Raw genomic sequence first — 278736 nt, 5'->3', positions numbered from 1 at the left:
TTAATGAGTTTGAGTCAGAGGTCGGAGGTTTCCTTTTAGTGCTGAAAAACAAGTCAACCGTGACGAGAAGAGATGATTTAAAAACGATTTGGTGGCTTGTTCTCTCTGCAGGATCTTCTCAGATCTTTTAATTTTAACATATTATTTCCAAAACATAACTTAAAGTGTCCTTTTTGTATGTCACCTGTACTATATGCTTCATTTAATATTGTATATATGATTTACCTTGTTTCATGTAGTGTTATATATATATATATATCTAGATTAATTTTGTACAAATTGTCCCTCTGTACAGAATAAAACATCAATAGCAAGTGAAAGAAGTCAATCTGGCACATACCGTCTTATTGCTCCTCTTTTTGGCTGTACTTTCAGCATCATGAGAATTTAGGAAATGGCTCTTATTTTTATTAAAAGTTTCCTCCTCCATCAAATAACTGAAAAATATCCATGCCCATTGTGTGAACCTATCCCTGTCTTTAGTGGTGTAAAAATTCAAATGAATAAAGAGATTATTTGAATATATATTTTCAACCATGCATCCATTCTGACTTTACTATCCAGACGTCTTGAATGAAATACACGTGATATGCACATTTACCACAGCAGCGATGAAGAGTATCGGCTCACAAAAAACTCATTGATTAATCAGGGTGTTGCGTTACTTATTCTTTTTTACAAATTTACAATCATGCGTTTAAATCTATACACATTATAATAGTGTGCCACACAGGGATGCGCTTCCAAACACCAGATTCAGCAGCTTAAATTTCTGTTACTATAAACTGAAATGAGGATAAATCTGAGGTAATACAAAATATAACTAAAGGCACAATTTGGATAACTTTTATATAGCATAATAATATATATTGAATACTTTTTGGCATAAAAATACATATTTTACATGCATAAGTTTGTGTCAAATGCAGTGTTGGGACTAACGCGTTATTAAGTAACGCGTTACAGTAGCTACGTTATTATTGTGGTAACGAGCACTGTAACTAGTTATTATGCCAAAACCGGGAACGCGTTACCCGTTACTGGGATTTAGATAGGCTCGTTATTCGTTACTTCGTGTGGTGTCTATCGCGGAGCTTCCACAGATTCAATAACATTAGCAAGTGGTGGAGGCCAGCAGGTGGATGAAGGAAAAGGGAGGCAAGAGGAGAGACCCGAAGCGGCCGCTGGTCCGAGAGTGTCAGGTGAACTGAACTTCAGGTAAGAAGTTATGACCTGCAGTCCATCTGAGTCACATATAAACCAAGTTTAGGTGGAGTTTATTTTCGTTATGCTGACTTTTTCGTACTGCGTGCTAGCTAGCATGACGGAGTTTCTATACAGCTGGGTGGGTGCTATGTTACTGATGTTGAACTTTATTTTGTTCATACGGTTAATTATTAGAGTTGCCAACCCTCCCGTAAAAAACGGAATCGTCTCGTATTCAGAGAAAATATCACGTGTTTCGTATTGAGGTGACATTTTGTCCCGGACTTCAGCTACAATGGAAAAGGCACAAAGCTGGAGTTATTCTGTGTTTACGCTGCACAGCTGCCTCTTCTTCTCTCATTCTCTGCCCCTCCCTCTCCTGTTTCTACTTCAATCATGAAACTGATCAATGATCAGCTGATCGGCTTTTCTCTCTTGTTTATTTATCGCCCACTTTGCGCCAGAAAGAGGAAACCAGTGGATGTCGCGCTAAACAACAGCAGCACTTTTAAGCTTGATCAGCTGTTGTTAGAATTTATTTAATATTAATTTCTAGTATCAGCTGATGTTTGCTGGAGCCACAGCTGTAAAGCTGCTGGTCATGATGTCGGTTTGGTTATGTAGTGAGAGGGAAACATGAAGATGAAACCAGGAGATGTCCTTACTGAATCATCAGAGCTGAAGAGGTGATGGAGAAACAGGTTTACCTTTTAGGTGACATGAATGAGTTGAAGGGAAGTTATGAACTGTTTCTGAGAGACAAATAACACCAGGATCCTTTTTTTACTTAGCTGACAGCTGGTAACTGTGCAGGGGCGGGTCTAGCAAAGTGTTGCCAGGGGTCCATGTAGGGCATTAAAAGGGGAAGGGGGGCACAAGGAAATACTTTCTTATTCTCATTTAAAATGTCTCACTTTTAAAAAAATAATTATCTGAGTCTTGCAACAAACAATTGATAGATTGATACATATATACCATCAGAACAGTGTACATCACTGTCACAACAGGCTTTATGCTTTTTCCTATAATGGTGGCCGGTCTCTAGTCAAAATGCCCAGGACGATTTTTTTGTCCCAGTCCAGCCCTGTAAGCAGCTCATCTGCAGTCGTCTGTTACTTACATCTTCCTATTCAGAAGGCAGGATTTCCAAGTTCTGAGTACAATCGAAAGCACCACGACTGCAGTTTTTGTGTTGGATGTACAAAGCAGGCTAGGATAGAATCAGACGTGGGATTTCTCTCGTGGAAATGTGCACATTATTTTTTCCTTTCTATTGGTAGGTGGCACAGTGCACTTGTGGCAAGTAAGCAAGTTAGAAGACTGTCAATCTTGCTGGGTATCCAGTTACAGAAGCAACACATTAACAAGAGAATTCTGAGTAAAACCAAAGTTACTTTCCCTAGTAACTAGTTACTCTGAAAGTAACGAGTAACTTGAAGTAACTGAGTTACTTTTGATAGAAGTAACTAGTAATGTAACTAAGTTACTAATTTAAAGTAACTTACCCAACACTGGTCAAATGGCATATAGCTGTCTTTAATTTTCCTGCATGTTCTATTTAACCCTTGTGTGGTGTTCATATTTTTGTTACTCAGCCAGTGTTCATGGGTCTGGTGGACCCGCTAGAGTTTTGGCTTTCCAAATTAATACTATCAAACAATTTTATGTTAAATTACTCAACAGATGTTTACTTCATCCCAATTACAAGCCATATGAACAGCAAACATGGTTAATTTTTTCCCTTTACCTTTGTTAGATCACATTTATGAATTAATGTGCTTCTCGTTTTTTGGGTTTTTTTTATAAAATGTTATAAAAAAAATAAATCAGTTATAATCAAGTGGAGTGAGTGGAAAGACACAACACATTTACACATGAAGCAATATGTTTCACAACTAAATGGGATCAGCTGCTCATCAATGGTGACATTAGGCCCAGGTTTGTAAGACAGGGGGAGGTGGTGCACACACTTATCCCACACTGTCCTGATGGCAGCTAGCTTGTCTCTCTGCCGTCGAGCTGGTCTGTCGTCTCAGTTATCAAAACGGATAATCCTGGAAATTTTGTGGAAGTTTTCCAGAAACATTGATGCACGGAAAGGTTCTTGCCGGTTTCTGCATCCCACAGGGATTCTGTGGATTCCCCTTTGGACCTGAAAACTCCTGCAAGGATAAGAACCCCAAAGTAGGCCTTTGGGGTTCTTAGATCTCCTTCCACCTCTCTCCAAAAACACACCTTCCTTCTAGATTACTGGAATCTAGAATAATTTTCTGGATGGAATCTGGGATGAAAAGCTAAAATGAAGACTTGATGTCCTGCACATGAGTAACTGTCAGCCGTGTTGGCCCTGGCTTATCACAGTAACAGCTCTGCAGGGTGGCTCATTTCTTGGGCAAGAAGACCATTCAGTTTCACCAGTTATTGACGTCCATATTTCTTCACTTGCTGTCTGGTGGGCTTGTTCTGGTCCTGGAGCTGGCTGCAGATGGGGTACTCGTCTTCGTTTTGTTACTAAATGGTGCTCAACCTCATCCTCTTCTTCAAAATCACTGTAAGACTCTGAATTTTCAGAAATGTGAAATATTCTGAAACCTCTTTGTCAACATCATCATCCGAAGCCCCTCTCTCTTCCAAAATTAATTGGATGGCCCTCGCAGCAGATAATCTTTTGCCATCTTGATCAGTTGTGATAAAGAACCACACTGGCAAAGTCTTATTTATAGTATTATGCCCCTAATTTGCAGGAGGGACAGGGAATGATAAAATAAAATTTGGATCCCTCAAGAAAGAGGGCAAAATGTGTGGGAATGTCAGAGCAGACGGTGTTGATAGTTGAATTTTTAACAATGTTGCAACTTTGTGCGGAGCAGGAGGGGAAGAAAACACTATCAGCAGCACCAGAAAGGAGGAAGACAGAGTGTGGGAACACAGGACATACACTTTCAACACTTTTATTAGACCTGGGTCCAGTGGACCCGAACACCTTGTATGTAATGTAAATGCGTGGGGGGAGGTACAGTATGAGGTCATTGAAAATTAGTTCGGATTTATGTTCTTCACAGAAAATAAGCCAAAGCCAATGAATTTCAGGTTGAAAAAATAATTAATTGTTGAATTTTTCTTTTGAGAAAAACTGAAAACGGGTCTCACAGACCCGAACACCATACAAGGGTTAAAAGCAAAAAGGGACAAAATTACAGCCAGCATCAACTTAAAACATGTTGATTAAATTTTTACGTCAACAGGCAAGTAAAACCTCTGGCAGAGCGTTGTTTTGGCCACAAGGGGGAGGTAGATCACTGAAAATCGCTTGCTGTAGTCGAAGAAGATGCACAGAAACATCTGCAGTACCACTTAAAACTATAAGCATCTCAGCACTGATGCAGAAGTGCAGGCCATCCAGACTGTCTGGATGCATTCGCAGTAAATAAAAGCCAATATCATTCACATCTCAACCAAATAGAAATTTCTCATAATCAATCCCTCACACACACATTGCAAAGAAAATGTCGGTCTTGCTTCAAACAACAGCAGCACCGCAATACGACGAATTTATCAGTGCTTACTGTGAAGCATGTTTGCAATCAGTGTTTGTCATTATTATCATTATTATTTTTATTGATGTTTTTGTTATTTTCCAATATAAAAACTGCAAAAAGAGAGCCAATATATTACCTGACTTGATTATGTGGAGATTGTTTGTTTTTCCTTGCCAGTTGGCTGTGTTGCAAACGCACATATTTTCCACTTTGCAATTTCTTTAGCTGAAACAAAAACAAAAAAGCCAACTATAAAAGTTTGACAGGTGTGATTTTTTTTTTCACCAACAACGTGATTTCCAAAAAGCTATTAGCTGACAACTTTGGATATTTCAGCACGATGTGCAGTATGTCATTAAAAAATGAAGGAAACAAAACAAGAAGTGGCAGGCCTAAAAAGAAACTACAGTATATAGACTAGTACTAGTAATGTTAACTAAAGCCTCATCAAAAATCATCAGGGAGAAAAGGCTGAATTATACAAAGGCCAGTTTATACCAGAATTGGACTGAAAAACCAGTGACAACAGTTCAAATCATGGTGGAGGTCACGAGAGAGGTAAAGCAATGAGTGTCTACAGCCATCTGTAAAACACTGTGGAGACTCTATCATGATCTGTGGCTCCCTTTCAGCCAGTGGTGTTGGTGTTATTCCCAAATTTGATGGGGTCATAAAAAGAAACGTATCAGATTTTGATCCACCGTTGATACCATCTGGTATTGTATCTTATCTGCTATATTTCCATATTTGTTTACACATCTTCCAATAAATCACTGCATTTTCCAGGTAAAATATGATATCATAAAGAAATGAGGGGTGAGTTTTTACAGCACTGTAAATGAATACCCAAGATTGTGAGAATTTATCATATTTAGGTGGCAAGTTTTAAATATTTTCTATTTATATTAAGTAGATATCATACTTGTTTTTTACTTAAATATATGTGGCATCACATCAAACAGTAATAAATGAATATCTTTGTTAATAGAACAGAATAGAATAGAATATAATAATCACTTCTAGGATATAGAATGTATAAGTTATGTACACTTAAGAATATAAATGAAATTTGTCTATATTATTAGTAATAAAAAACAATTTATTGTGTAAAAGTAGGTTAATACTCGAAATTTAACTGGAAATTCTGTAACTAAAAATCAAGAAAATCTTGCAGAAAGAGTCAACATGTGATTTATTTCATTATTTATATCTTATTTCATCTGCCAGTTTTAGTTATGCAGTTATTCAGTGTAGTGACTTCATGCTTCTGCACTGAACAGATTGGATTTGAGAAAGTGGTGTGTACGTATGTGTGTGTGTCTGTCTGCAAATTCTCTTCACTTGGAAAGATAGAGAGAGAAAATAGGGACTCACTCTTTTTTTATTACTGCACGTGCTTTCTGGAAAACTTCCTGTTAGTAATGAGTGTTTTGTTTTTGATGTCATTGTCTTCCTGTAACAGTTGGCTGTAGTAGCTTATCTCCCTTTGCAGAAAGAGTATTAAATCTTGATCTTACTAAAGGTGAAGATGAAGTCACGAAGGATTGGTGAGCGGAAGGCCAAGTGTAAACAAGTCTGTTTGTTTTTCGCAAGAGGATGATTTCAAGGAAAATAGACATTGGTTGTTCCCCAGAGACATTTCGGGAAGGATCTGCTGCCTTGTCCTGAGCTGACACCGCTGATGAAAATAACCCCGAAGTACAAAGTTGGCCCGAGGGTCCAATGTTGTAAACTCAGACTAACTTCATTAATAGAAGGTAAGTTAGGTAGAGAGCGAACAGGGCGCTGATTGTACTTCAGCATTTTACTTGTTGAGGATGCAGCACTAAAACCATCGGTACATAATCATCAGCCTATGTGTGTCGTCTCTGTGTGACTGATGCGTTTATATGATTACAATCTGATGGGTCATGATCGCAGTCATGCACAGTTTATATTATTGCAGCACCTCCAGAACAATTGGATAATAAGGTAAAATTAGATTTTTATTACATTAAAAGTTACCAAAACAATCGACTTGGACAGTTTACATCTTCTCACAGTATGTTTGACGTTATTCTGTTGTGGTTGCGAAGAGCCACAGGCACACTTTTACAAGCTCTGCGATATAAATACTTCCCATGTCCAACAATAAAAGTATGACAAATGTAAAACATAAACATCACATTACAATACATATGTCTGCATTATTGTATTGCATTTTATTATTAAAGGTAACCACCAGTATTCCATTTTATCCAATCAGTTTAGCCCAGATTTGATGAGATGAGACCCACTAAGGATATTTCCAAGGGACTTGTGACCAAGTAGGCAGCAGTAAAAGCTGTAGACAGTATAATATATTATACAGTATAATATAAAAGATACAAAAGCAGATAATGCTAAAACAAACATGAGGGTAGGTTAGATTACAGATGTAATATATTTCTTATATGTTCAGGTTTCGTACATAAAAATGCATGCTGAAACATAAAAGCATCCCACGGCTGCTTGTAATCCTATTTTACGTCCGATGGAGACTGCAGGAAATTGAAGATTTAAGCCAAAACAGCAAGATTACAATTACATCCAGATGATACGCAGTCACGAGCCGAAATGCGAAGATCTAAATTGTCACATGTCAACATCAAACTGTAAAAAAGCTAAATAAATAGGAGAGCTTTAGTGTTTCTCTGATGCCCTTATTTGGCCTGGAGAATCAGTTGTTTTAGTGCAGCTGCCAAACACTTCTAAGCAGAACGCCTTAATGTACTGTGACTGCAGTTATAATGAAGGATTATCGGCTCAATTTCTGTGAATGATTCTGTATATTAACTGTGACCTGATGAAAACCTGCAGTCTGGGTGTCAGCCTGCTTCTTTTCTCGGGGCTTATTCAGCGGGATCATCGAGGGTTTGCTTATATCACCAGTTCTCAAAGTGGGGTCTGGGGACCATGACGAAAAAGATAATTTTGTAGGAATGGTAACAGAAAGGGACCATGTACCAAAAAAAACCATCACTATCACTTACCTCTGAAGTGTTTTAGGTTGAAAGGGTTTAGAATGCAAAAAGGGTAAATGGCATGTAGGAATACAAAAGTAGTAAGCATTTAGAAAACAGACGTCAGGATTATGAGGGGATTTGTACATTTTACCTTCCTTGCAAGAGTCCCCATGTCCCCTTAAGTGCAATCACTGATCAATTTCTTAACCCTCTCAAGGCAGGCGTTGCCGATTTACAACAGTTAAAAACTAACAACCTGATTACCCCACATACATATTTTATGAGTTCTTTTTACTCAGAAGTACCGCTGCAGGACTTAGTTGTGCATTAGCAACAAAAAGTTTAATTTGAGCCTGAGAGGGCTAAAGACAAAGATGTTTTACTGACGGTCCCAACATTATATGCTAGAAACACAATACATTTTATATGTCATCACATTTGGTTTCTCTGTTTATATTTCTAACTTGACCAACATTCCATAGACTCGCCCATAGGGATTATAATCTTCTAGGTCCAGTCCTTGTACAGACTATGAATGCAGAAATTGAGTGAAAACCAAATTGAAGTCAAAAAGCAGCAGAACACCTTCACAAAAGGAAAAGGCTGGAATACTGCTTTATATTTTCAAGGAATTTAACATTGCACTAACTGATACTCTTGTTTGTAAAATGTATTGCAGGAATAAAGCCAATGCTGAAATTAATTCTTACTGATCCCGGTCCTCTGTCAAATCCCACAGCTTCTCCTGGGATTGTGTATCGCAGTGTGTTTTCCTGCCAAGTTGTCCTCACCTGCCCCTACCTTACTCACAGGTGGCTCGGAGCCAAGCCTGACAGACTGCTGGAAGGGAAACTAGCCACCATCTGGAATATCACAGCCTGCCAGAAACAACCGAAGCCAGCTCACCGACAAAAGTTACATTTACGTACTATTGTGTGTGGACCAGTATGCGTCTTTTAAAAGTAAAGTTATTTCTTTATTATTTTATCCACACGGAAGAAGTGATATTAAAATCCATTTGATGTAAGATAAAGTGTTAAGTAAATGCCACATATATGTAGCATTTACTACATATATGTGGCATTTACACACATGGAAAAAATGCACATAGGGAAAAAATGCAAAGCTTAAAGGGAATACCGTACATTTAAACAAGCACATATTTCTAATACCTTATGACAGAAAACACACTGTAGGGGATCTGAAGTGCTGGTTATGATTTCTTTCTCAAGCCACAAGTTGCCATGCGCATATTTTGTGCCTCGTTAGTATGTATAATTTTCTTTTTCAGTCCCCTTTTTGTTTGCCAGGAACTCCAGGCTTACAGTGTAAGCTATTATGCATGCTTTTTTGGCGTAAACAACACTTTTTTTTCTAATACTATTTTACACCAGAAATGTCATATGGGCTACTGAAGAGTGCGGCTGTTAAAGCTGTCATAGTTACTTCCCAGCAATAAACCACTTTACTGTTCATCTCAAAGCAGTTAAAGAGTATAACACCAAAGCAGACCTCTTCATACATTTCTAAGACCCACATTTCAGTGCTAGTTGCAGAATTTAGCAGCTGCAAAATTGCTGCTGACATGTGCACTGAATTTATATGACTGACATCTTCTTACATCCTTTTTTTCTGCAGCTGTTAAAAGATGGAAAGGTTTTATTATAAGTTGTGTAAAAACACAAGATTATCCAGATAATCAAGAATAAGAAAACTAGTTGTAATTGTTAACAGTTAAAAATTTCTGCTATTATTTTAGCATTGCAAACAATATTACAAAAGTATAATACTGTGTTTATTATGTGTTCTTGACAAAACACAGACTGGATTCTTGTTAACTTATACATACAATCTTGTCCTTGTTTAATACTTTTTCTTATATAAAAACCGAACATTAAAAGAAATTTAAAAAAAACAACCTGTGATTAGTGTTTAACTGTGATATATCACCAGAGCTGAATTATCATTGGATTTTCTTGAGAAATGAACAGAAAATTCTTCAGAAGCCAATTTCTATAATTGCTTTGTTTTCAGATCTAACTTATTTTATAGCAAAGCTGTCACGGCTGCCGGGGCGAGCCGTGTGGTGTAGGAGGAAAAGGACCCAAAATGCAGGCAGTTGACTGGTGATGAGAGTGACGTTTATTTACAGAAGTGGCAGTGACAAAAACAGGCAAAGAAGGGTGGGGAGCTAACCGAGACCTAAACTGGAGGAAACTAAAAAACAGACCTGAACATGGGACAGAGAACAGAGGATGCAGAGAGACGTAGAACACACTGACTTACGCGGAGTTACACAAAGAAACACAGACGATCCAACGACGAGCAGAGGCAAATACACACTATAAATACACACCAGGTAATGAGGAGATGACATGCAGGGATGGACACAACTGAAACTAATGGACATAACGAGAAGCAGACCTACAAAGTAAAACAGGAAACACGCAGAGCACAGAGGGAAGACACAGGTAGGGATGATAAACACGACAACCAAACCCAAAGAACTAATACAAAATCAGAATAAATACCAAACTCAAGATGAAGCCAAAAGGAAACACAAAAAGCTGGGTCAACGACCCAGGACCATGACAAAAGCACATAAAAAGAAAACATTTCAGTTAACAGTCACCAATTAAAAGAATCCGCATTTAAAATTTGTATATTGTTGTGCACTGACAAACAATTTTCTCTGATAAACACATCTCAAAGCCGTATTGGGTTGATGGCTTGTTGTTTACAACATTTTTGGGGGAGCCACAACACTCATAGTACATTCACAGTGGTGTGGATTAAGCATTGTTTGGCCAACGCTAACTAAATTTTATTTAGCTTACACGTCTCCCGTTTTTATTTATGAGCTATATATTTTATTTGTTGCACTGGAGAATCTACTGTTAAGGCCGGTAGATCCACAAGTGTGTATTTTAAATGGCTCAACAGTTACATTAGTGTTCGTCCTTAAACTTGTTCAACTGAACATAGTTAAAAGTTATCTAAGTTTATGTTCAAAGACTTTGAACACGGCAGATTTGATTCTATAATTCTATATATTCTTTATAAATAAACTATTAAAAACTGTCATTTTTAAGATAACATCTCTAAATGCAGAGGATGTCAAAAACATTAAAGCAGGTGGGGTTGAGCAACAGAAGACCACACCCTTCTGGGAAGTGGGGACAAAATCACACAAAATTCGACAAAGCAAAAATGTAACATTACAAATTTTACTTGGTCTAATTTATGCTGTGGCACTCAGATGATAGGGTCAGAATTTGATCCAAACCTTGGCTTAACCAGCAGCTGCTGGTGTTGTAATAGAGTGCAAAGCTTTTGTGACACACTGTGAGATCTTTAGTGGCACTTGTATATTATCCAAATACCAGAGCGTGAGCATAGTAGTTAACAATGACCATTCCTTTAAGTGAACTCCATCCAAATAAGTGAGTTCTGACGGAAAACTGAGATTTGCTATTATAGTGTGTTTAACAAAGTGATTACGTCCAACAGTGGCTTTACTGTATAATCTGTTGTAATAGTGACAATGTATTATGTCCTTGTATGATCCTGGGATCATGTAGCATAACATAAGCTGAAAGAACAGGCCCCTGGAAAAAGAAATGCATTTTTTTGTATGTTTTTTTTTTAAATCAAAAAAAGTCTCATAGCGGACAGCCTAACAAATATTGTCTCTTTTTTACAACTTCAGCAACAGATTCAGTAATCCAGAATCCTGTACAGGCATGTTAAAGCCAAAGTATTGATCTTATCTATTTACATTACATACAATTTCCTAATGACTGTTCTGTTGACTCATTTAAGGAGACAGAACATGAAAGTCCCGAAGTCTCAAGCAGCCACAGAACAACTTGTTAAATCGAATGACAACTATAGCCTAACAACATAACCCAAAGAAACAAATGGAAATATGACAGCTTAGCTCTCTATCTAACACGAACAGGTGAAAAACAACTCAAATAAATGGCAGCTCGCCCCGCCACACTCCTTCAGACTGACAAGCAAAGAACCACAGATGTGGCCTGCTGATATGAGAGAACTGGAAACACTGTTAAAATCAAATCATTTCCATTATAAAGTTACAGTCATTCTAAAATCACAGGTTGCTGAATCCCTGGGAAATTTAGCTCTACTGTAGCCTCGTGTTACCTTCAAATGCCTTCTATATTGTCAGCGACTCGGGTTTCATTCCCATGCAACTAATTCTGAGTTAAATAATTACAATAATGTTGCATCACAACAGATTTTTCTCTTTCAAATAAAAAAGCTGAATGCAGCAGTGATGGAGGAAAAAAAACAGTGTCTGTCTATAACACACTCCTGTGCGTAAGCTGCCTTTCTGACATTTTTTTCTACTTCTGCATTTACATCTCCCGCTGATTCGTCCATATGGTTAACATGTTGGACTTACTGCACATGTTGTGTTCTCATCCATGTCTCGCACATCTCCACTTTCCAGTCAGAGATGAAACAGAATGGTAATGGACAACATATTTTAAAGCTACTGATCAAGCCTGCTTCAATCTGTAATCATATGAAGGCTCGCAAATTTTACGAGGCATCTGTGGCGAACATCTGAAGACATTCAATGTAAATGCATACTGCTTCATGTATATGTCTTGATTACGGGAGGTTAATGGGCTGAGCTATAATTATCACGTTGATGAAAAGGTAAGCAGTTCATACTGACACTCCAGTAATGACCATGTTTGTAGAATTATATACATCCACATCCTACATGACGTGACATACGGATAATTTAGGTTTGGCTGGGGAAGCTGAAGTGAACGTCGGAGTCATTCAGTTATTTAGATGCCCTTCCATAACCTGAGGATGTGGGTTCATTTATGTCTTTTATTAGGTGAGAAAGGGTACTATTTTCTTTTATGAGCCAAATATCCTGGAGATTTGAGTCAGATTCAAGGCACCTGGTGATGGGAAGGATGAAAACTTTATCCATCTTTAACTATCTTTTTTAGTCTTGTGTATAGTTATTAGATGTCTATATTCCTCTTTGAAGAGGCAGGGCTTTAAAGGGAAAACAGTACAGATCAGTAATTGCTAGAAAGTTGGCAATAATCTCCCATATCCATAATGACAGAGAACATATATTTCTAGTGTTTTAAAAGTTGAAATCTTGCAGCAACGCAAACATCAACGTACAGAAACCTATTATGACCAATTAACTATCACTGGAAGTTCTTTAGAAAAGAAAAAAAAGCAACATTTAACAGACAAACAAGCCTCTTGGGTGGTATACAGACTCTGAGAACACATGACAGAAAACCTGCTAAAACATAACATGTAGTCATTGGTGTTTCGTATGTTTATGTCAAATTAATGAGCACAACTGCCAGTAAAGTCCCAATAAAATTCGGCTTTCTCTTCTTAGACAGATGTTGAAGATGATGGTGCAAGCCAATACCTGCATACTTATAAAGTGTCTCCTGGTGTGCTCATTTAATATCCACGCCATCATCTGGTGCAAATATTGATACCTTATGTATAAACTGCAGGAAGCTGATAACAACATCAGCATTGGTTCATTATCTTAGCAGTCTTGAAGATACATATATGCAGCAGCTTAGAATAAGAAAATGTGAAGAAATTGTAGGTTTCTTGTCACACATGCCACACACCAACATAGTCAGACCAGACATTAGCCAGTAACGTAACCTGCTACTCACTAGTATAAAGTCTCTGTGATGGTGGATTGTGCCGTGTAAGAACAGATCATCTGATTTTCTGTGCACTGACCATTAACTAGCAGGCTTTCTGTTTGCTGCCTCCTGCACGCTCCAGGCAGCTCCCACACCTAACCCACACAAAGTATTCCCAGTAGTGTGAACATGTCTAAAACAGACTATTTCCTGCTGTGTGCAACATGTGAGAAAGGACAACTGTGCAAAACAACAACCTTGTTAGCTGAATCTTTATGTCCAGTGGCTTTTCCATTGTAGCGTCTCTCATTATTAAACAGAGGTGGCACACCGAGTCAGAAGTTCACAGTGAGCTTGAATTTTGTGGCCAGATCATGTATTTCTGTGCTCATCTTCATGTGTGGGGGTTCAATGGCTCCACTTAATAATAATGGATTGGATTTATATAGCGCTTTTCAAGGCACCCAAAGCGCTTTACAATGCCACTATTCATTCACTCTCACATTCATACACTGGTGGAGGCAAGCTACGGTTGTAGCCACAGCTGCCATATCGCGCCATCGGCCCCTCTGGCCAACACCAGTAGGCAGCAGGGTAAAGTGTCTTGCCCAAGGACACAACGACCAGGACAGAGAGCCCGGGGATCGAACCGGATACAGATACGCTTCCCAACCCCCTGAGCCACGGTCGCCCCAATGCAACACTTGCTGGTTAACTCTACTGATAAGTTGTCATCAATATGATTGAATTCGGAATTCACTTAAAGATCTGTTGATTCAACATTAGACAAGAAGACTGTGTGAGTGATTCTAATGACTATTTTCTAGACATTTTGTTCTGACTTTAAAAACAAATTAAGGTTTTACATTTTGACGCTAGTCATAGATAAGAGTTGCCTCACAAATTTTGTTTTAACTGTCCCACTTGCACATCTTTTCAACGATCACTTAAATACTTTTTCCTCTTATTTTCATTATACCCAACCATATGGTGTCCTTTTGCTGTATCCTTATCATTTCTAAAACTCTGGCTTATTTGAGTTTTTGTAACACCAATCTGAGGTTATATCTTAGTGTCTGTTTTTATTGATCCCATGACTGTCACAACCAAGACAGGACACCAAAAAGTCAAAGCCTTAGACATGCAAGACTATCCATAAATGCTGGGTGATGTTTGGTGCTTCAGAATTTAAATCAAGTTCACAGGAGCCAAGCTTCCTCTCTATGCAGCCGCGCCATCACCCAAACAGCAGGGGTATCGAGCCCTTAGTCTCCTCAGATTGCTCACACTGTTCTCGCTCTCTTCCTCTCTGACACTCACTCTTTTTTTCCTCTCAGTCTCTCTCCTACACTCTGTCTCTCTTTCTCTCTCTCCCTCTCGCCCACGTCTATCTGCAGCCAAATGCTGGTTCATCCGAGGTAAATCTGCACCGGATGAACAATCACCACCACAGTGGATGCAGTTTAGACCAGATTCTGAAAACTTCTTTTGAACAAACAGGTGTTCTGTCTGCAGATGGACCCCTCAAACATGTTTCTAACATTTAATTACAGCTGGTTGTATGAATGTCACTGACAAGTAAAGGTCGACATCTTTACATGGTAGCTTCGCAACCTGTAATTCTCATGCCTTCAATACCCCGCCTGACAGTAACACGCAGAACTGGAGATGTACCCTGTCATTATTAGTATATTGATGACGCACTGAACCTTCCATTAGTGGGCACATGGAACACATTGTAAAGTGTGACCTTAGGATGGCGCCAGATGAGAGGACATTTCAGATTTGACTCATTCCAGGCATACCTGTCAACTGCCATGAGTTTATGAGTCCTTAGCCTCACAAGCATCGCGATATTGTGGTTAACATATCATCACAAAACTTCACAGCAATCCCTTTGTGGTAATTCTCTCTGGACAAAGTTGTTTGATAAAAAAGCACAACTGGTTGATAATCTCATCCTTGCCCAATCCCAAATGATTTCAACATTAATGTAACGTTCAAGTTAAAAGTTCCATTTTTTTAGGAGTTATTTATCAACCATACCACTGAGTGTTTCTATTTCATTTCCTGCTGTTGTGAAGGTAATAATGGGGCACTATGTCATGTTGTTAAGGGATTCCCTGGATGCCTAGTCCACTGACCTGATCTGTAACCAGGTCACAATCCTCCTGACCCTGGTGATTTGGCCTGTAATGCCTAGTGTCGCAGTGGAATAAAATCTGCATCTCACGTTAATCTGTCCTTAATTACGGCAAACGTGAGCTTTGCAATGTGGCACAGGGTGTCACTTTTTAAGGACAAACATCTGATGATTCAGTGTTGATACGTGCATGAGGGTTGCTCATTTGAATGCGTGCATACTTCTTCTTATTATAATAAAGACCATGCAAATCTCAACCATTTTAAGGGAAAAGAAAATCCAGAAGGGTGGTGATGAGAGTCCTACCAGTTATTAGTGACAATCAGTGCATAGATAAGTCACATGAGCCAATGATACTATACAGCATTTAAGCCCCAAGAGTGTGCGTATAACCCGAGATGACCCTTCCAAACTGGAGCTCTAGTAAACAAGTTTGACTAAACAATTAAGTCAAAACCAGTGTACCAAAACCAAACCAACCACACTTACTGATTTTGGGACATGTGGGAAATGTCTGTCTACAAATCCATGAGGAAATAACTGACTTGCATATCTGTTTTTCCATAACTGTCCCCTTTGCCTCTCCAGTTGTCTAAACCACACCCTGAGGTGAAACAAGTCCAGAAGAGTGTGGGGGGCCCTGCAATGTGGTGGCTGAGCTTAGGAAGGATTTAAACACTACTACTTAGCAGCTCTTAACCCCACTGACCCTTTTCGAACTAATACAAATCCTGTTGTGCGAGAGAATTACATTAAGCCCTTGCTTTGAACCCAGGCTTCAGTAAGCACATGGACAGGAACATTTATGCTAGATTGTTAGCTCTTAGCATAACTTGGTAGGTTAACTATGAGTTTTCTATTTTGATGTGTGCCGCTGATGTTGCTGTGCTAGACTGCAATGAATTGGTGGAGACATGGACCACACTGAGTTTTGTTTCTTTAAGGTTTTAATGATGGTAACTTTTGATGTTTACTGCTGGCCCCTGATCACTGAAAAAGTGATATGAAAATGCAAGTGTGCATCAGTGGCTTACTCAAGTTGTCTGATGGTCTGTCATTTTGTTTATAACCGTATTTCTCCCCTTTACACACAATCTAAACAGAGAAGCTCAGCATCATGAAGTCATCCCATAAATTTCCTGATCTCACCTCTTTTAGCTGGGGCTGAAACAAAGTGGAGCCTGTGCAACAGGTGCTGGAAGGGATTCTTTTTTCCCTTTTTCTCACTTCTGAAATGATCCAGAGCGCGTTTTGTGAACAGAATGCAGTTTTCATACACAGACAACTGGCAGATGTAGTGCTGGGGCCTTTAACAATTTACATGACAGCAAATTAATTGTAAAATATAATAACAGCCCTGTAGACACACACACATCTTTTTGTTCCATTTTAGTTACACACTCTAGGCCTTTGCAATACCCCTGTGACATCATCCTGCTTTGAAACCTGGAGTTCTATTATGTTAACATCTTTTGGGGGTTTTTTTGTTTTGCTTTTTGGGATGTTGACATTGATTAAATGATTATGTTTAGTTAGAAAAAGGCATTTCTTTCTTCAATCCTAGAGGTTGATGTGCATTTTATACATTATTTAGATTTGTCATCAAGGTGGATGCTTTCATTAATTTTGTTAAGCAGGCCTGGCTGACTTGTCAGCCCATATGGCATGCCCCAGGTGATTATGAATAGGAAGTCTAATTTTTGTCTATGGTGCACTTCTGCATATGATACAACCACGACCCTTGACTTTCATTAATCTTCACATAAAGCGTGATCAAACAATTCTGGGGTGCGCCTCTTACAATGAAAAAACCTGGTCAGATTTAAATTGTGCTGATCTCCTACCATCCCATAAACAGTGTGACTGCATTGTCTGTTATTTTTAGAAGTCCTGTTATGTCCCCTCCTACTTGTAATGCTTGATCTTCTCCACTCTGCCACCACAGAAAACTTTAAGCTTGACTTTTGTTTTCGACAGGCAATTTGGGCCAAATAGAGCAGGTGGCAACCAAAGATTGAAAACCAAAGATGGCATATGCAGTAGGCTCTGTGCCTACACGCGTTAGCAATATACACGTTAGCATCTTGCTAAATTAGGACATTACAGGAAAAGTCCACATTGACAGTTTTACTGTTGTGTTTATGGTGCACATGGTGAAAAGTGACAGGTTGCAGGTGGAAATCGACTCAAAAATGATTTGGTTTAAAGAGAAGCCAATGTTTCACGTTTAAGCCCTCTAGAAGTTAGCGCTCCATGTAGCCGAACTGGAAGCTGTCTGGACATAACAGAGAAGATGGCCTTGAAGGGGAGATTTAAATTAGAGTTTTTTTGTTGTTCTTGTAAATTTTTTATTCACACCTTTTATATGACGTGTGGGCTGAGTCTCATAGTCAGGTAAACACTTGATTGTTATGATCTTTGTTTCTTTCTTTGTTCTATTTCTTTCTGCAAAATCAACAAATCCACAACCTCTTTTTTTTCACTTACAGCTGCCAAAATAAATTAAATCAATTTTAGAAGAATTTATGCAAATTCAGTAACTTGGAGTCAAAGAAAACGAATACCAGGTTGACTCTTAAGCAACCACGGTGTTATACCGGAACCAGTGTTGTTATAGCTGAACTGAGTCACTGCATTTGTTAACCACTTGCCGATTCTTCCAGTAACAGTATCTTTGCATCACGTCTCTACTGGAAATGCATGACTTCAGTGTAAGTTGAGACAACTCTGATGCAACAGCACATCACAAAAGCATGTCTGTTTTCATGAAAACCTTATCCCAGACACTGAAAACAATTAGTCACGAGCCAGACATTTAAAATAAAATTTCCTGTAAATCGTGATGAAAGAGCCTTATGTTGCACAAGTAAACACTAAAAATGAAAGAAAAAGGTCCATCCAGCTTTTTGTACCAAAAATGATCCCTGTGACTAAGTATCTCGAGGTATTTACTTGCTCTTCCTGTCTTTTACAGCAATTAAGTTGTACAAGACAGCTTTGAATTTGTGCAAGTAACTATAGCTGTGCACACTGGCCGTCTTGTTGTTTTTTAAACTCACCTCACAAACGCAAACCTGAACATTTTGGCTAATGTGAAAATCAACCATGGTCTCTCATTCACTCCATCTCTTCAAGGGCAAGCTGTTGGGCTGACATTCAAAAGTTCTTTTTTTCTGGCAAGGGAAAGCTGTTTTAGGTTAACAGCCCCCCAGATTCTTGGAAAGCTTCATATTGTAGGCTATAGAAAGAGGGCCTCACTGCATAGTTTATGGAAACCTCAGGGAATAGTTCACAGTAAATGGAAGAAAAACAACAGAGTGCATAGGCCAGGACACAGAATGTGCAATTTTCTCTGTCAATTTGCATCAAACTCCAACATTTAAGACAACATTAATGAGAAAATTAAGTGCACTTTGAGCATCATCTGATAAACACAAAGAAAACTGAGAGGCTAATCTGTGGGGAGAGAGCAAGGTCTAACATAAGCTAGTTAACAAATATGCTGGCTCTCACACATGCCGAGCACGTACCCTCCACATACGCTCTGCTTCTCATTAAGCTCACTTACATGCTTCTCATTATGTTTGGGCCATCCTTTCCCTAGGCCTATAGCCTTGTAGCTATTTATGTGTCAACTGAATTACCACGGAGAAGCATCTCTGTCTCACATGAATGTCTACTTCTTCTTCAGCCCGGTCTGATGTGTAACTCAACATGTGATCCTCCCCTGATCCTCGATTAGCCTTAACTGTCCCCCTGTGCTGCCTATATACTCACCATAAACTGTTAATACATTGAGGGCTAAGATGGTCGAAAAAAACATGCCCCGAATAAAGAGTTTGCTTGTGCATCGTCACATGAAAAGGGCAAAAAATGCCTAATTTTAGAAATGGGATTCATTTTACATGGTTGAAGTTCAGTTCTTTCTCATGACTGTTGCACCCCCCCCCCCCCAAAAAAAAAAAACCAACAAAACTGGCTAATCTCAAGGCAGCGAGTGTACGAGTCTGTCCTCGTCTGAACTTTGGGGTGGATAAAACGGCGAACACACAGCTGAGTCCTGCCTCTCTCTCACTCTCTCTTCCTTTCTTTCTCTCTTTCTGCTCAGCATTAGCTTTGCTTTGCTCCATTGCCACCCGCTTGCTCTCAGCATGTCAACAAGTTAGATCTGAGATGTGACTGTGTCAAGTTGGACTCATGTCAGGTCTAAATATATATAAGAAGAATGCTATTTGGAATTCAAAGGAAGAGATACTAAAAGCGTTAATCAGGAGATAAGCGCACGTATGCAGATGCACACACAGACAAATAAATACGTATGGATGCCCATGCATAAATGACATTCAAAGCTATCCAGTTATCTAAATCCTAATGAAAAGTACAGCAATGACAAGGGTGTAGAAAAAAAAGGACCTTCATTTCTGTGGCAACCAGGGAAACTGAAAGATGGAAAAACAAAAAATACTGCATTGCGTCGCAGTGTAAAATCTGAGTGACTGGTTCTTGCATAGCTCCAGCTTTATTATATCTTCCCACTCCGGCTGAATAAAGTCCACCACAAGAATAACAGTACAATAACAGGACTTTTTTCTTTTACCCCATGGCTTTTTAACCTACCAGCAAACTCCAAATAATCCTTTGCACCTATAGTTTCACAGAGGATGTGTATATTTCTCATCAGTGGTTTGTAGCCTGGCTGTGTAAATATTTAGGAGTGACCTGAATGTGGTCCAGATGTTCTTCATGAACAGCATGGGATGGCAAGGAGAGTGTTTCTCCACCATCTGTCCATAAACTTAAAGACTTTGATCAGAGAAGTTCTTGGATTTATCAACAAAAGGCTCGGCTGTACTGTGTAAGAATCGAAATGGTAATGTTATAGAGACTGCTTTTGCCCTATGAATAAATATGTCTGTGTCTCAGTACCAGTAATAACTACCATCGTCCTTTAGTGACTTTATAATATAAAGTGATCTGATACCCCAGCTGTCTCATTGCTCCTTTTTTGTTTTGTTTTTTGCATACTCCAATTTAGTGCATTGTTCCATTTGTCACTATGTCTGTTTATATATGCTGGAATTTGTATTGTGTTCATTTTATTGTCTGGTCTGACCACTCTTAATGATGTTAGTGCGATTGTGCCCTAAGAAGGAAATCATGTGTTTTGTTGAAATAAAATTGCAAATGGTCTGCCTTTACTGCCTGTATCTCCTTTTACAATTAGCAATCACCTGCCATAAGTGACATATTGGCATCTGCAACCCCTGCAACTTGGTGGGCAGCTGTCTTCATCACCACAGCCATCAGAACCACAAAAAGCAATGACCCAGCTTTTGCTATTGTTATTTAATTAAGGTTTTAACTGTTGATGTATCATAGCAAGATTAGCAGTGTGTGCTACATTGTTCACTTAAGAAAAATTTGACAAATAAAGCAAATATTTAAAGCCATTTTCCAGACAATGTCAGCAGAGTGCCTAAAGTTACACAATGGGAAGTAGCCTAGTATTCGCACTATTGTATGGAACTCCAAAGTGTTCACAATTAAATAAATAAATAAGTCATGATGAAATAAATAACTATGTGAATAAATAAGACACAGATATGTAATGTGAGAATGATATTGTGAAATCATGGAACACATCTTGAAAAAAATGCTCATTATTGTGAAATATATTGCATTCTGCTATATAAATTTACTTGTTATTGTGAAATATTATTTCATGGTCATTATTTTTCACAATAACAGAGATTATTCCTGAGGCATTTTATTTTTCACAATAACAGAGATTATTCCTGAGGCATTTTATTTATTTCCAGCCGTTTTTATTCCAAAATGTCCTTTTTTCAAAGTCAGTCTTTATTTCAAAATCCCGTTTTTCCCGATGGTCTATTTATTTCATAATGCGACTTTTCAGCAGAATGACTTTGTCTGTCAATCAATGTAAGTGGGCTGGACCTTTGCACCTATTGGCTTATCGTTTTCCATCGACTAGTTTTCCTGGATACCGCCTCCGCGGACGGCTAATACAGCTAGCAACAGCGTGCTAGGTCAAAAGTCACGGAGGATGGCGGACTGGTGTGAACTTCAGCCAGTTCTGCTCATTTAAGCAAATCAGATAGAGAGGGATCATTTACCTGTAGATACTGTTTTGAGTCGTTTAGATGTTTCTGAAATGCCCGGATGATAATTGCTCTTCAAGATGTTAGCATCGATGACAGCATTGTCGAAGGTTTAAGATCAATTCAGCACCGTGTTCGTTTGGAATACGCCGAGGAAGAACAGTCTTCAAATGTTGGCCGTCCACGTCTTGAAATCCCAGTGCAGCACTCAGGACTTTAGTGCTGTCCGGGATAACCATCGAGGTAATTGTCGATACGTTTTCTGTGTCTCCGAGCACAATTAGGAGGGAAATGACGGAGGAAGGTCTAAGGTAAATTTATGCTGTAATTGAGCACCTGTGTGATTCTGTACACAGCATTGTTTAGATGTTGACCTTAATTATGACGTTTGACAATGAATTATTATCGCTTACTTTTTTTTTTGTTACGGTCTAAACTAAGTGGGGCAGCTACGGCTAAAGCTATCGGCGCCATCTCGGCGTTGAGACACGTTTAGCAGTGTTCGCTGTTAGTGTGTTAACTCGGAGACTGGGGTCAGTGGAGCCTGTAGGAACCTTTTACACAGAGAGTAGACCCACCAGCTTTCCACAGTCTACTTACTTATCACATCTTGTTAGACAGCAGGGTCATTAGTGCTTTAAATAGTACATAGTTGAATGTTTCATTGCTGTTTGCAGTTGATTGTTCTCTGATAACGCATAACAAGGTTGATGTTAAATAGCGAGTTTATTGAAATGGTTTTGTCTATTTCAGCAGCATTATAGATATCATACTTTCTCTGGTGTCTTCGGTAAAGCTAAAACAAGAATACATTTACATCCTTGGTTCTTTCAGCATTAATTGGAAAACTTTGAGATTTGCTGTTATATGAAAAAATGTTTTATGTGCAGAAAATCTGATAGGAATTCTTCTATTGGAGATGTGGATTTGGATTCAAAAGTGCTGGACATTCAGTGGCCGACTGCAGAATGATGATGGGACATCTACGATCCAGAGGCATATACATTCAAAGTAAGCTGATATTGTTAAAATATCCAAACATCAGTTTCCGGCCTGGAAAGCATGTGTCAGTGTGGCCTTGATGTGATATTTTAATGTAGGCATTAAAAATGACTAGCATCTTCTTATCACTGTTACGCAGTTATGTTCCTGTTTGAACCAGTCTGTACACGATTCTCTCTCCTCACTAAATCTGTACAGCACCTGGATACTTATTGATTGATTGAATCTTTATTTTGAACATGTTGAAAAAGTATTAAAAAAAAAAATAGAATTAAAAGAGACAAATGAACAAAGCAAACAAAAGGAAAACGAGCAACCACAACTCCAAATAACGTCCATGTTCAAAAAGGAGCAGGAAGAAGCATAAGCTTATTTAATCCCACCCCTTTTCCACTATCTAGTATCAATAGACTACAGAAATACCTCCTTGTAATTACATTATATGTTATGTGTAATTTTTTTTTTTTTTTTAATATATACACATATATGTTTCTATCTATCCATACCTACGTATATACACACATACGCACATATACACATTTTCAATAACCCCATTAACACCTGAAGGATACACAACCTACAATTTTATATATATATACATACATACATACATACATACATACACACATATATATATATATATATATATATATATATATATATATATATGTATATATATATATATATATGTATTTATATATATATATATGTATTTATATATATATATATATATATATATATATATATATATATATATATATATATATATATATATATATATATATATATATATATAATACCCATACCAACAAACCCGTGCATGCGCACACACATGAAAATATTAGACAAGAACACCCTATCAAATCTCTACCTTTTCCCTGTACCCTGTAAAAACCATATCCTTAAACCGCTTTTTAAACTGCGCCATGCTTGGACATTGCTTCATATCTTTACTTAGTCTGTTCCACAGCTTCACTCCACACACAGAGATGCAAAAACTTTTTAATGTTGTACGGATACGAGGATGTTTTAAATTTAATTCCCCCCTCAAATTGTATCCCCGTTCCCTTTTAGAAAACATTTTTAGAATATTGTCAGGAAGCAGGTTATTTATTGCTTTATATATAATTTGTGCTGTGAGAAAATGAACCAGATCTGTGAATTTTAGAATTTTTGATTTTAAGAATAGTGGATTTGTATGATCTCTGTAACCAGTTTTATGGATTATCCTTATGGCCCTTTTTTGTAATATAAAGATTGATGATACCTGACACAATGATGATCTGTCCCATATGCATTAGTGTTTACAATACAGTCTTTTTGTAGTTGTTAGTACTAAGACATGATCTGTTTGTTAATCAGGATTTCGACTGATGGATTCAATGAGACGAGTCAATCCAGAAGGGGTCAAGATGCGACGGTTATCTATTAAGACTGCAAGGCGTTTTCAGTACAGTGTATCAGCAGCAAATCACCTTTGGCATATAGATGGAAATCAGCATTGAGCGCCTGTGGAGGGATGTATATGAAAACATCTTCACCCAGCTGGAGATTCAAGGACTGCTCAACCCTGGTGAAAGAATGCACTTGTTTGCTCTGCACAGATGCTTTTTGCATCACATTCAACATCATCTTCAGTCATTCCAGGAAGCATGGAATCAGCATGGACTCAGAAAAGCAAACAACCATTCACCCCTGCACCTCTGGTTGCTGCACAGAAAGGAGGGACAAGATTTGTCACAGGTACATGACTATTTGATCCATATTTGTTCTTGTATGTAGAACTCTGCTATCTGTAGTGGAGATGAGTTTTTCTACTGTGCAAGTTGGTGTACCAAAAATCTTTTTCCTGCAAGTGGAAATGTCTCCCAAGCCATTCTCTCCTTTTATCCCACCTGTCAGGTATAGATGGCAATACTTTAAACAAAGTTAAATTTGTTATACCTGAAGAGAACCAATCCTGACCTAGAATGGGTGAATGAATAATTAGTTGGTAAATGTTAGGGAAAATGTTCTAAAACACTTCTTCAGTAAAGACTCAGAGAAGAGAAACACACAGAAGTTCTTGCTAGCAAGGGCAGCCTCCACTCTAAGAGACTCCAGTGAGAGAACTGCCCCGGTCTTTATTTATACTCCATTGAGCGTATGTGTGTGTGTGTGTGTGTGTGTTGATCAAAGGGTCATATAACATGAAAGCACAAAAGGTACATCCTTGGTCATAAAGAGGGTAGTCTCCCCCACCCTAGATGGCACGGTGAGGAAGTCCAGCAGTTAAAGCACTTAGACTAAAACAGACATAGCTACGTTAAAACAATAAAACAAGGTACGATCTCTCCCATGCTCCCAGGATGTGGGGGTGAACCAAGCCTGCTAAAAATCACACATCCTGTCACTACCAAATAACTACAAACAGCATCCTACCATAAGCAAACTTATATCACTAAAAGATTATACTGACTACTAAATACAATTTTCCATTGACAGTAGCCAATGCCTAAGCAACTCACATAGGCCCTGGCAGACTCAATAAGTCCATCTAGGAACAGCTGCAGGAAACACCTCTTCAGTTTAGATTTAAAACATGTGCATGCTCTTTCAGGTTGATGAGGATTATGGTGTGGACTGGACAGGACCACATAATCGCTGCCCATCAAATGAGATCACCATTCCTGAGATTCAGCTCCCACATGCACTGAATGAACAAGACCCTGCTGTGCTACCAATACTTCAAAATCACTTGTAGAAAGACACTATCACATTTAATCAGTTTCTATGTCAGGAGGATTTTTTTTAAAATTTCTACATCTATGGCTTTGTAGCTAATACTGACTCAAAACAGCATAACCAATTTCATTTTCAACAAAACAGTGAGTGGCTATAAAACAGGATTTGTTTTATACAGCTGTCACTTTAATGATATTCATCTCTTGGTTGGATATACAGTACATGTCAACTCTGAGCAGATTTAATACAATGAACACAGTACAGTAGTGTAACATCTTAATTCAAATAATTTTTTCTAGAAATGTTTTTGTACCAGTAGCGAGTATAAACAAAACATACTGTGTAATTTATAATGTACAGTGAACAACTGAGTTTGATATCTTAACTCTTCATCAGTTTATATTAAAAAAGCCATAAATGCTCACCTGTACTCTGTATTTTTCACTGTCAAGTGTATTAAAAAGAACTAGAACTCACTAGATTGTCTGTTTCTTTGAACACTGAATACAGTAATGTGATGCAAGAAAGAAGAAATGGTCTAATCTTACCATGTGGTTATGGAATCAATCGTAAACCAGACCAAAACCTGAGTCAGTAGAGTTGAGACACACCTGAATGTCCATTAGAAATGACTCATAGGTACAGTAGTGTGCGGGAAGGCGTAGTACTTCAAAACCGGTGGAAGACTTTGGAAGACTGCTGTTGACCACTTCCACAGTCATTTCTCTCGGTAGGACTTCCCATCCTGTCCAAAACTCGATGAGGGCTTTTTGTTGTGCACAAGATGCTGCAACAGAAGATTGTTTTAAACTATAATGACATCCTATATTCATTACTTTGAATCTTTTATGGAAAAATACCATAAAAGATGACCACTTACATACAGGGCACCAGACATTTTTGCCCCACTCAAATTACTGTTGTAGCTGTTATAGATATCATGTTAACAAAGCTAAAAGTAGTCTACATACAATTCTAGTGCAACTGATAATGCCACCACTCTTTTTATGTATTGCATGGAGCAAATAACAAAACAAAATTATACTATAGTGTACTTTGTTAATGACCCAAGATCGCTGGACTGTATGTAATTTACCAAAGTATAATCAGAGAAAACCAATGGCAAAATACCTATCGCAGCAGACTTACCATTTTCAATGAAGGATCGAAGGTAACCTGCCACTCTGCATTTATCCTCGAGAGCATTCCTCTTCTTCCTCATCTTCATCTTCTGTGGCAGGCCACAGTCATTTTATAGCTTTACTTATCTTGTATCAGCAACATTAGGTGTATTTTTATTAAATGTAACCCAGCTGTTCAACTAACCCAAGCATATAAAATAGTATATTGGTGTTTTGTGTCAACAATTAACGTTCATCCTTCATAAATTAACCTTTACTATTCAGATGTTAAAAGATGTGACCTGACCTTACCTCACAACAGGGAGCAGTCTCTGATTCCCTTGGTAAGAAAAGAGGAATGATGTCTGATCTTTCTGTCAGAAGCGGCCATACCATGGTTTCCTTAAGCCCTTTCCTCAGCTGCTTGACTTGACGACTTGTTTGTGTTATGACCTACAACGGTGAGACCAAACCAAAACTGAAGTTGGAGTCTGTAAAGTGACACACACTTTAAATGTTAAATATTTAAAGAACATCCACTGTACTAGTAAAAGCATTTTCAAATTATACCCACTTACAAAATCACTACGTTGAACTAAAATTGCTTTCTTTTCTTTCACATAGATTACTTGTCTTCCATATTAGCACAGAACATAAGCCACTTTAAAACAGTCATGAATAACTATTACCTACAACAATGTAAATAGTAATACAGACATTAACCCAGAAGACAATTATTTTCTCTTACCTAATTTATAGAATTCTTTGTTATGATAAAAAAACAGTATTAAAAAAAATCTGTGACTGAACTGATTAAAAAGCTCATTTTTGGCAGACAGACAGACTAACCAAGCAATAATAACATATCGTTACTTACCCTGAACAGCGTTTCGTGGAGTGGAGCTAGCTGTGATAGCGTTAGCATTTGCTAACGTTAACACTGCGTTTGTGATGAGAACTTGGACCAGGGACCACTTCATCTCCAGTACACTGCTGCAATACTCAGACTGAGGTGAAGACGTTCAATCTAAGCGGTTAGCAAGTTCTCTGAGTAACTCAGAAACGGACTTGTTTCCTGCAGCCATGCCCTTCACAAGAATTGATACACCTGTAACGTTATTCGCGCCCAGTGTTTTGCATTTGTCGGTGCCTTAATTTTATTTTGAGCTGCATACTGCCGCCAGCTGCATAGGAGAAGCATTGCACCATTAAACCTAAATCGACAATTCATGTGCTATTACTTATGTCTGAGTAAAGGAGCAACCAATCACACAACTGGCTCCGCCCTGTCTCTCTTGATTGACAGACAAAGTCATTCTGCTAAAAAGTCGCATTATGAAATAAATAGACCATCGGGAAAAACGGGATTTTGAAATAAAGACTGACTTTGAAAAAAGGACATTTTGGAATAAAAACGGCTGGAAATAAATAAAATGCCTCAGGAATAATCTCTGTTATTGTGAAAAATAATGACCATGAAATAATATTTCACAATAATAAGTAAATTAATATAGCAGAATGCAATATATTTCACAATAATGAGCATTTTTTTCAAAATGTGTTCCATGATTTCACAATATCATTCTCACATTACATATCTGTGTCTTATTTATTCACATAGTTATTTATTTCATCTTGACCTATTTATTTATTTAATTTTGAACACTTTGGAGTTCCATACTATTGCATTTGGTCTTGATGACTGGAAAAAATCTGCAGTCTAAATATAAGAAGAAAATTTTGCGAAGATCCAGACTATAATCTGCCAGCGTAGCAAGATGATAACACAGGGTAAAATTTCTTAAAATAAGAAAAAGGTTTTAGACGTTTCATTCAAACTTTTTTAAGCAAAATAAACTCAAAACTAGCTCATAAATGCTTCTTTCAGTGACGCTTCTTTCTCACTTTGAGCATACATGAAGCAGGACCCTGTTAGTTCATCAACCATGAAGTATATCCTGCGCTGTTTTCACACTGGTGTAATCGGACATCCCACAAACTTTGCTTTAGGAAAGCTAGCGGCCATGTGCCAGGCTTGCCAGGCCTGTCTAGGAAAGGTCAGGCTTCCAGTGCGTGTGGGAAAACACACAGAGTTACTTAGACAAGACTCAGAGTGATAAACTTCACACCCAGGACAGTGCTCGAAATCACTTTGAGGTTGACAGTTTTGCTAATTGAGCTATCGTTTTACTGCGACACATCTTTATCAAGTTAGGACGAGTGCTACATTCGCCAGTGACAAAAACACAGATGAGTATCTTATGAAAAACAGCTTTTTGAGTGCTCATCAGTTATCTTGTAAGCCAAGTGTTGCTTACAAGACGTCAAACACATTAGATAGTGGAATAAACAGCGATTAATAGCGCTCTCATTACGCGTCTCAGTTTTCACCACAAAGTGCAGCATGAGTGTTTCACATCCAGCAATTCAAGAAAATGGTGCTGAGATAGCATACTAAACTGAACTAAGACTGGATTAAGAGGCAAGTGTTTTGTTTTGTTTTTACATTTGTACTTTGTGTATAAAGATCTTAAACCGCAGCTGCTGCTTTTCATTTGTTTGTGGTTTGTTACAAGCAAACTGCTTCTCAAAGAATCGTCTCATTTGTGTCAGCATTCAGTTTGAAGTGCCAGAAATGTCTTTAATCTGCCATTTACTGTTCACCGCGCAAGCTGTCACAGAAATTCCTACATATTCCAAAAAACAATCTCTTAATGAATAGATGCCACAAAACCCCCCAAACCTTGTAAAATGTGTCAGTGACAATGCCCAGAGCAGAGGGGGTAAATTTAGGCCGTGCTAGTCCCTACAGTTGACATTGTATAGCCTGTATTTTCTTTCAGTTTGAGGCATTAGATCTCAGGTTTAATGACTCTTTTGCAGAAGAAAAAAACAATGAAACAATGAAAAGTAATTTGTTGCCACAGCTGTGTCCCCATCACTATGGGAAAAAAAATTATGGTATGTGGGGATTTTTTTTTAAACACACATGAGAATGAGTTATGACCGATCTACTTACTTACTCGGTTAAAAATGTAAGAAACACACTGAATTGCATTGCATTAAATTACACCTGGCAGACAGATCTGATCACACTGTGAGCCAAACCACCTCTGGAGGTCTGGCTGGCCTAACCACTTACCGATCACTCTTAGATGTAGACTCAAATAGTTCTTTAATACCAGGCGTGAATGTGGTCAAATCTGGTTTTTCTATTATCTTGTTCTCATCAGAAGTTTGCCAGGGCACATTTTGGGTTAATGACCTTATATTACCCACTCTGTTATTCTTTAAAAATGCATTTGAAAAGTATAGCTGTTTTGTTTTACACATATAGTCGGTGTGCTTGGGGCAAAATACTTGTAGAGCAGATGTGCTGAAATGGGATAGTGAGATCAAGGCGCCGGAACACAACAGCAACTCTACTGTAGAAATATGCCACGAGTGGGAATGTCTCAGACACGGATGTGCAATCAATTTTCCCAAGGGGCCGCATGTTGTGGAGGGCCAGACCTGATTTAAGCTTACACATTATTTTTAAATAACTGAGTGATAAGTTCACACTGCAGGTCAGTCTGTTTGATTGTCAATAGAGATGAATTTGCAGAGTCTAAATTGTTCAGTAGTTTCGTTTGTTTAAAACGTCTGAGTTTGCATGTTTCCTTATGGCCTTTTCCCTCCTTCCAGACGGCTCTAACACATTGGGTGCTACGTAGGTAGGTGTTTACTCCTTGAAAAACCTCTCACTTCCCCCACAAACACATTAAATATGGAACCATAAATTGAAAGTGGACTCTTTGCGGGCTTCTTATGTAATGCCACCGTATGATGGGTATGGTGATTTGAACAAAAAGTTTCTCAGCCCCGTGTAGGAGGAAAAGGACATTAACAACAGCTTTTTCTAGACAGAAACTCATGTTTGCAAAAGGTTTTTTTTCTCTCGTGAAGTCTTACTGCAGAAATAATTGTTATGAATTTATATACAGTTGATAAAATACTGAATTTTCTTTCATTTCCCTTTGGGTGTATCTTTAAAAACATGGGCTGGACAAGGGTTAGGGAGAATCTACCTACTGTATACACTGTACAGTATATTGTAGCAGCATTAGATATATTGGGGATGTAAGGCTGCTTGCTTACAGTCAAATCAAATCCTTCTGCTTAAAAGATTAAATTCAGTGGCAATCATGGCAAGGAGAAAGCACACAGATTTAATGTTACTGAAACGGAGAAGACAACTTAATCTTACTTCAACTTGCGCATCTTCACTGTAAACAGTCTCTAAGCACAAGAATGCCAAGCTCTGTGTGTGTGTGTGTGTGTGTGTGTGTGTGTGTGTGTGTGTGTGTGTGAGAGAGAGAGAGAGAGAGAGTGAGAGAGAGAGAGAGAGCGAGAGCGTAACCCAGACTGATGTACCGATGTGCTGTAGCTGATTGATGGACACCTGGTGCACATCAGCTACGCGCATGGGAAATTTCTTAGAAATCCCTTTTAGAATGACCTAAATCTACATTTTTGTAAGGGCTGGTTATTTCAACAATGAAAGTTCGTGCTCAGGAGAAAAACAATCTCAAAGAATCAGACTGTGGCAAGTTTTTATTTATTCTATTATGGTTGCTTTTAATGGTAAAGGTTTTTCAGAGCCTCTCTAATCTGATGCATGATGGTATTTAAAATGCACCTAAGTAGTGTGTCTATCTTTGACTCTTCATTGTATGCGACTGAACAGCATACAGGCACAGTCTTAATTAACTGTGTATAATGACACTTTCTTTGCCATGCTAATTTTCTCCGGGCTTTTTAAGCACTGTTGGCTACCTTCCCTTCAGCCTATACAGGCATCTTTTTGTGCACTCTTTGCTTGTTTCTTTCCCAGTTATCTCTCCTTTCAAATCTCTTTAACCTCCACTTTATTGCTCCAAAGCCCTTATCCAAAACGCCTCGCCCTTTGCATGATTACAATACATAATGCGAAACAAAAATGATCTCCCATGTTGCCCAGAGTCTTAAACTGCATTGCTCTATTTATTTTGCATTTTGTATTTTGGCTGATACAGGCGCCGGTTCTTATTCATTCTTCCCTTTTAAATATTTAGGGAGCTACCTAAGATTAGCTGAGGGCACCCTTATTCGTATCCACTCTTTCATTGAGTTAGAGAAAAGTTTGTCTTGGTGTAATACAAAAAAAATTAAAAATGCAGTGACGCAATCAGCATTTACCTACAAGTACAATCTTTTCCTGAGCTTAAGTAAAAGTGCATCGTTCCCTAAAACCAAACACAGGCAGAGCTCGGGATAGAAATCCTAGAAAAAGCCTGTCAAACAGGCCTGAACTTTCTACTCCCTCTGTGTTACTTTTCCTCTATGTTATGCATGAATGCTTGGATTCATCAGCCTCTTCTTTTCTCAAGTGGTGAGTCACATACACCTGATTATGGCACAGAGTGTCCTGAGAAAACAAGGCCACTAAAGCAACAAATGCACTGCAAACACAGTGACCTCAAAAAAATCACTGGCGTCACTTGCGGTTTCTCGGTCACTACCTTGTCTCTCATACTCGCTCTAATTTAATCGCTCAGTCTGGGAGCTGCTGCAGAGCTTCGCACTTCTTGTCTTAATATGTCCAGGCAGATGAAAGGGGGAGCAGAGCAAACCGATGGCACAGACCAGTGCTGCATTTTCATTCCTTTGAAATGGGAGTGTGATGCCAGGATCCACCAGGGGGTCTTACAAAGCCAAGGCAATAATAAAGAGGAGAGGAGGGTTACGGGGAAGGGAGGAGGTGTAGTTGCAGATTGGTGAGAGAGAAGGGAAAATAAGGAAAACGAGACAGATGGAAGGGAGATGGTGTGAAAAAAGAGGAAGGGGAAAAAAAGCAGATCAGAGCTGCAGATGACGGCAAATGAAGTAATGTGCAACAACAGTCTGTAATGTGAAAATCCTTTAAAAGACTGGCTTTATTTTATAGCCTTTAAAAAGAGCATGAAATCTTTTGAAATAAGTGGGGGAAACAGTTTCTCTCGGTCCACACCGCACATAAATACATATGAATGAAACACCTGCGATCTGAAAATTCAAACACAGCTGGACTCAGTAAATTATCCCATTTTGTTGTTGGGTTGTTGAACACACTTATTTTGATCAACTTCAGAAGAAAACTAGAGAACAGAGTCTGACAGAGAATTCCAAATATTTGTAAGACTTTAATCGCCTGTCAAACATTTGAAGCACACCTCCCCCCGATGACACACAGGCATTATATAGCATTCTGCATTTCTGATGTAATATTATTTTTGGAACGGCCGCCGACAATTCACGCAGGGCACAAAACCAATCAGGGGCATATTTCACTAAAAAATGTTTTGCAGAGAAGATGTTCAGAAAGTAAATACGCATGTTTTATTTATTTATTCAATTGTATTTTGCTTACGCTTGAACTAAGATGTGCTTTTGACATCGTATTAGTCATACAGACGCGTGCTTTAGCCTCTGTTTAAATTTTTTAGCAGTGTATTTTCACACCGTAAAAAAAAGTCAGCTCTGAAAATCACAGATTTTTTATGACTCTGTTTCTTTTCTTAGTACAGTTGGAGAATGTAAAGCAACAGAACATATTATTCTACTGTGAATGAAAGAAATTCATCTAAATAATGACAGTAATCTTTTAGCTCACTTATTTTCAAATTTTCTCATATAACTCACATTTATTGTTCTTAAATTATGTTTAATTCAAACAATTTGTATTGCACAACTGGATCAATTCAGATCAATTCATTTCTACATACAGCCACACAATCTCTCCCCGACGTTGCCACAGATCTTTTTGACAAAAAGCCGACGTAGTTAAAATAGTTTCACAAATTTCGTTTTTCTGCTTAATTTAGGCAAAGCAAGTTTATTTATATAGCACAATTCAACAACAAGGTGATTCAAAGTGCTTTACAGAGACATTAAAAAACAAAAACAAATAAAAAGCATGATTTAAAATTGATTAAAAAAACAGTAGATAAAATCAGAACAGTAGATAAAATCAGTAGTTAAAATGTAAGTTTTGAAATTTAAGCTTAAACATGTGGATTAGGTGTTTTATTCAAATACAGCTGAGAATAGGTGAGTCTTCAACCTGGATTTAAATAAACTGAGTGTTTCAGCTGATCTGAGGCTTTCTGGGAGTTCAAGTTAGGAAAAAAAGTTTAGCTCAATGCTGAAAGCACTGTTTTTGGTTTCAAAGAGGCCCATTAGGAGCAAAAGAATACATGACAATGAAGCGCTTACTTAATAAATTCAGAAACATTTGAAAAAACTAACAAAAAAACTCAAAATCTTCAATAAAGTCCTTATAGCAGGGTCCAGAGTGCAAAAACGCCATGCCTCTGGGGCATAAAATAGCGGTATGTGTCTGGACGTGCACAAAAGAGACAAACAGAGCCCTTTGTGGTTTTATGTAGCTTTCCTAGTTACATTTAACCAGTGATGGGAATAACGACGTTACAAGTAACGGTGTTACTTTTTCCAGTAACGAGTAATCTGACTAATTACTATTTCTATCTTTACAACGACGTTACTAACAGGAAATTGCGGCCGCGTTACTATTTTTTAACAAACAGACGGTTGAAGCTGTGTTCAGCTTACTGCACGTAAGTAATCTGGGCGCTACAGCTTTAAGCAGCTGCGCGCGCTCCCGCGGACGGTAATCACTTTCTGGCAGACGATCACTTTTTGGCACAACACCTGTAGCTAAGGGGGCAAAACAATGGCATGAGTTTGACTGAGGAAGAATAAAGTAGTCGTGGTAAGCCAATCACATGGCCACTTCAAGATGACAAAGCAACAAGGTGATATATACCAGTTTTTAAATTGTGCTGATAGGCCACGTAAAACCAGAGTTATGATAAACAATATATACATGTGTTTTTTCCTCAATAGTTTTGTTATTGTCTAAGGACAGCGCTAGCAAGCACTCTCTGCTTGTGACCAAAAGCCCCCCCCCTCCCAAAAAACAGCCCTTTCGTGTTGGTGGAAAAATGCACCATGTCGACCAATCAAAAAATTATATAGTAACATGACATGTGGTTGTTTAGGAAGAGGGGAAGTTTTAGGAGTGACTGCGAGAGAGAGAGACAGAAAGAGCAGAAAAAGAGAGAGAGCGAGTTTTGAGATGTGAGAGATTTGTGACTTTTAGTGTGTTTGGAGCGTGTAGTTAATGTGTTGTCTTGTGTAGTTAGTGTGTAGTGTTGTGGATAGTTTTGTGTTGTGTGTCAGAACAATGAGGCCACTGCTGTCTCCAGGTAGAAACCTGCTGCTGTCAGACCTGCAGGTATCAGGCTGTGATGTTCTCCTTTATTGTGGACAGAAATTGTTTAGGGTTTTTTTGGAGTGGCACAAATAATTTGTGTGGCATCTTATTGAATGCAGAACAGCTGATGGTTATGTAAATAGTTTGAAGTGGTTATTTTAAAAAGGGTCAAAGGTAAATGGCTGCAAATAACTTTGTTGTTTGCAAAACTTGTGCATAGGATTTTAAAATTGACAATTTATATTTGCATTTAAAGTTATGAAATATGATTAAATAAACATGTTTGTGGTTGTTACAGTAAAAAATATAACGTTTTCTACTCTGATTTTATGTTTTTTGTCTGATTTTAGATCAATTATGCTAATACAGTATGTAAAAATGAAAACATAACTGTAATTTCAGACACGTGAGGTTGTGCTGAAAAGAATGATACCAAACAAGTCAAAGTAAATAGTTTTTAAAGGTGAAATCCATCCATCCATCCTCATCCGCTTTATCCGAGGCCGGGTCGCGGGGGCAGCAGCCTAAGCAAAGAGGCCCAGACCTCCCTCTCCCCAGCCACCTCCTCCAGCTTATCCGGGGGAACACCAAGGCGTTCCCAGGCCAGCCGAGAGATATAATCTCTCCAACGTGTCCTGGGTCTGCCCTGGGGCCTCCTCCCGGTGGAACATGCGTGGAACACCTCACCCAGGAGGCGCCCAGGGGGCATCCTTGTCAGATGCCTGAACCACCTCTGGTGGCTGTAGCTCAGGTGGCAGAGCAGGTCAGCCACTAATCAGAAGGTCGGTGGTTTGATCCCAGGCTGCATCCTGGCTGCATGCCAAATATCCTTGGGCAAGATACTAACCCCATGTTTGCCTACTGGTGGTTGTCAGAGGGCCCGGTGGCGCCAGTGTCCGGCAGCCTCGCCTCTGTCAGTGCGCCCCAGGGCAGCTGTGGCTACAATGTAGCTTGCTATCGCCAGTGTGTGTGAATGGGTGAATGACTGAATGTAGTGTAAAGCGCTTTGGGGTCCTATGGACTAGAAAAGCGCTATACAGATGCAGGCCATTTACCATTTTACCTCAGCTGGCTCCTTTCGATGTGGAGCAGCAGCTGCTCTACTCTGAGCCCCTCCCGGATGGCCGAACTTCTCACCCTATCTCTAAGGGAGAGGCCAGCCACCCTTCGGAGGAAGCTCATTTCTGCCGCTTGTATCCGCGATCTCGTTCTTTCGGTCACTACCCACAGCTCGTGGCCATAGGTGAGGGTAGGGACGTAGATCGACTGGTAAATTGAGAGCTTCGCTTTTACACTCAGCTCCCTCTTCACCACAACGGACCGGTGCAGCGTCCGCATCACTGCAGCTGCAACCCCAATCCGTCTGTCGATCTCCAGCTCCCTTCTCCCATCACTCGCGAACAAGACCCCGAGATACTTGAACTCCTCCACTTGGGGCAGGAACTCATCCCCGACCCGGAGTGGGCACTCCACCCTTTTCCGGCTGAGAACCATGGCCTCAGATTTGGAGGTGCTGATCCTCATTCCCGCTGCTTCACACTCGGCTGCGAACCGTTCCAGTGCGAGCTGGAGGCCCTTAAAGGTGAAATGTGGAGGGAAAATCAAAAGTAGCTAAAAATGGCCAATTATACTCTGGACCCCAGAGGGTTAAACTTTTTTTTTTAAAGTAACGCAATAGTTACTTTTAAGGGGAAGAGGAGGATAATTAAGTAAATAGGTAAAACCTCCATGAACAATCACGTTTCACAGGTCATCCCAGTTAATGTCTGCACCTCAGTTTGTTAACCTAGTCTGCCCTCAGCTTGCCTGAAAATCAGTGTTTTGCTTCACCTTCCTGTCCAGCATCACAAATGCTGCCAGTTGATGTTTGTCCCACTGCTTTAGCGGTATCCCGCAGAGACAACTCAGGGCAGAAAACACATCCTATTAAACACTGTTGAGTGCACAATGACCTTATGAGGACAGCAGTGCTTTAATTCTCCAGGGATTTGGTTTTTGGTAAACACATAAACCTCGCATTAACCTTTTCCACTCTTCAAAAGCAGCTAATTCTGGCTTATTTAAAACTGAAAGGACACATCGTTTGTGGATGGAAAACCAGGATTCAACATTCTTTCCCAAACTGTGAAAACTGAGTCACACTAAATGCTTTGTACTGCACCAAAATGTCGTACATGGCTGATTTTCAAAAAAAAAGAAACATCTGATCCCATTTCATCAAAAATAACAATTCATAAATGGACCAACATCACACAAGAGAACATAAAGAAAATTGTTTACAGCAGCTGTGAGTGCGCCTCAGGGGGCGAGAGACATCGAGACAGAAAGACAGACAGAGAGAGAGAGCAGGAGTGTATGTCAGAGGTTTTCTCACTCACCCTGTCTTGCCACCATCTGTCCTGAGGACTGGCATCAGTGTTACAGTGCACAGAAGGGAACTCACTAATAAGCTCAAACAGCAGTGAAAGAAGCCACATGAGGACATCGTGCGACATGCACACCATCATCATTACTTGGAGAGTGCAAATAAGGCCAGGGAACACTAAAGACTCTAGCCTGTGTGGAGACCTGCCAGAAACCCCTCAGACTACAGATAAAATATCTGTGAGAAACAAGCAAAGTTGCTCTCAAGGTTTTTTGTAAATAGCTTTGAAAGTATATTAACACACAGTAAAAGGATTTTGCTACAAATGAAAAGTAAATTGTAATAAAACCTTTGTTAAGTAGGTCAATCAGAAGCACTTTTTTCACCCCTCCCCCCAAGAAATATTAAAGAAGATACACATACATTTAGGCTTACTTTTTAAATGTTGTGCTGAAAGCGGACTGTTACGAGGATATGAAAATAAGTGTAGACTTGTGATGCTGCAACACAGACGGGCAGAGGTAGTGACGTAAACTGGCCAAATCTAGGCCAAGTATAGACTCATTCAACTGCAGCCGCAACTGCAGAACTACGCGAGCTGCACATGAAAAGAAAATGAAATTGGCTTTAAAATTGCAGGACTGCACCATTCAGACGTGCATCATCTATGGGTGGAGAAAGCGAAAGTTCCTGCACTTCTGGCACTTGTGCCACCTGCAGGCAGTGCGCGTTACGGTGTGTTCATGTCATGATTTGCTGTGTGGCAGGCAGGATGAGGACCCAATCGCAAAACTCACACACACGGGGATGAACTCAAAAAACACAGCTTTATTGCTGGCCACGAGAAACAATACAAAACTAAACTGGGAAAAACTAACATAAAGCTCACCAAGGAACACAGGGGAATCACACACAGCATGAGGGAGAACGCGACGCTGAACAGAGGGAGACGCAGACAGAAATACACAGAGGGTTAACGAGGAAAGTGGGAACACACGGGGAACACAGGTGACACTGATAATCATAACGAGACAGGGCAGGGTGAACTGAACATGACATGTACAGGCGTGAGAGTCACAAAGTAAACAGGAAGTGCACAGAGGTTCAGACAGGAGGAGAGAGAGCACGGGGAAAACACAGACATAACGGGCTGGGGAAACATGAAACAACCACAAAGGGAGATGAGGGCTCATAGATACACAGAGGGGCACACAGGGGGTAAAAGCCATGAAGGGAAAACACTTAGGGAACAACACAACAGGGCAACTCAGAAAACATGGCCTAAGCAAGGAACAAAATACAAAAATACAAGGAACTAAGAATACTGGGCCCACATGGCCCAGGACCATGACATCACCCCCCCCCTAAAGGGCTGGCTCCCGACAGCCCAAACCCGAGAAACAAAACAGAAAACAACCCACCCAGGGCGGGAGGCGGGGGATCAGGATGGAGGGACCAGAACGGGAAACAAAACAAACAACAGAAAACACAGGAGCACATGACCATAGTCCAAATAAAGTTCAGGGGGCCGACCCAGAGCCCACAGGCACAAGAGTTCACGGGTCACACGGTCGGGGGGCCGACCAGGCGGGTGGCACAGGTGACAGAGCTGGTCTGGAGGCCGGCCGCGCGGAAGGCAGCGGCGGCGCATCAGTGTCAGGTGCACTGGCTGAGGCCCGGTGGACACAGGACCAGACGAGGCTGAAGACTCTGGTGAGGCCGGGCCAGACGAGGACGAAGCACAGGCTGGAGCTGCAGCAGACGTGGACGAGGCTGCCGGTGGAGCAGCTGGTGGCTGAACGGGCCCCTCCAGCGGATGAGGGAGATTTGGGACCCCTGGCTGAATGTTAAGCTGACCAGCGGACCATACTGCTATCGGGGACTGAGGGCGGCTGCGAGGGAGTTAACTGAACTGAGGGCGGCTGCGAGGGAGCTAACTGAACTGAGGGCGGCTGCGAGGGAGCTAACTGAACTGACCTGGGAGGAGAAACACGAGCAGGAAAAGGAGCAGGCTCAGAAAAAACTGTCCGAGAAATGGCAGGCTCAGGGTCGACAAAAATGGCTCTATCAAAAATGAACCCGCCGTCCACTTCATGTTTTGTGGTTTTAGCATTGTCCGGTTTATGGCGGCGGGCGCGCCGCCTCCTTCGAGCAGAGGAAGCTGGCGCGATGGGCGCTGATGGCGCCAACACAGAGGGTGACGTAGTGGTGAGTTCCCCGTCGTCCGCCCCCATCCTTGCCAGAAATGAGACAGGCGAAAAATAGCCTAAGCGGATCGGAGACGGCGAGCGGCTGGTAGGCTGTGCAGCAGGTGAGAGGTCCTCCTCCGGGATGAGCCAGGGTTTCCGCCGGAGCTCGTCCTCCCGATAAGCCCGTAACACCTGCTGCCGCTCTTCCTTGCCAAAGTCTATGGCTTCCGTTGTCTCCGTGCGCCACGCCGTGCGGCCAGACCGCGGTGAAGACGCGGAAGCCGGCGGGGTGCGGGCGGAAGGTGTGTCTGTGGCGAGCCTCACCGTTCCAACTCTGACCGCTACTGGCTCATGAGACAGCGGCGATGACACCCGTTCACGGGACGGAGGTGTGGTTGCTGAGGCGGCATTCAGGACCCTCTGGGCCAGCGCACGGGCACGAAGCTCCTCCTTAAGGGGGCCCAGGGAGTCAAACGCCTCGACGAGGTGGGGGAGCTGTCGCAACCGTGGCTCCCGCAACAAAACGGCGTCCACGGCCGCCAATCCTGTGGAAACCACACTTGGATCCGCGCATCCGATGATGCGATCCATAATGCGGCAGAGCCGGTTCAGCTCCTCCCCTACCTCCTCTGAAATGTCCGCTGAGTCCGACATGGTCGCGTCGTCCTGGAGGTCCGCGGAGGGGTTGTGAACTGCTGGGTCCATATCGTGGTTCGCGTTCTTCTGTCATGATTTGCTGTGTGGCAGGCAGGATGAGGACCCAATCGCAAAACTCACACACACGGGGATGAACTCAAAAAACACAGCTTTATTGCTGGCCACGAGAAACAATACAAAACTAAACTGGGAAAAACTAACATAAAGCTCACCAAGGAACACAGGGGAATCACACACAGCATGAGGGAGAACGCGACGCCGAACAGAGGGAGACGCAGACAGAAATACACAGAGGGTTAACGAGGAAAGTGGGAACACACGGGGAACACAGGTGACACTGATAATCATAACGAGACAGGGCGGGGTGAACTGAACATGACATGTACAGGCGTGAGAGTCACAAAGTAAACAGGAAGTGCACAGAGGTTCAGACAGGAGGAGAGAGAGCACGGGGAAAACACAGACATAACGGGCTGGGGAAACATGAAACAACCACAAAGGGAGACGAGGGCTCATAGATACACAGAGGGGCACACAGGGGGTAAAAGCCATGAAGGGAAAACACTTAGGGAACAACACAACAGGGCAACTCAGAAAACATGGCCTAAGCAAGGAACAAAATACAAAAATACAAGGAACTAAGAATACTGGGCCCACATGGCCCAGGACCATGACAGTTCAGACAAGCACGGAGCGCGTTTTCACCTTGTTTCAGTCGAGAAGATTTGCATGCTGAACGCGCCATGCAGTCTGGCCATTTTTGCCCTGAGCAGTAAATGTACGAAATGTAAATGACTGTATGTCTAGAGTGTGTTCAGCACAGGCTCCGACACTGCTGTTCTTTCTGCTGTTTTGCTTCTTTATTCTTTCATCTCTGGAGCTTTAACCGCCCCGCAGTGAGCAAAAAGCTGAAAAATAGTTCCAAATATTGTCTTAGCCTCAGCTCGCACCACTCAGAGCAACTATGCATCAGTAAGTTCTCACCTTTTCATTGACTTTCCACTGCATTTAAATTTACGACGTCAACACAGCAGCCCTAACGGCTCCTTCTTTTGTGCCGCTTCTTATATATTTTTGTCTTTTTTTCCTCCTCGCAGTTTAAATCCACAAGTGCAATTTCATTTGCTCAAACTAGCTGCGTCCTAATGGAGTTATTAAATCGTTTACCTGATGAAATGTTGTCCTCTATCCACAGACAATGCCCACAGCAGCTCAGATGTCAGCACTTCTCTTGAGATCTGGCGTGGAAATGCGTTGTTTTGTTTAACGCCAGACAAAGAGAGACAGAAACTAATATCAGCTAAACCATCTAAACTTCAACAGGTTGTATTTTTGAAACACTAGCACAGACCCTAAAGGTATACTGCAGAGACATCACAATGCCATCAAAGTTAAAGACTGTATAGAGTGACAGTATCGGTGACACCTTGACAGTCTCACAGAAGACGAGGATTTCAAAAACATCAAGCATTTCTTATTCTTTCAGAAAAGGTAAAAGTAGGTTTAGAAAAAAGAAAGAAAGAAAGAAAGTAAATTGTTAAAACGCTGTTTCTTCAAAGATTTCTTTTCTGGCGTGCTTAAACTGAAGGACTACTTGAATCGTCTCGTGAGCGATGTGACCAGCAAGATGAAACAGATTATTATAACACGTTGGTTCACTCCTCATTGGCTCGCCAGTTGCTGAGATACAAACAGCCCATGGGACAAGCAACAGCAGTTCATTCAAGTTGAGCGTGAACACTAGTTCTCTTTGATTTAGACGGGGTCAGGGAAGGTGAAGCAGAGGATGGGGAAGAGGTAGATTTTTTATCCTCTATTCAATTCAGTGCAATGAGAGAGAGATATCAGTGACTTGAAAGAGAAGGAGCAAGCATTGAAACTTATCATAAATCTGTTTTGTGGGTTAGTCTTTATGATATTCCATCAGTTGTGGTTTCTGGAGTTTCGCCAACTCAACAAGTAAGCAGCAGAAAAGGGCTGTTTTCCCAGATCTGCATTGTCCTCAGATGAACCTGGAGCCACTGCCAAGAATCCAGCAAAGTTTATAGGAGGTAAAAGTAAGTAGGTTAGAATACATCTCTGGTTTTCAGCAGCAAGAACAAAAGAGTAATTCCTCAAAGCAAATTTAGGCACAGTAGGTGAGCCTTTTTTCCACCAGCACACTTCTGTTTTCGCGCTGTGAGAAAGTAAAGAAGGTTTAGATAATAGAGTGTTAATACTCTATTATCTAAGCAAAGGGGGAAGGAGTAGGAAGGTTGGCGGAGGGAGAAAACGGCTCCGAAGTGAAAGAGCTGGAGGATTAAACGACGGCAGATATGTTAAAATGTCTCCCAAAAAAGAGAACGGCAGATTGAGGAATGGTGAGTCAGCTGCTGAATTCATTACAGTCATGTTTCTGCTTCCCAGTCTAAATGAGACGCCCAATAAAGAAGCAGCCTGTCATCACACGCATCTCTTGTAGCAGTGAAACATACCAGGCACATTATAAGCAAACGTCCCATTTATTCTCTTTAAGTCAAACATCAGGTCTGTGCAATATGAAGTCTGATCAGATGCCACTGTCCACGCATATTTGAACACTTTTAAACACATCTAACAGGATTTAATTTGTAGGTACAACACGCTATCGATAATGTTACGATTACATTAACAACGCCGATGTTTCCTGTTATTAATTTTTTGAAATGTCTGCCTTTGTTCAGGTCATTGAATTGGTTGTTTTTGCTCAGCCTATAATCAAACAAATTAAGATGCCAAAAATTTATCAGGTTATACTTGAGCTTAAGAAACATTCAGTTTTAGGTGTTAGATCAAGTGGTGTTTAATATTTAAGGAAAAAGCATGATGCAGAAAATATGTAGATACAGTAACACATACTAGTATTTCGTGAGTTTAAAATTTCCAAAGAAACAAAGTCAGATAGAAAAAGGAAAAAGGCCAAAATAAGACAGTATACCAAATGAAATAAAATTAGTCTAATACTACAGCCTGACAATAAATCCTGTATTCATAAAGGTTAAAATGTTTGATGTTAAAATATATTAAGATGGTATTTATTGTATCTTCAACATTAAAACAGCCTGTCGAATATCGTGTGGTTCCCACACATGTCTCAGAAACAACTCGGACCCATTTACGCATCAGAATGAATCCTCTGCAGGGACTCTTGCGGCATTTGGCACTGAGACATTGGCAGTGAAGCTTTTGAATTCGCAGACTGTCGAAAGGCTTCTCTGGGGTTTAGGCTCTTCTAGTGCATCCTGCAGGTGCTCAATTGATAATAATAATAAAATTTTGTGACCTGATGTGGGGTCAGGTCATGCTTCTTGCTTTTTTGTTGATTACCTCAAACCATTCTTGGGAAGTTTTAGTATTGCGGTGGGACATGTTGCTCTGCTGCTGGTGGTCCCTGCTGTCAGGGGCTGCCATTGCCTTGGGGGTGCGCATTTGATTCGCAACAATATTTAGGTGGGTGGTACCAGTAAATAACGTCCACACGGGTCCCAGGATCCAAAAATTCCCAGCTGAGTATAGCATTTACGAGATACAACGTGATGATCAATGTTATTTACTTCTGCTGTCGGTGGTTTTAATTTTGTGGCTGATTGATGAAACCTCACCATCAACACCTGCCTGAAACAGTTTGAACAAAGCTAAACATTGTAATTGTCATGATAAAGTGATGACTGACTGTGGAGTCAAAACACAGATACACAATCTTAGCAAAATGGTTTGAGGATTTCTGAAAAACTCATACGTGTCTCTGTCGGATTACATAATAACTGATATATGATCTTGAGAAAAATCCTTTTGTTAAGCTGATGAACCGCACACACACACAAAAATTGGACAGCGATATCAACTTACAGTTTCTCTTCCCTCCATCTGCTGTCTGACTCATCAGAATGACTGTGACCCACAGACAAATGACATCTTTACTTGCGGTCATACATGACATGGATTTACCGTAACAGGAGATTAGGGCTTAACCGATATACCATGTGATCTCTAGACCAGGAATGCTTTTGTTAAATAAGCACACCAGACCGGTAAATGGCATTTTAGTCTATAATGGCTAATATGTATGACCAGATGTTAAATCCCTGTGGAGCACAAAAAGATTTTAAACAGAACACCCTTCGAAAAGCACGGTCGGTTACTGAGTCATTAACATTGATCCCACAGATTAATGGACATGGATCTGATGAGGATATATGTACTTCCTATGTCTAATCATCTCATGTGTAATAATATCTGCTCTGCATCAGAGGGGTGAGAATCTCTGGCTTAAAATGATGTCATTCAGTTGCTTTTATTAAGGTGTAAGTTGGGTTAAAATCATTTTTCTTTGTCTGTCATTCTATAAAAAATCCCATGTGATTAGCAGCATACATACAAGAAGAAATGAAAGTTACTGCTTTCCTTCCGGAGTTGCTTAATTTGTACATTTGTTTTAGCGTTGATGCAACAAATGAAGCATTACTTCCCGTGAGAAGATATTTTTATTTTATTCCCAGTTGTCACATAACACATGCAAAATATTGCTACACCTTCACCTGGGATGCTTCAAATTACAGAGGAAATAAAACATGCACATGTCTTCTTCTTCTCGTGGTGATTCTGTTCCTACTCATACCTTATGAAATTTTAAATAAGAATTTGAAAACACATTAAACACATACATGGTACAAAACATATAGCAACTACTGTAAAGAAACTTCAGTTTTTTATTGCCAGAATGTGAAAGAAGTTTGTACAAACTTATGAACTGATTATATTATTTGACAATGTTATGCTGCAGTGTTTCCTGATAATCAAACTAGACAGGCTCTAAAGGAAAATATGACACTTCTAAAACAATCTAACCAACTTGTATTTTCATAACCGTTAACTGTTTGCTTGTGTTTTTGACAGAAGCTACACATCTAGTGTCTGTTAACTGTCCGATGTGTCAGCTCTGCTTTAGCTTAATCCACAGGCTGTTTGGGTTTTTAAAAAAATCCATAACATGCAACATTACTCCGAGAACCTGCCTTTAGTCGTAGTATCATCCTTCCCTCTGGAAACGAGTTGGTGTCTTTTTTATATACGTGTCGCACGTGTGGCTGTTTATTTCGATGGGTGAAATCTCACTGGTGTTTTATTGTCCTTCCCCGGTGAGAATGCCACTTTATTAAAAGTCTTTTAAAAGTTTCCGATACCTCCTTTAACTTGTGTTCTTTATAATTTGTCTTTCAACTTCTAAGGCTTCTTCTAAAGGTTTATTTTTGTGAAAGTCTCTAACAGCTGTGGTGAGAAGGTTTGGAAGGATTTTGGATGTATTGTTGAAGAAATCACCCAAAGTCTTGTTCCAGTGTTTGCTTTAATGGGGTGTTTATTGATATTCCGGTATACAGCTTAGAGACACAGACAGTGAGTCTGTGCAACATGTTGTAAGGTTGATGAGATCGCGATATCTGGCAGACAGATGACAGCAACAACAGGGTGATGAAATCAAGGAGTCAAAACACTCGAGGGTAGGAAACTGTCTCCACTGCAGTGTTAAAAACGGGGATAGGTTGCAGGTTAGTAGATGATGTAGAGAAGTAGTCACATTACATTTTTCTGTGATGAAATTCAGTAATCACATTACAGTTACTGAAATTATTTATTTAATTTCCATTAGTCTTTCAACTACTTGCATGATGTGTGGATAACAAAAAGAGGGGCCCTTTCCCTGCATCGTTTTGCTACTGGCAGTGTACTTAATTCCTGTGGCGGGAGAGCATTTGCAGCATTTCACTAGTAAAAATATGAACATGACTTTCAGTTATATTAAAGAAAAGGACAAAAACATGATGGCAACGTGCAAATTACACAAAGGCCAGAGACAAGTCTGCATTGCTGCTAACATGACATCAACTTTTTCCAAGCATCTGCAAAGACAATGTGCTAACACTAAGCTAGCAGCAAAGAACCTGAAGCTGAGTGCATACTGAGTTCATTCAAGCAGCCAAAGGTTGATTTTCAGCAGGTAACAAACACAGCGATCAGCAGGTGAGCTTGTAGCTTTGTAGCCTCAGTTTCTACCTGCAGCTGTTTTTTAAATTTGTTTTGTGCATGTGTGGCAGACTTCAGCTGTTTAGTGCAATGATTTGATAATCAGACAAGACGAGGTGTGAATTCCAACACCATAACTATTCATTATTTGAACCTTTATTGTCATATGAATTGAGTCTGTATAGACAAAAAAAATAGCTAACTGGCACCTAGCTAAACTCTGGGCGGGACAGAAACCCTAAACCAAAGTCTGATGAGCACCTCTTCAGTAAAACAACATCTGTCATTGTTCTTCTTGGGAACAGGCATTGCAAAATCAGTACACTGATTAGAATAAAACCTCTGAAACAAAATAAGGCTGTAAATGTATCTTGCCTGTTCACAATGCTACACGAATGACCAGTGTAGACCTACGGCATTTTATCTTTCAGTCTGTGCATAGATTCAGTAGATAACTCCAGCATGGTCTCCCTATCTTAACATGCTATTGTTGGAAGCACATGAAGAAACTAAACACAGCCTAGCCCTAAAACGACATCAGCTGGTTGTGGAGGCCACAATCTAAGCTGTGTAAAGATTCAATAGAGTACAAATGAAGCTTAAACCATCCTTTCCTCTGTGTGGTTTTCCCCTCTTGATGGTTGCCTACCAGCTTTGCTCAACCATGTGGTCTGACAATACAACAGGATAAATGGAATATCAATGAAATTTAGAGGTGATTGGTATAAAGCATACATGGTGAGAGGGTGTTGCAGGCAAAGCAGTGAATCAGTGAGTTTAATTTTCTGTATCGATGGCATTTAATTTTTTGAGTTCAGTCAGCCATGCCCATCCGATTATCTCAGGCTCAAAAAAAGTGTATTTTCTTTTTCAGAAATGATGTCAGTGTATGTTATCTAAGATAAGATAAGATAAGATAACCTTTATTAGTCCCACACGTGGGAAATTTGTTTTGTCACAGCAGGAAGTGGACAGTGCAAAAGTTATGACGCAAAAATTAGAATACAATAAGAATAAATACAGTACACAGCTGTACAGAATAGAATAAAATAATATACTATATACAGTAGAATAAAATAGAATAAAAATATACAATAAGATAAAAATAGAATACGAATGCTATATACAACTGAGTAAAAATACAACGATGCCAGAAAGGATTATTGCACTTAGTGTTATTGCACATGTGTGGATGTGTGTGTTTGTTCAGTTAAAGTCTTTGTTGTGGAGTCTGACAGCAGTGGGGAGGAAAGACCTGCGAAATCTCTCCGTCCCACACCGTGGGTGCCGCAGTCTCCCACTGAAGGAGCTGCTCAGTGCTGTCACAGTCTGCTGCATGGGGTGGGAGACGTTGTCCAACAGGGATGACAGCTTAGCCGCCATTCTCCTGTCACTCACCACCTCCACTGGGTCCAGAGGGCATCCTAGAACAGAGCTGGCCCTTCGGATCACCCTGTTCAGTCTCTTCCTGTCCCCAGCAGAGATGCTGCCGCCCCACCAGACCACACCACCACTATTCAACTAAATGACTTTTCCCCCCCTAAATTGTTGTTATCTGATTATGAGTATTAAAAATTGTGATGTAGTTTAGATAGTCTGAAGTCTACTTTGAACTAGGCCATTATTGGCTGTCTGCGTTTAACAAACAGTGTGCACATGGCCTGCCTAATCTTGTTTTGTGGTACAGTCCGCCCGACAATGCCGCACAGTCTTTTTACATGTGGCAGATATTTTTGTTTTTTGTATCAGACAACTGGCACAAAAACAGTGGAGACCTCAGTCCTTACACCAGGAAAGAAAAAAATCAAAACAAAAACCAACAAGAAGAAATCAAAACAAACCAAAGGTGTTCCACATTTTTGGAGACGTCTGAGTGAGGCGAGGAGCACTGGCACCCTTTTACTCAACAAACAGATGTGTCCACTTGTGTTGTGATGGAGGACAAAAGAAAAGGATTTGGGACGCATGAAAAACAATTTTGGCTGAGAGTGATTTGAAATGTAAGACCTCACAATTCACAGCAGGAATGTGTTACTAGTTTGACTTTGTTTTTCTTCTGAGTTTAAGTTAAGAATTATGAGAAATAAAAGCTTTTTTTTTCTTTTTAAAAAAAGTGTTTGTTTGTTTTGTTTTTTAAAAATTGTCTTTTTTGTTTTCCAGAGTCAGCCTTTTAAGCTCAGATTTTTTATGATAAAAATTTCCTCAAATGTAACTGCTCCCCCCCCCCCCCCAATGTCACATTAATGATTTTGCATATCCTTATATTTCTCCCACAGTTGTACCTAAGACTTGCTTTTAACATCTCTTTTGATATTCTGATGATTAAAAACAAAAACAAATTATATATGAGAGACTGCCCATAACGCAGCGCTTTGGTGCACCCTATCCAGCACCGTTGGCTTTTGGCTGTGACTACAAGCTGCGGAATTGACAGAAGGTAATCCCCGCCATGTGAGGCCTCGACCCCGGTTTGGAGGCGGGGTGTGATTCATTCAAATCTGCCAGTGCTATAAAAAGAGGGGAAGTTGCAAGTAACCCAACTTCAACCCACAAGATCGTGGCATAACGCTAGACAAATCGGGTTGTTATTAGAGGTGATAATGAATACTCTTAAAACTATTAAAAATGCAATAGTTTGTTTAGTCCTGTTGCCTCGTTTTTTGGTGGCAGCTGTCATGTTTTGGCTGCTTGACTTTTTATGCATAAGAAAAAGAGTGTTCTTCAGGATGAAGGAGCAGGAGGGCGATGCCATTGATCCTCCTCTGTGCATATCGGACTCCAATCGGCTCTTCAGCCTTGAGTCCCTTAAGGCAGTCTGGCACGGACACAAACTGGACTTCCTGAAAGCAGCGCATCTTGGACAGGTAGCGCCCAACACCGAAGTTGTCCAGCTGGAGGATCAGCGGCGCAGCCGTATCCTCGACTACGCACAGGACAAGAGACCGCTTATCCTCAATTTTGGCAGCTGCACCTGACCACCGTTCATGGCACGTCTGAAGGCTTTCCAGGAGGTTGTGAGGGAGAATGCAGACATAGCAGACTCTTTAGTTGTATACATCGAGGAAGCACACCCCTCCGACGGCTGGATGAGCACCGACGCGCCATATCAGATCCCCAAACACCGGTGTCTGGAGGACAGGCTGAACGCTGCGCAGCTGATGCATCTGGAAGTGCCCGGCAGCCTGGTCGTGGTTGACAGCATGGAAAACTCCTCCAACGCTGCATACGGAGCTTATTTTGACAGACTTTATATCCTGCAGGAGGGAAAGATAGTTTACCAGGGTGGTAGAGGACCTGAGGGGTATCGGATCTCAGAGCTCAGAGACTGGCTGAATCGATATAGAGACGGGCTGGACAGATCCAATAACCAAGTTATACACGTGTAGATTAATTTTCACACTTTTAGAGCTGCTACTTAAAAATAAAACAACATATGCTGCATTTTTTCAGTATTGTAACTACCCTTAGATAGATTTTCATTAATGGTGTATTTATTTTTTCATAAGGGACTGAATTAAAGAAAGGTGCTGTATAGGGTGTCCTCCTTCCTTTAATACTGGACATCTATACATCCTCTTAGGACCCACCTACAAAAGGTTAGTTTGTTTGGACTTTGGTGCCGAACACATGCACTTTGTATATGTCTGTATACGTTCTTTTTTCTCCTCGTGGAAATGCGCCTCTATGATTTTTTTCCCCCACTCGGGACTTAGAGATGTGCGCATCACTTTGCTCACCAGTATTGTTATGAAGTTCGGTTTTTAAATGGGATAAATCCAGAGAACCGATATTGATGTTTTCCATACTAGTGAGCAGAGTGAAGATGGTTCTCTCTGCCTTGCGTGGCGCAAAAAGACTTTGTAAATGTTCCGTTTTATGGATGGCATTTTATTGTATCCAATAAATTCTTTGGTTTACTCCTTCTTTTGGCCTTTTTTGTTTATTTGTTTGTTGTAAGCACAATACTTAAAGTGGACAAGTTAAATTATTGGTGCCTGCATGCAAGCCAGGGTTATGGCATGCGCGCGCGCGTGTGTGTGTCTTTATATTTTGTTTTTACAATGAAGCATGCTGTGTACAGATTTAACTGCCATTCGGTCTCGTAGAAGTGAAAGACGATTGCTCATCTGAAAGATGTTTTAGATTAAATCTTTCTCAAGAGCATAACGGTAATTTTGTTTAAATTGAATCAATTTCAATATTTTTTCTCTAAAATCAGCCATTTGCTGCAAGCAAGTTTTCTCTTTGCAAAAATGGTGAAATATTGCATTTGTAATTAGTGGTCAACCACTTAAACTATACAGTTGGTTATGGTGGGATGGCTCTAGGAAAAAAAGAGAGAGAGAGAAAAAATCCATTGTTCTCCACACCCCCACCTTCCTAAACCTTTGACCTCTTACAATTAAATGAGGATCATCAGAGTTTATCCTATTATGCTAAGTGATACTTCCACCTGCAAGGGTCTAAATACACTAATGTTTTCAGGGTTAGCAAACCAATCCCACATCAGAACACAGTCCTTCAAAACGTCAGACGTCTGCAGCTAATACTGAATATCAATGCCGTGGCATCACCCGGTCTAAAAACATGCATAATGATTTGTAATGATCTAATGTGATTTAATTCAGCCATGCAGAGTAAAAAGTATAAAGCTGAAGAAAGAGCTCTTCTGATGCTTCAGACACAGGTCACAACGCAATGAAGACACAACAGTGGGCAATGGCTTGGACACAGATGACTCAGGAAACCATATAATAACTGTGACACAGCCCTTACATGGAGCAACATCTTGTCAGATGATTTGGTTCCCTGTGTCGTTATTATTCATAGTCAGCTTTGGGATACAGAGTCCTTACCTCCAGCAAGGAGTCACAACCAGGGGCACAAATCACTGTAGACACAACACAACAAGCTTTTAGAAATGTAAATGTATTGACGACACAAGGATGCTCTTTGTTGTCAAAGTGGGGTTTTTTTTTCCTTTGTCAGAAAACGGTTCTTATGAATCACTGCTTTGAAATGAATCAGAGTTTGCTCTAAATATCACTTGGTCTGTGAGATAAGTGGGTGGAGTTGATGGAAATGAAAGGAGGCTTTTGTTATGGTTCAGGAAAACTACATCGCTCTGATTTCTCTTTTATCCAACACACGGCACTAAAACAGACAATGCCCTTGCAGTTTAAAGTATCTGGCCACCAGACCTTTTTCAGTGTCTGTGGTCCCAGGATTAGACACTCAGCAGCCAATTGACACGCTCACCCCACATTAGTCTCCCATAATAAAGAAATGTACTAAAAAAATGTTGTTGAGCATCACAAGAGCATAAATATTGCACAGATAAAATGGAACCCACCTTGGTTGACCTGACAATAGTTTATAGCAGACATCTTTTTGTTTTAGGAACTCACAAGCCCAAAACATTTGGCGCCAGAGTAACAGAGAGGAGAATTAACTCCAGCACTGTTAAAGAACATGTTGCTGGTCTGACTACAGAGGCTTACCAGTGACCCGACTTTACGGCTCATCTGGAACACATTTAACACACAAACACACAGTATTTATGCGGAGCTGACAGCTGACAGAGGGGTACCTGCCTGAGTGAAATATAACTTTCAGTGTATCCAGTGTGCACCCCTCAAAAGAGACCCCAACTGGAATGCTTTAGATTTGGATTCTTTCCATGTGTGATTTTCCATATGCTGAGTCTCATCTCTCTGCGGAGAGGCAGACAGGAACAAAGGGTTAAGGGTCTCCGGCTAAGTGGTGAGATTTAACTTTTGCTGCTCTGTTTTGTTTTATGACTTGAAGGGAGCAGACTGGGTCTGCTGAGGTGGTTTTTTTCTGCTTCCCTGGTCAGCTTTGAAGGTGAGGGCCCCTCTCTCCCCAGGGTCATAACTCCACAAATGAATGTCTGGTGGTGGGGAGCGAGGGGGGCCTCAGCACACACAAAAAGGTTTCAGGGAAACTAGCGTGTTACTACTTAACCAGCTTTTAAACCATCTATTTTATAATGGTCAAAAAGAAATCCAAATTCTGAAGTGAAACACACAAATAGAATAGAATAGAATAGAATAGCCTTTATTGTCATTGTACAGAGTACAACGAAATTGGAAATAGAGGCACTATATGGAAATAAGAAGTGTTGCATTATTAACATGAACTCGTTTCATGTTTTATTTTTGCAGTACAGATGCTAAAAGATATTTCAATTTTCTGTTTAAGGATAGGTTTAGTATGTGTGTGTTTGTGTGAGTGTGTGTGTCAGATGAGGGATATGCAGGAACACAGCAGGAGTCCCTGAAACATTTTCCAATGAAGCTCAGTCAGCAGTGAAAAATGGCTGGGTGTAACTTGGAAAAAACACTGATTGTCATCCCAATCGTGAACTGAAATGGCCTGGCAACAAAGTGGAAAATGGGCTGTTATGTGGGACAGGCAGCACTCATCCCCGAGTCTTGTGATGGCTTGCATTATTTTGCAGAACAAGAGCAGCGGAATGGAAGCTGCAAAACATAACCTACATATTTTTACAATCTTACCAAGTATGCAGTTTCCATACATTACAAATATATATTATATATAGGAAATATTAAAATACTAATCAAGCAAAACATTTAAAAAATAATGGTTTTGTATAGATTTAAATGATATAGTGGCAGCTGTCTTGTTTCCAGATGTATAAAAACTGTGTATAACTTATAATTAACTGATGAAAGCAAAATGCAGTGTTCTCAGTGCATTGAAATGCTGCACTCGGTGTCCAGCTTGTGGCTATAGCCTTTCCTCTTTCTTTAGATGGATGACACCCTGTGGCCATACTTGGTGACTGCATAGCTTTTTTTTAGAGCAGACTGAAGCACAGTGAGTGGAACACAGCTGAACTCTTATTTTGATGTTGGAGAGCCTTAATGGAAAACAGAAAGCCTCCGACTATATTGTTAAAGAAATGTCAGTCCTACTTGAAGAACTGACGATGTGTTTATCATTCTGATATTGAAATGAACAACGCTTTAATTGAATGTTTAGTGCTGGATTCTTTAGATGTTATAATAAAGTTCTATGTGATGAGCTTTTAATGTTCAAAGGAAATTTGCCATGTCTCTGGCCCACGATGGCAGTTAGAGGAAACTGTTTTAAATATTTAGATGTTAAAGCCTGTGCACAATTATTCTCCACTTATACAAGTGTTTTCACTTACGCACCTCTTTGGGCCTTTTCTGGGGACAATTTAGGAATGTAGAAGTGCTCCATAAAAATCTGCACACTCCCTGCTCTTGGTTTTGTTGCACCTGTCAAATTCACAATTTCTCCTCACCTACAAAATCATGAGTAGTCGGGCCTCGTCATATCTTAATGACCTCATTGTTAGCATGTTATACTTCGTTATGCTGCAGTAAGCTTAGATTTCTGTGGCTTCCCATCATGCTAAGCCTTTCTTCTTTCACTCTTGATATGTTTATACATCAATATTGTTCAATCTCCCCCCACCCCCAGTCAGTAGCTGCAGATGGCCGCTCCTCCCTCAGCCTGGTTCTGCTGGAGGGTTCTTCCTGTTAAAAATCAGTTTTTCCTTCCCACTGTCACAAAGTGCTTGCTCTAGGGAGTAGTCTGATTCTTGAGTATTCTAATATTATAGGGTCTTTATTTTATAATATAAATCTCCTTGATGAGTCTTGTTGTAAATGTATGTTATGTGAATAAAACTGGATTGAATTGCAGACATTAGATTAGGAAAACTTCATCCGGTTATACGCTGTTTATAGTTTTATACACTGTTTATAGTTTACAGTCTGAAATGTACACACGGTGGATCAAACAGCAAGTTTGAGAGGTTGTAACTTGGAACAAGCTTCTAGTCACTACAATCACTTCAGCCTGGCACTTTCCTGCTATCTGTTCTGCTTCTATTCTTTAAAATGGTAATAAATGCAAATTGAGAGTTACACTATTATATCAAAATTAAGTCAAAATGAACTCGACATGAAACAAGAGAGGCAGGATCTACTACTCTACTACTAACTTATTATTCTCATTAACACACAGTTTGAAGAAACTGTAATTTCACCTTAAACTAACCGGGCACATAAACACAATTTGACTGAAACAATTTGAAACTGTCTTTTTCCTGTTTACTGTCCTTTGCTACAGTCTCCAACATACACTGCACTTGCTATCTTTTCCAGCCATGGTTGATAGTATAAAAAATAGCAAACACATGATCAAATCCAAAGATCTAACAGAGAAACAATGTATCATAAAAAAGAACTTATAAAAACATCTTTATTACAATTTGTAGAACATTTTAGGCTTTTACGAGGGGTTGACCTGCCAGATTTGACATGGCTGTCTGGAATGGTGCCGTAGAGGAGTAATGTATAACTGTACCAGAAGATGGAGACACAGACTGTTATCTGAAACCTTTACAGCCAGTGGAGGCGTGTGGACAGAGCCTTTATTATCACTCTGCTGAGAACCATCAAGACGGCCTTGGGGAAAAATTTATGAAGGAGATCAGAGCAGGAGAGCAGATGTTTGTATGATTTTAGAACAGGTGGTGGTGGTGCACTCGCAGCATGTGTATCAGTTGGACTTTGCACTGTTAAACAGCTGACGCACTGTATGAGCCTTGGGGAGGATCTGATCTTGTCTCCAACTGTCTGTTGTGTGAAGAAAACAGCAGCTAAAAGCAATAAAATCAAGACCAATGACCAACTAAGGTGGAAATCAAGTCAAATACAAGACTAAAGTCACCTTTTTGTACAAGCATGTGACACTGCAAGCATTTTAGTTAGGCGGACACATTGTGGCGTATTTTATTAAAAGCGATAGACAAGCAAACGTTTTCAAAGTACAACAGTGAATTATCTCAGAATAATACAAGTCCTAAATGACTGTAATTGCAACCTCCTGCTAGATAAACCACTTGTACATCATTATGTTTTACTTCTGCATGTCAGAAAATGAAATGTAGATAACCAGCCAATTAGAGAGTTATGATAAACAATAAGGAGGCTGAAGGGGACTTACTGAGAAAGCGACAGAATCTTTAACCTTGAAATCCCAGCAATCCTCATATCAGCAGTGATGCTTTACACACAGTACTATTCACATCAGTCTGCATATTTCCTGTGTAACAGACGTGTATTTTCAATATTTTGACATATATTAGGTTTTCATGGGAATCACGTTTCCTCCATTTAGAGTGGATGGCCATCTCATGCGTGAAGCAAACTAATAACACTGAAACAGGTGTTGCAGTACCAATTTCAGAGCTCATTGATGCATAATAACACTGACAGTAAGACGCACTAGTGGAAAATCTTATAAAAGCTCATGGAACACGAGTTTTAGAACGACCAGGGATTAATCATTGATATAAATAGGTGAAAACGAGTTAGCAAAACAAATAATGTCATTATATCAGACTCGACATCTATACTTACCTTTCAAATTAATGTCTGATATGATGCAGTGGGTAGCAGCTGTGTGGTATATGAAAAAGTAAATTACCTTTTTAGACATCTGAAATACATTTATTACATTAAAAACAACATTTTCTGTAGAGTTCATCCCTGCAGGATTTGCACAGCTGTTTGGGTGGCATGTAACACGATCTATAGCCACGTGTTATTTGCACTGAAAACACTCACAATATGTATTTTTGCATTTATAAAGAATCTGGAAATTCACAACATGCTGTATGAAGGAGGTTTGGGCTACAATAAACGATGACGTCTTATTGGCTTATCTTTGAAATGAGAGATTGCAGCTCTGATGGTGCTCATGAAAGTACAAACTAAAAGTCAGCAGCTCAGTCACTTTGTACCGACTATTATGAATTCAAATATATTTTTCATTTTCTTAATTAACCCCACTTCCTAATTAGATCAACTCATGAGAAAGAAGTAAATAGAAAGAGGCCACGCAATGACATATTTTTAACAACATGCTATGTGAGAGAACATGTTTCACATAATTATACATTTTAATGGTAATTTTGGATTAAAAATACATTTACAAACCAGCGTCATGTATATCCATTTGGTCCAGCAGACTTTACATTCAAACATGTACCGGGATAGCCCACCAGCTCTCGGTTATACACACTTTAAACACAACTGCACGACAGTCATAGCTTTTTAATCGCTGCTATTTTTACACATTCACATTCAACTTCTTCCAGGGGGAGTGTGGGTGAGGACGAGATGATATTATCAGATGGAGGTGTAGTGCCTCCCAAAGCTGGTGAGTCTAATCTTCTCTGGCAGGATGATGTTTACCGAGTGTTCCGCCTCTTCCTGGCTTGTGCTGCCAGCTTCTCTCAGCAGGTGCTCCCTTTGCTGCCGGACAAGCTGGCTGTACTTGGCATTCGCCAGCCACGTCTCACAGCGGCCAAAAAACACAATGCCTGTAGTGCCCAAGATGACCAGGCAGGTGAGCAGTGCTAGCAAGCTGAAGCAGACAAGCTGACCATGCGTAACGAGGACACCGGACGAGTGAACCGTCTCCTTCAGGGTGATCTTGAGCAGATCTCTCTCAGGTGGTCTCAGCAATTTGTGGAAGGCATGAGCGGGGAGGGAGTAGTGCTGTGGAGTCAGAGCAAACACTCTGTCCACAGGCTTGGCAGCAACCGGCTTGGATCTGTTTCTTGGTCTGTGCAGCAGGGAGCATGTGGGACCTGTAAACCATTTCTGGCAAATGCACCGGAAGGTTCCATCAGGTTGACCGACACAGGTGCCCTCGTTGGCACAGGGCCGCCCGGCGCAGGGAGAGAGGCTGGTGGTGTCATTACAAGTGAAACCAGTGAAGCCGTGTGGACAGACACATGTGAAAGTCAGGCCATGGTTTGTACAGTTGCCACCGTTGAGGCAAGGGTTAGGCTGGCAGCTGTCAATGCCGATCTCACAGAAGTCTCCGGAAAATCCAGGGGGACATAAGCAGGAAGAAAAGGCTGCTGAGCCCTCGGCATCCATACATGTGCCTCCGTTCTGGCAAGGAGAGCTGGAGGACAGGACATAAGAGACATAAAGGAAAACAGAGTGTCCTGTGATTTACATAAATGTAGAGCAGTACAGTGCATGCTTTAGCCTGTGGTTATAAAACAGCAATAAGCAGGGGGAAATTGGTTTAATCATACGTGTCGATTTCAAGGTAGAGATGTTAATGGCAAATTTACAGGAATAATAAAGGAATCAATATTCCTCAACAGGGGAGAAAATTCCTCTAATCTTAAAGCTACAAAAAAATCTCACTGAATTACCAGAAATATGAGTTTTCACAAAGCTGGAATAAACATTTATTGTACATACATGGTTGTCCTTTCATTTAAGGATTTGATGCATTTGATGTTACATAAAATGTAAAAGTTCAAGGAAAGTGTAATTAACAATGAGCAAAATTAGTGTTGTTAAACGCAACAGCTCCTTCCGACAAACATGAAATTCAAAGTAAGGAAAATGCTGTTGCCTGCTGTGTTGCGCTTTATGTGTTAACTACATTTCTAAATAACAATACAGTTCCTTATCAAACATTTCCTTGCTTCCGTCCTGCTCTGTCGTGCACAATTGCACAACAATTGCCTGACCTCAGTTTGTGCAGGATGAAAATGATAGAGTTGATCACAGCATTTCCAGATATGCACATTTCTGTGGATTTAAGACAAATATGGCAGATAAATACCGAGGTAATAAACTAGTAGTCAAGCTAATTACTTTCTAGAGAGTAGGAAAGTTTTATAACTTGTTTTTGAAGAAGTGAGAAATGTATAATACATTACTTTTTTTGAGTAATGACTCTAACACTGTGATGAATATGAACTGCTACTAGCAATTATTTATTTATTAATCTGGGGGTTACACTCATGATTATTTTCTTGTTCTTCAGGAAAATAAAAGGGCAAAGATGAGGCTGTATTGATAAATACCCAATACACCTTTTGAAACTGCTTATTTTGACCAAGCTCCTGTCTTTTTTACAAAAACACACAGTTTATTAGACAATTTAGACCAAAAAAAGCATCAGACCTTCACAAACAAAAGGCTGAAACTGAGACACAACTGCAAAATTACTGAATCAATCGAAGTCAAAACTTGTAATTGCTACTGCACGTAATGCTTATTAATACTGTGATATTGATTTCGGTCATTTCTCTCAGCACTAATGGCTTATTTTGTGCAAATTAAAAATCTGTACGAGTATCATGATGACGCCTCAGCGCTGCATCTGCTAATCTTCTCGCAGCCGTATAAGCAGCAGATCTGATCGATGTAACCATGCTTCACAAAGTGCATGATGAGAACCTGTTATATAAAGTAATCAATATCTGTAGGAGTATTTCATGTAATTACACAAGTCTCTAACACTGTGCCTCAGTGAGTCAAAAGAATAATAGCGCCATCCTTTTTTAGAAGCCTCTGGTGCCTCGCAGAGGAGCTGATTAATGAAACCTCGTGCAGGGTTTCTAATTGAGATGAATTCCCCCAGAATACAAGTCAAGGTTCAGTTGTCTCACTGTTGGGATTAAATGATTATTTTTTTAACCAGAAACAAAGCCAAAAAAATAATCCTGGATATAGCATTATTAACCACTGAGAGAAGTCCAAGCAATGCACTTACAGTGGGGCAAAAAAGTATTTAGTCAGCCACCGATTGTGCAAGTTCCCCCGCTTAAAATGATGACAGAGGTCAGTAATTTGCACCAGAGGTACACTTCAACTGTGAGAGACAGAATGTGAAAAAAAAAATCCATGAATTCACATGGTAGGATTTGTAAAGAATTTATTCGTAAATTAGGGTGGAAAATAAGTATTTGGTCACCTCAAACATGGAAAATCTCTGGCTCTCACAGACCTGTAACGTCTTCTGTAAGAAGCTTTTCTGTCCCCCACTCGTTACCTGTATGAATGGCACCTGTTTGAACTCATCATCTGTATAAAAGACACCTGTCCACAGCCTCAAACAGTCAGACTCCAAACTCCGCCATGCCCAAGACCAAAGAGCTTTCGAAGGACACCAGGAAAAGTATTGTAGACCTGCACCAGACTGGGAAGAGTGAATCTACAATAGGCAAGCAGCTTGGTGTGAAAAAATCAACTGTGGGAGCAATCATCAGAAAATGGAAGACATACAAGACCACTGATAATCTCCCACGATCTGGGGCTCCACGCAAGATCTCATCCCGTGGGGTCAAAATGATCATGAGAACGGTGAGCAAAGATCCCAGAACCACACGGGGGGACCTGGTGAATGACCTGCAGAGAGCTGGGACCAAAGTAACAAAGGTCACCATCAGTAACACACTACAACGGCAGGGAATCAAATCCCGCAGTGCCAGACGTGTTCCGCTGCTGAAGCCAGTGCATGTCCAGGCCCGTCTGAAGTTTGCCAGAGAGCACATGGATGATACAGCAGAGGATTGGGAGAATGTCATGTGGTCAGATGGAACCAAAGTAGAACTTTTTGGTATAAACTCAACTCGTCGTGTTTGGAGGAAGAAGAATACTGAGTTGCATCCCAAGAACACCATACCTACTGTGAAGCATGGGGGTGGAAACATCATGCTATGGGGCTGTTTTTCTGCCAAGGGGACAGGACGACTGATCCGTGTTAAGGACAGAATGAATGGGGCCATGTATCGTGAGATTTTGAGCCAAAACCTCCTTCCATCAGTGAGAACTTTGAAGATGAAACGAGGCTGGGTCTTCCAACATGACAATGATCCAAAACACACCGCCCGGGCAACAAAGGAGTGGCTCCGTAAGAAGCATTTGAAAGTCCTGGAGTGGCCTAGCCAGTCTCCAGACCTCAACCCCATAGAAAATCTGTGGCGGGAGTTGAAAGTCCATGTTGCTCGGCGACAGCCCCAAAACATCACTGCTCTCGAGAAGATCTGCATGGAGGAATGGGCCAAAATACCAGCTACTGTGTGTGCAAACCTGGTAAAGACCTATAGTAAACGTTTGACCTCTGTTATTGCCAACAAAGGTTATGTTACAAAGTATTGAGTTGTATTTTTGTTATTGACCAAATACTTATTTTCCACCCTGATTTACGAATAAATTCTTTACAAATCCTACCATGTGGATTCATGGATTTTTTTTTCACATTCTGTCTCTCACAGTTGAAGTGTACCTCTGGTGCAAATTACTGACCTCTGTCATCATTTTAAGTGGGGGAACTTGCACAATCGGTGGCTGACTAAATACTTTTTTGCCCCACTGTAGCTGTATGACATAAGATGTGGAGATGGATTTGCTGCTGAGGGCAGCACAGTGATGCCTCCCAACCTGCGAGGAGCTTATCCAAGGCTGGATTGGATAAGCGATTAAGAAAATGAATGGATGGGTAATTATTTTTGAAAATAAGAGGAGAGCTGACAATTCTCTATCGATGTTATGTAAGCTATTGAATTTTAGGTGTATTTCAAGTCAACAACAAGGCTGCCTGACAGAGGAAAATACATGCTGTGGTTCAGAGTGTGGAGGGCTGTGTCAGACAACTGAATCCCCAGAGAGTCTTTTATATTCATTTGACAGGCAGGAGGAAGATTCCTTCAGGGACCAATTCTGTCTGCAACCCATCTGTGTGCAGGCACGGGATGCAAGGCTGTTTTTGTTGTGATATTATCTCAAATGTCCAGGCAGGGTTTGTGTTTAAAAGCATCACCTACCATTGAACGGATGACCAGATTAATACTCAAATGTTGCTCATAAGCCAGTAAAAGTGGAACGTTTTTAGGAATGTGACTCTAACAGCTTAAGTAGTGGTAAAAGCAAATAGATGTGATTAACCTGAGAAACTTATCTCTAAGTTCAAATATAAGTTCTGTGTTAACATGGCAGGGCTCTTTGCAGCATATTTTCCAATCAGAAGTTGAATCTTATATATCGATAATATTGGATATTACATTAAAAATGACAAAACTCTGATTTTGAGTCGGTTTACAACAGTTACTATTTTTTGCAGGTAATGAGGCCCCCGACAGACATGAGTAGATGCTCTAAAATTTTCCTGGCGATGCTCTCCCGGGGCTTCGGTACAGCCAGCTGTCATGAAAGCAATCGCGGATTTCATCATTATGCAAATGATTTCCAGCCTGTGCATTTTCGTGCACACCTGTTGTTATCCAACTGATTTTGGAGAACCACTGATATCTCTATGATAGAAGCCTGCTTTGTTGCTGTCATCTTTTTGACCCCCACCTCTTCCCCTCTTTGTTGACATTCAACTCCACCTAAATCTAAAAGTCAACTCGCAATCAGCTGGGAGCCACGCGTGAGCTCTGTTGTGCTTGGACTAACACTGAGACAACACACACTCACAGACAGTGAAATAAATCCATTGAAATGAAAGCTCAGACTTAAGAGATTAATGAATCAGATCAGTTGTTTTATTTTAAATTTATGGTGCTGAAGAGCGCACAACAAAGCATCAAAATGTAACTGTCCAAATATTTAGGCCTTTGGAACAATCATATCAACGAGTGATGACCCTTGTGCTACGGTAATATGATATTTCTGAACGATCTGCCAAAGGCCTTGAAATTCATCTTTGATACAGACGGATGTTAAGTGCGCATCAGTTGTGTTCTCCAGCTGCCAAAGGACGAGCGGATTACTGGTCACATTCTGAGTGATGGAGTATCCGAAATGTGACAAGCAATTATGGTGTATTTGATCTTGAAAATTTGACTTTAAAGGATGAAGTCTCTGAAGTGGGATGCAGCTTATGATGCTGCCCTGGTACACACAGTCAGCTACTTTAGGGAGGAGCACAATAAACATAGCTGCAGGACTACAAATTTACTGAAATTCTTTCTTTATACAACCGAGCTGTCTTGGATTTGACATGAAGGGGAATTGTTTGCCCAAAGCCATATTTTGTGTTTGTTTTGGCTAAGTGAGCCTCATCATCTTACACATTGCAGTGTTTTACAATTGCTGGTTGAAAGTAAAGCATGATTCCATCATGCAAAAAAACAACAAAGATCAAATGAGTACAAAGCATGGTATGAATGTGACACTGGGGTATTTGGCTGCAATTTACTTCATGGCTGACCGTGTTAGCGACCAACAGTTTAAAGTTAGTGGAGAAGGACATTTGATACAGAATATGGGCATAGCATCTAGATCTTAAACTTAAGCCAACACAATATGCATTATCTCTACTCTTCAAGAGGGCCAGTTGCTCTGATTGGAAGAAGTGCTCTGATTGCATATAAGTCAAGGACTGACTTTATTCATGGCCCTGAGTAAATACTTTTCTTATGGATTCATAGTGTTAATCAATATTTTCAAGTGTTATTTAGTCCAGCATAAACTTTAAGTTGTACATTATGTTCCCATTTAAAGTGGAACTGATGATAAATCAGTGCAAGCTTTAGTCTGTGGCTCTCTTTTGATTGGCAAGTCATTTAATGTATGAGTGTGCAGTTTGTTCCACCTCTTGCATCACATCTGGTTTAAAAAAAACAAGCTGGCAATAGCCGAAAGCTAAAGGCAAGGCTTCAAAAAGGTTATGATGATCTATTATATACAGCCAGTGTTTGCAAATAAGCCACTTTTTGTCACGGTTCCTGGGTTTTGGACCAGGGCTTTTAAGTTTGGGGATTTTTAGGTTTCTCTATTTTTCCTTTCTGTTTTCCCAGTCATGTCCCCGTGTCTCTCTGGTCCCTCAGTGTTTTGTCTCCATTGTTGTCTGGTTTCCCTGTTTGTTCTGGCAAGTTAGTCCCGGTCTCTCTGTTTATCACTTCCTGTTTTATCTCGACAGTCCTTCATCTCACCCGCGTCATGTTTTGCATCCCCCGTCTCGTCAGTTAGATTCTATTCAGCTGTGTTCCCCCAGGTGTTTCCACTCACTGCCTCCCTCATGGTGTGTGACTCGTTGTCTGCCTGTGTAGCCTCAAGTCAGTTTATTCCTGCTTAGCTCAGTTTGTGTTTTTTGTTTCTTTTGCCCTTTTGTCAGCGTTAAAATGAAGCTGTGATTTTGAGTTACGACAATCTGCTGAGTCCTGCATCTAGAGCCACACTCTGTTCACTGCAAACCCGTTCCCATGACACTTCTGACAGATATAAAAATACTGGCGGCCGCCGGTGCTTCCCCTCAGGCTCCTACTAGATGCACTTGTGGTACGAATTTGAAAATCCTACGTCGCCTCGTTCTAGAGTTGACATGTTCACCTACCCAGCCAGTGTTGTGATAATAATATCCCATCACCCTTTTACAGCCGAGGAGGTAAAAGGTGTGACTGTTATGTTATGTTTACGATTTGTTGCTCTATTGTATAGTATAGTCTGAGGGCTGATATACCTACCTACACGCATACTAAATAGCAATAGAGCAATTAGGAAAAAATAACCATAAAATATTTGAGGGAACATAGGGGATAAGACTGAAAATAAGTATTCCCCTGCTTATGAACTCAAAAGTTTTTTGTACCCATTTGTAAGACAAAGTCCTCTCCTCCGGTGGCAGTTTTCTCCAGAGAAGCCAGGGGGGCAGACACACAGGTATCGTCCCTCTCCGGTCTCTATGCAAGTGGCATTAATAGCACAAGGCCTGGATGAACACAAGCGAATATCTGTGGTAAAAAGAGAAAGGAAAAAAAAATACTAATAAGTATGCTGTTTTTAGATCTTGTAGGTTCTCTCTCTCTCCCTGTGTCTCTGTGGCTGATTTTTCCTCTCGTCTTTGTTTCCACTCTCACACTACACTCCCCACCACAGCATCTTGTCACCAAGAACAAAACTGAGAACATAACCAACTGCGTTACACAGGCAAGTGGCTCATATGCTCCAACAGAATAAAAGATGCACTATGCGTGCTGATAAAGAGGTCACACTGAGCTGGAAGCCAGAAAAAAATCTCTCTTCTTCTTCCTTTGTTTCTTCCTTTGTTTCTTCCTTTGCTCCAGGGTCTCCAAGTCCTTTTGTGTGATAATGGCCACTATAGATACTATGATTATAATCAAAATCCTTAAACTAAAATAGGGCATCTAATTAAATGTTAATGTGACTTTAACAATAACATTTTCATCGGGATATTTTCATAAATTAATAACGCATGCGTTATTCAATGGCACAAGGGAAGGTAGTTTATCATGAGGATGTTGGCAGTTTTATTAGGGGTTTCAGCTTTCCTTGTTGTTGGCAGATTTCCATAGTCAGATTATTTATGCTCCGACTATGCCCTTGGGAAAAATACAGTTAACTATATTATAGAGACCAGCCTGATCTCTCTGGACCCATGTATCTCTAGAGCTCTGTGACTCACCCTGACCTCTTGTATATCAGTATTGGGGGCAGATTGAGATAGGAGTGCCTGGGGAGCCTAATGACACTTACCTTGGTCACAAAGGCTGCCCACCCAGCCCTCCTCACAGATACACTGCCATGCCTTCTCACATGTGCCGTGCAGACAGCCAGGGAAGGGTACACAGTGGTCACAGTTGTCTCCTTGCCACCCTGGTTTGCACCTGAATGAGGTTAAATAAAGGCATTAAATCTGAACTATTAATACACCACCCAATGAGCTTCGCAGTCCTGCTCTTGGTCCGATATTATCTGCATGTTTTTACAATTAAAGTGACATCAAATGCTGCGATTTACGATTGCTGTAATTGGTTAATCTTTCTAAATACCCACAGCAACAGGGTACAGTCATTTTGGCTAAAGAGTAGATTCAGAAGGTTTTGCCAGAAACAAAAACATGAGGAAACCTTTTAAATTATCTGTCGGGATAACAATGCTTTTTACTGTTTAAACAAAGAACAGACTTGGCAGCTGACTTACACATAATGCAAGCGCCAAAAACAGAGATTCACTTGGCTGAATTGTTATTGTATTTCTCCAAAAGCCATTTGCTTCTCCTGAGGTAAAATAGAATCTACACAGAAATCTGAGGTCGTTCAGTACCTGCACTTCCCGGGCTTCTCACAAAAACCATTTTCTGTGCTGCACCCTGTGCTGCATTCCCAACCTTTGAGAAAGGAAGACATCAGCATGTTGGCATCACAAAATAAAAAACACACACGAAAGATTCACAACAATAAAATATTAAATCCCTGGTCTTCTATTTCCACGCAGGGAGAAAAGGAGTTGGGGTTGTTTCTTTTTTCTTTTTTCATGAACTGACTCAAATCTCTTTGTGTCGCTGTCAGCTGCCTCGGCTGATCGAAATCTAAGATTACCTTTGACGATGTTTGTCACGGAGAGAATTAAGACCACAGCTGTGAGATGCATCGTAATTTCGAGGAAGACCCCTTTTGTCCTGCAAAATACAAAGCAGCTGATATAAAGAGCTCTCGCTTCGTGGAGAAGCGACATCTTCCATCTAGAAAAAGGACACTAGTTAAAAGTTGATTTTTGAAAAAAGAAAACCACGTTAAGATTCGTTCACAATTAAGAGGATCCTACACAAAAAGATCTACATAGCGCTTTTAGATTTTTAGTTTTAAAAATATATCTGTACGAGATTTTTTTTAAAATACACTGAGCTTGACTTTAAATATAAATATAAATGCATATGCATGTATATATTTGGGGGTGATTTACTGTATTCCTGTTTATTTTTGGAAACTGACGCACCTGAACCGTATGCGTCTTCTCCCAAAGGTATCCATTACGCACGAGCACGCAGAAAATGAGAAAAGACATTCATTTAAACACAATCTTCATCTTTTTTTTTTTTTAATAAAAAACAAAAACCCCTGACTTAAATGAACTGCCTTACCTATGTTGCCCAGTCGTTCTGCTCCCAAGTGACTTCGACCATATTTCACAGGTTTGCTTTTTTCTGCTTTCTTTCCTTTAATCCAAGCAACGTGCTAATGAAAGTGATACCACAGGTGTACTCGTGGTCTGGCTGCTGAAGGTGGACCTGAAGGTTTTGACGGGACTGCTGCATCGTGAAGCGTCCCAGTGCTGCATGCTCCTCCCACCTTCTGAGGGAGAATGCGTGCACCAATCTGACCCCGTGGGAGAGAAGTGCAATAGTTGTACAGTAGTCACATTAGCTGGCTGGCTGACTTTAGTTTGCAAATGTCTAACTTTATGTCTAACTTTGGGCAAAACAAAGGAAGAAAACAAGAAAGAAAACAAACGAACCTATGTCTACGGATATCTTGTTTGTTTTTCACGCAATAATAAATTATTCAAAGGTGATGGAGACACATGATTCTTGTACACATGATTCTTCATCTTTATTTTTGGAAATTGGACACACCTGAAGTATATACGTCTTCTCTCAAAGGTATCCATTACGCACGAGCCCCACAGACAGGGAGAAACAGTTAAGGCTTAGGTACATAACTAGGCCGTGTATTTGAAATATTAAAAGTAAGGGTATATCTGAAATGTCCAATTTTGGCGTTAATTATTAATTTTATTATAGTAGACTTATTTAATATTAATACTCGTGTTAACCACAGATTTATTTTGCTAAATATAATAAAGCATTTATTGCAAGAGCTTTTATACAGAACTCCTTATGACATTTGGGCTGAACATTACTTTTAGCCAAATAATATGAAGGAACAACACAATGTGAAATTTCTACTGCACAGAAGGGAAAAAAATGTAAGAACAAGAATAAATGTTGTTATTTTCGTTTTACCAGGTCTGAAAATCAACCTCACATACAAAGAAAAACACACGATGCAAACGAGATAAAAAGCAAAAAAGCAAACAATCAGTCACAACGTATTTTGAAAGCAAGCCAGAGGACACTGATGGAAGAATATTGCACTATACTTTATCCAAACGTCAAAAAAATTGCACTGTTGAGAGAACAGAAGTTCAATGTCATAAATTTTTACGTATCTTCAAGAAATATGGAAATAATATGGATAATAGATAGATAGATAGATGTGTGTGTGTGTGTGTGTGTGTGTGTGTGTGTGTGTGTGTGTGTGTGTGTGTGTGAGTCATTATCCCTATAAGAAACTGGAATTGGGATATGCAGTAAAGCGTGATAAAAGAGAAATACTTTTTTACTTTAGTACTTCAAATTTGTAGTTAAGCGCAGTATTGAGAAAATGTGCTTAGTTATTCTCCTCCTTTTATGCTGCCTAAGGGAGGAACCCTTTCCCCATTTTCAAATTATATTGATTGACTTTCCATACACAGCGCCTACCAGTCATGTGCCGTTCTATTCTTAGTCCACTTATTGCTGTCCATAATCTTCCCTTATCCTTCCCAAGGGCAGGGAATGGTATTTTCCTTCCCATGCAGTATATGACTTAGTCTGAGGGCCTAATTATGAGTTTCACCTCTCTGAGATTATTAGATAAGCAATAAAGGTCTTGAAAATGGTGGCCAAGGAAGCATCAGGGGTATTCGACAGCTCTGTCTTTCTAATTATCTTCAGTGTTTATCTCTCTACATGCACAAGTAGGCTATGAGATGCAACCAGTATCCTGTTCAGGATAAAATGAAGAGAAAGAAACCAAAAATGACTAACAACAAGGGGAAAGCCATCTTCTTCTTTTTTTTATAAAAATATAATCTTGAGCAGATGTTTCTGGTTTCAAATATGTGTGGGTTTGTGTCTAGACGATGAAAGCACAAGAGATACATACATGAATGCAAATAAGCAAGAAGTCCACGTTTCACAATTGGAAGATGGTAATCTGTCGTTTCTTCTTACACCCAATCAATCCTGAAACAAGGACATAATCATACTGCAAGCAGCACTCTGACACAGGTAAGTGTGATGAAGAAATTGATAACTGTCCTCACATCTGATAGAATCTGTGAGAGGTCTCCAGTCTCATATCCCGCGCTTCAGTTCAGATGCTGTGTTTATTTTACAACCTTCAACGAGGCCAGGTTAACATTACAGCGGAGGTGCGATTTCCTTCAAAACATCTGCCAACCAGATTCACATCAGTTGCAGCTTTCTAATGAAATGTCTCGGGCTTGTACGTGCTTTATTAAAGTGAAGGAGTTTTCCATTGATTTCAAGTAGGGTTTTTTTTCCCCCAACCCTCATCTGGTATCTGATCTGCTGCTGGGTGCTCTAAGTTAAGATTAGACATTATGGATCTGAGGATCCGAATGTGTGCTCTGTGATTTAGACGTTTGCAGGATGGTGTTTTCTGTTTTATGCTAACATTAGCATGCTACCATGCTCGTACAACAATATGTCAAAGGTATTTTAAAAAGCTTAGTATTTTCTGGTTTCTATGGCTTTTTATAGCTCCCGTCTTTAATAATTCATCTTGATATCCAAAGTGTAGTCCTAGTCTGTGTTTGGACAGGGAAAGTTTGAATTTCACTGCAGTCAAGTCTTAATTCTAATAATTATGCATCTACAGGGAAAAGAGTATTTTTCATGAGCCACGTAATATGAGGGTCTTATTTCTAATCTCCGTGAAGTTTAGTCCCACACTGAGAGCTTTCCCGTCTCCAAACCACATAGATGAGGAATTATTACATGTCACAGCAGCGCAGTTTAGAGTGAGTGTAGATCATTTAATTTAAAATCCACTCAAGGCTGAAATGATTTAATCTGAATTCTCAGCACGCAGACACAAAATGAAGAAAAGTCCATCAACAGAGTCTAAAATCTGATTAAAGAAGTCCTCGTTCAGGTTTTGATACAGATCTTTTCATTCAAACTCTCAGATGGCACACTTTGAAAGAAATGAATGTTGAATTATAAACTCTAAACACAGTTGCCTGGGTAATAACACATGTGATTGCCCACTTCTTTCTTGTCTGATGTCTTTCAGGCGGCTCTTTTGACATAATGGATCATTAGGCTGGAGATCCAACCAGGTGGGAGTCAAGTGAGCTCAATTACAAACCTATTGCAGTACAGTAGACCTGCCATTCTACATACTATATATTGATCTTTTACATATAGTATATAGTGCATACACATACATAGTTGTTCTTAACATGTAAATGATGTAATATTACTTCTTAATATAACATCTGGTCCCCTGTTGGATTACAGCCTGTAAGTGATGGTGTAAACATACAACAAGTAACAATGAAACTGAGTGGAGGAAATGTGAGGGATGTACATTTTTACCTAGAAACTACAAATAAATGACACAATAATGGCGCTATATGCTTGGTAATTGTGAGATAAAAAATAATGAGGCAATGACTATGTAATGAGGGGGCGACCGTGGCTCAGGGGGTTGGGAATCGCATCTGTAACCGGAAGGTCGCCGGTTCGATCCCTGGGCTCTCTGTCCTGGTCGTTGTGTCCTTGGGCAAGACACTTTACCCTACTTGCCTATTGGTGTTGGCCAGAGGGGCCGATGGCGCGATATGGCAGCCTCGCTTCTGTCAGTCTGCCCCAGGGCAGCTGTGGCTACAACTGTAGTTGCCTCCACCAGTGTGTGAATGAATAGTGGCATTGTAAAGCGCTTTGGGTGCCTTGAAAAGCGCTATATAAATCCAATCCATTATTATTATTATAATAAAAATTAATTACTATATTATTAACAAACCAATAACCAAGTAATAGCCAACCTTGGTTTTTAGTTTGGTGCTATTAGACTAAAATTTACAAACCACTTAGTAACATTGCAATAATAAGGTAATGTAAGTTTAGTTGTTTTTACATATTAACACACTATTACCATAGTATAATGCTGAAATTAATCACAGCTTATATGCTAAAACATGTCCTTTGTTTGAGTATAAAAATGCAGTATTCTGTGTTGGGAGCAGGAGCGTTAGCTAATCGGAAATATCTGTGCTGTTTTATATTTAATAATTCTAAATCAAGGCTCAAAAATGCAAAATTAAATGTTTCCATTTCGTTTCTTTGTATTGATTAAACCAAATGCCTAAAGGTATAATGAACAGGTGCTATTCTTGTTTGGATATTGCTACAAAATGACAATTTTACTAATATTAGAGGCGTTCTAATTAAATTTTCCTTATTATCATGCAGTAACTCTGTGCAAATAACTCTGTGTACACGATGAACCAATTGAACTGCAGACTATGCAGCACCTTGTCACATCAGGAAATTAGAGTCCAAGTATTTGATACATAATGTGTTTTCATTTAAAGTCGATTTCTGGTTGTCACTGTTATGTTTTTGTGGGTTTTTTAATGCTCCATGTTTGCTGGACTCTGTCATTATGACAGCTTTGGCCAACTTGTCACTGTATGGCAGGCTGGTGGGGGAGTGACTAGATGTGTGTGTGATAACTTGGCTAATTCTCTTCTCTGCCTTCCAAACTTCTCCATATACCACAGTGATGACTCACAAAGGAGCGACCTGCATCTTGCCTCTGGGGATGAGTGGCTTATTTAATTGGATTGGCAAGGCAAAAGGTGAAAGATAAAAATCAGACGCTCACCTCAGTGGCTTGGCTCCTCATTTCTTTTCTTCTCTTTTCGGCATGGGTGCCACTAGATAAACTTGGGAATCTTGTATCTCCCTCAATGAAGCCCTTAGGTAGCTCAGCAAGTGCTGCTGTACTCATGGGTTCAAAACACCGTTGCAAAAGGACCACCAGTGTGTCCTTTTGCATTTGCATGTTTTTAGACGTCATATATCATTTTCAGTAACCCAAATAAGACTCCAAGTTACTATTGCTTTTGTGCATTTTAAAGAAGGTAAATGCTGCCAACTACCTATGCAGGTGTGGCTTCAGCAGAATGAGATCCGATGTTTATTTTGTCACATAAATATCAAATCAATTTAAGGAGTCTTGTAGTTTTAGGATCAACAGTGGTATCTGAAAATGTCCTGGCAACCTGTGCAATTAGTGTGGAGAAATAAAAAGCTATGATATATAGAGCAATGCATATTACCCCTTTGTACCTATGTATTATATTGTCAAAACTTGCATAAGCCTCACAACCTGCAAAACTGTACATTTTAATACACCATGGTCCAGGTGTACTTCATTGCTTTATTTTTCTCAGCAAACCAAGGAGGAAAAACTATGCTTTCTGCAGAGTGCCCCTGCAGGAATCTGAGGTAGCTGGTGGAAATGGAGAGTGCATTTCTCTTTTTCAAATATACCAATTACATGAAAGGTGGTGTAGAGACGATCTGTCTCCCGCTGACTGGCAGCACTCCGTGCATTTTCCTGGCACTACACGGGCTAACTGCTCTATAGCCTCGCCCTTGGGAGTGTTGGCAGAACTTCAAACACTTTCAGTTTTTGCTTTTAAGCATGTGCAAAACCTACCCCAGAATTTCAAATAGGAAAAAGGTTACAGAAACCATCTAGCTTTAATAGGAGCTCCATAAATCAGATATTAAAGAGTCAAGTGATAGCAAACTCATAGAGTTGATGATATTGAAAACCATCCAAAAACTGTTCTCTGGCAAATCAATGGTTGTTTAAAGGCAGGGGGTCATTTTCCTGTTATATATTAGTTGCAAGGATCCTACAGGATGGCTTAAAAGATATTCCTTCCTTCTTCCTGACTCCACTTTAAGCTAGACTCATTAATCGTCATCTTAAATGGTTAGGCCGTCTCCATCTTACTCAATCATCCACTATTCCTGAGGGACATAATGTGCATTCTTCATAAAACTGTCTTGCACCAGTGTTACATCAACTTTCCTCTCTGCAGAAACGAGTGTGATTAGACTATTTTTGTACATATATATATATATAAAGTGAAAGCTTTTCTCATTTCTCTTTCAGCCTCTCTCATCACACTGTTCATTCAACCCCAAGTGGAAAGCCAACTATCTTGAATTTTTTTTTGCAATATTTCCCTTAGTCTCCAATCTTTTTCTTAAAGAACCCTCATACATTTCAGATATACCATGTACACTTAATTCAGTCCATCAAAAGATTCCAATGCATGAGATGCAACAAAGTAGCATGCTGCATTATTTAACTTCCAGCCACATAAGCCAGAACGAGAACCTTTAAACACTGGTAGTCTACATATTTCTTGCATGTTAGAATTACGTAACAGCATCCCTGTATTGATGCATCGATGCAACAAATTGTTGTGGCTACATAAACAGCAGTTATCTGACATATTATAAACCCATAAACACCAACTGTGGTCTGCAGGAGGCCGAAACTTAGCGAGGATATTTTTGGAATTTGCCATCTGCTCAGACGTGAGCCAGTGTGTAGACATGTTAACTAAATTAATTAGTGTTACCTTTATCACCATAGCAACAGAAGCCTCTCATTATCAATCATTAAGGCTGTGGAAGATCCTGATGGACCAGAAGGATGAGTTTACAAGCAGAGGACGACGATTGAGGCACCAGAGAGGAGCAAGAGAATGAAGGGAAAACAGCAATTGGAGAGGAATGACTTGTTGCCATCTGCTCCTGGTACTAGTTATTGCTGTCTTGTCACCATGGTAACGGGAGAATGATGCTGTCTTTCGAGGCGTGTCGCACCTTGCCGTGGCCTTGCATCATCAAGATATAACAAGTATAACACCTTTCTAGCCTGAAAGAAAATTAATGTGCGACAACCGAAAATGGCCCAGACACAGAGGGGTTATTAAAGTGCAAATCTTTAATGAAGAAAGCTGCTTTTGTACTGCTCCACTTGAGCCCTGAAATAAAAAGTGAACGCACTGAGCCACAACACAAACCGATGTTCTGTTAGCAGTGATTTAATGCTTCACTGGCTCCAAGTTAACAAACTGATTCCCTGAGCATGCTCAAGCACAGACAGTCAGTTCTTTCATCACTTTCAGCTTTGCTGCTAATTGGTCCGTCTGGTTTAAATCCTCAGTAACTCTGCAATGAGTTTGCTACATGATGTGTTTAAAAAGCTATTCTGACATTTTTTAGACAGGTGAAAGCTCACATTTGCTCATTTATTTCTTAAGCCTGTGTTTCTAAAAGCCTAAAACTCGCTCCATATCAAGGTGCTCGTCACAAGGTGATTGAAGGTTAAACAAGACCAATCTGTGACACGTGGCAGAAAGCAAAATTGTGCAGGTGCTGATGAGAGTTGATAGCCGCAGGCACCGGGATAAACAAATACCAGAACTGACAGACAGAATAGTTAAATAGCCCACAATGCTCACTGACTGAAACCATCATTTCTATTTGCCACAGATGCAGGTGAAACCCAACTCTTCACTGCAAATATTCACTCATCCTCCATTTTACTATTCATGCATGGCGGCAGGTCAACATCGCTTTCTTTATTGGTGAATATATTAAAGCTTTTTATGCCTCTCGATGCAATAACTCAACTCCTTCTAGCTGGAAAGCCCCTAGTTGTGCTTTTGGTTTAGAAAAGTGAAGTCCATTCACGTGCCACATATAGAGATTAATTTGGTTATTATAGTACACACACACACACACACACACACACACACACACACACACACACACACACACACACAGATCTCGTTTTCTGCTTCTATCCATTAGTAACCAGCATCCTTTTCTTTGACACACATAGAGAGTGGAGTGGGAGGAAAGCAGCCAGACAGAGGAAAAGATCTGAGCTAACACAACAATAGTCTCCTATGATACCTAAAGAGCAGAATCTCTTCAGCCTTTCCCCTGTGTGACTCATCTCAAATAATCTGACACATTTTCTAACACAGACTATTGAATAAAGATTTTCTTTCTGACAAAATCCATAATGCTGGCAGAAGAAGCCTCGGGCATGTGAAGCTATGTATATTTAAAGGCACAATGATTTATTGTAGTTCTTATTTTGCCTTGCAAAAAGACATGTACACCAATGTGTTTGCATGGCACAACACAGAAGAGCCACCTCCACAGGACAAGACTCAGCAGTCCATCTGCATCTTAAGGATAAAGGACACTCTTTCGAGGATGCCAATGTTCTCATTTTGGAAAGAGAGGACAGATGGTTTGAAAGAAGCCATCTATGTCCACTGTGAGCGACCATCTTTGAACAGAGGCGGTGGTTTACGACACCAACTTTCTGCCATCTATAATTCAGTTTTGAGTTCCCTCCCCAGACGCCTTAACGCCCACTCACATCCTGGGCCATCTGACCTCAGGAATTCGCATGATAAGGTGGGGCCAGGTTTCACAATGAGCTCACCCGAAACCCTGGCTGATTGGGACCCACACCCATTTTCACACCTTGGCTCAGGTGATTAAAGGATCATCAGGGGGTCCTTTTGTCCCTCTGTGGGGGGATATTCTCCCACTAGCTTTTAAATCTGGGACTCCCCACCATTTGACCTTAGAACTGAAGAAGCTTCTTGGATGAGAGGTGAAACATCTTCAAGCAACTTAAAGAAGTCCAGACGCTTTTCTTTGCAAGCTCCTTTGACTGTTTGCTGCACTGCTCACTGTTACCTGATCAAGTTCAAGGCCAAGCAGCTGCCACTCATCCTGATCCCTCCTGGGTAACAGCCTCGATAAAGTCAGCAGGAGGGATGCTGAAGAAAAACCATAAAATAAAATGAAGGCAATCTGGAATAAGACGTTCATTCAGAGCTTTTCATGACTCTAAAATCACAAGCTGTTGCCAAAAACTAAGTTCAACCATTAAGACAAATTTCAAGATCCTTCTTATTTGTCTCATTAGGCCTGAAACAACTGAAAAAAGAAAATCTGAAAGACTGGCATCTAATCTGAGCAAATAGGACCCAAACCTTTCTACCTCAATACTAGAGATGGACCGATCCAATATTACGTATCGGTATCGGTCCGATACTGACCTAAATTACTGGATCGGATATCGGAGAAAAATAAAAAATGTAATCCGATCCATTAAATATCACGAAAGCACCTCACAAAACTTGCAACACGCCATAACTCACCTCAGAACGTATGCATCACGTGATAGAGCAGCTGTGGCATGCGGGACCTGTCGGTGGTCTGGATAGCATTTGGAGCTTCGCTAGCAACCTGGCATTTCATCTCCGACAAAGTTATCCCCGAGAGAAGTAAAGCAAGTGTGTAAGTCCATCTCTGAATGTTAGTAAAGCATTCCCACGTTAAGCTTAACAAGCGACTGCCTCTCGCTCTCCGGCTGCTACTTCAATCGTGAAACTGCTTAAATCAGCTGATCGGCTTTTCTGTCGCGAGTCTGTCTCTCGTTTGTTTTTGGTCCACTTTGCGCCAGAAAGAGGAAACCAGCGGCTGAACAACAGCAGCACGTTTAAGCTTGATAAGCTGTTGTTAGAATTTATTTAATATTAATTTCTACACCAGGATCTTTTTCTACGTAGCTGACGGCTGGTAACTGTGCAGGGGCGGATCTAGCAAAGTTTAGCCAGGGGGGCCAATAGGGCATTAACAGGGAAAAGGGGGCACAAAGACATACTTTTCTTTCTTATTCTCATTTAAAATGTCTAGCTTTTAATAAATAATTATCTGACACCCAAAGTTTTAATTTGATGCAAAATGAATAGAAGTCCATTACTGTACATAGTGACTATTAAGTCTAATATATATACCCTAGTAAGCTATAGTACTTTTTCCTTTGGGAAGGTACCATCTGTGCAGTCTGCAATTTTGTTGAAGAAAGATGCTGAATCTATTTAATATTTCTTGAAAAATAATTGATTTCTGTGCATTTTTTTTCACACTGCATCAAATTAAGGTTGATTACGTCGATTAAGCATCATGAGGTGGCGCGTGAGGGGTGGTTCCCTATTTTTTATTTATTTATTTTTGTTGTTGCTGGGAGTTGGAACCCTATTAGTTAGGTTGCTTAATATTTACGCTAAGTACTCTTTAAAATACCAGAATAGGGAGGATGGTGTAGGTCTAAGTTTATTAGATTGATCAGTATTGCTGAACTATGAAATATTTTTTTTGTATACAGGTATAACAGAATAGCTTTAGTGTAGTTGTTGTTTTAAACTTGAGTATGAACTTGCAGACTTGCAAAATGCAGCAAGATATTTTAAAAAACAGTTTTGTTGATTAAAAAACACTATATCGGATTCATATCGGTATCGGCAGATATCCAAATTTATGATATCGGTATCGGACATAAAAAAGTGGTATCGTGCCATCTCTACTCAATACATACACAACAGAGGACACAAAACAACCCAGTCTTTTATGTCCCTTCAGTTGGAAGTATAATTATGGGTGCCTTAAAGTGCAATCAGTAAGGTACCACGTTTTAGTTGCTCTTGGCACAAATTGATCATAATTGATCAGCAGGAGTCCAAAAGGGTTTCTCATCAATGCCTTTCACTTCTCTGTTACCCAAGTCTCTCCTGAGTGCCGAAGCTTTCCTCAGACTAAGTCTCACACTGTGGTTTTACTGGGGGAAAACTTCTAATTACTTTTCAGTCTGTAGTTTTATATTTTAACCTCTGAAAAGAAATGCTCAATTTCTAATTCTAAAGGTGAATGGGGTATATTACTTTTAGTAAGATGGCATATAACCACATCTCCCAAAATTATAAGAACAAATTAAAGAATATGAACAAGAACTGAATAAAGGAGATGAAAAATGTCCCGAGGTTGTCAAAATCCTTATTATTTATCAGACTGTTAAATTCATTCTGCCTTTTGAAACATTGCAATTTTTAAAGTGCTGTGCAAAAGTCTCAAGCCAGGTAATTGATAACATACATTAAAACATTATATAAGAAAAAGACTGTTCCTTCAATTTGAATAAGCTGGAAAGTCAATATTTAGTTCGACCACCTTTAGCCTTTTATTGTTCTCTGCCAAGATGATCCCACATTGTTTCAGTAATGTTAAGGTCCAGGCTCTGGGGAGACCAATCCATGACTGGTGTTCTATTGTGTGTTTTTCTAACCAATCATACTACATTGACAGTGTATGGGATCACTGTCATGCTGAAAAATGAAGATGTTGCAGATTAAACCATTTCCAGGTGGTACTGAATATTGAATCAAAATCTTTTTTTATTACATTCCCAAGAAGAAATACAGTCCCAAACATAACGGAGCCTCCACCATATTTTACAAATGACTGCACACACTCACTGTTCAACCTCTACCTCTACTGTTGCACCTCTCTTCTGACCTCCCCTGTACATATTAATGACAGTTTCAACCAAAGCTATCGCACTTGAATTCATCATATAATTTGGATTCATTAGACCTGTTGCTACTGATATTCAGTCCAGTTCTTGTGTGATCTGGTATATCTCTGACTATATGTACATGTATATCTATTTCCTTTTCTTAAAAATGGCTTGTTGACAGCCAGTCTTTCACTGAGACCATTTCTGATGATGCTTTACTGAATAGTAGGTGGATCAAACAAAGATCCAGATGCATCTCTCAGCTCATGTATCAGGTCTCTGAGACCGTTACTGTTCATCTGTGTAAATAGTTTGTGTAAACCAGCCACTCATCTTTCATTCTCCATTTGTCAAGTTTCCTCAGATTTCTTAATGGCACACTGCACATCATGTTGACATATGCCCAGGTGTTGGCTAATAGCTCTTTGGGAATCACCTTGTTGATGCAAATGTTGGGGTATATTTTCCCTAGATAAACTGAAGAAATGGGAAATTATGTGTTTTTGCAACAGTGCCTAAAGATAATTTAAAATTGGTTCTTTGCTAAATTGTCTGTTATGTGTAGACAAATCACTGGTTCATCCCTTGAATTTGGTGCCTTTTTATGCTTGAATGATTTATACATTCAAAAATAAATGAATTCCTCTGAAAATAGTCAGGTAAACAGACTGGACTGAAAATGGAAAAGCAACCAATCTCCAAAGAAAAACTTTGAAAGACCTTCAGAAAGCAAAAAAAAGTGGTGCTCAAGACCAATTTTAAAAAATTATAAGAAGTTTTAAATCCTAAATTTGACCAAAATGTAATTTTGAAACAGTAATAATTTTTGCCTGAGGCTAAGTACTTTTTTTTTCTTTCATTTTTCTTCTGCACTAATCATTGTATGGAAGAATTCACATATTTCACTCTAGTCAGAATGATAATTAACACTATTTTTAATACTATAGCAAAGCCTGCGGTTAAATCAATCATACTGTAAATTTTCTACACGAGTCCACATTTACATGTCGCTTTTAATAATGTAAGGATTTTCTAAACTTCCTTATTATATATTATCAAGCATTTGCGAGTTCTACAAACCTCTTTAGCTTTCTGTGCTCCAGCGAGCTGCAGTGAGGAGGAAATAAAGTGAAGGATAAGACACTACTCTCCTCGTCTAATTGAATCTCACCTCAACAGAAACCTGTGGCTGCCAGCCCAAGGTTAAGACAGTGTTGATATTGCTTCTCTGCACGCTCTCACTCACTAGAGTCCCTCACTATGAATTATTCACAGGCACAGTCACTGCTGAAAAAGAGGCCAGGGCAAGGGGAGAAACTCAACCTCCCAGATCAAGCCACCATATATAAAACATTTTTTTCAGAAAAGGACTTTTGCCTGAAGCATTTTGACTTTTATTGGTTGTAGTTCATGTTTTAGGAGCTTAATCCACCAAAGCCATGGCAGACATGTGAATTTGATAATTTCCTGTTCAGGCAGTTTTACACCAAAAAGGCTCCGGTTCACTGACGTCTAAAGATCGCTGTCGTGACCTTACTGAAATTATCCCATCATTTTTCTTCCGTACACAGGCTGGACCAAGACAATGCACATGTCAGTGCTCCTCCAGCTGTGACCAACATGATAAGCCTAAATTTACCGGTTGATCTCCTGCAGCAGGAAAATATCTGTGTGAGATAAAGGAGGTGTTTTCTTTTAAAGAAAAAAAATAGACAGTGCAAAAATGCAGGATTGCATGCAGCTTCAACACCATTAATCACTGTACAGAAAATAGCACATAACACACAGGAGCTAGAATGCTGTAATTAAGAAGGGTTTGTGCAGGTTTACAAAAGAGGGGTAAAAAGCAGAGTGAATCTCAGGCTTATACATACATTTCAAACCCAGTGTTACTCAATTTCAAACTCAATGTAAAAACAAGACTGAACTGAAAAAAAAACAGATAAAGAAGACGAGATTCTTAACAGCAACGGTACAGTCTGACCTTGCTCAGCTTGTTCTGTTTTTGTTACTGGCTGTCTCTCTCTCTCTGGTTTTCTTTCACTCAACATTTTTTCCACTTCTGCTCAAAATAAAAGGAGCGATAGAAGGCCAAAAATGGACCTGATGAAAAGACGGAAACTGAAAGGGAGGTGAGAATGAGCTAGACGAGGACGCGGATGTTCCAAAAACACTGCAAAGGGAAGTGATGTTGATGGAGAAACGAGGGTGATGAAAAGAAAGGCATGAATTCGGACAGGCAGCGGCAAGGAAACAGAGCGGTTGCTGTTAAAGCATAAAGCTTGTTTAGTGCTGTTTGGTCAGACCCTATGAACTGATGTGACAAATCCCCTGGCTAAAACTCCACAATCAGGGGCAACAGTGCAGAGAAGGAAAACTAACTTTCAGTATGGCAATATTGTGTGACAGGGAAAACAAGGTGTGAACAGAATAAACAAGTACACCTCTCCCTGTAAATGTGTTCTTTAAGTTTTCCTGAACATTGCATGTAAAATTATAAATATATATTGTATTAATTATTTATTCTTATAATGCTACTCCTCTTATGACAATACATGACATTTCTAAATCCACAGTAGGGCTGCAGCATGAGTCATTTTTCGTTCAGGCATTCTGACAGTTATTTTATTTAAAAAAAAGAAGACAAAGCTCAAAAATCTTGAAGTTCTAATGAGACATGAATTGCACACCTTATTGTTGGATCAGTCAAGTCTCAGTTTACCTCTGCGACTGTCTAGACTTGTATTATAGATGTTATGATGACTTTAAAGTCTTCTTTTTGCTGCTCTCATTAGGGGTCGCCACCCCAAATCATCTGCGTCCATCCCACCCTATTCTTTACATCCTCTTCTGTAATATAAACCCCTTGATGTCCTCCTTCATTATCTGTGGTTTTCCTTTTTTGCTGCTGACAGCAGCTTCAAAATCTGTTATCAAATATATCCACCATGTCTCCAAAGTCATGTAATGAAAGTATTATGTGTATTTATGTTTCACGAGTAACACTGTATCTTATTTGGCTGATTCATGTTTGCTGTAAGCAGGCAGAGATGTATAAAATCATTGCAGATTCAAGGTGGGCACCTGAGGTCAGTGCCAGGAATTTAATTCAATTCAATTCAATTCAATTTTATTTGTATAGCGCCAAATCACAACAAAAGTCGCCTCAAGGCGCTTCATAGATACAGAGAAAAACCCAACAATCATATGACCCCCTATGAGCAAGCACTTTGGCGACAGTGGGAAGGAAAAACTCCCTTTTAACAGGAAGAAACCTCCGGCAGAACCAGGCTCAGGGAGGGGCGGCCATCTGCTGCGACCGGTTGGGGTGAGAGAAGGAAGACAGGATAAAAGACATGCTGTGGAAGAGAGACAGAGGTTAATAACAGATATGATTCAATGCAGAGAGGTCTATTAACACATAGTGAGTGAGAAAGGTGACTGGAAAGGAAAAACTCAATGCATCATGGGAATCCCCTGGCAGCCTACGTCTATTGCAGCATAACTAAGGGAGGATTCAGGATCACCTGGTCCAGCCCTAACTATATGCTTTAGCAAAAAGGAAAGTTTTAAGCCTAATCTTGAAAGTAGAGATAGTGTCTGTCTCCCGAATCCAAACTGGAAGCTGGTTCCACAGAAGAGGGGCCTGAAATTTAGTATCCAACTAAATGGGAAATATGGCCACAATCTCCCCCTCTGTTCCTGAGGTAGGGTACTGAATAATGACCAGAAAGATATTTTGTTTGACCATTTTGATGCCACATGGAAGATGACCTTTGGCCTTGCATCTGAAATATAATCACTTCAGCATTTTATCCTATCAGGCTTTCTCTTTTTACATAATTACCACATGAATAAGTAATGTCCAAAAATGTGTTTTGTGAGGATGAAGTTGTTGTTTGTGCCAGACGTAATGAAATTCCCTCCTGGCACACTGCCTTCATACTACTAAGAATGACATTTGGTCGCAGTGACCAACAAAATGTAAACAATTCATCTTTGAGCCCAAGTTTGCCAAATTTCCTCAATCCTTTCCTGACATGTCAAGTTCCAAGGACAGACAGTTAGAAAATAACAAATGAACAATTATCAGAGTAGTTGTGTATTACTTTTCTATTTATTGTTGATTATTTTTTGATAGTTAGCTGAAGATCTAAAATGAAACGATTTAAAGATATGTTGAGTTCCTTCCTCATTTAAATTAATGCCCATTTAGACCAGACTTTGAAAATTAAAAAATAGCTCATAATAAATATCTTGCTAGGCCTAAGTCGCAGGCCTAGAGTTCGATCAGCAGCTTTGCAGTAACCTGCAATTGTAGAGAAAACACAGTGAGTGGTTGCTGGAGGTTTCTGGCTGTCCCTACATGAAATCAGTTACAAAGACTGCACCAAAACCCTCCTTAAGATTGCTTTAGCCATTAGCTGATTGCTGCAGTTGCCCGTACTTGTTGTTGTGCCTCACTGATGCAGCCATACACAGTATAAAACATGTTCAAAGCTTCCAGATCAGAAAAAATAAGCCAAGATTTCTGATCCTGTAGAAGTCTGTAAACAAACGGCTTTCTTTGCCATTGGCAGATATTTTACTGCTGAGTTTACGGGCTCAGTCATTCATTTTTGGGTCATATTGCATAAAAAAGTCAATTTAGTAAATCTCAATCATACCATGTTTTATATTTGAGTATTATCTTTAGCATGCTCAACAGCTATCAATAAGTCGTTACCCAAAGACTAAGTGGTTTGACATTCAGACCCACCCCTCTTTGCTGTCCCTACTGAATGCTGATCTCCAGGCTTCAAGACAGGACTTCAGAAACCCATGGATGACGTCGCAGTAGCTACATCCATTTTTTTATACTGTGTAAGGCTCCAACGTTTGCTTTGAAGGTGAAAATTCTGTTTCGAGTTTGTGACACACTTGTCATTGTTTCTCTACTGCTTGACAAGTGTGCAATTGTCTGCAGAAAAATTAATGTCTTCCATATGTTACGCTCCCCTGAGGGGTCTAGGCGGTGAGGGGGAAGTAACAAAAAGTGTCTGGGTCAGAAAAAAGGAGTCAAGGAGGCAAAAGGGTTAAATTAAATAGTTTTATTAAAGTAGCTCAACTAAAAGAGACGGACAAGCCGCTATCACCATTTAAGGAAAACAAACAAAACTCAAGCGTTGGTCAATAAAGTAAAAAGTAAGTCAAAAAAAGAGTGCAGCTCACTAGATACAAACCCAGACACGCAGCTCACTAGCTGCAAACACCACAAACACTCAGCTCACTAGCTGTAACCACTCACATGGCACTCTGACCCAGAGCTCACCTTTCCCTGGGCTTAAATCTCTTTAATTACTGACGAGAGTCAGCTGTGGAAAAGGGAAAGGTGGCACCTCAGGCAGAAGAGGTGGTGGGACACGCCCACACAGGCACCTTCAGGAGGAGGCCCTGCTAGGGCCGTAACACATAGAAACTAGAGGTGACCACGGCAATCTGTTGGCAAACAGTGCAATTCAGAGGGTTTTTTTAGGGCTGCATTCCTCTTTGCAACCAGTTTGACATTAGCGACAGCAACCGCCAGCAACCACTCCCCAACAAGTTTCAGAATAAACACTTTCCCCTAGTGACTGTGGTTACCAAGGGGTCACTGGCCAGTATCTAGGCCTTGTGTGATTGGGGCTCTAGAAATCGACTTCACAGCGACTGCCAGCAATCTGGCAGGTTTCTTTGGGACACCTACATGTGTCACTAATCACACTTTATATCATCGTGTTTAACAAAAGACTTTGCAGTTGTTAATTCCTATATTTTTGTTGCCCATTATGTCATGTGTCCACTTCAGTTTTCATGGCTTCTGTGCTCTACAGGCAAAAAAAAACCTAAGATTGATTGATTGATAATGTTGGCAGTTGCTTCAGCTAGGTTTTATGTTCATGTCGGCAGTGATCTTGCAATGAAAATCGCTCTTTTCCAAATGTCTTACTTTGGAAAGCAAAAAAGGCACTTTTATAAACCCAAATGTTCTCTTCATTTTCTCATCATTACAGCAGCCACTCCAGCACGGTCTCATCGGTAATGAAGGAGCGGATTTGTGATTCACACAAATGCACAAAAAGAAAAAAAATATGCACCAGGTGAACAATGAGCTTGCTGATCTTTGTTTTTTACTCTGAAATCGTGTTTTCCTCACAGCAAGCGGTGCATATCTATGGCAGTACATCCCGCTGAGCGGCCTTTGAATGTTTCCTCAGTACTGGTATTATAAAGCAAGATACTCACACACACTGTCGTATTTTTTTAATATATATTTGTATCTTATCAAACGTGGGATGAAAAGCACATTACGTTGTTTGCAGTTTGCCTTGTTTGCAACTAAAGGGAACAAAACTCTTGTAACAGTGATAGATCGTTTTGATTTTAAAGCATTTCTTAATCCTTTACAGCAGGAGTTCTCAAGATTTTCATGTGCAAAGTCATTTAGGGCCACAAAATGCACATTTTTAACTAGTGTTAGTTATGTTTCCACTCAGAGGTTGGGGGGTTATATTTATAATGATTCTTCTTAACTGGTTTACAAGTTTTTTAATCATTAGTGAAGTTGTTGTTGCATTCTTTGAGACCAGATGTATTTGCCAGTAATGAGAAGTCTGCTTTGATAGATAGAAAAAAACATCTGAGAACAAATCATTGTGTAATTTTGTGCTGCTGCTAAATAGCATGACCTAAACAGTTTGACAACCAAGGCAACCAAGGCCGATGACTTGAATCAATCTTATTCTACTGTGGAAAAGTCTTTATTCAATTTCTTCATATTTTGCAAGAAAAATGGGATATACATAGAAATAAAGTACATAAGGCAACAACAGTTTGTACAGCTCTAATGAGACTGAAAGTCAATATTTAATTATTCTTCTTATAATTTCTTTAATCAGTCTTCAGGAACAGTTTTCCAGGTATATTTCAGAGCTCTTCTTTGGATGTTGGCTGCCTTATATTCTGCTCTCTGCTGTTTTTCTGTCCAGGTATACGTTTAGTTCAATGTCAGTGTGTTTGGGATCCCACCATGCTAAAAAATAAAGGCGTTGCCAATCAGATGCTTTGAATGGTGGATCAAAATCTGACTTTTTTTTCTTTTGTTTTTTTTCCCCATTCATAATTTCATTAATTTTGAGAAGATCCTCAACACCGCTGGCTGAAATAAAGCCCCAAATCATAATAGACTGCTGTAGACACTTTACTGTTGTACCATAGATTCAACTAAAGAAACTGAACAAATTGTGTGTTTTTGCACAAAATGCCTGGATATGATTTTATTCTATTTTTTATTGCGTTGCCTTATGTGTAGACACAACACCGGTTCATCTCTTAGGTTCAGTGCCTTTTTATGCTTGATTCAGTGTTAAGTGGATTTCTGTTTAGACTCTGCAGTGCTAAGTGGCTTTAAAAACAACTGAAAATGAGAGAAAGCAACCAACATCCAAAGAAAACCTTTGACTTAGAATGCCGTGAGGACTATTACTCAAGACTAATTTAAAAATTACAAGAAAATCTGTTTCTTTGGAAGGAAAAATATGAAGAAATAAGAGATGGTTTAAGACTTGTGTTTATTACTATAAAATAAAAGCAGGAAAAACAGGTAAGTTCCTGCCTGAAGCCCCATGCTACTTTAAACTGAAATCCTACAATCATGGCATAATTATATACTATACTATACTATATATAATTTCATTGTTCTTGACAATGACAATAAATAAATAAATACTAAAGTAGAAAATGATAATGATCTCCACTGAGCATGTCATTTTCTTTGTCATCTTGACTGGTTGTGTTGTGACTAGACTGAAAAGACGGTTTGATTGACAGGGTATCTAATTATAATCCCTGTAAAGTTTAAACCGTTTCATTCTGTTGCTTAGAAACAGCCATCTTTATGTGCCAAGAACTCCTTGTCAACCCCAACAACTGTATACAGAACCAAAGATAATTAAGCCTGTGTAAAGGGAAAAGGTGTTAAAACTTTAGGGACCAAAATTACAACTCTTAGGTTTACATATACATTGCTGTGTGATATCTTTCTAACTAAATAGTAACAGTCAAAATCCAATCATAGATTAGTGAAATCATAAATATTCTTGGAGGTTAACCTACAAAATGTTTACTAAGCAGTTATACATCTGTCCAGTGTGATGACAAGGGAAGTGAAGTTTTCTTGTTCATGAAAGAATTTGCTCATTATAACTTGCCTACAAACAAGCCCTATCTCCTCAGGGCAAAAACGCCATTCTGTATGTCCTTGCTTCATTTACTCCATCCCCTAAAAGCCTCTGTGTTTGCACAATAAGCTGGTGATTGTGTGGAAAGTACTGGAAGAAGCAATAAAGCAGAAGTAGGGATGGTGTCATGTTTCGGCTGTGTGCAGGCAAGAGAAGGACCCAAACGCAAAACTCACCGAGACAAAAGTGAACTCAAAACACTGCTTTATTGCAGGCTTGGAAAGGAAACAAAGAACAAAACTAAACTGGGAAAACTGCAAATAAATCATATGTGAAACCACATGGTGAACCACACAGATATGAGGGAGACTATAACACTGACAAAGAGAAACACAGGGCTTAAATATACTGAGGGATAACGAGGGAATGAGACACAGAAGGAGAGCACAGCTGGGAGTAATCAGGCTGGACGAGCTAGCCAACAACACAGAGTGATGTTAAAGCTGAGTGAATGCTGACCCCAGCTCAGCAGCCAGACCCTGAACGTTAACAGGCAACAAACTGATGAGCAGTCAGGTTGCACCCCTGGTTTCTACTTGTTAAGGTCTCTAAAGTAGAGTCACTGTGGTGGTTGCTTTGAAGTGTCTTTGTGCCAGTTTTCACCTTTGCTTTGTGTTGTCAGCTGTTTTTGTACTTAAATACTAATAGAAAGCTTATATATGTGTTCTCATTAGGATAGGGATTTGTGTTGGTGTGTGGGACTGCAGCCAATAGGTTTGTAATGTTAAATGGTAATTATCAGACAATGCATTTTAGGTCATTGTACAGAGAAACTGTAATTAAGTACTGTACTGCATTACTCTTAAGTGTCCTATGTAATATATGTAATACATTACTTCTTTGGAGTAATGACCCCAAAACTGATCCCAATTAAAAAAAAAATGAAATACCTGAAAATACCTAAAAAAAAATAATAATAATAATATTTGACCACAAAGCATAAAATTAATTTACTTGGATTTAATGTTTTTGAAATTTGCTAAAGTTTTATAAAATCACATCTCTGTAAGTAGAAGCCTCGTGAATCATCTCATACCCAGTCTTTGATCATCCAAAAAAAGAGTGATTTGTTAGAGCAGACACATGCGATTTAGTTCTGAGTGTTAACTTGCCCTGGAAAGTCTAGAAATTGTTAAAATTACTTATTTTGCCATCAGTGAATACCTCTCTTAGATACCTTATTCAAGGACTTGAAAGCACTCCTGAAAGCAATGCGTTGCAAATATCTACAGTCACAGTCTAAATGTATTCATAGGTAACTTTTGCTAAAGCTGCATTTCCAGAACTCTTAGTCCCGAGAGCTTACCTCAAGGAACATAAAGCTTCCCTCCATCCACTGTGTGTCTGCATTTCCTCTGTAAAGACCTGTGAAGATGAGACAAATTAGTCCACTAACCTGGGGAAAGCCAGGGCCGTCCTTACACAGCACGATCAACTGACTACATCTTTCTTCTGAGATGAAGGATGCAATTCTGTGCTGTTCACAGAAGATCCAACAATGCATTAGCTTTCTGCAATGTTGTATCTTTGGAAAAACAGTCACAAAAAAAAGCTTTTAGCTTTCAAGTAGCAAAAAACTACTTGTCTTACTGACTTTCTTCTCTCGCTCTCTTCTTTGCTCGCTTTCTGAATTGGTCCAGGTTTGCAGACATGATGAAATAGAAAGACAGAACAAATAATATAGTGGAGAATCATCTCATCCTAAGATGACCTGACAGGAATGCTGTGAGTACCGATCCAACCACAAAAATTTCCCACTACATTCCCAATTCCTTCCCCTTTTTTGAACTACCCCCCATCCGCAAAAACAGGTACGTTGCAGGAGATAAAAAGGGTTCTCTGGAATGACTCCTTCCAAAGATTCCTACTCCCTGAGGAAACCTGCTGCAGCTGAAACACGGCTTCCAATTATTTCCACATGCAGCACCTCACTGCTGGTGTTTTATTTTGTGTGATTGTCACTGAGAAGATGTGATTGCTTTGCAGCTGTAGCACCTCATGCGAACTGTAATCCACAGGGAGTGCGGAGAAATATATGTCTTCAATCTTCACTGATGTTCCTCCCATTTCAGTGCTTTGATCTAGAATATGGCTATAAGATAGCTCATGACAGCTCTTCTCCAAAGAGTTCAAGCTTTAGTGAAGCAGCTTAGCTTTATCCATGCAGAAGGGAGGGTTGCATACTTATAAAGGCTGTGCTTAACACACCACTCCATTATTAAAGGCGATCTTAGATTGTAGCAGATATTTCTACAAAGGGATGGGAGAAAAATTGGTAGAAAACTTCTTGGTCACTGTACACTTGACATTTTGCCACCTGTCCACTAAGGTGACAGCCTTTTTGTTGTTGTAGCAGAATGGCTGCTGCTATTCAACCTGTCTTTTTTGAGGTACATCATTGTTACCAGTTTCTGTGGCTATTGGCAAATGGCTCCCACCTCCTGCCTCTCTGTGCAGGATTTCCTACCTGTAAAAGGGGCCTTACAAATGTTCTTCCTTTCTTTACTCTTTAACGCCTCAGTTTTTGTGATGGAGGGGGTCTTAGTACCTTTTCAAACAAAGGTTAGCGTTCTCCATTTTATCAAAGTTAAGGGAAAGGCCTTCAAATGCAGTTAATTCCTGGTTCCACAAACTAGTCTTTGACCAAGAAACACTCCACTCCAGTACATTAAGTCTGTTCTCTGTGTTTCTGTTAATATCAAATGCAGGGGAGAATCTGCAGGTGGTTAACCCAACTGCCATGAGCTGTGTCAGGGCTATGGTGCTTGTATTTATCTGGCACATCTAGCCCTGCACATGCCCTGTAATATAACAGCAAGAAAGGGTTTCCTGAGTTTCTCCATTGACTCCTAACAGACTCTCATCACTCCCATTGCTGCTGTCAAAAAGAAGGCAGGGAACGGTGGGGGCTGTAGAGGGAAATCATGGCAGCTTCTTCCGCTGGCTTTCAGAAAGGCTTGACAGCAGCTCAGCCAAGTGAGGCTGCACCCTCTCTATCAACGCATCCTTAAGCTCAACCATCAAAGCTCAGCTGGGGGCCGCGGTCTAATGAGCTCATATGCAATGTTTCCCACCTTTTAATCCTCTGATGTTGACCTGTTCCACATCATACATCTAGGCTTTCAGTTTCACAGCAGGAGATGCAGTTATCGGCCGTTACAAACCAAGCCTGAACACACAAATGTGGAAAGTGTGGAAACATTGAAGATTTGCCATGAAATTAAATTGCTTCACCTTCTATTTAAAATGTAAATGCCAAAAGCAAGACGGACTAAACTTAATGGGGCGAAGTGAAATTAAATGATTTAGATGTTGGTTAACATTTAGATGCTGTTTAGCTTTTATTTTAGTGTATTTCATGGCTGTTATATGATCCAGTTTGAAATCTTTCACACATTCATTTATTCTCCTGAGGTAGATTTTTAATTTGAACTTCTGTGATCTCCCAAGTTCTTTTTTTTTTTTTTTTTACAACCACCATGACTTTGACATTTTTATCTTTTTCTAAAGTGTCTCAATAACTATAGAAGCAGTTGTTTGATGTGCGTTCATGTCTCCTTCAGGTCACAGATTTCATTTATTCGGCACTCTGGCTTATGCAGGCACATAAACTGAGGAAACTGCCGTCAGCCTGGGCGCTCAGATCAACAAAGGTCAAAGTGATGGTCAACAGGCTGTTTTTGCCCTGTTTTCTATTATTGCACCAAAACTATTATTAGATTAATACTAACGCTGCCAAAAATCATCCTGCCTTCTTCATGTTAACATTTCTGAATAAAACTGACACATGCAATACAGACGTGCGTGGGTGTGAGGGTGCACACAGGATGAAGCTCACACGTTTTCACTCTTTAAATTTAATGTGTGCGGCTGATCCATCACCCTCGAAATGTGAGAAAGCAGAAGGATGGAGTTTATGTCTGCAGGTCTGATTTTAAAATGAAGCTTAAAATAAATCTATCCCCTTTCCTTTATGCCCACTGGATGTGTGTGATTTTTGGTTTAATATTTTTTGGTGTAGAGTGGGGAGACAGGTGAGATGCTTTCACACATATACAGTACTGTGCAGAAATCTTTCTTTATATTTTTGTTCTGAAGAGCCAGACTTTCCTGTTTTATAAAAGTGGTCATGGGCAATAGTTTTTTAGACTTTTCAATGTCCAAAGAAGACAGAGAAAGTTCTTCTATTTACATCAGATGCTTTTTCCACTTATTTTCCACTTATTTTCATTCTAGTCCTAGTCTAGCAGTTTAAATAATAGCTATCTATCACATATGTACAGCAGTATCTGAAAGTCATGTCCTTAAGAAACAGGGATAATCTAGCAAAGACCTGACATATGACCTGAGAGATGTATCTGGCCCTTCAGTTAATCCATCTACTGTCTGCCAAAGCTTCTTGAACAAATGGTCTTAATCATAGAAGTCATTTTTAAGGGGAAACAGGGTGAAAGGGCTGGACTCTAACTGGACTGAAAATCTGTGGCAACACGTCTTATGTAGTTATGAATCTAAAGTTGAAATATTTGTTTCGAGTTGTTTTGCACTGTGGTACAACAGTGAGTGTCTACAGCCGTCTGTAAAACTCAGTCGAGGCTCTCTCGTGGTTTGGAGCTGCATTTCCACCAGTGGTGTTAAAGTTGATGGAAATACGAACACAGAAAAGCATCATCAGATTTTGATCTACGAAAGCTTTGATTGGGAAACAACTTCATTGTTCAGCATGACGATGATCCCCAGCACACCGCCAATGCAGTAAAAGACTATCAAGATAGAAAAACACACAGTGGCACACTACTACTCGTGGACTGGCCTCCCCAGAGCTCGAAAATCAACATTATGAAAGCAATGTGGGATCATCTTGACAGCGAAGGCAATAAAAAGCAGCCAAGAGCCAAAGAAAAGCTTTGAATCCTTCAAGATGCAACCTTCAAGAAATAGTGATGGATTTAACATCCTGGGAAGTTTTTCCACGTCTGATTTTTTTCTGTTTTTGGTCATACATGAGAATATTTTTTTTATTTATTCATGCAAATTCACATGAATAAACTTACCTTTAGGCTGAAAAAAAAGATTTAGAAAGCAGCTAGAGATAGGCGATGACTTTCCGCGATGACTTGCTGTTCAGCTGATATCCATCGATTTCATTATTACTAACTATAATAGACTGAATCATTGTTCTCCTCATGCTGGGCGTGGGAAATACACTCCGTTGTGTGTTTTGGTTTTGTGCCTTGGCCACACAGCATGAATGAGTGCACGCTAACCCTTAAGACGATGATATCAGTTATTAGTGATTTTATAGAAGAACGATTGGACTATTTTACTCCAAATGGGATCATAATTTATAAAATGAACATCATGTCGTTTTGAAGAATACTTGAAAAAGCAATTTTGCTCATGAACTCAAGAGAAAAAATGCTTACCGAGGCAATAAATCAACTAAGAAACAGGGTAATTTTCTTCCCCTAGCACAGTCCAATATAGTCTCTTTTTGGAGCCAGTCAAGCTGGCACTACTAGCCATAATAAAGGATGCAAGTTTGAGGCAATTTTACATTGGATTCTATTTTCAGACCTTCACCTTCGCTTCTCTTATGCAGTCTTTGCATGTTACATTAGCATTCAGCTCAAAGTACAGCTCACCTGAGGATGATCCTTGCAATGCATCTTTACTGCTCAGACTGAAAACTGCAAAGATTTCTGGCTTTGCTAATGCATTAATATACAGTCGATTAAAAAAAAACTATGCATATACAGTCACAATTCTCTTGGAGCTCATTTTAATTGAATTTGAGTAAAGATTTGCTTTTATTATTTCTACAGCAGTTTAATTGTTAATAAAGGAAGTTTCTCAGCATCATACACTGAGCAACGGAAAAGAAGAGCAACTAAACTAAAGCTGCATGCTTTTTTCGTTTTCAGATATTCTAGCAGTTCTTTTCTTGTCCTAAGGGGTACAAACATGCAGGCAAATGTCCAAGATCTGTGGAAATTTTCCTGAAAGAGACACTGAAACCGCTCTTCTAAATTAGCCTCATGGTTCCAGCTGCTTTTTATAGCCCAGCTGCCTCAACAAGACATGTAATTTCAATAAAATGCCCATCGAGATAATTACACAGACATGCCTATGACTCCTTCAGTTTGTTCTGCATTATGTTGCACCACCCAGTGTTTAAAAAGCATTGATGAAGGTTGATTTTCTCAATAGGAAGTTTGTTCTGTGTTGTAAAGAGCAGTGATGTGAACAGATAACACAATCTTACTATAGTGAAACCATAGTAAGATGGTTCTCTTTAACCTCTTAAGCCCCAATGCCCCCTAATACGGGGGCAAAAAGCAGGAGATCAGTTAGGCTTGGGGCTTAGGAGGTTAATGTTTTTTTGACCTACCTTACAAAATGAGTGCATAACTGGTATGGTATAGTCCAGTACATAACAATTAGCATAATGTGTGTGGCTTAGCATAAGTTGAAACATTGATAATGAAATGAGTTCATGACTTTAACCCTTAAATACCATTTTGACATTCAATGGCAGTAAAATTGCTAAATTCTTTTTGGGTATTATTTGATAACTTGACACAAGGTGACACAAAATACAAAACAAAAAACAAAAAAAGAAATCTGAGTTTTAAAAAATACTATATTGTTGTACAGGTGCTGCAATTTTTGGAGTTCAAGGGTGATCTAGACAATGTAACGTGAACTGTCTGTGGTCCGACCACGTTTACCCAGGTTACTCTAGAGCAGGGCTGTCGAACTCCAGGCCTTGAGGGTGTCCTGCAGGTTTTAGATCTCACCCTGGGTTAACACACCTGAATCACATCATTAGTTCATTACCAGGCCTCTGGAGAACTTCAAGACATGTTGAGGAGGTAATTTAGCCATTTAAATCAGCTGTGTTGGTTCAAGGACACATATAAAAGCTGCAGGACACCGGCCATCGAGGCCTGGAGTTGGACACCTGTGCTCTAGAGAGAAACACCTGCTGGTCTTTAAAGGACCATGGGGGACTCTCCAAAGAGTGAAGTAATGATAAGGCATGGATGCATGCTTAAAATGTGGCTAGTTAAAAGTACTCACAGTGGTCAGTAAGATCAGAAAAGCTTTACATAAATGCAAGTACATGACACTTGCAACATTTCCAATCATTGCTATGAGTGCACAGATTAGATTGATTGGTAGTTATGATCATTTTTATGATGAAGCAGTGTTGTCCTAATTTAAACTATTATTAAACTATGTTTTAATAATCCATTTATTCATGTCAGCTTTGCTAATTACGCATTCTAAGTAGTTCTGTATTTCATAGTTTGGCTTTCTTGGCCTGGACCATATTGTGAGGGCATGAAATGTCAACAGTATGAATGGGTTAAGATATATTTCATGTTATAAACAATTTTCCAAGAAGTTATGTAAATGAAAATCCAGAACAACTTTGGATAATGAGTTCCTCACATATTTAACCTCATCAGACAAACTTTAATAATAACAGGAACAATTAACATACTATTCAAGCTGTAATGAGGGAGAGTGACTCAAACCTTCTTTCTCAAATTATTATCCTCCGTGTATTATTCCTGGCATTATCATTCCAGAAATGTTCTCCTAATCTGGACAATTACAATTTAGGAACTTCAATTTAGGTGTATCCCCCCCCCCCGTACGCACTTAGGAGAGCGTTCAGGGTTCGCTAATTCAGACAGAGATAATTGGTCCCTGCGTGGCCGCACATCAGTCGCCATTCTTTATATGAACAGAGAGGCTCTGCTGTAGTCATGGTAACTGAGAGATGCATTGATACCCCAATTGTAGTTGCAAAAACATACACTACCTCAGAAAAACCATAAAGCCATCAGATTCCTCCATCTCCCTCTGTCTGCCTGCCCCCCACCCCCCAACACCCACCCACCTGCTCCCTTCAAAGCTTGCCTGCTCATTAAGTCCATCTGCTTTCTTCTCTTCCATCTGTGAAACTTACTCCCGTACATAGTAACAGATTCACGCGTGAATAAAGATGGCTTCCAAGCTTCCAGACACAATTTCAACATGTAGGCTTAAGGCTAATAATTGGTTATTAGTTATTTGAATGGAACTGCTCAGACTGAGCTGAAGGTCACTGCTGAGGAAAAACCCTCTGCTGAAGTCCATTTGACCTCAGTGCGATGTGTTTGAAGGTACTGCACGCCATATTTTTAAGAAAATATGGAGTCAGAATACCAATGTACTTCTTAATGGTGATAAGGATGTGCAAATAATAACAATGAAAATAAAACAATATTTTAGTTTGTTTCACATCAGTCTAACATACTGTTTCTGTTTGTAATCAAAGCTGTTAAATCTATTACAATACATATTTTAAACCCTTATTTTGAGATCAACTAAATAAATGTAGTTCACCTAACATACATTTCCTTCTAAAATGTATTGATATACCTATACAAGGTAGTCCAAAGCATAACATCAGTGACCAGTTGTCACCAAACCATCCCATACTCTAATATTGTATATATTTTTAGGCCCCTTTATGTGTCATCAGGATTGCGTCCTTAAAGTTTTTACTTATATCTCATAATCTACTCCTCTCTGGAGGGGAGAGGGAGGGGAAACAGGAGGACAAAGGAGGGAACAACTAAGCTGTAGTGCCTCTTCACCTCACTGTGCAATACCTTTTGTGCAATACTTTTGTAAATAGTCAACGGTGCAATAGACTCAATACTTGAAATGTGCAATTCACTTGTATTTTTATTTTTATTCCTATTTATTCTATTTATCCCCTTCGTATATTTTATTTATATTGTCTCTGTATTTATATATATGTGTGTGTGTGTATAACTCTGTAACTTCTGTCGGTGCTGTGCTTTTTTGGAAATCGAATTTCCCAGAGGAACCCACCCGAGGGATTAATAAAGTTCTATCTTATCTTATCTTATTTTATCTTATCTTAATCTTTCACTTCAGAAAATTGCTTTTCATCACCATGTACCACAGGGTAACTTAAACCAGATCAAAAAACCATTAAAAACCACAAAAAAAGCAGCAAAGAGCAAAATAACATCATTTCATCAGATATGATGCAAGAAGATTCTTGTATCTTTGTAAAGAATTTTTCTTCTTTACAGACCTTCTTTGAGACCTTCTGAACTTCCACTTTTACACTGTTATTCTTTTAATAAATAAATCTCTGTGAAGCCATGGCCCAAAAAGTGTAAGATTTGTGGTAATATTTATTTATTTGTTTATCTAAGGAGTATTTCATTACATTGATTAGGTTAAAGTAGAAATGATATTTCTTTATTATATTTTTAGAATGTAGTAACTCTCAGGTTCATTACAGCACCAGAACTAACTTTTCCCCATTTTGGTTTTTCTTACTAACTAGCAGCAGATCATTTGTAGCAGCAACTATCTTACAACTAGCTGCTTCTTTATACATATATTGAAAGTCCTTTTTGTTTTGGCTACGTCCTAAAAATCTGCTGTAAATATCCAAAAAGGTGGAAAAAAAAAAAAAAAAATGCTATTGAGGAATGTGGTTTGTGGTATTGTTAGTTTGTCTATAAGTATCAATACTTTTTAAATTCGATTTCCTTGAGTTCATTGCCAACTATCATGTTCTAAGTGAATTGCAGCATGTTTCAGTTCACTAGAACAGTCAGTGAGCAGGCTATGCTAGCTCAGAATTGGCAGTCACTTTCAATAAATACTTGGCAAGATGGACCATTTTATGTTTCATTGCAAATTAAAATAGACTCTGTGTTGGATCTTCATTGGTCAGGAGCTCATCATAGAATCAGGACTGGTTCAAAACGGTGATTTGACTATATACACGTATAGCTTGAGTGCTAGTCATTATGCTAGCATGTTTGCTTATTCTACTCATTTTATCAAATTTAAGCTCCAAAGATGGAAAATGCAAGAGGTATGCAAGACACATAATCAGAAGATAACTATAATGCCACTTATTAATTACTTTAATTACTTGGCAAAGGAAGATACTCCAGAATGGCAGATGGGTAATGATTTCCAGGTGCTGGGAATAGAGAGGTAGGGAAAAATCGTAGAGGTTATCATAATGAAAACGACTCCTTAAGACCTGAATCTGCACATCTCCAGAGAAGGAAATTGTATCTTAGCAAAAATATTCATGCTGAACATTACATAAAGGTATTCATCCTTAAAATTTTTAGTAGATTTTTAAAAGGTTAAAGGTTATATCTTTTTATTATTTGTTTTAATTATACATTTCTAATTAGTTCAAATCAAATAATTTCAATTTCTAATCTGTTTTATATTTATTTATATTTTTATATATAGGAAAATGGTCTTATCTGTAGGATGACCCAGGAAACTAAATGTGGGGCAAACACTGTGTTTGTGTGGGACTAAGTGGGACACATCAACAATGCTGAGAGGTAGTTTCATACCAAACTTAAAAATACAATATATAGTTCATATTACTGGATTGTCATTTAGCATGTACATACCAAATGTACAGTGGGGCAAAAAAGTATTTAGTCAGCCACCGATTGTGCAAGTTCCCCCACTTAAAATGATGACAGAGGTCAGTAATTTGCACCAGAGGTACACTTCAACTGTGAGAGACAGAATGTGAAAAAAAAATCCATGAATCCACATGGTAGGATTTGTAAAGAATTTATTCGTAAATCAGGGTGGAAAATAAGTATTTGGTCAATAACAAAAATACAACTCAATACTTTGTAACATAACCTTTGTTGGCAATAACAGAGGTCAAACGTTTACTATAGGTCTTTACCAGGTTTGCACACACAGTAGCAGGTATTTTGGCCCATTCCTCCATGCAGATCTTCTCGAGAGCAGTGATGTTTCGGGGCTGTCGCCGAGCAACACGGACTTTCAACTCCCGCCACAGATTTTCTATGGGGTTGAGGTCTGGAGACTGGCTAGGCCACTCCAGGACTTTCAAATGCTTCTTACGGAGCCACTCCTTTGTTGCCCGGGCGGTGTGTTTTGGATCATTGTCATGTTGGAAGACCCAGCCTTGTTTCATCTTCAAAGTTCTCACTGATGGAAGGAGGTTTTGGCTCAAAATCTCACGATACATGGCCCCATTCATTCTGTCCTTAACACGGATCAGTCGTCCTGTCCCCTTGGCAGAAAAACAGCCCCATAGCATGATGTTTCCACCCCCATGCTTCACAGTAGGTATGGTGTTCTTGGGATGCAACTCAGTATTCTTCTTCCTCCAAACACGACGAGTTGAGTTTATACCAAAAAGTTCTACTTTGGTTTCATCTGACCACATGACATTCTCCCAATCCTCTGCTGTATCATCCATGTGCTCTCTGGCAAACTTTAGACGGGCCTGGACATGCACTGGCTTCAGCAGCGGAACACGTCTGGCACTGCGGGATTTGATTCCCTGCCGTTGTAGTGTGTTACTGATGGTGACCTTTGTTACTTTGGTCCCAGCTCTCTGCAGGTCATTCACCAGGTCCCCCCGTGTGGTTCTGGGATCTTTGCTCACCGTTCTTGTGATCATTTTGACCCCACGGGATGAGATCTTGCGTGGAGCCCCAGATCGAGGGAGATTATCAGTGGTCTTGTATGTCTTCCATTTTCTGATGATTGCTCCCACAGTTGATTTTTTCACACCAAGCTGCTTGCCTATTGTAGATTCACTCTTCCCAGTCTGGTGCAGGTCTACAATACTTTTCCTGGTGTCCTTCGAAAGCTCTTTGGTCTTGGGCATGGCGGAGTTTGGAGTCTGACTGTTTGAGGCTGTGGACAGGTGTCTTTTATACAGATGATGAGTTCAAACAGGTGCCATTCATACAGGTAACGAGTGGGGGACAGAAAAGCTTCTTACAGAAGACGTTACAGGTCTGTGAGAGCCAGAGATTTTCCTTGTTTGAGGTGACCAAATACTTATTTTCCACCCTAATTTACGAATAAATTCTTTACAAATCCTACCATGTGAATTCATGGATTTTTTTTTTTCACATTCTGTCTCTCACAGTTGAAGTGTACCTCTGGTGCAAATTACTGACCTCTGTCATCATTTTAAGTGGGGGAACTTGCACAATCGGTGGCTGACTAAATACTTTTTTGCCCCACTGTATAATGTGTCCAATTCTCTTACAAAGTGAATACAATAGGGATAAAGAGAAGCTTAAGACTGTTTTCATGGCCTCATCAATAGGCTTTGATTTCAGCTGCTCTCCTATTTTAATTTGGATGTATCTCTAGGTTAGCAAATCTTTTTTTAATTATAGCTTTTATCACATCTCACAGTTCTAATCGTTTTTATCCAGTCATGACAGACACATACTGTGTTACTTCACACCACATTTTGTCCCTGTGCAAAACTGAAAAATAACTAGCAAAAAAGACAAAAACTGTGAATATATGTTTCTTTTTCATATGTCTACAAATCATATTCAGTAAAATTTGTAAAACTTGTGACATTTTGTTGGATTTCCCTGATGAGCATGACATTAGACAGACTTTCTTTTGTCAGACTAATACAAAAGCATCTTTTTGTACACAATGAGTAAAATTCAGATTTTAGAAAGTGCTTGTCCTGTAAAACCAGACAAAATGTGAGGCCTGGGGAATGGAAATGCTGTAGACCCACATAAAGAGGGACATCTGGTCACCTGTGTCAAACAAGCTCAATTTAACAAAAAATAATTTCCCCCAGGGATCAATAAAGTATTCTGATTCTGATTCTGATTCTGATTATGTTGGCTGTGATGAACCACTCTTCCCTGGTGGAAGACTTCCAATACGACACATTGAAAACAGTAAAAGTCACAGCTGCTTTACTATTATTTATCCATTTTTTCTCTCTATTTCATATAAAATAAAACAGTCCCTTGGAGGTGGCCATTGCATTTTAATAGTTACTTGGAGATAAACACTGTCCAGCATTTGTTTTCCTCTGTGTGTATTTCACTCTTTGTAGTTGTGCCAGATGATTCCAGATGCCTTGGGGCCAGTTTTACAAAATGGGCTTTGCGTTGCATTTAAATCCACCAAACTGTCATCTCAAACTGTGAGATTTACTGATAAAATATTTAATCTATCTTTGGAGTATTACAGTTAATCTTCTGATCTTCAAACACTGAAAAATATTGCCTTCGGACACCTGTTTTGAGTATGGTTTGATTTACCTGATATGTACAGAAAGTATACAGTACATTTACTACACAGTATGTTCATGAGAAACATACTGCATGTGCTTCTGTCAGTTTTATTTTTGTTTGTGTTCAAGGAAAAAACCAAAACTCCTGGTATTGTGTACGCATGCACGGGTTTGTGCACTCAAAGTTTTGTTTTGTTTTTCTTTCTTTCTGTTTTTTAACAAACGAGGTCTCTGTGCACTTGATAGTTTGTGTAGACTAATGCAAACATCCTAATGTCAGCGCTTCCATCTGGATTCGTGCTGAACGCTGTTGCTGTGCAAAAAGAAACAATCTGTCTTATTTATATTCTCTCCACAGCATTTTCGTTTCCATCACTGTCACTCTTATTTCCCTCGTGTGAATATGCTGCATGTGATTTCCTTCCTGATAATCATAAATCCTGCACAGACTTATAAATTGACCATTACCAGCTGCACAAGGCAGTACTAGAAACTGATGGCAGCCCTATTCCCCCATTTATACATTCATCTCACAGGTTGCATTAGTTAGTAGATCATTTTAGTGTTTTTCATGGTTTGACACTTGGCATAAAATTACCATGGATCTGCTTAATTTCACCTGAATGTATTTTATTATTATCATGCATGCTGCAAACCACTAATTAACACGGACGGGATAAAGGACTCTGAGACCATAAATGAAGTGAGAGACACAGGTGTCTGTGCACTCACGCACTCACACACGTGTGCTTTCACTGTATGAGAATAAATGTATATTTACATAATTTAAGCCTGTACTGTGCTGCTTTCTACAATAGCTGCAATACACAGATCACGTGTGTGTCATTGTTCCAGGCAACCAAATACAGAATAAACTCAAATAAATAAAGAAACTTGTTGTTATCACTGTAAATACTGCACAATGTCATAAAATAGGCCAAAAACACTTTTTTTTAAATTCCCACAAACTCAAAAACAACAACACCGACTGTGTCTTGAAAAGAAAGGGGGAGACAGCTGTAACATTTCACAACTGAGTTCAGTACAACATCATTATCAACACCCAGTTTCATTGTGTAACCCTCTTGAGCTCACACATGAGTCTATGATCAAACAGCAGTTGTCTATGTCAACAAGCGGTTTTATATGGGTGAACAAGCAGACGCTTCAATCTGGGAAAGCTGTAAAAAATATATATATAACCAAAATTTAGCTTTTACTAGAAGTGACCACTGGAGAGCGCTGTTGCATACATAAACAATAGAAGTGATGCAAATCGGCGAGGGTACAGTGCACGTGCACACAGAGCGCAAGTGCGGGCACGTGAGTGTGCATGTGTCTGGGCACATGTCACTGAGCGTGCGCATTTATACAAATGTGTGCAAGAGCTGGTGAGTTTCAATTATGTTAATTTGACCTGTAGCCTCAAATCCAAAGCTTTCATTTACAGCAGTACCATTCATTTCAATTTGCTGCTCTTTAATGGCGTTTTTTCTCCTCTCAAAAGAAAAGGATGCATCATGGCTGTGCTCCCCTTGACAGGAAAATGAGAAATATTGCTTGTCTTGGCTGTCAGATTTCATTGGTCAGGCTGTGCGGCTGACATAGGTGTCTTTTTTTTATTGCCTTGGCATTTAGAGTGAAAGCTATAGCGGATTGCTGTAGCACAAAGCTGGGGAAAGAGAGAGAGAGCGAGAGAGATTGATTCAGATCACTGTTTCCATGACAACGTTGATGTTGACAACAGGGAAATGGGGGGGTCTGACATTTGTTTGAGTGCTCATTAATAAAATGGGAAAAGATAACATCATGTGGCTACTGAATGGAAGTGGCTGAAATTATGTTAAAGTTGAATGACTGAGTGCTGGTTTTCTCGCTGCTGGCTTTGGTTTTCTTCAGTAGCAAATGGGAAATTGGCTCACGCTGAGTTTAACCATGTAATAATATGTACAGGCTTAAATGTGTTTACCAACAGGAGTGCTTACTGTGGGTCCTAATGCACAGTGAAACCACAGTAAATATCCATCCCGTGATTTTAGCTGAAAAATACACAGCCTTGTCTGTATTGAGAACAAACAGCTCCTGCTAGAAGCACTTTACCAAACATGTATATCGGTTACATGTTTATTTTAGTACAGCTGAGTGATTGGTCAAAAATACCCTGAAGGTAATTTGTCAATGCGTTGATGATAGTGCTGTCAACGAGGCTCAAGTTTAGAGAAAAATGCCAAATACAGAGCCACACTTCTCTATTTGTGTAAACTTAGAAAGATGTCAAAGCATCTCTCTGAAGAGTTCATCAGGCAGATGCTTGAAGGGATTAAATGAGGCATCTGATCTTTTTGTTTCAGTTATGGAAGCTTTGGGGAATCATGATGTGCTCAGTGGATATGATGAGTCGGCAGAGATCTTATTAGCAAAACCGTTGTGTATTATTCAAAGAGCTAGGGGGTGTTTCTGTTGCTGCATCTGATTAAATTATTATTATCCTTTGGGTTTGATTTGAGTTTTGACAGGCAGAGCTTCTCTTCAAAAACTGGTGCTAAAAAACAAGACACAATGAAATGGCTGAATTACAAGCTTTTTGGCACATGTCTCTCAGCACACTAGTTTACCCACAAAGGTTCTGCTGAAAATAGTGCTATAAAGGATTTCCCCATTTCAATTTATTTGGAAAAGTTTGGGGTGCCCTAGAAAGATCGGGATAGCTTTACAACAGTAAAGAAAATGTAGGAAAACAAGAGTCTGGAGTGCTACCAAGTATCTTTTTGATGTAAAAGGTTCCTTGTTTCATCCTGGATTGTGAACCTGACAATCTTTAATCCTTGACCCCTGACTTTCTTGCATCTTTATCTTGGTTCCTGTTATTTTGTGTGATACCCAGGTGCTTGTGGCTGTGCAGTATGCCCACTGTCTTGCCTTCTGCCAGCTACTTCGGTCAAGATAACCTGTCCTTTTTTTGCAAACACTGAGCCACACTTATTTTGTCTGAATTACTATGATGTCCTGGTGAGGTGGATCAGTGAGTTTATCTCTGACTTGCTCCTGGTGTACAGCTTGATGTCGTCCATGTACAGGAAGTGGCTGATTGCTACTTCATTCCTGAATCTCTATCCGTATGTGCTCTTTGGTGTGGTAGCAGAGGCTGGTGAGGCCTATGCAGAATAGGGACAGTACATTACATTGGTATAATCCACACATGATACTGACTTGTGCTTTTGAGGTTGTCTTTAGTTTTGTCTTGAACAGTCCAATTGGTGTTATCACTGCACCATTAGCCTTGTATATGCCAAGCACTTCAGTATCCCTATGTGGGGCATTGAGTTCTACGCTTTCTTGTAGTCAGTCCTGGGCGACTCAGGTTAATATGCCTGGTTTTGGAGTCGTGGTGTACTGCTACATCAACCCCAGTTGGTGCTTTGACCCTCTGGTGTTGTTTCCAATGCCCTTCTGAGCTGCACTCATGTGTTGACTTATGTTCATACTCAGATTGGTTGCTATGATGCCTGTGAGGAGTTTACAGGCAATCGCCCTGTCATGACCATGATTGTTCTGTCCTGTGTTATCCAGTCTGGGTGAGTAACTGTTTTTAGCAGCCCCACTTATTGTGCTGTCAGAGTCCTGATGCTGTTGGACGTCTACTTTAGTGATGTCAACTGGATCTTGTTCTGGGATGTTTAGGTCCACTGGCCACTTGGTATTGGTGTTGTGTGATTCCTGTTTCTCCCCAATGTTCCTATAATATTTATCAGTCTCAGCTCTTGGTGGGTCTAATGGTGTGTCAGGTAGTCTTTATCCAATCGATCCCTTGCAGCTAGGAGCACACCCGCTCAACTAACACCCTTCCTTGATTTAACTCCATAGGGATTTGTCTCTGCACATATTCTGGATCTCATGTTCAGGTGGTTCTGCGAGTGTTACTGTGACAGTGTCATATACAAGCTTATTGATTCCTTTTACCACAGTTGCCACAATTATCATTCGCAGCTCAGTGGATTCATTTGTCATGTGTCAGGTGTCTGGACATCATTTAGTTCTTTAACACTGTTCTCTTCTACCAAGTTTGGTAATTATTTCAAATTAAGTATTTACTCACACTAGAATAGTGTGAGTAAATACCAAATGTAGGGAAATGTAAGGGAAAATGTGTGAAAGAGTAATTGTTACCTAAACCTCATAACTGGTTATACCATCCTTGGAAGCAAAAACTGTAATCAAGCTTTTGTAATGACTGACAGTCAGTGTTTTACATTACTGCTGAGAAATTTTGGGCCACACTTATTCTGCTGCACAACCTAAATATGCTTGTGGACATGAGATTATCGCCAGACATTTGCTTTTTCTGGATTTCTGGATTTTCTGAGCAGAATCCATGGTTACATCAATTACAGCAAGTCATCCCAGTCCTGAAGCAGCAAAAGCCCATGACATTACCACCATGTTTGACTATTGGTTAGATGTTCTTTTTATATGCTATTGAGAAACAGTGTGGTGGTGGAAACTGTGTTACTGTCGGCTGAAGACAATGAAGAGAAGAAGGAGAAAGTGTAAAGGGGCAACAAGAGAGAAGGAAAGTAGAAGTCTGGAGGTGAGAGTAGGGACTCTAAATGTAGGGACTATGACTGGTAAAGGGAGAGTTGGCTGTTATGATAGAGGGAAGTAAGTTACATATATTGTGTGTGTAGAAGACCAGGTGCAAAGCAAGCAAAGCCAGGAGCACTGAGAGTGGATTCAAGCTATTTTAGGTCATTCAAGATTCTTAAATGGAAAAATATGCAGATTCTTTTTATACTAAATTTGCACAGGCTTTAAATTTTTTACCTTAGGTATATTACCTTAATTTATGGCAAAGTACCACTGTCTCAGCAAAGCTGCAGCAGCAATTTTAGTTTCTATAAGGTGTGAGGATGAATAAAGATAAATTGTATCACAGAAGAGCTGCTATGCATGCTGGGGATGATCCTCTTGGTCTTTAAACAAATTAATTATACCTGCTGTCAGAAAAATTTTAAATCTAATTACTGTCAAACATGTAAAACCCCCTCATCGGTAGGGAGCCTTATAAAAACAAAGATATCCTTTGGATTTCCATTATTTGGTGTTCTCTATGCTACTTCCTCTATCAAGTACCCTTATTTTTAACATTTTATTAGAGAGGGTACAGCTGTTGGAAGGGATGTTTATTTTCAATAGTTCCACCATCTGCCTCTTTAGCTTCACACTCTTCATTTGCAATGAGGCAGTCCTTTTCCTGCTTGGTTGAGCACCCTGTGTGCCATAATAATTCATGCACAGGAGGAAAAACATACCAAGGGGCACTTAAAAACAATATAAAGCAGAAGAGAAAAAATAAGGCAGTGTTTTTTTTGGGGGCAGCACGGTGGCACGGTGGTTAGCACTGTTGCCTCACAGCAAGAAGGTCCTGAGTTCAATTCCACCATCAGGCCGGGGTCTTTCTGTGTGGAGTTTGCATGTTCTCCCCGTGTTTGCGTGGGTTCTCTCTGGGTACTCCGGCTTCCTCCCACCGTCCAAAGACATGCAGCTTGTGGGGATAGGTTAATTGGATAATCCAAATTGCCACTAGGTGTGAATGTGCAAGCGAATGTGAGTGCGAATGGTTGTCTGTCCCTGTGTGTTAGCCCTGCGACAGACTGGCGCCTGTCCAGGGTGTACCCCACCTTTCACCCTATGACAGCTGGGATAGGCTCCAGCGCCCCCCGCGACCCTGAAAAGGATAAGCGGAAGCAAATGGATGGATGTTTTTTTTTACTAGTGTTGTCCTCTTGGACTTTTAGGAAGAGATATGTTTTGATCAAGATTCAAACTATGTATCAGCCCACCAGTAACAAGGCTCTAGGATACCGATATGTTAATGTTCATCTTGGGAATTTATGTTTGAGACCAAACAACAAGTTCTGCGAATGAATTAGAATTGAACTGATGTGAATCAATGAAATTGATTTAGTGTTGCAAGGTTTTGCTTCTAATGTTACATTAATGTCTGGTTTATTTGTTTGTTTGTAAAGCCATCACTTTCAGTAGTTTTATTCTATATAACAAAAGGCTTTTCTATTCAGAGAGCTCTTGCCTAAAGTCTCAGAATCACTTGTCTAAACTTAAACTTACTTTTGATTGACCTACATGGCTTCTGATTTGGTTCCCTTTTTCCAGCATTTACCATAGATTAATTAGGTTGGATCTTAATGCTGAATTCTCTTTCAAATCAAATCACTTTTTATTGTCACATCACATGTGCAGGTACATTGGTACAGCACATGCGAGTGAAATTCTTGTGTGCGAGCTTCACAAGCAACAGAGTTGTGGAAAATACAATAACATAAACAGGCCTACAACCGCAAAGCTCTTTATGTGTCGGTTTATAGGGGCAAGGTTTCACTTGTGCACCAACAATGCTCTTACTATCCCAATCAACACGTAGGATAATACGGATGTTCTACATCACATCATGGTCCCTGGTTTTCTTCCTTGTTTTGAATTCTTAGTTAATGTTACTGGGTTTTTTATTCTAGTGTTTGAAGTTTTGAAGTTAGTTTTCATAGTTTTAGTTTCTCTTTATGCTGTACTGCTTTTGTTAACAGCTTAAAATAAAGCTCGCTTTTCATTACACTCCGTCTGCATTTAGGTCCAGCTTACACATCAATCCTGCATGTGGTCACATTATACAGATTTTATCAGAGTCATATAGATCAGAGACCAAGAGTTTCCTTCTATTTGCTATTGTATGTATTTAGTTCTGTCTCCTTTCTTTCCTGTCTTGCCCATATGTGGTCATACTGGTTTGCAGATTTAGGTCCAACACAACAACAATGTGTGACAAATTGATCTGTGTCTGCTTTCCTTGCCTGCTGCACAGAAAGCAGATTTCACATGGTCGCTGTGGTCAATATCACTGACCTGGATATCCAGCTGCTTTCCAACATCATCCATGTCAATACACAAATTCATTATACATGCCCACATACAAACCACTGGTCGCCTGTTGATCTATAATGCTATTTTAAAAAGGAAAAACATAGAATTGATGGAGTTACCATATGGTAATGATTTGGTTGGCATCCAGATGACTATCAGGCCTCTTTGGGATCTCGTTGAATACTGAGCTGGATCAGTGTAAAGTGTGTCACACTGCAACAGCTTGGGTGCACTGTTGGAAGTCAGGACAACTAGGGCAGACAATTAAAACTGGGCAAAGCCAGAGGACAGAAACCAATAGGACTGACTGAGCCTGACATGGTTCATTTATGCGTTTCCATTTCAGATGATGGTCCCAGACTTGAGTCTGTACAGAAAGGATTACCAGAGTCTGTGCAAATTAGAGGAAGGAAGGCAATTTACATGGCTACTTTACGGCGACAGCGTTCCAGAGCAACCTCAACTCGGCAAGATCGTGGTTCCTGCTCTTCTACGGCATCTTGCCCCGTCTTCTCTGGACCCTGCAGTGACCATGAAGAAGAGCCTCAGCTGCGTCGCCAATCCTCTCCTTTACTTAAAGGTTCCTTTTCCAGCCTGCAGGGGTCTGTTTCATGCATGCAAGGATCTTTGTCAAGTCTTGACGAACCTTTGTCTAACTTTCCGAACTCTTTACCCAATCTCAGAGGTTCAGTCTCTCGGATAAAGAGGAGATCACTTGGAAGCCTGGACAACTCCATCCCCAATCCTATTGAGAGAAGTAAAAGCCCTAGTCTACAGAGTGGCAACGGCAGCTCTAGTGATGATGATGGAAGTTGGGATACAAACAGCTGGAGCTCAGTGGCCACCTGCTTACTACGGACTCCTATTAAGCAAGACAGCAATGAACAGTCTTGCAACACTAATCAGGTGTCCTCTGCTGCTGAGGGTGAGGATGAAATCATTTACCAAAATCTTATCATTTCACGTCCTCCTGCTAAATCTGAAAGCAAAAGAGACCATGATCATGAGAATACTTGCACAACACAAAGGAAAGATGCCGGACTCCAAAATATGTCATCATCTTGCAAAAATGCTTCTTCAGTCTTATTCCATCAGTGTGGTGAGAAATCAGAGGACAGGCGCAAGTTCTCACAGTTTCTAAATGAAGTGACTTGCAGGGTCTTAAAATCAAATGGTGGTCCTCTTCAGCAACCGTTCATTTTACGACATAGCGATCTAACTCCTCCACCACCTCCACCAACTCCATCTCGCACACCACTACATTCTGCCTTAACAAATCCACCGCCACCATCGACATCAACAACAAACTTATGGTACAGTCCAACCAGTTCGAACCTTCAGCTGATTAAGGAGTGTGACTCCAAAGATATCACAAGTTCCATCCACCAGTGGAGCAAGACATTACCAAGCTGTAGGATCATAGAGCCGAGAGAAGTCCTAAGGAAAGTAAAAGAAGAGACTCACTCACACCCAGAGCCCAACCAAGAGCTATGTCCAAAGATCCAAGCACAAACCCCTACTGGGAGACATTATCTAGAGACAGACATTGACAGAGTGAGGCAGCTGGATGAACTGGTAGCTAATGGCACCCTTGGGAAAGAGAAAACTGAAAAAGTGCTTGAAGAAGGTATAGGGAGAGTAAAGAAAAGGGAAAACAGGACTCTGTGGGAGAGAAATGGAGGCTTGGGGATGGAAAAAGAGAAGGAGAGGGAAAAGAGAAAAGAAGCCTCCTGGGAGAGAGACAGAGGAGGTGAGAAAAGGAGGGAAAGGGACAGAAAAAGAGAAAAGCTTTGCTGGGAAAAAGTTAGATGGTCAGAAAGAGGGCGGGAGAAGGAGAAAAAAGTTATTCCTACCTGTTATGAGTCACCTTATCCTCATCTGGCTGCCAGTGGACGGAACAACCCCTGCCCTGTCTTCAGCTGGCCGGAGCAGCAGTTTCCGAGAATGTCCTACAGGTCTACCTCATTGCCCAGACCTCTAAATGTTGCTGTGAGTACATTACACTACACTTAATTGTTCATTTGGTGGTTTGGTTTAAAAATACATATACATAGAACAGAGATCATCTAATGTATGTGTTGGAGTTGAAGTTATTTCCTGAATTAATCAGATTTGATTTCCAACATGTGAGGTGTCCCTCAACACCTCCGTTGGCCATGTCTGCAAACCACCATCTGCTTTTATTAATATGCAATAATGTTCCAGCTGCTGTTTTTGATATGGTATTGAACAGGGTTGCTTTAGCCAAGAATTTATCACCATTTCAAGAGGTATAGTCCAGCAGGAAGTAATTAGCACTATGTCAGTTATGAATAACTACTTCCTGGAAAGCCTGCGTTCTTTAAACTGTGAACAGCTTATGTGAAAACTGCAGAGGATTTTTGCAGTTTGATTTTCAACACAGCGGATCAAAATGAGGACTGCAGATACACATCCCACATACTTTGAATTTTATTACATGATAGACAGTTATTACATCATGCACAGTAACTTTATTTTGCGCTATTGTGAAGATAATTGTCGTGATCATTCTAAGAAATGATCAGTTTGTGTCATGTTTTCTCCTGCAGTAAGAGTAAATGCAGATTGCTGGAAATGAGAAGCCAAATGAATAAGATTACACAAGCCTCTGATGAATTCACTCAGTCTTTATTCAAGGCTTTGATATAGTGTATTGCATCACATTCGTCTTTGTTAGCTGAATACTCTTCTCAGACTTATTATGTAGATGTGACTCATTTATGTTTGCTGTTTTGCTTAATTGCATCTGACACATGACCCACTTGCCATACAAAACTAAATCTGAAAACATGATTATTCATTAGCGAGAATCTGAATTATTCTGTGCTGTATATGCACAGGAATGCATGCACATAACATACAGATAGCTCCATAAGTATTTGGACATTTGCTATCCATCTTTTGAATGTTTGTAGGGCAAAAAGATGTCGATGCATTTAAATGAAAAGTAAAATAGACCACAGCAATGCTTTGAGAATACCCTGGCCATTGAAAATGTGCATTTACCAAGAAAAGATTTGTTCAAACTGCAGCTCATGTTATGATTTTCAGTCTATGATTGAAAAGAATAGGTATAAGCATTTGAACAATTACACAAATTCTGTAGTTTTTGCCTCCATACTCCATCACAGGGGATTTAAAGTCACTGGGGATATGAAGAGCTTTATCAAAAGTATTGCATCAACAATCTAGGAGTTACAGTGCCCTATTTTCAGAGGCTTAAAAATAATTGGTCAGTTGAGAAGGTAGTTTCGAGGCCTATTTTCTTGTTGTTCTATGACACATTAAGCAGACAAAATATCTGGAATCAATTTCAAGTGTTGAACTTGTATTTTCCAGCTTTTTACTGAAATTCTCAAAATGAGGTCCAAAAAGTTGATGCAAGTGAAGGAGGCCATCATTAGACTGGGGAAAAAATAAAATAAAATAAACCTATCAGAAAGATAGCAAAAACATCAGGTGTAATCAAACAAACAGCATTTGGCAACACCAAAAGACCAGAGAGACCACAGAAAACAACTAAAGTGGATGAAAAAGTCCAGTCAAGAACATTTTAAACAGATAGGCATATCTGTTGTGGTATAAGCTAAACATGTAGTATACCTCCTTCTTTGCTATACTATGGGTTTTACTTGGATGTTTCTACTTTTTCTGGTCCCTAAAGTCTACATGAAGAGATGTCTTCATGAATGGAAGGTGCAAACCACTGGTTACACACAAGAGCAAGCAGGTCAGATTACACTTTGGCAGAAAAAACATCTGACAGGGCCTCAACAGTCCTAAAAAAATAATAATTTGGAACAGATGAAACCAAGATGAAACTGCACTAAAATGATGAGAAGAAAAAAGAAGGGAAAAGAAGAGAAACAGCTTGTGATTCGAAGCATACACCATCATCTGCGATAGCATGGGCATGTAGGTCAGTGGAGCCAGGTCACTAGTGTTTATTGATGATGTGATTGCTGGTAGAGGTAGCAGGATGTATTCTGAAGTGTTGGGCTGTGCTCTGCTTAGATTTAGCCAAATGCCGTAAAACTGATCAGACAGACCTTCGCACTACAAATGGATAATAACCCAAAGCATACTGCAAAAGCAACCCAAAAGTATCTCAAGGTAAAGAATTGCGATATTCTTCAATGGCCAAGTCATTCAGCTGATCTCAGAACATCCTTTTCACTTACTGAAGACCGAATTGAATGCAGAGTGACCTACGAAAAAGCAGCAGCTAAAGATGGCTGCAGAAATTCTAGGTGGGAAATACAGTTGATGCACAAAAGCAAAATTACCAAAAGTGTGTAACTGTTCAAATACTAATGGACCCAACTGTATTCTTGCTCATGCTACTTTCAAATATAGACTCAAAATCACAGCGCGACCTACTAGATGAGCATTTTCAGTGGCCGGGAAGTTCTCAGAGTGCTGTGCTGTGTCTGTATTACTTTTTATTTAAATGCATTAGCATCTTCCTGCCCTCCAAACATTCAACAGAGGGCTAGCAATGGGAACTACTGGTCCCTTTGGAATATCATATTAAGAAATACATCTGCCTTACTTGCTGCTTTTTTACTAAAATAGAGAAAGACTGCTTGAATCTAAAACAAATTTCACTATCCTGCTTGTGTGCCAGTGTGAAGGTAGCTGATACATAAAATATTTAAACACTTTCCCTCCTTCTGTTTTTGTTGTGCTTTTGAGCCTCAGGCATAGTAATGCCATCCAGTAATATGGCCTCTCACAACCTGATGCACTGTTGTACTAATACCCTGCTGCTAAATGGGTGAACTTTGACCAACGTCCAACAGTAAGGAGGAAGATAAATGTTTGGGATGTCGCTTTCTGACTAGAACTTATTCACTGGATGTCAGCTCCCTAGCAACTGTTCAGCCGATGAGTGGGTGTATGTATTAAAAGGAATACATTTGGCAAAAAGAGAGAAAACTGCTGTATGGCAGCTTTTCACAGTTAGTGGCTTGCAAGTGTAGAGATGAGGTGGGCGCTTCTTTCAAGGTAGGAGAAAAAGAAGGAGAAGTGTCCTCTGCAGTCTGGAGGGCAAGGCTGAAATACATCTATTACAAAATATGTGATGAGCTGAGATAAACTGAGAACTTGTAATTGAGACATAGTGAAGTTATAAATTATCAGTCAGCAGCGGAATGCATCCTAACAATACAAGAGTATACCTGTGAAATACAGCAGTAATTAAACATGAAGCAAGTATGTGGGCTATGTATGTATGTGTGTGTTTCGATAAAATCATCACCTAGTAAATGCAAGCATGGCGTCCTGTGAATGACCTTCATATTGGGATGAGAATAGCAGATTTACTGTTAAATGCTGTAGGAGCAGTGATTCAAAAAAGTGTCATGAAAATAATGCTGAAAAATATCCACAATGGTATCAGAAATAATTCTAAGAAGAAATCCTAACGATTACAAAGTTTTTAAAAAATACTAATTAATATTTTTTATGATAAAAGTTTTATCAAATGGTAATGTGAAATGCAAGATGGCTTCAAATCCAGGGGGCCTTCTGTGTGGAGTCTGCATATTCCCCCTGTGTCTGGGTACTCAGACATCCTCCTACAGTCCAAAGACATGCATGGAGTTGGGCTAACTGGTAATTCTAAATTGCCCATAGGTGTAAATGTAAGAGTGAATGCTTGTTTGCCTCTGTGTGTGAGCCCTGGCGGCATGTCCAGTGTGTACCTGTCTCTCACACTATGACAACTGGGATAAGCTCCAGACCCCCCATGACGATGAATTGGAAATCAGAAGAAAATGGATATTTAGCTGCCCAAGCTATGTACAAAATAAATGACAAATAGTGTTTGTCAAGTCAGTACTTTTTAATATGTCTGCTTTTTGTCTCCATTCTATCATCATTTAGCAAAAGCGAGTTAAAGGTTAATATTTTACCTTTTTCACTGAATGAAAGTAAATCCATGTGAGCTGATTATCATTCAGTGATGCCTTGCAGGAATGCCAATTCTATCCTCCTCCCCCTCTCTCTAGGCTTGCCCTCTCCACACAGAGGGATGCTGGGATGGAAGGATGGACGTGGAGGTGGGGGGTGGGGGGATTACTGAGCGTTGTCTCATTCAGTAGCTGTATGAGTCATCCTGCTGTATCATTCGCACTGTTTGTAACACCCACGCAACTGCGTGAAGCCCGGCTTCCACACACTCACCAATACGCACTGCAATCTTGTAGTCCGTATGTTGAAGCTGTGCACCTGTGACATTTAATATACCTTGCTAAATCCTCACCAATGAGACTGACGTGAACCTGAAAACATACCAACCTACTACAGCACCAAAACAATGCGTGACTTTGTGGCCACTGTAAAGTTCATGAAGAAGACGGTGAAATTGGGAGTTTTTTATGGCCATGCATGTAACTTGTAACTGCATTAAAATAATTCAATGTAAATTCTTGTGAAATCCTTATTATTTACAATCTATATGCAAGCTATGACCAGTCTATTTATTTGCATTCATGTGTAGATATGACAGAGCAGCACTGAGTATGCTCAGTACTGAGTATAATATAGCTAGCCATCAGTTAGCTTATGTTATAAACACTAAACAGCGTTAGCAACCTGAAGCGACTAACTTCCACATAACAAAGTGTGGTCCTTTTTTTCTACAGATTGTTGCATATCGAAATAAAATACGAAGCGCTCAGCAGTGAGCTTCATGTTAGGCAGATTTTTGTGTTCCCTAAGGTAGCAATATCTTCATTCTTCAAAACAAGAGAGTGGTATCAAGAAAGAAATCTAAGAAGAGTACTTCATTCTTTTAGACTTAATTTGCAACATTTTTAGTTTTGTTTACCATTTTACTTTTTTGTACTTTCCTCCTAGCAACTACAGTCTGCAAGTCTGCCTCTCACCCTCGGGCACTTTCTCTCCCTTTCTGCAGCACACAGCATTTTTCTTTTGCACTGTTAATCTGTCATCTCTTGCTCTGCCTCTCTCCTCCTTTCACTTAATGTTCTCAGAACTGATACAGTGTGTGAGAGTGAGGAAATAATGGATATATTTGTTTGCCGAGACACAGCCACTCTGAGAGCTCGTTAAACACCAGATAAGAGGTATTCCACGGCGTGCAGTGGCAGCGGCGGCGCCAGATAAATCTGCTTGATAAATATATCTAATCATTTCACCCGCTTCTCTTCCTACCAGGAATCTGATGGCGAGACGCAGCATAACACAAGGTTGGCTACTTTCACTTTTACTTCCTCTCCTCCCAGCAGTTACACCTTCAGCCACACCTCTCCTCTCTCTCTCTCTCTTCCCTCTTCTCTCCATCACTCCCCTAACCCCTCCTCTTCCAGAACACCTCCTCCTGCTCCATTCAGTTCACAGCTCCCTCTCTCATTTTCTCTCTCTCCCCTCTCTCTCTCTCTCTGCCTACCAGCCCTGTCTCCAGTCAGAATTAGGGGAGTCTTTTTCTAAATGCATGCAGCTCTGAGGGGATGCACAGGCACATGAAAGTAGTGATTTTATCTGCTGAAAATGAGGCAAATGGCATATAAACGGTAAGGCAAGGAAGCGAAGAAGTGCATGCCTGGTTTCATTAGTGGCGCTGAGATAAGTGTGTGTAGTTGCTTTGCTGCACTTGTGAAAGTAATGATTGTTGTGAGGGCTCTTCTGTAGCTGTTGTGCCTCTCTGTTCATGTGTTGCATATTCTGAGCGCTTTGAGAAAGCGCTGGGTAGACTGCTCTGCATTCAACAGTACACTATGTTTGGAGAATGTGACTACATGTTGTGCAGCATACTGGAGTAAAATCTGAAGGTTTTTTTTACTGGAAGTCACTGCATGTAAGTTAGGTTGGTCATGATCGTTTGGTCAAGTTGAACTAAACTGGTGTAACTGGTGTTGTTGCTTAGGGGTTATTATTGTCGTCTGGATTTTAGTGGTATGAGAATGAGAGATGAGATGAGAATAGCAGATTTACTGTTAAATGCTGTAGGAGCAGTGATTCAAAAAAGTGTCATGAAAATAATGCTGAAAAATATCCACAATGGTATCAGAAATAATTCTAAGAAGAAATCCTAACGATTACAAAGTTTTTAAAAAATACAAATTACAAGAATAAAAATATGCAATTGGAAATTAACATAATAGGTCCACTTTAAATGAGTCCAAAGATGAAAATGAATAAGTTCTGAAGTCTGTCCAAACAAACCATCAGCTCCACCAACCCCTGCAGCACAACGAGCTCTGCTCCTCCTCAGTTTTCTGAAATGATTCTTGTCATAGATAACAGAGGTGTGGACTCGAGTCACATGACTTGGACTCGAGTCAGACTCGAGTCATTAATTTTATGACTTTAGACTTGACTTGAAAAAATGTTCTAAGACTTGTGACTTGACTTGGACTTTTACACCAATGACTTGGGACTTGAATTGGACTTGAACCGGTTTACTTGAAAAGACTTGATATTTTACCCCAAATATAAAATTTAACACGCATATTATATAGAGATTGAAAATGTGACGTCATTCACGGGTAGAACCGCAAAGGATTCTGGGAACTCGTGGCAAGCGGTACTAGCGCACGCAGGCTTTCAATTAAAATCAGTTATACAGCGATAAAAAGAAACACAAAAATGTCAAGAAGCTGTTGTATTATTAACTGCAAATAGCCGGTCGCATGACAGCCACGGGAAGCCGACGGGTAAAGAGATCGGTTGTTATCGGATTACGTAGTTGAAGAGAAATTGTTCATGTTTCCGAAGTAACAAAGACGCGACGGATGGCCTGGATTGCAGCCATTCAAAGACCAAATATAACGTCCCAGAACACTCCAGCTCACAGGTTAGTCTGCTCCAAGCATTTACACGAAGGTCAGTGTTTTTTAGTAGTTAATACGTCATTTTCATAACATAATTGGTGATATAGGTTACAAGCAAGTCTGGCGCTGAACAGAAATTGTCGCGCTATGCTCCTTTGTTTATTGTGCATAAATAGTGAATTGTCCTGACACAATATTGCGTTTCGCTTCTGTTATTATGGTACATTGACAAAAACATATACTTTTATTCACAGGATAAAACAGTTTTTTTTTGTATCACTAATTGCCCAGTACGATTACAGCATACAGTATTATTGTCACTGCTACATTTCTGTGATGGGTACCAGAAATTATTTCCACTACTAATTAATTACCGTTGAGCTCAAAGGTCCTATTAATAAACGGTTAAGGAATGTGTATTTATGACAACAATTTGTGAGACTGGTAAACTTATGATATGTACGATGGTCTTTCGTTCTACACGGTGCATTTCAAGGTCCTGTACCCATCCGTCGGTAAACTGTACCTGGGCTTGTTGCAGTGACCTGAAGTTACTAAACTTCATGAGTGTATGCACTCACTCCAAGAACCGTATAATTATAAATATGCATATAAATATGCTAAGATGAGATAGCTGACTTCATCTAACTAGCAAATGTTGTCCAGGCTACGTTGGTGATGCAGTTTTTTTTAATGTGTATGATATTTTTGTCATGCGATTTTAAAGCTGGTCCTACAACCGCATCCAAGAATAACATGCAGCTTATCTCAGAACTGTCGGTGAAAATTATTCTTGGAGCTAGGTTTAATTGAGCTGCATTTTAAAGAGGTGCAATTTCACAATTTGTGTATATTTTCTAAGTTCACTATTTTGTCATGTGTTGAGAAAAACACAGATTTAAAAATTACATGGTCTAATATTTACATTTAGCATATAACTGCAACATTATTTTTTCGTTTGTTTTTTTTAAAGACTCGAAAGGACTTGAAATTCAAAGTTTCAGACTTGTGACTTGACTCGGACTTTTACACCAGTGACTTGAGACTCGACTCTGACTTGCCTGACATTACTTGAGACTTGACTTGAGACTTGAGGATAAAGACTTGAGACTTACTTGAGACTTGCAAAACAATGACTTGGTCCCACCTCTGATAGATAATAAGCCAAAGCTTACCACCAAAGGCTGTTTTGTACTTCACATGCAAGCTGAGTTAAATCAATGCCAATAAAATTGAGATCATTGTGCACCGACAAACCCTTTCAAAGTCACGGTCTCCATATGAAAGAGCGCACTAAGAGACTACTAGCCAAATAAAAGCCAGTTTTTATGAGATTTAAAGTAAATAATTGAAACCTTGTGAAAAGTCTTGTATTTTGCATGTTGTGTACGTGCATAGTAGATTGCAAGCACTGCTATTATCTGATTTTCAGATTTTTCATAAGCTCTTTACAAAGTGATTTGAAGACGAAATCTGAATTTTCCTACTTTCTGACTGTAATACAAATATCACTATCAAACTAAAATTGAAAGCTGAAAATAGTGAGCACATTGCATACTGTAAAAGAGACTGTGTGCCAGTTAAGTCAAAAAATAACTGCTTACTGACAGATGAAAAGGTTACAGCTTTATAACTTTTTTTCTCTCTTTTCTGGTCTCAAAATAACAAAATTCTTGTCCCCGTTCAATCTTTCAAAGAATTCAGTGAGTTTTCATTAATCCGAGGGTAACGGAAGTATCTTTGTGAACTTAAAATTGCAGTCAGCGCTTGCTGAGATTGAATAAAGCAAGGACAGGAAAGGGATTGAAAAGCAGCCAAAGAATAGAGGGCAACTGCTGCATTAGTCCAACTCCTACTTTAGTTTTCCACTAATGTTTCATCTTCCCTTTATCAGATGCATCAATCCGTGATCCACTTTTCCACCACCATCAGCTTCTTAACGACATCAATCGCCTGCTCTGCTTCACTTAGACTTTTAGGAATATGCCTGAAGAAGCTTTGTTTGTTCATCTCTCATCTCTTCCTAAGCACGTAGCTTCCAAAGGCAGATGCTATACAAAGTCTCCCTTCAGGTTAGCCTGGAGCAGTTTACCACCTCTCTGCTCTCTCATTCTTCTGTCTAATTATTTCCAAGACCATGAGCTCTGGGAATCATGCAGGAGCCGTTTGTTAGGGTCCACTACTGTAGCGTGTGGAGCTGGGCGATGTGGAATCTACTTTGGAGCGTTCTCAAGGGTTTGGCTCTGTCTTCGAGCGTGCACATGTACCCATATTCTTTGATTTAGACCGCTGTGCATCACATGTCTAACTCTTAAGATGCCTTCTCCCTTTGACGTCCCACCTCACCACCCTCATCGCTCCCTGGACATCTGGAGATATGCCTGTCTGCTGCTGGCGTTTATACAGCTCCGTAAAAGCCAACAGGACAGGGTCAGCTGAGCAACATAAGCCTCTGGTGCACATACACATAGAGTAGACCTCAAGTCTCTCAAAAGCACAAAGTCCATGTACTGTATGTCAAAAGAGTGGGATGCGTGGCATTTTAATGTGACCGATAAAATACAGAAGATAAAGGTCTTCAACTCAAAGGTTTTAACTCAAGCTTACTGCCCCTACTTGCTTGTGTGTTCTCATTAATGCATTAGCTTCAGTCCTGATCTTTCTGGTTCAGTGTCGTGGTTCTGACGCTCTTGCTGTATAAACAATAATTTGTTGACACGCTCTTGGCAGTGTGTTGAGCTTAATAATAGAAGCGGCTTTTTCCTCTTAAAAGAGGCTTTTTGTCAAACAAATATACAGCTCTGTTTCTAGCTACATGTTGAACAAACTGCGCACCTATTGCACCCATTACACCTCAGTAAATATTTCATTGCACCCTGGAGGGCTGTGCACATGCTGCTGTATGTTCGGCCCACATGCGCATAATCACTCTGAGCCCCGGTGGCCTCCTGTGGTTTAATGCATGGTGGATTTCCAGATGTCCAATCTGGACGTGATGATAAAAAAGAAAAGGCTTTAAGGTGAAAAGAACAGGATTCTTTTTTCAAAGACAAAATGTGGCCATTGTAGAGCTTTGTGGTCTGCAGCGCTGAGCTGTCCTACAGTACGACGTTACGCTGTACTCTACAGAAGGGAATGTAGGGCTTTAGTCAGAGATTAGAGTTAAACCTATAAAGTCAGTTATCACTGGATTTATATCAGTAAGTTTGGTAAATCTGATGTCTGTGGAAAAAGAAATTAATAGTTTCCTCTATTAACTATAATATTAGGGATTTATATAGTTATAAATGTCAACAAAAAACCTATATATGGGCTCTTAAAGTGGTTATAATTAATATTGCATTAACAATGTATGACATGACTCATATGTCAATGAACCTGCAGAGAATTGTGCACTTCCTCTGTGCAGTTTTACTATGTGCTTAAGTTTATCGTTTCCATTTTATGGCTTGTTTGTAGTTACAGCAGACAGGTTTTTAAATGCATTAAGATGAGATAAAATAACACATAAGAGGAGTGTTTAAAAGCTACAGTACACGGCAAAATATTACCATCAGCTGTCAGTTGGTAGAAACCAAAAACAGCAAAAAAGAGAGAGCATCACATTTAAATTCGGTAGGTGTAAATGTATGCTAACGTCGCTAACACAGCAGCTTTAAATGCAATAATATGTCAGTGTGTTGAATGAATATTGAAGTCACGCTGTATTTTGTATGAACCCACATACGGGGAAAACACAAACAAGAGCAGAAGCTTAACCGAAGCAAACATTAACAGAAACTGTAGCAGCACAGCGAGGCTTCACTTAGGCACAGTGATGTCTTCAGTTAAAAGCTGCTAGTGTGCTAACATTCCCACGGTGCCAAAATGCAGATGTTTTTCAGAAATAATGTTTACCTTGTTTACAACTTGGTGCATTAGCATTCTGTTGTATATTTTAGTAAGTAACTGCAGGAAGCTCAACATTAGTGAAGAGGAAGATGGCTGCACTTGCTGACATGACATATTTTCACATATACAGTATGACTGTTGCTAAGTTGCTTAAAGTCCTATGTTAAGTTAAAATGAAATATTCCGAGGAATGCTAGAAATAGAATACACAAGGAGTTATAAAGTTTGACGGGTAGGAAGGAGCTTCTGTGATGTTCTTTGGTGGTTTTTTGATTGCACAAGATGGAAAGGGTTTGAAGGTCTGACCAATACTGATCGTGCATCGAGTACAAAACTTGGACGGCATTGGGCTTGTGATTCACGCTACCACATATCTACATATTCTCCAAATACCCTATTCTTCTCCATCTAGATAAGCTTTGTCACTCTTAGAATATTTTTACGAGGTCTGTTTGCCTATAATTTGGTAAAAGACGCTTCACTCAGTCCTTGGGGCTTCTGCAGACACAGAATCATTACAGACTTGCAAGAAACTCAACTCTTAATTACCTTTGAGATATGAGGCCTAGTGGCAGGAGGCCTGCTTAAGACAGAAATATCTCTTGCAAGCGAGTTTGTGAAAGAGTAGTAGTAATGATAATAGTGGTATTTGTAAAACATTTTTTATTTGTTACTTAACGCCTTAAAGCCTAAAAGAACTTGACTTTCTGTTGCACTAAAATACACAGTAAAGGGCTTCAATGTATTAATTACAGCTCACCTGAGGAGAACAATGATGTTCATAATTTTGTGGGATTTGCTCTAATCCTGGTTGAGATGTTATAGTCTTCATTTAACTATTACATTTGACTAATTAACTACTACAGTTTAAACATTTACAAAAAACAGAAAAACCAAAAACTATTAATTCCCAAGTAGTAAAGAAAACACGAATATTACAGTATATATTAGAGCTTTAAAATGCTTCTTATTATACTTCTTGTCCTCTGCCAGGCTGGGAGCACAGGTATGTCACGACTGGGTTGTCATGGCAACCTCAGCAAAGACTGAACTCCTCTTTCACATAATTTTAACAATGGAGATCAATTGAATCGGTCTATATGCGAAACACACAAACATAGCATATGGATTGTATTAATCTTCTTATTATTATACTACTCTCTTTCTCGCTATCTCCCCCCCTCTCTCCTCCTGACTCTTGTTGCTTGCTTTAAGGGTTATGAAGGGGTGAAGAGCACAATGAGCTATTGGCCTACAGCAATGTGTAGTTGTAGAGCTTTGTATTGTATATTTATTGCAGGAAACACAGAAACAGAGACAGAGGGGAGACTTTGTAGATACATACAGATAAAACAATATAAATCATTGAATGTTCATAAACTAGATTCATGTCACCACTATTTTTTGTCCTATTTTTCCTATTGTTTTTTTTTCTGTCAGACAGTTACTGAAAAAAAAAACATTTTAAAGAGCTCTCACAATTCTGCTGGAGGCTTGAAAGGAAATTAAATTTAGAAGTGCTCGAGTTGTTTTTCCCGATGAGAGTAAACATCATTGGAATTATAGGTGACTTGAACTTCATTTGACCTGATGGATCTGGATGCTATTACTTTGTCCGGGTTGCTGCCCAGAAGCTTTTGTAGCAAATAGGTTTTTTGTTGGTCTTGCTATATTCTTTGGTCAAGGTCTATATTAATGTCTTATTAATCTTGAGCAGACATTGAAAATCTTTTCATCCTTTGCCCAGAAGAAAAACCTCACACATCTTGAAAGTATTCTTTTAAGTGCAGTGTGTTATACTGTGCCTACCTCTGTGTTACTGCAAGTGCCTCTGTTCTACCTTTTGCACATTGTCCAGGCTTCAAATCCTCTCTGTTGTATGTAAATCTATTCTCATTTTCAGTCTTCACAGATTAAACCAGGAGAAAAGTAGCACTCAGATGAATTCATGAAAGCCGGTGAATAGAGGAGGAATTTTGATTTAAAGCCTCTCTAGGGCATGCAGCCTTTCCAGAAAACTTCTCCCTTAGACTATATTTTTAGCTTTGATATTAATTGCTGAGCTTTTATAGAACTGTTGAGAAGCACAAAAATTATGAAACTGGTGGTCACTATGAGAAAGACTTGGATCTGTTCAAAACATGACTGGAAAAAAACAGGCACAACAATACCTGAAAGTTGGGGTTGAAACAATTGCTGTGAATTTAATTGGAAATGAGATTTTTTGATTTGATTTTCTATGTATTATTATAGGGTCTCCACCTGCCTTGAGATGACTGCTGTTGTCATTTGATGATATATAAATAAAATTTGAAATAAAAAATGACAGAGTTAAATCTTCCTTCGACTTTGCGCTGTTTGGCTAGTTGTACCATTTAACTCCAGTAAGAAATAATATCAAACTGCAACAGTAAAAAATGCTGTTAGTTTAAAAAAATGAATAAATAATCCACCACAGTAGATTTCTAAACCACAGTTTAGAAAACTGTTTGCTTTGATAACTTTAGCATGATGACCATTTTCTGCTTTTCTGCAGCATTGTGTTCAGCACGTCACCTGTCTTTTACTCATATCTGTTAATCTCCAAACAGGGAAGGAAACGTCTTGTTCCATTTATTGAGATTATCAATTTGAGAGTTAGTGAATATGTGAAAATGATCTTCTCTGTGTGTTTTCCAGCCTTGTTGACTCCAGGTTCTAACTGCTAATGCAGTGACTGATGATCAGATTAGGGTTGGTCTTTCCACACAGGAGTGAGGGCGGTCCTCTCTATCAGCCAATCACAGCTGCTCCATCATTTGCAAAGGGTACAAACCATGCAAATAACATTCATGCTCAAAATTTCTATATGCCAAAATTCTAACAAAATATCACAGTCACCAGCCTGATGCAAATGAAATAAGATGCTGCAGAAATCAACTTTGACACTCAGTAGGAATATTTATAGGGTTTTTTTGTAAGGCTCCTAAAAAAAAGTCTGACAGCTCTGAATCATTTTAATTTATATTTTATTTAGTTAGAAGTCGTTTCCATATTGAAATAGCTGCAGTATAATGCAATGGCATTCCATCAGGGCAAGTAAGGGGAGCAGTGCTTGCCTGGAGAACTGAAACTGAAAGTGATTTCATCTCAAACAGTATTCTATCATAAAGATCCTCTCATGCCTGCTTACATCCATCCTTTACATCATTGCTGTTTTTAGGCCACAGTCAATTATTGTCTCTGGAAGCAGGATTAACCCCCACTTTACAACAGTATCGTTGAAATCGAGCTGGAGTGTATTGTTAATATTTTTTAATAACTTCTTTAGTACATCAGCCTTGATGATAATGGAGAGTGGATGTCATTTTCTGCCATGTCCAGTTTATTAAAACAGGCAATGTGAACAGGTGCAGACTCCAACAAAGTAACATCTCAAATGACCAAACAATGTTTAAACAATGTTGCTAAGAGATCATTTTTATTTTTCATTCATCTTTTTATCGTCTATGCACATGTTGACAGGTAAATATGTCACACGGTGCACAAGCTTTTTATTTCAGCTGTGATTTTATTTATACAATATTATTTAATATCTAATATTGTTTTGTAAATTAAGGTATATATATATATATATATATATATATATATATATATATATATATATATAAAAATTTGTCAGCCACCTCCTGTACATGGATGACATCAAGCTGTATGCCAAGAGTGAACGAGACATCGATTCACTGATCCACACTACCAGGCTATACAGCAATGACATTGGAATGTCATTCGGACTGGAGAAGTGTAGTCGGATGGTAACAAAGAGAGGGAAGGTAGTCAGAACTGAAGGGATTGAACTACCAGAAGGCAACATTGCAGACATAGAGGACAGTTACAAGTACCTGGGGATCCTGCAGGCGAATGGGAACCATGAAGAGGCCGCTAGAAAAGCTGCAACCACCAAGTACCTGCAGAGGGTCAGGCAAGTCCTGAGGAGTCAGCTGAATGGTAAGAACAAGATCCGGGCCATCAACGCGTACGCCCTGCCCGTGATCAGGTACCCTGCTGGGGTAATAGGCTGGCCAAACGAGGAGATAGAAGCCACTGACATAAAGACAAGAAAGCTCCTTACCATGCATGGAGGGTTTCACCCCAAGTCCAGCACCCTGAGGCTGTACGCTAAGCGGAAGGAAGGGGGCCGGGGACTAGTGAGTGTCAGCACCACAGTCCAGGATGAGACAACGAACATCCAAGAATACATTGGGAAGATGGCCCCAACTGACCGAGTGCTCAGTGAATACCTCAGGCAGCAGAAACCCAAGAAAGAGGAGGGAGACGAGGAACCATTATGGAAGGACAGGCCCCTGCACGGTATGTACCACCGGCAGATAGAGGAGGTGGCTGATACCCAGAAATCCTACCAGTGGCTGGACAAAGCTGGACTAAAAGACAGCACAGAGGCACTAATCATGGCAGCACAAGAACAAGCTCTGAGCACAAGATCCACAGAGTCTGGGGTCTATCACACCAGGCAAGACCCCAGGTGCAGGCTGTGTAAAGATGCCCGAGAGACAATCCATAGCACATAACAGCAGGGTGCAAGATGCTAGCAGGCAAGGCATACATGGAACGCCATAACCAAGTGGCCGGCATAGTGTACAGGAACATCTGTGCCGAGTATAACCTGGAAGTCCCGAGGTCAAAATGGGAGATGCCCCCAAGGGTGGTAGAGAATGACCGAGCTAAGATCCTGTGGGACTTCCAGATACAGACGGACAAAATGGTGGTGGCTAACCAACCGGACATAGTGGTGGTAGACAAACAGAAGCAGACGGCCGTAGTGATCGATGTTGCGGTTCCGAATGACAGCAATATCAGGAAGAAGGAACACGAGAAGCTGGAGAAATACCAAGGGCTCAGAGAAGAGCTCGAGAGGATGTGGAGGGTGAAGGTAACGGTGGTCCCCGTGGTAATCGGAGCACTAGGTGCGGTGACTCCCAAGCTAGGCGAGTGGCTCCAGCAGATCCCGGGAATAACATCGGAGATCTCTGTCCAGAAGAGCGCAGTCCTGGGAACAGCTAAGATACTGCGCAGGACCCTCAAGCTCCCAGGCCTCTGGTAGAGGACCCGAGCTTGAAGGATAAACCGCCCGCAGGGGCGTGCTGGGTGTTTTTTATATATATATATATATATATATATATATATATATATATATATATATATATATATATATATATATATATATATATAATTAAGGTATAAACCTGTTTTTCTAAACTCGGTTAACAGCTGTTTTTTCAGGAATGGGGTCCTCACTCCTCACATTTTTTTTAGAATATGTCATATTACTTTAAATGAAAGAGATTACAAAGTATTTAAAATGATCCCAACTTAAATATCTACAGCAGTAGTTTTAATCCCTTCAACACTGATGGGGAACATTTTTCTGCAGAATAAGTACTCTTAAGTACCTTATTCATCATTGTCAGCTAATAGTAAATATACTGATGATGTACAAATAATGACATTAAACAGTTCTTCAGGAAGGAGTGCAGAAAGATGCACGAGACTGTATCTGTGTTTTATTATGGCCCAATTTAACCATTATCGTCTTTACTCACCTTTCTGTGAAAGTCACTACATGCCACTCGTGGTGACACAAGACAAAGCCGAAAAATAATCCCTCTCAAAATTCTGTTGTCATAGGAGTGAAAGTCAGTTTCTAATTTTACTGTTGTTAGACTATATCAAGATATTAAACTGAAAGTCAGAAAGGAGATATATTTTTATCACCACCCTAACCCTAACCCACTCAACCTTTTTCTTACCATAACCTTCAGTGAAGACACTCCCCAGCTTGCATAGTTTTTTATCAATCATCTTGGGGTCAAATAGCAAAAAGAAAAAATTAGAGAAGCAATTTAATATCACCATAAACTTATATGAGCTGCAGGAGATCCCAGTGCAACTCAAGCTATACTGTCTCTTTAACCTTATAATATCAAATTTTGCTGTCTGTAAACTGACCCTAACCTGCTGCTTAGCTTTGCTCAGGTTAGAGCAGTCATGCTTTCCTGTGTGCAAGGTGGTGGTTAAGTTAATAAAAAGTTATATTGCACAATAGCAAAGTAAATGTAGATTGGATTATGAGGAGTGTAGTTTGGCAGGAGCAAATTAAAAGTGGGGTTGTAAATAACTCTTTGTACATCACCTTGAAATCTCTCTGATGCGTGATGATCCTACACTGAGGCAAAATGATTTTTATGCCACTTAGTTTAAAGACACTGATTGGTTCAGTGAGTTGGTATTGACATATTTATTGGGAAACTGAGAAAATGAAAGCACTAATCATGTGACGATAATTGAACGATCATTCATGTAATCTTAACCACAAATGCACTAAAGAACAGTTTCCCACACCAGCACTGAACTACACAACACATACAAACACACCAGTTATGTGGGAATGAATGTCTCCAGTTACTCATGCTGTGGCCCCCTGATGTGATCAGATCAGGGATAATGTGAAATCTCCCTTCAAATAGTCAGAATCGAAAGCTTGCTTCCTCTGAAGCTCGTTAGGTGTACATTCACAAACGTTGACTCCCGCAAATAAAACTTTATTGGTATGACTGATATACCATTTAAAGGGCCAAGGACCTGTAAAGGAGCTTGAGAAAATTTGATGAGTCATAACACAGCAAGGGAACCTATTTGTTATCAGTTAATTTATCCTCAGGAGCTTGTACTGTAGAAAAAAGGTATTAGCTCTGCAGCCTTGAACTATGCTTGACATTACTTCCAACTGCAATATCAGGTGTTTGTACTTTTAACAGGTCCTAGATTATACTGCAGTCAAAAGTGCAATTAATTAGTGTGCTCCCATCAACATTTCTGTATAATTTAGTTCACCTCTTAGATTTTAGTTGCCTAAATGAAACTGTAACTGGAAGCTTTTATCAAAGTTGTTACCCACTTAAGGTTAAGTCCCTTTTGATATGTAGATAGAAATTAAGAGGCGACAAACAGTATGTGGATTACTCCTCCGTTGCAGTTCTTGTCTTCAGGCAGCAAATTATGTTGACTAGTCATCATCAACATTGCTCCGGTGGCTTAATCCACAGAGCTGTTTTTCTGGCCGCTGGTAGTGGAGCATGCACAAGAGACTGCCATATTTCTGGAGTCTTGCATCAGAGGAAATGCACAACTCGCGCTTGTCGAGTTAAGCCTCAACCGATGTGGTACGTAATACCAGTGGGAAAAAATACTTGAAGAAAGGTTTCTAATTATCAACACTTCATCTTCTGTTTGGTCTGTTTGAATCTAATACCTCTGGGCGGAGCAGTTGTTGGTTAGACGTTTTTTTATTTTTTACAGCTTGTGTTTTATTGTTGGAACCATCCTACCAGAATTATTAACCATATATTTATGTAAGGCATTTTTAAGCAAAAAAGGCAATATTAATAAAATTTTTATCCATAAGAATGTGGTGCAGTTGTAACCACTGGAAAAAATAGCGGCACAGTTAACAGCATACACCATTTATCTAACAGTGGCCTGTGGAGCACAGACATGGAACCTCTTGGGGAGAGCTGTTGCGTCATGTGGCAATGGATCCCTTGGGGGCTCATGTGCATCCAGCAAAAGCTGGGATAAATTGCCGTCTCAGTAATTTGAGGCCATTCCTGACCAGTTTTGTGTTGCATTTTCCATAAAACTGAACGGGGGAATCTCCAGTGCAATGGGAGCATCCTTGATTTGCAACAGTATTTCTAAGAAGTATTTGAGGATTCCAAATTTTTGAATCATTACATAGTAATGCCATGATCAGTGGCATTCAAGTCACCCTGGTTTTAATGTTTAGGATGATCGATTTATGTAATAACATAATAGGGAAAGCTTTTTAATAGATGAATCTGCCATTTCAGTAAATTCTTATCCATACATTATGTACTATACAATCATTCTTCAAATATGATGTCCCCAAGCATGACTAGCAAATTAATGAAGAAAAATATAGACAGTCTTTATTTTTTTTAACCAGTATGTGATAATAAACAATTATTTCTGCAGCTGCTAATAAAGCAGTGACATTTTTTCTGATTCTAGAAAGCAGTGACAAAAAACTCTGTTATTAGGAGGACTTCATTAAAAGGTTTAATATAGCTAAGCTGTTTGCCTGGTATCATCATTGAGCAACAAAATTAACAACAAAGACCCATTTCAAGCTATAAAATGAAGGGTTAGATTTAACATTAGACTTCAGGAGAGATGGCACTGTGACCATGAAAGTTTAATGCCTTTATTTGCTCCCTGTGAATAGTATATGTGGCAGGCAGTAGCTCTACCTCACTCAACTCCTGTGGCTCATTACAAGTAAATCAACCCGCAAGCATTATTAGGCCTCTCTGTTGTGAATCCAAGATGGATGCTGGCTGGTTGTGACCTTTTACTGGTTTTGCATTAGGTTGTTTTTCTGGATTAAACTGCTAGCCGAGCCATTCTCATTAAGGAGAAAAAGTAGAGAGTCAGAGTAGGTGGAAGATGTCTGCCTGAAGTAGGTTATAGTCTGCAGCATTACAACAACCATTTGTTGTACTCCCTGTAGTGTGCATTGTCTGATGATTGTGACAAGTTGCAGCAGTCTGGGAAAGTATTTCAGGTAAACAGGGTTTACTCGTGTTTCCATCCACACTATAGAGCTCACTTAATACTTATGTGGCAAGGCTGGAAAAATGTAGACTGTGTTTGATTTACATATCAGTGCTTTTTGGAGTTGTGAAAGTGTGAAAACAGCAGTAAGCCTATGACAAGGTGCTCTGAGGACTTAGATTTGTTTCTTCATGTGGATAGTGTTTACCTTACCAAACAACACCAGAGGCACCAAGATCTGCAGCTTATCCCCATGGGGGACGTGATACGATACAGCAAGGGTACAGTACCTTGTACACACTTCAGGGAGGAGCATGTGTAGGTGCATTTGTGTATGTCAGGACAGATTCTACACAGCCGCACTTACTTACAAATTCAGCAACTATTTCTGTCTTCTGTCTCTCTCCCTCTGTGCGTTGCAGATAAGAAAATGGCTCTAGCAGCCGTATTAACAGTGTTTCCAGAAACCGCCATTGTTTCCTGAGCCATTACTAAACAGGGATTAAAATTAATAGCTTAAGTCATGGTACCATTAGAATTGGTGACAAAACATTCAATCCAGTTTGTCGTAAGAGTGCTACCTTACCATTCTGTGTGTACTGAAATAAGTTGTGCTGGTGTCATTATTTATGTCTTTATTCATGAATGGCTCTTAAGTATGGGACATTTTTGGTTTAAAAGGGAAATATATAGACTCACTGTGAGGTTGGCACTCTGGTTACAAATGGTGATATTAATTATATAAATTATTATAATTATAGAGAGACACATATGTGAGAATGCTGTTTGTAGATTACAGCTCAGCATTCAATACCATCGTTCCCTCGAAGCTGGACAGGAAACTGCAGGATCTAGGACTGAGCAGCTCCCTCTGCAGCTGGATCCTTAACTTCCTGTCTGACAGACGCCAGGTGGTCAGACTGGGCAGCATCACCTCATCCCCCATCACACTGAACACTGGTGCTCCACAGGGGTGTGTACTGAGCCCTCTCCTGTACTCACTCTACACCTACGACTGCACGGCCACTAACAACTCCAACATCATTGTGAAGTTTGCGGACGACACTACAGTGGTGGGTCTTATCACCAATGGTGATGAGAGGGCTTACAGGGAGGAGGTCAGCGCCCTGACCCACTGGTGTCAAGACAACCATCTCACCCTCAACGTCGCAAAGACAAAGGAGTTGATAGTGGACTTCCGGAGGTGCAGAGAAGTACACACCCCCATCACCATCAATGGCGCTGCTGTGGAGAGAGTGAGCAGCTTCCGGTTCCTTGGTGTACATCTGGCTGAGGATCTTACGTGGTCAGTACACACAAACAAAACAGTGAAGAAGGCGCAGCAGCGCCTCTTCTTTCTCAGGAGACTGAAAAGATTCGGCATGAGCCCCCGCATCCTCAGGACCTTCTATCACTGTGCCATTGAGAGCATCCTCACTGGATGCATCACCACCTGGTATGGCAACAGCACCGCCTACAACTGCAAAGCTCTCCAGCGAGTAGTGCGATGCTCTGAACGGATAATTGGAGGTGAGCTTCCCTCCCTCCAAGACATCTACAGGAAGCGGTGCCTGAGGAAAGCGGGGAGGATCATCAAGGACTCCAGTCACCCCAGCCATAAACTGTTCAGACTGCTTCCATCAGGAAGGAGGTTCTGCAGCATCCGGTCCCGTACCAGCAGACTGAGAGACAGCTTTTTCCATCAGGCCATCAGACTGCTGAACACGTCATAGACACCTCAGCTTCACTACTGGAACTTCAACACTATGCACTCCACACTGTATATAAATGCCACTTGTTTTGCACATATTCAACTCTGTATATTTTATATATTTTATTATTATTATTATTATTATTTTATTTTATTTTATTTTTTTTTACTATTTAATTTGTAAAATGTGTATACACACACACACACACACACACACACACACACACACACACACACACACACGTAGGAAAATATTTAGTATACACATCCAGAAATGCATACACTATTATATATTGTACATATATTTATTAGTTTCAGGTTGGCCATTCTTGTATTTTGCTCGTTTGTGTTGTTGTGTTTGCACATCTCTGTTGCTTGTGGGGCTCGCACACAAGAATTTCACTCGCATGTGCTGTACCAGTGTGCCTGCACATGTGATGTGACAATAAAAGTGATTTGATTTGATTATGGTAGGGCATCGTTAAGGGGCTATAAGGCATTCAAACATAACAAAGGGCTCGAAAACAAGAGAAGAATCAAGGTTGTGTCTACACGTGAAAGACAACAAAGAACCCATTTCAAATTATATCTTAAAGCACTTTGTTCACAGCAGTCTGTTGCATAATGTGTTCCAAATTTCTTCAGTTGAATCTAGATTAAGATCACCAGAACACCAATTTGATAGTAATTTAATTGTATTTTTGCACTCACAAAGTGCTTCAAAGGCCTATTAGCTGAAATATTGCCATATCTCAGTATGGTGTGCACGGGGTCCTTAACTGGGTGCATAAAAGAAGTGCCAGGCCTAAAAAACTATCTGCCCTGATCAGACAAGGACCTGAGAAATGCATCTGGCCCTGCAGCTGATCCTCGTACTGTTCGTTGAATTCAGAAATTTATTTTAAAAAGCCATTATTAAAAAAGGAAAACAGCGAGGAAAGGCCGAGTTATGCAAAATTACTCAAGAACTGGACGGAAAATCAGTCAATCCAAATTATTGTCTGAATGTTTGGAGGAGTTGGCATTTCAGCCAGTGGTTTTTGCCACTCTGCACACATTTCAGTAAATTCCTGCACCCATTTCCCTAGCAAAATATAAAGAAATGATGCGTGGCTCAAGACTTTTGCACAGTACTGTGTGATAGGTAAGAAAAGCTACAGTTAAATGCCAGTTTGTTTGTTTATTAAATTCATTTTAGAATTTAAAAATGGCTTGTAGGTCACTGCAGGTGTTATGGGAAAAAAGAGACGTCAGCATCATAATGTTACTGTGCATTGCATAGTAATGGGATTTGTGTTAAATCTGATTATATTTTAGGCTCCCAGTTATTTCTACTACATTGTTTCTTTTTCAAACATTTCTTTTGTAAAATCACAAGAATAAATGTAATAAAAAATGAAAAAATTTAAAGATGTGGACTAAGTGATGTGTTGAATCTTGAAAAGTAAGCAGGGTTGCTGTTGCTGAACAGAGCACCGAAAGATATGCATAACTAAATAATCGACTTTAGAAAATAGGCTGTAGTTTACTTTTAATGGAGCTTCCTTTAGTAGCAGCATTTTTATATTTTGTTATTGTGTATGTGCAGCTGGAGTAATATCAGCAGGTCTCACCAAACACAGCTGCATAAAGAGAGATATGCTCACACCTTGAAAGGTTTATTTTGACATTTCATGCTTGCCAGTGGCAGGTTATTAAGTTCTTACAACGCAGCAGACTCGAGTTCAAGCCCCAGCAACGCAGAGCGATGATGAGCGATGGAAGTAGAAACACACACGCATTCATCATAACCCTGATTTATTGGGGAATAACCTTTTGCGTTCAGCTAGTCAATAACTTAGCGTCTCTTTGTATTGACTGCATTTAATTGTTGACAACAAGAGCGAGAAGGAAGCAAAGGACGAACATGCAGCTAAAATGATGTAATTCAGTGTTGCAGTTTTCTTTAACTAGTGTTGGTTTTAGTATTATTTTTAGAAATTCACATGATGCATATATGTTTTTTGGCTTGTGAAATGATAGCATACATCACAAAGAGCTTTGTGCGCTGATTGTGTAATGAAAGTTAAACTGGAGGTGCAATAAATCACACTTCTCAATATTTTTCAAGTTTCCTTGCTATCGAACTTATCTCATTGATCCGTCAGCTCTGCTCTCTCTCTCGTACCAAACAAGCTCATTTTCTGAACACGCATAAAATCTCTGTTTCTCTCTGGAGTTAACGCAACTAAATGTGCTGCTAAATCTGTGGGACTTCAAAGCTGTTTTTCTCTGCTCTTTTGCCAGGGTCATCACAGATAGCCAACTGCTATCTGCCTCCCCAGGCAAGACTTAAAGCTTTGACTGTCGGTTTGCGGTTATAGTTCAAACTTGGCTTCAGCATTCAGACGACCAGGAGCAGCAGAAGCAGCACCAACTACACACACATGAGAGCCGGAGCACAGAGAAAAATATGAAAAAGATATATATTGGCAAAACTGCTCTCAAAACCCAGAGAAACGGTTGCAAACATCAAAAAAGGAGGTAAGACGAGTCAGTCAGCAGAGTTATTAAGAATTTAAACATCGACCGCATCATTGATGAATCCATTTCATTCATTTTAACTGGTGGAAATGGATTCTCATTGGGAGGTTATAACCATTAAAAAGCCATTAAAAACATAGCGTTGTATCTATTCATTGCCATCGCTCATCATCACATTCCTTCATGTGTTGGCTGACATTTAAATCTAGTTTAATGGCGCTCTGCTTTGGACCAAAAACTGAGGACACCAGCAAAAGGTTTGGGGCTCCTTGCCATGTATTTTTTTAACAACATTACTTGAAGCTGGTGTAAAGAGTGTGTTGCAAAATCACTTAGGAGGGCAAACCTGCATCGGGATATTGAACAGATAAAATAAACTATCCAGCGATCGTCTCTGTTTCTCTCTTTGTAAACAAGCAAGAAGTGCTGTGTTTAGCTGCTGGAGGTGCAGGCGAACTGTTTGACCGTTCCTCTAGTGTTTATAAGCTAAAAGCATTCTGGCTCTGATTCCATACTTGAAGGGTAGCATCACATTTTGTATAATACACTTGTTCACGTCCCTACACAGAGTAAGCCTGCAGACACCGTGTCCGAGGATTAAAACTGCGAGGGGGAGGGGGGACTAGAGCAGTTTTACGTCTCTATTCACTTTCGTCTACCACAGCATCAACAAAAGTGAGTGCTGACATGGTATTGAAAGTCGTGTATTTTGCCAAATGTGTCTACAGAAATTAAAGAGAAGTGTGATTGGCCTTTCCATCATGGGCTCAATATCATGAAGACAAAGTACCCAGGAGGTCTTAGACCAGTTCCTTTAAAATGTGCTGAAAGATTTTAAACTGGCTTTAAACATGTTACTAACTCCAGCTCAAAATGCAATTCTCAGACCTTTGCTGACCTCGGTTTAGCATATGATCAAGACTGGAAAAGAAAAAAAACTTTCACAGTACTTAGCATGAGGTCCCATGCATATAAGATTACCTCTTATGACTTTATAAAGGCTTAATTAATGCAGATTCTCAACTGAGGACACAGACGTGAAGGCTAGCCTATTGCACCACCCCTTTACATGGCATAGCCTCTAAGTTACTATGGACACTCCAACTTTAGTGTCAGATTAGCTTGAGGCTTAGAACTGAGGTGAACTTGGAAGATGCTGTCATTGCGCCTGCTGGATGGTTAGGCCGAGCCATCAAACTTCTCCATGAGCCAAGTATCCATCAGTATGGCACAATGCTAAATCCCCCAGAGCGCACATGGCTCCTGCTCCCAATCTTTATAGCCTTCCACTACCATATCCATTCCCACAGTCAGTCCTGTCGGTGTGTTTTCATTGTTAATGCGCAAAACTGCATCAAACACACAACCAAAGTATTTCTTCCTGCCTGGTGTTGTTGACAGGGATGGTGTTGAAACAGTGCTCTTTTGGCCTCTCATTCTCTCTCATGCCATCTTTCTTTTAAAGCATTCTCGTACACAAAGTTGTGTTTCATTCTGTATTTTCGCCCCTTCTTCTATGAATCACCAGTGGTCCACGTCCAGGGGCAAAAATCTTTTTCTATTCTTTCACACATTTGATGGTGAAGGGGGTGGAGGGTGTAATAAAAATTCACCATTACACCGATGGGAGCTCCTTTCCCAGTTCTACTCCTTTTTTGTGAATGGGAAATGATTAGTAGTCCTCCTCCATCCATCTACTCCTCCCCATCGGCCTCCCTGCTATCCCCTGCCTGGGACCTCTCTGACCCCAAACTGAATTACACTCCAGCTACACTTCACCCTTTTCCCTCCCTCTCACACTAACACATAATGCCTTTTCAGCTTGTCTCTGTTTTCTCTAGCATTCTGTGCTTGGCTTGTTGAATCTGACAAACTGACAGAAATAAAAGTGCACCACTATTGTGCGACTTTATCTTCTTCTTTCCTTTTCTCTAAACGCTCTCTGCTATCTGTTCAGCTCATTTCACGACCACAAGGATGACCTACGTAAGCGCCTGTCGTACACTACCCACAAACTAGAGATGGTGGAAACTGAGTTTGACTCCACTCGGCAGTACCTCGAGACAGAGCTGCGCCGGGCCCAGGAGGAACTGGAGAAATTTACAGAGAAGCTGCGCAGGTGTGTGTGCTCGCGTGCATGGCTTTATGAGATGGCTGCCTTTTTATTTATGCATTTTGTGGCACAACTTTCATTTCCTGGTTTTAGCTTAAGAAGGGCAATTTTTGGGACGTAGGAAGCAAGTTTTATTGAGAAAATGAATACGGTTTAGATAAATCATATTGAGTCTACATATTTACAGTTTTCACTTTTATACATTTCTGTTGCTTTTTAATTCTTTGACAGTCAATTATCTGGGTCTTTTCCAGTATTTTAAAAGACTTCTCGCAGGTGGTTTGAACACCACCCCGTCATCCTCTTCTGCTTTTTACTTAGGTGGTGGTGGCAACAGGCTAAGCAGGGTATTCAGAACATCTCACAGAAGTCTGAATGAAATGGCCAAATAGCTTTGAACTGATAGGAAAGCAAGGGTAACTCAAATAACCACTAGTAACAACCAAGAATGTTAAAGACTGAAGCAGATTGGCTACAGCAGCATAAGACCACACTACTCAAGGCGCCATTCCTATCAGGCAACAACAGGAAACTGAGACTGCAATTCACCCTGCTCACCAAAACTGGACAACAGAAGACTGGAAAAGTGTTGCGTAGTCTGATGAGTCTTGAGTACTGCAACATTCAAAGAGTGGGTTTAGAATTTGGCATTAACAGCATAAACACATCGATCCATCCTACTTTGTGTCAACAGTTCATGCTGATGGTGGGGTAATGGTGTCTGGAATATTTTCCTGGCACACTTTGGGCCCCCGCAGTATTCTCATAACCATTATTTAAACACCACAGCTTTATTACCACCACTTTATGACCACAGTGTATCCATCTTCTGATGACTGCTTCCAGCTGGATAATATACAATTTCACAAAGCTCAGATTATCTCAAATTGGTTTCTTGAACATGACAGTGAGTTCATTGCATCTAAATGACTTGCACAGTCACCTAGATGCAATGAACAGCCCGATAGAGTACCTTTGGGATGCTGTGGAATGGGAGTTCTTCAGCAGGTATGGGAGAACCTGGAAAACCTCCAAACAAATACCCTAACAACACAAATAGGGACTTTACTCCAGGATTATCCAGTCCCTTACCATTTTGCTAAGACTGAACTCAGCCACCATAAAGAGGGAAAGCATCTTGACTTGCTTTATGATTGCATTCTTTTGGTTGTTACCAAGTGCTCATGACCATAGGTGAAGGTAAGCTCTCTCTTAACTACAGCAATCCAGTACAATGCCCACAGTGCTGTTGATGTTGCAGCAATCTGCCAGTACATCCTTACTTGGAACAGCTCCAGTGGATGCCAGAGGCACATAAATGAAGCCAGAAGAACTACATCATCAAAAATCAAGGATGCAACTCTGAGTTTCCCAAAATAGACACCGTCCTATTCACAGTGTTGGGAAGGTTACTTTTAAAATATATTCCACTACAGATTACAGAATACATGCCCCAAAATGTATTTTGTAACATATTCCGTTACGTTACTCAATAAGAGTAACGTATTCTGAATACTTTGGATTACTTAATATATTATCATGCTTTTTACAACTGCATAAATGTACTATTGCTGTGTGATTTATTACTATTACTGAAGGTTACTCGCCATACCAATACCTACTAAATTTTTAAATCTTAATATAAAATGAGTAATAGTAGGGTGGACATTATGTAAGGCTGCACTTTTTGCAGTGATTTCATATAGAAAACTATTCCACGCGTATATAAAACAGGTTCGCGGCTCCGAACTGTAGTAAAGGGACCTCTGGCTAATACGTCGGGTTTGTGTCGGGCTCATACCCGAAAACTAGCTTTACGTCGTTGTCTGGGTCAACTTTGCTAGCGTGAGACAGAGAGAGGCGTTGAAAGGCTGCTCCAATGGAACTTATTGTTTCAGAGGAAAACACGAACACAGTGTACAGTCGAGTCTTAATATAAACATATTTTGTATTTTAAATACGTAACGCTGGTACATCTATTCCGTTACTCCCCAGCACTGCCTATCCATCATTATAGTAATTAAGTCCATATTGGATGAGTCCAAACTTTTATGACATGACTTCATGACATAGACACAGACTTTATTTAATGCCACACTGGGGAAATCCACTTGTTACAGCAGCACAAGGGACAGGAAGAAAAATGTGAAGTAGAGCTATATTAGAAAACAATAAAAATAGAAAAAATACATTAGAAAATTTGTGTACAAACGCCAGTATTGATTCAGAATGAGCCTGTTCTAAAGCATCTGATATAAGGCTATTGTATTTAATGGAAAGTAAACTAAAAACTAAAACTTGATATTTTAATTAAATAACTAATTAAAAATTTCAATAAGACTTTTGAAAAAACTAACGATTTTGTGAACTGGGAAAATGAACTCAAATTAAATAAAAAATGCAGAGGAAAGAAAAACCTTAGTTTTAGTGTTTGTTAGTTTAATAAACATTTTATTGCAGTGTACCTGATGAAGTGTTGATGGACATGTTTACTGAAGATTCTTCAGTTCAGTAAACATGAACCTATAAAAGTGAGTAAAATGCAGCTGAAATATAAAAAAATCAAAGGTTTACTTATTCAAATAGTGAATATTAATCATTAAAGTAAAGTGAATGTGTCATGATCTGAGGAGTTGGCATATCATATGTGTGTCGGGATTCAAGGAATGTGGAAACCCAAGTGCAGATATGCATAGGCAAATACAAGTTAAGTAAAGACGAGCCATTTATTTAGGAAACAGGAAGAGAATTAAGTAAACAGAACGATAATATACACATGAATTGACTGAATTCAATGGAATTGACACATGAGGAAGGGGGCACAGCGTGTGTCAGACACTTAGCTCAAGAAATACAAGACAAGGAACCAACTACATACTGGGAACAGAGATAGTACTAAGACAGACTGGACACGAAAGAAAACTAATTAAACCAAAAAAACAAGTGCTAAAAAGGCAAATAACTAAACTAGGAAGCACTGGGGAGAAATCATGTCCACATGGAGAGATCAAAATAGACCAGAAAACATAGTCCCAGGGACAGGCCTGTCCACTGGGGACCAACAGATGCAACAGTTCATGGGGGCCAGCTCCCCCACAACGCAACCTCCAGGGCAGATGTCAACGTAGTCAAGTCATTTCTGGGAACCAGTCGCAGAGCCAGAGCTCTGGCAGCCAGCCATTGGGGAGCCCGTAGGCGACACTGACGACCCCTCCAGTGACTTAGGTGGTACTTTGATTAACTTAAATGTCTTGATAAACTGTGCCTAGGTGGCCTGAAGTCCTTCAACACTCCTGATACAATGCATGCCAGTCATATTTCGCAAGTTGCACAATTTTACTTCATAACAAAGCTCAGTTTGTTCATGCACCTTTAATATGAGTAACAGTGCTCAGTGTTCCCTTATTATGGCAGGTTTTACTACAGTTATTTATTCACTATGGTGTGAGCCACTCTCTGTCAGCTCTACTCACTCATTCCCATTTATGCTCCCTCTTTAGCTTGTCAAATCTCTTCCAGACCTTTGTTTTATGATCTGTCTTTGCCTCTGATCTCTACTGCCCACAGTCTCCAAATCTGTCTGCTTAATGGAGCCATAAATGCTAGTTTATCAACACTCTCTTTGGCCTGAGAGCTAATGGGAAAATGTAATACAGAGCTGAGAGGTGACAGGATAAAATAAGAGGAATAAGTTAACAAATATAAAATCAGGGGCATGTTACATTAAGCATTAAGCTAATGCAATGGTCTACTTAAGAGCAAAACCGATAATAAATACTAATATTATCAGTAAGGGAAAATAACAAAATGATAAAAACTACAGAAAATGAAGAAACAGAATTTAAAAGGGAGGAAAAAACTTATGTGGTATTTAACTATAAAGTCATAGTCATGCTTCCTTATTCTTTTCATATAATATTTATGGATGTAAAAGTTTTTTGTGCCCACTTTTTATGTGTTAGATTCCCCTGGTGTTGCACTTAAACATATCATCAGCCCTTTTTGTGGCATTTTAGTTCAGCAGATTTATAACCACAGTGATCCTTAAGTCTAAGTAAGAACTTAAGATATCCTGCAAATCCCATCTGAGACTTTCTGTCAGCGCTGATGTTGTAAATGCTTTATTCCTCTAAATTTATGTGCTGATCACCGCTGCTTGTTTTGGTTTACGAACAGTAAAACACCCTTTACTCGTCATATTGTGCAGTTTGCATTTTTAAGTGCGTTAACTTCTCCGTTCGTTTTTTTTTTTTGCAGGATCCAGAGTAGCTATGCAGCTCTTCAGAGGATCAACCAGGATTTGGAGGACAAGATGCACAGGGCGGTAAGAATCCCCTGCTGAAGTTTTTGCAAGTCTTTTTTAATTTTTTTTAAAACCTTGCGTAACTGTATCTTTCATTGACACTGAAGCATCCAGTTACATAAGGTTACATATAGTACAAGCGCCACTAAAATCTTATTTTGTTTTGTAAATCATGGTGGAAGGTATTCTTTATTGTGTTGGAAAACATCACAGTGTTCTTGATGTTTTCCATATGGACATTAAAACTATGTCATTTCACAGTCTGTACAGTTATGAAAAGTTATTTGGTAAGCCGAACACGTCAAATTAATTTTACATCATGGGCTACATACAGGGAGTGCAGAATTATTAGGCAAATGAGTATTTTGTCCACATCATCCTCTTCATGCATGTTGTCTTACTCCAAGCTGTATAGGCTCGAAAGCCTACTACCAATTAAGCATATTAGGTGATGTGTATCTCTGTAATGAGAAGGGGTGTGGTCTAATGACATCAACACCCTATATCAGGTGTGCATAATTATTAGGCAACGTCCTTTCCTTTGGCAAAATGGGTCAAAAGAAGGACTTGACAGGCTCAGAAAAGTCAAAAATAGTGAGATATCTTGCAGAGGGATGCAGCAGTCTCAAAATTGCAAAGCTTCTGAAGCGTGATCATCGAGCAATCAAGCGTTTCATTCAAAATAGTCAACAGGGTCGCAAGAAGCGTGTGGAAAAACCAAGGCGCAAAATAACTGCCCATGAACTGAGAAAAGTCAAGCGTGCAGCTGCCAAGATGCCACTTGCCACCAGTTTGGCCATATTTCAGAGCTGCAACATCACTGGAGTGCCCAAAAGCACAAGGTGTGCAATACTCAGAGACATGGCCAAGGTAAGAAAGGCTGAAAGACGACCACCACTGAACAAGACACACAAGCTGAAACGTCAAGACTGGGCCAAGAAATATCTCAAGACTGATTTTTCTAAGGTTTTATGGACTGATGAAATGAGAGTGAGTCTTGATGGGCCAGATGGATGGGCCCGTGGCTGGATTGGTAAAGGGCAGAGAGCTCCAGTCCGACTCAGACGCCAGCAAGGTGGAGGTGGAGTACTGGTTTGGGCTGGTATCATCAAAGATGAGCTTGTGGGGCCTTTTCGGGTTGAGGATGGAGTCAAGCTCAACTCCCAGTCCTACTGCCAGTTTCTGGAAGACACCTTCTTCAAGCAGTGGTACAGGAAGAAGTCTGCATCCTTCAAGAAAAACATGATTTTCATGCAGGACAATGCTCCATCACACGCGTCCAAGTACTCCACAGCGTGGCTGGCAAGAAAGGGTATAAAAGAAGAAAAACTAATGACATGGCCTCCTTGTTCACCTGATCTGAACCCCATTGAGAACCTGTGGTCCATCATCAAATGTGAGATTTACAAGGAGGGAAAACAGTACACCTCTCTGAACAGTGTCTGGGAGGCTGTGGTTGCTGTGGTTTAATTTTAAATTTCCACATCCTCTCGAGCTCTTCTCTGAGCCCTTGGTATTTCTCCAGCTTCTCGTGTTCCTTCTTCCTGATATTGCTGTCATTCGGAACCGCTACATCGATCACTACGGCCGTCTTCTTCTGTTTGTCTACCACCACTATGTCTGCACCTGGGGTCTTGCCTGGTGTGATAGACCCCAGCCTCTATGGATCTTGTACTCAGAGCTTGTTCTTGTGCTGCCATGATTAGTGCCTCTGTGCTGTCTTTCAGTCCAGCTTTGTCCAGCCACTGGTAGGATTTCTGGATATCAGCCACCTCCTCTATCTGCCGGTGGTACATACTGTGCAGGGGCCTGTCCTTCCATGATGGTTCCTCGTCTCCCTCCTCTTTCTTGGGTTTCTGCTGCCTGAGGTATTCACTGAGCACTCGGTCAGTTGGGGCCATCTTCCCAATGTATTCTTGGATGTTCGTTGTCTCATCCTGGACTGTGGTGCTGACACTCACCAGTCCCCGGCCCCCTTCCTTCCGCTTAGCGTACAGCCTCAGGGTGCTGGACTTGGGGTGAAACCCTCCATGCATGGTAAGGAGCTTTCTTGTCTTTATGTCAGTGGCTTCTATCTCCTCGTTTGGCCAACTTATTATACCAGCTGGGTACCTGATCACGGTAATCAATCCAGGCACAGGTTGGTCAGCCTGGTCTTGCAGTCTCGGCTGACTGTTCTTTCTACCAGTAGCTGGTGTTTTGCGCCTCTGGTATTCTTGCCAATCCCTTTCAGTGCCCTGCTCATGTATTGACCCATGTGCCTGTTCATCTTAGCCGATATGATGCCTGACAGGAGCTTCCATGTAGTACTGAGGCGGTAGTTGTATGGGACCGGTCCCTTCTTGGGGTCCTGGGGTTCTTGGGGTCTTCAGCCAGTAGGCGTGAACCATGTCGGGGCCTGGTGCTGTCCAACTCTTCATACTGGAGACCCTTGCTTGGATGTCTGCCACCGTGATGGTTACTGGACCCTGTTCAGGGAGGTTGCTATGGTCTGGTCCTCTGCTCCAAAGGCCTGTAGTCTAACCACTATGCTATCCAGCTGCTATATATATATATTTAGGGATGGGTATTGATAAGATTTTCACGATTCCGATTCCATTTTCGATTCTGTTTAACGATTCGATTCTTTATCGATTCTTTTTTTTTTTAAAAAGGAGAACACTAAGGTCGATTAGCTTAGAACTTTGTTTTATATCTTCTCTTCGAACAAGGTAGAAATTTAGGAGTAACATGGCCTTACAAACCCAACAGTGAGATCTTAAGAGATCCCGCCTACGGCTCTTCAATGGGGTGTCACAGGGTCCCCAGGAAAAAAAATTGTAAATGTAAAATAATAAAATAAATATTCTTCTGTAGCAATAACAAAGTATAACATAAATTGTTCTGTGGCAACTACACAAGAATATCCAGTAATGTCCCTGCCTACAATTAAACACATTCACTTACTGAAAATCAGGGCATCTGCTGTGGCAGCCTTTTACCACAAATTTAGTCACTGCTCGGTGACATTCGTCTATCCTGGCCTGAAAGGAGACGCTACCAGTAGACTGCAGCGAGAACTGCCAGCATCTGAGCCAGCCAGACTCTGTCCGTCTCTCTCATCATGGTCACCTAAATGCACAGTAATGGCAGGTTTTGTAATAAGGCAGATCGCGCTAACATAATATGCACTGTTAGTTGATTATTTACCTGCCACATTAACGGGAGAGGACGTGCAAACGTTACCGCTGCTGCTGGGTTGAGATTCACGAGTCCGGAGCGGAATTAAAAACCCGACATTCATTTAAGGTCATCGCGTGTTTTGTGAGCAAATGATTTTGCATATTCGTAGTGTTTCCTCCCTTAAATGAAATATCTACTTTGCAAGTATTGCAAGTTGCCCTGTTGTCATCCGTTCTCATAAAGTATAATCAAACTTTTGAGCGTTTGAGCCGCTTAGGCGCCGTGTTTCCTGCCAGGTAAATGAGGCTCCGCAACGTGGTGACGTCATTCGGGGCGACTGGAATCCATAAGGGAATCGTTTGCAAAAATGGCAAACAATTCCAAGGAATTGAAACAGTGGCAACCGGTTCTCAACAAGAACCGGTTTTCGATACCCATCCCTAATGTGTGTGTGTGTGTGTGTGTGTGTGTGTGTGTGTGTGTGTGTGTGTGTGTGTGTGTATATATATATATAAAAAGAAAAGATACCAGAGTTTGATGTAAACAGACTTAACAGCGCAGGTAGGAAACAACCCAATCTCAAAACGAATTCGCCAGTTAGGATTAGATGTAACTTTATGTGCAAAAGATTTTGTTAAATAATACAAAATGTGGAAGCATAGGAACACTTTCATTTTTAAGACCAAAGTGATCTGTTGATATTACTCAAACTTGGGTCTAAATCATGACAGTTCAGTTTAATGAGACCCACTACATCTATGCTTAGACTGGAATTCATTGATGCCATTGGTTCTGCTATCATTGTTAATACTGACGTTAAAAAAGCAAGCTCTAATATTCTGCATGTATATTACAGTAAATTATGATGTACAGATGTAACAAATGCAGAATACTTTAAATAGACAAATTTTGGCGTTATCTCAAAATTTGAAGTTATGTATGTTGAAATGTTTTAACTCAAAATGCTGAGAAAATAAGTAGAAATGGACAAAAACACAGTAGAGCTGGGCAGTGGCACAAAGTAGCTCCAGACAAATATATTTAGATATTATGTTGTGATGACTTAGCTTAAGGAGCTAAGTTCTACCTTTAGTTTATCTATGATTCATATCCAACAGAAAACAGTGGCTTATACATTACTCCTGCAGACAGACGATGTTTAGATGTCCAATTAAAAAATTAAATTAAACAACTCTTATTTTAGGCTCTGGAGTACATGCTCATTGTGCGCTGACACATTTGCAGTGGCTTGGTAGCTTTCCCCTTCCCTGCCTTTCACAATGCTTCTCACCCTAATATTTTCATGTTTTCAAAAACATATTTTGGTAATTTCAGTGTTTATGTAAAATATTTGCTCACCCATAATAAAAGAAAGTTGGAGTAAAGGTTTAAACACTGTTATCCATTCATAAAATACGACACTCTGTTAAAGATCAAGAGTATTTTTGTTTTTTTCCATCAACTAGCAACATGTAACGACCGCTGACATATTAATGCATCAGTAATTACTGTGTAATCCACCAAATGAAATGCAATAACAGAACATTAACTTGCAGCAGATAAATGTCCATTTTCTGGTATTTCTACTGTGACTTAAGTAAAGGATGTGCATATTTTTTTTCGAGCTATAAATATAAATGGGCTTGTTCGACCTTCAGGCTGCATAACTACATTTTCAGCCTCTCTCTTTCTCTCCCTCTGAGCTTTTACATTTCCTGACCGCTGTGCCTGTTTGTATTGATATTAGCACGAAGTGCAGAATCCTAATGGTGTATGTAAGTACCACAGCGGTCTCCCTAAGACTCTCATAAAAGATGTATGACAGTGATGGGGATTTGTGAGCTCAACCACATACTTGTATACACACATGTACGCAGTAAGCAGGTTTTGACCCAAAGCTTGACCTGGAATCCCCTCCTTGAGAGCATCAAGTCCTGTTACCAGGAGACCATTACTTATAGTTTGGAGGGTTTTCAGAATTTCTTCTTCCTGTCATAGATTAGAGTTGTAGAAAGACAGCAGCAGAGATGTGTTTACCAGTATCTGTTTCCTGAGGCTTCAGCTTTGTATCCTTAACAATTTCTTGTCTTTTCAGTTAGATTAGTCCAAATATTATAATGTTGTCTAACAACAAACAAGGTCCCAATTGCGCTGCTGGTTTGTTTGTTTGTTTGTTTGTTTGTTTGTTTGTTTGTTTGTTTGTTTGTTTGTTTGTTTGTTTGTTTTTTGTCTAGTGCAACTCCTGTTGGATTTGTTTCTTTTAATTTTATTATATTGTTCCCTGGTGTAGAAATGCCACAATATATTTGACAAAATAACATTATTGTTGCTTTATGATAATCAGTTTCATTTCTTCTTTATTTTATTTTTGGAGAAATTGTCTTTTTTCATCAGTTTGGCATAGCAGAAGATTTATCCCAAATTAATTCAGCCTAAGAAAAACACACTCAGAGTCACAGTTCTGTGAAGTATAGACCACGAGATTTAGTCATTAGGTTCACAAGCCACATACAGTCCTGTTGTCTCACATTATCTGAATCAATTAAAGTATTTTTTAACTCAAAACTGTTCCCTTTCATTCAGTGTTAAGTGTACGTTCTGAAAACACACATATATTAAACCACCTAGCAAATAATAGCTTAAGAAAAACAAGCAGAATGTCAACAACATGTCCCTGTTCTTTGACATTCAGTCAGTCAGTCTACTGTCATTACAAAGAAATGCAAATGGCTCAGTCAAAGGCACAGCTCATTGACTTAACAATCTTACTTTTCTGTGACATGGCAGGCTGTGGGTGATGTCTTTACTTTTGTCAGTTCAAGGGCTGTAAAACTGATGATGATATTTTAGGTCTGTCAAGCTGTGATGATCGTAGACCAGTGATTTAACACACAAATAACTATTGTTTGAATATGGTCTGGTACAAGGACTGGACTGAAAATGAGTGATAACGTAGCCAATGTCTGAATAAAAATTCTAAAAGACCTTCAGAAATCCTGGAGAACTACTCATCCACCACTGTAAAATATTACAAGAAAGTCTGACTCTTTGGAAGCCAAATGTAAAGAAATGAGGGGGTGGTTCAAGACTTTTGTTTCAGCTCCAAATATAATTTAAAGTTTCCAGGTGAATGTGTCAAAAAACTTGATAAAGCTATTGTCTGACGTTGTTTTTGATGTTTCCCTAATGCCAGTCAACAGAAAGTATGAATGCAAATGCAGATTTTTTGTGTCTGTAGCTGTACAGTCTAAACTAAGTGTAATATTATCCACACCCATGTGTTCAAATGTAAATCAATGACTCTATTAAATGTTTGGAGTCATGATCAGCAGCCTGTATAGAAACACAAGATGCAAGGACTTCAGATCTTCAAATGCAGTGATCATAATAAGTAGCAACAATAAACTACAGTGTGATCTTATACAACCAGATAATTTATGAATGATGATGACATTTACGCTCGCCATTCTGTGTCTCTCGTCTAAGAAATGAGAAATCTGCTGCAATCGATTTCAACACACCTGTTCAGCAGCAGAACCACTCTCATCTCGCTCAAAGCAATTACATGATCAAAGACAGGGAGAGCAATCAATGTCCAAAGTAATTGGTCTTAGCTGCCTCGCAACCCTGTTAGAAAAGTATTACAGCTAACTGCTGTGCTAGTCACCTCAGCAGCAGCTGTCCAATCGCATCAGGTTGAGAGGTTTCCCAAGTATTTTCCCAGCCTCAGCTTTAGGACTTAAAAGCCAGAATCAGTGAAAAAGATGAGCCAGCTCTACAGCAAAGCCTGTCTTATGACAGACTTACAGTATCTTGATTAGCCTGGATTGTTATCTCATCAAAGGTTTGATCCATTTGGCTTGTCTGTGCAGCACACTCACTGATAGAAGAAGATTCTGTGTAATTATTAGAGAAGTAGCAACAAGGTTATCGAGCCTCGGCGGATGAAATAGGGAGATAAAAATGTATTTCTATAGTCAGCTGCTTTTCATCTCGCACTTAACTTGTCCGTTTTCTTTCAGTTGTTATGAGGCTGTTGGAGTCTCATTGTAAGATCAACTTGCTTTGATGCTTTTGATCATGTAACAGATTCTCCAATTACATATGAAGTAATGTCATCCAGTTGTGTTGGATTTGGAAATGTTCAAATTTTCTGAGATTTTTAAAGAGTTGGCATTCCTGACATGATGAGCTTGAAAGTTCATTTTATACACCTTGGAAACATCAGAAGAAAAAATATTCTAACTTACTTCAGTAGCTGGTTAACAACAAACAAACTGTCACTTTTTGCTGTCAGCATCTGGAAATGATTTCAACTTGTTTTCATTCATCAAGAGGTCATTTCTTCCATGGCAATAAAGCACTTCATAAAAGCCACTAGAAAACCCCTGAGTCTATCCAGACTTCCTTGATCTAGCTAACTGTAAAAGACAGTGACTTGAAGAGACTCATTAGCTTAATTAGCTCTATAAAATCTCTGTGATCTATGTTTGACCAGGACTTTTTATGTTAAATGTCATTACATCTCGCTTTCCTTCAAGTGAAGGGTAATGTGAAAGTTTTGATCCACACCTCTCTTCTTTCTGTTTTGCTTCCAAGGAGCCAAAAGTGGTCTGCAGCACTAGTTTTCCAGGCTTTCTGAAGGGCATTCAAAGTTGTTCTGTGAATACTGGCTGCACATAAACACTGAATTTGTTCCTATTTTAATATTTGTCTCTACAAAAAGAAGACATCAATAAAATAATGCTTTTTCCACCAACAAGGTGATTCCCAAACAGGCACACCAAAAACATGGTGTGCTGTGTACTTCATGGTGTACTTCAAAAATTTGAAGTAACTTTCGGAAACATAAAGGACAAGAGAAGAAGCTGTCAAAATAACAATTATCTCCTACAGATGAACAGTATCTAAAAGTCAAGTCCTGGATTCACCTTCAGGTGATCCACCTTCTGTTCACCAAAGCCTCGTTAGAACTGGTCTCAGTGGAAGGATGGCTGTAAAGAAACCATTCTTAAAGGAAGGGAAACATGGATAAAATGCTGAGTTATGCAAAATTGCAAAAAAAACAAAAAAAACAAAAACTGGACTACTGGACTGAAAATCTGAAAATTATGAATCCTATTTTTTTTTTAATCAAATGGTTCTCAATATGTATTTTTGAGTGTTTACAGCCAAACCATGAAATAGTCTCCACCTTGTTTTATAGATATAAAACAAGGTGGAGACTATTTCAGGGTTTGGGTCTGCATTTCAGTCAGTGGTTCCTGGTGTGTTGTCAAAAGTGATGGAATTATGAGGCTGCATTTCAATGTTGTATTTCAATATGTTTCAATGAATCACTGCATTTATTTTCCATTTTCTCAGCAAACATTAAAGAAATGAGAGGTGGATTAAGACTTTTGCACAGTATTGTAATTTCCCCCCAAAAAAGGCATCTCGTGTTTACGCCTATTTAATATGTGGCCAGTGGTATGTTAGCAGATATGCAGAAATAGCCAAACAACAACATATTTGTTTTTAATGATTATAATAAGCAGAAGCTACAGTGAATGGTATTGGTTGTGGCAGATAATGGAGGTTTAGTCATGCGTGGTAGTGGATCAGTGAGATGTGAAAACTGTAATAAATCAGAGCAATCATGAAATACAGTGCTGTATATTCAGTAGATAGCCACTTACACCAACATCTGTCCCACATGATATGCAGTCTATTACTGCTGATGTTTGGATCTAATAGTTATTGCTTTGTCACACTTCTGCCATGAACAGCATAAATGCCTTCAGTGTGTTTCCATCATACAGTCACACACATCAATGCATTCTGCTCATGTGAAACTCTTTTCAAAGGCATTGTCTTTCAAGCAGAGGGCCTTGGTGTAGCAAATCGGTCTTCATGGCAGGAGACAGTATTGGGATTTTTTTTTTCTGAGACAGGGCCTATTGGGATTGCTATTTCTTTTGATGTCATGTCATGCAATGGCATTTCAAGGGGGGAATATATTCCTTTGTAGAAGACAGACCAGGCAGGCAGTGACAAAAGCAGTTCCAGTCAGATCAGACACGTAATTAAAAGTTCTGAGAAGCCTGAAATGGCAAGGTCAACTGAAAAACAATGATGACTAAAACTAATTCATAAAGAGCAAAGCAAGTGATTAACACCTGGAAGAACTGGCAAGTTGTAGGCTGTGATGACATTGGTATAGCTGTGCTCAGTAGTTGTAGCCAGCGTGGATCAAGAAGGACATTGCTGAAATATAGCTTTGACAGTCCTCGCGTTAGATGAGTTATAGCTTGGTGACTGTTAGACTGTTTAGTAGGAATTCAAATTAATCTTTGAGGCTCTCCCAGACAGTGCTGGTGCAAGCAGAAAATACATATTTGCATACAATTGTTAGTCAAGTAAGCTTTTGCCTGTGTTACCCAAAATATCCCTCAGACTTCAGAACAGAGGAAAGTTTTAAAATTCAGACTAAATACTGAACAAACAATAACTACAAGAAATGTAGACTTCAAAATACTGCCAGTACTTATAACTGGATAATAGGCTTTTATATAGGTTTTTATATGATATATATTATTTAAGTGGAGTACTTTTTCTTTTATTTATTTGGTTGGATGATCCTGGATTATAGTGCTGGAATTGTTAAGGAGCTCTCCGTAGTGCTGAAAGTCTTGTTTCTCTTTTCTCCGTTGACAAACTGACAGGAAATTGAGGTCTTACTCCTAACAGAGATTACATCTTCTTCATCTGTAACTGTCATCCCAAAACAAAAAGGTCTTTTGTAGTTTGACTTAAATAAATAAATACTTACATAAAAAAGCCACCGTTTACTATATTCACAGAGTATTAAAGCTTCAGTTTTACAGGAAGTAAAAGCAACTAAAATAATAAGTAATCTAAAGGTAAAAACATTAAACCATAATTGCTTTCTATCAGTGCGTTGTTTATCACCTCAGTCTCGGTTTTTCTCACTGCAGGATGTAAATATTTCTACTTCATTACATCTCAGAGGCAAATATTGCAAAATCCACTTTATGACCACAGTGTACCTTTCATCTGATGGCTGCTTCCAAGAAGATAGCATGCCATGTCACAAGGCTTGAATAATCTCAGACTGGTTTCTTGAACATGACAATGAGTTCACAGTCATCTGTCATCTGAACGGGATGCGGTGGAACGAGAGGTTCACATCACAGGTTATGATGCTGTCGTGTCACCGTGGACCAATATCTCTGATGAATGTTTCCATCACCTTGTTGACTCTATGCCATGAAGAAGAAAAAGCTAATCTGAAGGCAAACAGGGTCCAAGGTGTACTTAATAAAGGGACCAGTGGGGACCACAATTTTATCAGTCTTGAGTTGAAAATGACCAGCTATTAAGACAATTACGGTATAACATTAAAACAAAATAGGTGGTAATGCTTATGGGTTCTTCTACTTGTGGTACTTAAAACAATATATTTTGATGCCACTAGTTTAATACTTATACTTCAGTATTTCTCTCACCACTCACCACCTTTTGAGCTCTCAGTTTATCACTCAGTCCAGCCCAGTTTATGTGACTCTGTATAGCACTTCACAATCTGCACCCCAACTTATTTGCTGACAAACGGTTTCTCGCTCTTTTGGGACCTCCACATTCTACTTTATCAGTACTGACTTTCAAATTACTCTCCTTGCAGTTTTTTTCCCTACAATAAAACTTTGTGCTACATGCCATAACTAATCAACATCATGACAAAGATGTTAGCAGAAATCTGCTGGAGGAGACATGACTGTGAGGTGTCACGTAGTTGATAGTCAGTCAGCTAACCATCACAGAGTTTTTAAGGTTGGTTATTTTCTGTGCTTCATGGTGTAAATTGAGTCACACTTTTCAAAAAGGTGTGTAGTGTGATCTCTTTTAAGATCAGTGCATACAGATGCCTGATTTAGAGAGATTTCTTTCTATTATTATTAATATTATTATTATTATTATTATTATTATTATTACGTTTCACCATGTAAAAGGAAGCAGATGAATAATAGTCCTGGTGGTTGAGAAAGCATGTCGATTCTGAGTGTTATACCTGCCTGTATGGGTTACTCTGTGCCCTTCAGGGAGCAGAGCCATGCTCTGTCTGCAGTGCACTAATTAGTGCCATTAACACCACAGCCATTAATCATAACTCTTGAATAAAATGTGAAAATTACATGTAGGAGAGCAGCATCAAAGTGAAACCAGACAGTTTTGATGCATTTCACCATTTACTACTGATTCTGGAAGAGAGAAGCACAGAATGGACAGTAAAATAAAATGATAAGAATAAGACTCATTCATCTTAGCAATAAAGCTCCTGTGTTCTAAAACACATCTATTTTTCAGCAGACACAGTTTCAGGATACAGGTCCTGAATTTTTGAAGTATTTTCAGCACATTTTTATTACATATTGGGTGGCACAGTGGTTTCTTCAGAGCAAGAATCCGCTGGGTTAGACTCCACCGGTTGGCTGGAGCCTTCTGTATGGAGTTTTGTATGTTTTCTCCGGGTATTCCAGTTTTCTCCCACGGTCCAAAGACATGCACAATGCACATTAATTAATTGGTGATTCTAAATTGGCTATAGGTACGAATGTGAGCATGATTGGTGGTCTCTGGGCTCCGGCCCAACGTAACCCTGAATTGGATAAGTGGAAGAAATTGCATGGAGGGATTTTTAGTTTTTCTATGTACACTGTATTTTCTTATAATAGGTAAGGTTTGATTTCCCAGCAGTGTAGCCCACAAATCCCCCTCCACATCACCTGGAACACTTCCAAAATATAGTCAAGTAAATTTGTATCATGATGGATTACCCACATACGCCAAGCTAGGTGGTTTTTCAGTTCTACAGGAAACAATTTAAAAATAACTCCTTGTCTTTGAAATGCTGACTGAAATTGAGGCTTATTTCCTCCTATAAATATTGTTTGTTTCACATGGCAAGTTCATCTTAACATAATCAATTTGGATCACCCAGAGATTTACTTCTGCTTTAATTGTATCCATTGAACAACTTCTTAGATCTCCTTCTACCTATAAGTGTTCGCTACATACAGAATCTGCTTTTAGCAGGGTGGTGGTTATCTTTGGTGTCTTGATTTCAAAATCCTCTTTAATGAGGTTAGAAATCTACTTTGTTTCTTTCCTTTTCCCTCTTAAAATAAGGATGTATTTAAAATGGAGCAGAGTTTTCTGCTCTCCTCTGTGAACCGAAGTCCTCAGTAATTGCATCTCATGGGACTCGGGCTTCATTTGTTGCCCAGCGAAGAGACAGAATCTCCAGCAGAATACATAAAACAAACCGGGGTGTCTTAGAAAAACACTTTTTCCTCATTTTATACACTGTGCACTCAATTCACCTGATCAATAATTGAAGCGTGCCCCGTGAGTTTAGTTTTTGATTTGTTCCATTACGTATCCAACTGGGAGAGGAGATAACTTTGTTAAAGGAGTCATTTAAGATGACGTCTGAACAAACCCTAAAACTTGACCACTAATGGTCAACCATTCCTGTGAATGATTGGAAGAAACTTGAAAGACAAAAAGAGATGCTTTAATTCTGTGCAATGCATTAGGGTGGGAAACAATATCTTCCCTACTCCTCTGGGTCAATCAATAAGATAAGATTGTCAGAATATGCATATTAATTCTCCTTGATGCAGTTTCCTTGTTTGTGTGGTACCAATAGATAAGAACGCCATGTGTATCCAACACAAAGTGACTGCTGGAGATAGCAAAAATCAGTGTGCACAGCTGAAATTCTGCTGGCTAGAACTCTGAAAATAAAAACCCATTTTCCTCTTCTCTCTAAAATACAGCACAAGATCAATGATGACTATACAGTTAAGAATGCCCTCTGTCTCTTTTGTCTCGAAGCAGACTCTGTGCCCTGTTTTCCTATAATTTTCAGCAAAAATGCAATAGAAGACCCAAAGATCATTAAGAAGAATCGCAAATTAAAGATGCCTTTTAATGCCGATGATAGCGGCTGTGTTCCTGTTCTATTGGGTTATATGTAGTAAATGAAACAGGCTTGAATTCTAACTAACATTAAAGCTGCGCTGATTCCTTTTTTCTACTCTTTATTACAACATTTATCACAGTGCAGATACACTCGAGCCTCCGGTCAATCGATTAGACGGGTTTGAAAGATGCACTAATCAATATTTCTGTACTAACACTGAATCAAATTACTGATGTACAAGTGATAAACACGCACACACAGAATTATCACTTAACTATAAAGCTTCCCACAGTGTGGCTGCTGCCTTTTATCTCTACTTTGCTGCTCTAGTCGTCATAATTTACAAATGCATTAGGCAGCTGAATTCAATGAAAAGGCCTTCTGATAAACACCTTCTATTCTACATGCCCAAAGCGCAACATTACAGGGAGCACAGATGGAGTCAGGCACTAGTAGCTGGTGGAGTCTAAACCAAACTTAGTAAATGCCAGAGCTTTCACTGGGGGTGCACACACACAACTCCAGCTGATTACTAAAGTTGCTTGCAGCTTGTTGCACAGCTGGAAAACAGCAAAAAAAAAGTCGCATTAAAAAGTCACGTATTGCAAAATGAGGCCGATTGTGCAGTTTTTAAAGTCCAGAGTCACTCTTAAAATAAAAAATAAAAAGCAGCCATGTGTAAAACCACAACACCAGTCATATTAACATCTGAGCTGGAGATTGTCTCTGAGCCAACACAACATCACTTTAACAAAGAAAGGAAAGCGACAAATTAAATATCTGAGCTTAAAAATGTACCTAATGTGGTCATCCACATAGTGAGAACGAGCTGGAGGCAGGAGTAATGAGCTGGAGAAAGAACAGCGGGGAGGCGCTTGTCTCGACAGCTGATTAATGAGACCGTAACAGAATTGGATTTGAATATCAATGCTGCTCTATTGCTTAAACTGACATTAATTGCCACCTATTAGATTGGCGCTGCACCTCTGTATTTCAAAACAATCACCACCATTGGGAGATTAGAAGGAGGGAGGGAAAAAAGGGTGGGAGGCCAAGTGAGTGTATCATTTGACAGCTGGTGCTGTGTGACAGGTTTCACAGTTACAACTTTGTGTATGTGTGTATGCCAGTGTGACACATGTGAATAAGAAAAACAAAACATAATTTCTAAGCCAAAAGAACCCTATACTGCCCCCTGGAGGCTGAAGTCTTAACTGCATGCCAGAATCATTGTTTGTTATGAGATGCATTTAGTTTGTGGAGCTAAAGAACCTGATCCCACGATACTCTCACACAGGTCATAATCTTTATAAAAGATCATGGCGTTGTTACGACTGGCCTGTTGGCTGAGAATAATGATTGTCACACGCCAATTTAGCAAGAATGAATTATTTCCTATTTTTACAGTTTAGACGTGCAAATAAAGGAATTTCGATTATATTAGATGAGCGATCAGGCCACCAAAATCATTAGGGGTGATATCTGTGGCAAGCTGGTGGATTAAGTGGCCAACAGCTGCTGAGCTGACTGGACAGACACAAAGAGAGAGAGAGAGAGAGAGAGAGACATAGAAGCCATCATTAAACTCGGCTGTTAGTGTGGTTCAAATGTCACTACAGGTCATTTTGCACTTCTTTGACAGTAATCACTGGAAATGGAGTGTTTCATTTGTCTTTCTTGCACCCACTTTATTTTTCTCATCTTTCGCTCGCTTCCCCTCCATGCTTCTTTCTCTTACTCCCAGAGTAATTGATATGATATGAGCTCTGGCAAGTGTAATCTTCTTTTAATTAAGTCCTAGTGCTAGCCCCAGCTTCACGCTGACAGTGACTTATGACTTTCCCCCTTTCATTTTTCTTGTGCTCCTTTATAATCTTGTTTTACCTCTGTTGCTCCTCCAACTTTGGTTCTCTCATCTCTTTCGTTATCTCTTTTCTCTAACCCTCACTTCCTGCCCCTCATCTTATCATCCACTCTGTCATCCTTGGGGTTTTTTCCTTCTGTTTTTCTCCAGTTTCTCTTTTAACTTGTCCATTCTTTCTCTTACACTCTAGTCACAGCACCACGAGGAGGAAAAGAGAGCCCTCAGCCGGGAAATCATTGTTCTCAACAATCATCTCATGGAGGCGAAGATCACCATTAATAAACTCAGAGAGGACAATGTGAGTACTTAAAGCTACTCCATCTATATAATGTAAGTTCCCCATAACACCTCTTGTCAGCACTGGGAATATACCTGAAGCTAGGTTATTTGGACAGTTTCTGAACTTTTTGGTATGATTGCTTGCCCAGATTATATTTTGCCTGCAGGCACAGTAGCCCAGGAAATCCAGGGCACAGAGACTTGATGCCCTGGGGCAGCTGCCTTCATTCCTTACTTACTTGGTGCCTTGTTAGCACCAAAACAACAGTTGGTTTTGGAAGATAAAAATCAACTCTTTCTGAGGAGAGCACTTCCTCATGTCAAACTGGAAGTCACACTCACTGTATTTCTGCAACATCCTCAATATTTGTGCTTCAAGGTGTCAAATTTTCTGCTCAAAACACAAAGAAATAAAATAAAACCTCACAGTTGTGTCAGTGGGTCACAGTGCCTGAGACCCACTGCCACAAAACACACTACAAATGAATTGTGTGTTTGCTTTACACTTAACTGATGAAGCCGTTTAATCTACAGCAGTTTGCAATTGTCCTGAATTACCCCTCATGTCTTGATATTTTGCAAGGAAAATGGAAAACAGGTCCAGCAGTTTATTAAAAAATGTACAAACATACATGGAAATACAGTATAAGGCAAAAACTTGAGTTTTCACAATTCTAACAGGCTTTAACATAGTACATGGTACATACACGAGCATGGTAAATACATGGTATTTAAGGACATGATCCTGTTCATCTGCAGTGGATAGGGTTTTTGGTTGGTGGTTGGTGTAAAAATATCATTTATGTGTCAAGCTGTGTTATCTCTTGGCATTTTTGAAAGAGCCAACTACAGAAATAGAAACAAATTATGTATTTTTGCAATAGGCTGCTAGTAAAGTGTCCAAATACACTAAGTTGTCTGTTATGTGCAAACAATGCTGGTTTGTCCCTTGAATTATAAATTAGGAACTGAGGCCTTAGGCTTGTCTTAGGGTATTTTATGCTTGAATCAGAATCAGAATACTTATATGAATGCTTCATAGGTCAGTGTCAAGTGACTTAAAAAAACAAAAAATATTCTTCTAAAATTGAAAGACCTTCAGGAAACCTGGAGAAGTACACTTCAGGACCACTTTAAACATTACAAAAAGGTGTGTCTATTAAGAAGCAAAGCATAAAGAAATAAGGCGGGGCTCAAGACTTTTGCACAGTACTGTAGAAGTTGTTACATATCCTACACATTGACAGGCAAAAGAGGGCATCAAGATGTTGATGATCCCCAAAGACTGTTCAAATGTAATAAATTACCTACAAAGATAATGACTGTGAAAGTAAATGGCTCTAATTTCACAACAACTTGAAGGAAAGAATCTACTCAATTCACACATTCAGAGATTATTAATATAGTGTACATAAAGAACTGATCATAAGACATCACAAAGTCTGCCTCACAACCAGCTGGAGCAACAAAGCTGTCAGCTGGCACTCCCAGGAGAGACACACCACACAGTTCATATTAACTAAGACATCACCAAAGGTCTCAAAGGTCTATTTGAACTGTCCCGAAAAACTACAGGGACTTCAAATGTCTCTTTTCACCAAAACAGGGGAAAAAAAGATTCAAAAAGCAGCCACTGTTAACTGGTGGGGGAGTTGAGACTGTCAAAGAGAGGGCTTTGATGTTATGGGGGGAAAATGTCAGGGTTGTGCTATTAAAGAGAAACAGGAAAGCTACAGTGCAGCATGAACTGAACTTTATAAGTGGACAGGTTTAACAGAGGAGGGAGACGAAAAGAAAACCTAAAACCAGTTAACCGCCCACACTAACACATGCATGCACAGTAAACGAAGAAAACAATGAAACCAGGCATCTGTTGTGCCAGTAGACCACCCTCACGGTGCTCTGAAATTTGAGCAAAAATTTAATAACCATTCTTTTCAGAAAGAAAGCATGGGTAAAGAGATGAATAATGCTGTACTTGCTTCCTTGGCTGGAAGGTGCAGATAAGTTAATGTGCTGTTTCAGACAACTCTAATAAAATTAGCACAGTCTGCACAGGGCAGATATGTCTAAAGAAAAGTTTGCTGGTATTGTAAAGATTCTGCAAACTACCCAGTGAAATTATGTAACCAAGATGCATATATATGCTTCTTGGTAACATATATTTTTATGTTCAGCTGTATTGTTGCACACTCTCCTGATTCCCCCCTCAGACATCTCCCATAATTATAAAGCACAAAGGCTGTAATCTAACGTATTAAAGGTTTTACTCAGGGATGGTTTAAACTCATAACACTCCTCACTCACAGCATGCTTTAGTTATCAAGATGCCAAAGAAAACCCTGTGTGTGTGTGTGTGTGTGTGTGTGTGTGTGTGTGTGTGTGTGTGTGTGTGTGTGTGTGTGTGTGTGTGTGTGTGTGTGTGTTTTAAGTGAATGGGAATAATCTTTTTGCTTTTTTTTCAGGACCTGTACAGGAAAGACTGCAATCTGGCAGCCCAGCTGCTGCAGTGCTCCAAGTCTCACTACAGAGCACATAAGATGTCTGAGGTGAGCTCACCAGCACTGCCTGCTGCAGCTACATCAGTGCAGGTTTAGGTTTGTGCGGCAGTAAAAAAAAAAAAAAAAAAAGTTCAGCTTTAAAATTCGACGCCGACCATTTAAGCAAATATGTTTTCCCATATGGAAAAGATATATATAAATCTTATAAAGTTTGTATCTGTCTTGTGTGAAACTTGTATGAAAAGCATATAAGAGTGAAAACAGATATAAGATCCCTTGAAAAATTATATAATGAAACTTGTATGTTTTGGATACTTACTAAAACAATGTATGAAAGTAATGAGAAAGTGGCCACTTTCATGAGTAATCACATATAAGTTTTTACTATTTCTTTTCCATATGGGTTGTTTATTTAAATTACACTCCAAACAAGGTTAGTCTAGACGAGCGGCAGGAAATTGCAGTGTTTACATCTGAGAACTTTATAAAGTGTATTAATAAAATAACATAGTTGGGTCTTTACTATTTATTATTTAATGCGGTTTAAGTTTTCATTTTTCATTCAAGCAGCATGTTGTACAAAATGCTTTGCTTGAATAAAGTCTTTTAGAAAGTGCTACATCTGAATTCAGTATACAAGGACACACTAGTCGAGCATTTGAAACGTACTGCTGATGCTGCTTTAGTGTATTCTACTTAACACTATGGACACACTTTGGTAACTCCTGCCATGTCGGGATTTCTCCACCAAAATTTACTTTCAAACAGCATTAGCTCCTTTCTTTCACAAATATTATTATAATACATAAAAAATATTAAAGCATTAAAACATTTCCAAGCATTGTGTGAAACCTTAACTCATCAGCTTAAATCCAACATACAGCTCTGAGGCTAATGGACATAACTACATCAGCCACGAGTAAGCTTGAGATGGTTTCATTTACTTGTACTAATAAAGAGGAAATTAAATGTATTTTTCTTCTAATGAAGCAAAGTTTATGATATTGTGTTGGTGTACCATTAAAAGCCTTCTTGAGTGGTTTTCACAATAAGAAGGAGCCACAGCGCTCATGGCCTCTCCTCTCAGACTGATGAAGGTCTGCTGTCTGAAGTACCATCTGTGTGCATCTTAGCTGTGCATAATAAATGAATGAAAGGCCGGCTTGAGGTGCCTGAGGCACAAAAGAAAGGGAAAAAAATCTGTAGACCTGGGCTCATAATTAAGTGAAGCACTACCTACAGACTACTTGCATCACTAAAAACCCATTGATATAAATGAAATAGAGCAATAATGAATTCAGCTTGTTAAAACTCTGAAAAGGGGATGTTTTATGCTTTTCTTTAAACAAACACATTTAGGACTTTAGGGCAGGAAATTGAGTCCACTGGCTAATAGGGAGCTCATCTAATCTTTGCTGAACAGCAGCACTGTAGCCACAATGCAATAACACTAATTGCATATAGCTGCCAGAAACTGATTCAGATATGGCTGTTAAACTTAAATATGCATGCCAAGTATGTTTTTCTATAGAAAACATGAATCATCTAGGAATCTTTCACAGAAGTACATTAGTATTGCATGCATTAACACAGGCAATACTGTACTGCATTAGTGAGGGTAATTAGTGCTACACTTCAATCCACAAACATTGCCTTCTCTTTCATTTGCACTCTTCTAAATGGCATCAGCTGGGGAATATGTTTGTGACTGGAGCATGTAGTATTGGCCTCAGTTTTGAAGCACTATAGCTGCTGTGCATATTTAGAGTAACATTTAGACATGTTTTGATCTAAGCTGACTGGAAACAGTAAAAATTCTGCTTTGGGGGATTTTGTCAGCCAAGAGATTCTTCTAGAAATAAGAGACCTAAGGGCTTAGTTTGCCCAATGAAACTAAAGAACTACTGTCCAATTACCTGCTCCGCTGCTAAATATAAACAAAATAAATAATAAAATTGTTTTATTTATTTATTTATTTTTCATTCTAATAGAGAAAGACAGAATATCCACTAAAGAACACATTTAAAATAATTTAAATGTACACTGACAAACTTAGGAAAGGTCTGTGCATGTGTTTCCTGAGCAGGCGGACCTTACAGGCGTGTACTTAAAATAGTGAAAATCCTGACTGCTTCAAATCATTAACAAAGTGTCAGTCTGCTACTGACTTTTGTTTGGCGTCACTTATTGGATTGGAGGTCTGACAATTTAACAATTTATTAATTTAATAAATAGGGGCCTCAGTAGCTTGTGGAAGAACCACACACATACACAACAGCTTGGAAAACCTTCTCATACTCATTACCAGCGTCGTCACACAATGCTGTGGGACGCCCACTTTGCAGCTGGTCTCTGACACTCCCTGTTATATGGACCCTGACCTTCAATTTGGTGGTGGTACTAGGACTCACTCCTAATCTGAAAACAGCTGACCGTTGTAGTTCACAGGTGACACTAATCAGGCACCTGATTGTCAGCGCCTGGGGTACCAGAAGCTCAAAAAAAGAGTCAATAGTAGAATAAGCTGTTGGCCAGACAAGCCCGTATACTTAAGTCTGCATTTTTCTCACATTTTTCTCGGCACCATTTAAGGAAAAATAAACAGGATTTCCAACAGTGTGAGATTTATTGCCAAGAAACATTGTTACAACAAAGAAATAATTGACCAAACACAAATGTACTTTTTTTGGTGCTAAGTTTAACTATTTCCCCCAGTTTAGATATGTAACAGATTTACCAAGATTAACTAAAGAAGCTATGGAGTGTGTCTTATTGCTAGTAAAACTAACATTTAATTTGAAATGTTTTATCTCCATTGTGAAGCAGGAAATATGGAGTTTAGGAACAAGGGGTGAATTTCTAGTCTTTTAAGTAACCAGCTCCACGATATGCTATTAATCCACTTATTGTAATAAAAGAAGACCTGCAGATGTGTTCGCTGTCACGTTGCTTAACACTGCACAACTATGTGACTGTTAATTAAGATCTGCCTCAGATAGCAACTAATGCTGAGCTGACTTACTTGGAGCACACACTGTATATTATCTTGCACTCTCCCCCCACAGCCTCACCTACTTTCCATCTCTATTCCCTCTGGGAGAGTCAACAGCTGCTAAAAATAGCCCCGACTTAAAAGATGCAGGTTATTTTATGCCGAGGCAAGCTTCTATTTCTTAACAAAGCTAAGTCAGAATTTTATCTATTTTTTTCCAATACCCAGCTGGAGACCCAGAGAACTGGTTTAATTTGAATCTAAGCCCTTCCCTGTGGAACCAATGTTGTTTGATGGTAGAAAGAGAAATAAAAAGACACACTAAAAGAAAAAAAAGAGAGATGGGGGGAATGAGAGTCTTTTGGTTGAGAAGGCAGTGGTGCAAGAGGAGAAAGATGAAAGGATAAAGAAAGGGATGAGTAGAAAGAGAGCTCAGTGTGTCGGGAACAGTTCCTGCTGACCCTGACCAGCTTTAATAGGCACAAAGAGCCAGTCTGTAATTGACAGGAACATTTTTCTCAAACTGGAGCCAATCAAAGAGATTATGTGTCTGTCTGTGTGTGTGAGAGAGAGAGACACAGCAAGAAAAGGAGAAAGATGACAGGCTGAGAAACAGATGGAAGAAAGCAGGAAGGAAAGAAGAAATACTTATGTCTGTATAATTAAGTTGTGGACTCTGTAACACATAACTAAATAAAGGTTGTTTAGAAAGTTATTAAAGGTAGCACAGTTTCTTTGTGTTATCAGGAGAGGAATTCAGGTCAGACAGGGCATCTACCTCCAACTCGACTTCTTTAGGTTCATGAAGACATTCACCTCTCATTTAAGAGGTTTCATTTATCAAATGGCTGGTGGAGAGTACCAGGTTTTACTTCATAAGCATTTCTTCACACCTTATTTCATGTGATGACTTTTATGACTAATAGTTGGTCACCAACCCTTAGGGCCACTTCCAAGGGTACAGCCCCTGCTAGTGGTTAAATACCTTGGATCCTCCACTAGTTGTAATAGAACTGAAGAAGCCTCTTGGATGAGAGGCAAAAGTCTTCAGAAACCTAAAAAAACGACCAGTTGCCCTCAATACTACCATGCATGGATGAATGAGAATGTAAACATTTCCCCCCTGAGACACATATACTGGTCTAAATCAAAGGAGAATTTTTGCACCTAGACCTACAGAAAAGTAAGAAATGGCATTTAAAAATACATTCAGTATTCAGCTAAAAAGGCTCTTGAAGAACTTATTCATTTTTAAAGAGCTTTGCTGAATACAAGCTCAGCAACTGTCACAACTTTTCAAAAACATTTGTTTTGCTGTTTTGGGTTGTAGTTTCCTGTCTTTATCCAGCTTCTTTTGTCTCTCTTTGTATTTCTCTTCCATGCCTCAGCTGCCACTGGATTTCCAGGAACGCATCAGTTCCCTCATGGAAAAACATAATCAGAGTAGTGGCGTCACCATGGCAATGTGTCACTCAAATTATCCAGACGCTGTGCCCACAGCCATAATTGCCAAGGTCCTGGAAAAGCCAGAGCCTGGAAGCAGTTGCCCTGTAACGCGTTCACCCAGCCCGCAGGCACAGGATGGAGACTTTCTGACAGGAACAGGAAGCACTGATCATCTGAACCGGCGCCTTTCTTATAAGACATCTGACCTGTACTGCAGCGACACGGCGCTCTACTGTCCTGAACGATGGCAGGACACTGAGCGCAGACAAAGTGTCGACCTTCATGGCACTGGCCTGCTTCAGCTTCACGCTCAGAACTCTGTTGACAGCAACCCCGATGAAGATGCTTTCCACTCTGGAAGTTTTTCCCACCATGAACCCCCATCCTCCTTCCGTCACCACGATGAGTTCGGCACTGGGAGTCTCCCAGTGTCCAGTTCCTACTCCAGTTTTAGTCTTGCATCAGATGAAAAGGGAGGAGTTAGTGGAGGATGTGGGCGCACTGGCAGCAGCACCTTATCTTCTTCCCACCAGGGTCTCTACATGGACTGGCGAGAAGGTAGTAGTGGAGACTATGAGCACAAAAGTATTTCCTCCTATGATAAAGACAGATCAAGCTTCCCCAAGTCCCACAGCATCCAGCACATGGCAACCCAAAGGAGCCCCCAGAAGAGCCCCTCACCAGCCTACACAAGGACAGCGTCATGTTTCAGTGAACCATTCCACTCCAGCACTCCTCGTCTGGCCTCCTCTCACAGCATGGGGTCTACAATTGGACTGGGCCAGGCTCATGGAGGAACCCTTGACAGCCAGGGTGATGTCCAGGTCTCCGAGGATGACCTGAGCAGCCGCTGGAGACAGCTCAGCGTGGAAGACATCAACACCTTCTCATCTTCTTATCGCAACATTACAGGGCGGGTTTCTCCATACAGTTTCTCTGAACGCCACTTTGCCATGGGCCCCTCCAGTAAAGTCAAAGGGTCTCTCTACAGCAGCTTCCAAGAAGGAGACGACGTCTTCCACAGTCGGGTGCTGGAGCAGTGCTTTCCCATGAGTTCCTCCTCTCCCAGCCGCAGTCCCAAGCCAAAAGAGCATCGCAAGCAGGAGAAAACTTCTGTGCTGTATAGAGCCAAGGATGACAGTCAGGACTCTGAGAGCAGTTTGTTCCTCTCAGGGAGCTCTAAAGACAAGGAGAGCAGCGGGGGAGCGACAGCGGCAAGCAGCGCAAAGAAGGACTACGTGAATCTGAGCGCAGATAGTTCGGCTGATTCCTTACACCAAAGCTCACTTGAAGCCTCAAGTCTTCAACACTACCCCACCCCCAGGCCGAGCGTCCGGCCCCGCCCGAGCTCCAGCTCTGCTCTCAGCATCGGCCCCGCGCTCCCAAAGAAGACTTCTGCAAGATACCAAAAGTTTGGCAGTACAGGACTGACGAGAAAGGACAGTTTGACCAAGGCACAGCAATACGGTACGCTGCTGAACTGAGTGGAGAAAGCGATTTTTATTTTATGCATGATGATGACGATGATAACGAGTCCTAACTTTCTGTACTGTTCTGTATCTCTCCCTGCAGCAAACACATACTTGGTGTGATGGGGTGTTCCGATGTTGTTTTATGTATCTTAGCCACGGCACGTTTCACGCAGTCTGCAACCTTTTTCTCTATTGTACGTCAGTGTATTTATCGACCTGAGACATGCTAGTCAGTATGTTTTTGTTTAAGTGATGGCGATATTTAGAGGCACCAGGATAAAACCACATTCTCTCTACAACACAAAGATACTGTGCTATTCACTCTTTTTTTAAGTACTGTTAGTAAAACCAGCAAAAGATCATTAATTCTTGCTCTAATATATACAAGTGCTGAAAATGAAGTGTGTTTAATGAGGTGACTTAATTCTGCATGTTTGCGAGAGGTTATCCATTAGGTTTAGGCAGGCTGCGCTGACTGCAAACTGTTAAAACAATTTACTTTCACTTACACAAATGCATGTTGTGTAATGCATATGAATAAGGTGGAAAAAACATTTCCAGCTAAACTGTTTTTCAAAGAGACATTATCTGTAGGCAACCCTTACCAGAAGGAAATATTCTCCAACTGGCTAAATAAGAGATTTAAATAATATATATTTATTTCGAGGCCATATGATATTTCATAGCAAGATTTATATAGCTAATAGAGTAATCCCACACTTCTTAATAAGAACCCTAAATTGCCTACATTTGTCAGCTATAAAATATACAAATATATTTTTAAATAATATAATTATTATGAGAGGAAATACACAAATATAACCAGGTACCCATTCAGTAAAACCTATTACACAGACGTACAGTATTGTGCAAAAGTCTCCAGCCACCTTTTTTTTATGTTTTGTCTCTTTCTTGTTATTTTTTTTTAAATGTTGTTTTGAGTAATAGTTTTCTAGGTTTTCTGAAGGTCTTCCAAAGTTTTTCTTTGGACATTTAGTTGCTTTTTTCATTCATTTTCAGTCCAGTTATTTTACCTCACCGAATCATTCAATGATAATAAAAAAGCATCTCACAAAAGGGATGAAGCAGTGTTGTGTCGACACATAACAGACAACTTAGCACAGAACCAATTTTAAATTATATTTTCAGGAACTCTGTTACTAGAGGCCTGTTGCAAAAAACAGATCATTTGTTCCCATTTTTTCAGGTAAGTCTATGAAAAATGCTAACGATAACACAGTCTGACAGATTAAAAAAAATAGTATTTTGGCATCAACAAGATGATTCCCATTGACAGCAATTGAACCAACTTCAAAAAAAAAAATCCAAAGACCTTACATGGGACCTGGGAGATGCATCTGGGCTTTACGTTGACCCATCCACCGGAAACTGACGCCTAATCAGAAATGGTGTCAGTAGAAGGGTGGCTCATGTCTTTTGCACAGTACTATAACTCAAACAAAGCAGCAGGTATAAGTCATTCATTTTACCCAACTGGAAATTTTTCATATATTTGTACAAAAATAAGATGACATCAGCAGTCATACTGCACAGCGGTTACCGTAAAAACCAAGACACTTGTGAAATTGCCTTAATCCTGTCCAGTGGACAGAAAGGTCTCCTTTACAGCATCTAACAACTGTGTACATACTGTATATCTGCTGTATTGTCACTGTATGTATGCACTACTGTTACAGCGTATGCTCTTCCTGTCAGATAATATATATACATACACAGGTTTTAGGAGACAGATTAAGTCACGTTTTTCGATGTTGATCATCACTGGATTTTGCTGACATGAAATTCTGAAAAATTTCTACTGATGTGCCAACTTTTAACACTTTTGGTACTATATACACAAAAGCAAAACGACACTGTTGGTTCTACTACTTTAAGGGGAGAGTTAATTGGAAAATTGTCCAGGCCTTGGTGGAAGTTCTGAAACGTATGCACAAGAAAAGGTGGATGGGTAAGTGCACTGAAAAGGTAGTAAAGAGTGACTAAACACAAACATGTACAGTCAGTGTGTTGTTTTCAACCAGCATGGTCAGTAAACACTGTGAAATGGACAAAGCTTGTGTATATACAGACATAGAAAGTGTCAAAGACCTTATTATAAAATACTGCCTTATGTTAAATGAACAACTGCAGAGAGATTGTCCTGCTGCCCAACAATCATACTACCATTTGCTATTCCAGTATAGAAGAGTACAAAATGACAATGTTCCAACATCTATGCACGCCAGGATTTCTTACTGTCTGTGTAGCTCTGCAGAGCCGAGAGGAACAGCGCTAGAGAGAAGGTAATTTACGGAAGCTCAACTTTGCCCTCAAATCATCACTGACAGATTTTATTTTCGAAAGCTATGCGTCTCTCACTCCCGCACATCTGAGAACCGGCTTAAGGCTGTTTGAAATATTCTGACATTGTCATATTTGTGAAGCTAAAACTGCACCATACAGGTCACTGACATTTTTTTTACTCTTATTTGGTAGACTGTTTAGGTCTTAGCAGTGAAAAAGGTTTGAAATTACATTTAACCACTGTGCAGAGGAAATGAGAATATAAATGGTATTTTTGTTGTGGGCGCAACGTAGAAAAGGAGATACTTCATACACAGTTGTTACAATATGAATATTTTTATCTAGTTTAAGTTGTTGTTATATTTATAGAATGTTTTGACCTTGAATGACGAGGCTGAAGTGGTTCTGTCCTGTCCTACCTCCAGCCCTGTTCCAGGAATAACAGGCCTGTTGTTTAAATGTCACGTTTGTCTGTCTGATGCATGGTTCTATATTTTTTGCTGTATGTTTATTTACTTAATAAAGATGTGTGTTGGGAAATTGATTGCAGACTTCAAGGCATATTATTTTAGGTAATTTATTCTACCACCATCTGGTGGTTCACAGTAGGGGACCGTTTTAAATTTTTATAACAAATCCTTAACCGGCTTAATTATCACATTTAGTTGCAGAACCGCTTTTAGCACCAATAAGTTGAAATAACAGTTTTCTGTGCAACTTTATCAGTCTCTCACTTCATTGTTAGGGACTGATATATTAATACTGCTTCCGCTCTTTAAGGTCTGCAGGCTTTTATTTAAGGACAGTTCTCTTAAGGTGCCACTGCAGCCTTTCAATCTTTCAATCTTTGACTGGGCCATTGCAACACCTTGCTTCTTTTCTTTTTCAGCCATTCTGGTGCTGGTATGCTTGGGATCATTGTTGCATGGCTTGTATGTCATCTGACAAAGATGGCTTCTTGTTTGACTCTAGAATACTGGTCGACTCATTGACTGTAAGCTCCTCAGGTCCAGTGGCTGCAAAGCGAGCCCAAATCATTACGCCTCCACCACCATGCTGATATGCTTTCTTTAGTTTTCACCAAACATGGCGCTCTGCATTATAGCCAAACTTCTCCACTTTGGTCCCATCTTTATAGAGAGCATTGTGCCAGACGTCATGCTGCCACGTCACTTTTAGTAGTAGCTCTTGGGCTTTTACTGAGGTGGTCGCACTTCCTGATCATTAACTCATCTGATTAACAGCACCTGGCTTCTACTTTATTTCCTATGGAAGTAGTAAGGGAACAGTATGTTTTTCCACAGGATGGCATTCTTTCTTCTTATTCTTACGGTGGACTATGTATGTAGATGCAGATTAATTAAAAAAACTGCTTTAAAAATCATTTAGGGGCCTTTTAAAGACAACTACAATGATGCTTTCTGTATCATTAACTGAGGTAAAATAAGCATAGGCGTTACAAAACAGGGGAAACTATTTACACATTAGATTTTTCCCTATAAACAAGGATAAGGATGTTTCTACTATATATACTGAATAAAGATCACAAGCTTCTGCACTTCAATGCTCTGCTGTTGACTGGCAGGACTCTGGGAGAACTTGGCAATGCTTTGACAGATGATGGCATATTTTTTTAGTTCTCTGGTTGTCTTTCTTTGATGCAGTGTGAAAGGAAATGTCATATCAGAGCCAGAGAGAAGAAAAGGGAATAAGAAAAGTGATGTGTATGCAGAATGTGGAATGAAAAACACTTCTGATTAAAAACCACCCGGAGAGATGTTTTTATTTTTATTTTGACAAAACCTTAAAGACTACGGTGATGATGAAATCCCCTGCTGTATTTGGGGTGAAAGGCAGGACTATAAAAGCACTGGGGTGTTTTTGTGGGCATATGTGCAGCTAGACTACTTTTCCACTTTAGATAAAACCCATAACAATAGTTCACTCTTTGAACTCTTAACTGTAAAGAAGCTTCCTTTGATCTCATACAGTGTAACTTCAACTGTTTTCATTTCAACCACCAAGATTACAGGATGTGAACAGATGGGACAAATATGAATAAAACGCTTAAAGTGAGATGACACCATAGCAACTGAAATCGAGTTAGTTTTTTTATTATGATATGAAAGCTTTGCAAGATAGTCAGTGTAAAAAAATGTTTTCCAAATGAATCAGTAGATAGTAGATTTGCTGACTTTCAGCATTTTTTGCCAAGTTCTTCTTATCTTTTGCCAAGAGATTATGAAAGCTATAGTCTTGAAGATAAATGTGCACATGACGTTTCTGTTTAATACAGTCTTCCATCTCATGGCCAACCAGCTACGTTTTAAGTTTATAATCTCTTTGTTCATAGTTGGTTGTCAGTGCCAGACCTTGATCTGACCGCCCCAGTCACAAGTAGCCACAGTCGTAGGTAAGACGGGATGCTGAGACACACAAAGGCAGGGCTGGCTATGGGCACGGAGGGTGTGAAGCATATGAGCTGTGTGATAATCATAGAAGTGAGCGGAGCCAGTGGAGCTCCCTGAGGCCAGGATAGTTCCATCCAGAGAAAAGCCACACTTTATTGCATATCCCTCCACCTAGAACAAAAAACATGTTACAATCCATTTATAGCGGCTCAGAGGAGATTTTAGAGAACTAATCAGAATCGTGTTGGCTCAACCTTCAGAACAAAAAGCAATTGTTACAGGGAAATCAAAGAACAGCTCTCATCCTCCTTTACCTGCCTACATTTAATGTCACAAATAACTGGGGAAAGTCCCAGGGGAGGACAAATCTACAGACAGAGTGCAGGCCCCCTGATGGTGTCTGCATACTGTTGATTTATACCTACAAACACTGCAGAGGCAACTCTTGATTTGTGTAGACAGTTTAAGTGTAGTCTTGACTGACAAAGGATTACAGAAGGAAGCAGAATAACACTCTAACCTTTTAATGTTTAAGTTGGGCTCATCTTCTTACTTAGTGATTTTCTTGTTTAAATTTTGAATGAAATGCAAGTCTGTATCCACACCAACCCACTTTAGGTCGTCACTTTGCATAAAGAACCCCCAGAAATATAAATCTCATCAGGTGCCGTGGAATAAACAGAAAGCATTCGCAGCGCTAGATGTGTTCCACAGTTTTTCATGTTAAACCCTTGTTGAAATGCGACGAACAATAATACCCCACAGTAACAATCAACTGACTTTACCATAGGTGAACTCCAGTGAAGTTGTAGAAAAATCTGACAGATAATCAGTGGACACGGAACCCACCTGAGCTCAATTTTTGTTTTCATGTACATGTTATATTTTTATTTGTGGCGATCGTGGCTCAAGAGTTGGGAGTTCGCCTTGTAATCGGAAGGTTGCCGGTTCGAGCCCCGGCTCGGACAGTCTCGGTCGTTGTGTCCTTGGGCAAGACACTTCACCCGTTGCCTACTGGTGGTGGTCAGAGGGCCCGGTGGCGCCAGTGTTCGGCAGCCTCGCCTCTGTCAGTGCGCCCCAGGGTGGCTGTGGCTACAATGTAGCTTGCCATCACCAGTGTGTGAATGTGTGTGTGAATGGGTGGATGACAGGTTGTGTAAAGCGCTTTGGGGTCCTTAGGGACTAGAAAAGCGCTATACAAATACAGGCCATTTACCATTTATTTTTTTTAAATATGCAATAATTTCAAGCAATTATTTTTCACTTTGACATTATGGGGTAATTGTAGAATTTTGAGGTGAATATGAATTTAATCCAATCTGGAAATAGGCTAAATGTTGAAGAACTATCTGGAAGCACCATATTCCGCTTTTATGCATTACCGATCCCTGCTAAGTTGCCTTAGTTTTCAGTCATTATACTTTATTTAGCTTGAGTCCCTACTTCTAGTTTATTGTCCTTCCTTCCTTTGTCCTAACTTTCTTTCTTTATGCTTATGTCCTACAGTGTTCCCTTGTTTAGTTTGAATCCTGTATTCATGTTCAGCAGGCATTTTAGGGCTGTTGATTTGCTGCGATAGCTCCGTTTCTTTCGTGTCACTTTTTGGACTTCACTTCCACTCTGTCCGATTGGCTTGATTACTTTCACCTGTCTCTCATTTCCCTCCTGTTTCCAATCCCCAAATAGTCCTTGTTCTATAAATAGTCCTGTCTCTGCCCCGTGTTTTTGTGAGATCCTGCTGTTGTTTTCTGCATTGGATGATTCCTAGACCCCTGCTTTGTGTATTTTTTTGGGTCAATTTTGGACTTTGTGTTTTAAGCTGAATAAAAGCTCATTACTTCTTCATCTAAACTTTACTGTAATACAACTGGTTATTTCTTATGGCACAAAGCCCAGACTCAAGTGTGCATATTTTTACATAACAAGTGGTTTCAAATTATAGACTGCACCTGTGGAAAATAATGGGTTACTACAGTTCATGCTCATTGTATTAAACTTCTTGTTAGAGTATGTAATGCTTCTGTTAAGACTGCATTAAAACCTTGTCATCAATGATGTAGTAGCACAACTGGCTCACAATCCATCAAAATTCACAGGCTATTGGCTGTAAAACAACAAACGTGAGCTTAACCTTGTGCACCATTTGGGTGAAGACCCATTAAGTGATCATTGTGTCCTACCAATATGGTAGGAGGAGCAGAAAAATTATAGATATGTCTGTGTTTTAGTCATCATAGCAACTAATTAGCAACTGGCTAATTACCAATGCTTTCAGTAATATAATCACAATAACGCAAAGGTTATTATAAGGTAATTATAAGAAACATCTGTCTTATTGGTCTTTTCTGCCACGTTGTTTCTTTTTTGTTGATTTTTAGCGCTGTACCAGAAAGAGAAAAGCAAAAATGGACCTGGAATGTGCGATACCCATTTGTTTCCTGTCAATTATTGTAAACAACAGTCCAAATGCCACACTAGCAGTGCTGCATTTTTCAGTGATATTTCAAATGTGCTGCCATATGCTGCTCCTGTTGCCTCCCTCAGTGGAACTGTTGTATTGTATTTGGTGGGTTTGTTTTTTTGGGAGGAAACACTGCTATGAATCTTGGTAAAGACAATGAAGCATGTAGGTTGCAATTAAAGCTGTGTGGGGTGGGATGTTGCTGAAGTTGTATTTCTGTGTGTGTGTGTGTCTGTGTACATCTGACTGCAGTGCTATTCAGTATGGATTACGCCTGCGTAACCCCCAGTCGATACTGACCTTGTGTCCTTCGAACCGCCGCCTTTTGTTCATTCTATACGGCTGCTGGGAGGAGAACACTGCTATGTAGTTCCCATTGGTCTGGGCAACAAAGGAGTCTTCCAGCGGGTGGAGAGCCAGGCCCGGGCACGTGTAACGCTCCTGGTGGCCAAATGAAAAGAAGAATGAAAAGGGAAATTAATTCACTATTTGACCTTTTCTTGTTACTACTTATAGTGAAGTCAGCTCCATGTTAACTAGTCTATTAATGATAAAAAAAAAGCTTGTACAATGGTATAAAGGTTTATGATCAATCCACTGTGTATATGTAGTAATATTTTTTATTTTGACCATCATTTTCAATCTATTCCGATGAGTAAAGAGAATATACACTCAAAACTGTTCAGAATTATCCTGTTATCCTGTATAAAAAAGCAGAAAGGTTATTAAACAATTATTAACTTAATTTAACTGTTAAAATAAAAATGAGTCTCTTAAGATTATAAATTTAATTTCATATACCAGCCAAACCTCATGTAATTAGACCTACTTTTTTTTCTTTAGATATCTTACATGGTAGATTTGGTTGGAGACTTTGGCTGTGGTCTCATAGTCCCAGGCAATGAGGGTGCGGTCTGCAGAGTCTCTGCTCACGCAGTCAGAGCTTGTTATAAAAGTCACACCGCCTCTCAGAAAGACTATGTCCAAGGTCTGCTGGATGCCGGCTTGGTAAACTTTCACCACCTGGTAACACACATACATATACACGGATGACCCGTAGAAGCACTCAGCCAAGAAGAGAAATAAACAGGGGAGAGGAACATCTAGACCTCTGTCATTAAGGGGGAAAGGCAAGATAACAGCTCCACGTGTCCTTGAGCTGTAAAGACTTGCTGTCAAATGATGACAGAGTGCCCAGCAATGGAGAACATATATGTTGTGGTTTCAATCTGCAATAAAGCACACCCTGAAGTATCAATTTATTGATGATTAATAACATTTTTTAAAAAGCTACACAGTGGATGGCTACCGGCTCCTCTGCACTGAGAATTTAACCTTTAACCCTTTACCTGCTGCTTAAAGCATCCTCTAACTTTATATTTGGCTATATATATATATATATATAAAAAAAAAAAAACACCCAGCACGCCCCTGCGGGCGGTTTATCCTTCAAGCTCGGGTCCTCTACCAGAGGCCTGGGAGCTTGAGGGTCCTGCGCAGTATCTTAGCTGTTCCCAGGACTGCGCTCTTCTGGACAGAGATCTCCGATGTTATTCCCGGGATCTGCTGGAGCCACTCGCCTAGCTTGGGAGTCACCGCACCTAGTGCTCCGATTACCACGGGGACCACCGTTACCTTCACCCTCCACATCCTCTCGAGCTCTTCTCTGAGCCCTTGGTATTTCTCCAGCTTCTCGTGTTCCTTCTTCCTGATATATATATATATATATATATATATATATATATATATATATATATATATATATATATATATATATATATATATATATATATATATATATATATTTTTATTATAGCATATGTGTATGAGCTAGATAGGGATATGAATTAATTAGCATTTGCTTCCTCCTGCTCATTTTTAAATGGGAAATAGTCAACTTTTTTTCCAATGTGATATATTATTTGGCACTTTTATGTTCAAAATAAAGATTTAATTGGCTGATTGAGTGGCCTGTAACATAATGTGGCAGATCAGTCTCACAAATCCTTTCTGCTTCTTGAATCCATTTGGATATCAGCAAAATTATGACATAGGTGGCTGACTTGAATTTTTTATCCAATATGGGTAATTTGATCCTGAATGGAACAGCTAACGGTTAAGAGTCACAGGCAGCCATAACCATACAGCCTTAACAACATATTTTCTAAGGATTGCTCTCTGTCCGCAACTCATACTAACACCTGCTAGCAGAAACATCTTCAGTGCATTAAGTCTAACCATGCAGGGGAACGATTCAGTTCGCCAAGTGAACATTCATGTGAGCATTCACATTCTGAAGAAGTGAATAGGATTATCATATAAAACAGTCCATTAAGCTTAATAGCAATATTAGGTTGCAGCTTCACAGGAATAATTTATGCAGCCAGGATTAAATTAAAATTTGCTTTGAACAATTAGTGATATAACCTGCATTCTCCCTATGCATGCTGAAGCATTATCTAGAGGGTCATTGCACAAAGTGAAATATAGACTCGTATGTTTGTACTCATGTGAAACCGAGCGTGTAGCAGCGTTGAACAAAGAGGATGTGTTTGAACTGTATTCATTTAGATTTCTGAAGGTAAAAAACCCCACAGAAAATTAAAATGATAAATCTACTGTAAGGAGGGTAATAAATTTGACCTTGCAGCTGCGAGAGTCCCACGCCTTGACTGCTGAACTGTAACCTCCACACAGGAAAACCTCCGGGTTGCTGGGATGCACGGCCGCACACATCACCTTAAACTCGTTGTCCACTTTCACTGTTGGCTGCCCTACAAAAGAAAAAAAGACTGATTTTAAAAAGACATGACAGAAATCTTGTGTTTGTGTATGTGTGTGTATGTTTACTATGAATACTTTACAACATCATGCTGCTAATTTGTGAATGCAGAAGTGTCAGGTTTGTCAAGATTGATTATAAACTACATTTCTTTAACTGAATTAATCATTATAGTTATTGTTATATTGTTATTTTTCTACTTTACTGTTCTTTACTGCGTCCACATTTATAAATGTCAAGATCAGCACTTCAACTAAAAACTGAAAATTGCTGAATTATTGCTTAATTGATTCATTATCATTAAAATGTCACAGACATAAAGATCCACTGATAAACTGAGAAGATGGCTGGACGATTAATCACTAATCATTAATCTGGTATCAAAAACACACATAAATAAAGGCTCAACAATAAATCTGAGTAAATACAGACTATTTACTTTCTGCTTGATTGTCCCAAAACAAGCAAAAAATAAAGAGACTATATGAATTAAGGTAAATGGCAGGAATTTTCTTTCTCAGCTGTCAAAGCCAAACTAAACACAGCCAGCATACATTTTAGCTGCATTACCCCACACATGCAACATTTCCAGATACTTCTCTTTGGTTTATTAATTGAGCACATTTTGGGGATCCAGTTTCAGTTCCATTGACACATGCATTACATTTGTGAGCATTAAACTCTGCGTGTAATGTAGGGCCAGGGGAATGATGGAAGAGTAAAGGAAAGAAAAGATTTCCAGGCAGGGACAAGTTTAATACGAACTCACACAAGAGCGTGGAGAGTGTGTTCCCTAATTCTCCTTAACCAAGAATCTTCCTGTTACCACTGCTTAACAAAAATGTATTATGGTCAGAACTGCCCAATTATGATAATGCATTTTTCAGAAAATGTTTTCGATTTCTGTTACTTTATAATGGGATCCTAAAGATTTCAGTTGCTTTCATGATATAAATGTAACACACAGATTTAGTAAAAATAAATGACAACTACAATCAAAGACTGATTAAAGAAACATTCTAAATAAATGAGAATAAATGCAGAAATTGAAGATGATAAGCTTGGTGGTTGTGGAAATCCTATAAGCCTTCCTCATCACTTCACACTGTCAAAAGTTACACATGCTATGTATGTACTTTAATTTTAGATATGCTTGCTGCCACATGTAAATACTTGTACAGATGTGTAGAGTTCATATATTTTAAAATTAAAGATGGACTAAGCCAACAAGATGTCCCCCATTGATTAGTGGATTCCTGGTTTGAAGGCTCCAGATCTGGTTTTTGCATTGAAACCTAGTGTCACGAGCAGGAGCCTTTTTTCAATCACAGGGTAGGCATGCCTAAATTATACCCTGCTCTATAGTTTACTCTGAATTAGAACCTAACTTACAACATGAACATCATGTTGCATTAAGCAAGACTTAAAATTACCAATTGAGACCATAAACTCAAGTTTTTTACTAAGATCATAAATCTAGTGAGCAGTGGGATCATTTTCTCACAAACTTCCATAAAGTCAGATTACTTCTGTTAACTACTCACCATTAGAAAGAATCCACCTTCAAGGCTTTTCTATATTGTTTACATCTAGACATGGAGACTTAGTCTGTCTTTTATATACAGCCTGTTTATAAAGAAAGTTGTTTACAGTGTATCCTTCCACTGTGTCTAGACTCTGTCCATGTGACCTGAATATTGTGAATGTAGCATCATTTCTGTCTGCTGAAGAGCAGTGCTAATCCTCAGGATAGCACACTTTTTTGTTGTTGTAAATATCAAATGTAAATAAGTGTGCTGTACCATGCAAGCTGTTTATTTCTTGCAGCACTGTTTGCTCATTTTCAGCCAACCTGCACTCTTGTGTTCAGTACAAAATCTTGCTAGTTTCTACCGATCGAAAATATTGCAAAAGTGCACAACTTTCCTAAGTGATAGTTTTATCTCTCTATTTCCAGACAGCGGCATTGTACACATGAGTTTCTGAGAGGATTTAAGCATCACTCGAGACAAAAAGATAAAACTGACAAAGATGTGATGTGGAGAAAAGAAACCAGAGTATAAAGTACTGTTTTGGCTAGAGGCTGCTTTATCTCAGTCAATTAAAAAATGTCATACTTAAACATAAAACAAAAACACCGAAGGGCTAAAATATAATTAAGCCTGACAGGGTGCAACCAAAAATTAGTTTCCTGGGAAAACGATGAAACAAGACTATGAGCCAGCAACTCTGTCAAAGGCTATGCAAAGTGGAGCACCTCAGGGCTCAATGGCTTCTCATTAATTCATCGAACAAACAACAAAGGCCACATCTAAAACAGTCTTAGACAGTTAGCCCACAACAAAAACATACTTCATTATAGACTTGTTCCACAATATTCCCACCAAGACTTTTTAGAAGTGGGGAATGATTCACAGCTAATAAACTGCACCAAAAATGGACCTTCTCTCCTTTTAATGGGGGACTAGTTCACTCACTCACGACTGCACTGGTCTGATCCAAAGTTTTAACAGGCAGTTTCATCAGGCTCATACTTCCTGCTTAATTGGCTTACCAACAGCGATATTCAGAAGATCTGTCATCGAGATTTAAACTCGTGTTTAGCAAGACAATGAGAAAACATTCTCCTCATCATGTTTTAATTAAGCAAGATTAATTAGCTGGCATGCGAGAGGAGATACGTGAGGACAGCAGTGATCTGTCCCTCCCTCACAATAGTTTATTCTGTTGAAAGAACTGTGATTGTGCTGTAGTGCTGACAAACAGTGGATGACTTGGAGCAGAGGACATTAGGGATGACTGGGATAGCAGGGATGAGCCCTTCAGAGCAGAGAGTAGCAGCGAGTCTGCCTCATTATGGGTGCTGTCTTTGCACTTGTGCAGAGGTTAGGAAACACATTATTCAGTCTGACACGCCACATCCGAAAAAATGCTTTGGATGTAGACTTAATAAGCGGTATTTTTGACTGTTTTATTTTTATATTTTTCATTTCAACCATACCCTAGGACTTGATAGAAAAGGTAGCAAAATCCTTAAATAACTGTGCATGATTTATTAATTTAATCCTAATTTTAAAAAATTAATGTACTTCCTTCAACACTGCATAGTAGCTTTCATTAACCAAGACGGCTTTAAGCTAAAGTGAGCCACTGCTTAGTTAATCATTGTGACGTAGTACTGGAAGTAATGACAAAAACAAAACTTAAACCTAGTGTTTAAATGAAAGTAGGAAAAACTGTTCTCACAAATTTCATGTCATAGCTGACATACTATGCTTACTCTCTGCACCACCTTTTTTCTACCTACACTGCTTTTCAGGTCAAAATAATCCTTATTTTTCTTAATGGGCCTTGAAACAGCTTGAAACAATCTTTCCCTTGATATTTTAACTCTGGATATGTTTCTGTGATCTTGTTTTTAATTAATACTATGTCTTTGCTTTATCCTCTCTTTTTTAGCTGTCAGGTTATGTTGGTGACAAGTTAAATGACTAAACGCTGTAGGTCAAAGCAAATCATCTCGAATAGCAGGAAAGAAGCTCAATAATAGAAAGAAATGAAGTATTGAGCAACTGCAAAATACTGCACACTGAATTGCTGGGAATGCTCCCCTCTCCGTGTTGGCTGCTTTTGAATGCCATCACCACGGAAGCTCATACAAAGCCTCCAAGTCCTTCACTTTTCTTGACTAGTGCATGGGCGTTAATGTAAGTTAGAAATGCTGTGATGTGGGCTTTATCCTTTGTCTTTTGAAGGAAAGCTCTTTTGTTTTATTTTCTTTGGGGGGGGGGGGGGGACTATATAAAGCCTGTGTTGACCTAGTAGGTTGCTACTCTAAAATGAAGCTTTCAAAGTAGGTCAAAATACTGGTGGCATTTAGAGGAAATAATACTGCGGATGTGTGCTTTTGCATTCGTTGCCTCTTGGTGTGCAACGCTTGAGGCTCCTGTGATTATACAGTAATATGGTGGTGGTTAATTCTTGGTACGTGCAAATGAAGTCTAATGAACTGAATATGTTGAAGAAAATATTCCAGTGGAATAAAAATGTGTGAAAGAATGCTGAAAGATCTTTTTTTATACTGTAATATTGTAAAAGCCTCTCTATTTATTTATATATGATGAAAGAAATAAGAGCACTGACTACAAAATCTGACTTTTTGTTAACCCGTGTGCAAGCTACTACTTCGTCCCTTTCTTTCCTTATTTATGAAAATGTGCATTTATTCATTGATCTAACTTTTTCAAATGTACCCAGCGTGACAGTGTGGGTTACATGGATTGCATGGCCGGAGAAGAAATTTCAGCATCTAAGCTGTGTTTTGAAAACCAGAAAGATTTTCTGTTGCATGACCCCCAGACTCCAATCCCCAGTGTGACTCAATAATTTAGTTTTGCACTATTGGCCTTGTAATTCAGTCTGGAACAAAAAAAAAAAAGCCTGCCCGTGGCACTAATGTGAAACTCCATCTCACAACCAACCTATTACTGAAGCTTTCACCTGGGTTTATCAAATAAGGTAATGCAAACCTAAACTGAGCTGGAAGTCACTACAAGAGACAACTATTGTGTATTATTGCTTTTCTCTGATCTAATTTTGTTTCTTTTTTCTTGCATGAAATGACACATCAACTTGTGGGAGAATGTAAATAGGTGAACATATTTTACATCACCGTCATCAGACGATCAGCTTTTCTGAAGACGGTCGTTAGAGTGTGTAAAAAAAGCTGGGGCTTCACACTAATGCCATCCATACTTAATTAATTTATTCCACTATTCAGCCTCTCTGACTTTAAAAAGTCCTCTTTATCTTACATTCCTCTCCTCAGTTTCTCTTTTAGCATTATGCCACTTAACCTACTCGCCTTCCCTATATCGTTTTCACCCCAAGCTATTGCTATTCAGCTGTGACAGCTTCCCTTGGACCGCTGGGAGTGGGTATAAGGTTCTACAAATTAAACTGGACACAGAAACAACTGCAAAGGTTTGCAAGGAAAAATGGGTCCACATACTATTCTGAACACACAGGCATAGGAAATTACTTTTCTTCGCAAACATAATGATTAGTGCAGCACTGAGGGTAGATATGCAGTGGTGAAATGATGAGTCAGATGTCCATGAAGACTCTCGCTGTTTATTCAAGGACGAGTATACCTCTGCAAAGAGAGCTCAATTGAACACAAAAGCTCCAACTGCTTTTCCTGTTACAGCTAAGAGGATCTGCATTACCGTGAAGAGCATAAAGATCACATTTATCATGATTAGAGTCTGCCATCACAAACACTCAAGCTTTCTGAGTATCCCATCATCCAGTCTAGTATTGATATATAGGCTGCATGAATGGCGAGGGGGGTGCTGGTAGAATAACTAAGCTAAAACCTCGGTGAGTTGTGAGTGCCATATATTTCAGAAAAGCATTTGATGTGAAGAGAACTCAAACCCCATGCATGTTGGAATCTGTTTAACATATTATGAGGGAAATTATGCATGTAGCTTATTCCATGTGCTCTTTTCACTGCAAGAATATGATTTTCTTTAAAGTGTTCGTGACTTGGTCTGAGCTCCACCACATCTGTAGTGCAGAAACTGGTCTGGAATTCCCAACTCCCACATTAATATTCAGCTAAATTGAATTTTCTTCATCACACGCTGCAATAGAAATGCAGCCTTATTGCGCTCTCATGCAGATCTTCATCCTTAAAATATCAATTTTAAGGATGAAGATCAATCAAGCTATTGGCTGCATATGACCAAAAGCATTTGTTTGTTTATGGTTTTGGTTAGAGACGATCCCGTATAACAGGGCTGCCCAATCCCAGTCCTCGAGAGCTACTATCCTGCAGCTTTTAGATGCATCCCTACTCCAACACAGCTGAATCAAATGGTTTGATTACCTCTTCAGCATGCCATCATGTTTGGCAAAGGCCTGATAACAAGCCATTCATTTGATTCAGGTGTGTGGGAACAAGGATGCATCTAAAAGCTGCAGGACGGTAACTCTCGAGGACCGGGATTGGGCACCCCTGCCGTATAAGGTCATGGTAGCTGCTCCTGTGGTGATGTATCCATTATTGATCCACTTCCTGGAGCTGTCTGTGTGTTTAATGGGCTGCCCAAGCTATTATCCGTAGGCTTTATTGACAGTATTGACAGACAAGCTTAGAGGGGAAGTGAAAACGGCAGCAAGTCATCATTTGCCATGTGTTGACCCTAGCGATGCAGATGCCATGGGGGCTTCAAAGAAATTTTCTCTCGCTCTCTGTTCAGATACAAGGAATTTGAGAACATTCATGGTAACTATTCTTATTGCTCAATAAGCAGTCTTACTGTGGCAGACTGTATATATGACTTACTATCATCTTTACTGCCATGCTTGTATTGATAGATAAAAAGATAGACAGATAGACTTCTATTTTAGATTTTCATTTGAGACATCTGCCTCCCACCTGAATGAAACAGTCTACAGGCATTCAATATACACTCACGTCTACTTTATTAGGTAAACTTTGCTGAACTGCATGAATTCTTCATGGCATAGATTGAGCAAGGTGCTGGAAACAGTCCTCAGGGATTTTGGTTCATCCTGACAAGATAGTGTCAAACTGCTGACATATCCATGATGTGAATCTCCCATTCCACCACATAACAAAGGTGCTCTGTTGGATTGAGATCAGGCGACCACGGAGGCTATTTGAGTACAATGACCTTGCAGTTACGCTCAAGAAAATAGTTTCCGATGATTTGAGCTTTGTGACATGGCACAATATCATTATCAGAAAATGGGTACACTGTGATCACAAGTACTCAGGCAGACTGTGGCGCCTAACTGATGTTCAATTACTACAAAGTGGCTCAAAGTGCAAAAAAATCACAAAGCAGTTTGGCCATTCTCATCTGAACTCTGGCATCAACAAAGCATTTTCAACCTGCGGCTTACTGGTTATTTTCTTTTTGGATCATTCTCTGTAACCTGTAGAGATGGCTGTGTGGGAGAATCTCAGTAGATCAGCCATTTCTAAAATGCTCAGAGCAGCATGATGTTCAATTTAGATTTCAGCATGTCATCTTGCTGTTTACATGCTTAAATGCACTGCAATGTAATTTGCTGATTATGTATTTTGTTAAAGACCATTGAACAGGTATACCAGAGAATGTAGTGGCCAGAGAATGTAGTCCCACTGTAGATTTTTAGGCTGATTTGCAGGAAACTAACTAAAGTAAATGTATTATTCTTGCAAATTATTCACAACTTTGTTAGTAATATGTATCACTTCTACTATACCATAGCACTCAAGTCCGATGGATGCATCGCAACTTAAGGGTTAGTGTCTTGCCCAAGGCATGCAGATGGCGCAGCCAGGGATCGAACCACCAACCACCAGCCAAATTCTGTGTTCAAGTTCCAAATGTGTAACTTAATGAGCTGACATGAATTGGAGTGCCTAAATCCAAGTGGATTTTGGTACACCACAATAGTTATCAGCAGCACTAACCAACATGTAGTTGCATTTCTGAGGGTGTGCAGGTCAGGTTATGTTGTAGAGTTCAGAGGGGTTTGTGGTTACGTCTAAGTTATGACGTAGATTTCCCGCTAAAGCATAAATTGGGCATTAAAACAAAATACCTGCTATTTTATTTTGATATTAAAAGGCAAGAAAGCAGCATTTCTTGGCTGTGCTTGGAGACATCTTTGCAGAGACATTTGCTCGAGGAATTCAGATTTCAAAGGTTGTCCCTGAAATGAGTCACGACTATAGAGAGAGAGTCAGAGACAGAGAGAGAAGTAGCTCTGCAATTCATACAATGAGCTCATAACAGATTCTGGAGGCTCAAGGCAATTTAAATTTACTCCACACATAAATTACTACACTGACTTTAAATCAGAGTTTGAGAAACAATAAATGTGCATGAAGTGAAATTGCACAGGCGTTTTGTTGTCCCACAACATCAGCAACGTGGTTGGAGAAAAATATCTAATCAAACAAAGGTTCATACTTCAAGCCAATTAAGTAAATGTAATATACACACCACAGTCGTTCTGCCTGTGTATGGGAACATCCAAAATTATATCTCGTGTTGAGTTTGGTTCAGGGGAAAAATCACAGTGATATACTTGAAAAAGTAAAGCCAGTGGTTTGTTATTTGACATTTGGTTCTTCAGAACTACAGAAAGAAATGCTGCTGCTGCTCACCCGTCTCCACATCAGTGATCACAGTCGTGTTGTCAAATGAGCCAGTGAGAAAGTGTCGCCCGCAGGGGGTCCAACAGGCGTTGCGCACAGCTCCCGAATGGCAGGTGTAAACCCTGAGGCATCGCCCGCTCTCTGCTGCATCCCACACCTGCCAGACATGGGCACATCAATTCACGCCAAACTCACAAACTTATCCAGACTGCAGTCTTTTTTGTTGTTTTTTCACTGACTGTGCACAAGATTAAGACATTCCAGGAATAAAGACTCAAAGGCCAAGAACTGACTGCATGAATTTCTAAGAGTTCAAAATCCATAATCAGTAGGTTGTGCTTGGTCTTAAGGGGTTGTTTTAAATGATCACATATATACAGATACACAAAAGAACCCTGGATCTTTTACGCGATCTGATGACATAAAGAACAAGGAAATACATCAGAGGTTTTGGCATGCAGTGCTTTCCCTCCACATCAAAGAGATGGAAGCCTAGGTCATTGGATCAAATTGACATTCAAAGAAAAGTTTATACAAATATTCAGTTAACTTCCTGTCAATGTATCATTCTAGAGCGGTTTAGCTCAGTTATGAAATTCAAAACCAAGCTATGTATTATGTGACAATAAAATCTATTAGTTAAGTTTAATAGTAATAATAATGTGGAAGTCAAATACTTGAATGCCATCACTACCACGAAGGGGGAAATGTGCACATATACTGTAAAGCTATAAAAAAAACTATTGAATATCAAATAAGTCAAATGCTTTGGAAGTATCACTGCACTCTGGAAAAGGATATTCATACAGAAGACAACTTTATTTGTTTTCATTTTTTGGGCCCCCAAGTGAAGGTGAAAAATTTTATTACTGTTATTGAAAATGATAAAATAAGCCAAAAGTTGTTTTTTTACTTTTCTTTTTTATGTGTGTGTGTGTGTATATATATAACAAATATTAAATAAGTATGGAACTGTGAGCGCATAACTACAAATGGATACATGGAATACATGTAGCATGGGTTTATGGTATATGTACATCAATGCTCAAGTGTTTCTTTTTTCTTTTTTAACTGACTGTACTTGTTTGACTTTTGTCTGAATTGGACGAAGCTTTAAAGCAGCTTGATGAAAATCAAAAGCAGCAGGTTTGGACAAATTTTACAAACCTAAAATATTCTGTGTGTGCCTGTGCTGTGTCCTTTGGAACTCAAACTCTTTTTCTGTGTGAAGTCTCCGCAAACCTGAGAAAGATTTAATATAGGCCACTTTCACCTCTCTTCCATTGTAATGAAATGAAATGATCAGCTGGAAAAACTAGGAAAAACATCCATAGAAATTGGGTCTGTCTGTAGGATTTTAAGGGAGAAACAGCCTTTCTAATGAATTAATCAAACTAATTACCTCTGAGTGGGCCTATAAATCAATTCCCACTGGGCTGTAATGGCTTTAATGCGTTGGTATTCTCAGAGTTTACTCTGATAAAAAACAGAGCAGGAGAGAAAAGCTCCCAGCTGCCTCCTGTTTGTCATGGTGGTCATGACTACACACCGTGACACCTTGCGGGTTTGAAATACGATATCATGGTGAAAATGTGGCGTGTAAATAAAGGAGGTGGTAATTACCCACACTGCTCAAGTGATGTCTTCAGTCAAAGTGATGGCTTTCAAAAAGTTCACTTGGCAAAATCACTATTATAAAATGTCTTTCATAAAAGGTCCAGTAGGATTTTCTCCTAGACATGCTGAAAGAAAAAAGGTTCTCATTGAAGCCCAGCTTGAAATCCAGTGGGTGGTCTGGACTGGTGCCCACTGAGGTGATGAAGTATTTTTTGGGCTCCTAAGCACTGCCAGGGCCACAGAGGAAATTTTAAGATCTATGGAGCACTGCAGATCCCTTTGTGCTTCTCTCTGTGTTTCATTATTAAATACGACTCTTCTATGCAGCACATGAAACACAGTAAAAAGTAGTGTACCACAGCTCCCACAGGACACAAAGAAGACAGATGGACAGAGAAGAGCGACATCTGAATCCAGCAGACAGAAGTCTGACAAACAGAATGCTAGAGATGCCTCCAGGGTGGGGGGAAAAGTAGCAGAGAGAGAGAGAAACAGAGGCATGTTTTTAATTGAAATAAACTAAATATAAGATAAGATAAGATAAGATAAGATAACCTTTATTAGTCCCACACGTGGGAAATTTGTTTTGTCACAGCAGGAAGTGGACAGTGCAAAAGTTATGACGCAAAAATTAGAATACAATAAGAATAAATACAGTACACAGCTGTACAGAATAGAATAAAATAATATACTATATACAGTAGAATAAAATAGAATAAAAATATACAATAAGATAAAAATAGAATACGAATGCTATATACAACTGAGTAAAAATACAACGATGCCAGAAAAGATTATTGCACTTAGTGTTATTGCACATGTGTGGATGTGTGTGTTTGTTCAGTTAAAGTCTTTGTTGTGGAGTCTGACAGCAGTGGGGAGGAAAGACCTGCGAAATCTCTCCGTCCCACACCGTGGGTGCCGCAGTCTCCCACTGAAGGAGCTGCTCAGTGCTGTCACAGTCTGCTGCATGGGGTGGGAGACGTTGTCCAACAGGGATGACAGCTTAGCCGCCATATGGACATGATGCATCTGTTAGGAATTACTCCCATTCACTGTACAACACTATAAGCCTATTTTCTGAATGATCTTCCACTTAAGGAAACACTGCCATCTGAAGGTAGCATGGAAATCTAAGAGAAAAGCAACTGATAACAATATAAACTGACCAAAAAGCTGAAGAGTATTAAACCAAACATACTTCTACATAACAAGTCTGACAAAGGGCCACAGCTTCAGCTCTGTGAATGACAGCAGCGATGATATACAGCATAACAAAACAATTCATTGCACACAGTTGCATTAATCCAATACCGAGCGAGACTTGTGCATCACTGAAAACGAGTGCTTGTTTATTTGCATCCCCTTTAATTTCACCGGCCACTTAACAGACATGCAGAGCGGATCCCTGCAAATGACTCATTGGGGTAATCTGCTTCCTAAATGACTCTTGGTAATTAAAACTAAATTGGTATTCGTGTTATCAACATAAAACGGCTGCTTTACACCTGCTGTAGCCATGGTGACATCAGCTCCAAACCGGCTGGGATAATAATAATAATAATAGTCTGACAGACAGGACTGAACAACACAAGTCAGGAACCAAAAGCATGTCAGTGAAGGAACTTGAGTACAGAGAGGTGAATGTTAGGATTTCATTCATTATGTCCTTCCTCTGAATTAAACCAGACTAGTAAACAATAGCTGTGGTCAAAGTGCTGAAAGCCATAAAAGACTATAAAAGATAAATAATAATGTGCAATAAGAAAATAGAAACTGCATGAACAACGTGTCTTTTTCAACAGTTTTCCTGTTACTTTCAACACCAGGACACCCCAGGGAGCGTTACTGTTTCTCTGGCAGTTAACACTTCCCAAATAAAAAAAGCAGGTTCTTCTAATCTGAAGTTGTCTGTAGACAAAATACACCATTTTTTGTTTGGCAGTATGTACTGTGCCCTGCTGTGATCTGCTACACCCCCGTCCCCTAATACACTTGCACTACTTTATAGGTTGATTTCATATACTTGTGTTTTGTGCTGTGTTGTGTGTTGTTGGGTGTGTTTTGTGAGCATACCAACAAATTCCTATTAATTGTGTTGTTAAAAGGTTTACAGTAAATTGGAACTTAATGTCACTCTGAGCTAACTTAAAATGAAATCTCAATATTATATCTTAAATACACATTTGATCATGTTGCCACTGATTGTGTAAACAGTGGTTTCACTTGCATTTCGAGTTGAATTTGCCAAAAAAAAAGACAACACACAATAAACAAAGATACAGATTAATCACACTAATCAATTTTGTATAATTGTGATTACTTTTTTTTTGTTTTTCTATATATGTTTTGATTAGATTTTTTTAATATGATAATCGTAAAGTGGAACTCTGGAAAGGTTACAGCCCTAAACCGAATGATTACCAGATCAATCGATGAACTCCTGACAACTACTTTCTTTACTGATCAATTGAAATCTTAAGTACAGAATATTCAATTAAATATGTAATAAGCGGTGAAATAATCAGTACCATCTTGTAGTTATCTCAAACTACAGATACTTTTACCAAATAAAAAACATTTCTTTGAAGATTGACTGATTCATAGATTTTTGCAGAACTTTGTGAAATTCAGACGATTTGGTTTTATATGGAGCAGTGGAGCTCTGCACCATCACCACCACATCACACCAACTGCTTTGGAAAAGACCTGAATCTTAATCCATCAATCTGTATATTACAGAAGTGGTTACACAGGATACAGTTAGATAGCCACAGAGTTACTATATTTGTATCAGTTGCATTGAAAAAATATAAAACATCTAAATATAAAATAACCCTATTTTTAAATGGGAGTAATGGAAGCTCCGGTTTTGTTGCTATGCAAAATTGAATTTCCTATTAGAATTTTTTTAAGTACAGATATTGACTTTTTTATTGATCATTCTTCTTTTCACTGAGTTTTTAAAATTATATTAAATGTAATGTAATTTAATTTAATATAATTCAAATATTTTTGGGAAAAAGATTTTTCTTCTCTACATAGAAAAATCAAATTACTATAAAAAAAATAATTATCCTGGAAGTACCTGAATTTGTCAACAAATCTAATATAATGAAATACTTATTTCATTTCATTGTCTGATGCTGAAATTCCACATTTCAAAATGCTGTCACAGTCCTCGACGATAAGTATGAGAACTTCTTCTATTAACTGGTTTCACAGAAAACGCCTGGTTAGACAGCCTGAGAGAAGAAGAGATAATCCATGCATACAAACAAACGGGTCTTCTCCTCCCTTCCTCTGCTAGTCTCCACCATCTGTTCCAAACAACCCTTTCCAGGTGCCAGAAGAGGTGGCTACCATACCGCTGCACTTGTAAGATTATGCAAATATAGTCATTCATATTTAAATCGTTAATTATTCAAAATCCTCACAGGATATTGGGGCAGTATTTGATTTTATGATGGGACAGACATATTTAGTCGATAGCAGGCAGTTAGCTGCATTGCTTGACCTTTACAACAGGGAAATGATGGAGTGTTTTCCTGGTGTGAACCAGAGAAAAGGAGAGGGAGGTAGAATACAAACAGTGAGATAAATCGGGAAGGAGAGACAGGGCCCATGGGCCCTGACATATATTCAACACACAGTGACAGATATGATTCTAAAGAAAGTGGTACATTGTATATTTATAAATTGAGGCAGCAGGACAGACACTGTATCTCTTCCAATTACACTACATGTCAGGTAAGCAAGTATCGTCTTAGCGCTCGCAGCTTCAGCTTGCATGCTGGGTAAGTTCTGCTGTAGAGGTATGGACACAGTACCCTCGTGGCAGATTAAACAACTGTTTTTGGATGAGTGATATATATCCACATGAAAGCTGAAACCTGTCAACATAGCATTTTTCTCCACTGGGCCAACAGACCAGCAGATCAGACTTTTTATGGTGCCCACAAACAAAAGCCAATTATTGATTCACTTATATACTGCTAGCTGAATGTATAAGCATATCGCATAATGTATTAGTAGATTTATGTCTTCAGATTATAAATTCATATCAGAAAAAAAATATATAACCAAAGCCTGAATTAGCACTTGCATGCCGCAGGTTTTGTTGCTTCAAAGAGAGATGGTGGATGGCTGCCACAGCTCCCCTGACAAATTTAAATATCAGTTTATCTGCATAAATTTTAGCTTCTTCTTAATGCAGCTGTGGTTAGGAGCAGGTCACCTTTCTCACATGTAAGCTATCCGCACAGATTGTGATCTTTACTGCCTCTTTAATGTGATCATATTGATGGTAAGAAAAAAACGCTCGTCAGTGAGGGTCCATTTCAGCCAGTTCACAGGTAAATCAATTGGTGGAAACAACATTACTGGTCCAAATGTGTCAGCAGCTAGCCAATCAACTTGACCGACATACTTTTTTAATGGCCCCAGGCTGCAGGGTTATTTGTTATGTTGAACCCTGCATAGTTTCTACGTTTCAATGTTTATGAAGCAGTTAGCTATAACTGGACCTGGAGCATCCCAAGAGTAAATAGCATATTTTATTCTATTTCTACTGAAATTCTATTCTGTTACAGAAAGATAAGTGGGGAAATATAATGATTAATTTAATTGTATGAGACAGTTTAAATAAAAGAAAACAACACATCAGGTCTACATTATTTAAAGCATAGCACTACTGATGTATTTCCACAGCTTCACTATTGTACATCATTTATAAAACAAATGTAGCTTTCTTTACCTTGAAAGTCTTGTCTATGGAGGCAGACAGCAACAGATGGCTGACATGGGGCAAAGGACACCACTGCACTGTGTTGACTGGGCCCTGGTGGCCTCCCAGGCTCATCAGAAGCCTCCTGGGTATCCCTGTCATGCTGGGCGTTTGAGCAAGATATGGCTTCAGTCTTGCTGACACATCTGAGAGAATCTGACTTTCTCTGGCCTGATTCCCTAGGACTTGCTCTGCTGGGTGCTTTAGCTCCACTCCTTCTGAAGTGGCAAGTCTCTTCCTCTTAGGGATATACGGTCTGACACCAGATGGGACAGTTTGCTGTCTTTTTGCCAAGTTTGCAGCATTGCCTAAACTTTGTGGCATGCATGGAAGAGCCTGCGGGGATGCCATCTCCCTCTGACTATCAGGCAAATTCAAAGATGTTTCAGTATTTCTAAAATCTGCTGCACCTCCACATCTTCTTTTCGAGTTAGTAAAGCTCTGTGGCTGGGAGTGAGGATGGAGTGAAGACCTGCTTGTTTCTGCCATATTTTGTTGATATTCCCACACTGTCTGGTCAGACACAAATCTTCCAGGGTAAGGTATAACCTTGACAATATTAGTGTCTTGGTTTTCTTCTGTTTGAGCAGAATCTGTTGCTCCTTCTACTCTCTGATCCAGCGAGTCATCCTCTGACTCTGAATCTTCATAGTCCACTAATGAAGACATCTTCACATGAAAATCTGAAAACAGAGAGGCATGAGTTGTTTCATTAGAGGCCCGACGGTGACATCTAGTGGCTACATGTACTCCTGCAACTAAAGGTGGTAAACATGCTTGTCACTCTTTAAAGGTTTAAACCTGCAGCTTTTGGTTTTAAAATAATTTAACCTGGAATTTTAACAACAAATCTTAACATTTGTTTTGCTTTACCGACTATTTCTAAAATAATACCCCAGAGACCAGCTAAAGATACTAGGGGTAAACTATTCATGTAAACACGTTGCTGACCATTTTATTAATAACAAAAACGGACATGAAGCGATGTTTTGGGAGATTCGGAATCATATGCGATGCTTTTTTAAAAGCTAGCTGTTAGCATTACGTGTTAATTAACGGTGATTACACACTTGGATTGTCCAAAACAGAGACAGCAAAAGGCAGGTTTGTCAACTTCCCACCTTAGGATAGCGTACAGTTACGGTCACGGCCACGCATGTATAATTAGCATGAATGCTAATTGGAGGTATTTGACGTAAGAATTTTGGATTAATAACATCTCTATGACAAGCACTGGTCGTACCTTCCACCAAGTATAGCAAAAGTAGCTAACTATGGTCGTTTGCCTCTATGTTTGAAAACTTAACAGAGACTATAAACACAGAAAGCTACCATTTAATTGTTGTTTGTATTCTTAATTATTGTACCTGTACTCTGCAGAAATAATCACATTTTCCGGCACAGAGCATGAATACAGTCATGCTTTAGGTTCAGCATCCCGCAAAACAATTCGAGTAAATGTAGCATTTCAGCATAAAAGTACTGTTACCGTTTGCCAATTGAAATAACACGCTCACTTAAATTAAAAGCTCTTATTTTGAAAAAGCCGGATCTGAAGCGACTCCCTCTGTCTTCCGACGTATTATATTTCTGTACATTTAGTTAAACTCGTGGATTTCGTAGGAAATCGAACTGAAAATTATATATCAAAATTTATATGTGTAATATTCACGTAAGCGAATTCCCAAAGTAGTACTTTTTTTCTGGTGGGTTAATTCGCCGCGGAACCAATGAATAAGGTCGTTTGCCTGGGAAGACTTTCACCCAAACACTACATCACACAGGCTGATGCAAGTTGAATGAGTGAGCTGTCAACTGCGTGTGAAGAATACTGACGGTATACCGACTTGTCACTATATTTAATCAGAAATATAATGAGCTGGATATATGATACATGACTATATAAATTATTAAACATGACAGCATGAGCTAAGTGTAGTTTGTGTTTAGTATAGGACGATTAGCTAGCACTACCAGCTCTGCTGTTATTTTCGCATATGGCAGTTAACTCAGGTGCTGTTTAAGTATATACACACATTCTGTAGAAGATAATTGGATTAGGTATAAAACTGATCCTTGTCAGAACATGTAACATTCGTTTATGACATGTATATTTGGATATGAACTATTTTTCACTTCATATTTTGCTGTGAAGAAGATGACAGACTGTCAAGGCGATGGCGAAGGAACCATGAGTCCCATGGAGCTTTTCGAGAAACTGAATGCTCAAGGAGAGAAAGTCAGATCCTTGAAATCAGCTAAAGCAGAGAAAGTGAGTTTTTCGAGATTTACATTTCTATCACTGTGCAAATGCAAATTGTAATTTCAGATTCACAGAAGGGGTGAACAGATGATTTTCCTGAACACTCTTTTCTATCGTGACACACAGTGATCATCAACAACATTAAAGTTACTCGCCACTAGGGCTGCCACGATTAGTCGACTAGTCACGATTACGTTGACTATCAAAACCGTCGATGACTGATTTAATAGTCGATGCGTCGTTTGAAGCTTTGTAAGATCACAAAAGACGCAGGAATAAGTAGTAGGATTTAAGAGTGTAATACCGGACTGAAACAGAAGATGGCAGCACTGCATGTACAAGGATGCCAGCTGCCGTTAAACCCCGAAGAAGAAGAAGTAGCTCTGTCCCAGAATTCATAGCGCAGCCCAGCCCAGCTCAGTTTCCAACAATGGCGGCAGCTAGTTAGTTTTGATATTAGTCTTATTATTCTTTCTGTGTCACAAAATAAACGTTTAACATATTTTCAGAATGTAGCTGTGTGAACCTCAAATATCTGCTCAGTTTATCAAGACACCACATATTTTCAAAAGCACTCCGACGTTTTCGGAGACGTCTGTTACCCACTAGCTCGATAGCTAGCTGGGGGCAAGGCTCACTGGAGCCCATGAGAGCACCGGACTCCCGGCAAATCGTTTTCAAACCCACTGCCGTCTTTCGCTACTCAGGTTAAACATATATAAGTCACTTAGATAACTTACAAATGTTATTGTTTGGCTTTTTTTAGTATTTTATTTGTTCCTGAGTAAATCGGTTTGGTTGAGATTAAAGTTATAGTTTTTACACAGTCTTTGCAAGCTCCTTTGACCAGCTGAATAAACGTCAAGCAGACAACTGAGCATGAGATGCTCGAGAATATACTCCGGTGTCCTGTTATATTTTAGATAGCAAGGAGTTTATTAAACTTCACCGAAACAATCTGCAAATGTCATTAACATTTAATAAACTATCATCTTGTCTTTATTTTTAGTTAGCACATATCTTAAACACTTAAAGCTGTAAGCTAATGATAGTCAGTGTTGGGAAGGTTACTTTTAAAATGTATTCCGTTACAGAATACAGAATACATGCCCCAAAATGTATTCTGTAACGTATTCCGTTACATTACTCAATGACAGTAACGTATTCTGAATACTTTGGATTACTTAATATATTATCATGCTTTTTACAACAACGTGAATGTACTATTGCTGTGTGATTTATTACTATTACTGAAGGTCCACGACTCCGAACTGTAGTAAAGGGACCTCTGGCTAATACAGCGGGGTCCCTGTCGGCTTGTAGCCGAAAAATAGCTTTACTTTGTTGTGTGGGTCAACTTTTCTTGCGAGAGACAGAGAGAGGCGTTGAAAGACTGCTCCAACGCAACTTATTGTTTTCGGAGGAAAACACGAACACGGTGTACAGTCGAGTCTTAATAGCTTACTTACAACTGGGCTCATCAGGCACTCTTCTTGGCTGCAGTGGTTATTATTATATTTACATGCTTCCAGCTCCCGTTTTTCCTCGATGACAACTCGTACCTTTCCACTCCCCTTTTTCTCCCTCCTCGTGCTCACAGACCCATAATGTGTATGGCAGTCCATTCTCCCTGCAACACGGACTACACTGCCCATGATGCTACATTCTTTAGAGCATTGTAGCATTCTGCCTGTTAGCTTAGCACAACAACAACAACAACGAAAAGGCGCTCTCTCACCCAGGAAACACACAGTCGCAGAGAGAGAGAGAGAGCGGCGCCCTGTAACCATGGCAACCGTAACGCTGCCGCCTGGAACAACAGAACGTAGCTGTCAAACAAAACCCAAACAGTCCTGACCCGCGACAAAATGAAACAGGAAAGTACCGCAGTGTAATCCATTTATTTCAACAAAGTAACTGTATTCTGAATACCACCTTTTTAAACGGTAACTGTAACGGAATACAGTTACTCATATTTTGTATTTTAAATACGTAACGGCGGTACATGTATTCCGTTACTCCCCAACACTGATGATAGTTATATAAGAGCAGATGCATGCTGGTGCAATAAGCTGTATGTTTTACGTCCAATGGATGATGATCTGATTAGTCGACTAATTGCAAAAATAATCGGTGACTAGTCGACTATCAAAATAATCATTTGTGGCAGCCCTACTCACCACACTGGTCATCATTGATCATTGTATTACTATGAAAATTTTGACTGGTATTCATGTGGAATGGATGTTACTTTGACATGTGCCACCGTTACACCACCATGGCAATGGCACTATTTGACCACTCCAATGAGCATTGAGGGTCCATTCAAAAATATTATGATAGACTGCACATTAAATCCTCAGAGGTCTGGTGTCCATGCCTGTTTTGGCAGCAAAGGGAGGACCTCCTCCTGATGGGTGTATTGTAATTACATGTACTGTAATTCTGACATTGCTCCTCATTTGCTAACAGTGGATATGTACAAATTTGTGCATAAATCATGCATATGAATGAACATTTCACAAACAAATTGGTGACATATCAATATTTTTATACCTGAAGTCGTCCACACTTACAGAAGAAATTAGAAGTCCCACTCACTTCACGAACACACAAATGGAAACCTGGTCTTTAAAATGACTACTGCCACCAATAATAATAATCATACTAAATAATAATAATAATGTCTTGTTATTATTAATATTATTGTTGTTAGTGTTGTTGCCTGTCGACCATTGTTTACAGTTTTCCAAAGCAACATGAGCCACACAATACACAGAATTATTATTGCATTTTTTTTAATTCCATGTAAAGAAAACTATAGTTATGGAAAGCTGTAGGCTTTAACCTTTTAAACATTTCCAAATAATTTTATCTTTCATTAAAAAAACAACTTATATCAATGTTGGATGTCATCAATTATATCCTAATTCCTTGGCATCCCATGGATGCTGGAGAATCAGGAGAGTTTGTTTTTATGTGGGTTTTTGTTTTTTAATTGCAATTAATTTCTCATCTAGGGCTGAAAGATCACATGCTCCTTGTCCTCCACCTTTTTTCTTCTTTTTGTTGAAGTCCGTTTTCATATCAGTCCAAACTTTCTTTTTAACAACTTGAGCGTCTGGCTTTCTCCTCGGACTTCGGAAATCGTCTTTTACAGTCTGACTTTGTCCTTCTTTTTTGCTTTAGTAATGCAGACATCTTTCTCTCACTCTCTCCACTTCACCTTCAGGTATACATGCTTCCTCAGATAGAGAAATCAGGTGTTGCTGCATGTAGATTCCAGGCAGTAAACATGAGACAGTTGATTTAGAAGGAATCTTATTTACTGACTTACGCAGAGCAGTAAGAAAAAAATTGGCCAGTGTGTACATGCTATAAATGCAACACTGATTCAACAGAATAAGAAGGGGTCACACACACATATTAATACAAAAAAACCATTGTTTCTACAACAGTTTGTCACTGTGTCATTTCTATTGGGATATCTATCATCTAATACAATTGTTTTGTTTCCCCAGGCTGAAATCGATGCTGCTGTCCAGCTGCTGCTAAAGTTGAAAGTGGACTATAAACAGATGACGGGCCAAGATTATAAGGCAGGATGTCCACCTTCAGAAAACCTGATTGTGTCAAACAATGGGCCTGCAGCAGATGACTGTGATGGAGAAGACTTAGTTGACCCGTGGAATGTTTCTGCTTCCAGCACCAAAGGAGTAGATTATGATAAACTCATAGGTGGGTTTTTCAATGAGCTTTAATTCTTCACTTCAAGAGCTGTACTTCACTAATACATTAATATGAGGTAATTTAAGCTGAATAACTGGTGAATGTGTGATGTCACTCCCTAGTGAGGTTTGGCAGCAGTAAAATTGACAAGGAGCTGTTGGAAAGAATAGAAAAAGTCTCGGGACAGAGAGCCCATCACTTCCTAAGAAGAGGAATCTTCTTCTCACACAGGTCAGCTTTCCATGGGTTTTGTTGTTTCTAATTTACCAACTTTTGTTGAAAAGATGGTCTTGTAAATGATTATATGGCACGTCATCAGTAATGTTGAATCATGGTTAATGTTTACTTGCTATTCCAAATGAAAACATAAAGATAGGAGTGTATTGAGAACACACATTGATAATTCCTTCCTATTACTGTTTCTGCCAGAGATATGCATCAGATCTTAGATGCGTATGAAAAGCACAAGTCCTTCTACCTTTACACCGGCAGAGGTCCGTCCTCAGAGGCCATGCACGTTGGTCACCTCATCCCTTTCATCTTTACCAAGTGAGTTCTACCTCTTAATTCTGTGATGTCAATGAAATTTAAAGCATTAAGTGGCTCTGTGACATCTCTCAGCCTGATTGCAATATTGTGTTCAATATCTAAAATTATTGATTCCATGCTCAGTGAATTTTACGTTTAGACTTTTAGACTAAGTTCAAACTGAAGGTAGTGTCCTCATTCCAGATGGCTTCAGGATGTGTTTGACATCCCCCTCGTGGTCCAGATGACCGATGACGAGAAATACCTGTGGAAAGATCTCACACTTGAGGAATGTCATCGCTTCACTGTGGAAAATGCCAAGGATATCATCGCCTGTGGCTTTGATGTCAACAAGACCTTCATCTTCTCAGACCTTGACTACATGGGGTAAAATATGCCAAGAGACTATCTTTATATGTTTAACTGGTAGACCTTGGTGTTGACATTACTGTTTCAAAACAACTAAAAAAATAAAGAACTGTGTGTGTATAGATCCATATTTTTTCCAATTCAGATGAATAGAAATGTTTTGATTCTCATTTCAATGTATTATATTCTGCAGTGCATCACCTCAGTTCTACAGAAATGTGGTAAAGGTCCAGAAGCATGTGACATTTAACCAGGTTAAAGGCATTTTTGGCTTCACAGACAGCGACTGCATTGGTAAAATGACTGAAATTATGTCATCTAATCATTTATTTTACTTATAAGTGTGATTGTGTGATAACTTCTTGGTATGTAATGGTATGTTTTTGTTTTGGGGTTTTTTAATACGTCCAGGAAAGATCAGTTTTCCAGCCATTCAGGCAGCTCCGTCCTTCAGTAGCTCATTCCCGCAGATATTCGGCGGCAAAAAAGATGTGCCGTGTCTTATCCCCTGTGCCATAGACCAGGTCAAGACGCCATTAAATCAATACGTAGCAACCCGTAATATACAGTGGTGTTCACAGTATGCAGTTATTTATGTTCTTATCCGTCTTCTCACATTCTCAGGACCCCTACTTCAGAATGACCCGTGATGTCGCTCCAAGGATCGGCCTCCTCAAACCAGCCCTGCTGCACTCCACTTTCTTCCCTGCCCTGCAGGGGGCGCAGACTAAGATGAGCGCCAGCGACCCCAACTCATCTATCTTCCTCACTGACACACCCAAACAGATCAAAAATAAGGTGCTGCTCTTTACTCTTATTCAGATTCAAAATATCTGTGTTTGCTGTCTGATTTACTCTGACCTGTAATAATTTGTCGCAGATCAACAAACACGCATTTTCGGGAGGAAAAGACACCGTGGAAGAGCACAGAAAGTATGGTGGCAACACAGAGGTAGATGTCTCTTTCTTGTATCTGACCTTCTTCCTGGAGGATGATGAAAAGCTGGAGAAGATAAAAGAGGTGAGGAAGTAGAATCTGAACTGTTTGTCAGTCCCTCCTTCCCTCATCCTCTTATTTCCCCTCTGCCTGTACTCATTCAATCTCTTCTTTTGCAGGACTACACAAGTGGGGCTCTATTAACAGGAGAGCTGAAGAAGATTTTGATTGAGACTCTGCAGCCAATGATTGCCCAGCATCAAGAGAGGCGAAAACAAGTCACAGATGAGATGGTGCAGCAGTTCATGACACCCAGGCCTTTAAATTATAAGTTCTAGCTTGCTTGGGCATGAGCAGTCAGGGTTCACCATGTGGTTAAGCTCAGTATAAGAACAAAAAAAGAATCCCGCTTTATTTCCATTTGAAGTCTTTTTAATGGGAAAGAAGGACAATTTCTCTTACAGTTTACAACCAAACTGGAAGTGCAAAAAAAGAAAGAAAAATCGTAAATAATAAATATAAATCACTGGAGTGATGAAATGCCTCTCTGTGTCAAACTAAGCATGGCATTGCCTGCACCTTCATGCCAATTCCCAGTTGATTATTGACTTCCAGCAGTACCAAATGTACCCATTTATTTTCACAATGTGTTACAGCTCTCTCAGGACTGGAAGACAATAAAAGCAGAGTACTAACACATATCTCTAAAAACCAAACTAATATAATCAGTTAAGATATACATCCACTTTGTCTTTATTTACTTAAAAACAGCCTTCTGAATAATAATTGTAACTGTGTGATTATCAAAAGCAGTTGTGTTGTAACTTGTAATCAGGATCAGCCAGCATGTGAGGTGTATTATAAAAAGTCTGTCTTATAAATACACCTCAGTTTGAACATACATCACATGTAGGATGTCAGTGTCTCAGTCATGAGAACAAAAGCAAATGGTTTGTTGTTATCAGCAAGAGGAACATCAGTCAAGGAAGGTAGAAAATCTTCAGCTTATTCTCACACAAAAAAATTAAACGTCTTAACAACAGCATCTTTTGAAATAATTTTTTATTTGAAAATGTTTTAATTAGAAGTAAAGCCATGATTTTTGCTTTTGTTTACTGAATTACGCTCACTGCCTACTTCATTAGGTAGGCATCTTCGCAATTTCCTATTAACACAAATACCCAATCAGCCAATCGCATGGCAGCAACTCAATTCATTTAGAAATGCATACATGGCCAAGAAGACCTGTTGAAGTTCAAACTAAGCATAACCAAGAGAGGGAAAGGTAATTCAAGTGACTTAGTTGTTGGTGCCAAGTGGGCTGATCTATGTATCTCAGCAACTGTTGATCTGTTGGTATTTTCCCCCACAACTATCCAAGGTTTACTGGGAATTATATCCTGTGTGCCAATGCCTTGTTGATGGAAGAGGTCAAAGGAGAATGGTCAGGCTGCTATGGGTTGATAGGAAGGCAACAGTAATTCAAATAATAACTAGCTACAATCAAGGGATGCAGAATAATATCTCTGAATGCACCAAGCAGACAGGCTACAGCAGCTACAGCATTTGTGTCAAACCAGCAGGAACAGGAAACGGGAAACTGAGGCTACTATTCACACAGGCTTGTATTGGACAATACAAGGCTGGAAAAACATCTGTTTTGAATCTCAATTTCTGCTGTTTCACTCAAATGGTAGATTGAGAACTTGTGAAAGCATGGATTCACCCTGCCTTTTATCAGTGGATCAGGCTGCTAGTTGTGGTGTAATGATGTGGGGGTTCTTTTAATGGCACATTTTGGGCCCTTTAGTACCAGCTAAGCCACAGCCTGCCTGAGTATTGTTACCGTCCATCCCTGAACCCGTCAGATGTACAGATGCCTGTACCCATCTTCTGATGACTGCTTCCAGCAAGCGAACGTACCATGTCACACATGTCGCAAAGCTTGAATGTGACAAGAAGGTTAGTATTCAAATTGGCTCAGGAGTCGTCAGATCTAAATCGAACAGAGCACTTTTGGGATGTAATGGATTGAGACAGTCGTATCATAGATGTTAAGTGTACCTGATAAAGTGGCTAGTGAGTATACATAATGTACAGTGCTGTGTTTTAAATGTTTCTGTGGTAACGCAGACAAAGTCATTTTCCCCACAATGTCTTAAAACACAAGAGCATTAGCATTTAGTATTACTTACAGAACCACAGATTCATGTAACACGTTTACATACAATAGTAGGAAATGCACGGGAAATTGTTTAAGACTATATGAACACAGGTTACCATAGATAATATAGAAAATAGTGCATTGTATGCCAATCAATCTAATTCAGATTGATTGGTATTTTAAGATAAAATGATGAGTGACGGCCTCTTTTTAAATGTGCAGTGCTTAATGTTAAACGTGGGAATGTGCAAATTAAACTGTAACGGTAATAAAGATAACTAATTTTCATAAAGATGGGCTTAAAAGTAGTAAGGAGAAATCATTATACTGCCATCTACTGCCTGTCTTGAAAGCAAGAGAATATAAAATGTAGTTCTGTTGCTGTCTGCATTTATGTGGAGCTTTATGTATTACTGAAAGAATGCACAAAGCAAAGATGGTATGGTGTATGTATAGATATAATCTTTGTACAAGTGCTCCTGGAAACAAATAGACTCATCTGCCATCTGCATTCTTATCCTGCTGCAGAAACCATACTCATAAGAGAAAACATACTTATGCATGGCAGACCAAAGAGTAAATCAGTGCACCATACCTCCCTGCAGCTCCTCTATAGTCACATGGGTTTTGCTTCTTCATTTTTTTTTCTTGCCCTTGCTGATGGTCTCTCCTCTTCCACAACTCCCCATAAACAGGTGTTAGCCTACTTGCCTACTTACACCAGAATGTCAAATACATGGTCAGCAGTGGTGCTGTCTTACTGTTGGCATGTTCTGCTTCACAATGAGAGCTGCCAGCAGAACGTGCAGTTATATTTAGGGATGGGTATTGATAAGATTTTCACGATTCCGATTCCATTTTCGATTCTGTTTAACGATTCGATTCTTTATCGATTTTTTTTTTTTTTAAAGGAGAACACTAAGGTCGATTAGCTTAGAACTTTGTTTTATATCTTCTCTTTGAAAAAGATAGAAATTTAGGAGTAACATGGCCTTACAAACCCAGCAGTGAAATCTTAAGAGATCCACAGCCTATGGCTCTTCAATGGGGTGTCACGGGGTCCCCGGGGGAAAAAAATTGTAAATGTAAAATAAATATTCTTCTGTAGCAAAAACAAAGTATAACTTAAATTATTCTGTAGCAACTACACAAGAATATCCAGTAATGTCCCTGCCTACAATTAAACACATTCACTTACCGAAAATCGGGGACATCTGCTGTGGTAAATAGGTGCAAGCCTTTTACCACAAACTCACTGCTCGGTGACATTCGTCTATCCTGGCCTGAAAGGAGACGCTACCAGTAGACTGCAGCGAGAACTGCCAGCATCTGAGCCAGCCAGACTCTGTCTGTCTCTCTCATCATGGTCACCTAAATGCACAGTAATGGCAGGTTTTGTAATAAGGCAGATCGCGCTAACATAATATGCACTGTTAGTTGATTATTTACCTGCCACATTAACGGGAGAGGACGTGCAAACGTTACCGCTGCTGCTGGGTTGAGATTCACGAGTCCGGAGCGGAATTAAAAACACGACATTCATTTAAGGTCATCGCGTGTTTTGTGAGCAAATGATTTTGCATATTCGTAGTGTTTCCTCCCTTAAATGAAATATCTACTTTGCAAGTATTGCAAGTTGCCCTGTTGTCTTCCGTTCTCGTAAAGTATAACCAAACTTTTGAGCGTTTGAGCCGCTTAGGTGCCGTGTTTCCTGCCAGGTAAATGACGCTCCGCAACGCGGTGACGTCATTCGGGGCGACTGGAATGGAGGGAGGGAATCGTTTGCAAAAATGTCAAACAGTGGGAGCTGGTTCTCAACAGTTATAGTTATATTACTCATGTCAAGTCAAAGTCAAGTCCCTGTTGCTTATGCAACATTCTGAAAACAACACGGAAATACGTGAAGCATTTTCCAGACATGCACATTGGGCATAAAACACCTGCTTCCAAAAGTCACAAGGCCACACAACGTGACTAAGCAAAAATAAATAAAATCACACTGAAAAATACAATTATGATAAAGCCAAAAATGTTATAAACATAACGTTTAAGCTATAAACCATTACTGGATGATTCATTGTTACGTCAGTCTATATATTCAAACCACATTATAACTACACAAATTGCCACACTGGAAATTCACAAGGCTGATGAGGACCACAGTTGATGTGACGGTAGAGGAAAGATAGCTTCAGACTTTTGGTGTAGGTGATGTGCCCCCTGCAGCAGCCAATGGGCGTGAGGGGCGGACAGTACCAACTAGAGGAGGGCTCTGGGGGAGTTGTCCGCTTCTAAATAATCCGATTGGGCCGTCTTAAAAAGGGCAAACGCTTCTTTTCTACTTTGAAAACCCGCCTTCTGCCGCGGTACAGAAATAGAAAGGTTTGTCTGAAAGAGCACCTCTATAGAGGGAGAGGAAGGGACACCAGTGAGAAGAAAACTGCTTTATTCCAGTTTCGCGTCCGAGCGATTAGCCAGAGACGTTTATCTTCCGTTTGCTGAGCATCAGCAACGTAAAGGAGGCTATTACCTAGCTAACCAGCCTGGCTGAACACCAAGCCGGGGGGGTCGTAAATAGCCAAGTTTACACAGATACCGAGAAAGCATTTCCCACTTACGCCTCTTTAATTACCTTTATCAGCCCTTAAGTTAGCCTGACACCTTCCAGTCGTTGCATTTTTTTGAGGGAATGGCACTGGACTTCGCTGCTGGATGTGTAGGAGGTGAGTAGCAGCTAGCCACGTTAACAGGTTGACGCTAGCATTAGCATTAGCCACCTTTCTGTTTTTTTCCATCGTCAAAAGCTCAAGCTGTTGTTGCGGTGTAATTTGTGCCGTGCCGTGATTTCTCGATTTACACCCAGCTAGTTTATGTGATAACATTGTAAACCCACATGAATGACAGGTTGAATACTAAAACACTGGAGCTGGGTGCTTTTTAACCCCCCCAGCTCAACGTTATGTTGCAGTGCTAACGTGAAGTTATTCCCAAATCTGCAGCACCCACGTAGAGATTGCTGTTTATAGTCGACATTCATCATATATCTACGTATCAATTAAACTTGCACACGTCCAGGAAACCCCAGAAATGTGAAATGATCGTGATCTCAGCTTTTCTTTAGTGATTATCGGGCAATTTCCCCCAAATATCTGCATTCCTTTCATCATTCCACTAACCCATTCCAAAGTAGGGAGTTACCATGAGGAGAGGCGGCGGTCCGCAGAAAGTTAAGCTCATGCATTCATCTTTGCCTCACACAAAAGCCCTGTGGGAATTTTGCAAGCTGTTTTGTCAGTGTTCAAGGACAGGACTTCCCAAAGTCTGTTGGATCCCAGGTAGAGTTACTGCACTGTAACTTAGTCTTAGATAACACCTTCATTGAGAGAGTCAGTAGTGCGGTGTAGAATGACTATACTACAGTACTATTAGTACTACTATCTCCCTTGAACGGCTTAACATGTAGCTGATTACAAAATACAAAGGAATGGTACCAGATTTGGACTAACATTAAACTATTTATATAGAATAGTCTGAGAAATTATTTTTTTAAGGGAATAAAAAGTTCAGATATTGCTTTACCAGTGCATTTTAGTTATACATGCAGTATGTAAGTTACTGCAAGAGTAAAATAACGAAGTTGTTTTCTTAACCTTCCCCTAATGGTTTTACATCAGTTTCCCAACCTAGTTGACAACCTTGCATGAACACATGGCAGATTTAAATCACCCCAAGTGTTTTAAGCTGTATGATTTGTTTACAAAGAGGCTTTTTATTTGCATAACATATTTATCTTTAGAAATTCAGTGGTGTTATTTCTGGTGCATTATCCTCATGTTGGTGTGCAGTCTTTGAAAACATCTGATATGAAGACAGTGTTGTATAATGATTTTCTGGCATATTGACACAAGTCAAGGACAGGCCAGTGTTGAGCTTTCGTCAGTGTTAAGCTTTCGTCACTTCGTGCAGTGCAGTGACCAGCTGATGACGGCTCCATCTCATGATGGACAGGTGTCTGTTGCAACTACTGGACCAAAAGCCATCTTCTTTTTCCAAACTCAAGCCATCAGTGCATTTGTACCTTTATAACTCAATTATTATATTGTGGTTCTTTTCTTAAGAGAAGAAGTCCATGGGATATATGATGACCTTGTGTGCACTGAGATTACTTCTGTATGACATGTTTTCCACCCACTGTCTCTGCTCTAACACCACAACTTTTTGCATGCTGTGGTCTGGTGATTATCTCTTGAGTTTTTAATAAGAATAGTTCAGTGAAACAGTCAGTTGTTCATTCCTGTCTTTTTTGTTTTTGTTTTTTAGGTGCTGCTGGTGTTTTGGTTGGGCATCCGTTTGATACTGTAAAGGTGGGTGTCTGCTGCATCCTCTTTGGTGTTTGCTCATTAGTCACAAAAAATAAAACATGCAGTACTTTGCTGACAGCCTTCATTTAAATCCAGATAAGCTGAGAGTATTGTTTTTTTTTTTGTTGATGAGTGAGTATAGGGGTGGGATTTAATAAGTTTTCTTCGTCCCACTCCTTTTTCAGGCAAGTTTTGTTTTTTGTTTTGTGTATTTTATGTTCAATATAGGTATTTGTTGTGCCTGAAAATGAATAAATAAATGAAATGAATGATGAAATGAGCCCAAGAGAGGAATGGGATGACTGAGCAAGAAGAATAAATCTTCTGATTAGTTAGAGTTCAGAACAGGACAGTACGTTCACTTCTTTACAGATTTCAATGAAACCGTCATTTATCAAAGGATTTGTAGGGATGGTTAATTAGCTGAATAACTTGTAGTCACATAGCCTATATAATCATCACTATGTACCTGCAGAGTCCCACACGATTTTATATGCATTAAAGTTAGTTGTAATGTTAAGGTTGAAATCAAATTCATTTTTATCACAACTTTTACATGATCTGTGGTTGACGCATAGGATTTATGTGAATGAACCTAAAAACAGTTTTCTTTACTTGATGCCATTCGCATATAAATGTTGCATAGACTGGATTAAGCAGTGGCAAAGTGAGGACGTTTTGACGTGAGACTTGTGTGAATGTGGAGCATCCGCTTTAGAGGCAAGCAGTGAGAGAATGGTTTGGTTATAGTTCTTTTACACCCTTGCTTTCAATGTCATTTCTCCCTGAGCCGGTGTCTGCTTGGGGCTCGGAGGCTGTCTTTAACAGCAACAGTGTCACTGTGTTGTAGATGAGAGAGAGAAATAAACAACCTCTCCACGGAAATGTGACCTAGTAAGTATGGTCCAGGTCTTTCTTTCTCTCACCCACTGTTATGTCTTTGAGATATTAAAATAAAAAGCACCGAAGACATTTTGTTCTTTTTACAGCTTCATACTCGGTTAATGTTTTTCTTATTCTCCCACATGTTGCACCCCCCCTTTATCATCCTTTGTTTTTCTTCCTGTTGACTGCTTGTTTCCCTGAAAACCTGTATTACACAGATCTTGGTTTGTAGTTACTGTGGTCCTCTTTGGCCTTTTTCCAGTTTTTACTCCAATGAGTTCTGTCACCCACAGGTGCGGCTTCAGGTTCAAAATGTGAATAAACCTATGTACCGTGGGACGTTCCACTGCTTCCAATCAATCATACGCCAGGAGTCGGTGAGTTTAAATTTGTTAGCACAGTGCTTGCTTTAAATTAAATAGGTTACATTTAAATATATCCTTGGTGTTAAGCTGGAGTTGTTTATTATCTGGAGAATGTCCTGTGCACTGATTAAAGTGTTTAGTTGCTGTCCCATCTCTCAGTAAAGACATTAGGCAACGTGGGCGAGGTGGGGGGTCTGTTAGCTGGGGTCAATGAGGAGCTTATTCCTGGAGGAGCTAAATAAAGCTTTGGACATCATGCTATTTTTGCTAAGAGGGGGCATGGCCCCTCAGACCTCATGTCTGTTTCTCATGGATGTCCTTTATTCCCCCCCACAGTAATATTCAAACGTAAGGTGGTTTCTCAGCTGTTTATGTACTTGTAAAATAAATGATGAGGATGTATTTGAGAAGTAGCTTTATTGGCAAAAGGAGATTATTAGACGATACGCAACCCATAATTATTTGCTTTAGCCATATTAGTAATCCATTGCTGATAACATCTGGAAAAAAGTGCACTGCTTCCTATAGCCTCCTTACTTTCTTGTTTTTATAGTGTTGATCTGACTCAGTAACATCTGTGTTTGCAGATGCTGGGTCTGTACAAAGGTATTGGCTCTCCAATGATGGGTTTGACCTTCATCAATGCTATAGTTTTTGGTGTCCAGGGAAACACAATGCGCATGCTTGGCCGTGATACACCTCTCAACCAGTTCTTGGCTGGAGCCTCTGCTGGAGCCATCCAGTGTGTCATTTGCTGTCCAATGGAGCTGGCCAAGACACGTATGCAAATGCAAGGAACTGGAGAGAAGAAGTCTAAGAGGAAAATGTACAAGAACTCCTTGGACTGTCTGGTGAGAATCTACAATAAGGAGGGGATCAGAGGGATCAATCGTGGTATGGTTACCACCCTGGTGCGCGAGACGCCGGGTTTTGGCGTGTACTTCCTTGCGTATGATGTGCTGACACGCTTCCTGGGTTGTGAGCCAGAAGACCCCTACATGATCCCCAAGCTGCTGTTTGCTGGTGGCATGTCAGGCATAGCTTCCTGGCTGTCCACCTATCCCGTGGATGTGATCAAGTCACGTCTGCAAGCGGATGGGGTCGGCGGCGTTTACCAGTATAATGGTATCATGGACTGTGTCAGGCAGAGCATACAAAAGGAGGGGTGGAGAGTGTTCACTTGTGGACTTACGTCCACTTTGCTCCGTGCATTCCCAGTGAATGCCACCACATTTGCCACTGTGACTTTGTTCTTAATGTACATGCGCGAGGGTGGAGAGTGTAGCATTCCAGACTCTGAGCCGCCGTCTGTCCAACTGCAGCCTCTGCAAACGCAGACACAGCCGACCAGCATGTAAGCTGGCGTGCAACAGTGAGTGTTGTTAATTTTTAAGCAAACCTATCTGTAGACAGTTTGTACACAGGTCAAGGATCTGTTAATTAGTGTCCACAATCACAGAGGAGAGCTATGTTTTGGGTAAGCATCTGTCCATAAAGCTTAAACCAAGTGGTCTCACATAGTATTTAAATAATATATATTTTAAGAGAAAATCTGCAATTGTAAATATGTTCTCTTTGCTTTTGTACATATTTTGCTTTTTTAAGCAAATTGAAATAAACTTGACAGTTACAAGAGTTACTGTAACATACAGTGACTGTTACAGATGTCCCGAAAATGTTGAACACGTTGATCCTAATGATGCCGTTTTCATCCTATAATATTACACAAGCCTAAACACACAGCACGGCGTTTGGTATATTTGTGAATCGGTGCTGTTTATACTGTTACTTTCTACCATTAGTTAAATGAAGATGATTTTTAGGGTAATTTTTAATAGTCAAAAATTATCCTGTTTAGCATCACGTGAACACTGTTTTGTAGCATCTTGTGTAAACTGTTACAAGCAAATTTTCATGTTCATTAATGCTTCATGTAGCTTGAACTGGATTAGGCAGAAATTTTAAAAGGTAAATAAAATAAAAAGTCACAACGCACTTTTTTTTTTTTAACCTGAAGATCTCCCCTCTCTGCCCAAAGTCACTAGACAAACATTGGCTTGCACACATGCCTTGAAATGTGCACATAAGACGAGCTGTGATTTCGGGCTCTAGCTACTACGACTACTGAGCCACTGATAATCGCTAACAGAGGGTTAAACTGTCGCTTGTACTGAATGTTCAGCCAAGAAAAATAAAACTAGGTTTAAAGGCCAGTCGCTTTTCTTTCCAGGAAAGAGGGTAAAATTTTAGAAGCGATTGTCTACATTGCTGCTGCGGATCAGACTTGTGACTTCTTAACATCCCCATATACCCAGAAGTAGCCACCGCAATCATGTGTTGGAAGAGTAAAGGGAGGATCAGAACAAAATTCATCAGTCCTCCGCTGGAAACTGGGGGGGAAAGGTGTCTTGATTGTCTTGACGTTTTTCATTTCAGTCAGACTTTTCACCATCATAATCTCAGCACTGAAAAGATGCAATTAGCTAAAGTCTCTGATGCTAGATTTTGTTTTGTTTTTTTGGCAGAAAATTCAAATTTTTGAACAATGGAGTGTTGAACCTTCTGGTGAAATTTAAAAAAAAAAAATACTGATTTGGCTGTATGATACACTTGGCTTAAAAAAACAAAACAAACTTTAACCCTTTAAAGCCCTATGATGCCAAAAAAATTCTGCCTACACCAGCTTTACCTCCCTCGTAGCTGAGTTAATTCTGGCTGCTGTATAAAGTTTCAAGTTTGCAGTTACCACAAACTTTTTATACCACTTCTTAGACTGTATATCTGTACAGAGAGAAAGTTTGTAATGAAAAATATTGGAGGCTCTGATGGTGGTCTGTTGCAGTACGACATAATTTTTGATGGTCAGAAAAAATAACAGTGTAATATTTTCTTTGTTTGAGGCGGTCATTGTAAAACCAAATCAGATGCAATGTAATCATGTTGTGGACACTGTAGTGTGTCCAAAGAAAGCACCTTACGGTATGACATTAAGCATGTGTATGGTTAAAAATACATTTTGGCAATCACAATTCCTCCCAATGGATTTTACAATTTTACAAAGGGAAGATTCTCTTGCAGTTTGCCAAGACCAGTCAAGTACACTAATTTCTGCCACCTAGAGGCAGAGAAGGTAATGGCTCCTGTATTTTTAACCTTTGTATATTAACTTAAAGTCTGTTTTTTCTGCATAGTTAACAATTGACATTCTTCAGCATTAAAATGAGCATTATACCCAGCCAGCCTGCAGCAAGTGCATTCACGAACACCTCTATATTAGGGGCAGGGATAGCTCAGTAGGTAAAGTGGTCGCCCCATGATCGGAAGGTCGGCGGTTCGAATCCACTTAACGGCTACCCTGAGGTACCCCTGAGCAAGGTACCGTCCCTACACACTGCTCCCCGGGCGCCTGCTTAGTGGGCTGCCCACTGCTTCACTGAGTGAATGGGTCAAATGCAGAGAAAAACAAGTAATTTCCCCATGGGGATCAATAAAGTATCCATTATTATTATTATTATATTAAATATTCACAAGAAAGGTGTCCTAAATACAGAAGCCATTACTTTCCCTTAATGTAAATGATCTACATCTTCACAGCTCACTGACCTCCAGGTGTAGCTTAGCCCGCAGTGCCGGCTTAGATGTGGAGGTCTTGAAAACTGCTTTGGATTTGTCCAAAGAGAATGTATATATTGAATGTGGCAGTTTTCTTTGTCTTTTTCTTGTTTTGTTTTGGCTTTGTGAGAACTCTAGACTTCAGATTTTACTTTAATGCATTCATGTGTTGTTACCGCTTTTTGCCTGTGGGTTTATCTTTATTGGCAAGTAATTCCTGATATCTCTGTAAAAGAAAATGCTGCTGTAAATATCTGATGTTGCTATTGTTTGTACTGTTAACAACTTGTACAATACCTTTCACCAAAGTAGAACATGTCATTTAAAACCCCAAAGGAGAACAGTGAAATAAAACACTTTACTTTTTTCTTTTTCTTTTTTTGGCTGGGCATTTTTAAGTTTGAACATTTGGAAACCCTACAAATTATTAGGCTTCTAGCAAACCCCCCAAAATAAAGTTTTAAGTGAATGAAAGAATGAGCTGTCTCAATTCAGTTAAAAAAAAAGTGATGTAATAAACATCACATTTTTTTTGCTTTCGTGGTCTGTTAGAAAGAAACGGGCTGACCTCTAGAGGAAGTAAGCTGATATCAAAGAAGCTCAATGTGGGTATTGGAAAAGATTTCCTTCTCAAAATGTGGCACAAAACTACTTTAATAAACACATAAAATATAGTTTATTAAAGAAAACAAACATCCATTATTATGTTATTCAAGTTTCAATTATTGAATTCTTACCAATGCTGCTTAATACTACCTTACAGGTCAACTGTACACTTTGAAGAAACCCAATGTGTTCTTTAACATAAATATAAAGTTGAGTGTTGTGCTCATTCAACTTGATGTGCAAAAAGGATGAACCTAGATCCTGAAGCTCTTCTCTCATTGAGAGATCATATTAAATGCAGTCAACGTATTATTCTAACTGCTGTCTTCCTGAGACAAAGACAGAAAGAAGCAGAAGAATGTATGAAGTGAAAAAAATACACATAAGAATAAATGAAAAAAAAAAAGATGTATTTCAGTTTATAGAGTCCCAGCAGTGTTTTTTCCAGCAGCATGCTAGCTGTTCTTTCCTGATTTTGACATATTCATGAGGAAGGAGTCACAGGAGTAGCGCAGGAACCGATAGATCTCCTCTGCTTTGGGTCGACTCATACACCCTCCCTTCTGTATGGCTTCTATCGGGCTGCAGGGAGGAAGCAGGTAAAGAAGAGATGACGTACTGAAGAAGAAGAAAGTATTCATAATTCGATACAACACAACGTCCATCACCTGTTTATTAGCTGGGCGATCGATGTGAAGTTGTGGCTCATGTTGAGAGCTTGAACATAGTTAACTGAAGGCAAGCTCAAGTACAGCTGCAGTGCTTGCTGCCTATGCTGCCCTTTGACTTCCACTGGTATGCCGATGCCGTGACCCTTGCGGTGCTCCAGACGTGCCACATCTGCCAGCAGCCCGGCACTCTCTTCAGCACCGTCGCTCCAGAGCGGGCGGACCCCTAATCGCACTAGCGCCGCCAAAGTGCTGTCAAAGTAGCGAGTTCGCTGAAAGGGACGAGATGCCTCACCTGGGACAGTGACAGTTAACATAAAGATCAGAAAGACATTGTCTCATGCAGCAATCATTCAGTCTAATCCTCTGTTAATTCAGTGAATTTGTGGAAAACGCTGCTAAATTCTGTCCATTTAAACCAAATGCACTCCCAATTTGGCAACCTATTTGATGTGTGCCATGCAGATGCTGTTTCAACCCTCCAGCATGCCTACATCCACTCATAGGCTCCAGTGAATATTCTTATTTACAATTACAAAGAAAATGAGCCATACTTTGAAAACGTACCGGTCTTGGTTCGGTCTTTTTCCACTATGATGCACACGCGCTCAAACAACCCCTGCAAGCTGTTCACTCTTTCCGCCAGTCGCTTCCGGTTCTGTGCTGCAGCCAGATCTGATTGGCTCTGCCTTTCCACCGCCATGCGGTTGCTGACAATGAAGTAGCTGCTGTCCAAAGAGCAGACGTGGACGGTGGCTGCGTGTCGCTGACGCAGGCTGGTCAGCAACTCCACCCCGCTACTGATGCAGCGACTGTCCACCAGGATGCAAACAGACCCAGATGGAGCAGAGGTTTCACTCACTATCAAATTCTCAGCTGTGATCTTTTGAGGAGCCAATGGAGTGGCTGGGACTGCCTGTGGAAATGAAAGGAAAAACACCTTATACTTGATTTAAACCTGTGGTGATAACAGGTTAAATAACTCAATATAATATGCTCCTTGGTCCCAGAAAAAAAACCAGTTACACAATTTTTTTTTTTTTTATGTTTATCTTCTGTCTCTCATAGTAGACATGGAGTCTTGTTTGATAACAGAAAATATGATGTAATGTAGTGATATTGTTTCTATTTTTGTGTGGATTTTTGGTATTAATATTACCAGAAACAGTTAGGAATGTGTACGTCTCTTCTTGTCTGCTCATACCTGCGATTGCTTCTTTGAGGAAACTTGCAGGTGTGACTCCACAAAGTCTAGCTCGTCAGAGAGGAGATGCTGATTTTCTATCCTCTGGCGACACCTTCAGGAGAGAGAAAGAAAGACAATCTCAGAATTGTTACTAAGTACACTCTCATCCTTCCATTCTCTTCTGCTTATACAAATTCACATCCATGAGGAGGATGGCACTCACTCTTTATTACTTTATTATAACTTCACCTCTCATTTTGCTGTTCTTCACTCACAGAGCTCCTTTGTGCTTTGCTCAACAGTGAGACCTTAGAAGATAACGACACAGCTTTCTTTCCTTCTTTCCCACAAGGCTCTGGTGGTACCATCTTTGGCAATGAAGGCAACACACCATCTCCTGCTTTGAGAGCCCTCTCTTTACTTGCTTCATCTATCTCCTCCTCACTGGAATCATTCATTTGTATGACCCGGGTGCGTTTAGTTTTCATCTCGGCTCTCTGTTCTGGTGGAGGCTGAGCTCTGGTTTTTGTGCTGCCTCTTGCTCTGGCGTTGTGCAGGAAAACGCGGCGCCTGGTGGGATACTGCTTTCTCCCGTTCACAAACGAGTCCTCGGGCAGAAGGTCAACATTTTCAGCATCTTCCTCACTGGTGCCCACCAACTCCACATCACTGCCCACTACAAAGCTGTCCTCTTCATACGTCTCATCCATCTCAGGCACCTGTTTCCACACATTAAGAATGTGGCATCCTTAATTAGACTACCAATCATCAAATCCACTTAGTATTTTGTTGCTTTGTGTATCTTTTAAAATGTATTTATTTGTTAGTATACCTGGGAAAAGATGTCCATGTTGTGGTGTCTTCTGTTGGAAATTTTGAATTTGCCCTGGACTGCAGGGCTTCTCACTGACTTCAGGTACACTCCATGCATCTCTGAGTCTGACAAAGAGGAGAACAGACAGAGAGCCAAAATGCATGACTCACTCAGCCTCCTATCACACTGAGAAGCTCAGAAGGAGAGAATAAAAGAAAAATGTGTTGTACCATTCAGGCCCTGAGAGAATTGTGTATTGTCAACCACAAAACCGTTGAGAGACTGATTCTGTTCTTCTCCATCCTCCTCATCAGACGAGACCTCTACACCTTCCTCGACCTCTGACAGCTGTGCTTCTTCATCCAAAAACTGACGCCCTTTTCGGCATTTGCCGCGCTGACAGAGGAAGGATGGAAAATGTCAGGGATGACGGATGCTGAAGGTGCCAGTCGCAGATTTGTAATGACTTGACTTTTTTATGAAAGGAAAAATGGATCATGATGTCATGTAACGATCTTTAAAAAGAGACAGCGGTATGTTTTTGTCATATAATTGAGCTTTTTAAAAATTTTGGATGTAGTGTAACCATTAAAATGAAAACACTGAACACTAATAAACTAATAAAAAATGTGAATTTTGAGCTTCCTTTAATTTCGCAGAGGTTTATTGTTAGTTTCAGCTCACTCATCACTCTCAGCTCTAAGACCCTCTAAGCTTTAAAACCTCAGCACCAAACTACAGACAGGCACATGCAGAGGTAAGAATGGCAGAACACCTAAAGACCCACATATCTACCTAAGGAGCTGGTAGTGAACCGTAGAAATGATGATGAGTGTACACTACTGTGCTCATTTCATTATATTTGCTACGGAAATGGGAAACAGTTGCAGCAAACACACGGAAATGCAGTATATAAGGCTAAAACAGAGTTTGTACAATTCTAATGAGGTTGATTGTCCATATTTGGTGTGACCACCTTTTTCTTCAACACAGCCTAAACTCTGTTGGCAAGTTTTTTGATAATTTCTTTAAGTAGTCTTCAGGAATAGCTCTCCAGGCTTCTTGAACGACATTCAAACTCTTTAGGTGTTGGCTGTCGTCTGCTCTGTTAAGATGATCCCACACTGCTTCAATAATTTTGAAGTTCAGGCTCTGGGAGGGCTGCAGATGGCTGCAGACCACCACTGCTGTACCTGTCTTCTGTTCTCCTAAGTACATATAAATGATTTGATCCAAAATTTTAAATTTGGATCCAATACTTCAAAAGGCCCATTGCCACTAATTTTCAGTCCAATTCCTGTGTAATTTGGCCACTTTCCTCCAATTTTTTAAGGAAACACTGCACACCATGCCAAGATATGCTAAGTTCCCAGCTAAAAGCTCCTTAGGAATCAACTGGTTGGTGCAGAAATACTATTTCATAACTGTCAACTAAAGAATTAAGGAACACATTATCTGTTTTGTCATAGGCTGCTAGTAACAAAAAGCCTAAAGACAAAAAAAATCCTCTGAAAATGGTCAGGTAAAAGCTGTAGACTGAAAATTAGTGAAAAATAGCCTTTTAAGACCATCGCAAAGTCTGGAGAACTGTTGCTCAAGACCATCCGTCCATCCATGAATAGTTTTCTGGGGAAAAAGGCAGGGTACAGTTCACCACTGTCTAGAGCTGAGATGGATGGATGGATGAAGACTTTTCCATAACACTGCAGTCATTTCAAAATGGCATTCCCCACTCACATTAGAAACCTAAATACAAGCCATGTTTATATTGTGTTTACAGTTACATGAAAACAGGGATCTCAGATCACAGCATCCGGCTGAGCCATCTGTTGCTGTACAAACCTTGGCTTTCCTTTCAGCTCTCTGCACTGTGGCTCTGCACACGGAAACAGATTCATTCTGGAAATCATCATCAGAAACAGATTCGCCTCCCGTTTCATCAGACTGGAACACAGAGAACAAATTGGTGAAATACTGAAAACTGTTAGTAGTTTGTGACATGTTATTAGATAATGAGCACTTGTAGAAACATCTTAAGTGATATATGGAGCACGAGTAATTAAATCACATCATCTGTGTTGAACAGATTGAACCATGTGCTACGCATTACTGTTAGTCATGAAGAGCTTACAGTATTGAGTGGAGCAGCATGTTTTCTTTTCACTACCACCGGGGAGTCCACATCACTGTTGATCTTAGACTAGGAAAGACAAGACATGCTACATGTTAGATACAGCATAGAGCAATCTCCCCCTGATTACAAGCTGAATATCTTAAGCCTGGAAATGAATGACAGAAGCAAACTGTCTGAATCAGATACCTCCTCATATCTCTTTATCTCTTTTTTTGTCATATATGCCTTGTTTATTGCAAAGTGAGCAGCAACTGTTTGTTTACTACTGGTTAAAACTCTGTAAAGGGGGCTTAAAATGCTTCTCCTTATCTTTTGTATTAGTTATACTTCAATAATATTGGATGTTCATATTAAACAAGGCCAAAGTGTCAAACAATCTGAAGCCACTGAACCTCCATCGACATGCTGTTCAGATTTTGTTTGTGATCTGCAGCCAATCAGAAAAAAGCTGTCCTAAAGGGGCGAAGGGAGCAAAAACTGTTTGTGACATACAGTTGGTGAACTTAGATGTTTCACCCACTGTCCAAGCACAAGATTAAATAAGGATTGTTCATGAATCGCGCAGTGCTCTAGGTCAGTATATGAACTTTGTAGCTGGAGCATAAAAGCTCCCCATTTATACAAAAATGTAGCTAGACTAAAAACAAAATTGCTCCACTGTTGTGTATGTAAATGTTTTCCTGTTTAAAACAATACCTCTGCTCCTGAAATGTATGGCATTTTAAAAATTAAAAGATCATCAGATTCCCAAAATATTCAGCACTTTCTCACCACTTCGGGGGATGATAAGGGGTTGACTTTGTTCGGATGTCTTCTTTTATGAAGCACAACTTCATCCTCGCTGTCACTGTTGCCCTCCACTAAGTAAGAAGCTGAGAGAAACAAGCAGGTAGACACAAATACGATTGGGAACCAACTTAAAATAAAAATGCTGTTTCTTTCTTTGAGATTAAACAAACCTGCATGAGGAGAAGAGCCAGAAACATGGTACGAGCCGTTTTCCTCATTAGGCCCTCTCTCTGCTACAGTGATGCCAAATTGTGCTCGTCTGCGTTTCAAGCTGGAGGGCAGACCGGGCATTAGGGTTCGCTTTGCTCCCGGGGACATGATCGGAGACGGGAGTGCACCACTTTTAGACATCCTACATTCTGACAGCGTTTGTGGTGTGGAATGCTTGGATTCGCTGCAGACTGGAGGTATTCTCTGTTTAGCAAAGCTGTTACAGGGAGTAGAAGAGTTAGAGACAGCTGCCGAAAGTGTGGTGGAGTCAATCTGCTTTTTAGGCTGTGAAGACCCAGGCATACAAGGGGCAGGCATGCCCACTGCTTCATCTTCTTCCTCTGAGTCTTCCAGTGAATAGCCAAGCTCAAAATTGACTGAAAAGAAGTCATGCATGCTGTTAAATGACTCAGGAGATTTAAAATGGGGTGTGACTGCACTGCCCATAACTGAATTATCTGCTACAGTTTTAGTTTGTGCTGGTGTGTGCATATTAAGTTCTGTCACTGTAGTGTTATGGTTGTTTGTGTTCTGGATTATCAGCTTGGCATTTACATTATGAGTCAAACCTTCGCTGAATGCCACTCCTTTTGATTCCACTGTCCTCAATCTGTGGGTACCATCCGCTGACTGTGTAGTGTTACATGGGTTAATTGGGGTATGTACGTGCACTGTTTCAGACTTCTTCTCCGTCGGGGATGTCGCGGGTGTGATGCCATCCAAAGGAGTGGGGATATCAGGAATGGTCATCTGCAGGAAGGCTTCATCATCCTCGAACAGATCGATGCTCTCATCCATCTCCGAGCTGCACTCTGAGGCTTTATCGTCTTTCAAAACACCATCTGTCAAGTGTGGTATTTCTTCATCCCTCACATCATCCCAGCTCTGTTTTTCCTCACTTACATCATCAGCTTCTACATGAACCTGATCCTCCCTGAAGCCATTGCACTTTTCATCATCATCTGACTCCTTGCTGTCATCCCTGATATCATTAATATCGTTTACGTCCTCCCCAAAAACCTCATCCCAAGTTGGGCTGTTGGCTGCTACACTGACAGGGTGCTTCTCCTGATTGGGAAAGTCAGGAGAGATTTTACCACAGTCTTTACCATTTGGAAGCTCATCTGGAGGCTTCTCAACTTCTCTCATTATCATCTTATCATCATCATCGTCATCGTCCACATCCAAGGTAAAGCTGACAAGGAAGGGCTGAGGAGGCTGTTGAGGAGAAGGACAAAGTGATGGAGGGGGCTCTAAGTCATCCACGAGTGATGGTGGAGATCGGGACAGGAGTTCTGCCACACTGGCGAGGATGACCTTCAGACTCTCATCTCTCCCTGGGAGGAGCTTATCACAGCAGGGCAGTGGGGCTGCATCCCATTTAGGAAGGTAGAACATTGCCTGAAGCTGAACATCTTCATCTTCATCACTTTTAGCAGGAAGCTGTGACAGATTGTCTAAATTCACAGGTTCTCCATCTGCTTTGATAAGGTCCTCAGTGACAGTTTCACATTTATCAATATCAGCCTCGAGTTTTAAGCGGTCTGTGCTGTCATCATAAGGTATCTCATTATTATCTTCAGCAGGAGGCCTTTGTTTCATCACGGCCAATGTGGTTAATAACCCAGCTGTTCGTGTATCGCTCCCCTCAAATTCCTCATCGATATATTCCAGTTCAGACCAAGAGGAATGGGATGATTTAGGTTTGTCGTTGGCGGTTTTGGTGCAGGTCTTTGTGCCCTTCTGCTTTTTCTGTCTGCTTTTCACAGTGTCCTCTTTGTGGAGGTAAGGAAGAAGTTCCCGTTCATAACAACATTCCCCCTGAACACAAACACACACAAATAAAAAGTTGAATAAGAAGCAATCTCGCTCCATGAAAACTAAAGACAGAGATCTAATTGGTTTTTTTGGACCTGCTTGCACTTTTACACTGATGCTGCTTCAAAAAGTAAACAGCATTTAATCAGGAAGTGCCCTACCAAGAGATGTACAGGTCTAAAAAGTCCAATGTAACTTTTGAGATAAAAAAAAACAAAAACAAAAATCAGAATAATAATTTTTAAGGACACTACTCAAAATAATTCAAAGAAAATTAAACCCCCCAAATCCCATTTTTCATCTTTTCCTTAAGCACAAGTACACGCACATCATCTAGCACATGTCATCTTGGCAAACTACATGACCTGGAAGTGATTCATCTAAAGTGGTTTCCTGCTTGGGTCAACAGGGTGCCATTGAGCCTGCAATCAGCAGGAGGACGACGTTTAGTGAACCAAAAGAAAAAGAAAGACATCTAACAAAAGTGGAGAGAAAAGTACAATTTCTGTCTAGATAGAAGTCAATAACACTGAAAGCGAGGACAACTTATCCACCGCATTACCACCACAAGCTGATCTCATAAAAGGAAGTCTTGGTTATTTAGCACCAAAACCCCATAGCCTGAACCACATGAAAAAAACAAATGACTCCAGTTTTAATCACTATAAGGCATCATATGGATTGACTCTGAGTTAAGTTCCGAGCGTGTTTGTGCATTTGCTTTCCTGACCCGTGACGTGCAGAATAAATTGCAGTTACACATCGGAGAAAAACAACAAACAAAATGTCCTGGACAAGATAAAAGCTACATCAAAGTTAGAACATTTCATCCTGAGTAAAATATGAACAATTTTAGTAACGGTAATCCACCTATTAATGAAGATATGTAGTTAAATAACAAAACCAAAAAACAACATGATCTCCATAATTGTGCAAGAGGAAAGTCATGGGATAACCCGAGTGACTGGAGTCACAATGAATGTCTGTAGCAAATCTCATGGTAAATCATTTAGTGGGTATCAAGGTATTTGTGCAACGTTGTTTTTTGTTTTTTTTTTAAGGAAAGAGGAAATTTAGTGTGACAGGAAAACGTCACAAAATCAGCAAAGACATTATTATTCATCCTGTGGAAATGAGTGATTGTTAAACTTGTAACAATCCATGTTACAGGTATTTCACTGGATTTGAATTAAACATTATGTTGCTGGTATGAGAAAAACTGACATTTTTTTAGGGAAAAATAAATCATTTTCACTAATAACCTTCTCATTTTCATTCACTTTTAATTTCTCTTGCTCAAATGTGCAGCTAGTGCTCAGTTGGTTCTAGAGTATTCCTACAAAATTACAAGGAACGTCAACCTTGTTTAATTTATGAGTATTGAACTAAAGCACTCTGATTCTTGATCAGCAGGTTTCTAGTGTAAGACCTGGAGTCAGTATGGCGCCTGTTATACAATAAAGTTAAGTGAATGCGCGTGCGTGCATGTGCGTGTGTGCATGTGCGTGTGTGTGACATTTATCCTGGGAAAAACACACATCCTCCACAAATTATACGTCCTTCTTGATAATGCCTTAAAAACACTGTCACTTCACTTTAAAACATCTTTTGCATTTCAGAGTGATTTATTGTCTTTAATGACTAAGTCAAACGTCTTCAAAGTTAAGCTGAGGACGTATTTTTCATTGAACATTTGGAATCTCTGGGAAGTGTGGTTGGAGAAAAAGGTGGTGATGTATTCATTTATGTAAATAGTGTGAATGTGTGCAACATGAACCCTTTTAGTTTTATTCTTTTTTTTGTAAAACACTTTGTTTTTAAGTGTGCTAAACACAAAATGTACTTGACAACTCTGTGGCGACTTGCAATTTTTTTATTATTATTTTTTTCTACACACCTTATACCGCCTCCTTTAATCCTTTAACAAAGCAAACTAACTTGCGGGCAAAGACTGAGCTGCTTGCAGTCGTCACACAGTGTAATTATCATTTCAGCACTTCACACCTCTGATTAAGAGCCAAATACTTTTCAGAGGTGAGGCTTTCCCTAGAAATATATATAATAAAAAAACTGGACTTTCTCTTTTAAACTCACAGCAAAGAAATGTGTTTTAATTTACCATAAGTAAACATAAAACTAAAACTATGTGTTACAAAAATAAAAACGACTAATACCAAGTGAAACAATACTATTAACTTACAAAACAAATCCCAAGAAATTGAGTTTTTTTTGTCAATACGGTTAAATTTGTAAACACAAAAAGCACAGGGTGGATTTGATGGTTATCTTTATTAAGACTGTTCATATTATCGTGAGTCAGCCGCTTTCATAAAGTTCTGTAATATCATATGTTTGTATTACAGAACCTCCTCAGAACATCTTAAATCTTGCCATTAATAAAGGCATCCAGATATTTGGATACTGCAGAAGAAACAGAGACCCACTGTCCTATGACCTCGGGCATCAACAAAGTATCTCCACCCAGAGAACTGCTAATTACTGGATATGTTCTCATTGTTAGAACCATCTGGCACCAACATCCATGCCATCCATTTTCAGAGTCACTTAGATCATCTTTGCTTGATTCAAACTTCAGCACGGTTGTTTTGACCATATCTACATCCCTAATTTCTAGTTGCTACCATGTGATTACTGCTCTTTGATGTTGTTGCGGTTTTGTTTTTTTATCTCTGTAAGAGACTGAAGAGCTTCTGTTTACTACACCTTATCTTCTAGCATCTGGTTTTCGATTAACATACACCTCCCTTGTAGAAAAAAAAGATGGATTTTCTAATAATATTTGATGCCATTTTTGGATATTCTTGCTGAAAAGTAATGGATTGGGCTTCACTCATATAGGATTAACCCCAACCCCTGGCCCTCAATTAATTAATGATCAGATTAAGTTGCCACATCTAGAAATGTTGCAGACAGAAATAACCTTGATGACGAGAACAGAGCGAGATAAAGAGAGCGCTGTGTACGCTAGAAGGGTCAGACGGTTCATATTGTTTCAGACTGCATGATGAGGGAAGCAGCAAAGTGGAAACTCCTCTCAGCTGATTATCTCATTGCACTACAACAACATGAATTTGATGCTCATGAGCATACACAAAGAACTGTCATCTGTATTCATGGGTCTGCGTGACTTTGTTTCCAAACAAGCTACGACTCAGGATAAGAAATCGTCAAATGCCTTTGTCGTCAGATTGTGGTACATGAACAACTATGAACAACTGAAATGCTGATTTACAAGACTATATTTCAATGGATTTGGCATCACAACTCAAAATAATGAAGGATGATCTAAAGCTAATTGTGACATCAGCCACTGGGAGGCAAGTTTCAACAGGACCACAGGAGGGAAAAATGCATTATGACAAATCACAAAAACAAACCTATGTTGGTTCTTTGTCCAAAATAACTGTATGATAATAATCCCAGAGTATTTGTTTACATCCAAGCAGAATCCATCTATGTATTTTTTATTGCTTATTCAACTTTAAGTGGATATATAAATAACAATAACATAATTATAAACATAGTTTCTCTCCTTATATGTCTGTTTCCTACAAATTTGTCAAAGATTTATAAAGAAAAAAAAACAAGGGCATGTTTACCACTGTGGTGTATCATCTCCTGTTTGCCTGTGTGCTGGGGGAACAGACACTTCTATTCATCCTTTAGCCCTAAATGTTTTGAATGGTTTAAGGGTGTGAGCTATATGAAGGTCACCTGAGCTACAGAGACTACTACTACTACTACTAATAACAGTGAATTAAGCAGGGGCTTTACTGAGAAAGAAGTACATGCTGCAGGGTGGATATATAAGGAGTGCAGAATTATTAGGCAAAATAGTATTTTGTCCACATCATCCTCTTCATGCATGTTGTCTTACTCCAAGCTGTATAGGCTCGAAAGCCTACTACCAATTAAGCATATTAGGTGATGTGTATCTCTGTAATGAGAAGGGGTGTGGTCTAATGACATCAACACCCTATATCAGGTGTGCATAATTATTAGGCAACGTCCTTTCCTTTGGCAAAATGGGTCAAAAGAAGGACTTGACAGGCTCAGAAAAGTCAAAAATAGTGAGATATCTTGCAGAGGGATGCAGCAGTCTCAAAATTGCAAAGCTTCTGAAGCGTGATCATTGAACAATCAAGCGTTTCATTCAAAATAGTCAACAGGGTCGCAAGAAGCGTGTGGAAAAACCAAGGCGCAAAATAACTGCCCATGAACTGAGAAAAGTCAAGCGTGCAGCTGCCAAGATGCCACTTGCCACCAGTTTGGCCATATTTCAGAGCTGCAACATCACTGGAGTGCCCAAAAGCACAAGGTGTGCAATACTCAGAGACATGGCCAAGGTAAGAAAGGCTGAAAGACGACCACCACTGAACAAGACACACAAGCTGAAACGTCAAGACTGGGCCAAGAAATATCTCAAGACTGATTTTTCTAAGGTTTTATGGACTGATGAAATGAGAGTGAGTCTTGATGGGCCAGATGGATGGGCCCGTGGCTGGATTGGTAAAGGGCAGAGAGCTCCAGTCCGACTCAGACGCCAGCAAGGTGGAGGTGGAGTACTGGTTTGGGCTGGTATCATCAAAGATGAGTATGTGGGGCCTTTTCGGGTTGAGGATGGAGTCAAGCTCAACTCCCAGTCCTACTGCCAGTTTCTGGAAGACACCTTCTTCAAGCAGTGGTACAGGAAGAAGTCTGCATCCTTCAAGAAAAACATGATTTTCATGCAGGACAATGCTCCATCACACACGTCCAAGTACTCCACAGCGTGGCTGGCAAGAAAGGGTATAAAAGAAGAAAAACTAATGACATGGCCTCCTTGTTCACCTGAGCTCAACCCCATTGAGAACCTGTGGTCCATCATCAAATGTGAGATTTACAAGGAGGGAAAACAGTACACCTCTCTGAACAGTGTCTGGGAGGCTGTGGTTGCTGCTGCACGCAATGTTGATGGTGAACAGATCAAAACACTGACAGAATCCATGGATGGCAGGCTTTTGAGTGTCCTTGCAAAGAAAGGTGGCTATATTGGTCGCTGATTTGTTTTTGTTTTGTTTTTGAATGTCAGAAATGTATATTTGTGAATGTGGAGATGTTATATTGGTTTCACTGGTAAAAATAAATAATTGAAATGGGTATATATTTGTTTTTTGTTAAGTTGCCTAATAATTATGCACAGTAATAGTCACCTGCACACACAGATATCCCCCTAAAATAGCTAAAACTAAAAACAAACTAAAAACTACTTCCAAAAACATTCAGCTTTGATATTAATGAGTTTTTTGGGTTCATTGAGAACATGGTTGTTGTTCAATAATAAAATTATTCCTCAAAAATACAACTTGCCTAATAATTCTGCACTCCCTGTACTGTCCACACTGTCCAATTCAAATCATTTCAGTTCCATTTATATGACGCCAAATCACAATAACAGTCACATCAAGGTCGGTGCTTTATATTGCAAGGTAAAGACCCTACAATAACAAAGAGAAAAGCCCAACAATCAGATGCCCCCCTGTGACCAAACACTTGGCAATGGTGGGAAGAAAAATCTCCCGTTTAACAGGAAGAAACCTCAGGCAGAATTAGGAAGAGGAAGGGGCGGCCGCCTGCTACGACCGGTTGGGGGTGAGGGAGTTACAAACAACCTTGCTATAGCTTGTACTTAGCTGGATCAGTAGATTAGAAAATAAATGGATGAATGAAGATAATGATGCTGTACTATTTTCATTTTAATATAGGGCTTTTTTTATGATTTACAGATCAAACCATTTGACATCATCTATCTTTATTACATTTCAACAGTATTCCAGAAAATCTATTTTAAAATAGAAATGGAAAACTGAAATGGAAAATTCAGATTTAGATATCTTTTAACATTTAAATTAGCTTTAAAATGTGTCTAATTTAGCTTTATAAAAATCTTTTCTGCATCTATTTTCTGATCTACAACTCTATCCTCCTCAGTCTAGTACACTGTACATCTAGGTCATCACAGCCTGACCTACTTCCAGCCTTCTGGCCTTACATAACAGTTCTCTGAACCATTACATAATATCAGGAGAAGGGGCCTGCTGCTTGGCTATCTTCATTGTAAAAAGAGAGAAACAGTGAGATGAAAAACAGAATTTTTTTTATTTAGGGTGGGTTTTTTCTTGTCTCATGAGCACATGATTTCCAGAGTGGGGATATTTAGTGGAGGAGAATAATAGGAAAAATCATGTTTGGCCTTTGATTCAAGGACTTTTTTTTGCTTGTTTTAAACTGTGATGCCAAGAGACATAGAGAAAAAAGCAAAGGGTCAAAAGCACTCTTCAAATTCAGGCCAAACAAGTAATCCATGGCTCACATTATCCCTGACAGCGAGAGTAAAGGAGGTGAGTGCCGAGGGAGAGTCCGCTTATGAGTTAATGCCTGAAAGGTGAACACATGTCTTATGCTCTCCTGAGTTTTAAATGCACTTTAGAACAGCACACAGCAACACTACATATGAGCGGGCGAACACCTCTAACCTGATATGGATCAGGTTTGAGGTGTTCACTCACCCCGGTTCTGTTAGCCGTCAGGGCTGGGGGGCTGGGAGGAGGTGCTGGCCGTCAGACTGGGGTCTGGGATGCGGGGCCTCCCTGCTACTGCAGATAAGGAGGTGGTCCGCTTGCCTCCACCCCAGAGAGAAGGGTTACATCTCCTGGGTCTAGGTGCGGCTTTCCCCTCTGAGGGCGGGGGTACCTGGACCTGGGATATAGAGTATGTTTGGGGAGTGCGACTGTCTGTGCAGTGTCTATTTGTGTCTGTCTACACGTTGGGTGAGTGCCGAGTATTTGGTTGTGCATATGGGGTGGGAATGCACGTTTGTGTCCGAGTGTGCCTGTTCGTCTGTGTCTATATGTCAGGTTGGGTCTTAGACTCAACCTCTCTGGGTACATCTCAGGCCCTCTAAAATACGGAGGCCTATCTCCCCTCACCACACTCCCTGCCGGTGGCTGATGCCCTCAGTCGTTGGTGTGTTGGTGGTCCTTGTCGTCTGGGGCTGGGCGCTCATGTATGTACCGGCTCACTCCTGGTGGCCGATTGGCGGGGCCGGGCGCCTGTGACCCGGCTGGGCTCCTTCCGGGGGGTGGGATGCCCTCAGGCCTCTGGGCCTGAAGCTTGGTCCTCTCTGGTACAGCTGGCTGCCGGCAGAGCCCGCGGGCACGCCACTGCAACCCCCTCTGGCCTCTGCTCCGTAGCTGCGGGGTATGCACACAGGTGTACACACGGGTGTTCACAGACACGGACTACACCTTTCTTGGCTGCTGCCTCAAAGCACATTGTGCGCTGTCTATCTTGCGTGCTGCACAATATCGTTTAATATTTAGTATCTACTGTTATCTACTGCTAGCTAGTTTATTGTGATGGTGCTGTTTTTTTATTATGTTGCTCTTTGTTGTTTGCTTTCTCTTCTGTTTTTTTTCTCCATACAGGTGATCCAGGTGTTTTGTTTGTTTGTTTTTTTTCTTTCTCTCCCTCTCTTTCTTTCATTCTTTCTCCCTGTCCTATCCCCCAGTCATGTCTGTCCCGTTTGTAGCAACCGAAAATAAAATAAATTCATAATTATAATAAAGGTAAATCAAATGGACCAATATGGCAAGGCCATGATGATCGACTTGGTAAAATAAATCCGCTTGGCATCTTTCTTGGCCTTAAGACAACAATTCTGATGGCTAAAGATCCAAACGGGACACAAAAAAAAAAAGAAAAAAAAAGAACACGTCTTTGTGCGTGAGCTGCAAAAACGTAAAAACAACTTAGTTCATCACCTCTATATTGCGAGTTAATCCTTAACTTTATGTGTTTAAAACGATGAACAAAAACAAGAACAATATGAACAAACATGTTTTGTGGACTTTAAAATACAGTTGTACTGCTGTAGTTTGTTTACTGGTTGTGTAGAATTAAAAAAAGAGATTTGCTCTTTCTGGAAATAAATAAATTCAAAACTAATTACAGATTTGAAAGAGGTTTTGTTCTCAGTCGCTGAAGATGGAGATGCTGAAGACAGCTTCTAATTTAATTTTGTGACGGACAGACCAGTCTGGTGTCGAGCCAGAACCTTTCAGGAATTTTTTATTAGCTTTTTCCAGGTATTTGGTGTGTATACAATTCTGGTTATTTCCATCCAGCTAGAACTTAAAGGACCAAAAAGGTTATGTACATGATATATGAGCATACATGTACATATATATATATGTACATGTCTATGAACACAGTTCTCCATGCCATCCACAAATGCAGGTTAAGCTCTCTCATACAAAGAAGAACATGAACATAGATGAACGTGAGCTTCTCTGGGTCAAAGGTCACTTAAAATGGGTTGAAGCCAAGTGGAAAACTGTTCTGTGGTTAGAAAGGTCACAATTTGAAATTCGTTTTGGAAAACATGGACAGACTAAAGGACAAACCAGGGAGCAGAATCACCCAGCTTGTTATCAGGGCTCAGTTTAAAAGCCTACGCCTATGATGTTATGGGGGTTCATTAGTGCCTATCAGTTTGGCCACTTACACATCTGAAAAGGCACCATCAATGCTGAAAAGTATATGCAGGTCCTAGAGAAACACATCCAGATGGGATCTTTTCCCTTACATATTTTATCTATTACAACAATGTGGCTTTCTTGTAGAAGAGTCAAGGTGCTGAACTGGCCTACCTGCAGTGCAGACCTCTCACCAACTGAAAAGATTTAGCACTAAATAAATAAATATTTTACAGAGGACCCTGCACTGTTGAGCAGCTAGAAGTCTTTATCAGAGAAAAATGGGACAGCATTCCTCTCCTAAAAGTCCAGCAGCTGGTGGCCTTGGTTCCCAGGAGAGACCAGACTATTTGCAGAGTGTTGTTAAAAGAAGAAGTGATTCTACACAGTGGTAAACATGGCATCTTGTTCATCTGTTCAAATGTTTCTGAGTTTCAATTAAATTCAAAATGACCCTACTTTTTTCATAAAATGGTAAATTTTCTTAGTTTAAACTTTTTTTTTTCATATTGAATTGTTAATAAAATGTTTTTATGACATTTGCAGATTATTTCATTCTGTTTGTACTTACATTTTACACAGCATTCCAACTGGTTTTAGAGTGTCCAATTGGTTTTCAGGCTGCAAAAATGGAGGAACTCAAAAATGATTGTTCTTATACGGTTAATGCAATACTTTAGTTAAGCCGGTCGATTTCAAGCTGAAAGTCTAGACCACAATCATACCTTTATCATCTCACTTCAACTCTATTGTAGCAAAAGTATGACAAATGTGCCAACTTCCAAATACTAATTACTCATTGGCTGACTTGTGACCTGAATTCAACCACCATCAAAACATGTGACATATAAGCTGCCATCTTGCGCCGTAATCCTGTTTTGTTTTCACAAGTGGAATAATTTTCTCCTTCACGAGTACGGTCAAGATCCGTATTGGGGAAAAAATGGCAATAAGAGCCCATTTGTTAGTTTAGCCAACAGTCAGTTTTACCATAATCTCTGACCTAATTTCAAGGGTCTTATCGATGGCACAATCTGTGAAATGGCAGATGGCGAGACGAGGAGGCCTGTAGCGGGCTATAGCAGATATCGGGCGATAAGGTGTTTAGCGGGTACCTACTAGCTGAACACAAAAAACAAGGTCAGGAAGAAAGTAATTGGAAAAACCATGTGATTAAGTTACCTTTCTCATACACTGATTATTAAATAACACCAAAGCAATACTTGAGTTGGCTCCATCTTCGATTCTTGAGATGCAAATTCAACGGGGCAACAGTTGTTGTGACAGGACTGATGTGATAACCATACTGATTCGGTTGCTCTCAATTAGCAGCTAAAGCATGAACGAAGCTGCTGCTGCTGCTGCTGGGTCAGCAAACTGTGACGAGAGATGAATTATGAGCTAGAACACTTTGAGATGGTAAACCCTTCAATTTCCTCTACGAGAAAAAAAATAGCTAAGTTCTCTTTAAAAATAACTAAAACCCACTGATAACAAATTTGGCTTCAAGTGCACCGAGATATTAATTAAAATAGTGTTTGAAGTGTTGTTTTTAAAAGAGAATCTTTTCATTCAGTCCTTTTTCTTTAAATAGCAACTGGAAAGAAAAAAGAAAGGAGAAACAGCCTGGAAAGACCCAGCTGAATATAAATCAAATATTTATCTCCTTACTAAAGCCACAATTACGCCATGGAAACTGTTTATTATGCAAGGAATTTGCCTTCCAGGTCAAAAAGATGAATTTAGTAACTCAACACAAACCACAATTGTGTGTTCACATGCAACTCAGCTGACTCCTTTCAGCCTAGTAAGTTTATGAAGTTTGGTTTTCCCATGGGTAAATGCTCACTACTGTCTCGATTTTATGAAACTAAGCAAGATTTACGCAAGATGTCTAAGGTCATTTTATAAAACCAGTTTCCTATCACCAAGAGCTTTTCAATTAGTGGTGTATGCTTTGAATTAGTGGTTAGGTTTTCTACTGATTTACTAGTAAGCTGTCAACTCATTCTAGGCTATAGCTATGCTCCTGTACGACACAAAGAAGTACTACATTTGCTATAACTGAATGCCATATTATTTATAAAACAACAAAATGATGACTAACCAAACATTCGTCTCACCTCATTTTCCTCTCTCATGCGGTCTATGAGCTCCATCACCTTAATAAAGTGGCTGCAGCGAAGGGAATGATCAACAACATGAGAAGGGAGCGCTTTGTGTTGCCAGTGTCTCCATTCCCACAAAGACAGCTCCCTGGATGGTTGTTTGTCTTTGGAAACCTCCTCCTTAGGGACATGAAATAACATAATTAAAAAAGTAAGGTTGAAGTAGAAATAATATCATTACATTCAAGTCAATAATATATGACACAAACTGGTTTTACCATGCATAGCTTTCCAGCTGTAGGTGGGAGATTATTCCACCTGAAATCATGGCAACTGCACTTTCCGTGCCCCATGCAAATGTGGAAGTGACACTTAACTGCCAGAAATCCATAGAGCCACTCAAAATATCTTCATTTCTATTTTTTCCCCATTTCTGGTCTCAGCTTTTATTGTTACATATGAAGCGGTTCAAAGGGGTAGTTCTATTCAAAACTCCTGTCACTGGATAGTATCATATCCTGTACATATGGATCATGGCACAGCTGTCAAGGTTAAACTTAAAATGAGCCAATAATCAGTGCACCCTTGTTTATCTCCTTTTCAGACCTGCAGTAGAATGAGAGAAACAAAACAATAATACTAAAGAAACCTGAGGAAGTGGGTCACTGGGTATTGACAGGAAGTGTGACTGCTTCAGGGTTGGATGGGGCTCAGTATCCTCCAGCTTCATGGTTGACTCCCATAGGGAATATTCTGTACTGCTCAGAAAACCATTGGATGTTGAGCTGCCCTGTTGAACTACCAAGAGATACACAGATGTGCTCAGTCAATATCAGAAAACCATTCCACAAATAAAAACTTGATCAATCTTAAAAAAGACTCTGGAATTACTTAGGTTTTGAGGGTGGATGAGTGAGGCCCGACTCTCGGTGTGGGACCGTCGACCCCTGACAGACCGCCTGCTGTTCTCCTGGTGATCAAACTGCCCACAGGTAATGTGCATCTTATGGAGTTTGGGGTACAGCCCTTCAGGCAGCATACGGGGACTGTTGGGGTACATGTGGAACCCGTTTTTGTTGCCAGTGATGGACTTGTAGACGCTGCGTTTGTTGCTCTGGCTCTGATTGTAAGTCTGGAGAAAACAAAGACTGAACTTTTTAGACGGTTTTGTGGAGCCACATTTGCGTTATCATCTCTCATTTTGCCTAGAAATGACTAGAATTACTATACAACACCCACCCGCTCTTCCCGCCCCTCAGCCAGGATGACAACAATGCGTCCCCGACGCTTACGTCCAGTACGCCCCATTCGCTGTACCAAACGAATAGGATTCCTCTGTGCATCGAAGCAAACAATGAGGTCTACCTCTCCGATATCCAGGCCCTCTTCCCCCACACAGGTTGACACCAGTGTGTTGAAGCCTCCCTGTCTGAACTTGTGTACCACCTGCAACAAAAAAGTAGGAAAAAGTCATACAAAGTATAAAGTATTTTAATCTTTCCAGCTTATACTGTCCCCCTAAACTCTTTAGTGCAACCATATAGCAAAAGTATTATAGAAATACAAATCTGTGCTAACTACATACTAATGGAAAACTGAAGTAATTGTTTGCTTGTTCCAAATTAGAGTCCCTTTTTATGGCATTTTACAGATTAAGATCTGCTCTATTTATATTCCATCACCAGACCAGCCAATGGGATGGTCAGTGCATTTGCATGTTAGTTTGATTCCTGTATTATTTGCTTATAGGAAATGGAACATGCAGTCTGCAGAGAGGAATTATATTTCTCTGGAACCAGCAGTGAAATTAATACATGGGTATTGCACTGACTGCTGTACACAGCTTCTTTGTTGGTTTTATAACCCTATACCCTACAATGTTCTGGTTCTTACACAGTGCTTTTCTACTCTACTTGAGCATTTAAAACACTTTATACAACATGCCTCATTTAACCATTCACACACATTCACACAAGCTTGTTTCTAAAGCTAAGTGATTTCTATCCAGATTCACATTGACGATGAATGCACTGGGAGGAACTTGTGGACCAGTATCTTGTCTAACGATATTTTGTCAGACTGGAGCAGCCAGAATTTAAACTACCAACTTTCCAATCAGCCCATGAGGTGCTTACCAAATGTAAACAAGGCAAGTCAAACTCAAACATGGAGTTCACTGCCATTAAAAGGAAAAGTTACAAATGAATTCTGCTGAATTTTAAAACAATACTGTACATGTGATCATGTGATCATGTGATCACAAATCTTTGAATATTGTTGGTCAATGCTTTCTGGGGGGTTTTCTCTTTTAAGATTGTATAGTCAATTTTAGCTTGGCAAAAAGGAGTTTAGCCTTGGACACTGTCCTCTTAGTCTTGCCTCTGCTCCCTTTATGGATCACCTCCACGCTATCCCTACCATCCTTCTCTGTCACACTCTTTGTGTACTCCTTCAGTCATTTACATAAATTAATCTTCTCCTGGCTTTTCCTTCTGCCTAGCAGTTGTCTGTGCCTCAAAACATTAATAACACTTGTCTTACTGTCTAAAAAAATGTCTACCTCCAGTTGCTCCTTTTGGGTAAAGCCTTTGACCCCCTTCCCAGCTGAAGCTTGGCCCATAAATGTCATGACCCTGATCAGCGGAGCATGGCGGTTCAACATGGCTGCGATCTCCTGTACACTCTCCCGAAATGATGAAAAGATCATCACACGCGTGCTTACCTCCTGAGGACCTGAACCTGGACATCGAGGAGACAGAAGAGAAACAGACTGAATAAAAAATTCCTTCAGTAATCCTGAGCTGAATTCTTTCTGTACGTTTATGACAGTCTAATTCAGACAGAGGAATGCTTTGTTCTGTGATCTTCTTGAAATTAAATACGCTCAGCTCAACCCGACCTCAAGAAAATGTTTTAGTTTTCAGTTCCAAGTTAATGAAACTATACTGTACCAAGCACTGTTATTTAAATCTCCTTTGTTAATAGATATAACCAATGTATGGATGCTACTGTTGTGGTTTAAGTTTACCACAAATTTAATGAACATCACATCCTGAGCTTCCAAAAGTATTTGTTTTCTATAAACATGGCAAGAACGATAATCAACCAAAACATGATGTAGTTAGAAGAGAATATCACATTTCTGCTTGAACCCACAGCATAGCAGTGCTATATTAAGTAGATCACCGTTATTGTTTGCTGAGCTCTCAGCCCACAGTCTGAAATGCTGCAGCACAACCTCCTCCAGTTTCTCCAGTTTGGGGTGGCTGTAAATGAATGGCTCATCTGGACCTACAAAAACAGTGAAACCAAAGCAGTGGATCCTTTGCTGTATTTTAAAGCAGGTATTTTTGTGATAATAGAAAATATCACTGATTAGAGTAAATTAAGATATCAAAACTCTTCTTCTGGCTACATAACAGGCTCAAATATGTGAGTTATGTGAATTGAATAAGAACTTAAATACCAGCAGATGGCTTCATAAACATAGTTCCCATTTCTTTGTAGAAATCCATGAACGTGGGAGTTCTCTGCAGTTCGTTCTTGGCCCTGGACATCTCTGAGCCAAACAAAGCAAGGAGAGGCCTGATGTTAAAAACTTGTTTTCCACCCGTGGATAATGTGGTGTTCGAAAGGCTACTGTTCTCTGACTCAACATATTGTTTGGATAAAGGGCTAAGAAATGTACTGCAAAAGTTAAAGGTGAGGTGACTGACCTCTGGATCCGTCCATGATTCCTTGGATGTAAAAGAAGAGAGATCGGAGGCCCATCTGCATTAGCAGCTCGTAGCCATGGTACAGGCTGATGCAAAGGGCAAAGTCGCCCTCCAGCATTCCCTGCTGTGGACCCTGCTGAGTGAAAGAGGCTGTGTGACTTCACGAGACCAATGTGGGATCAGAGTGACAGTGGAAGAAAATAAATATAATATTTGGCCATTAAGTGCGGAAAAATAGTATGAAAAATAAAACTGTCCATAACTTCTTCAACTGCAGTAATAACATTTTTTAAACAAAAATGGAGTATATAAAATGTTCCACTAACAAAGTGAATAATGGATTTCTTTCTCCACTGAACCAAAGACTATCGTCCAGCACACCTCAACCCCGGCTTATTCTAAATAACCGTAAGCAACTGGAAGTATATATGCTGAATCTTTTGCCGTGCAATCAATCACTTATTTGCATATGCAACACAACAGCACTTAATTTTATCTGGAGTTGTGTTTCTGTTCGTTTTGCAATTAAAAGCCCAAGTTCACTATCTTTTGAAATCTCTTCTTGGTGTTACTAGTTTCTGAGGGAAACATCTGTCTCTTAGCATCTGCTAAGTGCTTAGCTTTTTTCTTTGGTACTCCCCCCGTATGCCTGTTTTGGTACAGTGTTTTAACTGGAAACAGCTGCCTACTGGAGCATTATGAAAATGAAGTGACAGTGAATCAAAGTAGCATTAAAGTTGCAAGCCAGACAGATAAACACAAAGTCCTGCAAAAAGTCATGATAAAGCTCTGTAGAGACAAGGGGGATAATTCTCTATAAATGCATCACCACAGGCTACCCTCTTTCCATATTCTTGTAAATGAAGATTAGCGACTTGATTATTAAATAATATTCAGAACAACAGATGCATTCACAGTTAAATCATTAAATAGCTGGCTACATGTCTCGAGTTTCAAGGCCCCATATTTTCTTAAAATGGGTCTTAGTAGATGTAAAAACCTGTATATCATATCATGTAAAATTACATATTACAGCAGACAGTAGATACCACAATGGGACACAGTCATTACATGCCTTGAGGTGTGATGGTGGATTCTTTCGGAACTGATCCCTGGCAAGAATGAGCTGGTATTTGGTAAGAGTCCGCAGATCCTTGTGGCCCATCACTCGGTTCTGGACCAGACGAGACATGAATTTCTCCAGCACCTGGACAAATGGAGGCAAACACATATATAGGTGATCAATTGTAGGCCACTTCCTGTTCTTTGAGGGGGGCATTATGCATAACACTGACTAGTTGCATCCTAGTGACCCCGAGCTGAAAGGTACATCCAGGAACATACAGATGTTTGTTCTACTGATAAACAGCCTCACACACAGACTAAATGAAAGTCTGACTTCTTAACACTAAATTGCATTGAAGTGTTTCTCATCTCCCCTGTCCTTGTTTTCTTATAATGGGAAAACAGATTGAACCGATTTTTCCAAGAGACAATTTTACCAACATCTATTCATCCTCATGACCGTGGATAATGGGAGGCTGGGTCATTACATTTTCAATTTCAGCTGGGTGGAAAAGCAACTCTGCAAAGTGAATGGAACAAAATTACCCTGGAAAAAAGTAGGTTACCCGGTGGAGTCAACTAGTGTCTAAAAACAAAATTATATAACACATGGCAAGCAATTTTTCTTGTTTTTTAGGGCATTCAAGCATCAAAATTAACAAAGTAAATAAAAGGTATTGTAAGCGATAATGAACCAGAAATGAAGATTTACTCTTTATGAGTGAACTGAGCTGAGGCCATGCCCCATATCTCCTTAAGGACAACCTGTTTCTCTGAGATTAATATGCATTAATATGTGTGTGTGTGTGTGTGTGTGTGTGTGTGTGTGTGTGTGTGTGTGTATAGATGTGTGTGTGTGCATAGATGTGTGTGTGTGTGCATAGATGTGTGTGTGTGTGCATAGATGTGTGTGTGTGTGCATAGATGTGTGTGTGTGTATAGATGTATAGATAGATAGATGTATAGATAGATAGATATGTAGATAGATGGATATATAGATGTTTAGATAGATGGATGTATAGATAGATAGATGGATAGATAGATATTTATTAGTTTCACAAAATGTATGTCACACAGGATTTTTTTTCTTATTAAGCTCAATTAACCACCTCAATTAGGTGAGGTGGTTACAGCTAAATCAAAATTCCAAAATGGGTGCTGGATGGAGATATAATTGCACAGTTCAGGTAGTACTCAATGTTCAATGTAGTACTGAGTACAGATGGGCAGCAAAAATGCTGTAGGCATTTCTATTAATGGTTACAATGAAATCTACCTGCAATATGACAAGGATGGAGCCAATGATGGATTTGCTTATTTATATGAACAAACACTCTGGGGATAAAACAGTTTTACAGCCTTTTCCCCTTTTTTCCCCCATTTACTGTGATATATTAGTATATCGTCTGCAAGATGATGAGCAAAATGACAGATGAATACAAAACATTGGGTTTCCGACAATGCAGAAGCTAAAAGCGCAGATGTTTTTTTAGAACTTTTTAGAATCACTAGAAGGTATGATAATTTTCTTACTTCATCTATGCATCCACCATAGATGCTTGAACAACTTATTGATTGCAATTAAATTTAGTGTCGACAACAATCCTAGTCATTCATGACATTCCACTGATTTTCAATCGATGTAAAGATAGTGAAGAACAAAGTTGTGTCTGCACCTCTTACTGTAGCTGCTGTGTGTCCCTTTCTTACTTATAAGATATTTTTTTATTATTTTACATGTCAAGAGAAAGGACCGCTAGCAGCAACCAGCTTGTAGGCTGATAGGTGGAGCTCAGTGTGGAAATGTGTACACAGCGGTCAGGTCCAGATTATGAGATTACTCAGAACCAGATTAGTGAGGTCACTGTTTTAGGCTGCCTGGAATGTGAAGTGAAATAACAGAATGTGCTGAAAGAAAAGTGTCTACTCTGAAAGTAATATGTCTGATTATTTATACCTCCTCTTGTGTAGAAATCAATGCAAATCCTGGCCTCAGTTTATGATTAGTGTCAGCACTAGTTTGTTTCCAAGGGTATCCAGTGATTTACTTTGCCGAAAGAATTACTTTGGAGGTAAAGGTTAAGGTGTTGATTGGCATTTTCTGATTTAAATGTGGAAACTGGGAATGCAAACTTAAAATATATTTTCATATGTACATTTAGCAACTTGAGCATAAGGCAAATGCTATCTGAAATAAAGGATAGTAATATAAAGATGGTGTAGACATTGCACTTTGATTTATCTAGTGCTAGCAAAAAAGAGCTTGGCCCAATTGACAATAATGTAGTTGACAATCTCAATGAGCATGCTCTGTGGGTTCCAGCAGCTGATTGGTTGAGAGCCATGGAGCTAAGTGACGTGAGGAATTGGTCAAAGTCTGTCTATAGGCAGCTATTAATAACATAACCTATACTAAACTGAACTCTCACTTTGTCATGTAAACAACGAGGAGGTCTTCATGATGTATTTGTGTGTCTGTGTGTCAAGAGTTCTGTCTGTATTTTTGTGTGCATAGTAAAACTGTCTTAGTATCACTGACACTTTTGAATAAGTCTAAAGAGAAAAGAACCAGCTGCTAAATGAAGAGTACACACTTCAGTATGGTTAACCATGTGACAGCTGATGAGGCGACTGCTGCTACAAGGCTGCTGTTGTGAATCCATATCTGTCTGTGATGGCTTATAATGAAGAGAGGGAAAAGACAAAACTAGTGATTGTGTAGGTGGAAAGGCACAGCCATGGAGGGGCCACGGGTCCCCCCCACTCCCTCCTTGTAGACCATTGTAGGTGTGTCTTTCAGTGTATTTACACAGACCCTCCCACACCAACTATAGTAGATTATATAATATCCTCTCTACGTGCCTGTTGAAGGGTGCAGCATGGTGGCTGGCTGTTGCAGTGACACAGATCAGAGGAAATCCTGCCTAGTCAGTCCCCTAGCGCACAAGTTTGCGTGTGCTTATAATCCACTGCCTGGGAATAAAAAAAATCTGTCGAAAGACTACAGATTAAAAAAAAATATTAAAAAGATCTAGCAAAGAAAAGAACTGATTACTATTTAAAATACATTTTTATCACTCTTTTATAGGTTTTATAGCTTGCTTTAAATAAACGGCAAAGATGTAAATGCAGGCCAAAAAATTGCGTTCTTAAGGTCAAGGATGTCATCAACTTCTTTAAGCATTTGGATGCAAAAAATACACAATAATGAAATGCAAAGCTGTTACTGTGACAGAAAAATACATTAAAATATATGATCCTTTAAGCTGACAGTGAATGGAAGTTTATTACACAAGTAGAACATTTTAAATACCAATCTAGAAAGCATTTTTTCTGACTGATTAATAGAAAAGGGGAGACTTAGGTTTTAACTAAAAAAATGTATATGTACATAAAAAATAACCAAAATGTAACCAAATCAAGATGTAACTGAAATAAGAGAACAAGTATAATTTAAAGTGAAAGGAATACATTTTATAAAAAATAAAAAGAACAACAGTATGCTAGAAATGCATCTTCTCTTCCTAAAAGGTCAGTTAAAATGTCAGCTTCTCAAATGAAAAAATTCCCGGCTTTGCTCTGTTTTAATACAATTACTGTAATTGAAATTATTGATGTCATGGTCAGTCACAATCAAGCTACATGCTGTGACCATGTCCTTGGGGGACTATAAGATAAATTATAGAAAGAACTCTGTAATTAAGCAAGAAAACAATTTTAGAATTAACTGAAAATAGGGGGGAAAGGGCTTGCAGCTTATTTGACAAGCAAACAACAAATACATAGCCTAATTACATAGCTACTTCACATAGAGACTCCAAGGTTAATTGTTTAATTAGTAAATAATAGCTACAAACGAACTTGAAAATTACTATAAAAAGCTTTTTTTTTTAATGCTGCCATTAGCTAAACCTTTCTAGGTAAACTGCTGGGTGAGGTATGTAAGGGTAGGGGGTCTTGGTGGGTGTGAGGAGAGGAGGTGGGGGTGTGGGAGCCCACAGATCACGTGGTTTTACGGCCCGCCCTCATCTCTATAAACATAGCGCTGACCTCCGGCGACTACAAGGGAAGCGTCACGCTGCTCCGCACGAGCGAAAGAGACGTTGACTTTTTTGTTTTCAGCGGCTCCAAAGTGCTCCCGGTGAAAGAAAATGCGTCGTTTAAGTCGTATATAAGTCAGCTATGCAAACATGGCTATGTGCATCGGGTGAAGCTTAGCAGCGCCTGGTTTGTCGACCATAAAGTAAAGGTTGTCCTAATCTGGACAAGCAAAAACAACGCGGCGCGTAGAAGGAAGAAGACTAGCGCTTGAGCAAATCGTCGTTCCGGACGATTTTGAAGCATTTATTCTTTTGCCCATTAATTTGAGACAGTTATCTCATTAGGTACTAGGCAATTTTACAAAGAAAAAAATGGACCGAGGTGGCTGCCAGATGAGTGGCGGCGGTCCTAGTAGTGGAGACGGTAGCGGCCCCGACCGACACGGGATGATCACACTGGAGGACCTGGAGTCTTTCTCGGAGGACCAGCCCGAAGACTCTGGCAATGGGAGTCTCCAAGAAGGCGGCCAGACCATGGAGGAAGACGAAAATCCAGACCGCCTGCTACATTACTGGCAGGAGGTAGCGAGGGGACACCAAGTGGAAGTTTCTCAAGGTGAAAATATACATATATATCTATATTTATATACAGAAATGATGTTGGGGGAATTGTTAAAAACCAAAAAGGTACATGCCAACGTAGCTGACATACACCTTGGCTTTTAGCCTCGTAGTTTTAGTAGCCTACTCTTCCTGTTTCTTTTATAAACTTTAATGTGAGGGATAGAAAGAGCGGAAAACAAGTCAAAATAACAGCTAAAGGGATGTTTAATTTTGGCACTCAATTTTTTTGTTGTTGAAGGATCCACGTACATTGACCTAGATTCCGGTTAGGGACATAGACAAACCTGTTCCAGCCAGAACATTTCTTAATTTCAGACAAGCATGTGTTTAGTTCGTAAAAAAAAAAAAAAAAACTTGTAAAATTTGTAAATTAGTTTAAAAATGTGAACGTAATAAATGCATGCTAAAACTAAAAACACTTTCGGGCAGAAGGGTTGTAATTAAACGGGAAAAACAATATGAGGCACACAGAGTTGTGGTTCCTACAGTTTGCCCATGGGGCCTCCAGGATCCCTAGTAAGAGATTTAGTGTATAGGGCTTAAAATCTGTTGTTTTAATGGCTACTACTTTTTATGCTTGAATATTTGCAGATTTATGCCTTTGGCCTACTTGAGTAAATAGTTCATCTGTCACAATAGTAAAGCCACACTTAACTCTTACACAGGGGGCACAGTGAGTATAGTGAGTTATTCACATCAAATAAATGGTGTGTAAGGCTCAGCTATTGCTACAAAATCATGGACCATGTATGGCACATAAAACAGTCCGGCATATACATCTGTCTGCTTACAACTCAAAATATTCATAATATTGGTTTGCAACATTATAGACACTGTGATATTATGATAGAGGTATTAGGTCAGGGCAACAAATCTAATACTTATGTAGTAATAGCCTGTTTGATCTAGTAGTAAATATAGTAATATTAGAATTTGTGTTAAGATTAATAGAGATGCTTTGGCTTCCTTTTTTTGTTGGTCATAGACAAAAACAAATTGTGTGGTTGATGGCAGATGACAGGCTGTTTTGTTTTGATGGGAAATACAAAGTGTACACTCGCAAATTAGACAGACACATTTGCCACTCACACTGTTAGATGTGCCTAACAGGGTTTTATATATATTATTTGCTTGATTCAGCACTATATCCCTGTTAGAGGAATAACTCGGTAAGGTTACAGAAGTATAAAAACAAAGAATCATAACATGAGCTTGACTGTATTTGTGATTTCACAATGGACCTTTTTTTAACCTCACAATAACCACATGTGTGATATGTCTGACATATAATTCATGAAATAAAGCTAACGGATTTGCACTTTGTTAACCCACAATGATCAACTCTGTTTACAGTCACTAGTATTTCCTTAACAATGTTTTGTTTACTTGTGGCCAGTTCAACCACAGACTGTGATGCTGTGCTTTTTTTTACTTGTGCATTGGTACACCTGCGTTGCTTTATCAACACAAATAAAAAATTTCAGTCATACCTGGACCTGATAGAAAAAAAACGTCTTTTTTTTCCCCCTGAAATTTGGAAAAGAGAGAACACCGAAAACCAATTGTTAATAGGTGATACACACACATAACCAGCTATATATGTACAGCGATTTTTGAAATCGTACAAAACAATGCAGGTGTAGGACTCTTATTTCCTTGTTCATTTACTCGCTCAGTTAGACGAGCAGAAGGATGAGAGATGAACTAAGGAGTGTGCTCTATATTCACGACCACAACACAGTTGTTGGTCCATATGGAAATGTGTTTTTATGTGTGCATGATGTATTTACAAAGTGTTTATAATGTAATCAGGGTTGCTCAAGAATGCCTTGTTCATGGTTTTAGGTTTTAAGCAACAACTGAGATGCTGAGTTTGATTTGAATGTACTATTAAACTGTTCCTCACATAGCATGTCCGGCACAAAACACACATGCCTCATACAGTCTTTAGATGTAATTTTAAGTTGCAACATTGCTTTGTGTTTAACTTAGAAGTATTAACCACTGAGAATATTAATTCTGACACCAAATTGGCAAAAGAGGGTCAGTTTATTTTAGTCACCGATTCAATCAGGTCTTCTCGATTCTATTAGCATTCCATTATTTTATTTGGAAAACTATTGGATTGCCTGGTTTTTCCTGGCTCAGAATGCAGGATGACTAAGTTAAAATGGTTTGTCCACATACAGTAAAGGCAACGAGTCTGTGGAACTTTAGTTGATAGAAATCCATGAATTTTCCTGTTTGTGCCTTGACCACTTTTTAAATCAAATGCAATTAATACTGAATATACAAAACCCTAATTAATAACAGAGTAAAAAGAATTTGGCAGCTGCAAAAATGAAGAACATACACAAGGATTTCACGAGTTTCAAAACCCTGTATTCAGATAAATTAAAAAGTTAATTCTGGCAGTGTTCCCATTTCCAAAATCTTTAGCCATGACTACAGTCTTCATCATTATCCTTTGGATCTGGTTAAAACATAAAAAGGTAAGATTACATTTGGTTGTGGGTTTTATGCAGGCGTGCTCAGACTTGCTCTATGCAAAAAAAAAAAAACCACAACCAAATGTAATCTTACCTTTTTTCAGTTCATTCTGCTTTGCTGATTACTAACAAATGTTGCAAACTTGTAGTTTTCTAAGTTTGATTTTAGCATGTGAATTCAGACGTTGTGCTCGGCAGGAGCCAACAACAAAAACAGTAGTCTCGTACTCAGAAGTCTTTCAAGTCACTGGTGATCGCAGATCATGGAAACAGAGACCTGAACAATAAGCCTATTGAGATCAGTTAAACTTTTAATTTTAATTCCTGCTCGACAGCAATAAAACCTGCCCTATGGGGCACTAAACCAAATCACAGGCTTCTTATTAGTTCAGCCTCTGTATGTCAGAATACATGGATTCTTTTAGGCTGAATACAGTTTACATGTAACCTCTTGTCTATACTTCAGTATATGTGTAACTCAAATTATTTAACAAAAGTAATTGTTTTTATTAAATATTATGTGGTGGCAAGGAGCTTAAAAAAATTAGATGTACTTAGGAAAACTATATTTTATAACAATTCAAAGAATTTAATTATCTACTATCACCTTTAGATACCCAATCATTTAGTTTCTAACCATCTGCTATTTGTCTCTTTGGCTGCCCTTAGGGAATCCAGTAACAGACTGGCACATCCTCCTCCCTCTGTTCCCTGACCGCAGCACTAAGGACAAAATCACTTGCTGGGCCTTTCTGACTCAGAGGGGATTAAATACCTTGCCTATGCTGGTACTGAGGTTGTGGCCTCACTGTCGTACTAAGGGGACAAGCCTAGGCCACAGTAAACTGCTTTGCTCTAATTGGGACTGAGACCAGTGCTGCTGTTTTAAAATAGTAATAATTTGACCAGTAACCAGATTATTAAAATGCCCGATGCTGATAACAGACCAGATGTTTTTGATATTTAATGGGGGGGGGGGGGGGGGGGGGGGGGTTGTTGTTGTTGTTCTTCACTTACCTTCCAGCCAGTTACACACGAGTTCAGTGACAGAGATTTATGAAGATATGACATCAAAAGCAATGTGCCATAATGGATAAACCTTGGCCAATGGCACCATTTAATCACTTCTTATTTTCCAGTAGGCCAATGTTCAGCTGGTGAATGAACACATCATTGATCAATATATTGTAACTGGTATCCATAGCAACCAGTTTCATTAGAGGTTTTGTTTGTTTGTTTTATCGACTCTTTCAGGATACCCTGATGTCACTACAGGAAAGTCCTTTAGACTGTAATTTTCATGCTGGAGACAAAGATGATAATTGACTCACTGAAGAGTAAAATGAGGTCAAGAGAGCAGATATAACCAGCTGTGATGGAGGGATGAAGAGTTTCTAGCATGTAAACAAGATGAATGTTCATGCCACTTTGAGCTCACTCAACACCCACTGCATGGTGTGTTTAACTTTACATCAGTGACTATCCAATGAACCAAGCTGATCGCTGACATGCCATAGTGTCCCTTAAGATTGACAGTATCACACAAATTTAAATGAAATTTAAGAAAAACAAAACAAATTCAGTAGTTATGTCTGCTTATCTAATATGACAATGAAGTATTTGGCACACGCAGTGGTCTTACTAGGTTTGTACTAAAGCTGTTGTAACTTCTGTTACAACAACTTTAGTAGTTAGTATTAACTTCAAAAACTAACTACTAACTTCAGTTGCTGAAACTATTTTTGTGCAGTGTTTTTGGTTTCTCTGTGATCTTTAGTAAAGCCAAAAATGCATGAGGTTTCCATGTCACAGACTGGACAAGGGTCCAGCAACACATACAGTACATAATAGGGGGACATATTAACAGAATTTAAAACCAAAATAACTAAAACAACAATGGCATGAGCACGATTACATCGATTAGAGGTTCTTGTCGGCTTTGATTCATTTTTGATTAATTGCTCAGGCCTGCTTCCAGCCAAACATCCTCATTTGAGTCCAGCCTGATGCTTTATAACAAATGTTTAAGTGATGAAATAGTTTTGATTAACAAGTTGCAATTTGTTATGTATGTACAATTGGCAACTACAAGGGGAGTGAAACGGAGGTTAGTGGAACAGGAGGCACACTGAAAGTGGGACGTGACTACAGCTCTGTATTGATTAGAAAGCTCAGGTACAAAAACAAGCATTTGTGTTGACTGTTCTGCGTCAACACTGAGAAGCTTTGGAAGTTCCGCCATTGAAACTGATGAGTTTTCTTGATTGTGCAATCAGTACATGCCTGCACGTGTGTTGGTGAGGGTGGGGGCGAGGCTGTCATAGATAAAATTTTAGAAATTAAAACATTTTATTGTTCATTCTGGGTCCCTGCTCCTAAATCTGGTTAACTATTGAATGAGGAAACTGCAAAACGACAAACAAAAAAATTTCAAAAAAAAAATATATATAACGTATATATATATACATATGTTGAAAAATGGCATATTTTCTTTGATTACAATCTGGTGACTGACTACCAAAGAAGTTTTGTTCCCTTTTGTTCCCTCAGTAATGTTTGTAAATAAGAAACCTGTCTGTACAGTTGCTGTTTTGGCTGCAGCACAAAGTTCGTTTTTTGGGGGGGTTTTTTAAAATGCACTTTGCCACTTCATTTTGCATAACTAGTGAAAAACAAGGATTTCATAAGCTACAAAAACTTTTATTGGCAATTACTTAGAAATTTAGTGGTGCTAATGCCAAAACCTTTTTGCCAGGACTGCACAGCGTAATGCTTCATGAGATCCTACTAAATATTTAGACACTCTTTGTCTGTTACATGCATCAGTCTGCTTTCTCTGTTGCCAAGTAATTGATCCCCTAAATAACACACATCTCTCTGACCTTGTTGCCCTCATGATATTGAGTGATAAAATGTGATTGAATTGGATTCACCTTAAGTGCCTGGTGTTTGATTGTTCATTTCTGTAGTGATGTTAAGTTTGAGGATAAGTAGCCCTTTGGTAGTTGTAATCAGTGGAGTGTACACTAGTCTTTTTTTGTTTGTTTTTTTTGCAATTCATTTTCTGTTTGTTTAATAAATTAACTAAATGAAATGAATGAGCATAAAATACTGCAAAGTGCCAAGGCATCTCTAGTGCTGTAAAAGAGCAGGTGAATAAGGTTTCAAAACCATTGGCCAGTGCTGTAGTCTCTCTCAGTTAATACCAGTCTATACCTGGCCTTGGGCAGCTTTAGTCAATGTTCCCTTCCATCAGCTCTAATAAACATAACTCTCTTCAACATCCTGGCTCAATGCTCTTCCCAGCTGGCAGCGCTTTCTCCCTCAAACTAACAACACTGCCAGCCAACAGATTACTGCAACTGAGGACATTTCGCACAGAGAAGAGGGCACACTGCACATTTTTATACAATGCAAGAGATAATATGTACTATTTGGACATCATAGTAGGGAGTTGCGTGACTATACACATTTGTATTAATGCATTTTAATTTCCTTAGCATGGAAGGCCGAATATGGTATCAAGAAAAAGCCTGTTACTGAATTCCCAGTACACAGGCTCAGTTGGGTGTATCAAACTGCCACGAACATGCTACAAACTATCTTATAGACATGTTTTTTGTGTGTGTAACGGGTTATGTTTGTCTGTTTGACAGATATGGCAGAACCCATTCAACAGCTAAGCACCAATAACCAAGGACGCAGTCACAGAGAGCAGATCCCGTTTACCCTCCTTGGACGCAAAGAGAAGGTATCACTGGCTTTTACTACTTTGTCAAGGGAAATGGATATAATCACCATCTTCCTATACATTTTAATGTTCTGCATAAATGAGCAGCTGCCAAATAGGTCACCCAGTTTAAAGGACTGGAACATATCTGCACTGAGAAATAGACTTGAATATTTATACCCTCCAAGTATTTGAAGGGTCCATCAAAAAGTTAAGTATACTCTACATAAGAAAGACTGTAAACTACTTAATACAGTGGAGCCATGTTTTTGTCAATAAACCTAAACATGATTAAGCTCATTGCAAGTTTATGTAAATATAATTATATATTTAAGTCTGACATTATTATTATTATTACACCTGAATTACAATCCCCCCCCCAATTGTACTACAACACACGTAGGATTTGTACAAATAAATCCTACATGTAAACGACTCCTCTCTACAGATATCCAAAAAAAAAACCAAAAAAACACAAATGTCAATCTACAGTCACGTACATGTTTTCTCTGTGTGAGGGTCAGATCTTTATTTCTGTCAAAGTGATCGTGTCACCCAAAGCTGTTTAAAGTCCTTTGTGGACTGTATAAATAAAATAGGCTAATTGGTTTAACTTGAGTTAATTAGTTCATTAAAACTTGACTCCAGTTAAACAAAGGGCAGTCACGGCACGCTATTCTTAGAGCAGTTTTGGGCATCTTGTAAATCACACATTTTGCTAACATCCAGAGTCCAGTTTCCTTCCTGAATCCTGGCATAAAACATTTTAAGTTGATTTTAGATTTACAGATCGCACAACCGTAAGTGAAGAAAAATAAGATTGTTGTACCTGCTTAAGAAAAGTTTCCTATGCATTTAAGAACAAGTTAAAAAAAAATACTGAGAACTGAGGGAGTTTTGTAGTAAATAAGAGGTTCATTTTATTTGGAAAGCTTAGTGAAGACTCAATTAAAAAAAGAAACAAAACCTGAGTGCATAATTTGCCTTTGTAAAACCTGTAACCTTATTTAAAAAAAAGGAAAGAAAATGTGGGTAAAACAAATAATTTTGATTTGAAGTATTTAATATTCACAAGACGTGCTACTTTTATGTACACTTAAAAGGCCAACCACTGTACTTGGTTTCTTGAAATATGCAAATCTGCAGACATTCGTGTCCACAGCTGTCAAAACCTTTGCTCCGTCTACCAGAGTATTCCTAGGATGTTTATGTTTTTGTCTGTGTTTTCTTTGTCAGTGTGGTGAGATCCTGTATGAGAAACGCCACTATGAAAAGGGTCACTGGGCTTGTATAATAATGCGTGAGGAGACGTATGAACAGAGCATTTGCTATGGCTTTATGAGGATAATGAGATACATCTGCCAACACAACTCCTTAGGTGAGTCCGGAAGCAAGAGACTTTTTTACGCATACGATTAGAGGCTGGCAAGCTGATTTAAGCTATTCCTTATATCAGCCTGACAGTGATACTTTGCTTTTTTCTACATGTAGGTGACTATCTGGGCATGACGCTGCCTATTGTAACAGTGGTGCGCACAGATGAGAATCATTCTGCAATGTCCCCTGATGTCACTGTGGCTTACTACCTTCCCACTGAGCACCAGGCCCAGCCCCCCCAACCTCACGACAGCGACATTGTCATTGAGATCTGGCCTGCCACTGTTGTATATACGAGGTTAGTAGCTTAAAAAAAACTTTTCTAAATGAGCTCCCTCCTTTTGTTACTGACTTTACAGTAAGTGATTATTAAGGTTAGAATTTGTGCTTGGTTTTACACTTATAGATCACTCCTTCTCTCTTCCAGAGCCTTTAGCGGTCCCACCAATGAAGTGACCATCATAAACCAGATAAGCACCTTGGCCGAGCTGCTGGAGTCTCCAGGAGTGTGTGTCAACGACTCATTCATCGTGGCCGGCTACACCAACCCTGCTCACAACAACCGTCAGAATGAAATCTGGTTTTTAGAGCGGCGCTAAGGGATAGTGGGATTACGTGTAGGGCTGAACGATTATGGAAAATAATCTAATTGCGATTTTTTTGCCCCAATATTGCGATTGCGATGCGATATGCGATTATTTTTTAAGGTATTTGTCTTCTGTATTATTAAACAAAGACAAGCAATACATCATATAGTATGGCCAATACTATATTACATTAATTTTAAACTGTTCTTTCCTGGAAGACAGACCTCTGTTATGATGACATGAGGTGATGCATGAATTGATGACTGACATTTTTATTTAACTTCTTCAATCACAACAGTATATTTGAACATACACAATAGTTTATTTTTAGCTTACAAACATCTGAGCATAAAGTGCTGACAAGGAACCCTGGTGTAAACATTAAAATGAAAGTCAGTACAATGTGCAGATTGCAGAAATATACATAAAAAAAATCAGTGGCTTTACCACACTCAGTTTTTCGACATCTGTGAACTACTAGACAGTCATTCAATTAAAAAATAATATTAAATAAATAAAACTAATAAATAAAAAATACACACATCTTACTGATCTCTGCAGTCAGTAACATTACACATAAAGTGCAAACATAATAGCAATTGTATAAACACACACACAAACACGCCTTTAAAGTTTAAAGGCGTGAAATTGGACGGTCTAGCCTTCTGATTAGCTAATCAGAAGGCTAGTTCTGATTAGCGTCACCGCTGTCTCGGTGGAGTTTAATAAACTCGGCCGTCTGCTTCTTGCTATCTAAAATATAACCAGACACTGGTGTAAATTCTCGACTGTCTCATACTTCTGTTTAATAAGTTTTCTGTTTGACGTTTAGTCAGCTGTGTGAAAACCAAGGAGGAACCCACCCGGGGGATTAATAAAGTTTTATTTTATCTAATCTAATAACTTTAATCTCAGCCAAACCGATTTACTCACGAACAAACAAAACACTGAAAAAAGCCCAACAATAACATTTTTAGGTTGTCTAAGTGACTTATATATTACGTTTAACCCGAGCAGCGAAACTCCGCGGTGATCTGAAAATGATGTGCCGGGAGTTGTGCCGTTCTCGGCCGCATCAGTAACCCTCGAGCTCCCGGCTAGCTGTCGAGCTGGTGGGTAGCAGACGCCTCTGAAAACGTCGAAGCACTTTTGCAAATATGGGATATCTTGATAAACCGAGCAGATATTTGATGTTTACACAACTACTTTCTCGCCTGAAAATATGTTAAAAGTTTATTTTGTGACCCAGAAAGATTAGTATGAGTAATTTTAAAACTTAGTAGCGGCCGCCATTGCTGGAAACTGGAGTTTGGCTGGGCCGCGCTATGAATTCTGGGATATGGTAGTAATTTGGACAGCCTTCGGCGCGTCGCTGTGACGTAATCGGTCTACAAATGCGGCCTCAGGAGGATGCAGCCCATGAATTGTATAATATAATCGCAGTATAATCGCAGCCTTTGCGGTTAGAAAATTGCACTTGATCATGTCGCGATATTATCGCAAATGCGATATATCGTTCAGCCCTAATTACGTGGCATCCTACTTGTGACCCTTAACCTTCATAAAGACTCCCTTAACACTGCCCCAGCTTAGCTACAGCCTCAGGTGCAACATCGTCGTCAGTCACCACCACTACTACCTGAAATGACCACCAGCCCAGCAACACTCCAGAACCATCTGGTTTCATCTTTAAATGACAACAAGCTCAACCTCAGTCAGTTTTCCTTTCTGTTCATTTTAGTTAGATCATTTGGCACACAAGAACTGAACTCGACCACTGCCATAGTCTTGTGAACACTACTCAGATGATAGGGTGAAGCGTAGCATTTACCCCTGCTTAAAGATGGCTAACAACCTTTTCCTAAGCACACTGCCCACTAAGTGGTGTCAGAAACATGCAACAGCCTGCTCATCTGCAGAGGAGTCAGGCTTCGTGGTGGACATGCAGCCATATTGTGCTCCCTTCTTTTTTGTTGCGCAGCCACAATGTCTTGTTATGGAATGACGCCATCATTCTCTTGCTTATTGAGGCATTTACAGCTCTGCCACAGTTGATCCACTGTTACTTTACCTCTGGATTACATACTTCATTACAGGTTATAGGTTTGTGATAACAGTCACACAGCATATTCTGCATATTCAGTAAAGAGTGCAATATTTATTAGATAACCATAAAAACATGGCAGTACCTGGGCCACTAACCTAACCCAATCTAGGTGGGTTCAGTTGATGAAAGTTTAGGAGGGGATTCTGCAGCATCCATCTTGACCTGAACTAGTGGCTTTAAGTATAAATAAGCTTGACACAAACGGTGATGTTAATTTAGAAAACAAGCACTTTTGAACGGAACTTGTTCATGTGTGTTTACACTTGAATGTAAATCTACGAGACAAGGGGGTAACACACAGATCACTTCTACAAACCAAATGCTGAAACACTCACTGATATATATATATTTATTTATTTTTTGCTGAATGACAATCATACAGTACTTATAGATTATATACATCCTTTTCTCTTACAAAAATAATGCAGTGTAACGCATTCCTCATGTTTCAGGTCTTGTACACACACAAGTAGTTACCCAAGTACCTCTTTTTGTGCTTTAAAAATAAACAAACTACTTTTTAGTATTAGTCATCATTCACTAACAATTGCAAATACTACCACTGCTGAGTAGAGACGATGCAAACTCGTTAAGAGATACACAACAGAGAATATAACTGTGATAAAAATAGAAGGCGCAATTCTGATTCAGTTAAACTCATCTTCTATCAAAAGAAGAGTCTATAAAGAGATTGATGGTTTTATTCATTATATTTTAATATAAAATCATTAAACAAATTAATTCAGAACTCCAGCTAACCCTGCAGTTTGCAATAACAGGGATTTTTCTCTTCTGGAAATAAGAGAATCTCTCTTCCAGTGAGATAAACCTGGTAAAGAATTGGCCAAATTATCACAGTGTGAGGATTTTTACCAGAACATTTGTAGCTTTTTTCTTTCTTTTTTTTATGTAGGAAAATACAAGGTAAAAATGATCATTGTGTGAAACGGAGAGCATTACAATTAAGAAAGTTGGTATTGGGTTGGGGAGGTTGCCCAGTCGTAATCTCAAGAAGAACCGGTTAACATCAGTGCATCCAAATCCAAAGACTTTATTCTGCATTAAATGATTGTAGCATTGCTATGATACTCTGTGACATCTGTAGGGTGTAAACTCTTGCAAAGCCATGTTACGTGTAGGTCGGTATTCCCTCTGAGAGCCTAGTTACATAGCAACTGCAAGTGTCTAGATTTAATTTGTTTTTGCTTTTTTTTTTTTTTTTTTCTCTAGTGTTCTACAAAAGTGTTATGTAATGTGAAAATTAAAGTGTACCAACATGAGCTACTGTAGTTTTTTTTTTTTTGTTTAATAAAAATGTGCTTGTCTCCTGTCTTTTCAAATCTACTCTGGTGAAGTTTTTACAAGGTTGACATACACGGAGCTTGAGCTCTGCGCAGCTTTTGGCATATTGATGAAGAATTTAGTTTTATTAAATAACGACCAGTCTTATGAGTCAGATGAGCTGATGATAAAGCTCCAGATTTACTATGTAAACTGTTTGGATACAAAGTAGCTGCAGACAAAATTACTCTACTCCTTGCCAAGTACAGCCTAAATAAACAGTCTGAGAAAGGGCAAAAGTCAGATCACTTCATATGCTACCAATTAACCACACCACACACGCGCGCATTATGAATTACAAATACAACAAATGAGAGGTTTGATTATTTCAATAAAAAAAAAAAGGAGCCAGCAGAGACAAAACACGAGGAATAGATTGTGTTATCTGTTGGTGTGCCAAGAAAAACCTAAGGCTGCAAAGCAAATAGCTTCCAGGACCCATTATACTTTTATTTTACCTCCAGGGGACTATTCTCTCTTTTTTGTGGTGCCAAGTGTATTAAATAAAAGGTGTCACACCCTGCCTAGATCTGAAATGTAGGACATAGTCCATTTCAAAACATCAAATCAAATCAAAATTTATTTATATAGCACATATTAAAACAACAGTGTTGACCATAGTGCTTCACAGTCAGTAAAAGCATGAGACAGTTAAAACAAACAATGAAAGAGGACAACAAACAATAGGTAACAACACAACAAGCTAGACCAGCCAACTAGACAGAATCAAAAGCCGAAGTAAAAAAATAAGTTTTAAGACGTGATTTAAAAGACTGGATAGACTCGGCAGTACGAATATGAACAGGGAGGTTATTCCAGAGTCTAGGTGCCACGGATGCAAAGGCCCGGTCACCTCTCGACTTCATTCGAGTCCTAGGTTGTGCTAGGAGCCTGTGATTGGACGATCTAAGTGCTCTGTTGGGATTGTATGAATGGCGTAGTTCAGAAAGATAGTGTTGAGTTACTGGAGCAAAGTAATTACACAATCCAAAAATAAGGACACAGGCAGTATACAGTAGTCTATCATAGTGCTGCTCGTGGGACAATACAGCACTCTGTGTAACACCTAAAAGAAATAAAGCCAGCTGACTGGAATTGCATGAAGGCTTAAAGAGTTTTTAGCTTGCAGATGAGACTGAGTAATAATACTGTAATAGATAGTTTTAGTCATAAATATAACCTCATTTAGGTTAATTCAATCTTGTTGGGCAAATTGTTCTTTAATGCATACCTACAGCTCCCATAACAACAACCATAAAAGGTGTAAGCTTTAAGCCAAATATCTTCTGAGCTCAGTAGCCTTTAGATGTGCAGTCATTAAATCCGCACTTAATCGAACCGCAAGAGAAATGCGACTCAAGTCGATATATGGGCAAGCACTGGCCTTTCTAATGTCTGAGCCAAAAGCTGGACGAAAAAACAGAAAAAGCACCTGTATGCATGACTGCTTCATTTTTCTGATTTGTTTAACAGTTACTAAATTGTGCTTGCATGACTGCAGTAATGAATACAAAATAACCCAATGTTTTGGCAGTGGAAAATGGATTTCAGCAGGTTACCAACATCCTCCAATCATAGAGTAATATGAAGAGAAAGAAAAAAAACTAAAAGAAAAAAGAAAAAAAAGAAAAAAGAACTCTGCCCTGATAACAATAAAGAGAGAATTAGAAGGAAAAGACTAAAAAGGAAGAAAGTGCAACACAGTAAAGAAAAAAAATACAGCGGGTCTAAAATTTCAAATGCAGGTGTCACATTCCTGTTAACCAGCCAGCTGAAACAAATGAAGTGGAGCTGCACACTTAAAGTGCAGAAGACACAAACATGATGAGGAGAGAGCCGATCAGTCTACCAGCACTAAAAGCTAGACCACTGAGTGTAACAGGATGTGGCTTTCAGGACAAATCAATCAATTTAATATGAACTGACCCAGAAAGAACCTCACAGGAAGGAGAAAGAGGTGAAGCTGAAAAAGTTTTTACAGTTGAGGAGTTCTGTTTTTTTAATAACAGAAGGAAGCCAAAACTTACCACAAGGTGGCAGTAAAGCACCAAAGGAAAAACTCTTAGCTGCTCTACAGAATAATGAAAGCAAGCACAGGCAGACAAAAAGCAAAGAAAGAGTTTGTATAAAACTAACTTCCAAAAAATATATAATAAAGTCATGGACTGGATTCTTTCAAACACTGTGCATACAGAAACGCACCATTGACACTTCATTATTTACCTATCACATCACACAGAAACAGCAACCGCCTTCCTCTGGAAGATACTGTATCTGCCACTCCGTAAAAGCTGCTCCAAAACAGCTTGAAAAACACAATAAAGAGCCTAAGGTATTGAACCTAGCATCCAAACATCCTTGGGACATACCAGAATAAACCCCATCTGTGCAACAACCCACCAACCCAAACAATCCAACAGTATGTCCTCATGCCAGACACATAACCACATAACACACCCTGCCTAAAATCCATGAATGCACTCCATGTTTTGACAGCAGAAAACAACCATACATAATATTTGGCAGATTTTTTTTTAATGTACCCCTGGTCAGTGCATGTTGGTTGTGGAAACAATAAGCAGCCTATGTGTTCTGCACAAAATAAAAGAACTGACATATTTTATTCCTTGTAGAATTACATTTTTAAAAAGTATAAACAATGTCCTGATCAGAACAGAGACGAAAAACATGACAAATCATTTGCTGCCCCTACCTGCAGGTAGCGTGTCTGGTAAGCTGAAAGGGCCTCACCCAGAGGAACCACAACTTTCTCCACATTGCGCTGGTGGGAGTGAGCCCGGATGTCAGGACTGTCTTCTGAACGTAGCTCAATATGGGAGATGAGCAAATTGGAGATCACAGATTGCACCGACTGGAAGGATGAAGTGAGGCGGATTGCAGATTAAAGTCTACTCACTTTTAGGTCACAGCGCAGAAAAAAAAAGTGCATCTTTCTCACCTTTGTATCTCCTCCTGGGGTGGCGCTAAGAGCCAGTATGCGGAACTGCAAAGTCTGGCTGCCGAGCAGTTTGATGACCTAATGAAGAAGACCAAGCATTAGACATCATCTCCACTAAATCTGGACAGTTTACATAACTTTTACTGCAAAAAACCCAAAACTAACCATTAAGATTTAGTTCTTTAGTTCACACTTATACAACTTCATGATGTCAAGCTTTGATTATTTCTCCAAAGTGTGTGTACCTGGCAGTAAGCATGGTTGCCCAGCGCTTTGTGTGCTTCATCGATCACCACGCACTTTACCTGCTGGGCCGGGCAGGTGTCTCTGGACAGATCATTAACCATGACCTGAGGCGTGAGGAAGAAGACCCGCTTGGATCTCCAAACCTCTTGTCTCTGCTTTGCTGCTGTGCTACCTATGAAGCGGTAGATGCAGAATTTGAAAAGGGGGAAGATGGGTGTTGTGCATCAGATTTTATGTGATTTTCTTTTTTTTACCTGTCAGCTCAGCCATGTGTGCTTGTGGGATCCCCATCACTTTATAACAGGCCTCAATCTGTTGGGCCACTAGAGGCTTGGTGGGAGCCATGAAAACAATCTTGCCTGATGGATACCAGCGATAGAAATTGTACATAACCACAGAAGCTATAAAGGTCTTTCCCAGACCAGTGGGAAGACATACCAGAGTGTTCTGAAAGAGGGCAGCCTCTGATATCTTCAGCTGGTACTCCCTGATAGGATAGTTGGTCGGGTAGATCCATACCTTAGCTGAGGAACTGTCAAAGCCAGGGAAGTCAGGATATGTCTGCCCACCTGAGGGGGTTAGAGAAAACGTGGGCTCTTCTGTTCTGGCAGGGTTGTCATGCTGGAAACATTTAGCATTATCAAGCTGGAGGCTTCTTTCAGCTTCATACACGGCGACCACCATCAGATCATCGTCTTCATCTTCATACGCAGGCGTGGGGTCCTCAGTCCCCACTGGGTTCGCTAATGTATATGCTGACCCGTGACCATTTTCAGACCAGAGGGGATAAGAAGGAAGGTGAGCTGTAGCTACCTGGGGACTGTTGCCTGGAGTTGTTCTGGGGCGCCCAGCAGCATTTTTGCCATCTTTTATCGGGTTAACAACTTTGTTTTGGGAGACGGAGACACCCCAAGTCTGAAATAAAGTCTTCTGGTTTGAACCGCCACTCATTTTCATTACCGGCGGCGAAAAACTTTAAGGGGAAAACGCCATGTGAAGAGCAGCAACATTGCAAGAAGACCGTCTAGAACGCAAACACCCGGTCATTTCCGCCGACGTTTTCCAAAATAAATCACTTCACGTTGAGAAAAATTATTTTACACAACTATTTATGGTTCATATATTTGTAAACTGTACAAAATTACACTTATGACCATATATGAAAGGTTAATCTGAAAATATGTAAATATGTTGTTATATCTTACAAGGGCAACCTTTTATTTTTTAGATTTGGCACAGGAAGTAAATAAAAGCTTTGAGTTACGCTCCCGCTCTCCGTAGCGGCATAGTCATGTTACCATAGCAATGGAGAGAAGCAAATGGGAGAAAACAATCGTAAATTTGCAGGTAATTTATCTGCTGTCGATGATACATGTTTATACGCAGAGTAATTTTTCAGGGTGTCTTTTCTGTGCTACGTTTAGCTTCCTAGCCACTCTTGCTTTCTCAGGAAAACAGGTGCTAACGTCTGCTATAGTTAGCATTCATATGATAGTGAGACTACAATTACTCCTTTCCTCGCCACAGGCATGCTCGCGTGGATATCTGGTAAGGAAAGAAGTCTGCAAAGCACGCGAAGACTTTGAAGACATCGTGAAGGAGATTGACGGGCGCCTGACGCATTTAAAGTGGACGGACACGCTGATCTCTATTCCCCAGTTCATAGACACGGTAAGTGGCATTTATGCGAATAAGGGTGACGTTTAATACCCCACATACAAAATGTTCTCATGCATTTGCTTTTTGCTTTTTCAGGGCAGCCTACGTCCACCACCCAGCAGCCCTGCCACTAAGCCTCTAAATCCAGAGACAGATGTCAGTGCTACTCCCCAGATCCCTGCACTCTCACCAGAGAACAGAGATCATCACTGTGCCCTGCTAGAGAAGACAGAAGCAGAGAGAGATGATTCACAGACCTGTTTACCCAGCAGCAGCTCTATTAGAGGGGAAGGAGAGGGCCAAAGACAAAGCGGTGTGGTGGAGAGCACAGCAGGGTCGTCATCTGTCTGGAGCAGTGTTGAGTTAGATATGAACTATACTCAGTCTCATAAAGGTATATTAAAGTTTCACACAAAGTGGAGCCATGTTGTGTGCGTGTGTAGAAGGTGTTTTAAAAAATATTGCCTCTTGTTCAGTCTTTAAGAAATTTACAGTCACAATTTTCAAGATTCAAAGAAGATGCATTCACACAGTCCTTAATTTAGTTATAAGGGCTGGTAACTCCCAAAAGGATTAACAAATCTCTTTGGGAATCCTTCTGCCAAATGAAACATGTGTAGTTACCTGCTGTGGTGACCCGTTGTGAATAAAAGAGAAGCCTAATGTAGCTTTTGCCTCTAAAAATAGAATCACAGAAGCTTAAAAAGTAGAATGCAATCAGTGTTCACCTGCATTAATTACACAGTTTGTCTAGCCTCAAATGTGTTAATCCAAAACTGAATTTGGTGAAACCTTTTGAGCCGTTTCGAATTCGCCATCCCTCCATCAGGTTCTCATCGGTACTGCTTGACTCAGGAGGTGCCCCGTACCCCAGAGGCCCTGCGTTTCCATAGAAGCACCCTGACCATGGAGCTGCTCTGGCTTCAGCAGGCAATTGACAGCAGGAAAAAGGTAAGGCGAAGAAAGAGAGAGATGTAGTGCTTCCCTACGTTTATTCAGCAGTGACAGTCTCCCGCTGTAATAAAATTGCTTCTGCTCCATAGTGGAATTTATTTACTGGTTCCCAAAATAAGTTCATCCAGCAGGTCTGAGAAGCAGCCTTCGTTCTAGAGCCTACATCCAACAATCAGATAACAAATGTTAATTTTGCAGTAAGTGTCAACAGTGACTTATTACGGACAGTCCAAACCCCCCAGCTACAAACATGCACGCTGGATGGTTCGGCCCATTTTCTCCCATGTATTAAGCGTGTAAATCAGGTAGAAGCATGTTTAGCTGTCGGTACCCTTTACCCTCACACTGAGAGCTGATTTAAATCCTTTAATTTATCTTTAACACATTTCGTTGCTTCCGTGAGGCGCCCTTCAGCACCAGAGTGTGTAAATTTGCCAAGATGTGGAGCAACACTTTTTATAGATGTGTTGTCATGCACTGAGAATGCACTCATCCAGACATGCAGAAGAACATGTTACTTTTAGTGACTGTTTTCTTTCTTTTTTCCTACAGTACTTGTCGCTGAAGGATAAACTTAGTGTGTCCTGACGGCATCGTTACCATGAACTGGACTTAAACATGTGGGAGTGATGCCTTCATGTACGCAGGAACCTGCTGCACTGAGTACCTTTTTCGTGTTTGGCACAAGTTAATAAACCTGTATATTGTGTATTTTCATGTATATAAATAAAATAAATGCTATTTTACTACAACGTTTTCTTTGTTGTGCTGTCTACCGCTTGGGCTTCACTTGGAGCATTAACTGTGCCAGTTTTAGATGGTTTACAATTGTGCATGGAGAAGTTTTGTTCACTAAAGTCCAGGTGAGCATGCTTCCCAGGAGCTCATATTTCTGAGCTATCACTATCACTCATTTCATTAGGAAATTATCCTTCAAATGTTCACAGCAATCTCCTATTAAACACCTGTTGTCCTCTGGTATTTAAGTCCTTATAGAGAACCCAGGGAAAGAAAAATATTTATAAGTTAAAGCTGAACTTTTCCTCGTTACTCCCTTGAGAGATCTTCTGTTGTGCTTGGATATTTAATATTTACGAAAAAGAATCACCTGGCTGTTTCACTTGCTCTCACTTCTATGCTTGATGGATTTGGCCTTTTTTTTTTTCTTCTTTTTTTAACCTGCCTGTAGAGGTTATCTTATTGATTCAGCTTACAGCGCAGGAGACCCACCCGTTCTCCCCTCCTCTTGCCTGTCTCTTTTGTTGTGGTTTCTGCCGATGGTTTGGCCCACAAAGCCAGTCATTGCTGGCCACGCTGCTATGGCAACCAGGAAATACTCACCGCCATCAGTGGAGTAGTGTCCGTGTGAGAGTGTTTGAATGTGAAGGGGATAGAGAGGAGCAGAACGTGGTGAGGGGGAGCCCAGACAGACCACTACCACAACAACAGCAGAGACTGATCTTCACCTTTGGCTTTTCTGCAGTTTTCCCTCTTAATTCTTCACCGAGCATGTGAGTGACAGAGCATTGTTTGGCACTTTGGAGTGGTAGCTGGATCATTTGTTTGTGTTAATGTGTGACTTTTGGAAATGTGTGAACCCAAAGAATGTAGTGTGTGTGTGTGTGTGTGTGTGTGTGTGTGTGTGTGTGTGTGTGTGTGTGTGTGAAAAGGTTCAGTAAATGCAATTATTAGGTGCAATGAATGAGAATACATGCATGCATATATGCACTCAGAGATGGCTGCCAGCTCTGCAGCTGCATCTCTGCTGCCTCCAGTGAAGAGTGTGGTGGTGTATAGGAATGGAGACCCCTTCTACAGTGGACGCAGGTTTGTGGTCAACCAGCGACAGGTGGTCACCATGGAGGCATTTCTGAATGAAGTGACCCAGAGCATCGGTGCCCCTCTTGCCGTCAGGACTCTGTACACCCCCAGGCAGGGCCACCGAGTCACAGACCTGCAGGATCTACGGACAGGAGCCCAGTATGTTGCTGCTGGCTTTGAGAGATTCAAGAAACTCGAGTGAGTACAACAAAATGAAGTTATTTATACTTGATGTCTGGAAAACAGATCAAGTACTGTGTTAGGGTTTTCTTAGTTATATCCCTTGTCTTTATGCACAGTTACCTGAACGTGAGAACAAAAAAGCAACCCACTGCTCGTGAGGAAACCCAGGTAGGCTTTCATTTCATTTCAGTCCTTTTAAGGAATCTGTAACTGATTAATCCTAGCCTAACCAAGAGGAATGCACCACCAGGCTACAGTCATATCAAGCTGATCATTTCAACTCCTTCCAAGTCAAATTTAAAAAGAGTGCAGGATTTTTTGTTTATTGACGCAACCTTATTCGCCTTTAAAAGTGACGACCCATTCTTATGAGCAAGTATTAGCCGTGCATGTCCCCTGTTATCCTCCTATTGAAGTCACAGGCTGTTAGGTAGATTAGCGGATATAATGGGCTAATGACTGCACTGTCCATCAAACACTCAGTCACTCAGAACTTGCAGGGTACTCTCATGTGACAGCTTCATTAATTTCAGCGAGATATTGCAACGTCAAACGATTTCATCAAGAAAATTATCCTTTCTCTTCGGCTGAACTCAACCTTTTCAGTAAAATGAAAGGCAGGCAGTGCACAGTGACGAGGATGCTAGGATTAGGCATAATGAAGCTCCCTTAGCATTCACACTAAATTGATTTCAAAGCCACACACACTTTAGAGCCACTCACGACAAGTACTTGTTTTATATTCTGACCTGCTGGCAGGACTGACCTCTTAGTGTTTCTGATGTAGAGCGATCTATTAGTCTTACTTTTATGAACAAAAAACATACATGAGTATAGAATAAGCGTGCATAGATGCTATTTTGGATAAGTGTTTGTTTGTTTTTTAGGTGGGGCCTTTGGCTTTAAAGTCTTACATGTCTGTATTGTGGTTGCTGTGGAGATACACAAGAAGTGTGCCCGTATGTTGAGTGTTTGTGTTTGAAGTTTTTATGCTTCCACCCAGTGTAATCAGGGCTGTGTACATGTTCAGGCAGGCCTAATACTCAAATTCTGAGCCCTCCTTCTGGATTCAGACACATTGTAAATAATTAAACGTCTGCCACTTTAAAGAAGGAAAAAAAAACAATAACGAGGAGATTATCAGAGCCCACTGATTTAGCTCAACTAGAGGCAGACATGGATATTGGCTCCAGATTTCATTACTATGCGACGACATGGGTGAGGGCCCTCAGATAAGACACGGCGTGTCTAAATGCACCATCCGAGGAGTCTTGGAGTGACGTCAGTTTCCATGGCTGCAGCACTTGAGCTGATATGAGCTGAATACACTTTTCGGATAATGATTTTCTTGGCGATATGCATGCAGTGGTATTTATGTGCAGGACAGGAATGATGTAAATCTGTTAAGGGAATTTTGAAACTTGATGAAAAATTGACAGCATTTGATGTTCTGCAGTGGCAAGCATCTGATTTTATGTTGGTCCCCTCTAGGTCAAAGCAATCCAGAGGCCGAATGTGTCAGCTAAATGGAGGAAGTATATACCTGTGCCTTGCATTATACAGTGAGTTGGAAGAACTGCTTATCGGAGGCATATATACATAGTATCAGAAATGTATTTATTTATTTTTTACATACAGTTTGCTGGCAGTACCATTGCTTTCATTTTGGATTAAATTATCTCTGCACCTACTGGATGAGAGGAAATTTTGTCCTTAAGATCTCCAGAGAATAAACTGCTACTACTGGCTTCCCCTGATGTTTCCTTTAGCAACACTTTTGGGGAGTTTGAAAAAATCAACAACACCCTAATCTTTGCCCTGAAAACAAATATCCACGTTTCCCAGACTTATACCAAAATCAATTTCACATTAAAGTAATGCAACTGTAGGAAGATTTAATATCGTTGCTGTGGCTAATTAAACTATCATTCATTATTCCTTGATTGCTAAATAATTGTTCCTAATCTTTCATTTAAGGAAACCACTGGGAAACTATCTTTTCACAACCAGCTTAGACCAGTAGTAACAATTACCAGTTCTTAACTCTTTCATCACATATCTGCATACAAGAATTAAGATGTTTCTTGTTATGTTCAGCGTTTTTCGAAATGGAGACCTCCTGTGTCCACCGTTCCGATTCATCATTCCTCGGAGCATGCAGCAGGACCTGGATCAGATCTTGAGTCTAATCACAGAGAAGGTCAGCCTAAGGACCGGTGCGGTGCGCAGGTCAGTGACACCATTACACAGAAGGTCAAAAACATTCCCAATAGCTCTGTGAAATACAAACAGAAAGATCTAATAAAGTAAATATCGAACCCCTGTACGTTTTTCAGGTTGTGTTCTCTAGAAGGAGTGGCCGTGTCCTCAGCTGGGGAGCTGGAGACTGGCCGCTGCTATGTTGCCGTGGGAACTGAGAGGTTCAAGAAACTCCCATATGTGGAGCTATTAATCTCCAAAACTACAGAGAGGTACAATCATGGAAGTTCCTTTGTAAAAAACAAAACAAAACCCGTGCTTGTGTCAGTCTGTGCTAACACATGAATAATAATCAGACGACTGGAAACAAGAAGAGAACAATATCCCACACATTCCTCTCTCCCATTTTTTAATAACTATGTTTCTTCATTTTGTAGCTATTACCCTGGGAAGAGAAGGATGTTAAGGAGAGCTGAGGTAATCCTCCTCCTCTCTCTCTGCATTCAGTTACTTGCTTTATTTTCATGTCTTAAAATACAGTTTTAGGATCGTTATTTTCCAGCCTAAATGTCAGGTCTGATTGGCAGCTGTCAGAAGAAAACATTAACAGGCTATGAACAACTTCTGTTTTTTTCCCCATTAGAACAGGAAAGCAGGAAGTGGGCCTGAAGACCAATGCAGTGACTCAGCTCTCCTTGACTCCCCAGAGGTAAAACAAACAAACAAGTCTCCACTGACTTATATTCACACTATATGATGCTATATTATGAGTATTTATATAATTTAGTGTTTGTTATGTAACATATTCAATGTGACCCATGAATTTCAGTCAGACGGTCGGAGGGTGAAGTCAACAGGAGATGAAGCTGCAGCCCCACAAGCTTCCCAGCAAAGGAGCAGGAGAGAGGGAGCAGATGAGACCTCTACGTTTTTTGCCAGGCCGGTCAAGATCCGGAAGAATCGAATGCAAACGAGACCACCGCTCAGCAATGGATCTGGTGAGGATTTCATGAAATCCAATCAGTCTTAAGGAGTATCTCCACTTTTTGGTGGTAAAAAACTTTTGATATCTACCCATGACAGGCCAGCCCAGTGTATTTAAAAGTTCAGCACAGAAAAGGAGAGAAGAGGTACGAGGGGCAGAGGAGGTGCAGGAGGATGAAAATACAGCTACAGAGCTTCCTGTTGATCAGGTTAGCTTCAGGCACCTCTGCGTCATTTCAGACTCATAATTGAATAGAAGATAATTAAATGCTAAAATATGACTGAGGTGGGCGCGTTTGTCTGCCCTTAATATTATAGAAGTGAGATTAAATCTAAATTTTAATCATATTTCCTTTCCAAAGAGAGCTGCAGAAATAGTGGAGGAGGAGGAATTAACTAACCCAGAGGATCCTCTGCAGAACAAACAGATGGTAGGCATTTTTTATGCCATATCTAACATGTTTTGTTAGATATGAGAAATAACACTCATCACTCACTCCTGTACAAGCAAAACCAAAAATACCACTGAATAATAGTTGTCCTGCATGCATGTGGAGTAATTATTAATTCACTGTCACAAGGACAGTACATGCATGCTGCACATTTTGAACAAAAGCATTAAAAAAAAACACTATTTATTTCTCTCAAGAGACAAGCACAAATTATCAAGGGTGAGCAGCACGACGACGAGGAGCACCCACACAAGTACAGTGGAAAGCAGGTACGGTTCGTGTGGGTGGGTTGTTTACATTTAATCGTAATTCACGTGTTCACATTAAAAGGGTTACCCATTTTTGTTCTTGTGCCGTTAAAAGGCATTACTATCTGAAGAGGAGCAGGAGTCCAAAGCTGAAATACTGGTACACACTCACACCCACGAGTAGCTAATTAATCAATTGAACAAATACAGAACTTCAGCACGTGGAGGCAAAATCTTTGTGACTTTCATTTCAAAAGGAGCTGAAGCAGACGTCTTCAAAGTCGAGGCCTTCGTTGTCTAGCAGCCACGCAGAGCACAGAAAAGAAAAGGCAAGTTTACCAACTTCACACCCTATAACACCATCGCGTTTTTACTGGCATCAATATAACCAAGGCATTAAACTCGTCTTGCTGATAGCTTTTGCCTTTACACTGATTTAGTGTCGTTGCTGTGACAGGAGATCCTGCAGGATGCGCCGTCGGTTGCAACAGAACAAAACCACCATCATCAGGAGGTCACGGCATCCTAACAGTTTCACATCGCATGAATGTTTGATTAAATTAGTAGTACTTTAACTGTGATAATGAGCCAAATAACAACATTAATGTATGTTTGTTTTATTGTAGAAAATGTAAGCGTGAGAAGTGCAAGCAGAACAAACACTACAACAGGTGGATACACTATCAGAAGCTCTACAAGCTTCAACTAAAACTGATTGAAGTTTATTGTATCGTACACCCGTTTATGACATTGTCCATTCAGTTTTACAGGCATGATTCTTATGTTGATACTGTGTAGATGTTCAATGCTGCAATATATTCACTATGCGTACAGAAAAAAAAAACATTTTTTAGGGTAAATCTTAAACCTATACTGAAAAATGAGTGACTACTAAATGAGTGTTGGGGAACAGTAGTGTTGCCAAGAATTTATTGATTAAATATCAGCAACAACACAGGAACAGAGCACAATATTAACAGTCATCTGTACAGTGTCTTGTATCAATTAAATGTGACAATAAACATATATATTACTGTACATGTGACCAATTTCTGAACTCTTTACACAGTTAAAGTCTTTTTCTTTCAAAAGTAGTTTGGAAAATAAAAGCAGTATATTACGAGTAAACAGTAAAAGGAAAGGCGAAAGATGAAAATTTTATCCTCAAGCTATACAACAACATTGTCCCCTCCTGCCTTGCTCTTACTCTACAGCAGGCTAAAGGCAGCCACCACAAACTGTCCCCATTAAACCAGAAGCTGACATCTACCCCGGGCTTATTTATATGTGGTCTCTGCAGGATCTATGCAGATGCCAGTCAGCTGCGGAGCATTTAAAAGTAAAAGTTAACAACCACCGCTTTTCTATGCGAGCGTCATAAATCGAGTCAAGCTCTGTGGTGAACTCTCCATGAACCCGCTTCCCCCCCTCAACATGGTGTGAGAGTTTTCTGGACAGGCCTTTTGAAGCTTGAGTTTGTTTAGACACAATTCTCCCATCAGCATCGCCGCTCTCAGGAGCTGCTCTCTGAATCTAAATCGTCTTCTTCAGTCCTGCTCCAGCTTCATTGCCCGTCTTTCCATTTACGGCGAAGGATTTATTTGAAGGCGCAGAGGAATTGGCTTAAATCCTGATCTCCTTCAGTACACGGGTTGGGTCAAATTCTGATTCCCAGTATCTCTGTCAATATCATCAATGGAGCTTATAATACACAGAGTGATGCCAGCCATGGTGAGGAACATTCCTACGACAGCCTCTGCAGACAGATGTGTGGGCAAGGATATCAAGATAGTTAAAGTTAAAAAAAATGTATTTATTAATTAGGTACGGTCATGGTACAAAGAAATGTCACCCTCTTTCAGTTCAGTTAGCATGTCTTAGCACAACTTCAGATGAACAACAACATATTAAACTGTGTCATTATTAATTAAACAAAAACTAAACCAAAATACAGACGAAGTGTGTAAAAAATTAAGTACAACTCATTATTCAATAGCTTGCAGAACAATTTTTAACAGCAATAACTTGAAGTAATCGTTTTCTGTATGACTCAATCTGTCACATCATTCTGGCCCAATCACCTTTACAATGTTGCTTCAGTTCATTGAGGTTAGCGGGGATTTGTTTAAGCACAGCATTTCAGGTTGACGTCTGGACTTTGACTGGGTCATTGCAACACCTCTATTCTTTTCTTTTGCAGCGATTCTGTTGTAGCTGTGGTGTTGCAAGGGTTAGGATCAAGTCACGCTTTAGCTGTCAGACACACATGTAGCCTCTCATTTGACTAGAACACCTTGGCTTACGGATGCTGACACAGTGACTGCAAGGTGCAGTTACTGGTCCTGTGGATGCAGAACAAGTCCAAATCATCACCCCTCCATCACTGTGCTGACTGTTGGTATGAGGTGTCTGTGCTGATTCGCCGTGTTTGATTTTTGCCAAATGTGACTCTGTGCATTATCACCAAACATTTCTATTTTGGTCTCGTCACTCCAAAGGACATTGTTCCAGGAGATTTGCGGTTTGTTCAGCTGCAGCTTTGCAAACCACAGCTCTGCTGCCATGTTCTTTTTAGAAAGCTGAGGCTTTGACCTGGTAACCCTTTGAAACAAGCCATACTTGTTCAGTCTTTTTCTAACTGAACTGTCATAAACTTTAACATTTAACATGCTAACGGAGGCTTGTAGAGTCTGAGATGTAGCTCTTGGTTTTCTTTTTTTCAAGTTTGTCTGAGAATTGCACAATCTGACCTTGGGATTAATTTCCTGGCATGTCCACTCTCTGGAAGTATGGTAATTGACCTAAATGCTTTTCCACCGAATAATGACATCTGTAATCTACTAATCTGGCTCCTAAATACCCTATTAATTCCTGTAGAAGAAGTAAGGTTGTATTTAGCGTTTCACATAATCCTTCTTCATTTGGCTTAGTTTACGTTACATAAATAATGACAGCGTGTAATATGCTATGTTCTTTAGTACAACCGACACTGTATTTACTTAATTTGAAGAACTGCAAAGCATCAGATGATTTTTATTGCTTCCTGATATGTAAAACCTTTGAATTAGAGAGTGGTTAATTTTCTTTTTAATCATGACTCTAAACAGCTTAAAGTCTGACTTTCAAAATCAGCATCTGAATCTTTCCTTTTCTAGATAAATACCACCGGTTGTGTGACTGGCCTCATTATTTTAAAAAAAGCAAACAAATGTAGTGTTATCACATGAGTGACTTACGTTTGCCTCCAATCTCTTCCCCCAGAAACTTGCCAGTTAGCAGAGTGCAAAGGAGGGTGAGGGAGTTGGCTACAGGAACAGCAAATGATAACTCTGGATGAGAAGAAAGGTTTTTAAAAAAAAATGAATTTCTAGTCTACAAAGAAGGCATACAGTGACAGTCTGTGTCAAGTAAAGCAATAAAAGTAATTTCTCAAACATGTTCCATTAAGTATGATGATTTTCTGCTTGTAGTGTTTAAAAGAAATTACATTTAACATTTATCCAGTAAGCCATGTGAAAAACTAATCTACGGTGGCTTATTGGCATTTGATACAGGAAATTCTGGTATGATCTGATATAAAGTAAATATAGGGCCAGTAATACTGATACTAAACCAATACCGATACTTTTAGCCTATACATATAGCTTATATAGGTATATCAGTGTGTCATGACTCATGGGATGAATCATCATTTGAAATTTTGAACACATTTTAATGACCATTAAAACTTTGTGATTTACTGTGATTTTGACTACTTTTCAAAATAATAACACTTATAACTTAAACACTTATAAGGTTTTCATGCATTCAGAAACAGTTTTTTTTGTTTTGTTTTTTTGGAGACCTGGAATGTAAATGTACCTGGCTCTAAAGCACTTTGGGTCAACTTCTGTTGTTTAATTATGCTGTAGGCTATAAATAAACAGACAGATAGTCAACACAAAAAGGTTCAGCCATTCTTCATAGCGCATGTTTGAGATATATTTCCAAAAAAACCCAAAACCCCAAAACACTTTATTTAACACAGAAACAAAATATCGATCGGATACAATACCACCGCTGGTATCGATACACTCAATATTTGGCCCGATCCGCACACCTCTATTGGTAAGTTCTCATTAGTGTTTCAGGCTACACTTGTGCTAGGTCTCACCTGTGGTTGAAAGTGTGTAATAGTAGACCACTGAACCACTCTGGTTTAACAGAAATGGGACCAGGTACTGTAGAGCAACACAAGGGAGAGGGAGCAACTGAGCCAGTTACAGTAACATACAGTCTACCTTAAAATGCGCGAATCTGCTGTCTCAAAACCTACCTTGATGTTAAGAAAGAGAAACCTGAGCTCCGCCAGCAGCTGTGCCACTTTGCTGGTTTTTGTCACATTTTCTATCCCCTCGGTGCCTCTCTTTAGGAAAGGGTTGGTGCAGCCCCACAGCACTGACACCAACAGGAGACTCAGCAGCTCGACTGCAACACATTAAAACGAGCTTACTTCCTTAGCATAGGTAGTAAGATGCTAACTACTCCTGGCTTAGCTTTGCGTTGTTAATTCTGGTGAGGAGGTGGAAACTTGCAAATATACATTTAAATGAAAATACAGACGAAATCTTCAAATTCTTGACAACTAATATGATTTTTAAGGGAAACAATAGATTATGGCCAACTCACCTACGGTCACCATCGTCCTGGTTGTCAACAGTCGCTATAAGTCGCGTTCAAGATTGTTTTCAGTTGTTAGCGAACATTATTCAAACGAATAAATTCATAGTGCAAGAATTTAAAGTGCAAATCCTTAAACTTGTCCAAGAAATGTGCAAAAATAAATTGGTGAGGACTGTTTCTCTCATTTGCAGCTTCTGGTCGTTGGAGTTTGCGAACAGTTCTTGCCCTCTTGAACGCAGCTTTGAGGCTTTCCAGTCATTACTTTTCCAGAGACTACCAGCAGAGGGCGCAGGGACTCACTCTTCCGCTTCCAAATATTATTTGTACTACTACTACTATTATTATTCTCTGTGCTAATTACTTCATTGTAATAAACAGACAATCCACTACTACAAATATTAGTTTTTATTTTCACTTCATTTCATTTAGTGAACATCTACAAACAATACAAATACATGGACCAAAGAGAATAAAGTGCAAAATACTTTAATGTCAAATTAAAAATGATTCACATCAGGAAGCAAGGCTGACAAGCTGTTTCACATAGGTCTCTTCATTCTGCGTGGTAACAAAGAAAGAAAGAAAGAAAGAAAGAAAGAAGGACGTAATGATATTTTTGAGATTTTTGTGAATGTGTGACTGCTCACAAGTACAGAATGATGTAAAGTTAATAGAGCTCAAAATAAATCTGGAACATTAACACATTTTCTCAGTCATAAAGGGTGTCCATTACACAACTACAAAAAGAGTTATCATTTTCCATGCCTTCAATTAGATGAATTCTACGTTTACTCAAAAACCTCTTGAAAACATAAATTTGCATCGCCGGACCAGCATTATCCAGCCATAAGCCCATAGCTGTCCACACTACACATTACTTCATTACTTCATTAGCAGTAATGCAACATCAGCAAAGAGCACAAACAGCAATGACTATTCTCTGAACACTGAGTTTAGCCAAAGTTCTTCAAAAGGAAATTTCCGTATTCAGATCCTTCATTTCCCTTGTGTCTCTTTCCAGTGCTGCTTTGATCATCTTTGAATTGTACACCCAAAAGACCTCATGATATCCTTGTAGTCTCTACCAGTGGCCCAGTTGTTGGAGATTTAACAGTGACAAGGTCACAGATTGAGTTTCCACAGCATTCAGTCAGCACAATATGTAACAACACATCAGTCAGTGCCTGTTTTGAGACTAAACCGCAGTCTTGGTGCTATGTGTTTTCTATTGATGGATTTTCATGTATGGTGACCACGGTAGACCCGCTGTTGGTGCTGAACTGCTCAACTTGATTCCCCTCCGCACTGGTGAGCTCTGCTCTGGGCAGCCGGAAGCTGCTCTCTGAGGCTGGGTTTGAGTTGGTGATGCTCCCTGACACAGAGCTGATTCCCACGGGCGTCAGCGGAAAGTTGCTTTGAACTGTAGATTGGGACATCTTCGGACGAGGTTTTGAACTTCTACTGGTTCCCAGGAGTCTGGATTCACGTGTCCGCCTGAACAAAAAACAAACAAAGACATTGGGAAGACAAATTTATAGATTTTTCTTTTAAATTTGTGATTCCTGTAATAATTCCATAATAATAGCAGTTTTTTACTTGGCTTTTGTCTTTTTACTGTAGTAGCTATATGAATAAAATAAAAATCTCATTTACATTACATATATTAGATTGTCAAAGGGTCATAAGTCCCTCTCATGTGTCTTTATTGAAGTTAAACAATCTAAGAAGGGAATGCCCCTGTGTGGTTCTAGCTACCGGTTGCAAATCAGATATATAGATAGATGTGACCTGTACGTCAGGTTGTGCCACTTTATAGGGAAAAAGTCCCTCGTCAAAATGTCAGGGAACCACAGGCAGAGAATAAATAAGAATCTGATACAGAAGATGGTATTATGGTATCTCTCAAACGGAACGATAAAAAAAAAAGCAAGATGAAAAGCTGAAGCAGCTCTCTAGTCTTCCACGAAGTGAACAGAAATAGCAACATTGCTTTACAGCTTGAAACATTCGGTATGCAGGAATCGCCTTGTGTCCGAGGAATGTCGTCTCACCTGTTGTACGTCTTCAGGATGATGAGTAAAATGGCGAGAATAATAATAATGCCAATGACAATGACAGCAATCATAGCGCCAGAACCTGAGAGACACAGAAGAAAGGAAAGATGAGCAATGAACTCTCTGACAGTTGGTTTATGAGCTACGCCGTCTTATACACATTCCGCCTTCTTGTGATGGTCCAACTTATTTTGTGTGTCCTCCAGAAATAATGACTTGTGACCTAGCAACCATATCACTAAAAGGTAAACAGACGACGGTAAATATTTTCTACCAAATACTTGTCTGCCAAGCCCATAAGAAATGTGCAGATTAGACTTTATGACGCAGTGGGTTTTTATTTCTGAGGACTGGCTCTTCTGATTATTTCTTATCTAACTCAAAGCACTATCATGGTGTCTACAAAAAAACAAAACCTTGCTGACAAGGATGTGTTTCACTGATGTCTGGTTCAAGACGACGCTGCAGTTTGGAGCTCACACACAGATGATGTTCTTACTTTGAATGAGTATTTGTTCTTTGGACTTGGTGATAGCGGTTGTGTTCGAAGTTACGGTAGTGTTGGTCACTGGTGAGACGGTTGAAGCTTGCATCTTCAGGAATAACCTGCCAAGAACAAAAAGTATCACGTCAGCCACAGACTGAAACAGCACTACATTCATTCGAGAGAAATATTATAAGGTTTAAACCGTTTCTGCAATAGATTTATAACACATCTAGAAAATAAGAGGAATGTAGAAGAACAGATGGGGAATAAAAATAGCAGATGGATCGCTCAGTGGAGGGAAAGTTGGTAATGACTGAATGTTTTATGGCATCCACAAGAATGGCAAACCTCACCAGAACAGTACAATAAAAAGTACGAGTGAATAGCAAGATTTGTGGTACCAGAAGATTCTAGCAATCATAAAGCTTTTCTGTTCAGTTTTATTTATATATATTCACAACAGCCGTCCCCTATTGAAGGCTATGAGTAAGCACCTGGCGAAACTGGGAAAGAAAAACTCCCTTATAACTGGATGAAACCTCTGGCAGAACCAGATCTGGGGGTAAGGGGAAGATAAGAGAGCAAAATACACACCTTTTTTTCCGTTTTTAAAATCTTTGATGTATTTCACGACGCAGTCTACAGAAGCAGTCAAAGCAGAAAATATGTTGCCAGCCACATAACTCGTCTCTGACGAGATTTCTCACACAAACAAATGATATTAAACTGACTGACAGGATGTGATTGTTGGGTTCTCATGCTTCTGATTGACTGGCTGGTAATGCCAGGCTTTGTCATGTCTGCCAGAGCCTTTGTTGTTTCAGGGATGTATATTCATCAGGCAGTCAGAACAAAGCTGAAAAAACAGAGCACAAATATGACCCAGTACTGCGTTCCTGTATTCCTGCCCTACAGTTCTCATTTTGGGGTACTTAACATTTATTTATTTCATATACCCTGCACCTCCTTTGCATAAACACCTCCTTACGTTATCACATTTTGTAACATTTTGACGTTTTTAAGCACAAGGGGAGCAAATGTGGGCAGCGGTCCGCCATTTCACATTTTAGGAATGTTTACCAACGCAAAAGTGCAAATCATCATCTTCAGTAGATAATATAATTACAAGATTCAGAACATCCAGAGAAACAAGGACAAAAACCAGCAGAGAATGGCCAGGATTGTGGTATCTCAGGTGACACTGCACTAATCCTCTGAGGCCTAAGTCATCATTAGAGATGACTTCAACCAAAATCCCAAACCTCTGCGCCCTCTCCTTCCTTTCCTCCTAACTATATTCTATAAATGATCCTGTTCATTCATATCAACCTTCCCTCCCCCCTTTCCCTTTATCCTCTTTCCACTCCTTTTTAAAAAAGTTCCCTTTTATGTTGTTTTCTTTTTTCTTAAACCCTAAATCCCACCTTTTCATCTCTTCTTCCTCCTTCCACTGGACTAACCTCAGCATTACCCCTTCTTCATTTCCTTCATTTCCTGAAGCCTAACCTTCCCCTCCTCTTCTTGTGTCTTTTCCTCCATTTCCAAAAATCAAATCTTCCCTTACTTCCTATTAATTCCCTTTTACTAAATTTTGTCCTCCTTCGCTCCCTTTTCCTTTCCTATCCTCAGTTATATTAATTAGGGGATAATGATTAATTATCCCATTCCCTGACTTTGACCTTTCCCTTCAATTTTTCAATTTTTCCCGTTAGCTTTTTTAGTATATTCAACTATTTTTTCATCATTCCCTTCTCTCATCAATCAGGGAACAAAGAAAATAATCTTCCCAACTGACACACATCAAAATCCATTTTCAGTATTTCCATAAAAATCAGTCTTTCCCTTCTCCAAAATGTTGGGTTAGGGTTATCTTTAATGACTTAGACCTCACTTAAAATGGACTGAAGTGAGGTGGAAAACTATGTTGTGGTGTGAGGAATCACATCCTTGGCACTAAAGAGAACAAGGACTGTTACAGAAGCCGGATGCTTTCATGGTGATAAGGTGACATTAGTCAACATCTGTGAAGACACCAGTAATGCTAAATGAGATCTACTTTTAAGAGCAACATAACCTGCCAATCAGATAGATGACACTTCTTTTCTTATTTCAGCAGGACAAATCCATTTTTCACATTTTCCGCATACATAAAGCAGCATGGCATTGTGGTAAAAGAGCGCGGCGCTAAGATGAACTGTCTGCAATCTAGACCTGTCAGCTTACATAAACACTTGGCATATAATAAATCAAAATTACCACAATGGAGGCTCTGTACTTATAAGCAGGTAACATTTTAGATAAAGCAAGAATGGGGAAACATTTTACGTTCCAAGCACAGCATTTGCTTTTCTAGTTTCAGCTGTTAAACGTGGTGGTAATCCTGCCCCATTCCTAACGTTTTCAAAACTCAAAGTTCCCGTAGTCAGATTCAAAATAAACATGAATAAATTTTTAACTGAAAAAACACATTCTCTTTTACAACATATAAGTATAATAGTGCTTACTAAAGTCTTCAAGTTACAGTGCTTAACAAACTTATTAGCTCACCACACAATGCCAAATATTGGCTAAAGTAACAGTATTGGTAATTACCAAAATAAATGCTTATGTAATGGTCAAACCCCCACTATGTGCAAACTGTTTTATCAAAATGAAGTTCCTGATGCTAAAATTTAATTCGTTTATTCCTACAAACGAGGTTCTAGAAATGAAAAGGTATAGATTAGCGATCTCTCAGCCATGACTCCTAGAGTCACCCTCAGATATTATTTTACTGCAAGTCGACAATCAGGGCTCCTGTGTGATTTCGTTATTGTACTCAGAACACTGTGATCGCAATCTAATCTACTTTTTTGCAAGCATGTCACGAAGAGATCCTCTGTCAAGTGGGAGGATCCCAGAAACTCCAGGAAACAATCAGATCACAGCTGTAGGTCAGGGCTGTCCCTGTCACTGATCTCTCCCCTGACACTGATAAGGACAGCGATACCATCTCGCAACCAAAGCAAACTTGACACGAACAAACTTTTTAACTTCCATAAAATGGATTTCCATATAGATTTCCATAAAGACATCCTCTAAATATCACTTCTACCTTTGTTTCCACTTGTAGCACGCTGGCGTCATCACTGGACTTCCTCATCCTCTTTTCACGCAGTGCAACGTAAACCAAAGGATACACAGTGAGCTCAGTGAGTCATCCAAGCGTGACTCAATGAGGCGGTGATTAAGTGGAAGATTTAATGTGCCGACATTACGATAGCATTTATTGTTTTATGTAAAGCACTTTGGTATGCCCAAGGCTTTTAAATGTGCTCTATAAATAAAGATTGTTGTTGTTGTTGTTGTTGTTTGTGTGTGTGTGTGTGTGTGTGTGTGTGTGTGTGTGTGTGTGTGTGTGTGTGTGTGTGTGTGTGTGGTTTTGTATCTTATAATGAGTTGACATTTTTTGACCTAATCACTTCCACCACTCATTAACTAATCTTAAAATTACCAGGCTGAAATCACAGAACTATTTCGATTTCTTTAACAGGAGCGTGTTTGCCAGCACAGCGGCACAATCAGAGCAGGTGGCACAAGCGGATAAAAATTTGCATCAGCTATAAAAAGCTGAAAATCTTGGCACACAGAAGATCATCCCACGCAGACATCCTGACACATATCATATCAATTATAGTCACAGTAAAGTATGGAAAATATCACCCCAGCACTGCGTATACACTGGACATGTCATTTCTGATTCATTCTTTTACCTACTTTACAGAGATTATGAGATTTTAGATTATTGTTTCCCCCATGAAGTGTATGGATAAGTGCAGTCTTTTGTGCTCAGTCTTAAACATCATGCTCGAGTTTACATTTCACCTACAAGCCACTGTGCACATCCTGGAAGCATTGCACAAGGTCTTTTTACAGACCATATAGTGTATGCGAAACCTCAAGGACACGAATGCACAGACACTTAAAGTCACAAATACCAAAAATTGGTCAGGGCTTAAACTGTGATTTTATTGTTTTCACTGCAGTAAAATCAGAACTGTAGTCACACTCTGAGAATAGAGTAACGAAACTTGTACTCGATACGTGTGTGTGTACTTTACGTCTTATCCACCGGGCAAATATTGCATAAATGACTCTCCAGGTGTTGACATACTATTAGGCAAAGAGATTAATAATGGCATACATCATGTCAGCTGTTTGCTGTGTTGACAGCTTCTGATAAGTGGCTAACTAATCGTCTGATGTGTAAGGTCAGTTACACCATTGCTTTGGAAACAGTAGGGAATACACTATGGGGATGACGTGGTTATGTAACCAGTTGAGTCATTTTTGTTCCTATAGGCAAAAAGTTCAAATGAATGTGTGTGTTTAAAAAGTACCTTATTGATAGCTATAGTATTTTTCTTTACAGTACTGTATTTTCAATGGTTAGTTTTAAACTATATCTTCCTTTGAAGTATTATTACTGTATTTGTTCATTTATTGGCCCACTGTGTAAAAAGAATAGTGTACATTTTCCAGATGGTGGCAAATAACACAATTACAGTTCTTTTCTTTAAAGTACTTGTGCTGTATTTTTAGCTTCTAATCCTTTATTATGTCTTCATTAGTTCTTTGCCATTAGTTGTTTACAGCAAATTAACAGAACGTGACGGAATAACAGGTCTGGATTCATTTACTGGAAAAAAAAAAAAATTAATATGGTTAACTGGCTTAAATGGGAAGAAGCTAGGTGTACTAATTAAATAAATTTGTTAAAAGTGCCTTTATCATAGCTGAGTCTTTGGTGATTATAGAATAAGTTACCATGAGAGAAAGAACAAGCTCTTTCTTTAAGGTTCAAATGTAGAGCTACGGGTATTTGTTGTGCTACAAAGCTGCCTTGTCTGCAGAGGCAATCAAAAATGTGCTGTCGAAAAAAATGGCTTCACCAGAGCAGCAGGATGTGTACCAGCTTTTATCAAAAAGAGGTGATCGGATTAAGCAAAGATAGATCACATTTATTGTCCCAGGATGGAGATTTAATGTCATCTTTTGTACAGTTGAAACATAATCTGTCCATTTTCGTAACTCCTTATCCAGTCAAAGGCTGTTTTGAGACTGGAGCCCAAAGCAGCTGTCATAGGTTACACCCTGGGACAGCTCCCCAATAGCTGTACTGTAATTTTAAACTAAACGTTTCACTCCTTAACCACCCTCTTTACTTGGCGTTTTCATGGTACAGAGGCATCTCTTTACATAACTGCACATGCTTGTGATTCAGTAGCCAGTGGGTGTGACGCCTCTCACGGAATAGGTGTGTTGACAGACGTAAGTAATACATCACAGGAGCTGCAGTTTAGATTTAGGATGGGTGCTATGTGGCAGAGGTTGGGAGAGCCCTCAGCCAAGGAAAAACACCTAATGTTAACACACCTTGACTAATTCACGTGCAGACATCGTCATCCTATACCCACTCCTTTACTTCGGCTGAACTGCCCAGAAGACAAAACTCGAGTTTGATGGCAAATGAATCATGGCGCCGTTTCCCTGAGTAGAACAAATTGCAAAAGATATGTTATCCTAAGCCATTTACCATGATTGAACGCTTGTGATAAAAGATAATGACCTCATTTAATTGTCCAAGTGTATTTTTATGTGTATAATATCTCTTTTCTGGCTTGATTTTGATTGTAAATCTTAGAGAATATGCTCTCTTCAGGGTTAGTTAAATAACATATAACAGGTGCCAGCAGATGGATTTTTGGCTTGAACCCGGATCGTTTTTTATTTACAGTAAACATTTTAAAGCAACACCGGTCCTTTCATAGCTTGGTCACTGGCTACCACATTCCTGGTGTACAAACCAAACAGTGTAATCAGCTGATCAAGTTAGCCACATATTGGAAATGCCATAAGCCATAAACATACATCCTTTATTGTCAAGATAACAGAGGGGAAATCAGTCAAGCTAATTCAAACACGAGTGGCAGTAAAGGCCGGTGGCTTGGCCAGGATTCTGCAGGATGGAGGAAAAAAAACACTTCAACTTCACAGATTTAAACCCAAGATCCAACCGAATGCATAAAGTTTATGATCTGTTGCACCATTGTCAATATACTTTATATGTTTTTATAAGTGTCAGTTTTCAGCATTTCATTTTTATGATGTAATACTGAAAAGTAAAAATGATGCAGCCATTGTTTATTGACTTTTCAGTAATACATTTCTGCCTGCTCAGCTATGATGTAAAATATGTGATAACACTGTTTCTAAAGCAGCCCAAGTATGTTTTCCTTCATCATGTTCCTGCATTGGGACACAATGAACAACATATTTGTCAGTAGTAGCTGTGATATTGCCAATCTATATACTATATTGGCTGAGCTCTAAATACTTAATTCACTTATCCACGTTAACTCGTTTTATGTTTATTGCAAACCCCAGAGCGTGGAAAATCTGTTTTTCCCCCCACAGGGAAACTATATTACAGTTAATATACACAAGCAGGATAATCTTTTAAAAGACATAGGACATAAGTAGCAAGAGACCCTCTCATCTTTTTTTACTCTGGTTTCTTAAAAGTAAAGGAATCTGAAACTAAATCTCAACAGACCACTGATTCTGACGTCAGCATCCGTGTCCTCGTCGGTCAATCTTCTCCATTCTGTAATAAGAGTTTGTTTGCTGTTCCACAAACTGCAGCTATTCACTAACACTGCAAATTCAATATCCTTTCTTCCACCCTGAGTAAACAAGCCGGTTATTGGTCTGTCCAGAAAGTGGACTCGTTGCAGAACGGGAACAATTTAGTTTCCTTTTTTTTAATATTATTTTTTTATGAGGGAATGAACAGACAAAGCTGTTGACTCGTTCCACCTCTGCAGATGCTCACCCAGACGTTAAAAACAACGCAGTCTCCCGCACGACCCATGTTCACAAGTACATTCAAAGTACAATCTTCAAACGGCTGTCGGAGCCAATATTTGAGCAGTCACTTTGAAGCAAGCTAACAAGACATAGATGGCCCCGATTGTTTCCTTAGAAAAGCGGACATGTGGCCTAAAGTCACAGCAGAGAGCTCGCCTGGATCATCTCTGATGTAAACCTCTCATATCTTTGGTTATTCAGATGTCACAGATTTTACTGTGACTTTTATTGAGCCCAGTCAGTGAGCACAGAAATTTGCAACAGAGAACAGTTGCTGTTATTCATGTAAAGCTGAAGTGATCGTACCATGAAAGTAAAGGTGTGAATGCCGGAGATAACTGCAGGACACTTGTTAAGTCATTGGACAGACCCCAAAGACGATAAAAATGTAGATCCATGTGTGGATAAATTTGAAAGCCAAATTCCAAACAAGCTCAGATAATTTGGTATTTGTAGTGAGAATCACACTAAACTGGTTTCAGATGGAGGCAATAAATCCTTCAGCAATGAGTCTACGATAAGTTTGCACAACAGCTCCTTAGCGTGAAGAGTATTCTACACAGCCATGAAAAGCATGACAAATGAAGTGTGTGAGGGGATTAACAAGCCATTTCTCAAGTGTGAACTTAAAAAAAAAAGCATTTAAGCCCAATGAAATATGGAACGCCAGGACTGCCATAATGAATTAATTAAATACACCATTAAATAATTAATTAAATGTGGCAATAATTAATTAAAATTGGAATTAATTAATTAAATAAATAGTTATGACACATGTAATTAATTAATTATTGACACATTTAATTAATTATTTATGTATTTCACATTTTAATTAATTATTGACACATTTAATTAATTAATTATTGACACATTTAATTAATTATTTATGTATTTCACATTTTAATTAATTATTGACACATTTCATTAATTATTGACACATTTAATTAATTATTTAATGATATATTTATTTATTTCATTTTGGCAGTCCTGGCGCCTGGCTCTCATCATGAAATAATTTTATCTGTCAGCCTCACCCATCAAACTCAGGGGGCGGGGTTAACGCTGATCGAGTCAAAACCATTGCTTTGGCCTGGTGGCCATTGTTTCTAGCACACAACAACCGGCATGTGGAAGCTAACAGAACTGAGCTTTGAAAAACCCTGTTTGTGTGTTACCAAATACCGTTTTAATATTTTTTTAGCCGAGAATGTAGTGGTTTAATCTTCATGTGTCTGGTCAGTTTGTCAAGATACAGCCTCTTTGCAAAAGTGTTTCGATGATTTCGGAGATGTCTGCCCAGTCTCACGGCAAAGCGTGGGATAGACCCGCTCGCCTCGCAAGCAATCCCACCGACAAAGCGCAGGCCCCGGTACACAGCTGTAGTAACCCCCGCTGACTTCTTTTACTGAGGTTATATTTATCGATGTTTTATTTCCTGATGTTCTTATGTGTCCTACGTGTTTCAGTCGCCAATTCTGAATTATAACTAACATTAAAAACATGTTTAAGGAGGAGAGAGAGCAAATAAATCTGTTTAACATCTGATCTTTGGGTTTTTGTTCAGTAATCAGCGTGACCTGTGTATAAACACATAAAAGAGATAACGTTGGTGTTTCCGTCATGTAGTAACTGCTGGCTTTAACTGTACAAAGGTTGTTCGACACTATGAAACACATACAGACTTCATGATGTTCGGCTAATATTTTTATTGTGAATATTAATCATGCTGACCTCGCTCTGTACACCACGCAGCGAGGTCAGCATATCCACGATATCCTCAGCTCCATGAGTTAACACAAAGTTTCCCAGCTGACTATCTAACTGCCAACTATTCCAGAGACGTGAAAATATACAGCATAAAGAAAAGTGTAAGAGACTCAGCAGCAGATTAGAATAACAGTTATACATTTAATAAATCACCAAATGAATCCAAGAAACGAGCAAACCTGTTCCGACTATTTGAATTTGTATTCCCTCAGCTGCAGACTCGCTGCTGTTTAAATGTTTGAAAAGGAAGATTAGATATAAAAAACGTCAAACATAGACTCAGTCTGCCTTCACATTTGATATGAGGCCAGCACGTATAGTGGCCTCAGCAGGCTATTACTGAAATACACGTGCTATATCATAAACTATGATATAAACAGGGAGGTCCTATTAACATGTTTAGTTTTAAAGGACACCTTCCTGCCTTTAGTCTCATTCATGAGCAGTATTAGTTTTCTTCTAACATCCAGAAGTCTGCACAATGTGTTTCATAGTTTGTAACAAGCCTTTGACAGGTAAACATAACATGACCGAAAAAGCAAAAAAAAAGAAAAAAAAAAGAGAGAGAGTGTTGACATAAGAAGAGAAAATTCTCTCAATTATGGAGACAGACAAATGGTTCATTTATGTTTGATGTGTGTTTATTCCTCCCTAAATATCGTCGGTGAAGTTCGCCATGCACGTCAGATTTTCCTGCGCATTTTTATACCTCTGCCAACAGAGAGAGAAAAAAAATCACATTCTAACAGACAGCTGGTGCTTAGAATACAGTTGAATAACTATTAAAAAAACAGATGATATTTAGATGATAGTTCAGTCTAACACATGTGCCAGTGAACCATTAAACGTCTGTGAAACTATGCAGTTATGAAACGTAACTTTAACCTCAGCCAAACCGATTTGCTCAGTTGTAAATAAAACAGCGAAGTAAACGTGACCCGACAGACAGAACCTGAGTGAATGAAGTCCAGCGTTTAACCACTGAGAGCTAAAACTCAGCTGAGGTTTGAAAGCTGTGTGCCGGTGATTGGACATCAGCCGCTGATAAAGCTGTTCGCCTATAAAGTGCTCTGTAAGGAAACGAGCTCCAGCAGCTCTGCGCTCGGGGAAAACACTATATTTACTTATCTTGTGCAGAAAAATGCGCTGACATTGCGTTATATCGAGCACCGGCTGCCCAGTTAAACTGTGACTATCACCAGGTAACTAGGCGTGTTTCTTGAATTAGCAGCAGGTGTTAAACAGCTGACAGATGAGGAGGAGGATGCATGCAGGTAAACTGAGGGTCTGCTGAGCTGATCGCTGGTTTCGTGAGAAAAATGTCAGCTCGTTCTTTATGTTACAGAAGCACAGAGACACAAGACCAGGCGGAAAGAGACGATCGTTCGGTGAAAATGAGAATCTGCGAATGCAACATGTGGAACACGGAGAGTGGAATATGTAAACAAACCGGTTAACGTAACCCCCTCGGTGCACTCTGCATGCTAACTGTTAGCAGAGCTAGTGAAATCTCTGAAAACATCTGAGCACTTTTGCAAACATGTTCTATGTTGACAACCTGACCAGACATACGTCGCGACATTCGCGGCTAAAACACTGTTAAAAGTGTAGCTGGTGACAGAAAAACGGGGTATTTTAAAACTACACCACCACCATTGCTGCTTGTGATTTGATCTGCATTCTGGGATAACTGGCTGCCCCAAGTCTACACAAGCAATCGATTTTCTAGGATCGACCTGTTTTGACTTACTTTGCACGGCAACCAATCAAATGTTAGAGAAGCTGCATGGGCAGCGTTAACCCCGCCCCCTGAGTTTGATGGGTGAGGCTGACAGATAAAATTATTTCATGACGAGAGCCAGGCGTCAGGACTGCCAAAATGAAATAAATAAATATATCATTAAATAATTAATTAAATGTGTCAATAATTAATTAAATGTGTCAATAATTAATTAAAATGTGAAATACATAAATAATTAATTAAATGTGTCAATAATTAATTAATTACATGTGTCAATAATTAATTAAAATGTGAAATACATAAATAATTAATTAAATGTGTCAATAATTAATTAATTACATGTGTCATAACTATTTATTTAATTAATTAATTCCAATTTTAATTAATTATTGCCACATTTAATTAATTATTTAATGGTGTATTTAATTAATTCATTATGGCAGTCCTGGCGTTCCATAATGAAATACCCAAATATGGATTGTAAGTTGCACAGACTGAATGCTGAACTCAGTGTCTCTTTTTTTTTTTGTTTTTGCTTGTTTACAAATGTGAAAGCTGCAAAAAATAGCCAATCACTTGAAGGAGTGTTAAAGCATCATTCACACATTCTCTGGGAGTATTTACACTAATTAGGAACACATTTTCTAATTAAAATCTGTCAGTCAGAATTATTATCAGGAGACAAACCTACACAAACTGTCTGAGATGAAGTGCTGATTACTCATTCAAGATTCCTCAGAAATATTACGATCTAATAATAGGATGAATAATTTTCCTAAATGACTAAGATGCTGCTGCTCAGAATAGAGTTTAGCGTTGTATAACACACTTTTCCTTCTAACTGGATACACGACATAGAATTAATCCATCATTGCCATGATGAAAATCCCATCGTTTCTAATTGGTCTGTAATAGATTTCTATATAAGTTCATTTTCTGTCACAGTGTTGCTTTGCTGGTAAGTGCGGTGTGACTTGCTAATGCTGTATTAACAAAGCACATTATAAGACAATGCTCATCAAAGTTAAATGTGACAACACAAGAAAGTCCATACAATTGAAGTTAGCCTACTGAGCCACAGAGTTCATTTGTGAATACGTCATTTTAATTTCATTTTAACCTCTTTTATACTTCAATCATAGGATCACAATCTTCTAATTAAACAAAGAAAATCACAGAAGGCAAAATAAAATCAAACCACATCACATTGAATAACTTGAATAACAGGAAACATTTCGAGCAATGTTTCAACGTGATTAAAACTTGAATATCTGTTTTAGCTGGGTAGATTTACACAGGCATTAAACACTTAGAAGAAGCTTAATGTGTGAAGATGACAAATCTTAAATCAATAAACCGTCATCATGTGAATCGGTACAGCAGGACTACACAACGTGCGATCACATTTACCTGCAATTATAGTGCCAGCTGATGGGAAGATAAGGGCAGCTGCTCCATCAAACAGTCACTTATCAATAGGTGATATGCAGCCTGATACTAATGAGAGGTCAAAATGACTCTTTTTTTAAATTCCAATTCAAACTTGTCCACTTCTTTAGCACTAAAAGCAGATTTCTATACATGAGAGATCTTTGGTATGTGAGCTGTTTTTTTGTCCCCTCACCTGAGAATCACCTATGTTCTCGTTATGTCTGAGAGAACCCCCGCTCCAGAACAGGAAACAGTCAACAGGAAAGGGAGTTCTTACTCTTTGAGTTTACATCAAAACAAAAAAAATTATCTGCCAAGAAAACCGCAGCGGTTAGTGTGACCTACCCGATCACCTTCTCTTTGATTTCAGCCCAAGCCTTCTCCGGATGGGAGCCTGAGCAGTGCAAGAGCCCCCTCCCTCAGCTGACTGAGGGGGGCATAGTCCAGAATCGCAGCAGGCCTGGGGAGGGAGACACCAGGGAGTCGAAGAGCCGGGTGAGCAACTCCAGGAGGGGAGAATAAATCCCAAATGCAGCTAAAGTGGTGGCGGCACAGGTACAAGCATACAGGTCAGATGTACTGAGAGAGCGTGAGAGTTCAGAAACAATCACGGATATCTGTGAGTGTGTGAGAGAGAGAGAGAGAGTGTGTGTGTGTGTGGTTTCTCTGTGAATCACAGTGTTTATGTGAAGAAGGGGAGGAGAGTGTGGAGGAGGAGGAGGCTCCACGTTGCTTCTCGCTGAAAGTAATAATGTCAGGCAACTGGTTTTTCAGGTCCCTCCGCCCGTCCCTTAGGCGTGCTGGAGCTGCTGATCAAAAAGCAAGAATCCTCTCCAAAGCTGCCAGCTCTCCCCATGACCACCGCTTCTCAAAATCAGTCTCCAGTGGGCGTCTCGGGACACTTTGTCCACATAGCCAGCATATAGTGGACACATTTCTATTCCTCCAGTTAAGATTTATGTCTTAACTGGTAGGTCATTTGAAACTGTCACTTCCTCTCCTTTACAGAACAAATGGCCCTACTCGTGTGTACTCGTGTGAGTATTGGCAAAGTTTGTCGTTTCAGTTTTATCAGATACGCATTCATCTCTGGTCAAACACATTTCATGTATGTAGTTAAAAATTGACAATGTGCCTGTTCAAAGGGTATTGGGTGTGTGTGTACCAGCCTTCTATTGTTGGACTGTAAGATCCATTCAAACAGCTGGAAACAAGGGAAACATTTGTACAAGCAATAATTTAACAGCTTGGTTAGACTTGTCCCAAACCTGTGCCAAGAACACTTCAGGATCCAGCCTCATGTTACCCCCAGGGACCACGAGGTTCCTATGACAATAAAGCAAGTTGGAAGCTATTCTTTTGTGAGGAAGTGTAAGTAAACTTCATTTGAGGAGCTACACATTGTCCCGGTTCAACCAATGGGCTGAAAGAACAGTCAGCAACCTAGATACATGAACGGAGCTGGTGTCGCTGTGTTTCGCTGTGCTGGAACACCGGTACATACAGTATAAAAGATGCAGGTCAGATTTCATAGAGAAGAATACATCTTTTTAATTGGAATTGTGTTGGCATTGTGTTGGTTCCAGTCCAGTATGAATGATCCAAACACCATGCGTGCTAAAACCTTTGAATTTCACCGAGTGTGGAGGTTCCCTCAGTTTATTTTAGGTCAATTTATATAGCATCCCTTTACAGCACGTCACCTCAAGCTGCTTTATATTGCAAAGTAAAGTCCCTATAAAATTAGAGAGAAACCCCAACATTAATTACTTGACTTGTGAACAAGCATTTGGTGACAATGGGAAGAAAGAACTCTCTTATAACAGGAAGAGACCAGACAATAGGTGCAGCTGTCTGCAGTCAATGATTGAGGGTGTGAAGGAGAGAGAAGAGGAAAAAAACAGAATAGAGAAACACACACTATGTGAAACAGCACAAAAAGTCTATAGCAATAGAGCCACTTGATCCAGCCCTATCTATTAGGTTTATTAAAAAGGAAAGCTTCAAGTTTCATCTTAATATTAGGTGGTGTTTCCACAGGAAAGGCGCCTGATAGCTAAAGGCTCTGCCTACCATTCTTCAACTCCGGGAACCACAAGTAAGCCAGGACTGTGTTGGGTCCTCTATGAGAAGAAGTATTTTAAATACATTCTGGATTAAACATGGGGCCAATGGAGAGAACATAATGTGGGAGAAATATGTCTCTTTCTAGTTCCTGTTTGACTGTTTTACACAAAAAGGTTCATAACTTTTAAAAACATCAGCTAACAGCTAACGGTCCCGCCTCTTTACCTGTCTACTACACTGTAGGAATTTGATTTATTTCCTTGTGTCTTTTTTCCTACCTGGAATGACAGGGAAGTAAGAAGCCACTTTACCTTAAACCTCACTCTATGTGCTTATTAACTAACTTATTAATTAAAAGGGAACCAGAAAGATTTGGCCTGTATAGCTTGAGAGCTTAAGTGCCCAAAACACCCATGAAATCCACATTAACTAGATCTGTTCCCCGAAGGTACACACACTTTGTGATGTTCAACAGTAAGAGTCATTGTGAGGAGGAATTCCCCGCTGCCTGTGAAGAGAGGGCTTTTTGTGTCGTGAAGAACGAGACAGTGCAGTATCACAGCTCCTACTCAGTCCTCTCTACCTGCAAAATACCAACAGCTGCCCACTGTTTTACCTCTAACACAGGCAATCTTTATGACTGCGTGCTACAATAAAGATGTACCAACCCACTGACTAAGTTTGGGCCAAACCTGTGCTTGCAAGACATCCTTTTGTGAAATCAGGGATAACAGTGTGCCAATGTTTTGGCTTTGTTGTAGTTTCTCACCTCATGCAATGTGTCAGGAGGAAATGGATGAGAGAAAACTGTTGTCACAACATTGACGAGCAATCATTTGTCTTTCGTTCATGGCTGACAGGATGGAACAGAAGCTGTGAATGTTCAGTCGCTTGCTACACAGCAGGTCATGACTACACTGCCTGCCACACAGTCCGCTCATGCCTCATGCTTTAAATTTCAAACACGCTAACGATCACTGAAAGAATCATTAACTCAGACTTGGAACAAGACAGAATATTAACTTAAGCTGCAATGTGAAAGTGACAGTAACATTTAATGGCAGCAATTATACCTCTTTGAATGAATGGATCTCGTGGCTCCATTCCTTTGCCAGAGCCATTCTTTCTTTCTGGTTGGACCACTGCAGGGCCATGTAAACACAGCTGCTTGTCCTTGTTTGAGTGAATGATTGTATGAGTGATAAAGTTAGGCAA

General features: G+C 39.7%; 12 protein-coding genes across 17 annotated transcripts; 7 read left to right on the top strand and 5 right to left on the bottom strand.

The window, feature by feature from the left end:
• The first annotated feature begins 48665 nt into the window (after positions 1 to 48665).
• Positions 48666 to 49451, top strand: dio3a (iodothyronine deiodinase 3a). The gene has a single exon (XM_085342645.1). It carries the CDS (start codon positions 48666 to 48668, stop codon positions 49449 to 49451), a length of 786 nt encoding a protein of 261 aa, XP_085198771.1.
• A 6828-nt stretch (positions 49452 to 56279) lies between these two features.
• On the bottom strand, positions 56280 to 65303 carry dlk1 (delta like non-canonical Notch ligand 1). Its single transcript, XM_085343385.1, has 5 exons — positions 65252 to 65303; positions 64977 to 65040; positions 64407 to 64537; positions 63502 to 63643; positions 56280 to 57066 (listed from the first exon to the last, which is right to left on the bottom strand). Exons 1-5 carry the CDS (start codon positions 65301 to 65303, stop codon positions 56280 to 56282), a joined length of 1176 nt encoding a protein of 391 aa, XP_085199511.1.
• Positions 65304 to 105619: 40316 nt separating this feature from the next.
• On the top strand, positions 105620 to 161008 carry begain (brain-enriched guanylate kinase-associated). 2 transcript variants are annotated; one of them, XM_085343276.1, is made up of 7 exons: positions 105620 to 107290; positions 112505 to 112536; positions 132834 to 132995; positions 137247 to 137313; positions 152497 to 152604; positions 155051 to 155134; positions 159467 to 161008. In XM_085343276.1, the coding sequence occupies exons 1-7, from the start codon at positions 105620 to 105622 to the stop codon at positions 161006 to 161008; spliced, it is 3666 nt and encodes a 1221-aa protein (XP_085199402.1). The 2 variants fall into 2 exon arrangements, with proteins under 2 accessions (XP_085199402.1, XP_085199404.1); XM_085343278.1 differs by lacking the exons at positions 105620 to 107290; positions 112505 to 112536 and adding an exon at positions 130806 to 130876.
• A 4652-nt stretch (positions 161009 to 165660) lies between these two features.
• On the bottom strand, positions 165661 to 186968 carry wdr25 (WD repeat domain 25). The gene is made up of 7 exons (XM_085343666.1): positions 186907 to 186968; positions 185510 to 186222; positions 179146 to 179293; positions 170816 to 170946; positions 169025 to 169195; positions 168473 to 168613; positions 165661 to 165882 (listed from the first exon to the last, which is right to left on the bottom strand). Exons 2-7 carry the CDS (start codon positions 186206 to 186208, stop codon positions 165661 to 165663), a joined length of 1512 nt encoding a protein of 503 aa, XP_085199792.1. The 5' UTR covers positions 186209 to 186222; positions 186907 to 186968.
• Positions 186969 to 187313: 345 nt separating this feature from the next.
• wars1 (tryptophanyl-tRNA synthetase 1) lies at positions 187314 to 194394 on the top strand. 2 transcript variants are annotated; one of them, XM_085343669.1, is made up of 11 exons: positions 187314 to 187376; positions 187698 to 187811; positions 191324 to 191540; positions 191654 to 191762; positions 191961 to 192080; positions 192264 to 192446; positions 192622 to 192722; positions 192840 to 192952; positions 193053 to 193226; positions 193309 to 193449; positions 193545 to 194394. In XM_085343669.1, exons 2-11 carry the CDS (start codon positions 187698 to 187700, stop codon positions 193701 to 193703), a joined length of 1431 nt encoding a protein of 476 aa, XP_085199795.1. In that variant the 5' UTR covers positions 187314 to 187376; the 3' UTR covers positions 193704 to 194394. The 2 variants fall into 2 exon arrangements, with proteins under 2 accessions (XP_085199795.1, XP_085199794.1); XM_085343668.1 differs by having other exon boundaries at positions 187695 to 187811.
• Positions 194395 to 197873: 3479 nt separating this feature from the next.
• Positions 197874 to 205128, top strand: slc25a29l (solute carrier family 25 member 29-like). 4 transcript variants are annotated; one of them, XM_085343020.1, is made up of 4 exons: positions 197874 to 198252; positions 199850 to 199893; positions 201069 to 201152; positions 201728 to 205128. In XM_085343020.1, the coding sequence occupies exons 1-4, from the start codon at positions 198219 to 198221 to the stop codon at positions 202496 to 202498; spliced, it is 933 nt and encodes a 310-aa protein (XP_085199146.1). In that variant the 5' UTR covers positions 197874 to 198218; the 3' UTR covers positions 202499 to 205128. The 4 variants fall into 4 exon arrangements, with proteins under 4 accessions (XP_085199146.1, XP_085199147.1, XP_085199149.1 ...); XM_085343021.1 differs by having other exon boundaries at positions 198222 to 198252; positions 199850 to 200784; XM_085343023.1 differs by lacking the exon at positions 197874 to 198252 and adding an exon at positions 198261 to 198864.
• A 664-nt stretch (positions 205129 to 205792) lies between these two features.
• Positions 205793 to 248874, bottom strand: fancm (FA complementation group M). The gene is made up of 24 exons (XM_085342544.1): positions 248158 to 248874; positions 247903 to 248075; positions 247658 to 247735; positions 247412 to 247570; positions 228414 to 228545; positions 227339 to 227471; positions 227089 to 227181; positions 226809 to 226913; positions 226183 to 226361; positions 224862 to 225068; positions 224514 to 224754; positions 224272 to 224420; positions 223638 to 223802; positions 211120 to 212980; positions 210932 to 211032; positions 210158 to 210226; positions 209869 to 209970; positions 208257 to 208422; positions 208045 to 208151; positions 207462 to 207931; positions 207231 to 207324; positions 206594 to 206942; positions 206027 to 206321; positions 205793 to 205940 (listed from the first exon to the last, which is right to left on the bottom strand). The coding sequence occupies exons 1-24, from the start codon at positions 248858 to 248860 to the stop codon at positions 205814 to 205816; spliced, it is 6258 nt and encodes a 2085-aa protein (XP_085198670.1). The 5' UTR covers positions 248861 to 248874; the 3' UTR covers positions 205793 to 205813.
• On the top strand, positions 232477 to 241537 carry soul3 (heme-binding protein soul3). Its single transcript, XM_085342706.1, has 5 exons — positions 232477 to 233059; positions 239213 to 239307; positions 240523 to 240664; positions 240778 to 240961; positions 241091 to 241537. The coding sequence occupies exons 1-5, from the start codon at positions 232816 to 232818 to the stop codon at positions 241260 to 241262; spliced, it is 837 nt and encodes a 278-aa protein (XP_085198832.1). The 5' UTR covers positions 232477 to 232815; the 3' UTR covers positions 241263 to 241537.
• A 316-nt stretch (positions 248875 to 249190) lies between the features above and the next one.
• Positions 249191 to 251128, top strand: iqcc (IQ motif containing C). The gene is made up of 5 exons (XM_085343484.1): positions 249191 to 249250; positions 249431 to 249574; positions 249659 to 249956; positions 250392 to 250513; positions 251069 to 251128. Exons 1-5 carry the CDS (start codon positions 249209 to 249211, stop codon positions 251102 to 251104), a joined length of 642 nt encoding a protein of 213 aa, XP_085199610.1. The 5' UTR covers positions 249191 to 249208; the 3' UTR covers positions 251105 to 251128.
• Positions 251129 to 252227: 1099 nt separating this feature from the next.
• dcdc2b (doublecortin domain containing 2B) lies at positions 252228 to 256932 on the top strand. Its single transcript, XM_085343345.1, has 14 exons — positions 252228 to 252535; positions 252637 to 252688; positions 254012 to 254082; positions 254618 to 254749; positions 254857 to 254991; positions 255157 to 255196; positions 255363 to 255428; positions 255549 to 255717; positions 255803 to 255912; positions 256066 to 256134; positions 256353 to 256424; positions 256519 to 256563; positions 256661 to 256732; positions 256861 to 256932. The coding sequence occupies exons 1-14, from the start codon at positions 252228 to 252230 to the stop codon at positions 256930 to 256932; spliced, it is 1413 nt and encodes a 470-aa protein (XP_085199471.1).
• A 527-nt stretch (positions 256933 to 257459) lies between these two features.
• tmem234 (transmembrane protein 234) lies at positions 257460 to 261134 on the bottom strand. Its single transcript, XM_085343222.1, has 5 exons — positions 261072 to 261134; positions 260719 to 260870; positions 260557 to 260623; positions 259640 to 259732; positions 257460 to 258159 (listed from the first exon to the last, which is right to left on the bottom strand). The coding sequence occupies exons 1-5, from the start codon at positions 261082 to 261084 to the stop codon at positions 258044 to 258046; spliced, it is 441 nt and encodes a 146-aa protein (XP_085199348.1). The 5' UTR covers positions 261085 to 261134; the 3' UTR covers positions 257460 to 258043.
• A 645-nt stretch (positions 261135 to 261779) lies between these two features.
• Positions 261780 to 276078, bottom strand: ncmap (non-compact myelin associated protein). The gene is made up of 4 exons (XM_085343350.1): positions 275800 to 276078; positions 263619 to 263725; positions 263117 to 263201; positions 261780 to 262559 (listed from the first exon to the last, which is right to left on the bottom strand). The coding sequence occupies exons 2-4, from the start codon at positions 263710 to 263712 to the stop codon at positions 262280 to 262282; spliced, it is 459 nt and encodes a 152-aa protein (XP_085199476.1). The 5' UTR covers positions 263713 to 263725; positions 275800 to 276078; the 3' UTR covers positions 261780 to 262279.
• Between the last annotated feature and the right edge of the window lie 2658 nt (positions 276079 to 278736).

Source organism: Diplotaxodon limnothrissa, linkage group LG19 (assembly GCF_057381915.1).
Source record: "Diplotaxodon limnothrissa isolate DT_005_m linkage group LG19, D_limnothrissa_male_GT1.1, whole genome shotgun sequence".
Lineage (NCBI taxonomy): Eukaryota > Metazoa > Chordata > Actinopteri > Cichliformes > Cichlidae > Diplotaxodon > Diplotaxodon limnothrissa.
This window is presented reverse-complemented; position numbering and strand designations above follow the sequence as displayed.

Coding starts and splice junctions, on each gene's coding strand:
- dlk1 (XM_085343385.1), bottom strand. CDS start 65,303: ATGCATCTCACAGCTGTGGTCTTAATTCTCTCCGTGACAAACATCGTC. Junction 64,538..64,976: donor GAGAAGCCCGGGAAGTGCAG/GTACTGAACGAC, acceptor AACCTCATTCAG/GTGCAAACCAGGGTGGCAAG. Junction 63,644..64,406: donor GGGCAGCCTTTGTGACCAAG/GTAAGTGTCATT, acceptor TTTTTACCACAG/ATATTCGCTTGTGTTCATCC.
- begain (XM_085343276.1), top strand. CDS start 105,620: ATGGTTCATTTATGCGTTTCCATTTCAGATGATGGTCCCAGACTTGAG. Junction 132,996..137,246: donor TTTACAGAGAAGCTGCGCAG/GTGTGTGTGCTC, acceptor TTTTTTTTGCAG/GATCCAGAGTAGCTATGCAG. Junction 137,314..152,496: donor AGGACAAGATGCACAGGGCG/GTAAGAATCCCC, acceptor CTTACACTCTAG/TCACAGCACCACGAGGAGGA.
- wdr25 (XM_085343666.1), bottom strand. CDS start 186,208: ATGTCTTCATTAGTGGACTATGAAGATTCAGAGTCAGAGGATGACTCG. Junction 170,947..179,145: donor GATCACTGATGTGGAGACGG/GTGAGCAGCAGC, acceptor TTTCTTTTGTAG/GGCAGCCAACAGTGAAAGTG. Junction 165,883..168,472: donor GGCGGTTCGAAGGACACAAG/GTCAGTATCGAC, acceptor TTTTTGTTCTAG/GTGGAGGGATATGCAATAAA.
- wars1 (XM_085343669.1), top strand. CDS start 187,698: ATGACAGACTGTCAAGGCGATGGCGAAGGAACCATGAGTCCCATGGAG. Junction 187,812..191,323: donor AATCAGCTAAAGCAGAGAAA/GTGAGTTTTTCG, acceptor TTGTTTCCCCAG/GCTGAAATCGATGCTGCTGT. Junction 193,227..193,308: donor CCAAACAGATCAAAAATAAG/GTGCTGCTCTTT, acceptor AATTTGTCGCAG/ATCAACAAACACGCATTTTC.
- slc25a29l (XM_085343023.1), top strand. CDS start 198,729: ATGAGGAGAGGCGGCGGTCCGCAGAAAGTTAAGCTCATGCATTCATCT. Junction 198,865..199,849: donor CAAAGTCTGTTGGATCCCAG/GTAGAGTTACTG, acceptor TTTGTTTTTTAG/GTGCTGCTGGTGTTTTGGTT. Junction 199,894..201,068: donor ATCCGTTTGATACTGTAAAG/GTGGGTGTCTGC, acceptor TGTCACCCACAG/GTGCGGCTTCAGGTTCAAAA.
- soul3 (XM_085342706.1), top strand. CDS start 232,816: ATGGACCGAGGTGGCTGCCAGATGAGTGGCGGCGGTCCTAGTAGTGGA. Junction 239,308..240,522: donor TCCTTGGACGCAAAGAGAAG/GTATCACTGGCT, acceptor TTTCTTTGTCAG/TGTGGTGAGATCCTGTATGA. Junction 240,665..240,777: donor CTGCCAACACAACTCCTTAG/GTGAGTCCGGAA, acceptor TTCTACATGTAG/GTGACTATCTGGGCATGACG.
- fancm (XM_085342544.1), bottom strand. CDS start 248,860: ATGAAAATGAGTGGCGGTTCAAACCAGAAGACTTTATTTCAGACTTGG. Junction 247,736..247,902: donor GCAACCATGCTTACTGCCAG/GTACACACACTT, acceptor CTTCTTCATTAG/GTCATCAAACTGCTCGGCAG. Junction 210,227..210,931: donor CCTTATCATCCCCCGAAGTG/GTGAGAAAGTGC, acceptor TGTCTTTCCTAG/TCTAAGATCAACAGTGATGT.
- iqcc (XM_085343484.1), top strand. CDS start 249,209: ATGGAGAGAAGCAAATGGGAGAAAACAATCGTAAATTTGCAG. Junction 249,251..249,430: donor AAACAATCGTAAATTTGCAG/GTAATTTATCTG, acceptor TCCTCGCCACAG/GCATGCTCGCGTGGATATCT. Junction 249,575..249,658: donor TTCCCCAGTTCATAGACACG/GTAAGTGGCATT, acceptor TTGCTTTTTCAG/GGCAGCCTACGTCCACCACC.
- dcdc2b (XM_085343345.1), top strand. CDS start 252,228: ATGCATGCATATATGCACTCAGAGATGGCTGCCAGCTCTGCAGCTGCA. Junction 254,992..255,156: donor ATCTCCAAAACTACAGAGAG/GTACAATCATGG, acceptor TTCATTTTGTAG/CTATTACCCTGGGAAGAGAA. Junction 256,733..256,860: donor CAGAGCACAGAAAAGAAAAG/GCAAGTTTACCA, acceptor TTGCTGTGACAG/GAGATCCTGCAGGATGCGCC.
- tmem234 (XM_085343222.1), bottom strand. Junction 259,733..260,556: donor TTACACACTTTCAACCACAG/GTGAGACCTAGC, acceptor CTTCTCATCCAG/AGTTATCATTTGCTGTTCCT. Junction 258,160..259,639: donor GGAAGAGATTGGAGGCAAAC/GTAAGTCACTCA, acceptor ATCTGTCTGCAG/AGGCTGTCGTAGGAATGTTC.
- ncmap (XM_085343350.1), bottom strand. CDS start 263,712: ATGCAAGCTTCAACCGTCTCACCAGTGACCAACACTACCGTAACTTCG. Junction 263,202..263,618: donor AGAACAAATACTCATTCAAA/GTAAGAACATCA, acceptor TGTGTCTCTCAG/GTTCTGGCGCTATGATTGCT. Junction 262,560..263,116: donor ATCCTGAAGACGTACAACAG/GTGAGACGACAT, acceptor TTTTTTGTTCAG/GCGGACACGTGAATCCAGAC.